Source organism: Spermophilus citellus (genome assembly GCF_964194105.1).
Source record: "Spermophilus citellus genome assembly, contig: SCAFFOLD_55, whole genome shotgun sequence".
In the NCBI taxonomy this organism is placed as follows: domain Eukaryota; kingdom Metazoa; phylum Chordata; class Mammalia; order Rodentia; family Sciuridae; genus Spermophilus; species Spermophilus citellus.
In genome coordinates, this window is record NW_027672793.1 from 2,255,546 (window position 1) to 2,543,903 (window position 288,358).

Consider the following 288,358-nt stretch of genomic DNA (forward strand, 5'->3'; position numbering starts at 1 on the left):
GCCTTGATAGTCTTTGCTAGTTTTTCTCTGAGATCTATCATCTTACAACATGGAACTTGATTATACTTAAGTCCTTTTTCCTGTTCATCTTAATCAAATCTCAGCATTATTAATTTACTTTTTTATCTGTATTTTAACTGGAATTATTAAAACTACAAATATTAGAACTAGAGATAATTGCAGGGTTACTTTGTGTGATGTAATAGGAAATCACTCACCTGCAATATTTATAGCTTAACATTTACTTGCTGATATTAAGTTTATGACTTCAGATTAACTTGGGTATATTGGATATTATTCCCTTTATTATTTTCCTTAAATAATATTTCCTTAAATTATATTTTCTTAAATCATATTGTATAATTTAGATATTTTGGTCTTACAAAACATTAAAGAGAACTATTCTATGCTTTTAAAGAGTTTTTACCCCTTTATGACGGCATCTTATCCATTAATAGCAAGATAGGTATATTTTTACTACACTGGTCTTTCATTGTTTATGTTATCATGCCTACCCATATATCTTAGGTTTGTCTGCTGCAGTATCACTTTCTGGTCATGCAGAGCCAGCTGTTTCACACTGTTTTTCAATACTATATACAATAGCAAATTATTATTCACTTTTTAGATACTGATAGGATTTTTTTAAGTTGCTATTTTAAAATTCTTTTAGAATATAAAAATTATTAGAAATAATTCTTTTAGAATTATTTGATTTATAAAATATTTCTGGTATTTAAACTCTTTATAATTCCAGAAAGAATTGTTCAATATTGTATTAACATGAAGGAGAAAAAAATAACTAGGATAAGTTAAATTTATCCAGCTTTTATGCAACTTGAGAAGAAATTGTAGATAGCCTTCCATTTGTCTTTGAAGCCAACTGCAATGCAAGGCAGTTGAGAGTACTGGCAGGAGTTTTAAAGGATGTACTATGGGATTTAGTACATACTTTACCTGACTTAATTATTTTTTTATTTTTATTTTTTTAAAGAGAGAGTGGGGGGGGGGAGAGAGAGAGAATGAATTTTTAATATTTTATTTTTTAGTTCTCGGCGGACACAACATCTTTGTTGGTATGTGGTGCTGAGGATCGAATCCGGGTCGCACGGCATGCCAGGCGAGCGCACTACCGCTTGAGCCACATCCCCAGCCCCCTGACTTAATTATTGATAGCATCCTTTTTTATCCTGTAAAGGTGTCCTAGTTTGTATAATAAATTGTAATGACACCCACTAAGTAGGTAAGGAGATAAAACAAGATACAGAAAGACTTTACAGAACCAAAGTTCTTGAGGCTGTAGATATAAAGTGTTATGGGATAACTGGACAAAGGCATGAGATTATACCAGGTAGTGTGGAAATTTATGATTTCAAAGATGTAATAGTTCCTAGATGTGTACCATGTAGATATAAAAATTTTGATGATTTTTGGATCTACAAAAGTAAAAATGATGGATCAGGATGTATCTTTAATAATACCAGAATGCCTCAGGTTGAAGGCTTGTGCCACCTTGCCCAATGATACCATTATATTTTATAATCAGTGAGGCCATATGAAGAAGCACAGCTATTGAGAATTGTTCAGCAAATTCTCAAGTACATGTAAAAATAAAATTCAGTAATAAAATTCGTTTTACTTTTTGTTTATATTTACTATTATTGGCAACTGTTTACTCATCTTTCAAATTACTTTTTGAGATTGCTGGTTTGTGAAATATAAACATATTGGAATATTGAATATAAACATATTGGAATCACTGATTTATATAATCCAAACTTGAAGTCTGACATTATACCACTAGCAACTACCAGATGACCTTTTGTATTCCTTTTTCCATTATCATCTCCCATTGGTAGGTCTCTGAAAAACAGGTGGTTAAAGTTAATTCTTATTTAAAAGCATCTATTCATTGTGAGGCAAACTCCCTCTACTCTGCTTAAAATATGGTGATCCTGTCCCAGTCAAGTTAAATACATGAACATCCCATTCTAGTATGATATATACACTTATTGTAGTTTATATCCTGCTTTTTCTCTCCCCTCTTAAAATTTTTAAAATGTTTTTGTTTCAGGAACTATGTCAAGTACTTTTTATGTCTACCACCTTTGACAGTAAAATACATATTATCAGAACTAAATGAATTTGCTAAGAACACATAACAGATAATTTCCTTGTGTGGATGTATAATTTAAAGAACAGTATTTATTGATTTTCAGTTTAGCCTCTATATACTTTTCTCAACCCAGATAGAATTTTATTCTTTTAAAAATGTTTTTATTAATGCATTATAGTTATGCTAATATTGGAATTTGTTTGGATATGAGCATACATGTATGGAATATTATTATCTCCATTTCAGTCCCCAGTACTTTCTCTTTATCACCCTCCCTCTCTCCCTCTCCTCACTCCCTTTCTGTACTCTACTGGTTTTCTTCTGTTCATTTACTGGTTTCTTAATTGGTGCTTTATTTATTCACACAAAGATGAACTCACTGTGTTATATTCATGTGTGTGCATAACATAATTTGGTCATTTTCATTCTTCATTTCCTCCCCTATTCTCCTTCTTTAACCACTTCCCTTACTCCCCTGATCTCCCTTCTGTTTTCATGGGAACTCCCTCACCTCCTTTAAACTTATCTTCGTCTAACTTTTGCATATGAGAGAAAATATTCAGTCTTGATTTTCTGAGTCTAGCTTATGTCACTTATCATGATGTTCTCTGGTTCTGTCCATTTATCAAATGACATAATTTTATTTCTTTATGGTTGAGTAGAACTGTATTGTTTTATATATACAAATATACCACATTTTCTCCATCCATTCATCTTTTGACAAGCACTTGAGCTTGTTCAGTAACTTGGTTATTGTGGATTACACTGCTATAAACATTGATGAGCCTGTGTCACTATAGTATGATGATCTAGTTCTTTAGGATAAATACCAAGGAGTGGGATAGCTGGGTCATATGGTGGTTCTATTCCTAGTCTTTTGAGTAACTCCATACTGCTTTTCAGAGAGGTTGTACTAATTTACAGTCCCCACATCCCCACCAGCATTTATTTGTATTCTTGATAATTGCTATTCTAACTGGTATGATCATCAGTGTAGATTCGATTTGAATTTCTCTGATTGTTAGGGATATTGAAACTTTTGTGTATTTGTTGGCCATTTGTATTTCTTCTTTTGAGAAATGTCTTCTGCCCCTTTATAGAACCAGTTATTTCTTTTATTGATGTTAAGGTTTTGAGTTCTTTATATATTCTGGATGTTAATACCCTGTTGGAGGAGCAGCTGGCAGAGATCCTCTCCCGTTCTGTATGCTCTTTCTTCACAGTCATAATTGTTTTCTTTGCTATGCCTAAGCTTTTAAGTTTCCTGCTGTCCCACTTATTGGTTCTTGTTTTTTTGAGCCATAGGGTTCTTGTTAAGTAAGTTGGTGCCTGCACCAGTGTGTTATAGTGTTGAGCCTGTTCCCGCCAGTTTTATGTTTCTGGCTTAATTCCTGGGCTTTTGATCCACTTGAAGTTGACTTTTGTACAGGGTGAGAAACAGTAATCTAGTTTCATTCTTCTGTATATGGATATCCAGTTTTCCCATTACTATTTGTTTAAAAGACTATCTTTTCTTTTTTATCTTTCTTAAGATATCATCAGTTTAATTCTTACAAGTTAGATTTTTATATGGGAGAAATCTAAAAACTTCTGAAATTTAGAATCACCAAACAGTAGTCCTCAGAGGCTTCAACTGGCTAAATGACATTTCACAAGGAAAGTGGTAGAAATGCTCGGAGGCCACATCCCCTGTCCTACCTGCCAGTGACCTTCCCTCCTGTCTGCACAGCCTTGAGTGAGGAAGCAAGTCCCACCCACACAGCCAAAGACACCTACAGTGACAGATCATCTCCCCAGTAACACCAGTTCTGGGCATGTGGGGAAAGACTTCTGGCTTTACTACTTTCCCCTTCCTTAGACACTAGGCACAGCTTCTAAGACACCTGGTTCTAAAACGTGAAGGGCAGTCAATCAATCACAGATGTGTTATCTACTGGACACAATTGAAAGCCTGGAACCAACCACTCAAAAGACCTCCTGGTATGTACAGGGACTGAAGATAGTGCCTCAGGTGTTTCTTATAACTGGCAGGGAATGCTATTGGGTAGGTCCTCATCTGAATGTAGGCAGTCATTTTCTGACTGGTTCCATGTGGGCCTCCTTAAATGAGTCACAGTCTGTGTACTCCCTGAAGTGAAATGGCAGAAAACTCCCGACACCCTTAGCACTAGGCAAGGTATGGAAAGTAGGAGAACAAGCCTGCCCTGTGATTACCACACCCCGATAACACAGCCTGTGTAGCTAGGAAACTGTCCTTGAATGGGGACAAATCACAAAAACAACACAAGAGTGGTAGGAAGTCAGGGTGTATGTTGAATGCACAGACCAGCCCCAGGAGCAGGAAAAACAAACTATCAAGTTCCCGAACTATGTTTCCGTTTCCTACTTGATTTTTTTTAACCAAAACTCCATTTTCATTTAGATATTAGGTTTTAATAGTTAAATTGCAAAGTAGAAAAATAAATGTACACACTGACCTGGAAAGTGCTAGAAATCTTCCCTACTTGGGACATCAGTGGGTCTCCAGTCTCACCCACACCTGTGCATACTTCATGGCCCATTCACTAATATGCAACTGGAAAATCCCAAACAGAAGAACAAAATTAAGTTTTGTGTGAGCTTGCCGGTTGACAGTGACCGAAGGACTGTTCATTGGGCTCAGCACCAGGGGAAATAGAATCCATGAGAACAGGCCGTCTCTTCACCTACAGTTGGCAGCACAGGATAGTTAATAAGATGCAAGAATCAGTGGTGGCTTTCACTTAGATCACCTGCATCAGAATTATACTCATAAAGTAGGAACTTTTTAATGGGATCTGGCAGAGGCAGCGAGGGAATCAAATGAAGTCAGTGTTTTCCAAAAACTCTTCTTTCAGCCACATACAAACTCCTCCATGGGTGTTTGGGCTGCACCTTTGACCCCAACCCCAGTGATGGCCTGTTTGCCCGCCTGGAAACCCCAGCTAGAGAGTGCTCCGCTCCTATCTTTTCTTTAATGTATAATTTTGGCATCTTGTCAAGTATCCAGTGATTCTCTGTGGATTTGTCTTTGTTTCTTCTATTCCATTAGTCTTCATGTCTCCCTTGATGCCAGTATCATGTTTTGTTTGTTACTATGGCTCTATAGTATAATAGTATAGCTTGAGAAGCAAATATTATGATGCCTCCAACCTCATTCTTAGGATTGCTTTGGCTATTCTGGGTCTTTTACTCTTTCAAATGAATTTTAGTACTGTTTTCTTACATTTAAACAGTGTTATTGGCATTTTAATGTTATTGAATCTGTAGATTGCTTTTGAAAATATGGTCATTTTAATAATATTAATCATTCCTAGGAGAATTAATACATAATCGGTGATATTTATTTTACTTCTGATATAGTAATTGCAACATAGTTGTTTCCATCTTGTAAAGCCTTATTCATTTTCATTCTTTGGTGTTTTATAATTTTTATTGTTAGAGTTCTATCATCTCCTGAGTTAGATTTATTCTTGTTTATTTTTCAATTGAATGAAATGATTTTTTGATTTCTTTTTTGGCAGATTTATTATGGGAATATAGGAAAGCTACTGATTTTTGTGTGTCATCTTGTATGCTACTTCTTTTGAGTGGTTTTTTTTTTATCAGATCTACAAGTCTTCTGCTGGAGATTTTTGCGTCCTCTTTGTATAGAATCAGGTCATCAGTCAGCAGAGATAATTTGACTACTACTTTTCCTATTTTTCTTTAATTTTCTAATGTTGCCTGGTTGCTCTGGCTGGTATTTCAACAACTGTAATGAATAGGAGTGATCAGAGTAAATAACCTTTCATTGTGTCTGATTTTAGAGGAAATGCTTTCAGTTTTTCTCTATTTAGTATGAGGTTGACTTTGGGTTTGTTGCATATAGCCTTCATCATGTTGAGGTATGTTTTTTCTATCCCTGATTTCTCCTGTGTTTCTAACATGAATGAGTGCTGAATATTTTCAGATCCTTTATTTTTTTTTGTATCTATTGAGAGAATGTATTCTTAATTCTACTTATGATATGAATTATATTTTTTACTTGTGTATATTAAACCAACCTTGCATCCCTGAGATTAATCCAGCTATTCATATTGTCTACTCTTGTTAATGTGTTTTTGAATGTGGTTTGCCAACATTTTATTAAGGATTTTTGCATATATGTTGATTTAGTATATTGGTCTGTACTTTTCTTTCCTTGATGTGTTTTTGTTGTTGTTGTTTTTTGGTCTTTGTATCAGAGTAACACTGGTTTCATAAATGAGTTACAGATTGATTCCTACCTCTCTATTTCTCAGAATAATTTGAGAAGATTGGTGTTAATGGTTCTTTTTTTGGGGGGGGGGTGTGCACTTCTTTGTAGTAAATTTTGAAGGAGGTGTATGTGTTTTTGATTTTTTTTTTAAGTTGTTAGTGGCCCTTTTTATTTTTTTATTGATACATGCTAGGCAAGCTCTCTGCCACTGAGCCACAATTCCAGCCCTGGTGTTAATGCTTCTTAAAGGCCTGGTAAAACTGCCAAGAATCCATCTGGTCTTGGGGTTGTCATCCTTGGAAGGCCCCCCTTTTTTTCTTTTTATTTGGTATTATGGATTAACTCAGGGGTACTCAACCACTAAGCCACATCCCCAGCCCTTTTTGTATATTTTTTTTTAGAGACAGAATCTCACTGAGTTGCTTAGTACCTTGCCATTGCTGAGGCTGACTTTGAACTCCTGTCTCAGCCTCCCAGGTCGCTGGGATTATAGACGTGTGCCACTGCGTCTGGCTTCTTAGAAGGCTTTTAATTAATGCTTCAGTCTCATTGCTTGCCATTGATCTGTTTAGATTTTCTATTTCCTCATGGTTTAATTTTGGCAGATGATATATCTAGAAATTCATTAATATCTTCTTGGTTTTCCTGTTTATTAGAATATGAATTTTCAAAATAGTCTAATGATCATGTGGACATCAAAAGTGTCTCTGTTGATATCTCCTTTGCCATCTCTAATTTTGTTGATTTGGGTCTTCTCTCTTTTTGATAGTTTGACTAGGGGTTTCTCAATCTTGCTTATCTTTTGAAAGAATCTGCTCTTGGTTTCATTGATTTGTTGAATTTTTTTATTCTTAATTTCATTAATATTAGCTCTGATCTAAATTATTTTCTTCTACTGGCTTTAAAATTGTTAAAATGTTGGCAATGAATACTATAAGCTTCCTTCTTAATCCTGCCTTTATGGTATCCCGGAGATTTAGGTGTGTTGTATTGCTGTTCTAATTTGATTCTAGTATTTTTCCTTGTCTCATTTTTTCAATGATTCGTTCTTTATTTAAGAGAGTAGTGTTCAATCTCCATGTATTTATGTGGTATCTATATGTTTTCTGACTTCCATTTATTATGATATTATAAGTCATGAGATAAAATTGATTTTTTTTTTTTGGTGGGGGGTATGTGCTAAGACTTGCTTTGGGCCCTTAAAATAAGATCTCTTTTGGGAAAGATTCCATAAGTTGCTAAGAAGAAATTGTAGTCATCTGATGTTGGTTGAAATATTCTACAGATGATTATTAGTTCCATTTGGCTTATCATATTATTTATGTCAGAAATGTATTTATTGATTATATGTCTGGAAAAATCTGTTTTTGGAGGGGTGGGTTGGAATCAGCAAGTATTAATCATACTCTGTAAAATCATGAAGTATTTATTTCATGTAGTAAGGTGTATTTACATTTGAGGTAGAAATATTTGTAATTGTTATATTTTCTTATTGGATTTTTCCCTTTAACAGTATGTGCTTGATTTTCTTGTGATTAAGTTTTGCCTAAAAATTTTTTTGTCAGATATAGCATCTCCTTTTTTTTTTTTTGAGAGAGAGAGAGAGGGAGAGGGGGAGGGAGAGGGAGAATTTTTAATATTTATTTATTTTTTAGTTTTCGGTGGATACAACACCTTTGTTTGTATGTGGTGCTGAGGATGGAACCTGGGCCTCATGCATGCCAGGTGAGCGCACTACCGCTTGAGCCACATCCCCAGCCCCTTGTTTTGTTTTTTTAAAGCTCCATTTGTAGAGAATATTTTTTCTGTCCTTTAGCTTGCAGTTGGTGGATATCTTTGCCTATAATAAGATGAGTGCCTTAGAAATTGCATATGTTTGATGTGAGTTTTTTGTTTGTTTGTTTTCATTTTTGTTGTTTTCTCCTTGTAGTACTGGGGATGGAATCCAGGGCCTTGTGCATGCAAGGCAAGCACTCTACCACTGAGCCATGTCCCCAGCACTGAGTGTGATTTTTTTTTATTATTATTATTCAATAAGTCAGTGCTTTTTAATTATAGAGTTTAGACTGTTTACATCAGAGTTACTATGGTAAGATATTTATTATTTCCAATCTTTTTATTTTGTTTTATAGTTTTAATTCATTATTGAATTTAATTTGCTTAATTGCTCTTCTGGAGAACTATACATTTGAAAGTTCTGAGGCTTGTTTATGATTTCTCTTTGTGTAGTATTTCTTTAAATAATTTCTGTAGTGTATGTTTAATGGTCATGAATTTTTAAATTTTATCCTTATCATGAAAAGTTTTTATTTTATCTTTGATTTTAAATGATAGCTTTGTTAGATAATCTTATAACCTTTGTTGGCAGTTGTTTTCTCAGTATCTCATTCCACACTATCTTGTTTTTTGGAATCTCAGTTGAGAAATCTGAAGCAACTCTTACTGTTCTACTTGTGTCATCTGATGTTTTTCTTTTTTGTGTTTTAATAGTCTTCTGTTATTATCTGTATTAGGCATTTTGATTATGACATGGCTTCGAAAGATTAATTTTTTATCTTGGCTATTTAATGTTCTATATGCCACAATATGTGAATGTGCATCTCATTTCTAAGGTTTAGAAAGTTTTGGGGTATTATTTCATTGCAAAGGTTCTTAATGCCATTAAACCTGTTTATCTCTGCTCTTTCTATCCCAATGACTTCATTATGACTGTGAAGTTTTTTTAAAATCTTGTTCCCAAGTTGTTATATATTTTCATCACGTTACTTTCCTTACCTTAGATATGTGTCTCTTAAATGTTCCAGCTTAAACTCACTGTCAAGTCTCAAGGTTCTGTTTTCTCCATAGTCCACTTTGTTGGTGATAATTTTCAAGTGATTTTTTTAAATTTCATTTTGTCTTTCATTTTCAGAAGTTCTGATTGGTGTGTCTTCAAACTCTATATTTCTTTAAGTGGTCATTCAATTCTTGTAATTGCTCTCTTAATTTCATTTCTTAATTAGTTTCCCACATCTTCTTTTACTCATTTATCACTTTAATAATCAATTTTTAAAAGCTTTTCTTTGGAATTTTATCCCCTTCTCTGGTTGTGTATCCTTTGTTGAACGGTTGTAAGTTTTGGGGAAAGACTTTTTTCCTGTTTACTCATGTTTGCAGAGGTCTTGTATTTGCACATCTATTGAGATGAATTCTTCTTCCTCTCCAGTGGATATCCTATGGAGTGTAGTTGTAGATTTTCTTGGTATCTCTAAGCTTCAACACATAAGCTCAGTGTAATTCAGTTGTTTGTTTCATCTGCCATTATCTTCCAGTTTGGTGCTGTAGAACTGCTAAATTAATTCATTCTTGTAGAGCTGCTATAATACTATGGGCTTTTTACATCCTTCTTTTTGGAGTCTTTCTCTTATATGTTGTAGGGGTAGGGGCCTGATGCTCTCTTTATTTGTTGGTACCTGGGATTTAGTCTTTGATTTGACATATTTGTCTACCCTATTCTATGTGTTAAAATGTTGTTGAAGTTTAATTTGGATTGGTTTATGTATGGAGGAAGATGTGCTGTCATGTTCCTGGATTGTGGGTGTATTTCAGTCTCAGAGTCTCTACTCTGTGAACCTGTAGTGTACCAGACGCTTCCTAGCCCTTCTCAAAAGTAGGAGAAACAAGCAAAAGCAACAATCATAGTGATCAATATTCAACATAAAGATAAGTGTACATTGTCTGCTGTGGCATGTACACTTTTAATTATTGCAAAAAGAGGAAGGGCAGGGTTAGCATTTAATAACAGCAATAATAACCAATAACTATGAACCAGATCTTGCATCTCCCAGTATGAATAACTTGAGAACAATATGAATGATGGGGTAATAATTATATAAATTATTGTTAAAGACAGTATAATTATAATTCATTAAGAAGAAAGAAAATAGGGACAATGTAAACAAAAGTTTAAAATACTCAAAAGTCAAATAGGGGTACAATAGGAGAGAAGAGATATCAACTGATGGCTGTCAAGGAGGAGGAATAAAAGGGAACTGAAAGAAATAAATAACAAGAAAAAGAGATAATAAGCAAACTTGGCTGTTAAAGAGGGAAGAAAGGAGAGAAGGAATAATAAGGACCAGAACTAAAAGTCAAACCAAAACACACAAACAAAAAACTTTACTCCTCTACCATCATAACAAGGTGGAATAACCTATTTTGAGGGGAAAAAAAGTAGAAAAATTATAAAGGAAGAAGTGGAAAAGTGATAAAAATGAAGAGAAAAAAATAGGAAAGTGTGTATCTGTGTGTCCATGAGTCATTCAACACAACTAGAACATACACTCCCAGAGGAACATGTACTTTGACACTCATGCTCAATTCAAAAAGGAGAAAAAAAGGAAGAAAAAGAATTCTGTTTCTTCACTAATTTAGTCTTTCTTCTTGTGTTGCCCTTCCCCTCCACAGTAGGCCAATGCCATGCCTTTTTGGCTGCATTCCACATGTGTTCTTTCCTATCCTTTGTTTAGAACATCTGAATTTCTGTTTCTTTGATTCTAATATTAAGATTAGGTAAATTCCTTATGCCACCCTCCTTGCTGGGAAGCAATGTTGTGCTGCTTGAATCCCCAGTCACAATATCTGGATATTACACCCTTCCTCTACTCTGTCATCTTTCACCTCTAATTAGTGATAGTGATTTTAAATGTCAATTTGATGTTAATATTACCTCCTCAGCCTTTTGGTAAGTTACCAAGTATTTATTGATTCACATTTTTTTTAAGGTATAGTTGGACACAATGCCTTTATTTTATTTACTTATTTTTATGTGGTGCTGAGGAACGAACCCAGGGCCTTGTGCGTGTTAGGCAGGTGTGCTCTATCTCTGAGCATGTTTTTTATAAACAGAATTTTATCTTATCTAAATAATGCATGTATATGATTTTTTAAAATAAAACAATATTTTGATCAACATCAATCCACTATCCTGCCCTCTTCACCTGCAGTCCTCCTGCTTAGAGGAATTCTTTTATTTCTTTAAACCATCCCCCAGTATTACATGATTATTTACTGCATTTTGGTGGGGGGGCGGGTAGTGCTTGGAGCCCAGGACCTTATGTATGCTGGTACATACATACCCTAACTTACTCCTCCTTTTGACAACATCATGATAATATTTTTGGTGAACAAAAAGTATATCTAATTCTTTTGTAAAACATATGCAATATAGAGAGGGTAAGATTTTCCCCTACTTCAAAGTCAGTTGTTTGTGGCCATCGTTAGTAAATTACTGGATATTCAGTGATTTGGAACATGTCCTAAAAATATGTGAAATTTTGTGGAATATAAAGACAATAAATATATATCTATGGAGTATTGTGGAGGACAGATTCAAGTGTGCCTCCTTCTGAGCATCATCTACTGATATTCATCTTTTTGTGTTGTCCTCTTGAGTAGGTTAAAGCCTGTTACTTGCTTTTAAACAACCAACATAATATAGCAAAGATGATAGGGCAATTCTGATTAATAATGTTGTGAAAAATTTTTCTGCTAACCTACTTTCTCTAGGGATTCTCCTTGCTGGCTTGATAATGTGAAAATATTGGAGAAGTGTATATGACACAGAACCATGGATAATTTCTTGGCCCTTAGGGGCCCTTCTTTAGCCATGAGTGGGCAGAATATCAGTGGCTTTGATTCTATAACAACTGAGAAATTAATTCTGCCTTTGACCTTAGCGAACTTATAAATTGATTCTTTCCCAGTTGAGCATCCAAATGAGAATGCAGAGAATGCAATGCAGCAAACAACTTTTTGTGTCCCCACCCATGTCTCTGTCTCTGCATCTTTCTCTCCCCCTCCATACTGTGAGTGTTTTTTTTTTTTTTTGAATCATTCTAGATTTAAAAAAAAAACAAACCTGTACTGAGTGATTTCTCCTAATTGGAGTAAAAGGCCTGTGATGAGATTTTGAAGTTTCCCCAAGGATGTAGTGTTACTTCTAATTTATTTTCTTGGTAGGGAAAGGAATTTTCATTACATGTCCTTTAGCTATTCTTTCCATAATGACCCTTTTCCCATGGATCAGTAAAGCTGATGTGGGGATTCTGACATTTTCAAGTATGTCTTTTGCAACTATATATTCAGAACTGAGGAAATAACCACAGAATGTGTCTGTGGTTTGGGGTTCAAGTTCATTGGATTTGAATTACAATTCCATCAATCATCCAGCTACTGTAAGTCCGTAATTTAACTAGTTGATCACAATGGCATTTTGAATCTCCAGAAACTGTCAATTCAGACAGTGTCTCTTAATACATGAAAGGTCCTAATGTTTGCTTTTTAACAATGCATAATACCTCTAATTAATGGCTATAAATTCTTTGAGGGAAGGATTAGAGGAAGATATATGGCATGTAATTGCAGCTGTTGTGCTGGGGTCCTTCTTCAAGATACCTGGTCTCAGTCATAGTAGAATCTGTGAATTGACCTAGATCTGAAAACTATGAGAGGTTGTAACTCTTCACTGTTGTCTCCTAAGTCATGATTGTAGCTACTAGACCTAGAATTTCTCTTGTTATATAGTATATACAGTACTCTAGACTCCTCGCCTATTTTGTTACTAGGGGCATTGTTAATTATCTATTGTTGAAGATCTTTGTATAATGACATAATAATTATCTGTGTGTGTGTGTGTGTGTGTGTGTGTATGTGTGTTGCCCTTTAGAGATTATATGTCCACTTTGTTTTTGATGGTTAAGTATGGCCACTTGGAATGTTTTCCATTGGAATTCCATTATCTCCATTGAAATCTAGAAACTCTTCTTAATGACCACATCTCATGTAGTCATACCTGGCTTTAAAAAAAAAAGAATAACCACAGAGCTTTACAAAGATGTATATGTATTTCCTTCCTTCACTAATAACAGTTTTCATTGTTTTTGGTCCCTCTCATAGAGCATAGAGGGGAGTAGGAGCGTACATATGCAGTTTGTACATGATACATCAAATCCAGCATTCCTAATTCTCTAAATCATTGATCTGTGTCAGTGCAGGGAATCTCTGGCACCTCAACTGTTACATCCACTTCCAGTGCACCGACTAGATAATATAGCCTTTACCAGCTACACGAACTACTGCATTAAATCTGGAATTTTTAGTAAGCACATTAATATTAATGAATTTAGCATGATGTATTGTTATATTCTACCCTTTGTGGTCAGATACGTTTAGAATCTACTCCCACATGTGTTCCTCAGTTATCTTCTGGGTTTGTAAAGTATTTCTTCCTGGATTATCAATATATACTTTTCCTCTTAGAACACGCTGATTTGAACTCAATTATGGATCAAGTGTCAACAAGAGCTGGATTACATCTGCTCATATAAACAGAATTTTCAAGCCAAGAAAGGCCCATCTTCTCAGACACTGGAAAGGAACTTTACTCCATTGGTGTGGGAGGCTCAAAATTACTTGGGAATGAGGGAGAGTTGTTTACAAAGGTTAGTTTCATCTGAGATGAAACAAAATTCTTTGTTCCATGTTTCAGGATCCCATTCTTTGCCATTTCAGGTCATAATTTTCTAGATGGGAGAAGTTTGGTGAGACTGAATCACTTACTCAATAAAAATTTTAGGAGTTGGGGATTTAGCTCAGTGGCAGAGCCCTGAGTTTAGTCCTCGGCCCTAGGGGAAAAAATTTTTTTTTCCAGCTTGATTTTTCAGCAGTTTTAAACCCCATAACTATAAAGGAGGAAAAGATTCTTCTAAGACAATCATCGAAGTTCTTTGATTCTCAGATTGTGATTTAGGCTGAGATTTAAGGGACTTGAGCTTGTCATTTGCTCTCTGTAAATGTACTTAGTGGGATCTATGTTATACTATTGCCCTAACACTCGTTATTACTGCCATAATATTCAGCTACACTAGCCACTAAGCTCCCAAGGTATGTGCTTGAGTGGGCACTTCATTACAACCAACCACAGATGACAACTTGGTTAACACTTTTTTGTGGTATGAGGGATTGAATTCAGGAGCACTGAACTACTGAGCCACATTCTCAGCCCTATTTTGTATTTTAGAGACAAGGTCTTACTGAATTGTTTAGCACCTCACTTCTGCTGAGGAGATCCTCCTGTCTCATCCTCTGGAGCTACTGGGATTACAGGCGTGCGCCATGGCACCTGGCTTTGGTTAACTTTTGAAGTTACTATTTCTATACTAGCATTCTGTTTTCCCTAGCAAGAAGCATAGTCTTGTCTTTAACCCCAAGGGTATGACTCAGCTCCTCAAATCTTATTTCTACTGTTTTATATCCTGGAAATAATTATCAGTTTGAATTTAGTAAGGAGCCAGTCATTTGAGTTAGTAAAACTTATTATAACTAATCACTAAGTTATAGAGGAATAACTTTATATATAAAAATAAAGATAATTCTAAAAGGCTTGAAGCACCTTTCTCAAGGAAAGTCAAACTTGAAAGGAGGAGCCTCTGCTCCTTCATGGTGAATTTCCAACTCTGTTGGGAAAAGATGAATTGCAGTTCCTTGGATGGTAGATTGCACTAGGTTGCCTTGGCAAAACTGGGTTGCATTTGCTGGGCCATAGGAAACAACACTTGCGGTAGTACACTTGTTAAAAATAGTAGATAGTTGTAGAGAGATGGGATACTTGCTGCCATCATGAGACCTGGAACATACCAGTGACCATGTTCATGGGATATCAAACAGATAATCATCAGGGCTGAAGTTATAGCTCAGTGGTAAAGCACTTGCATGCATGAGAGTGGTAAAGCACTTGCATGCATGAGGCCCTGAGTTCAATCCTCAACACTATAAAAAAAAAATAAATAAAAATAAAGATATAGTGTCCATCTACTAATCTGTCTATCTATCTGTCTGCACACACACACATTTTTTTAAAGGATAATCATCAGTCTCAGGCTAGGCAGAAGGTCAGTGAAGGACTGTATACTTATGGCACAAGAATGAGGTAGACCACTGTAGTATTTCCTTATGTATACTCCTCCTGGATAGACCATGCAGCAAGAGCAAAAAAAAAGAAAAAGAAAAACTCAGCATATCAGAACCAGGAAGAGAAGTTTCTTTCCTTTTCTACTATCCTCCCGAAATTATACTGATAAAATTTATATACTTCTTAATGTAAAGGGAAAATGTCCATTATAACAGAACTGATACTGAAGGATAATTTTGGAACTGAAAAGCAGTAGATTGATAATAAATTCAGAGGCTTTCCTTATATGTCTAGCATTTTTTGGCTATTTGTTTAAAGGTATTGATTGCTGATTGGGTGATCCCTAAGAATAGTTTATAAACATTTTATCTGATTTATTTGGTCCTCAATGTTGTAAGGTTTTTACTTTTTCCTTGGAATTAATGAATTTTACCTGGGTATGTTTAGAGTGTATGATTTTCCAATTAATTCTGGCTGTAACTAGATGAATCTTGTATATGTTCAGATTTAAATCTTTCATTGATCAGGGTATTCCTTTTAAAATGATCAATTTATTTTTATTCCTTTGTTCTTTTTTTTTCTAATTCTCAAATAGTTAGATCTGCTAAATGCATCTGCCAAGTCTTTCACTCCTTTATTCATGAATTCTTTGTATTTTTGTTTTATGTGTTGGCAATCCTCCACCCACTCACACAAGTTTCATGCCATTACATTTGTTCTTGGTGATTATTCTTTCATTTCAGGGCATATTTAAATTGGAAATTCTTTTTTTCTTACACTTCTTTTTTTTAAACTTCCAGTCATTGTTTCTATGCTTTAATTTCCTCATCAGTTTCATATACAATTGATTTGCTTTTTCACTTCTTGATTACTGAGTCTTTTAGGCACATTATTTTGTTTTGATTCCTTAAGGAGTCATATTGTCAAATTACCAGGGCCTTTTAACTGACCCAAAAACATATGTAGTGAATGTTGCTGTAGTCTCTATTCCTGTATCATTCTAATCAATTCTGTTAATTGGTGCTTTCCCACCTAGTCTTAGGAGTGGGAAGCAAATAATTCATCCTGTGACCCTGTGGTTTCTTTGGGGCTAAGAATTTGCAGTAGGCTTTAGTACCACACATCTCAGGAATTCTGCTATTCTAAAGAAGATTCAGCAATCTCTGAATATGCCACTTTTTAAAGAAATGTCAACAAGAAATTCTTGTCTTTCCCTGAGCATTCTTGGCTGAGAAGAAATCTTCATTTTGTGCTATTTCTCTTCTCTAGAGATCCTTGTAGAACCCATATCTTTGCTTGCATCCTCCTTGTTCATTGCAGTTACTTTGTTCTGAATGGGAATGTGATGAGAAGAGCATAAAAAATGGAAATTCAGGTTGTCATTTTGCCAAAATGCTTCTGATGAGACCTGTGAGATAAATATTGTAAATGTAAAGACGGCTTACAAACTGAAGAGAAACTATAAAACCTGACATCAATATTAAAATACCTTTCTCTGCCATTTTTATGTAAATGGCTATTAGACCACTTAGCTTTAATGTTACCATGTTAAATGAAAAAATAATTTGTTGATAATAGCTTGGTATTTCATAAAAATAATAGAAATGGGAAAAACTAAAATTAGTATCAAATAAAAGTGTGAAATATAGTGGTCATGGGGCTTTATTTATTTTTCTGGAAATTGGTATGAAATGATATTATAAACTGATTCTAAGGTAAGATGAAAATACATCCTATCGTATGAAGGACCACACTATTCATCTAAGCTTAAAAACTAAGTAGTAATATAAAAGGACAACAGTAAGATCACTTTGGTCAGAAACTTGAGTAGTACAAATGAAAAGAAATAGCATTGTGTATAAGAGCAAATATCAGAATAGCTACATTAAAATATAAAAAATATATTTAAAATAAGTGTAAAATAGTAAAAACAGACAAACTCAGACTTGCTTGTGTTCCCCTGTCCCACCCTTTGTGGTGCTGGGGAACAAATCCAGGGACTCTAGCATGCTAGGCAAGATTGCTACCACTGAGTTGCATCCTAAACCCAAAACTCAGGCTTTGAAGAGCTATAAAAATAAAGAATGTTTTAGGGATATAGCTCAGTTGGTAGAGTGCTTGCCTCACATGCACAGAGCCATGGGTTCAATCCTCAGCACCACAAAAAAATAAATAAGTAAAATGAGAGTTATATGTATGTTAAAAAAAAAGTTTTAACTTACACATCAAGATAAGCCTCAGGTAGTAATAAGATAAGTCTCATGAAGTAATAAAAAAATTCTCACTATGTAGAACTTACTCATTTACACACAAAAAAAATTGCATGTGATTTGCAGGGGGGGAAATTTCATACATTTATTATACAATGATTCTCAGTTTAGAAGAGAATGGGAATGTTTTCTCTGATACAAGGCTGATTCATAGTGGGATAAGGAGGGGGAGCATGGGAGGGATGAACTCTAGATAGGGCAGAGGGGTGGGAAGGGAAGGGACGGGGCATAGGGTTAAAAATGATGGTGGAATGAGATTGACATCATTATCCAAAGTATACATATGAAGATACGAATGGTTTGAATATACTTTGTATACAATTAGAGATGTGAAAAATTGTGCTATATGTGTGTAATGTGCATTTTAATGCATTCCACTCTCATATATAACAAATTAGAATGTTTTAAAAAAAGGATTACTGTGGTTAGGTCTGCCTCCCCCCTTCCCGCGCACCTGCCTCGAAACATGGTCTATTTGTACCCCAGAGTGACTTCTGTCTCCTAGGCTCAGGCAGTCCTCGAGCCTCAGCCTCCAAGTAGTTTGGACCATAGGTGTATGCCATCATTCCTGGCCCAGATTAGAGTTTACATGTGACTGTATTTTCTTTGCCATCTGCTTGTCTTTCTACAAAGCAAGTGAATCTATAATATAGGATACTAGTTCTCTGTGCCTTTGTGTGTTTAACCAACATTCTGTCAAATGCTACTGAAAAATATATTTACCTAACAGTTTAAGAATATCAACTTAGTACACTGCATAGATAACCAAATTGAATTGATCTCAGCCTTATGGAGAGATTAAAGGCAAGATTTAAAATTCATTTTTAACATTGAGTATTCTGTACCATATATGTAATTTTTCTTCCTTGCTTTAATTTTTGTTGTTGTTGTCTTCTCTTTATTTTCTTTCTTAATTTAAAAATGTTATTTTTTGAACTGCTTCATATTCCTTATGGAGAAAAACAGAATATTAATTTCTGCACTGTTCTCTAGTATATAAGAATCATGATTATAACAAATGTCATGATATTTGTCATTTATAATCTGTAATTTTGAGTCTTCTAATGGTCTTCTTGTTGAATATCTGTGGCTGAGCTCTCAGAGATTTTCTTTGTAGTAAAGTCTTATAATAAAACTCTGTGTTGAATTGAGGATATGAAAACTATCAGTATCACAGCTTGAATTTTTCATACGTTTTTCTATTCTGGAGGTATGTATGTGAATTTGCTTTAAAATTAGTATCACACATTTCTCTTTTCACTTAATGTCACAAATAACCTTCATTATCATTAATGCTAACTGTAGATTCAGCTCATTTGTATTACTATTTACATTTTATCCTAATGTATGAATATATTAGTTTTATGAAACATTCTTTTATAAATATTTAAATTGATTAGCTTTTTTTACTAAACAAAAATATCCATGCAGGAAGGAATTGTCTCTATGTGGTAGGAAGGCTGCCACAATTATTGGAAGTTGGACTGATTTTGGCAGAGATAACAAAAATATACCAAAATTTAATTTTTCTTCTTGGTAGTAGAGAATTTCTTCACTTCTCTAATATCCAAATATCTAATATGGCTACTGATGTTTTGTCAATGAAGTACATTTCAAATCTGAGTCACAAAAACTTACTATGAGATGCTTTTTTGAAAATGATTTTTATGTTCTGTCAACTGGATATTGATACTGAAGGCTACTTACTTAGGATTATAGAACCTTTGTCATATTAAGGTCCCAGAGTAATTGTGTGTTTGTGATTTATGATTTAGGTATTCTAAAGTTATAGATCTTTGAAGATCTAGGACTATCGTATCCAAAATGTTTTTTGAAATTATCCTGTGTACCTTTCCTACTCCACAAATAAGGGCAACCCATATTGGAATATTATTTTTCTTAAGGTGAAACCCTAGACCATTGATTTAGATCTTTTTAAATAAATGTGGAATCTGTAAAATATAAGTGTGTATATGTAAGTATGTATGTAGTACTGGAATTGATTGAGCCTTGTATATGATAGACAAGCACTGTACCACTGAGACACATTTGCAGTCAAATTATAAGTAACTATTTAAAGGTCTTACGTTTCGTCTCCATAAGCACCACTTTAGCTGTATTTTGCAAACTTAGATGTTTTCATTATCTTTAGTTTAAAATATTTTCTAATTACCAAACATTTGGGGATATTTTGTTATCTACTTCTGACTTGAATCTGTTATGGCCAGAGAACATGTTCTTTGTTATTTCAGGCCCTTAAGTACTTAAAAGATTTGATCCATAACCTGTTTTGGTGAATTCTATGTGTGTTAGAATGTATATTCTGTAATCATTGACATTATTTTTTATTCATGTCAATTTGGTCACATTTGTCTTATTCAAAACTATATACTTACTTTTTTTGGTCTGTTTGCTTCTTTCTTCAGCTACTAAGAGATGTGTATTAAAAATCTCAGTATGATTATGAATTTGTCTATTCTTCTAGTTCAGTTTTTGTTGTATATGTTTTGAGACTTGTTATTTAGTGTATCCAAATTTAGCATTGTTATATCTTCCTAAAGAATTTATTATTATGGAATATTCCTCTTCATGTTTGATAATATTCCTTGTCTTTATTTCTGTTTAGTGTAGCCATATTCTTACAATTACTGTTTGCATGGTATATATTATTACCCTAATATTGCAAGCTACTTGTGCTCTTGTATTTAAGGAGTATCTCTTGTAAATATCACGTGGTTAGATCTTTTTTCTCTTTTAAATAGCAGTGTTCTTTATAATGACAGTATTAATAAACTACTTAAATGAATATGTTATATTGGGCTCAAATTCAGGGCCTGGGAAGAGATATAATTGGACTCTAATAGTTCTCGGACTCTTAAAAAAGAGGAAATTTTTTAAGGGAGTGGTGCTGCTGTAAACACAGCCTAAAGAAGCAGAAAGTTGGTAAAAATCTTAATATAGGTGACTTCCAAGGAGTAATTACTGGATGTATGAGGCTAATATCATTTTTCTTTCTCTACAATTTACTTGTCTGCGTAATGGTTGGGTCTTGTTGACCAGTCTAAGTCTTTTCTCAAGAAGAGTGTTTAGTCCATTTTCTTGGTTTTATTTATATTTTTCGTTTAGTGTTTTGTTTTAAAAGTTATTTTGCCTTTATTTGGAAGATTTATTTTGGGTAGAGTCTGTATTAAAAAAATTCTATATGGACATATTTTTTTCTTTCTTTTAGTATTTTAACTAGATCATTCCATTATCCATGAGCTTGCATTATTTTTTGGTGTGAAATATACCATCCTTCTTGTCAGTCGTTCCCACATATATATCCTCTGGCTCCTTTAAGATTTCTTTTCTTTTTCCTGAAGATTTCCAGCAGTTTGATTATGAGGCATGTTTATGGTTTTCTATTCTTTTTCTCTCTTTAAACTTTTATCCTACACAAGGTCCTCTGTAACAGGCTGCATTATCTACCCACCTATGCCCATAGTAATACTTCTTATACATATATGTCTGTAGTTTCTGTCTACCAACGCTTCTTTATTTCTTTATATTCTCATGTTCTTTGGTCCCCACACTTTTCTGGTAGCTTTTATATTTAATTTAATTAATTAATTAATTTGCAGTGCTGGGAATTGAACTCAGGGGCACCCCCCATCCTTATTATTTTATTCTGAGACAGGGTCTTTCTGAGTTGCCCAGCGTGGCCTTAGACTTGCGATCCTTCTGCCTCAGCCTTCTGAATAGGTTGATTACAAAAGTGCGCCACTGTGCCTGGCTTCTGAGAGCTTTTAAAAAGTATGATTTTTTAAAACTCCTAGATGAATAATCAATTATGTTAATATAATTTATTAATAAATTGATGTTTTCCTTCTAAAATTGAAATACTTTCTGTGTAATGTGTTCTGTATATCTGAAACTACTTCTGTACTTTGTTCTTTTATGTTACTTGTCTGTTATTTTCTGATTTATATTCAGTACCTTTGTAGTAAATTTTAGTACTTCTAATGCAATTTCCAGCACACAGGTTTTCTCAGAATGTTTTGAGCTCTTCATGTATAACTGGTGGGAATATAAATCAATACCGGGGAATGAAAAATTCTGTCACCATGTTCAGAATGCTTTCACAATGGTGGACCCACATAGAAATGCAGAAACAGATTCTTCCTCAGCCTTGTGCCACATTTTTTTAACAAGGTCTCACAAAGTTTTTTGCTTGGGTGCTAAATCTTAAAAGTTTCTGCATTTACTCCCTAGTTCTCACCATTATCCTGAACTAGTGATGAGACCTAACTCTCAGCAGAGCTGAACTTTCAACAGATAACCGTACAATTCGTTTTGATTTTTGCCCTCTCCTACCACCATAATATTTTTCTTAGTTTCTGTTCATTTTTAAAATAAAACCTCCCAAACACTGTGTGATAAGATAGGAAGGTAGGATGATGTACAAAAAAAGTCTTCTCTTTTTACTTAGAAGAAATGAAAGTGATTCTTTTCAATAAAAGGTAATAAAAGAAGGTTAACCCAGCCAGAATGGACTAAATTAAAAAGACTAAAAATACCTAGTATTGATTGGGACATGGAGCATCTGGAAATCTCCTATATTGTTCCTATTCTGTTGGTGGAAGTATAATTTACTATACTTGTTTCTGGGAAATTGCTTGTCATAGTCTGCTAACCCTTGACATGTATATTCTGTATACTAACAAGTCTACTGCTGATTATATAGAAAGTAGAAAAGAATGTGTATGTTCATCAAAAGATGTGTACATTTAAAACAGTTTGCTTGTAATTATCCTAATCTGGAAACAGCTTTATGTCCATTAACAGTAAAATGGATAATAAATTATTATCAATTTATAAAGTAAAACACTACTCAGCAGTACAAAAAAGGAATTACTAACATGAAAAATAACATAATTGGATCTTACTAATATAACTTTGCTGGAAGGAAACACAAAAGATGAAACATATCAAACTAATTTTTGGTAATAACTGTCATAATAATAATTACCCTTTGGATTAGAAATGATTACTTACAGGAAAGTATCAGGAAGGAACATGTTTCAATTCTGGAAATATTTTCTTTTTCTTGTTTATTACATAGCTCTATTGGTCAGTTTATTAAGGTGTAACTTAAGATTTATGCATTTTGCTGTATACAAACATACTCCAGTGCACAAATAAAATTTTTAAAAATGTATTATGTTTTATATATTTATTCTGATTCCCATCCTCAACTCCCACCAAAGAATATCCCAAACAGTCCTGCTAACTAGAATGCCAACTAAAATCTCATTAATTTGCCTCAGAAGCTGAGAAGACAATACAGTTTTGAGATAAAACTGAACTTTTTGGTGTTATTGTTTTTAAATTCAGAACATATTTATGTCATTTTTTATATCCTGTAAATTTTTTAAACATTTTCCTTATTAGTGCTTGTACTTCTCTTGAATTTATTTTTGGCATTTTTAGTTGTGAACAAACCTCTCTTCCTTTTATGTTGTCTAGTTATTGTAATGCTCAAGCCTTTTTTTTTTATCAATGGTCTTATCAAATTTTTCTATTTTATTAGTCTGTTGAATCACTGTAGCAGAGCCTTAAGTTTCTTATTTGTAGCAAAAGAGACTTGTTTTTATTAGTGTTTTACTAATATTTGCGTTAACAAAAGGTTCAAACCTGTGTTGAATGGCTACAAGGGGTATCCTTGCTTTGTTGCTTGTTTAGTTGAAATGTCTTAAATATTTCAGTAACAAATGTATTTTAGTCTTTGTCTTTATTTTCTCTGAGTAGATTCCATCTTACTCTGGTTTTGTATTTTTTTTATTGAGATTGACTTAATTTTATCAGACAGTTTTGAAATCTAAGAAGTACAACCATTTAATTTTTTCATAAATTTGATTTCCAAATATTGAACCCTCCTTTTATTTCTGAAAAAATTCATTTTGTTACATATGTTCTGCACTCTTTAGTAGGTTTTCTGATACTCAGAAAACATTTATATGTAAGGAGTGAAGTTGGCTTAATTTTGAGGTTGTTTTTATAATATAGTTTCTGAATAATTATATTTGCTTGACTTCAAGGGATTGGTAAAGTCAAGTTTGTTTGGTGTATTGTGAATGAGAACTAGTAATGTACATTTTATTGACCTTTTTAAAAAAGAGTGATCTTTGCTTTTATTTGGCTACAGAGAAGTAGTGTCAGGTAAGTAGTTTTCTTATTCAAATAGACCCACAAACACAAACTTTTTGAAAATTTATTTGCTATGATATCAAAATTTTTTGAAGTTTTCATTTTTATATTTTTTTTCCACAGTCTGTGGTGGACGACTGGATTGAATCATATAAACAAGACAGGGACATCGCACTTCTGGATTTAATCAACTTTTTTATCCAGTGTTCAGGATGTCGAGGTACAGAATATTAAAATAAACGATGTACATTGAGCCTGTCAGCCCAGCAGTGTGACTTTTTACTTCACCTGCACTACTCAAATATAATTAATTCTAGAATTATGTACTAATTTTTTTCTGATAGAGAAAATAATTGGTAAATTATTTAAGGATATTCATTTTTGTTCTAGTTCCATTTTGCTCCTATAAAATAATGCGTTTCTGAATTTTTTTGAAACTTTAGGGAGGAAATATGAATTTTATGCAATAGCTTTTTGAACTGAATTTTTAGATCATAACATTTTGCTGTTTTTACTCATTTTTGTACATAAGCTTCATGTTAGAAAGTGTGGTAGTTGCTAACATTCATAATTTTGTGCATTTGCAAATATTTTGATCCTCATATATAAATAGTTGAAACTCTTAAGTTTTGCTGAAAACATAACTATTATAATTTGTGTATTAAATTTACAGTTTGTTGGAAATCCATAAAACAGTTTAATTAAAGTGATATTTTTATCATTTTAACAGGTAGTTACTAGATATTTTTCTCATGTAGAATAGTTATAGCTTAGATTAAAAGAGTCTAATATTTAAAGGTGTCTTTATTGTAAGGAATAATAAAGGAAATATATGACTAGTTCAGTGAAGTGTTACGATGATAAAAACCAGATATTATTTAATGACTGTTTAGATATGTCAAACCTTGTGCTTTTCTAAACTACATTAGTTGATTTAATCTGTGTTAACAGTCTTATCAGGTAGTTGTGATCCTTATTTTATAGATCAGAATCTGAGATTAAAGGTGTTAGGTAAGTTTATCTGGATTCATACAGTTAGGGCCAAAATCAAGACTCAAGAGTCAGGCAGTTTCATTTATTGTCTATATCCCTAACCCAAAAGATCATGAGAATAATAGGGAGGAGCTTCTGATCCAGCTGGGCTGTACCTGTATATATTAATGTGGGGAGATGGTAAAACAACAAAACAACACATCCTAGAGGAAGCAGACCCTGAAATGAATATAAGGACGTTTGACGAGAACAGCAAAAAGTAGCAGTGTACAAAAAGACAAGAAGCCACAATTGACTCCAGGACAGAATTCAATGGCTGAACCTTAGAGTTTAGAGACTGGCAGGGAATAGGTAGAGATTAGGCTATTTAAAACTAAGAAAGTTTGTTCATTTTACTCTGGTAAAATTGGTGGAGCAACCACTGATAATATGTTTTTCATATATTATCTCTTGCATTCCAAGAGTTCTGGGTTTTAACTTTAAAAGTAGTAAGTAGTCTTTAAAATTTTACTCCTGCAATGTATTCCCATGGCTTTAAAAATAATTTTTAAGTTATATAATAAAAAGTCTTTACATTTTTTGTCTTCTCATTTATCTCTGTGTAGTAGATGGCTCCTGTCTAAATTATTATATGTCCTCCAATCTATTTTTCTTTCTAGCCTTCTAATTTCCACACTTATAGGTTGAAATGCATACAATTTCTTCTCCATACCTATAACACAAAACATATTAGTGTATAGAGCTTTCATGCCCCCCCTTTTTTAGGGAAAAATATATATTTTTTGTTATTTTATATTTATTTTTTGTTATTTTAAACAGTACTATATTTTTCAAAATTTTCAGCTTAATGATTTAAAAATGGTATCAGTGTGATTTTTTAAAATATGATGTGAAATTTATATGACAGCCATTTTTAAAAATTGATTTTTTAAAAAAATAAATGACAGTGGAATGCATTACAATTCTTATTACACATATACAGCACAATTTTTCATATCTCTGGTTGTATATAAAGTATGTTGACACCAATTTGTATCTTCATACATGTACTTTGGATAATGAGTCCATCACATTCCACCAACCTTGCTAACCTTACCCTGACCTCTCCTTTTCCCTCCCACCCCTTTGCCCTATCTAGAGTTTGTCTATTTCTCTCATGCTCCCCCTCCCTACCCCACTATGAATCAGCCTCCTTATATAAGAGAAAACATTCGGCATTTGTTCTTTTGGGATTGGCTATATAATAGCCATTTTAAAGTATACAGTTTATATCGTGCAGCTGTCTTAGTGTGGGTGGCTGTAACATCATGAAAGATTGGTTATCTTATAAAAAGCAAAAATTTATTTTTGGAAGTTCAGGATAAGAGTGCCAGTATGGTCTGGTCCTTTTTTGGTTTCCCTTCCAGGCTGTAAATTACTGATTTCATGTTGTATCCATGATAAAAAGAGGTTGAAAGAACTATGCAGGGTACCTTATAATGTCATTAACTCTCATAACCTAATTATTTCCTTCGTCCCTGTCTCCTAATACCAGTGCACTGGGACTTAAGATTTCAGCCTAAGAATTTTGGGAGGACACATAAAGATGTTTTGTACTTACCGTATATTTTTGAGGATTAGATAAGTTGTAGCATGTATCAGTAGTTCATTTTTCTTTCATGATTGATTAATACTCCATGTTATATATGAATTTCACAAATTGTTTACCAATTCATCTGTCTTTAGATATTCAGGTTCTTTCTACTATCTTTGTTATTGTGATTACTGAAAGAGAAAGCATTTATGTACAGGTCTTTGTGGTATAACTACACACTGGGCTTTTGTGGCACTTTAAACAAATAAAATGGGGAATATCTGTGCTAACATGCATTAATATATTTTTAAGGGCAAAGTGCAAAAGAAAATCTGAAGTATACAGCCTTTTTTTTCCTAAGAAGGGAGAAATTTAGATATACACATGTATATGCTTATATGACTGAAAAGACATATAAAAAGAATAAACCAGAGATCAATGAGATTGGTTACTAATAGGGAGGGATTGTGGGGGAGGGGGAAGAAAGGGAGGGAGAGTGAGAATGAGAATTAGCTGGAAAAATATAGAGGGAATTGGGTTGGGGATGGATACTTAATTTGAAAATACTTTTTTTTTTTTTTTTGGTACTAAAGACTGAACCCAGAAGTAATTTGCCACTGAGCCACATCCCAAGCCCTTTTTATTATTTTATTTTGAGACAGGGTCTTGCTAAGTTGCTTAGGGTCTCAGCCTCCTAAACCACAGGAATTATGGGCATGCACCACCGTGCCTGGTTGAAAATGCTTTTTGAATAGTCCTTAACTTTGAATGCTATCTCAAAATTTCACACACTCAACAGAAATAAAATGGAAATCAAGAAAGATGAAGGTGTAAGTTTTAAAATTGAATGCAAACGAAACAAATTAATCATATCGTTCCATACAGTAATTAAACTGTACTAAAAAGAGAACTGAAAACTTTTATATAATAGGCACAGTATAGTGAAGGTCAACAAAGGACAAATGAACTATATTTCTAATATGTTGAGGTAAGATTGTATCATACATACAGACCTTTTTGTTACAAATTAAATTTCTAAAATACAGGTTCATATTTTATTGTATCAGTTATTCCCCCTAAAGCTGCATAAGATCAAATGACTAATGGATGTTTACAAAAATTGTCTTGATGGAATAGGGACTATTTAACAAGGGGACTATTTATCAATAGGGACTATTTAGGAAAGGGAAGAGTTTGGGAGAAAGGGTAGAAGGGAGGATTGGATATGATCAACACATGATATAAATACATGTATGGAAATATCACAGTGAAACCTGTTAGTTTGTACAATTAATATGTTAATAAATAAAATTGGCTTGAAATAGGAAGAGAGTAAGGGCATCGAGAGGCTTTTTTTTACCATTAGTTACAGACTAGAAGGATACCACAACCAATGATAAGGCAAATGGAACATCTTACCATGACTGAATAACATGGGCAGTATTGTTTTCTCATCTTGGATCTTGAACCCTAGGATACAGTATTGGTTTCCAACTTTAGCTATCTTAGATTGCATCAGCACCACTGATTGCCTCCCTAACTGCCCATTTATCTTTAGTCTTTTCACAAAAGTCTCTTCATTTGAACCATTTAGAGAGAATTCTATTTACTGTGGGAGCCCTCCATCAAAATGGGCCAACTAACTCAATAAAAGATATATTCAGTATTAATGAATAGGGAATGATGACAAAGGAAAAGTTTAAAACTGTTAACCTTGTGTTGTAGTCTTAAGTTGTATAACTTTATAAATGTTTATAGAAATAAATTTATGAGGAAGCTAAAAGGGCTTATCATAGAACTATAGGGATAGATTAATAGAATTATGCTTGCCTAAATGAATGAGTTAGCCGTGTTCAAAAGTATTATACTTTATTAAATACATAATATTGATGAATACATGCATACATTCTGGTTTACACCAATACATAACATTTCAAAAGTGTTTATGTGGGGTAATGATAAATATTTTTCATTGACAAATGTCTTTTTATATAAAGTATATGCTTGAGAATTGATGATTAGAAATAACCTTTCTTATTTGGTTATAACAACTAACATTTCTGTTTTGTAGTACTTATATTGACTTCCAAATGCTCCTTAGGAGTGCAGGATTGCCAGAGAATTAAACCTAGGAGCAGTTAATCAGTTTCCTGAACTTTCCTAATTTGTGAGCCCATTAGTGTCACAGTAATTTTTTTGTGGCACCTCTAGGCCAAAAGAAACACAATGGTTCCTTTTATAAAATAGTTATATCCAAACTAGTTATTTATGTCCTCACAACTTAATAGCTGCTGTTAAGAAAAGTGATATGTATATAATTGAGATAAAATAAAAATTATGTTACCCTTATATAACCATAATTAATAATGTATGTATGTACCTATTGGACACCCAATCTTTGGATTCGCCCTCAATTTTGGTTCCATATTGGTTTTCTGGCAGTACTTATGAAAACTAAGATTCCTAAACATAGGATATTTTCAGAAGGAGCTTAATTAGGTTCTAGTTAATGAGAGTAGTAATGGGCTACATAACACACTTCTAATTCTGATTTTTTCCCCTTATTTTATGTCCCTACTGCAATACTATGATTTATTGTCTCCTTCCAAGTAAATAAATGGCACTGGTATCCTTATCTGTGTGTGTGTGTATATATGTGCCTGTGGCTTAAAAACTAACAAGTGTATATTTAATGGGTTCATTATGTATTAATCAGTATTCTATTTTGAATTTAATGAATCCTTATCTCTAAACATGTAAAGTACATTATCATTTTTCTTAAGTTTCTTTAAGTTGTGACATTTTATACATACAGAAGATATATAGAATATGTAAGTATAGGTTATATAATTTAATATATTATGAATTCCAGTGTTACCAGTACTCCAGTCAAAGAAAAGAATATTGCCAGGACTTCACAAGAACCTTCCCTTCTGTGTTGTATGACCCTCCCCATCACAACTGTTTCCATTTCCCACAGAGATAAGTGTTACCTTGATTTTATGAGAACTATTTCTTGGCTTTTCTTTATAGCTTTATAATTAGTGGTTATGTCCTTAAATAAAATAGTTTTGCCTGCTCTCCTTATTTGGATAGTTAACTATACCTACTCTTTGTGTTACTTTTATGTTTCCTGTACTGTAGTTATTTATGTACAATGATATGATAATGACAATTCTTTGTTGTTTTGGTTTCTCCTGTGTATCATAGAACATTTAGCAATATCTTTTACCTGTAACTCTTAGTTACCAATAACACATTTCTCTCTTTCTTCTCTCCCTGAGTTTTGACAATCAAAAATGTCTGTAGAGGTTGCTAAATGCCCCTGGAGAGGCAAATTGCCCTATTTTGAGAGCTTCTATAAAATATCAGTTTTATAAGCATACCAGTTTATTTATACTTCTACCCTTGAAAGAAATTAAATTGTTTCTAGCTTGTAGGTAATATAAACAATATTACTATAAACTATCTTTTATACATGTTAGTTAGTATCCCTGTACAAAATGGTGTGATTTATATACCATGGAGTCAAAGTGCTTGCTGGGCTTGAAAATATAATGGCCATACTTTGTTGAAATGGTTGTAGTTAATTTTAATGCTCTAACTAGTCAATGTCACTGAAATCAGATGGCTTCATATCTTTGCTCAAACATAGTATTGACAATATTTTTAGATTTGTCTTGTGAGGTAACTTCCAAAGTCTCATGTTATGTTTTTCATTTTTATTTCCTCTCCTGCTTTTGAGATTGTGTACTGTTTCATATATCAGTTGATTATTTTACTCTTGTAATGTTGGTCATTTTTTTTAATTGATTTGTAAGATTTTTCTGATAATACTAGTCTCTTGTTGAAAAAAATATATATTATCTACACACATATACTCACATGCATATGCTGTCCTTTCCCACCTTGCAGTAGGTTCTTTTTTTTCTCCTCTTTCTCATAATTTGATATATTATTATTTGAGGGAAGTGGTTTCTATCTGTTTTGTTCTCTGTTATATCTCTAGCACCTATAAATATTTGTTGAAAGAATGAATGAGCCTAAGTTCTTAATTTTAAAATGTAATGAAATTTGTTAGTCCTCTCTTTTATGTGCATTTTGTGTTTTATGTGGGAAATTCTTGTTGGTTTTTTTTTCCCCCTTTTCCCTTCATCTTTTTGTAGTACTAGAGATTGAGTCCAAGGGCATTCTACCACTTTTATGTCCCTAGTTCTTTTTTCAGTGTTTTTTATATGATAATGTCACTAAGTTGTCGAGGCTATATTGAACTTATGATGTTCCTGCCTCAGCTTCTCAGGTTGCTAAGTGTATAGGTATGGGACTCCACATTTAACTTATTTAAGAAATTCTTTACATGGTAGTCAAGAAAATATTCTCCTGGTTTTTAAATAAAAACTTCTAGTTTATATAAAGTTTTTTTATATTCAGTTTAACCTTGGAAATTTAGGTTTTTACTCCATCTGGAGTTGTAGATTTTTTAAGTGTGAAAAGTCCTCTAGTTTTTTACTAGTTGTACAATGGCACCATTAGCATATGCAAGTATTTGCTTACAGGAAAGTCTTCTGGATTCTGTATTCTAATAATTAATTTGTTACTTTAAAAAAATCCCTTGACTAGAAAATTCTTGGTGTGCATATGAGATTGTGTGTTTTGTAATTAGTTCTACCAATAAACTTGGTAGAACTAATTATAAAACTTGTTAGAATTTGTGTATCAGAGTTTCTCAACTTGGATAGACACTATTGACATTTGGGGCTGGATTATTCTTTTTTGTGGAGCATTTCTCCATCATAGGCTCTACCCACTGAATGACAGTGGAAAGTCTCCTGTACCATCATTGTTCGTGTCAAAGTAGTTCACAGGTGGAAGTGCAAAGATTAATGATACTTTTATACGTCCGTGGTTGATATATTTACATTTTTATGAAATCAGATCTTATAATTCACAGTCATTTTATTTCTCCATTTAGGTTTTTTTTTCAGTATGTTAGAGGGTTTTTTGGGGGGGTTGTACATCTGTCATTAAATTTATTTTTGGATTTTGACCATTTAAAAGCATTCGTTATTAATAGAACCTTTTTTTTTGTCAAAAGACTTTAATTTTTAGAGCAGTTTTAGGCTTATATAAAAAATAAGCAGAAAATATAGATAGTTCTCATTTATCCTCCTTCTACCTCCATTTCCTGTTTTATGATCTATCAATTACTGTGGTAATTGATGAAATCATATCAATACATTATAATCAGCTGAAGTCCATGGTTTACATTAGAGTTTACTCTGTGATGTAATATTCTGAGGTTTCACAAATTCATGATAATCTATACACTGTTACAGTATCATAGAGGATAGTCTCACTGACCATAAAATCCCCTATCGTTTTACAGCTCTCTTCTCATTCCCCCATCAAATTTTTAAATTTATCACTAAGTTTGATTTGTTAATATATTTGGGGGGATTTAGTATGTGTATCCTTTTTGTTTGTTCATTTGTTCATGGTACTGGGGATTGAAATCAGGGCCTCATGCTTGTTTGGCAAGTACTCTACCAGTGAGCTACATTCCAGGCTCTTTTTAAAAACTTTTTAAAATTCTGGATCTAGATAGGTTCTCCTGAGTTGTCCAGGCTGGCCTCAAACTTCTGATTCTTTTGCCTTGCCTTCCCAAGTACCTGAGATTGTGGTTATATACCACAAATCCTGGATATATCTATATTTTATCAATGAGATTACCTGTACTTTTCCCTTTTTATTCTTTCCATTTTTAGTATCAAGGCTTTCTTATCTTAACAAAATGAATTGTAAAAATATCATTTTTTTCTGTCTTTAGGAAGTGTATATGGGATTCAACTTATTTCTTTTCAAAATGTTTTGTAGAATTCATGGCACTTGGGCCTGAAATTTCTGTTGTTGTGAGATTTTAAACTACTGTTTTATTTTCTTTAACTGATTTGGCACCGTTCAAGTGTTTTATTTATTTGACAAGGCACATTTTTTTCTGGGAAATTCTCCATTTTACCTCTATGTTTTATGGCATTGTTTATAATATTCCCTTATATTTTAGATATATTTATAGCTCCTTATCATGTCCCTGTTCACCTGTTTAATTTAAAATATTTTCTAATTTCCAGTTACATTTTGTATTTGACTATTTAAAAGCATTTTTTAAAATTTCCAAACATAAAAGTTTTCTGGTTAACCTCTGTTGTGGATTGATTTTCCTCCTCCCTCCCTTCTTTCTTCTTTCCTTCCTTTTTTTAATTTGACCCTAGAGAAAATGGTCTATGTAGTTTTTTTTCTTTATGGGTATTGAACCCAGGGGCACTTTACCACTAAGCCACATCTCCTGCCCTTTTAATTTTTTTTATTTTGAGCCAATTCTCACTATGTTGCCAATGCTGTCATTAAAATTGGGGTTCTCCTGTCTTAGCCTCCAGAGTTGAGTTGCTGGAATTACAGAGTTATTTTAAGAGATATCATCAACTTTTGCAAATGTTTATGTGCCCATGAAAGCTCTGTGTATTATGCATTTTTTAAGTTGTAGGTTGTTCATTGTTAAGTTTATTACTTTTCTTTAAATATTTTTATCCAAATTTATTGTTTACTGCTTCTGACAGGCACTGCACATGTATTAAAACTTGACATCATGATTTTAGATTTATGCATTTCTCCTTGATTATATTTGAATTTTAATGAGGCCTAATACTTTTCTTGTTTTTCTGGCCCAGCCTTTTTTTTAATTGCTTTTATTTTTTAAAAACATGACAGTGGAATGCATCACAATTCTTATTATACATATATACCACAATTTTTCATATCTCTGTTTGTATATAAAGTATGTTCACACCAACTCATGTCTTCATACATGTACTTTGGATAATGATGTCCATCACATTCCACCATCATTGCTAACCCCTGCCTCCTCCCTTTCTGGCCCAACCTTTCTGTTCTTGTTCTTTTGTTATTCATGTACCCTTCCCTTCTAGATGCTTCTTATGTACATAAAACTGAATTGTGTTCTTTAAATTCTGATTAAAAAGTCTTAACATGAGATCTATCATCTTACCAGATTTTTTATATAATCTAGTATTGTTAATTGTAGTGATATGTTTTATAGTAGATACATATTATAGATGTATCTGAGATCACTTCTGTCCAAAGAACAGCATTTAGAAATTCTTTTGAGGTTCTACTAGTGACTGGCTCTATAGAACTTCTTCTGAAATTTTATTATGTGTTTTTCTTAAAATGTACATGTGTATATATGTACACTTATAATATTGGCAGTAGTTTTCATTCAGCATATTGAGGACATTGTGCCTTGTATTGTTTAAGAGAATTCAAAATAAACATTTTTTCGCTTTTTCAATATTTACTTTTCCTAAACTTGAGGGTTTTCTCTTTGTTTCTACTCTTTTGACTTTCTCTATGCTGATTTCTAACTCTTGGATATAGTTCTTTGGATCGATGTGTTTCAGCAGTTCCAAAATGTCTTGGTTATTTTCAATTTAAATATTACCTTTTCACATTTTAAGTTCTCTTCAGGAATTTTGTTTAAACTTTGCATGTAATCTTCTATGTACCTTTGCATATTTTCAAATTTCTGTGCTACTTTGTTAATATCCATACCCTGCATCCTCCAGTTTACTTATTTTCTTTTCACCTTTGCCAATCTCTTAAGCTTTCTTATTTCAATTGATATATTGTCTGTTTCTATAAATTATAGTTGTTTGCTTCCTTGGAATTCCATGGAATTTCTCTTTGCAGATGTTCAATTTTTTTTTAATTAAAGAGGAGATATTTCCTTGTCCTTTTTTTTTTAAGAGAGAGGGAGAGAATTTTTAATATTTAGTTTTTAGTTTTCGGTGGACACAACATTTTTGTTTGTATGTGGTGCTTAGGATCGAACCCGGGCCGCATGCATGCCAGGCTAGCGTGCTATCGCTTGAGCCACATCCCCAGCCCATCCTTGTCCTTTCTTTTTTAAAAAATATGTATTTAATTGTTGATGGACCTTTTTCTTAATTCATTTATTTACATGTGGTGCTAAGAATTGAACCCAGTGCCTCACACATGCTAGGCAAGTGCTCTACACAGTCTCAGCCCCCAGATACTCAATCTTGTATTTTCCTTTTAAACATTCTTTTACAGTTTGTATCTGATAATTATAATATTTTAAGCCTTCGAGAGCCTATTCCTACAATCTTGCTTTTGCCTGTTGTTTTGTGTGTTAACAGTTTATTTTCTTGGTATATTTTCATTACTTTTTATTTCAACATTTGTTTTGTTTTTCCCTCTCATTTATTTGAAACCTAAGATATAGGTATATTTCCATAAGAAGGGTATTGCTCCACAATACTACCAACTAGGGGCATTTGTAGTTAAATGGAGTTTGGGGTTTTCTGAATCAGAATATATGAATTTAGGATATTTGTTGAACCATCAGTTTTTTACTATAAATTCTCAGATAAAATGTTTTTCTCCTTTTATGTGTTATCAAAAGACACTGTTCTCCAAAATGAGATGTTACATTTACTAGTTATTTAGCCTGTACCTGAGGATGTAATCCTTTAATGTCCCACTGTATGAGTTGTTTCACTTTGATTCTTTCCATCAGAACTCCTATCAAGAATGCAGACAGAACAAGAGTCATCAGAGAAAAAGTGATTTTCATATTTCTTTCATATTTTGAATTTGTGCTGTAATTATTTTTATCCTAATAGTTTCCTAATGCTTCATAAATTTCCACGTGCCTTTCAAAATGTGTCTTTTTGGGGGGAGCATATATGTCTTTCTCTTAGCTTTTTTGGCATAAGATTTATATGAATAATATTGTTATCATAATCAGAACTTATATATTATCCATTTAAAGTAGTTTCTTCCTTTGGGTGATTGGGAGAGTGTCTGTGTAAACAGTAAGTCATAGCATTGAACTTTTTAAAATTTTTTGTTTTTTAAGGAAATGAATGATTTTGAAACTTCCATAGTTTTGGTGTCATTTGCATGTTTATCTTTTTTGTAATTTCATTCATGGATTTAGATTTTCTTGGGACTACTTGAAAGCATCAGTTGCAATTAATGTAGATATCTATATAAACTTTGAGGAAATGCAACATAACTCCCCACCCCTTGAGTATGGCTGTCCATAGTGTCTTTTTAAGGAATACAATAAGGAAGAAAGGGAGAAGCGTCACTAAATAGTAAAGAAAATTGACAAACATCACCTCACCTGCATGATTAAGATTAATTAAGATTAATAATCAGAACTGTTTAGTCATGGTGATCTTTGAATTGATATGATAAACACCACACTTTTTCCTTTTGGTCATCCACTCTACCAAACTGCAACAGCAACAAAACAAATAGAACATAAACCCTATCTAACAATGAGTAAAACATCAAAGAAAACAAATTAGAGGATATTGAGTAAAATGCATAAACTCTTATTTTTAAAACTTTTGTGTCATCAAAAAACAAATCTGAAGTAAAATCATAAATGAAAGAATAGACATTAAAACGGATACCCCAGAAACAGAAACAATCATAAGAGACTACTATAAATAATCATACACCCAATTCTCCAAAGAATTGGATATCATAGAATAATGAATAAATTTCTCAAACTGTGCCATCTAACAAAACTGAGTTATGAAGAAAGAGAAAATCTGAACAGACCTAAATTAATTCAGTAATAAAGAAAGAAAAGTCCAGCACCAAATGGCTGCAATGATGAAGTCCACCAAGTATTTAAGGAATAATTAATACCAATTCTTTTTCTCAATCTCCTCCAAAGGTTTGAAAAAGCTGAAACACTTCCAAACTGATTTTTATGAGGGCAATATTAACCTGATGTCAAAGCCAGCAAAGATATCGGGGGTGGGGGGGTGGGGGGGAACTACAGGCCAGTATCTCTGATGACTGTGCAAAGTAATTCTCAACAAAAGACTAACAGACCAACTTTAGCAGCATATTAATGCAGTCATACCATCACAGTCACGTAGAATTTATCCATGAGATACAAAGATAATTTAGCGTATAAAAATTATGTGGTACACACTCCAGTAATCGAAAAAAAGATTGAAATTACATCATCTCAGTATTTGAAGGGAAAATGATAAAATTCAACAGCATTCACATTAAAGAAAACAAAAAAAAAACAGGAATAGAAATAAATTACTTCAAAGTAATTAGCCATATAGGAAAAGCTCACAGCTCACATTATACTCAATAATGAAAAACTAAGTGTGTGTTCTTTAAAATCAAGAATAAGTTGGGAATGCCCACCATTCCATACTTCTATTCTACATAGTACTGGAAAACCTTTCCAGAGCAGTTAGGCAAGAAAAAAGAAATAAAAGGCATCTATGTCAGAAAAGAGGAAGTAAAATTGTTCCTGATTGGAAATGACATATGAGTTTATGTATAGAAAACTATAATGGGGTGGGAATATAGCTCAGCCTTGGTTCAATCCCCAGCACCACCAAAAAATATCATAAATATATAAAAAAATTAAAATGACTGTGCAGAAAACTGTTAGAGAGTTGATAAATGAGATTGCCAAAGTAGCCAGATACAAAATCAACATGTAGGAATTAGTTGTCTTTCTATATGCTAACAGGAAGTTAGGAAAGCAGTTCCATTTGCAGTAGAATGAAAAAGAATAAAGTATATAGCAGTAAACCCAGAAAGTAAAAGACTTATTCACTGAAATTGTAAAACATCAATGAGAGAAATTCAAGACAACACAAACAAAATGTAAAGGTATCCTGTATTTATGTATTGGATAAAACATAAATATATACTATATTTATGGACTAGAAGACTTAATATTGTTGAAATCTCTATGCTTCCCAAAGTGATCTACAGATTTGATGCAAATCCTATCAAAATCCCAATGTAATTTTTTTATTTTACAGAAATGGAAAAAACAAGTAATGGAATCATAAAAGATGTTGATTAGTCAAATTAATCTTGAGAAAGAAGAACAAATCTGTAGGCACCACCCTTCCCAATTTCATAATATTATTACAAGAGCTAAAGGTTTAACTTAATGGTAGAGTACATCCTGCCATGAAACTTTGGATTCAGTTTTCACACCTCCTATCCAAACAACAATAAAATACAAAATCACACTAAGTAAGTCAGAATGGTATTGGCATAAAGGACAGAATAGCTCAGAAATAAATCCACCCATATGTGGTGATGTAATCTTTAACAAGTGTCAAGGGTGCACAGTGGGGAAACGAAATGGTGTTGCGAAAAATATCTATAAGCAAACAAATGAAATTGGAACCTTAATCTTACATCATATATAAAAATTCACTAAAAAAAAGATTAAATGCTTACATATAGGACACAAGACTAAAACTATAGGAAAACAGGGAAATCTTCATGACATCATTCTTAGCAGTGAAGTATAAACTCAAAAGCTTATATAGAAAAAGCAACAATCAACCGAGTGAAAAGGGAGCCTATCCGATGGAAGCTAATATTTGGAAACCATATATCATATTCTGGGCTGATATTCCAAAGTATGTAAGGGACTCCTTTATCATAGTAACAGAAAAACCAATAACCCAATTACAAAATGGGTAATGGACTCAAATAATAATTTCTTTAAAGACCACACAAATGCTTTTCATGGGAATATGAAAAGATGCTTGTCATCACTAGTGATTAGGGAATGTAAATCAAAACCACAATAAAATATCATTCTCACATCTGTTGCTGAATCTTACTAGTAAACAAATAAAACTAAAGACAGCCAACCACACACTTGTGATCCCAGCTACTTGGAAAACTGAGACTGGAATATTGCAAACTTAAGATCAGTTTTGGCAACTTAGTGAGATCCTGTCTCAAAAAATAAAATAGTCTGGGGTATAATTTAGTGATAGCGGGCTTCTGGGTTCCATCCCCAGTTCCACAAAAAATCAAAAAAAAAAATAAATAAAAGACATGTATTGGCAAGGATATGGAGATATTAGAACTCTACATATTGATGGGAGTAAAAATGGAAAATAGAATAGAAATTACTTTAAAAGTTAAAAATGAAATCAGTACCTTGATATCTATATTCCCAGGTTCATTGCAATATTATTCACTATAACTAGGGTATATATAGTAGCAAGTGTCTGTTGAAGGATGAATGGATAAATGTAAACAATGGAATAATACTAAGCCTTAAAAAAGAAGGAAATTCTGCAATATGTAACAGCATGAATGGCAGTGGATGACATTATGCCAAGTGAAATAATATAGAAGGACAAATATTGCACAATTCCAGTTATATGAGTTATGTAACTCATAGAAGCAGAGAGCAGAATGATGATTATCAAGGACAGAGATAAAGAGAAAATGGGTAGTTGGTTGCTTAACAATGCATATAAACGTTCAAGAATGCAAAATGAGTAAATTTTAAGGATCTGGTGTACAACTTTGTGCCTATGGTTAACCCTATTGTTTTGCACACTTAAAAATTGTTTGATTTTTTAATAAAAGTAAATGTTTTCAAGTCTGAGAAAATATCGCAGTGTATAGGAGCTTATACAGTATAGGTAGACTTGAAAAGTATCACCTTTTGTTATATTTTGGATGGGATCCTAGAACAGAAAAATTGAAATTAGGTAAAAACCAAGGAAATACAAATAAAGTATAAATTTTAGTTGTTATTAGCTTTATCAATATTGGCTCATTATTTGTGACAAATATACCATAATGATGTTAGATAATAGCAGAAAGGGCACCTGGATGTGATTGATGTATATGAGAACTCTGTACTCTGTCACTTTTCTTTCAACTTAAAACTATTATAAAATAGGAAGTATATTTTTAAAAAATATATTATGAAAATTTGGTGGTTGAAAGAAAATTCCCTGAGACTAAAATATTAACAAATGCATCCAGTTAATGTCTTTCTCATTAATCACATACATAAATGTTGGACAAAGTACAATAAGGTATTCTAGGTAAAAGATGAGTTAAGAAAATTTTAGCGCCACATGAAAAAAATTGTGTGAGAAACTTTTAAGAAGTATACTTGATGTAATTTGGGACCTCTGTTCATAGAACTTTTTAAATTTTTTTTAATATATAGATGAACACAATACATTTATGTATATATGTATGTATGTTTGTTTGTTTGTTTATTTGTTTATGTGTTGCTGAGGTTCGAACCCAGTGCCTCACTTCTGCTAGGCAAGCACTCTCCCACTGAGCTACAACTCTAGCCCTGTTGACAAGAGCTTTGAAGCACAGGTTGAAGGAATAGTACTCGGTTATCTGTTTGCAATTGGGGATGAGGGGGGCACTATCAAAATATCTTAATCTCAAATATTTACATCTTAAATTGTGTAACAAGTCAAATATACAGTATTATTTAATAAACAGGATACTTCATAAATAGACATTTGTTTTTTAATTAATTTATTCTCTGTAGCATTATAGGCAAGTTTTTTGTCTGTGTCTTTTTTATTCCAGCTTAGAAATGAAACTTGGCTCTCCATTTATCTCATATCATTTTACTCATGATTTCATTTATTTGAAGGAAAAGTTCAGCCTTTTCTTTGTTTTCCTGACTTTATGTTTCCATACCATGTTATGAATGATATCAGCCTTCTCTAGACGCTGTGGCCATTTTATTTCTGCTGTCAGTTTTGTACAACTAAAATTCTTGGGTTAATACTTTCCTTTTATGCCTATTTATTATCTTTCTGAATTGTCAAATTCTTTTAAGAATTTTAAGAAAGGTCCCCAAATTTGGAGCTTTCTCTAAAATAGGTACTTAGGAATCAATGTGCCCTGCTGTCTTTAATCATAATAGTATTAGTAATAGAGCTGAGGTAGCAGACATTTTAAAAATATTTTCTTTTCCTCACTATCATTTCTTCTGATTCTTGTCCTATATGAATAGCATTAGTTTTGAAGATGAGGATATTTAATAATACAGGTTGAAGGTTTGGGGAATCTTTGAGTATTTTTGAAAGGAATAGATCTAGGACAATGTTTAGTTTTGGCCATGAACTATGTTAGTGTGGGTAAACCACATTCCAAAATTTGATATCCTTATATTTACTAAAGTTATCTGTTCTTGGTGTGGACGGAATGACCCTATCAGTCTTGAAAGACTAGTAAACACATACTATGTGCTAATAAGTGATTTATCTTTTTTGAATGTTTAGTTTTATGTTTTGCTTATCTTTTACAAAGGGAGAATATATTTATTTGTTTTCCAGGGATTGATACAAAGTGCAGGCTGCCATCTAGAGACAGGCTTATCACTGTAGATATAATCACAACGCTCTCTGTTTTTAAGGCATTCTAATGAATTTGCAAGTTTTCAAAAATATTCTTTATATAATAATTTGTGAGATAATCCCCCAATTTTTTCATGTACTACCCAGACAGATTACATGTATCTCAAGATATTTATAATTGAAATGCTCATTGGAAGGTAGTCAAAGTGTATTCCTTTTCTCTAATATTCCCCTAGTACTCATTCTCAGATCTTAAGAAAGATTTATATAGACACTGAATTACTAGGTCACTAAAGTCCTGCATTTTTTGTAAGCATTTGTTTCTTTTAGTGAATCCTAAATTTTTTTAAAAATTTTTAATATTTATTTTTTAGTTCTCGGCGGACACAACATCTTTGTTGGTATGTGGTGCTGAGGATCGAACCCAGGCCGCACGCATGCCAGGCGAGCGCGCTACCGCTTGAGCCACATCCCCAGCCCGTGAATCCTAAATTTTAGTAGTCTTGGCACTTATCATTTTCTAACCAAGATTTACTCTGGCAATTCATCCATATTTATTTACAATATTTCTGCATCTTATTTTGATTTAAAACCTGTTCTTTACAAGATGAAGTAAAGTAAAAATGAAACAAAAAAGGAGGCTGAAAAAAGAGGAGATGTCTTCTCATATTCTTAGGTTATCTTTGGTAACATACCACATTAGATTTCACTTATGAAAATTCTGTATTTAAAGCTTTAAAATAAAAAGTTGATTCATACACAGAATGGTTATTTGAAATGTATCTACTATTCAGAAGACTTTTTGTGCTAGGCAGTGTTAGCATATTTCAACCATACCCAGGTTTTGGTAAATTTGTTATATCATAAAAGCCATAAACCTAAGAGGTTGTTATGTTTTGATATTTTGAACAAGTAGTTTTGCTGCTGAGTTATGTTCTGCCAGCTTCTACTTCTACCTGTACCTATTTCTACTTCAGACTAACATTGCAGAATAGGGGAAAGGGAGAATAAAATTGAGTAAGGAGGATAGGGTAAGACAGTTTTCTGCGCCATGTAGTTCATTTTTGTTGGGGCATGGGGGTGCATTTTGCTGGTTCCTTCTTGGCTTTTGTGAAAATTACTTCTTCATTCACTTAACTTATCCCTGTGATAGATAATAAGTGTTTGGACAAGGGTAGTTATTGTTGGACCTGGTCTCTATTCTGGAAGCTATAGGTCTGGATGGTAGAAAAACTGTTGGAAATAACTTTGCCTGTTCCAGGATTTATAAATAAATAAGTATGAAGAAATAGGAAAATAGAGAAAGAACTACGTCTCATTCTCCAAACAGTATTAACCTGGGAAAGTTCATATATAGAAATTTGGCTTCCAGTAGAGCTCTAGTTAGAAACTAGAGCTTTTAGCTTGATTCCAAAATTGACAGAATAATTTATCAAAAAATAAATAGCCTCTTGTTTCTGGACCTTTTGGCTAAGATCAAAGGTAAAAATGAGTGACCAAAGGAGGGGAACCTAATACTAACTGAAAACCTTATGTGTTGTAGGCATAATGTAAGTTACTTTATATTTATTATCTCATTTAATTGTCTTATCCTTGTTTCTTTAACAAATATTTTTTTTAATTCCTCCTGTATGTTAAGTACTATTCTAGGCATTAGGAATTACAGTAGCACCTCTGCTGTGCAGTGGTACCATAACCACTTAAAATGTCAAGTTGAGGATGTAACTTAGTGGTAGATTCCCAGCCTTTCATTCAAGAGGCCCTGGGATGGATCTCCCACCACCAGCACCACACACAGAACACATGACTGAGTGCAGAGATTCTTGTTTAGAATAAATAGCAACAAATTAAAAATGAAATAAAAATAAAGATTAGAAATTTGTAAATTCTGGAGATCAATAAACTTTTCCATTGTAATATGTCTTAGTAACTGGTGGAATGAAGAATTAAACCCTACTTTGAGTCATTCCAAAGATTCTATACCACTCTTGAGGATTCTGCTCTATGTTGTGTTTACTATACCCATAATTGCAGTCTCTTTTAATTGTCCATAATCGATAATTATGCAAGCCAATGTTTTCCAGCCCTATTTTCATATTGCTTTCAATTTTATCTTTTGTGTCCTGTGATACCATGTAAGTAAACACACAATTCTGCATTTCTGGCAAACTTGTTTTAAACATTCTTACCCCTGCCCACTAATGAGGGCATGTTGATAGTGACTACACAAATGCCCCATAGGCAAGGTTTTTGTTTTTCCCCTTTGAAAGTGGGGATTGAATCCAAGGATGCTTTGTCACTAAGCAATATCCCTAGCCTTTTTATTTTTTGAGACAAGATCTCTCTCAGTTGCTTAGGTGCTCGCTAAGTTGCTGAGACTGACTTCAAATTTTTGATCCTCCTGCTTCAGCCTTCTGAGCTGCACCTAGCACCCTTAGGCAAGGTTTAAGAAGTGTCTGATAGTCAAATTTGTTTTTAACATTTCTTTGAAATGGCTTTATGCATTAATTTGTTTGAGTAATATGTTCGCATAGTTCATTTTTTTTTAATGCAAAGGATATGCAGTGGGATGTCGTCCTTCATCCCTGAGTCTCAACTACACTTTGTTGTTTCCAGCAACCAGTTTTGGCAGATACTTGTGTATCTTTTCAGAAATTTTTTAATGGTGCACAGACATGTATCAATATCTCTCCTTTAATGTGTGTGACTTGTATCCTACAGATCTTTCTAGAATAGTCAAGCTTGATTGTATTTTGACTGCTCCTTGGATTCCATTGTGTTTCACAGTCAATAAAGAATAGTGGTTAGTTATAGCCAGTCTGCCTGCACAGAGACAACAGATGAGCTACTGACAAACAACTCTTGCAAGTTACTAAACTTTTACATGCCTGAGTTTTATGATCTGTAAAACTGGAAAAATAATAGCAATTCTTCATAGGATTGTTGTAAAGGTTAAATGTGTTAACATGAAGTGCTTCTTAGGAGTGAGTAAGCCCCAAGTTGCTGCTACCACCACCATCATTATTTTTTCTATTATTACTTCTTTTATTTAATTCAATATTTATGGACATTTGAGTTTTTTATTCCTTTTTTTCTATTACAAATAATACTCAAGGAGTAACCTTTTACATTCTTTATTTTGCACATTTATGGATGCTTTGCCATAAATATAATCTCAGGATCAAAGAGTATGTAAATTTTGAAATTTTGATAGACATTTCTAAAATTGCATACCACAGAGGTTTTACCAAGTTATGCTTTTACACAGCAGTTTAACAAAATCTAAATTCTTAAGTATTTGATAGTAGCTTTCTATTATTACTTCTAATTCTGGGATTATTTGTTAGAAATGGCAATTTCACAATTCTCTATCTTATTGGAAATATTATCTTGTCAAGACTGCCTATTCAAACAGCCTTTTATGTTTTTATATAAATTATATATGTTGGTAATTTATTTTTTCAGCATTCTCATAGATACCTTGTTAGTGTTTAAGAGAATGGAAGATGATGCTCTTTCCCACTCCTTATTTTCAAATATTTATTTCTTTGAATGTATATAATTTCACATCTTTGTCTTTATCCATAATCTTATGATAAACTTCTATTAGAAAATGTGTACCTTTGAGACCAAAAATGTTTAGTCAAGTGAGATTAGCTCTTTGAGTACTAGTCCTGAATCACAGCACTTTTTTTTTTTTGAACCTTCTCAAAGAGAGCTTAATAGTAAGAGGGAAGAGTAAAAGATGTTAGCTGTTTTTCAAATAACTGAAGGAATGAAAAGATTAATAAGTGGTGGTCTCTGCCATCCATTTCTTTTACAGATGTTCACAGAATACAGTGGAGGAGTATGATGCTATAAAAATCAATATAATGAACAAATGCTTTAAATAGAAAAGAGTACTACTATGAAAGCAGGACTATTTGGTATATCAACTAAGAGATGACTGGTGTTAGGAGACAGATCCAGCTAGAAAAGAATGAATAGTTTGAAAGTAAGTAAATAGACTTATCTTTGGAATAGTCATTGTAGCAGCACAAGGATTTTCCTATTAAACAAAAAATTCAGTATTCAGTTTTTGTTTGTTTTCAAAGTTATGTTTTTATTTTATTAGTAATGTTTATTTGTATATGAGTAATCAATCACCTTCAAAGGTGTTAAGCTTGAGGTTGTCTTTTCATAGTGCTTTCAGTACTAGTTGCCATTTTGTTCCTTCTTGTTTTATTACACTAAATTAATGGAGGAAAATAGTCCTCCCTTTATGAACAGATATAACTAGTTTATTCAAAATATAGTTAAAACTATATGTGATGACTGCCATAGTAGTCATGAAAATAAGAGTTAAGCATTATTTACAATTGAATTATCTTAACAGTGACATTTATACTTATTACTGAAATCATAAAATTAGCACTGTCCTTTTTCTTAGAATTAAAAAAAAAACCAGTTTACCAAGACATTAAAATTTACACATTTTAAGTGTGTAGATTAATGACTTTTGGGCATTAATTTCTTTTTATTGCTTAGTAGTAGTACCCCATAACTTAATTCTTCTATTGGATCTCTATACATATATTTTCTGTGATGGAAGAGACTTAATTTGTATAAATTTGCAGTGCCTTTTCATTTACAAGTCTTTTCTTTTCATCAGTGTGTTTGCATTTCTGAAGACTAAATTCCTAGGAGTATAATTCCTGAGCCATTCATGAAAATATCCTTGATATTATGGTGTTACTATAACCCCTTACCTTTTAGTATTTAAAAGAAAATTTATAATTCTTTTAAAATATGGATTTCTCTGGAAATTAATATTGAAACTTCTGAGAAGTCTCTAATAGTTGTTCTGTTTAACAGACAACACCACAATACTTTTAAAATAGCATTAATGAGCCAGATGTGGTGGCACACACATGTAATCCCAAGGACTCAAGAGGCTGGGACAAAAGGATTGATTGGTGAGACTCTGTGTCAAAATTTAAAATAAAAAGGGGTGGGGATGTAACTCATTGACAAAGTACCCTGGTTATTCCTCAGTACCAAAAAAATAAAGTAAAATAAAATGTGGAATAATTTAAAACATAAAACTAATCCTTTATTATCTCTGTTTCTGTGATTTCAGAATTTGTGAGCAGCTTAGGTAGGGGGAATCTGCCCTACCATTTCTCTTAAAAAGTTGTAGGCCAGGGCTGCTGTTACTTAATTCTTGTATAGTATAGGAGGACCCTCTACACTTAATTACGTGTCATTTGCCTCTGCATACTGCCCTGAGTATATTTATATTGTGACTTCCCCCAGAACTGTAAAAAAACAAAAGGAGTGATACCAGGCTACTTCTATGATCTGGTTTCCAAGTTACACACAGTCACTGCCTCCTCCTTATTCTATTTGTTAGATAAGGTTTACTAAATTCAGCCCATTGTTAATAGGAGTACATTAGGCCCTAAATAACAAAAGGTGGGGGTTATTGGCTAGGAAATCATCTTGGAGGTGGACTACCAAAGGTATTAAATTAAAAATGGTCAGAATGTTTAAAATATATTAATGTATATTTGAATAATTCTGAAAGGTAAAAACTCTTGAGAAAATGATATATTTTTATATAGGTTTTGGGACTCTGAAATAAATTAGTGCCTTGTTTTTCAAAGTCCAGGGAGAAATGAATGGAAAAACAACAAAATGTTCACTATGTATCTCTTTGGGGACTGGGGTACTAAAGAATGAACCTGGAAACACTTTTCCACTAAGCAACATTCCCAACCCTTTCATTTTCTATTTTGAGGCAGGGTCTGGCTAATTTACTGTGGCTGGCCTCAAATTGAGATCTTCTTGCCTCAACCTCTGAGTTTCTTGGATTTTAGGCATGTGCCACTACACTGTATCTTAATAAAAATTAGCAGCAAATACATTTTATAAACTGTGTTTTTTTTCATTTCTAGGGGTACACTACATAAGCCGTGCACCTAAATTATACTCAATCTCAGGATAAAAATCTACTGACATTATTACATGTATTTTTAGATTAATGCAGAAATACTAATTAATTGTTATACTGAATTAAAGAATTCCATTTGTTTTTCCGATTTAGACTGGCTATAGAATAAGATTTCTGCTTACTCACAAAAGTGACTGATGAAAACTTTTTGCACTATTTTTGAAAAGCAGTCATGGAAAGGCAAATTCAAATAGTTGAAAACTAAAAAGAGTTCATTAGTTTGGGTTCAAGATCCTTCAACTTCATTTCCATATGGTTCCAGATTGTTTTTGCCATGACTTTGATTTTAAAAATTTTTGTAAGATATATTTGAAGTTACTTACTTTATGTATTCTTTTTTTGAAAAATAATAATGTATATTAATTGTGCCAATTAATGGGTTTCAATATGACGTTTTCATACATGTGTATACCATGCTTAGATCATATCATCCACCAGCCCTACTACCTTGTCTTGCTCTCCTGTTTCTTTCCCTCCTCCTTGTCTCATTCTCCTTCTCTATAGCTCCTTTCTACTTCAGGGTCTACTTTTTTAAAAATTAGTTTTCTCATATAAAAGAGTACTTGTACTTTTATTTGGGTCTGCCTTATTTTGCTTAACATGATTGTTCTCCACTTTCATACATTTTCCTGCAAATAATATAATTTCATTCTTTTTTGACTGAATGAATCTCCATTGTGTATATAGATCATATTTTTTTAAAAAAATCATTCATCTGTTGATTAGCACCTAGGCTGACTCAACATCTTGGCTATTATGAATATTGCCACAATAACCATGGGTATATATGCTATCATCTGTAGGCTGATTTTATTTTCTTCAGGTATGTACAAAGGAGTATTATAGCTGGATTATATGCTAATTCTACTTTTCATTTTTTGAGGAATATCAATACTGTTTTCCATAATGACTGTACATACATGCCTACCAACAGTGTCTAAGGATTCTCTTTACATTCTCACCAACATTTGTTACTTTATTTATCATGTCCATTCTGACCCAAGGACTGGGAGATCGGGGAGATGTAATTGCAGTGCAGTTTTATCTTATATATGCTTGTTGACTAACAGTACTGAGCATTTTTTCATATATTTACTGTTCACTTGTATTTGGCAAGTGTCTATAGATCACTTATTGATTAGATTACTTTTGTTAATTTATTTTTGAATTCTTTATTCTGAATACTAATCCTCTGTTAGATGAGTAACTGTCAAAGATTTTCTCCCATTGTATGGTTGTCTTTACTCTGTTGATTGTTTTCCTTCGTCACGCAGGAGCTTTTTAATTTGATGTGATTCCACTTGTCAATTCTTGCTTTTATTTCCCGAACTATTGGAGGTCATTTCCTGGGCCAGTATCTTAAAAGTGTTTCCCCTTTCAGACTTCCATGTCTTACATTAAAAGTTTTGATCCATTTTGACTTGATTTTGGTGCTAGTCATTTGTTTGTTGACCATTTGTATTTCTTATTTTGAGAAGTGTCTGTTCAGTTCTCTTGCCCATTTATTGATTTGGGTTATTTGTGGTTTTGGTGTTAAAAGTTTGTTACTGGGAGAGATGAGTATCCAATTTTAGTCTTCTGCATGTAGATACCCAGTTTTCCAGACACCATTAATTGAAGAGGCTTTTTCTACCCCTCCAACATGTGTTTTGGCACTATGTCAAGAATTAGATGGATGGAGAGATGTGGGTTTATTTCCAGGTCTTTTATTTTGTTCCACTTGTTTATAGCAGTTGTTTTATTTTATTTTATTTTTTTTAAAGAGAGAGTGAGAGAGGAGAGAGAGAATTTTTTAATCTTTATTTTTTAGTTCTCGGCAGACACAACATCTTCGTTGGTATGTGGTGCTGAGGATCGAACCCGGGCCGCACGCATGCCAGGCGAGCGCGCTACCGCTTGAGCCACATCCCCAGCCCAGTTGTTTTATTTTTTTAATCCTCAGGAAGAGTATAATCTTTTTAAATTATTTTTTACTTTGTTCTAATTAGTTGTACATGATAGTAGAATGGATTTTAACACATTGTACACAAATGGAGCACAATGTCTCCTTCCTCTGGCTGTACGTGGTGCAGAGTTACGCTGGTAATGTGCTAATACATGTATGTAGGTTAATCTAGTTCCACCATCCTTCATCTCCACAACCCCTCCCCCAACTCCCTTCTACACAATCTGAAGTTTCTTCATACTTCCCCACACACTTCCCCCTATATTGATCAGCATCTACTTATCAGAGAAAACATTTAACCTTTGGTTTTTTGGGTTTGTATGCCATTTTTTTTCCTCCAAGATTACGCTGTGTTTGTTACTGTGGCTATATAGTATATTTTGAAATCTAATATTATGATGCATCCAGCATTGCTCACTTTGCTATGTATTGCTTTGGCTATTCAGCATTTTTTGTATTTCCAAATGAAGTTTAGGCTTGCTTTTTTCTAGTTCTATGAAGAATGTTCTTGACATTTTGGTGAAAATTGCATTGAATCTTTAGATTGCATTTAGTAATGACTATTTTAACAGTATTTAATTCTCCCAGTCCCTATGCACAGGTATTTTCATCATCTAGGGTTAGCCTCATTTTTTTTTTTCCTTTGTGAGGGTATTGTAAATGGGATTGCTTTCCTGATTTTTTTCCTCAGTGAGTTCATTATTGTTTATAGAACAGGTACTGACTTTTGTAAGTTGATTTCCTTTTTTAAAAAAAAAAAATTTAGTTGTTGATGGACCTTTATTTTATTCATTTATTTATATATGGTGCTGAGAATAGAACCCAGTACCCCACACATGTGAGGCAAGCACTCTACCATTGAGCCATGATCCCAGCCCCTGTAAGTTGATTTTCTATCTTAATACTTTGCTGAATATTTTTATAAATTGAAAGTCTTTGGGTTTAGTTTTTGGGATATTCTTAGAATTATATTATGCAAACATAATTTGGCTTCCTCTTTTCCTATTTGTATTTCTTTTATTTTTGTCTTTTATCTGATTTATTTTACTAAAATCTTAATTACTATATTGAATTAAAGTATGAGAGTGGACACCCTTTTTTTTTTGGTCCTGATTTTATAGGAAATGCTTTCAGTTTTTCCCCATTTCATATGATGTCAGTTATGGGTTTGTCAATATAGCCTTTTATGTTAAAGTATGATCTTTCTGTACCTAATTTTTTCAGGGCCTTTTGTCATGAAGGGATGTTGAATTTTATCAATGGTCTTTGTTGCATCTATTGAGACAATTATGCAGATTTTATCCTTGATTCTGTTTATTTTATTCTCTTTGTGTTCTGTATTATGTTTATTGATTTATATATATTGTATATATAATATATGTGTTATATATACATGTATATAAAATATATATGTTATATATTGAATACTTGAATTCCTGAAATAAAGCCAAATTGATCATGGTGTATGACCTTTTTAATGTGTTACTGAATTCTATTTGCAAGTGATTTTAGCTAACATATTTTCATCTGTGTTCATCAAGGATGTTAGTTTATAATTTTCTTTTTTAGTTGTATGCTTATGAGGTTTCAGTAGCAGGTTAACACTACCTTGTAGAATAAGTTTGGCATTGTGGAATGAGTTTGGAAGGGTTTCTTCCCTTTTTTATATAATATTTGAGCAGTGTTGGTATTAGTTCTTCTTTAAAAGTCTAATAAAATACAGCAGTAAATCTGTATGGTCCTTGGCTTTTCTTTGTTGAGAGACTTCAATCTCATTGCTTGTTACTGATCTTTTTAATTTTTAAAATATTCTCCTGGTTCAATTTTGAGTGTTATGTGTGTTTAGAAATTTGTCTTTCTAGATTTTGCAGTTTAATAACATAATTTAAATAATAATTCATAATAATCAGTATTGACTTCAGTGATGTTGTAATTTGTGTTTTTTTGTTGTTTTTTTTTGAGAGAGAGAATTTTTTAATATTTATCTTTTAGTTTTCGGCGGACACAACATTTTTGTTGGTATGTGGTATGTGCATGCCAGGCTAGCACGCTACCGCTTGAGCCACATCCGAAGCCCTGTAATTTGTTTTACAACTTCTTTGTTGTAATTTCTCCTTTTTCACTAATAATTTTATTTATTTGGGTCCTTTCTCTCTTTCCTTTCATTATTTTGCTAAGGATTTTTCAGTTTTTTTTATCTTTTATAGAATCAACTCTTTTTTTATTCATTGATCTTTTGTATTGTTCTCTTGGTCTCTATTTAATTTATTTCTGCTCTGATCTTCATCACTTCTTTCCTTCTATGGATTTTGGAGCGTTTTTCCCTCCCACCTTGTTTCTCTGAGACCTTGAGATGCATCATTAGGATATTAGAGGTTTCTCTGTGCATTGTAGACTTTCCTCTATTAACTGCTTTTCCTGAATCATAGATTCCGATAACATTGTGTTTTCATTTTCATTTTATTCTAGGAATTTAAAATTTTCCACCAGATGAGAAACTGATGCCCCTCCTATTTTCTTCTGTGACCACTCTTCATTCAAAGTTTATTCTCTTTCTCTGTGTTGTATAATTTCTATAGTTTTTCTTGCTGTTTGTTAACAATTTCATTCCATTATGATTTGATAAGGTGCAAGAAAATATTTCAATTTTTTTTAAAAAAAATTTTTCCCTCTGATTCTGAGGATCAAACCCAGGAACACTCTACCCCTTAGCTGTGTCCCCAGATCTTTTGTTGTATTTTGTTGTATTTCTGTATGTGTTGCCCAGGCAGTCCTCAAACTCCCAATCCTGCCACAGCCTCCCAAGTAGCTGGTAGTACACATCTATGTACTGCTCCCAGCTTCGAATTTGTTAAGACTTGTTCTGTAGCCTAAAATATGTTCTACTTTGGGGAAACCTTTCATGTTTTGATGAAAACAATGTGTATTCTGTTGGAATTGTGTTGATTATTCTATAGATGTCTGTAAGTCCAGTTTAACTCTGATGTTTCTTTGTTGATTTTTTTTGTCTTTATTGATTAGCTGTCTTTTGGTGAGAGTAGGGTATTAAAATCACCCACCAGTATTCTTGGGACTTATATCTCCCATTATGTGCAGTAATGGCTTTTTAATGTAAAATAGGATGCTCTTATGTTCATTGCACATAGATTTGCAACCATTATATCTTCCTAATTCATGGATTATTATCTTTATTAATATGAAATGACCTTCTTTGTCTCTTTACCAAGTTTGGTATGTCTGTTTCATCAGATATGAATATAAGTACTCCTCTTGCTTTTTCATTCCATCTTCTTCGAACATCATTTTCCATCTTTTCACTTTCAGTGAAGTTAGTCTTTCCTAGTAAGGTTACCTTTTTTTTTTTTTTACAAGCATCATATTACTGGGTCTATTTTAAAAATCAGGCATCCAGTCTGCATCTTTTCATTGGAGAGTTAAGATCATTGATATTCAAGGTTATTTTTGAAAGTTCCTGTAATTTTGTTGTTGTTCCTTGGATTACTTTGAAGATTCTACATTTATTTGTTTTTCCCTTATTCATCTTAGTCATTAATGTTTGATTCTATCGTAGTTCTTATTTGTTTATCTTCTAGTGAGGTTAATTCTTCACTGTGTTCTCATGATTGCTTTTATCTTTCTTTTCTGGATTTAGGATTCCTTTAAGTATCTTCTGTAATGCTGCTGTAGTGATCATTAATTTCTTTAGTTTATACTTGGAAAGTTTTTATTTTTCCTTTGATTCTGAAGGAAAACTTTGCTGGATATAGTTGTCCGGTCTGCATTTATTTTCTTTTCAGGATTAAAATACATAATTCCATGCCCTCCTGGCCTGTAGAATTTCTGCTATGAAATCTGTTGCTCTTTTATATCTGCCATAATTTATATATGACTTAGCATTTTTCTCTTGCAGCTTTTAATACTCTTTCTTTGTTCTGTACTTTTGGCAGATTAACTATTTGTAATACAGAGGTTTTATTTTTTCTTTTTCTTTTTCTTTTTTTTTTAAAGAGAGAGTGATCGAGGGAGAGAGAGAGACAGAATTTTTCAATATTTATTTTTTAGTTATCGGCTGACACAACATCGTTGTTTGTATGTGGTGCTGAGGATCGAACCCGGGCCGCACGCATGCCAGACGAGCGCGCTACCGCTTGAGCCACATCCCCAGCCCCTTATTTTTTTCTTAAGATGTCTCTTTGGGATTCTAAATCTTCTATAGCTGGATATCTATTTCTTTCTCAATATTTAGGGAATTGTCTTCTATTATTTTACTGAATAAGTTTTTTGTACCTTTGCATTGTAACTCATCTCCATTGTCTCTTCTGATATGTTTGATGTTTTAATGATGTCCCAAACGTCTTGTATATTTATTTTTTTTCTTTTTATTGCTGTTGGAATGTGATACTTCATCAACCTTGTCTTCAAGCTTTGGTGATTTTTTTTCCACTTGAACTAAGCTGTTGGTGAGGCTATCTACTGAGATTTTTATTTGACTTACTGAGCTTTTCGTTTCCAAGATTTGTTTGGTTCTTTTTCAGAATCTCTCTCTTATTGAAGGGCTTTTTCATTTCCTGCATTGTTTTTCTTTATTCATTCAACTATTTATTTTATCATCTTTGAATTAGTTGATTCTTTTTAAAAGTTGATTCTTTGGCTTTTCATCCCCTTTGTTATCTTTGGAATCACTTTGTAGATAGTCAGGAGCTTTTAGAGGAACCATGTTTTATTGTTTTCTTATTTCTTGTATTTCTCTGTTAAAATTTTTGCATTTGTTGGGAAGCATATCTCTTCCATCATGATGTGAGGGTCTTTTAGTAAACAGACTTTTTTTTGATGATGTGCTGACGAGTGTTAGTTTGTATTGGAATGTTGCACTTAGCTCCACATGGACTTGGTGGTATAATTTCTTTGTGATTTCTCTGTGTTTAGTGGATTTTAACACAGTTGTACCTTGATAGAGACTCGGGCTTGATTTTTTTATAGGTTTCAGGAGAGTATGATCCCTTTAGTAGTTCATGCAGGTGTGATGTTGACAGTGGAGTATTAGAGATGTACACTCTGATTACTCCCCTAGTCTTGTCCACAGTGTGCAGTCTAAAAGGTTCTATGAGAGTGACTTAAGGGAAGCGAGATCCTTTGAAGGTCCTCTTTCTCTATACTTATCATCTAGTTCATTAGATATTCAGGTTTTTTAAAAATGTCTGAAGAAGTTTGAAGTCCCTATATAAGAGGTGTGGTATCCAAAAGAGTTGTTATTTATGGGTGCTGTTATTATACTGAATGTCCAGGAGAGGGACTTTAGATTCTTGTAACCCTGCCAGATTATTCTGGCTTAGGATATTTTTCTCATACATTCTTTTGCCATGGTTTGAATGAGACTAAGTTTTCCCTAGAGTAGGTTGTGGTTTCTCTCAACAGGCGTGGTGGTGTAGCTTAGTGGCAAATACCTGCCAGGTACTTGAGTTGCCAAACATGAATTCTCAGAATAACTTAGAAGAAAACAAATAACAGTAACAACAACATAAAACACAGTAAAAACCAAGTAAAAGAAACAATAGGGAAGTGTAAAAAATAATATAGAATTGATTAAAATGTTAAAAGTTGATAGAGGTAAAATTAATAAAACAATAATAGTGAAGAAGGAGAGACAGGGAGGAAAGAACAAAGAAAAATTTCAAACAAAGGAGAAAAATACATAAATCCAATTAAGGCGTAGAAGAAAACAGCTGTAAACAAAAATGAGAAATAAAATTAATAATAGAAGTTAAAATACATGGGGGAGAGGAAGCCAAAAGTTCCTTCTAGCCTGGTACTTGGGTTGAAGATTCATTCCACAGCTTATGTGTGTCCCATCTAAAACCTGTTGTTTCCTGTCAGCTCACATTAAACAAATTGAGTGGTATTCAAGCTGTGCTTTGTGTTTCTTACCAGGCATGGTCAGGGAATGTTGTCTGTGCCAGCATTGTATTCTCTCCACAATTTTTTTGTATGCGCAACCAGGTGTGTGGTGTATGTTGGAGCCTCCACAAACCCTTCTTGCTTTCAGCAGTTTTGTTATAGATTTATATGACAAAACATATAAATTTATGAACATGAATGATGTTCTGCATAACTTATTGGCTTTTGTAACACTGTAGTCAATACAATTTATGTGTATATAAATATGAATGGTTAATCATTTAAAAATCTAATTTTAATTCTTTTAATTGTTTAATTTTTTGAATGTCAGTTTATCCAGGGTGCTATGAAACAATAACTAACAAAATAGGGGTTGATAAAATAAATACAACAAATGTATTACACATTTATCTGTGAGAACTATTTCAAATTGATAAGATCATTCGTAACCCAAAGAAGTTTAACTTTGATGGACTGATGTTAAATTAGGGGGTTTTTTTGTTTGTTTTTTTGTTTGTTTCTTTGTTTTAATTTGGGAGTTTTAATTTGTTTGTTTTAATTTTTAATTAATCTGCCAGAGACAGATTTTATTTGTGATAATTAGAAATTTAATTCAGATTTCTTCTTTAATTTTTAAAAATCTTTGCAAAATTAAGCTTATATTTTAGTGAGTAAACTGTCTTCAAGATTATTTTTATCATTAAAAAGATAAAGTCATAATACAAAGTAAATACAGTCACAATACAAAACTTTCCCATCTTTTTTTTAATATTTATTTTTTAGTGATAGGTGGACATAATGTCTTTTATTTTAATGTGGTGCTGAGGATCAAACCCATTGCTTCACACATGCTAGGCGAGTGCTTTACCACTGAGCTCCATCCCCAGCCCTCCCATCTTTTTTAAGAATTGTGTGTTTGGAACAAAATCTTTTAAAATATTTTTTTCTTCTTCCTCTTGGATATAGGGAATTTATTATTTATACTTGATAAATTGATATTGATAAATTCAGCATCCTGTAAATGAAGTACCAAGTATGTACCAAGTAACTAAGTAACTAAAATGTGCTTGAATATGATTCTATTTAAAAAGATAAGGCAGATTTCAGTTTTACAGTATCAATTTTCCAATTAGTAAATTAAATTTAATGTGCCAATATAGTTATTTCATTTGTGTGTTTTTTTGTTTTGTTTTGTTTTGTTTTGTTTTGAGGTACTGGGAATTCAACCCTTGGTTAATCTACACCTGAACTACATCTCTAGACCTTTGAAAAATGTATCAATCTCATTTTATTTATTTATTTACTTACTTGCTTATTTATTTACGGATGGTACTAAGGGTTGAACCCAGGGGCAGTATACCATGTAGCTATATCCCTGACCCTTTTTATTTTTAGACTTTTAGTTTAAGACAGGCTCTCTCTAAGTTGCCCAGTCTTACCTTGAACTTGCTGTCCTCCTGTCTCAAACTTCCCATTAACTAGGATTGCAGGCATGTGCTACTAAGCTTACCAAACTGGCCTTAAACTTGTGATTCTCTTTCCTTAACTTGAGTAGCTGGAACTTTTACTGGCCCATTACTCTAAATGAAGGGCACACTTTTTTGACTTCTAGAAACTATTCTATTGTTATGTGCTCTTTCTTTAAAAAAAAAGTATATAGTACATTTTTGGGGCTGGGGTTGTGGCTAAGCAGTAGAGCTCTTGCCTAGCGTGTGTGAGGCTCTGGGTTCGATCCTCAGCACCACATAAAAATAAATAAATTCAACAAAGGTATTGTGTCCAACTACAACTAAAATAAATTAATAAATATTTAAAAATATATAGTATATTTTAAAGACTCTTCCCTCTTTTTATTTTTTCATTTTTTAAAAGCATAAGACAATAGGGATTTATTCAAGTGGAGAGAAAAGAGATCACTTGTAAGGTGAGAGGGACCCTATAGGAGTTGCTCCACTCTTTTCTTAAATGTGATTTGAATTGGAGTTGATAATTACTGACAAGAAGTTTGTCAGATTATACTTATTTTTGGATTTATTCTTAGAGTCTTAATTTTGCAATTTTTTAAAACTTGAATAGAAAAAAAGTCATGTTTAATTATTCTCTGTATTCCAGATTGATTTTTGAATTACATTTCAGTTTCTTTAAATTATGTTGATTTTTAATGCAAGTTTTCAGCTAAACTACATTTGTTTTTCCTTATCAGTACCAGTGGTAAAATTTACATGACCATATTTCAGGTAAAATCAACTAACGAAGAGAGAAGTATTATGAAGGAATAAGATGAAAAAGTAAATTTTTATTTCTTGATAATTATGTAGAACTTAGGAGTTTCTTATGTTCAGAGAAAACAGGTATGGATTATATCAAGGGACATTTTAATTTACTGAAGAACATTCTGATGATAAAGAATATCAGAAATAGCCACAAGAGAAATATGATCTCTATAGTTGGGAGATTTTTAAGACAAAGGCAGCTAGCTGTATGTCTAGATATCACTAGTGTATGTTTAATTAGTCTCTTCTAGTACAAACTTAATGTTTTTTGTCTTTGTCTTCTCCTTCCCCAACACTCTTTCTCTGTACTTATCATCTAGTTCATTAGATATTCAGATTTTTTAAAAATGTCTGAAAAAGTTTGAAGTTCCTATGTAAGAGGTTCCTTTAGAATATATGGTATAAGAATTTGAGGAGGAAAGAGAAAAACTATAAATTTTTTTAATTTTTCAAACAATGATCAGATTAAATTTTATGTTTAGCATGAGATAGATAAAGAATAACTGTAAAATCTGTTGTTTCACAGGTACTGTGAGAATAGAGATGTTTCGAAATATGCAGAATGCAGAAATCATCAGAAAAATGACTGAAGAATTTGATGAGGTATAGCATTCCAATATTTATGCAGATTGCCTACTTATACTTTTAAATTGTTAACATGTTGATTATTTCAAGTTTTGTTTTGATTTGGTGTTTACTGTAAGAGAAGATATATATTACTTATTTATATTAAATATCAATCCATGCTACTAATTACAAAATTAATAGCTTTGGGGATTTGATTACATAGTGTGGAGGTAGCATTAAATAATGTCTGATGATTGATAAGGATAAGAAAATTAATATTATGAAGTAGAAGTTCATTCTTGACTTTTATTCTTGAAAACTTTCTCAAATTCCCAAATTTATAAATGCATCTCCAACACTTTTCTTCTGTGGAATGCTAGTCCCATTAAATGCTTTAGAGGAAAAAAGGTTCAGAGGTCAACGAAATCTGAACAGGGTTCCATATTATACCTTTCTTAGTATCAAAGCACATTTTAGTTTTTAAGATTCCTAGTGAAGAAAAATCAGCTTAACTTTATTTAACTCAGAATTTTCCAGTTATTTGAAACAGAACGTTCACTGCCATCCTATGTCTACTTGTGTGTATATGTGAAACTTAAAACTTCTGTTTTGGACATTCTACTTCAGGGTATTCTAATTTTCATTTAGAATACATGTTTTGTTTTTTTCTTCATAATCCCCTTTCCTATTTTCAGTGAAATATTGTCTCAAACAGTTTTTACATGGATTGTAAATGCTGAAACATTTTCAGTTTTACTTTTATATTTATGCTTTGGGGCACTGCTAATTGCAGTTTTAATATTCTTCCTTTTGATTTAAATATGATTTCTATTTTCTGGCAGATGTCCCTTTTTCTTGACTTTCAACAGAAAAAATTGCTTTTTTCCCCCCTCTTGGGTGTAAGCTTAGCCTTTTTTTTTGTTATTGTTACTAATTTTCAGTTGAATAAAGTAGTACAAACGCACCATAAAACAAATACACTCAAACATACATAACATCTTGGATGTCTTTCTCATCAGTTGTTCACCTTCTCTAAAGCAAGCTCAGACCAAAAATATTTTTTTTTTAAAGAGAGAGTGAGGGGGATAGAGAGAGAGAGAGAGAACTTTAATATTTATTTTTTAGTTATCGGTGGACACACATCTTTGTATGTGGTGCTGAGGATCGAACCTGGGCCGCACGCATGCCAGGCAAGCGCGCTACCGCTTGAGCCACATCCCCAGACCAAAAATATTTTACATGTGATTCTTTACAGAAACATTCTGCTAGTGTCTTTTCAACTATATTAGTACCATTATACTCCATTCATATGTATATCCATAATTCCTTGTTCTCGATTTTGTAATCCCAAAAGCCTTTGACATTGTAAAGTTTTTTGGGTTTTTTTTTCCCACTTAGGTAAGGTTATTTACAGTTTTGATTTCTGTCAGCCAGTGTGAGTATATCTTTTACTTAATTCTTGACTTGGTACTAGTCAGATTTCTTTCTTACAAATTCCTGAGATAAACCTACGAAAAGGAAAGTTTTGGAAGTTTCAGTCCATGATCTGCTGACCCTGTTATGTTTTGGGCTGTGGTATGGCAGCAGTGCATGGCAAAAGCGTTTATCTCATGTTGGGAGCAAAATAAAGAGGAAGAGGCTCACTTTCCCTTTAGGGGCATGCCTCCACGGACCTAAGAGCTCTGTCTAGGCCCCACCTCTTAAAAGATTCTACATCCTCCCAACAATACCAGTCTGGGAAACAAGCCTTTAAAACACGAACATTTAGGAGACATTGCAAATACAAACTGTAGCAAATATTCCTGGAAATATTTAATTAGAAGGGCATGCCACAGATTCTGTTTGGATTGTGTTGGACTGTAAGACATTTGAACTTACATGAAGTTAACTTTCTAAAACTAACAAACCTGGATTTTAATATATTACTGTTGGGCTTCTTTTCATCAAAAAAATAAACTGGTTATTTCAAGAGCTTGTATGTGCCAAACAGAAGGTAACAAAATCAAGTTAAGGTGTAATTGGGAAGTTGCTTCATCAGCTACCAGAATGATTGTACTACACTAGACTTGTATCAAAGGTGATTCAGATCTCAAATTAAAATGTATTGTGTATCTTGGACCTTAAGAATATTAACACTTGATGAAAAGATTATTACAAGTTTTTGAGATAATAGTTCCCAACCTTTGTTGCATATTGGTGTTATCTAGGTATCTTTAAAAAGTACTGGTACCTGTCTCTGCCACATCCCCCAGATATTCTGATTAATTTGTAAAGTGCGTGATCTGGGCATGAGAATTTTTAAAAGTTCATCAGGATTCTAACAAGACATCAAAGTTTGAAATTACTGGTTTAAGGTAAATAAAAAAAAGAAAGCCAAGAATTAAATTATTAAAACTCTTCACGTGTGAGAACAGTTAGGGGGGAAACAAATGAATATATTGTAAAAATGAATGTGATAACAAGAAATTGTTACTTTTGTTTATTTATTTTTGGTAGTTGGTATTGAACATGGGGGCACTCTAGCACTGAGCTATATCCCCAGCCCATTTTATTTCTTAATTTTGAGACAGGGAGTGTCTCACTACATTGCCAAGGCTGTCCTCAAACTTCTGATTCTCCTACTTCAGCCTCCCATAAATTTCTGGAATTACAGACCTGCACCACATCCAGTTCAAGAAAAAATCATTACTTTTGTACTAAGTTTAAACAACTAGAAGAAGATGAGAAATTCATGGAAATAAAGGTCATGATATGCCAATACGGTCATATATTCAGAATATATTAAAAGGTAGTTAACTGTTACCAAAAGTGATAATCAATACGTAGCAAATAAAATTATTTTAAAAGGATTTATTTCATTTCTCTAAATATTTTTTCCAATATTTGAGATAGTGATCTAATCAAAGATTGCTTTTTTTATTATTTTTTTTATTTATTTATTTTTTAGAGAGTGAGAGAGGAGAGAGAGAGAGAGAGAGAGAGAGAGAGAGAGAGAGAGAGAGAGAATTTTTTTAATATTTATTTTTTAGTTCTCGGCGGACACAACATCTTTGTTGGCATGTGGTGCTGAGGATCGAACCCGGGCCGCACGCACGCCAGGCGAGCGCGCTACCACTTGAGCCACATCCCCAGCCCAAAGATTGCTTTTTTAAAAAAAAATCATTTAAATCTTTTTCCTTTTTGGTTGTACAACTGTTTGGTTACACTAGGAATGTGTTCATTTAGAGCAGAATTATTTATTAGATTATCTTCTAAGGCCATCTATTTTATCTTCAGTAATTTTAGGAAAATATTATTCTTTTTTTTACTCTGTATATTCCCAAGAACTTGGGTTTAAATACTTGTATATTACTAGATATACCATATTTGATTTTTTTTCCCTTCAAAATACTTTTTTGGTCATTTATTCCCCAGGGGATATGGGAGGTTATTTTTGGTACATCATATTTTATAGTAATGTTTTAAAAGATCTGAACTGTTAAATTCGAACTGTTAAATTCAAACAGTGGTTCTCAAAAGAGTAGTCATTATTAAAATATTATTGAAATAAATATATTATAGCAAAGTCAGGTGAAGGTGATCACCTAATCAAATACAGATAGATTTTATAGGAAGTGGTCTAAAAATCTATGTTATTGCCTGAGAAGTACACTAATATTCCTATTCTTTATTACAAATAGTTTGTTAATAAACTTTTTTAAGCCCTACAAACTTGCACATAGCCCAAGTGCTAAGTAATTATATCAACCTAATTTAGAAATAAATTAATTCCCAGAGCATTCTATGGCTCTTCAGTTTATAGCTAAGTATATTTGGTTCTTCTTGGAATCAGCCCTTGGAAGCTAAGGCAAAATATAATATTTGTTTTCCAGATTATAATAGCATTATATTCATATATATAAACTTTCAGGTATGTTTTTCCAAGATCAGCTAATATAGTTTTCATATATTTAAGTATGCCTTGTACATAAGGAAACATTTGTAACACATTTAATATATTCATTTAGTCCCTTTAATTCTTTTTATAAATTGTAAGATTATGTGGTGATTTTCTATAATGATTACAAGTTACCCTGCAGCTTTTTTCTCTTCTCATTTGTTATCATATGTACTTCCCTAATTTTTTTTTATTTAAAGTGAGTATGGAACTTCCATATTTTTATTTATATGAACAGTTATTTAATCAAAGGGTTAAAACGTTAATAAGTATAAAAGTGGTTAAATAGCACACAACCTCAAAAATGTAAAAGAAATGCTGCAGAGTGTAGAAGAAAGGTCAAATTATTTGCATTCTCAAATATAGTCTCTTAAATTTTTTCATTTATACATTCTATCAAGAAAGCATTTTTCAGCCTTCGAACCATCTAATAGTGAAAATTTGGGATAAAGTTAATTTGACATATAAAGTTTCTCCCCCCTCTTTGCCCTGTTGCCTACATTCTTCTCAAAGAGTAGCTAGATTTCTTATGGGAAGTATGCTTAAGTAACTGGTAATTATTTCACATTTTTCCCTTTTAGTTGTGATCTATGTCTAATTTTAAAGTATCTGGTAATTTGAAATAAATAGATGAAAGGATTTATTTTCTTTCCACTCTTGGTAATGTGTAGTCCTCATGTGTTGTAATAAGGTATAGTTTGCAGCATATATTGTTATTCATAGAATTAAGTGTATCTATTATTGTATTAATATTATTCACATAAAAGTAATCTTTGAAGGTCAATGAAGACAAAAGGGATATTTTACATACTTTTTAAATTAAATATTTTATTTAAATGCCATAATTACATGTGTTTCAAAATATTGCAGTCGTATCAGTGCAACCACATGCCATATTATTCACTTGTTGATTACAAATATTTAAGGTTTAGTTTCTGGTTTTTTCTCTGTGTTTAGTACTTTTGTATTTTGTGGGGGGAGATACAGAGTATAGACTATAAAATCATTGAACTTACATACGTAATTTACAGTAAGTGAATATATTAGTAAGGAGTGCCATTTCTTCTGTCTACCATCTTCAGTATTAAACTCATTACTCTTTCCCTTTGGATACTTGAAATATAATTTGTGTCTACCACAATGATCTGAAACTTAGACCCAATGAGGGAATACTCAGCAATAATACCTTAACATGTTTAATAGTTATGAAACATGCAAAATCCAGTGAGACACGAAAGGATGATTTAATTATGTAGGGTGTGAGGTCTTTACAAACTAGATTTTGCTTTCTTTCTTTCTTTCTTTCTATTATTATTATTATTATTATTATTATTATTATTTTGTAGAATCAGGAATTGGATCCAGGGCATCACACATGCCTGACAAGCACTCTACCACTGAGCTATATCCCCAACCCTGAATATAGATATTTAAAGATGAATAAAAATTCACCTGAAAAACTTGGAAGGAGTTTAATGAGGAGAGTTTAGAGTGCTTGAGGGGAAACAAAAATGAAGCTGAATCAAATCATTAATAGTCTTGTGTACCACACTCAGGAGATTGGCCTTGATGTTAATAAATTAGCCATACTGTAAACATTGTTGTTCTCCTAAGTATACTAGACAGTGTTGTAGGTAAGTGCTGAAGAGTTAAAGATGGGAAAGCTATGTGATTTGAACATTATAAAAATCTTGTGGCATTGACTTTTCAATATTCTTAATTGGTATAACTGTGTTTGTATAGGACAAATTAAATCAAACTTCCTCTTATTTTAGAAGTATATAGTTTTACCACAATCAATCAAATTAATCTTTATGGATACTTTTTATTGGTAAATATACAATAAAACTTCAAAACAAAAGTTCAGACAGTGTATTTTGTTAGGCCCTTCAAATTTTGTTGTGTAAAAATATTTTTTCACTAGAGCTTCCCAAGGGTGAATAGAATATTATTTTGTTTCCTTAACACATGGTTCTTTTGCATTCTAACTTTTTGAGGCAGAATTAAAATGAAAACTGGTTTATGTAAATTCAACAGATGTGGTTTTACATCATAAACTATGACTATTTTATTGTAATAATTTAGGAAACAGCACTCTAGAATTTGGAATTTCTTCTTGCGATTTCAGGAACATGGTATCCTCAAAGATGTTAATGTGTATAATTCCAAAACGTTTTTAATATGCCCATTTTTCATGAGTCACTTGATATATGCAAAGCAATATATATAACATTTGTGTAGGATATGTGAGTATGCCCTTGACAAATTAAAGAACTCATTTATTGCCAATACTACCAAAATGATCAGTGGACTCCTCTAGTTTATCCCAAAGGTATCAGTATCCCAATTTTTATTGTTGTTGGCTCCCCCCCCCCAATAAATCTAATGATAGATTGTTTCCCACTCTAAATGAAACGTCTGTCAAGATTCATGGATGAGAGTAAAAGAAAAACGTTTGGTAGTATCTCATTTAACTAATTGATAACATTTTTGGGCAAGACATTTAAAAGGAATGATATTGGCATTCATTGTTGCTTTGATTTTATATATTTATTTCTTTTTTAATTTTTTATTTTAATTTGTTATGTATTACAGTTCATATTACACATATAGAGCACGATTTTTCATATCTCTGGTTCTATACAAAGTATATTCACACCATTCGTGTCTTCATGCATGTACTTAGGGTAATGATGTCCATCTCATTCCACCATCTTTTTTACCCCCTTGTACCCTTCTTTCTCTTTCCTCTATCTAGGGTTCGTCTAATCTTACCATGCTGCCCCTTCCAACCTCACAATGAATCAGCCTCCTTATATCAGAGAAAACATTTAGCTTTTTTTTTGGGGGGGGGCATTGGCTAACTTCACTTAGCATTATATTCTCCAACTCCATCCATTTACCTGCAAATACCATGATTTTATTCTTTTTTATTGTTGAGTAATATTCCATTGTGTATATATACCACATTTTTATTATCCATTCATCTACTGAAGGGGGGCGTCTAGGTTGGTTCCAGAGTTTAGTTATTGTGAATTGTGCTGCAATAATATTGATGTGGTTGTGTCCCAGTAGTATGCTGTTTTGAAGTCCTTTTGGTATAGACCGAGCAATAGGATAGCTGGCTCTAAAGGTGGTATCATTCCCAGTTTTCCAAGGAATCTCCATACTGCTTTCCATATTGGCTGCACCATTTTGCAGCCCCACCAGCAATGTATGAATGTGCCTTTTTCCCCACGTCCTTGCCAACACTTACTATTGTTTGTATTCTTAATAGTTGCTATTCTGACTGGAGTAAGATGAAATCTAAAGTTTAGTTTTGATTTCATTTCTCTAATTGCTAGCGATGTTGAACTTTTTTTATATATTTGTTGATTGATTGTATATCACCTTCTGAGAAGTGTCTGTTCAGTTCCTCAGCCCATTTATTGATTGGAGGATTATTATTATTGTTGTTGTTGTTATTATTATTATTATTAGTTGTTGTTGTTGTTTAGCTTTTTGAGTTCTTTATATACTCTAGAGGTTAGTGCTCTATCTGATATGCAAGTGGTAAAAATTTGCTCCCAAGCTGTAGGCTCTCTGTTCACCTCACTGATTGCTTCTTTTGCATTTTTGTTTGAATCCATCCCATTTATTAATTCTTGATTTTAATTCTTTCACTATAGGAGTCTTATTTAAGGAAGTAGGGGCCTAATCCAATATGATGGAGATTGGGGCCTACTTTTTCTTCATTTAGATGCAGGGTATCTGATTAAATTACTAGTTCCTTGATCCACTTTGAATTGAGTTTTTTGCATGGTGAGAGAGAGGGGTTTAATTTTATTTTGTTGTGTATGGATTTCCAGTTTTCCTAGCAGCATACCATTTGTTGAAGAGGCAATCTTTTCTCCAGTATATGTTTTTGGCACCTTTGTCTAATATAAGATAACTGTAATTATGTGGGTTAGTCTCTGTGTCCTCTATTCTGTACTATTGGTCTACCAGTCTATTTTGGTGCCAATACCATGCTGTTTTTGTTACTGTTGCTCTGTAATACAGAAGTTCTGGTATAGTGATGCCACTTGCTTCACTCTTTTTTCTAAGGATTGCTTTAGCTATTCTGGGTCTCTTATTTTTCCAGATGAATTTCATGACTGCTTTTCCTATTTCTATGAGGAATATCATTGGGATTTTAAATATAATGCTTTTGTTAGTATGGTCATTTTAACAATATTAATTCTGCCTATCCAAGAACAAGGGAGATCTTTCCATCTTTTAAGGTCTTCTTTAATTTCTTTCTTTAGTATACTGTGAGAGGATTTGTCACTGATATACAGAAATGCCTTTGATTTATGAGTGTTGATTTTGTATCCTGTTAATTTGCTGAATTCATTTACTAGTTCCTTAGTCTGCGGCTAAGGAAACAAATCACCAAAGTTGATGATTAAAGAACAAACATGAATAAAATATTTTAGATATCCCTATCATCATTTTTAGAATCATATTGAAAATAGTATTCTCGGGGTGACTTATTCATTTGATCAATAAATATTTGGATGTCTTTTACATTCCAAGCGTTGAGGATATAACACTTGAATGCACTAGACACAAACCCCTGCCCTCGCAAAATTTTCATTTTAGTTAAGAGGAGAAAGCCAAAGAATAAACACCTAGGCAAAATACTGTAGTATGATAGATGGCAATAAATACTGTGCAGAAAAATAAAATCAGTAAGAGATTGGCCCAAAAGGGATGATTTAACATAGTACATTCAAGAACACCTCTCAAGAGTGTGACACTGAGCAAAGACTTGAAGAAGATGATGGCTCTCATTAAACTCATATCTGAAGGAAGAGAAAACAAGGGCAAAGACCCTGAAATGGAAACATACCTAGTGTATTTAAAAGACCATAAAGAAGCTAGTGTGACTAAAACATACTAATTGACATTACTGTATTTAATTGTTATGTCTTCAGGACATTTTGAAACTATAAAACAATTTCTCAACTTTTTTTTTTCTTTAAGTGGTATTAACTTTTTTTGGTATATATTTTTTCATTGTCGATGGATCTTTATTTATGTGGTACTGAGAATTGAACCCAGTGCCTCACACATGTGAAGCAAGCACTCTTCCACTGAGCTACAATCCTAGCCTGACATTAACTTTTTTACAGCATTAAACTAGTTGTCTTGTAAAGCATCCCACATTTTTTGTTTCCCAGATTTTTTTTCTTTCTGTATTATTTAACATGTTCCTATGTCCTTTTTGTTCTTTCATTGAACGTCAGGTCTAAGGACCTCCTTAGATTAGATTTTTTTCAAGGAAATTCATTGGTGAAATTTTGTGTGCAGTATATACCAGAGTATTGATTAACAGAGCTAAAATTGAGCCTTGTTTAAGGTGCATTGCATCTCTTTGTAAAATTACATTTTTTTTTGCAATTGCCAAATAATGGTTTGACAACCATTGAAAATTGGCCAAATAATGCTTTCAGTGTTCATTAATAATCTGTTCCTAAAACTTTGGGTTTATTTTAAATCTTGAAATCAGTGTGGCCTGAAGTCTGGAAATTGGATATTCTACATAAAATGTTTTGAATTAAAGTGTGACCATCTATTCTTATGGGACAGAGTAATTGGGCATTCCTAAACAAAACTTAGTCCTCCTATTGAAAGAATTCCTCCACGCAAGACACTTCGCTGGGGAGAATTCCACTTTATTACAAAAGGCTGTGGGCTTATATAGATCTAAGGAGAGATAGCAGGGCTTAGGTAAATGACGGCTCACTCGTTTATTGGTAAGTTCCTCCGGAGCCCACGAAATTAGTTCTTATTGGGGCTAAGGTTTCCTGCCAGAGAGATTTGAAATTGATGCCAGCGTGAGAGTTCACACCGGCGGGAACTTTTCGCACCAGTGAAAAAAGGGGAAAATACGAAGAGAAGGTCCTTAGGCGTTTTTTTCCTGGGGTGCGGCTGCCGTTATACTTTTTCCCAACACCTATCAGATGTCAGGAACAATGAATTTTTTATTTTCTGTTGTGGAAAATCCACCAGTCAACCAAACCAAAAACATAAAACTTATTTTTGTCTGTCATTTAAACTGGTAATTTTATTTTTGCACTATTTCAGTGTTTATCACATTCCTTCCATTATCTTCCTCACCATTGCTACTATCTTAAATTTCCTGCTCCATCTCTCATTTTGTTTATGAATGTGTTAGAATGGTAAGTCTCCGTAGCTCTTTTTCTGTTCCTTTGCCTAATGACTGACTATTCTCTACATTACAATCAGTTATTTCTTTATAAAACTGGTTACTCACTTGGTCAAAATCATTCATCAGCCACCCACTGCCTCGAGAATGAAGTTTAACTTCCTTAGTTTCCTTTATGAGTCACTATGCTCCTGCCCTTATTTTGTTATTTTAATACTAGAAATTCTATTTTAGTTTATGAAACAATGTAGCTCTATGGTCCCATTAGTATGACTTTGCTAATTGTATTGCTTACAATGCTTGTTCCTCTTGCCCATGCCCATTTCATCTGTAGAGAATTGACAATACTTTCTACGTTCTATATACTTTTAACAACTCCTGTCATGTGTGTGCGCACGTGTGCACATGCACGCGCATGTATACATATTCTTCATTAAAGTAGAAATTCTTTGAAAGAAAAGATATTTGTTGTACTCATATTTTTTATGACCAGGACCTGATATAGGAGCATGTTTGTTGTTCAATAAATTATTAGATAGTTGGTAGATGATGGGGGGGGTAAATTGTGCTCTATAAACAAGTGTTCATAAATCACTGTTTTAAGTAATAGTAGTACAGTAGTCCTTTCTTATTTGGGGGAAAATGTTCTAAGAACTATAGTAGATGCCTGAAATCAATAATGGTACCAAACTTCTATGTATATATGTGCCTCACTTTACAATGGGATGTATCCTAGTGGCTTAAATCTTGAGACAATGTCTCATTAAGGTGCCAAATTTGGCTGTCCTCAAACTTGCAAGCCTCCTGCATCAGCCTCCCTTATTGAGACTGTAGGCGTAGGACATCACGCCCACCTCAGTTTTTTACCCTTATAATTGAGTGTCCACTGTACAGCTTTGTGAGAGAATATTATACTGTATGTCATAAGTATCGGAAAATATCAGAATTCAAATTCCAAAATTCAAAATGATTGCAAATGAATGCATGTCATTTTCTCATTATCATAAAATCTAAAAGTCATAAAGGGACCATTGGAACTTAAAAGTTTTTCCAGTACATACATGATAAATTAGGTCTAATTTATAAATTAGGTATAGTAAGAGACTGATAATAATAACAAATAATAAAGTAATTATACAAAAATACCATAATAAAAGTTATGTGAATGTGGTCTCTCTTTCCTCTTCACTGCCATGAGGCAGATCTTGAATACAACATGGATATTCTAGATAATGGATGACTTATGTGCTGGGTAGTGGGATGGTGTAATATTTCATCACACTACTCACAGCAACAATTTAAAACTTAAGAATTGTTTGTTTCTGTAATTTCCCATTAATATTTTCAGATGGAGGTTTACCAAGGTTGACTAAAACCGTGGAAAGCAAACCCACAGATTTGGGTAGGGGATACTGTGTATCTTTGGGTAAATGTGTTGAAATTAGATAGCTAAAAGCATGTCACTAAAAATAGGACAGCATTATCCATTAGCTGGTTTTAAAAGCAATTCTCTCAGATTTGTTCCTAGAGAATGTTTTATCTTGTTAGATATCTATAGTTTGTGACCAAATTTAGTTCCCAAATATCTGTAAGGAGACTATTCTTTGCTATTTTAAATTCTGATAGATCATTATTGGTTGTTATTTAAAAATCACATGCTTAAAGATTGAGCAGTCAGTTCTTTCTACCTCTACTAATTACATAAGTTCAACCATGCAGTGGACCTCTTAGGAGATTATCCTTTTCTGAAGCTCTAAATCTAATTTTGTTGCTGACTCTTTAAACTTGGCACTGTTTTCTTGTTTATTTGTTTGTTCTTTCTTACCCTATCAGGGCTCCTTTGAAACATCTGTTTCATAAGTAGGTTGTCTCTCTAGTTGACAACAGAACTTCATTTGCCCCTCTGTTGAAAGAAAAATCACCAGACAAACCTCTGTCCTCCAGATTTCCTTTAGTAAACCAAGTGAAGCGCAGTGTATGGACTTTACAATACCAGAACCAGAAAACTAAACTCTAGGATCTAGAACAAATTCTTTATTTTTCTACAGGTCTTTTTTCTCCTATTATGCCTATTAGTAATCACCAGTGCATGGATATAAACTTCTTAATGTGCAAAGTATATACCATATATTTTAATGTACAATATATTATATTTTGTGACACAGATTTTCTACCTGTATTTTCTGAACATACTTCAATGAATTGCTTTTTTTCTAGACTTTTTTTGTTAACTCTGTTATTAGTCTTTACATTTATTTATTGAATAATTATTTGTTCAAATATTATAAGGCTTTGCCCAAAGATCTTAAATATTAGTTTTTGGATAAAGCTTTTAGGTTACTTGATTATTATCTCTATTTTAATTTCCTTATTAGTTACCTTAGCTTCCCTGAAAAAAAGATGCTACTTATTTTTCAATGTCCCTTGCCCTTCATTAACTAGACAGTTTTTAAAATGTGGCAAGCCTAAGAGCTACTATTAAAGAAATTCTCTACCTGAATGCAGGAGATTTTCTTTTCCCAAAATGTTTTTCCTCTTGATAATAATATTTGTACTAGTTTCAAAAGCAAAAAGGAACAAAATGCTATACATTTTCACTCTAGACAGTAGTCTAACTGGATTTGTTTTGTTATAACAGGTTTCAGATTTCTCTAATGGTGTAGTGCTCTTGCCTTGTTATATCTTGCCTAAGGATATCAGAAGGTTTTTTTTCTTTGTGTTCCTGCTCCATCCTTGTAGACCTCTGCCATCTCTATACCCAGTGCCACAGAGGAAATCTCTCATCACACTCTTACCCCTTTACCAGTGGTAGACTGGTATTCCTAGTCCTACCTAAGATTTAACCATACCCTTTGTGCCTGCAGCCACTGAGGGACCTGTCCAGCTTTCTTCTTTCTTTTTGTAGCAGCCAATCTCCTCCTTATATCTGTAGATCGGTTGATTGGGAGTTTCCTATTCCTTTCCTAGTGTTAGCAGACCTTTGATATTGGCATAGATTTCAGAACCCAAGACTGTTTTGCTCCTGACTTACAAGAAGTGAGTTTAAATTTACTCTTATCCCAACCACAATGGATATTTGCTAGTGCTATGCAGATAATTCAGTTTGCTGTTCTTCCCTTCACTAGATTAAGGCTTTCTGATAAAAAGGAAAGTTCTGAAAAGGGAGCTGGTATTCTTACCTTTTTCTTAGACATTGAAGATTATTCCCTCCTGGCTTTTCTCCCTAGAGAGAGGTTCTCTGTTTTCTTTCTCTGTGCCCAGGTTTGGTTGTGAATACAAGGTTATAGAAAAAGAATTTTGAGTGAGTGCAAACTTCCCTTGTTATTCTACATTGACAAGCTAGCACACACTTGATATTGAACAGTTAATGAAATTTTTAGTTGATTTCTCTTACCTGCTTAAGTAATGGTCATCTTTCTGCCTTGTGAATTTTTCTTTCTGTATGTAAGTGTTTTAGATTATAGAGAGAAACCCCTTAAAAGTTGGGTTCAGCTTTCAATTTTTGTACTTTAAGCAGGTGATACAATCTAATGATATCAAGAGCTCATAATAGTTTTTTTCTTAGAAAAGTTAATAAATTCATTCTACATAATAGAATTAAGTTTATAGTAACATTGGAATAAATGATGTAGGTATTTCTGATGTGAAAGATTAGTTTTGGGTTCTTCAATGAAATGCTCATCCTTTTGTAATTCTTAAATATTCTACTTAAAATATTGGAAGATGTTTTGTGATATAAGTATCATTATTACTTTGATCTAAATTCAATGGCAAATAACATTTGTAAGTCTAAACATTAATGTTTTGGGTTTTCTTGAACAAAGATTCAAGTACCACATACTAAAATCTATTATTTTGAATGAAACATTTAGAATAATAAAGTAGATGATGGTTTTAAAGTACTAATTTTGAGCACTTAAATATTTTGTCATGGCAGTATAAAATAACAACAACAACAACAAAGCAATCAGTATATTTAGGAAAATAACCTCTTATTTTTGCCCCCAAGTGCTCTGAAAAGGAGGATGCCTACTTATGTTGTAGGGGGGGAGAAAAACTTTTAGCTGTGTGTAGTGGTGCATGCACACAGGAACCGATAATCCTAGCAGCTCAGGAGGGTGAGGCAGGAAGATCATGAGTTCAAAGCCAGCCTTAGCAACTTAGTGAGGCCCTAAGCAACTTAGCTCTGTCTCTTAATAAAATATAAAATAATAAAATATAAAATCCAGTGGGGCTTAACCCAGTGGCTTAACCACTGGATTCAATTCCTGGTACCAAAAAAAGGAGGGGTGGGGACCTTTGATCAATATACTATCATGTCATACTTACTATTCTTTTTATACTTTTTAGGACAGTGGTGATTATCCCCTTACCATGCCTGGACCACAGTGGAAAAAGTTTCGATCAAATTTTTGTGAATTTATTGGAGTCCTGATTCGACAGTGTCAATATAGCATTATTTATGATGAGTATATGATGGATACAGTAATATCCCTTTTGACTGGTTTGTCAGACTCCCAAGTCAGAGCTTTTAGGCATACAAGTACCCTTGCTGGTAAGTAACCAACATGTTCTTTCTTTTCCATTTGGTTTGTTAAGTATATTTTATTTCAGTTAAGCCTTCTTTAGAGCAAATATTAATTTAATGCCAGTGTTCTGGAAAATAACACTTTCTGCCAAATTCATCTCAGTGATTTGTGTTATCTGTTAGGGTAAAGTTTAAGCCTATTTACTTAACTGGCATCTGATAACCTTAAAAATAAAAATGTGTCGGTAAATGTCTTTCTGAATGTGTTTTCCTACATCTTTATTTTACAACCAAAACATTTTAAGAGGTAACTATGCCATATTCTTTGGTAAACCCAATTAATGATAGTGGAAATTCCAAATTGGCACTATTTTTTCCTCCACTTAATTACATTGCTTTATGGCTTATTGTTTTATTGCAAATATTTTAAATAATTCTATCTAGTATAAAACAGATATTCTTTCTGTAACTAATGCTTTGCTAACTTAAACATATCTAGACCTAATGTCTCTAATATCAGTTCATTCAGGTACACTATAGATAATCTGAAGAACTGATAAGTTTTTACCTTTGCTTTCTTCATTTAGAATTATTTTTAACTTGTCAGCCAAGTATATTCATTTTTTTGTTTTCCCACAAGATAATTTTATTAATTGAGTAATTGTCTGTTTTGCCTCTACTACTTTAACTGTGCTTACCTAAAATGACTGTTCCTTTTCATTCATGTATGGAATGTGCATGTGAGAGCACATGTGTATATATAAACATATTTCAATATTTCCAACTTACATCTTTTTGTAGCAGTAACTTTGTGTATCTTCCATCTTAATTTTTACCATGACAAACCAGATTTAGGTTAACTAAATGCATTTCATCTTGCATTTAAATTTTAGTATTTAATTTATTTAAAACATTGTTTCTCAAACCTCAGCATGCATAAGAATCATCTAAAGACATGTAGAAACAGATTATTGGGCCTCACCCTCAGGATTTAACAAGTTTCTAAATGATGTTGATCCTGGTGGTTTGGGAATTATATGCTACAAATGCCTGATTAAATATTGTGTTGTTTTCTGGCTTGACCTATTACCCAATTCCAGTATGATAATATTATCTGGAGTTATTTGAGATATTCCATTAATTTTTTCCAATTTTCTTTTCATTTATTTTGTTTGCTCTATACAGCTATGATTAGTGTTCTACAGTTTTATGCCACACATATATGAAACGGTTTATTTTCTTTTACCATTGTCTTTTTTCTCATTGTTAAGAGGAGAGGGAGATGTTTTACCTAGTTTTATCTTTATATAAAAGGTAAAATAGAAATATCATTTATTGTTAAATATTTCTGTACAGAACATAAAGCAAACACAGTTTATTCTGTTTTGAGAATATCCTCTTCTTCATTATTAGGAAGAGAAATGTTTTTTACGTAGTTATATATTTTTTAAAATATAATTAAAATGTTTATTCAGTAAGTTGTGTGATACTACACATTGCTTTCTAATTTCATGGCCTTTAATATCTTCTGTATATGTCTGCTTTTTCTTTTATTTTGTTTTCTATTTTCTTTTTATCTTACTTCTCTCTGTGTACAGTAATGCCCATTTACCTGGTTGTCAGATTTGAAATATACACAACTTAAACATAAGGTAGAAATTGCTTCTAAAAAGCCAAAGTTGCTGTCATAAAAAATTAATGCACTTGCAAAAAGAAGTTATTATCTATTTTCTTAAAGTCAGGAGAGAAGGAGAAGCAACAAATTGAAGATTAACCTTAGATACTATTCTGCTGGTAGTGTTTTGAAATGACAATTCACAAAAAAGACAGAAAGGTTAGTTTATAAATCTTATGTTTCAGAGCAATCTGGGGCTCTTCTTTAGCAGTAGACTACCTCTCTTGAATCCAGAAAACTTTGTGCCACATAACTCTATTTAAGAACAGAAGTTGGGCACCTTGGTGCATGCCTCTAATCCCAGTGACTTGGCCGGCCTGAAGCAAGAGGATGGAAATTTCAAGGCCAGCCCAGACACTTAAATAAGACCCTGTCTCAAAATAAAAAGGATGAGTATGTAGCTCAGTGATAAAGAACCCTTGGGTTCTAGTCCCTAGTACTGAGGGGTAAAAAAGGGAAAAGAGAAAGAGTACTGTATTATAGAAATATGCAGGATATTTTCACTTTTAAAATATTGACTTAGGACTAGGGATATATATTTCAGTGGTAGAGGGCATGGTTAGGCACAATTCCCTGTCTTCAGTTCCAGAACCAAAAATAGCATGTTGTCTTAATTCTTTGAACAACACACTTTAATTCATTTGCATTTGTCCTCCGATGCCATGTAAATGATGTATTTCTGTATTTTAACTGCATTTATTACGATGATTCATTTTAGTTCTTCTTTCTGTTGACTCATTTTCACTATCCCTTTGGTTGCTTATATCTGCTAATTTTGTATATTTTCATTATGGCTTTTCTTCTGTTTAAGTTGAGTAGCTTCCTTCTAGTTCTTTGTTGTCTCTTTTCCCATTATTTACTTGTGTTCATGATAGCTCTTAAAATTGCTTTATGAATGCCTTTTTGTTTTCACCCAAACTCTTTTTAATTTCATCATGTAGATTATTTGCATTTGAAATTGTTTTTCAAAATCAAATATTGAAAAGTGGAAGTTATCAACATTGTTTATACTGATTTTTTAAAACTTAGAACCTATTTTTCAGTCATTCTCTAAATTTGTTTCAAAATAGTACTATAATTCCCATATGTCTATATTAATAATCATATCTTCTAAAGCTCAGTTGAATAAAATGTGTGAGACATATCAATCACCTTTCTTTCAACAAAGCACAGAGGGCTTGCTGAGAACTTAATTCTAGGTTGGACAATAATTATCCATATTGTCAAGGATTTTTTGTTCTCATCTTTGCCCTCTTTTTTTGTGGTATGTATTGAGGCATAGATTAAAAGATAATCATTTTTATTCACTTTGCAGGACAAGTCTTGGGGACTAGATAAAATGGGCAGGAACATTTAATCCTCTGCTTCAAAGACTATGTGCATGGACAGTTACAAGGCAGTTATGGCCAGATATGATTATCGGCTTTGGAATAAAATGCTCCTTGACATTGCTTATATCTTAGCTGAGAAGAGAGACAATCAGGTTAGTTATTTTGTAGGGTACAGATGTGATGAGTTCCATAGCTTCATAAGTTACTAGAGTGGTCTTATCAGTAGTACTTTTTATCTGTTTTCCAAATATCCCACTTTCTTATTATGAATTAACTAATGTGTCCCTATTATCAGTGTTTATGCATTGCGTTAAACTCTATACTACATTTTTGTTAAAAGTTTTCAACATTCTGTAGTTCTTCAGGTCTGTTTATCCCAGTTTATAAGTATTCTAACTTTTCATTGGAGGTAAACTCTTTTTGGAGTAGTTTTATTATTAAATTGAAACAGGCTGATAACAGTTACATTTTATTTCCTACTTTCCTTATTTTTCTTTTCTATTAATTGAAAATTTAAAGTATAGTGTTTTATTTACTTGACCCATTTAATAAAAAAGGCTCACATTGCAGTACAGTTTTTATTAACTCTTAATCCTCAGAACTAAGTACCCTTATAATAGCTCTCAGTTGGACATATTAGAACAGTTTGTGGATTTAACTTATCTAAGAAACATTTTGTTACACTAATTCTGGTGGATTTATAGTCTGAGACTGGGAACATTTTCCCCCAATTTGATGAAGTTTTTATACTTTAGGAGAAAGTTGTTGTTTTTTTTTTTTTAAACATGGTCATGAATAAATAGGATTCTCTTTGATTTAGCACTTTGTTTGGAATTATGAAAATAATGATTTCTTCCAAGAATCTTTTTCAGAATTATAGTTATCTCATTTTTAAGCAATTGCTTTTAAACTGTATGCCAATACTTCAGAACTTGTTCACTTCAAATTTTTGTTAGATGGCAGTTTTCAGAATGAGCAACGTTGGTTTAACTTTATTTTTCATTATTTTCTCACCTATGTAATTTTCTAATGATGTTGCAGATAGTATTAATCTAATACTGGCTGGCTACCTCTCACTTTTAAGGTGAAGATGCTTATTTGAACAAAGGAGAATAAAGAATTAAGTATCTGTATTAATAATGAGGTGATTGATTCTGTTTTAATTTTTTCCAAATTGAGTTTGGGAAAAATTTTAAAATGTGGTCAAGATCATTATATAAGGGCAGTCTTGATAAATGGTTTCAAGATAAATTTCAAGATAAAACTCTTGAATATTTCTTTATACTTTATTGTTTAACACTATTATGTTAACTTGTGGTTGATTTTATATTTGCATATGGTTTATTATTTATTAACATTTCTTAGTTAGCATCTCTAAACTTTTTCTGTGAAGAAAGACATAATGTATGTGAAATTGCTTTATTTATTAATAGTAGGGTGAAAATCATTTTGCTTTAGAATATTGACATTTCTTTTCTTTGGCTTTTAGTTGCTGAAACCATATATTAGTGATTGATAGAATGGGTTTTGGAGCCAGACTTTCTGGATTCCCATTCCTCTGTGCCTTTTACTAGTTGGATAATCTTAACCTACCTGGTCTCATTTTCTCAAATGCAAAGTGGGAAAGATAGTGACAGTTACTTCTTTCTAAAAGAGATTAAGAGAGTTTGGAATGGTGTCTGGAATTTAGTAAGCTGCTGCTCTTACTCTATAATGACAAGAGGGCTAATAGTATTTGTCTGTGTTCATACAGAATGTTTGAGTACTTACTTATAGTAATAATAGACATGGCTAATGGGGAAATCAAGGAAAAACAACAAGTTAGTGAATTTTGAAAAATTGCTGTTAAGGAATACTAATATGATGCATTTTCATTTTACTTACCTATTGATTCTCAGAACCCATATTCTGTTTATTAAATTCACTAAGTATTTTATAATTCTTAAACAGACAGATTATTTCTGTTTTTTATGGTTAGGACTTGAAAAGTTTAGTACAATCTGTCATCATCAAAAAAAGAGACCATAGAGTATAAATAATTTCTCTTTTAATTTTTGTCTTTATATTTAATTTTTCCTACTCATTTTTAAGTGTTTCTTAAAAAGTACAAGTTTTCATTGCCTTGTACTTTTATTTCTTCTGTTATTTTACTTTATCATTCATCTTTCTCACCCATGCTACAGGTATAAAACTTTAATTCAAGTTTCTAATATTTGTTAATCATTACCTTGTAGTATTTTGGGGTTAATATACAGTTGGCCAAAACCGCAAAAACCAGTTGCTTAAAATAAACCTTGTTTTTAAAAATCACTTTACAAACATTTTGTATTTTGTATTTATTAACTTAGTGACTTTGGACAAGCAGCTTAACATCTGTGCTTCATCTGTATGGTATCAATACCAATGATCCTATCTCAGTACTGGCATGTAGTTAAAACAACGTGGAGAATAAGAACTCTTACAAACTTAAAATTATGGTCAAAATTAAGATAAATAAAATCAAGGAAATAAAATAAGTGTTAAATTTATTTAACAAGAATTTTAATGTGCTTTTAATTTTTTTAAATCATAACCTTATTTGCTACAATTGTAATGTCCCTCTATTTATATAAATTTTCTGTTTTTCCTGTTGTTTGGATCCTTTATCTTTTAGATCCCCTATTATATTTTTTCCCCTTAATTTAGTCTCCTTTTCTGGTATAGGATATTATCTGATACATTTATGAATAAAAGGATATCAGGGAAGTAAATATTTGAGATTTTGCATGTCTACAAAATATGGATTTGGCCTCTTATTTAATAGTTGACTGCAATCTAGATTTAAATATTACAAATTATTTTCTTCAGAATTTGTCTCTACCTTCCAGTGTTGCTCCTGAGAAGTTCTTCGCTATTAAGATTTCAAGGGCTGGGATTGTGGCTAAGTGAGAGAATGCTTGCCTAGCATGTGTGAGGCACTAGGTTCGGTTCTCAGCACCACATATAAATAAATAAGATAAAGGTTCATCAACAACTTTACAAATAAATAATTAATTAAAATATTTCAAGCCTCTCTCCTTCCCTCCCTCCCTCCATTCCTTCCTTCCTTCCTCCCTTCCTTCCCTCCCTCCCTCCCTATTGAACTGGGGGGGGGGGCACTTAACCACTAAGCCACATCCTTAACCCTTTTAATTTTTTTATTTTGAGACAGCATCTCACTAAGTTGCTGAGGCTGGCCTCAAACTTGGAATCCTCCTGTCTCAGTCTCCCAGCCACTGGGATAACAGTCTTGAGCTGCTTTGTCAAGCAATGATCCTGTTTCTTGTCTTTAGAAACTTTTACATTTTGCTACTTGTTCCTAGTATTCTGAAATTTTACGGTGCTATACTCTGGTGTATGTTTTTTCCAGATTGGTGGGTATCATTGTGGGGTTGTCTAGTGGTAAACTAATGTTTTCATTATAGGTCCTCAGATGTTGGCTTTGGTAATATTTTTTTTCTCCTGTAGAAGATCAGCTTCTTTGCAGAAGCATGTATAATGGCTGTCTTGACATTTTGGAGTTGGGTAGGGTGAGGAAGTGCTTGACATTCTGCACATCACATATAATTGTGAATGTGAATCATATATGTGTGTGTGTATGTATGTATGCGTATGTATTATGTATATATACGATGATTCCAAATCTCTGGTTTATTTTCCTCAAGAAATAAATGTCTGGACTTCCAAAATAAGTATGTGGTAGAAAAATTGCCAGGCTGCCTAGGTTTGGTGAGGACATGGGAATTTTTTTTTTTTTTAAAGAGAGAGTGAGAGAGGAGAGAGAATTTTTAATATTTATTTTTTTTAAAGAGAGTGAGAGAGGAGAGAGAGAGAGAGAGAGAGAGAATTTTTAATATTTATTTTTTTAGTTCTCGGCGGACACAACATCTTTGTTGGTATGTGGTGCTGAGGATCAAACCCGGGCCGCACGCATGCCAGGCGAGCGTGCTACCGCTTGAGCCACATCCCCAGCCCAGGACATGGGAATTTAATTGCATATTTTACAGACTATATCACTTTCCATCTTCTGTGGAACAGATGCAGTCTGTTTCTGCATTTTACAGAGCAAAATGGCTTTTTGTTTCACAGATAATAGCTGTCATGATTTTTCTACCCCTTTCTTTGATTTGAATGTTCCCTCCTTGTCTCCTTGCTATTCATATATTTGTGATTTGACACTGCAGGTATTTTCTGGATTTTTTGAAGATGAAAAATATTCTCTCCTTCCTATTTTGCTTCAAATTTAAAGGGATAAAGGGATTAGTTAAATCTTTTTTTAAATAGTTTTTTAGTTGTAGATGGATATGATACTTTTTATTTGCTTGCTTATTTGTTTGTTTATTTGTTTTTATGTGGGTGCTGGGGATTGAACCCAGTGCCTCATGGATGCTAGGCAAGTGCTCTACCCTGAGCCACAACCCCAGTCCCAATTAGTTAAATCTTTATCATTTGAAAATGATGAAGCTTATCATAGCCCCCTTTTAACCTAAGCTTTTTATAGTAAGGCTTATGCAAAATTAAGTATTATCAACCCTCTCTTAATAATCTAATGTGTCCCATTATCAAACATTTTTAGACACTAGATATAGTAATATGTGCCTATAGTCCCCTCCCCACTTGGGAAGATCACTTGAACCTATGAGTTTTAGACCAGCCAGGGCAGTGTAGTGTTTTTTTCTGTTTTCCTACTCATCTACTGTTTTTCTTCTATTTGGTCCTGAAATACTTTTACACAGTATTTTTTTTAATTTTTTATTTGTTTTAATTAGTTATACATGATAGTAGAATGCATTTATACACTTTGATATCTATAGATGGGATATAATTTCTCATTTTTCTGAGTGTTCATGTTATAGAATCATATTGGTCATGCAGTCACATACATACATAAAGTAATAATGACTGTTTCATTCCATTATCTTTCCTATCCCTAAATCCCCTTTCCTCCCCTTTTTTTCACTTCCCTCTACCTAGTCTAAGGTAACATTCTTCTTCTCTTATTGTGAATTAGTATCTTTATATTAGAGAAAACATTTGGCCTGTGGTTTTTTTTTCGGATTGGCTTATTTCGCTTAGCATGATATTCTCCAACTCCATCTATTTACTAGCAAATATCATAATTTCATTCTTCTTTAAAGCTGAGTAATATCCCATTGAGTATATATACCCCCTTTTTTAATCCATTCATCTATTGAAGGACACCTAGGTTGGTTCCATAGTTTAGCTATTGAGAATTGAGCTTCTTTAAACATAGAGTGGCTGCATTACTATAATATGCTGATTTTAAGTCCTTTGGGTATAAACCGAGGAGTGGGATAGCTGGGTCAAATGGTGGCTCCTTTCCAAGTTTTCTGAGGAATCTCCATACTACTTTCCATAGTGGTTGCACCAATTTGCAGTTCCATCCCAGTATTTTTAATATTCTTCACACAATATCTATCTCTTTTTTCCTTTCATCATTTATTATAATCACATCCTTCTTTATACCCTCAATTTCTTGCCTCTGTCTCCCTTCGTCATACTCCCTAGAAAACCCTGTATCACCACATGCACCACACTTGCATCAGAGTACCTGAAAGTGACTGGGGAGGAAACCTAACTATAATGGCTGGATTTTCTGTTAATCTGTCAATGGAACCTTTTTAATGCTGCCTAGTAAACCCTATGATATTTCATTCTAGAGTTATTTGCACTTCCTTACAAGGTTATGCCTTACCTCAAAACTATAAAACCTCCTGTCTTATCTTCACACTTAGTTGATTATCTTGTTCTTTAATGGAAACAATCAGAAGAGGATTATTCAAGGATTAAACCTACCTGTCTGGCTACAATAGTTGTAATATCTATACTTTCTGTCTTTTCTCTTACTACAATGCCCTCTAAGGCCAGTCCTTATATTTGTACAATGAATCTAATCCCCGTTCACTTTAGAACATTGTTTTTCACATTGTTCTCTCTCTCTTTTCTGACTTCAATTTGTCCCCTGGGATTAGATAAGTCTTATCATTATGCTAACATGCTGTAATGGCTCCCATCTTTTAGAAATCCTTTGCATTAATCTGGATTCCTTCCAAATAACAAAACCATTTAGAAATATAGTTACCTATTTACATGCACACACACACACACACACACACACACACACACACACACCAATACATACATACTTAAGTAAATTGACTCTATGCAATTATGAGCTGGCAAATTGAAATCTGTAGAAAAGCCAGCCAACAAGTTGGAAACTCAGTCAGGAATTATACTGCATTGAATCAGATCTGTAAGGCAGGCCAGAAGCTCAGTATTTTATGCTGCAGATGTCAGAAATTTCTTTTGAGAAGTTTGTTTTTTGTTTTAAACCCGCAACTAATTGTGTGAGGCCCACTCACATTAAATCTCCTTTGTTTAAAATCAGCTGAATTTAGATATTAATCATATCTACAAAATACCTTCAAGGTAATAAGTCGATTAGTGTTTGATTAAATATCTGACCAAGGTAATCTAGCAAAAATTGACATATAAGACTGATTATCACAAATCCCTTGTTTCCTCATGCCCCTCAGCTACATTCTCATCGCTCCTTTTCTATGCCACAAATCACAAAGAATTATTTATATGTACTATTTTACTCAGTATCCTCATAACTCTCTTTGTACCTACTCCTGTCAGGTTTCTGTTTCTACCACTGCACTGCCTATGTTGTCGCCTGGTTAGCAGTTACCTTCTCTAATTGGTAGATCCCCCCCCTTTTATTAAGGTGCATTATAATATACATAACAATAGGATTTTTTGTTACATGTTCATGCACGATTGCCAGTATCTCTTTCCCTTTCCTTTTTCTTCCCCTGGTCCCTTTCCTGTGTTTACTGGTCTCCTTTCTAATTTCATACAACCTCCACCACATTTTTTTCTTCTTCTTTTTTTTTCACAAGCATCTACATAAGGGAGAAAACATCAGACTTCCTGAGTTTGACTTATTTCACTCAACATGATGTCCTCCAGTTCCATTCATTTACCACCAGATTACATTATTTCATTTTAGTCCCTGAATAAAACTCCATTGTGTATATATACACATTTTCTTTCTCCATTCATCTGCTTTTATTCTGGTTGTATAATTTGACCATGTGAATTGTGCTGCTATAAACAAGGGTATGCATATGTTGCTGTAGTATGATGACTTTAATTCTTTGGCATAAAAATCAAGAAGTGGTATTGCTGGAACATAGGGTGGTTTCATTCCTAGTCTTTTTTTTAATTATTCATTTTAGTTACATATAATATTAGGATATATTTTGGCATTAATCACAAAAAAATGGAATATAACTTGCTTTAATTTAGCCCCTAGCACTTTTCCCCTTGACCTTTTCCCCCTCTTTCTGTTCCCCTCCCTATCTCCTACTGATCCATCTGTAATTTATAGTTTTTTTTTAAATTAGTGTCTTATAGATATACTTGATGTTGGGATTCACTGTGGTATATTCATGTATGTGTACATACGAAAGTTCAGTCAGATTCATTCCACTGTTCTTCCCTTTTCCTATCCTTCTTTCCTCCTCCTCCTCAACCACCTTTGTCTGCTGTATTGAATGATCTTTCCTTTTTTTGTGATGAAATTTCTCCCCTTTTTTTCCCTTTTCTTTATTTGTTAAACACACACACACACACACACACACACACACACACACACACACACACCATGCCTGCCTAGTTTGGATTAGCTTCTACTTATTGGAGAAAATATTTGACCTTTGATTTTTGGAGACTGGCTTATTTCATTTAGCACGATAGTCTCCATTTTCATCATTTGTTGGCAAATGCCATAATTTCATTCTCTATGGCTAGTACTCCATTGCATGTGTATATGTATATGTATGTGTGTGTATATATATATATATATATATATATATATATATATATATATATATATACACACACACACACACACACCTCATTTTTCTTGAGCCCTGTTGAAGGGCTCCTAGGTTGGTTCCATAGCTTGACTCTTGAAATTGTGCTGCTATAAACATTGATGTGGCTGTATTCCTGATGTATGCTGGTTTTAAATCTTTTAGATATACATCAAAAAGTGAATAGCTGGGTCATACGGTGGTTCTATTCCATAGTCTTTTGAGGAAACTTCATACTGATTTCCATAGTGGTTATACTAATTTACAGTGTTACCAAGAGTGTAAAAGTATTCATTTCCCCACACATCTTTTCCATTTGTTTTTTGTTTTTTAATTCTTGATGGCTGCCATTCTAATTTGAACAAGATGAAATCTCAGTGTATTTTTGATTTGCATTTCCTCATTGCTATATTTGTTGGCCATTTGTACTACTTCTTTTAAGAAGTGTCTGTTAAGTTTATTTTTTCATTTATTGTTTGGGTTTTTTTTTAGTCCTTTATATATTCTAGATATTAAACCTTCTGTCAGAAGAGTAGCTAACAAAGCTTTTCTCTTTACACTCTTGTTTTCTTTGTTGTGCAGAAGCTTTTTAAATTTGATGCTGTTCCATTTATTATTTCTTGGTGTTATTTTCTGAACTTTAGGAATCTGTAGAAAAAGTCCTTGCCTGTACCTCTATGAGAATGTTGACCCTACATTTTCTTCCAGAAGTTACAAAGTTTCTGGTCTAATTTCTAGTTTTTTGGTCCCTTTTGAATGGATATTGGTTCAGGGTAAGAGATAGGAATAGAGTTTCATTCTTAGACATATGGATATCCAGTTTTCCTAGCACCATTAGTTAAAAAGGCTATCTTGTCTCCTGTATATGTTTTTGCTATCCATGACTATATCTTTTTGGGTTTGTCTGTGTCTTCTATTTTCTTCCATTGGCCTATGGGTCTGTTTTTATGTCAGTACTATGCAGTTTATATTACTATAACTCAGGTATAACTTGAATTCATTTATTGTGATTCCTCTCCAGCATTGTTTTTTTGGCTTAGAATTGCTTTGACTATTCTGTGTCTTTTATTCTTCTAACTGAATTTTAAGACTTTTTGTTTTTCCTAATTCAATAAATGATGTCATTTGTATTTTAGTTGGGATTTCACTAAATCTCTACTTTGCTTTTGATAGTATGACCATTTTAACATATTAATTCTTCCTTTCACTGGAGCTCTTTCTACCTTGTGTCTTCAGTTCTTCAGCGTTCTGTAATTTTCATTGTAGAAGTCTTTCACTTCCTTGGTTCGATTTATTCCTAGTGCTGGTTTTTTTTTTTGGGGGGGGGTGGGGGGAGTATGGGGAGTATTATAAATCAAATTATTTTCCTGAGTCTCTGCATATTCATTATTGATATATAGGAAGGGTTATGTTGATTTTGTATCTTTAGCAGTTATCTTCTCATTGCCTAGGTCATTGAGCAACTCACGGATGTCACCTTTCTTTCTTCTTGGAACACTGTCTTTGCATGTTTTCTGGAAACAAGTATTATCCTATAGGTTTTAACTAAACTGCACATATTGAATTATCTTTAAGACTCAGTCTTCAGGTTTTTTTTTATTAAGTAATGAATAAAGTGAAAAATAGTTTGTGTTAATTTTTCTTTTTTTTTTTTTAGTTGTAGTTAGACGCAATATTTTTATTTATTTTATGTAGTGCCTCACCAATGAGGTACAGCCCCATCCCTTGTGTTAACTTTTTGTTCACTGCGACAAAGTACCTGAGAAAGTCAAATACAAACCATTTTGACTTACAATTTTACAGATGTGAGTTTATGGTCAGACAGTTCAGTTGTTTTGGAGCTTATTGAGGCAGTACATCATGGTGAAAGGGCATGATAGAGCAAAGCTGCTCATCTGCTGGCAGCTAGGAAGCACAGACAGAGCGAGGTGCTTGGAGAAGAGTGTTGGGGAAAAAAATATACCCTCCAAAGTTAATCCCCCAGTGACCTACCTCCTTCAACTAGGCACCATCTCCTAAAGTTTCTATCACTCCCAAAGCTACAGACCAAGCTTTCAACACATTACCCTTTGGAGGAACATTTCAGATACCAACCATAACACAGTTCCATGGTTTAATTATTTTTCTGAAAATATAATCATTCTGAGAGGCATAATATTCAAGAGTTCATATTCAAAGTAAAAAATGTTACATGGTGACATACTACTTATCTATCCCAATCTCAAATTCTTTTCCCTGAAGAAAACTAAAATTTCTAGTTTCAAAAATATTTTATGTGTATAATAGCAAATACAGGTTCAGTGAGAGGCAGTGTGGTATAATGATTGGGAGCTTGGAATATGGAACAAATCTGCTTGTAATCAAATTTTCTACCAGTCACTGGCTGTGTAACCACTGTCTCTTAGCTGATCTGAATACATACGTGCAAAGAGCTTAGAAGACTGGTATATGAAAATAAGTGACATATTTATTCTTTCTGCTAAATGATTTTGTAATATAAATAACATCAGGCATTTTGGCTCTCCCCCCTTAAAACACACACACACACACACACACACACACACACACGGCAAGCTTTTTTTTTAAAAAAAAATTCTTTTCTTTCTTTTTTTTTTTTTTGATGTTGATTGACCTTTATTTTATTCATTCTATGTGCTGCTCTGAGAATCTGACCCAGTGCCTCACTCATGTTAAGCAACTGCTCTAACACTGAGCCACAACCTCAGCCCCAGGGCAGGATTTTCTTTACAACAAACAAATCATACCTGATATTTTTTCCTTTGGCCAGTAATTTTTCATTAAATATTTGTGCCATCCAGTTTTATAGCTCTCAATACCAATGTCTTTGATAGCAACTTCTAAACGTTTTACCTACTGGACATTGCCACTTAAATACATAATTAGCCGGGGTGGGGGCACTTTTTAGGTACCTTTGTTGCTTCTATTTCTCTGATTTCCTTTATTATAATTTTTAAATTTCCTTCATTATAATTTTTAAAATTTGTTCACCTACACTGTTAAAATATACATTATATGTAACCATTTTTTTCTACCTCTTGCTGCCACCTTAATCTAAGCCATCATCACTTTACTTTTAAATTATTATTTAACATTTTAAGCAAAAGATTTTCAGCTCTCCTTCACTCTTCTCCTATTTGGTTTTTTTTCCTCCACTTTTACTCTCAAGTAGTCAGGTGCTTTGTTTGTTCATTTTTGTATCTCTAACACATCAACCAATGCTTACTATATATTGGGTTGATATGTGAGTGAGGAAGCACTAAATAAGTGCTTTGTGAACTATGTGGAGTAAAAAAAGAGTTTTGTTTACCAATCTGTCACAAACTAGTACTTTTGTAAAATGCAATCAAATAGAATTTAGGAAAAATGAAATATTTATTACTGTCATTTTATTAGCTACAACATACTGTCAGATTGCTATCAAAATTTCTAAGCACTTTCAAATTTGTACTTACAGTGACCTTATAATAAACCTTTTTTGTAAGCAGCTGTTTGCTGACCATACTCTCAGCACAGTACTAGATCATGTTCATCATTCTATAACCCACAGTTAAAAATGTAAAAACTAAATGAAATATTACTCTCCTTGGTAGAGAAGAAGAAGGCACTTCAAACCCTCTGTCATAATATGAAGGCTAAATCCCGTTGGATTACTACTTTATGAAAAATTTTTTTGGTAATACTAGTAAAATTTAATAAATACTCTATGCATTAATCAGTTGTTTTCAGGGGACTAAAGAAAACATAATTGTCAAGTTGTATTTATCTCATAAAAGTAGAAGGCTATTCTCGATCTATTTGTTTATGTGTTAATAAGAAAAGTAAAACTTTTGGTGAAGTCTTAAATTTACAGATTTAGAAATATTTTAACTCAAAGAGTAAATTATATTATATATGGCACTTTCCTGAAAATGTTTGCTCATTTTGCATTTTTTGTTCATTGTCGTAAGTTGATTATTTTCTTGTTTATATATCTGAGCTGAGAGGAGAGTCATTTAATAACAGAGTTTAGTATCAGGATTCATAAAAAGATACATAGCTGAAAGCAAAAATGACTAAACTCAAGAAAATCTGTGCCTCATTTTCCACTGGTAATTCCAGGCAGAGTTTATGTGTTAGTTTTAATACTTTCCAAATCCTAGATCTTCAGTTCATTTTGCTTTAGAGATCCAGAAGTTTATACTGAACCCCTGTTGGTTATCACTTTGTGTGCTCAGAATGCCTCACTCAGATAGTTTGTCCCAGATCCTTCTGTCTTTGAGCTGTTTTCCTTTCTAATACAGATTAATTAAAAAAGACTTTTTTTACCTTTATTTGTATAGTCACATATTCTACTGTTGACAATGTATAAATAAACCTGCAAAACACTAGCTTGTATTTTGAAACACAAGAATGTTTCTCAGTGTATTATTTGCAATATCATATCTCAGGAAAAGAAGTATTAGATGCATATCTAAATTGTCATTAACTTAAATGTGTTTGTTTTCAGGATTTTTGTTTTATATTTTGGTTTTAGGGCAGCAACAAACAGTGTTGACATGAAACTGGCCAAAATATACAGTTTAAGAAGAACATTGGGAGTATGCAGATAGATCAATAATAGATTAATAGATAAGTAAATAGACATCAATCCAGCATTATGTATGTTATATATGTAATTAAAAGGAAATAGAATTTTAAAAGAAATGTATGCTCATTTTTAGTTAAATTGATATGTTAGCAGATATGTGAATCAGTTCTAAAGCACTGGACAGCTCATTTTTTTATTAGTGAACATTTATATTTGTGGATGAATTACCTAAAAGGAACAAAAAGGGAAATTATTTACCAACACAGACTGTCTTATTTCTTTACCAGTATTTCCCATACTCTGTCTCAACAGTGAAGACAAATATGAATGAATAGACAAATAAAAATTTGAGATTCATGTTCATATTTGTTGAACAGATGATTTACAAACAGAAGTTTGAAAATATTTAATAGGATTTACAAATACCAAGTGAACATTTAAGAGTACATTAACACTGTGACTGAAGAGAGTATTCTGTGGAAATTCACAGAATGCATTTTTTAAAGAGTTCAATGTGATCAGTGTTTTTTTTTGGGGGGGGGAATTGAAAATTGTGCAGCTCACTGAAGTGAGAAAAAGAGGGAGAAGACCATCTTTGGTGATACAAGGATCATAAATTGTAAACATTTAAGGGACCTTGATGTATGTACATAAAGGCATTAAGGAAACATTTGTACACACAGATCTGGTGGTCAGAAGAGAGATATAAGCTTGATTAGTATGCCAACGCTAAGGTGTTTGTATTTGGAAGTAGAGGGAAGAGATTGTTTAAGATGCTGCTTAAATCTTTCTGGCTGATAATTAGGATGAAGCTCTTTTTAACTAGGAAATGTTAACAAGCCCAACAGATTTTTTCTTGAGGAAGAGAAAATTATGTTCAAGACTAAAAAAGATGAGTTTATTTCTATAAAATTACCATTTTGAAAAGTTTAAATTTCCCTGAGTTATAAAACAAATCGTACTTTTATCTTTTATTCATTTGCTTTATAAATTTGTAATCTTTTGGATGAAAGTATGTTTTGTAGGTGAATATTATAATATTTCTTATATTTCATAGCCATGAAGCTCATGACTGCTCTGGTGAATGTTGCCTTAAACCTCAGTATTCATCAGGATAATACACAGAGACAGTATGAAGCTGAGAGAAATAAAATGATTGGGAAAAGAGCCAATGAAAGGTTGGAATTACTACTTCAGAAACGTAAAGAGGTAAGTAAATTTCATTGTAACTGATGGAATATGTAGTAAATATAAGTAATTTTTCTTTGTTCTCTGCAGAAAGGTTTATATTTTTTATTATTATTAGTTGTTCAAAACATTACAAAGCTCTTGACATATCATATTTCATACGTTTGATTCAAGCAGATTATGAACTCCCATTTTTACCCTGTATACGTATTGCAGATTCACATCAGTTACACATCCACTTTTTTACATACTGCCATACTAGTGTATGTTGTATTCTGCTGCCCTTCCTATCCTCTACTATTTTTAAAATTTATTTTTAATTTGTTTGATCTCAGAGTTCTCAGATAAAACAGGAATGTTCATTGCTGATTGGCTAAGTGCCTTCTGAGGTAGACAAAGATCATAGACAAATCAATTTTCAAAAGAAGGCTGTCTGAACCTTAAGCAGCTCAGAAAGGTTGTCAGGGTATGGACTCAGAAAGCACAGTAAATACTTAAGTCATAACTGTAGGCCAGAAAAGTTGTGTTTCTAGGAGAAAGCCAAAGCCTGCTGATATATAAGGTATTACTATAAATTAGGTTGGTCCAGATTTTGTTTGTTGTTGTTCATTTGTTGTTTTCTTTTGTTTTTTGCTGTGCTCATGATTGAACCCAGGAACTCATGCAAGCTAGGCAGGCTTTCTACCAATGAACTATACCTCCTTCCATTGGGCCCAGTTTTAGACTGTTTTTTTTTTTTCTTTTGGGTACTGGGGATTAAAACCAGAGATGCTTTACCACTGAGCTACATTCCCAGCCCTTTGTATTTTTTATGTTGAGACAGGGTATTGCTAAGTTGCTGAGGCTGGCCTGGAACTTGTGAGCCTCAGCCTTCCAAACAACTGGGATTACAGGTGTGAACTACTGCACCTGGCTTAGAATAACATTACATATATATGTTGAAACATTTTAAAACTGGATTTTTAATAGGAACATTTTTATCATCTAATTGGAAGTAAAATTTTTAGATTTGTAATAATCTACCTTTTAACTTGAGAAAAGAGTATCACATTGCTGAAAAGGAATTTGTGTGTGTGTGTGTGTGTGTGTGTGTGTGTATTATATGAATAATGTGTTATTCATGGGTAAGAAAAAGCAATGTATCTCTAATATATTTTTTAAGAGAGAGAGAGAATATCTTTTTAATATTTTTTTAGTTTTCAGCAGACACAACATCTTTATTTGTATGTGGTGCTGAGGATCGAACCCAGGCCACACGCATGCCAGGCGAGCACGCTACCATTTGAGCCACATCCCTAGCCCTCTCAAATATCTTTATTATCCATTTTGTATAAGTTTTATAGGACTGCTGGAATGGAGTACCACTATCTGAGTAATTTAAACAAGTGAAATTTATTTTCTTGTACTTTTGGATGATAGCTGTCGAAGATCAGGGTGTTGACAAGACCATGTTCTCTCAAGGCGTTAGGGAAAGATATGTTCTAGGCTTCTCTCCTAAGAGCATGACTCCAGTCTTCATGATGTTCTTCCTGTGTATGTTTGTCTGTCTTTACATCTGTTCTATTTATAACCATTACAAGTCATGTTGAATTAGAGGCCTGCCCTACTCTAGTGTGACCCCATTTTTAAGAATTGTTTTGTCACAACCTTGTTTCTAAATGAGGCCATATTTTGAGTTACTGTGCATTACAACTTAAATGTACAAATTTTTGAAGAACATGTTTTAACCCCTAACACATTATGCTTGAAATGTTGTGGAGGTAAATATTGGAACAGGGCTTTATTAAGTATTGCCAACTAAAATGTAGGACTCTTCTCTTTTTTTTTAATGCGTTTATTAATTGTTGATGGATCTTTATTTATTTATATGCGGTACTGAGAATCAAACCCAGTGCCTCACATGTGCTAACCAAGTGCTCTACCAGTGAGCTACAACTTCAGCCCATAAAATGTAGGACTCTTATGAATCAGTTTTCTATAGTAATTAATAAAGCAAAAGGAATTTTTATAATTTACAATAAGTTACCATAATTTGAATGACTTACTCAAAAAATCCAAATGGTGCCCTATATGATGATATTACTTAAAATTATTCTTACCTTACAGTAGAGCAAAAGCCATATATATTTAGCATAAAACTATGCTTCAAATTTTATTTTTCATTTTTTTCAGGCTAGTAGTACATATAATACCATACTCATTCTCTCCTGATGCTGGACAGTAGTGGTTCACATTCAGCTACACAATCATAATACTCTTTGAGGTATACTGTATTGCCAGTAGTTTTTTGGATATTGTTTTGTCAGTTTTTTTATCCCATCATGGCTACAAAATGCCCATCTATGTGTATACATTAGATGTTCAACACTCTATTATAAAATAGGCTTTGTGTTAAATGATTGCCCATCAGTAGGCTACTAGTTTAAGTGTTGTGAGCACATTTAAGGTAGGTTAGGTGATGCTGTGATATTTGATAGGTTAAATGCATTGCTGACTTAATATTTTAAACTTAAAATGGATTGATCAGGATATAATACCATCTTAAGTTAAGGAACATCTTTCTCTGTTCTCAAACTTAGTAAAATCTGAAATAGCATACAGCAAAGAATAAATCTGAATGAATTTTATTATCATGTTTTTAGCAATAGCAAATATGTCACTGGACATTATTACACAGCAAATGATAAGATAAATTGGAATAATAAATACCATATCAAGTGTCATGTTATAGCACTGCTTTTGAGTAGTAAATAAACTTTATCTCTGATCACTGATGTTGCCTGAAACTTATCTTTCCTGTAGTAGTTTATTTTGTTCCATTACACCACTGTTTTCTCTTATGCCTCCTAATTGAGGAACTTGGCCTACTTTCAGTTGTGAATTACTCAGATGGAAAGTAATATTTGGATACTTTAGATGGAGTAGGAAGTTCTTGTAGAATGACAGATATATTGATCACTGATGATCCCTTATCTAAGGAAAACAACACCAAGCCAAAGACCTGATTTGGTGAGATGTATAGAAATTTAGGCCTATTCACAAAGCAGATGATACTTTGGAGATAGGAGCCTGATCACTTGTTAGTCATTGTGTAGTATATATCTATTTTTTCTTCTTGTTTCTTTTCTTTTTAATAAATGGGGATTGAACCTAGAGGCACTACTGAGTTCTTTTTCAATCCCCAGTTGTTCTTATTTTTTTATTTTTAGACAGGGTCTCACCAGGTTGCGGAGGATCTTGCTAAGTTGCTGCAACTGGCCTCAAACTTGAATTCCTCCTGCCTCAGGCTCCTGAGTCCTTTAAATTACAGATATTCACTACCATTCCTAGCTAATCCGTGTCTAGATAGAGACAGCAAGAGATTTAAGGTGATAAAGCTGTAGAAATAACGCAAGTATACTGGTTATTTCAAACATCTATTGCATAATGAGAGAAAGGATAGATAATAACCAGGATTTTAAAACAGTTGGAAATGTTCATTCCAAATAAAATGGCCAGTTTTTCAATTTACATTTTTTACTGTCTTTTCTCCCCCCACCAGCTACAAGAAAACCAGGACGAAATCGAAAATATGATGAACTCTATTTTTAAGGGCATATTTGTTCATAGATACCGGTAAGGGATTTTTAAAGTCATTTAGAAAGTCTTTACCTTAGATAATTATTGCTTATTTGTAACAGACTAACTGTAAAACCATAATACTCTACTAATTATTACTTTTGTTTTCTGGAAAACAACTGTGGCTATAAATGCTATGTAAATGACATGTACAGAATATGCACTTATTACTGCCACATTCTTCCAAACTCAGACTGTCTACTGTTGGAGGCAGCCTATGGACTTGGCATTAGTACTAATAGAATATTTATGTGATTATTAAATTAATGTAGCCTTAATAAGATATGTTTTTCACATTTGAAAAAAATTAAATGCTTTACTTCTTGATCTGTGTTACTTACTGTCTTGTTTAATAATCAAATTAATGACTAATCTTTTTTAAGCATGTCTGTTAAGAAGAAAGAGGACAAGAATAAGAAAGGAATTGTTAGCGAAATATTTTTTGTCATACTACATTACGAATGAGTTTAGTTTGTCTTTCTGTGAAGTCATAAAACTTTAAAAATACTACATTATAAAAGCATATTAGGAAAGGTAGCAGAATACTACAGTCACTAATATGGCATTATGTAAAAATGTGAATATGTAACAGATGTGATTCTGCAATCTGTATTTGGGGTGAAAATGGGAGTTCAAAACACAATTTGAGTCTAATGTATGAAAGATGATATATCATGAGCTATGTAATGCTTTAAATAATCAATAAAAAAAGAAAAAATAAATAAAAATAAAAGCATATTTGACATAAAATTAATAGATTGTATGTGTACCTATATTTCTGTTACTTAGATGCAGTATATGTATAGGTAGATACACTCCAATAGAAGCACTGTTTTCAGATAGATTTGAAACTGTAGTTGATAAATTAATATAAAGCAGTAGTTTAACATAAGAAATTTTGTGTGTAGGTGTGTGTTTATATATAACTTTAAGATTTTAGCAGAATTTAAACATTTTAACTCAAAAGTATATAAATATCTTTTGAAACAGAACCAAGGCCTTAGTTTTAGTATGGATTCTCTGGTTAGATCTTTATATCCTCTTTTTTGCGTAAACCTTGTATATAATCCAATACTGACCCATTTATTTGAAACGAAAAAAAGAGCTTACATGTATGTGGCATGCAGTCATGTAGTCTTTTGTTCTTTGTGAATGTATAATTGAAGTAAAACTGCACATTTAATTGTATAATTGAATGGGTTTTGACATATTATGTACCTGAAAAGCCATAAGATAAATAATAAGTCCATCAACCTTAGAAGATTTTTCTTGGCACTTTGTAGTTCCTCCCTACCTACTTTCTCAGCACTTTACCCTCCCATCATCCTTAAACGATTGTTGTTCTGCTATTTGATTCATGGTTCTCTTTTAGACTTTTGCAGCAATAGAATTATACAATATATACTTCTCATTAGTCTGGCTTTTTTGTCTAAAAAAATTAGTCTTTCACCATTAAATGTATTGTTTACTGTAAGGTTTTCATAGATGCCATCTATTAGACTGAGGAAGTTTGTTTGTTTCTGTTCTTCAGAAAGTTTTAATTCAGAATGTACATTGGATTTTATGAATTGCTTTTCTGCATCTAGAGATCATTGTGTAATTTTCTTTTTGAACATTGTTAACGTGATGAACTGAGTTGTTTGACTTTCATGTTTACATTTATTCATGGGTCAAAACCCACAGTCATGTTGTAGTTTTTTCTTTTATTTTTTAATGCTATATTTTTAAATATTTATTATTGGATGTGATTTGCTAGAATTTGCCCAAGAAGTTTTGCATCTTCAAAATATATTAATCTCTTTTTATTTTAATGGATGTATCTGACTACTTTAGGTATAAAGATAACAACACTGAACTTGTAGATTGATTTGCATTCTGAGCTATTTGTCCTTACCCCCATGCTACCTTCTTTGAGTAGCATTTAAGTAAGATTTTTTTTAAATGAAGTAACTTTTTTTTCTATAGCTTTATTTTATTCATTTATTTTTTATGTGGTGCTAAGGATCGAACCCAGGGCCTCACATGTGCTAGGCAAATACTCTACCACTGAGCCACAGCCACAGCCCTTGAGTAAGATTTTTAAATTAGGTAATATAGTATTTCTACTTTGTTCTTCCTTTTCAAAGTTGTTTTGAGTATTATAGGTCCTTTGCAGAATACAAATTTGGGGATGAACTTGTCCTGTTTTACACAAAAGCTTCTGAAGTTTTCATATGAATTGTAATGAATCAATTCTTTTCTAATTGTTTTCATATTTTATCTTGTAACTGCGATTTTATTATTTTGTGTTAGATTGTTCCCTGCTATTACACAAAAATACAGTTTTTAAAATTTGTACAAAGTAATTTTATTCTAGCAGTTTTGGTCAGGGTGTGGTGAGTTTTGTTTTATTCTGTTTTTTTTAGGTTGTTTAGAACTTTTCTACATGTGAGATACGGTCATCTTTGAATAAAGAGAGTTTTACTTTTTGCTTCTGTTATCTCTTCATTCTTTTCTTTAAAAGTATCTTTACTTCTAATTGATGCATCGTACTTATACAAACTTATGGAGTATAATCTGACATTTAATACATGTGCACAAATGTAGATAATGTCAGGGTAATTAGCTTATCTGTCACTTAAGGCATTTATTATTTCTTTGTGGTAGGAATATTTGAAATTTTCTCTACTACCTATTTTGAAATATTTTCAGTTAATTGTTGTGAACTATAGTTAGGCTGTTGTGCTGTAAAACATTAGGAGTTATTTTTCCTATCCAGCTGTACCCTTCTACCTGTTAATAATTCACTCTCTGTCTTCTTTTCCCCATGTCCTACTCAGGCTCTGGTAACCACCATTCTCTTCTCCACTTCTTTGAGATCCAACTTTTATTCTATATATGTCGAAGAACATATTCTTTCTGAGCCTGACTTGCTTCACTTAACATAATGTCTTCTACTTCATCTCTCGTCTCACAATGGACAAGCTTTCATCCTTTTGATGACTGAATAATATTTCATTGTATCTACATATCACATTTTCATTATCTATTCTTTTGTCAGTAGGTGCCTGGGTTGATCCTTTATTGGCCATTTTTTTACTGTCTTTGTGAAAAAGTCTGTGTCTTTCAGTCTTTTGAAAACTGGATTGTTTTTGTCTTGAGTTTTTGATTAACTGGTATATTCTAAATATTAGTCCCTTGTCAGATAAATGGCTTGCAGATATTTTCTCCTATTCTGTCAGTTATGTCTTCATTATTTTGATGGGTTTCAGTATCATGAAGAAGTTTTAGTTTATGATAATCCAATTTATCACATATTTTGTTTCCTGTGTTTGTGAATTGATAGCAAAAAATATCTTTTCCCAGACCAATGTACTGAAACATTTCTCTATATTTTCATCTAGTAGTTTTATAGATACGGGTCTTACATTTAATTTTTTTTATAATTTTTTTGTAGTTTTTTTTTATATGGTGAAAGATGGGGATCTAGTTTTCATCTTGTGAATATATATATCCAGTTTTCCTGGAACAGTTCAAGGAAGAAACTTTCCATTCCTCAATGTACACTATGGGTACCTTATCCAAAACTGTCCACTGTTATTTGTGGATTTATCTCTAGGAACTCAATTCTTTTGTACTCTATGTTAACACCATGTTGTTTTGGTTACTATATCTTTGTAGTATCTTTTGAAGTCAGGTATTATAGCACCTTCAGCTTTTTTTGCTCAGGACTGCTTTGGCTATTTGGCACCTTTTGTGATTGCATAAAACTTTTAGTTATGTTCTGAGAAAACATATTTGCTTTGTTAGGAATAATATTGAATTTGTAGATTGATTTGAGTACTGTGGATATTTTAATAATAAAGATTTTTTTACTCCATGAACAGGAAGTGTCTTTCTATTTACTTTTGTCCTCTTCAATTTATTTCATCAGCATTTTGTTATGTTTGTTGTAGAGATTAGTCACTTGTTTAAACTTATTCCTAGGTATTTTATTTTTACTTCTTTTCACTTAAGTTTGTAGGTATTGTGAATGGGACTATTTTATTGATTAGTTTTTTAGCAATTTTGTTTTTGGCATATTTAAATTAAAAAGCTACTGATTTTTGCTAATTTTTATATCCTACAACCTTAATGAAATTTATCCTTTTTAACAGTTCAGAAGAATCTTCAGTTTTTTCTATATATCAAATCATGTCCTCTATAAACAAAAACAATTTTAGTTTCTTCTTTCCTATTTGGGTGCCCTTTATTTCTTTCTCTTGCTTTATTCCTCTGCCTAAGATTTCCAATATTGTGTTGAATGAGAACAGTGAAAATAGACATCATTATCTTTTCCTTCATCTTAGAGGTAATGATGTCAGCTTTTACCTATTCAGAGTATTGGTTACAATTTTGTCACGTGTGGGCTTCATTATCTCAAAGTACATTTCTTCTTTATCTAATTTTTTGAGAGTTTTTATCACAAAGGGACATTGAATTTTATTGAATACAGTTTTTCTATCTACTGACATAATTAGATGATTTTGTCCTTTCTTCTATTGATGTATTACTGTGCTAAGTTTATTATTTTGAACCTCCCTGTATCCCTGGGATAAATTTAATTTGATCATGGCACAGGATCTTTTTAATGTACTTTTGTGTTTGCTAACATAGTTTTTGTGATTTGCTAACATAGTTTTGAGAATTATTGCATATTTGTTCATCAGGGATATTGATCTGTAATGATCTGGGTTTGTGGGGGAGAGGGGGGGGAGGGATCAGAGAGAGAACTCGCAGCAGTTGATCACAGAGCCACATCCCCAGCCCTATTTCGTATTTTATTTAGACACAGGGTCTCACTGAGTTGCTTAATGCCTCACTTAATGCCTCAGCCTCCTGGGCCACTCGGATTACAGATATACACCACCACGCCTGGCTATAGTCTGTTTTTGCTGTTGTTTGTTTTTGCCTGGTTTATTTATCAGGGTAATGCTATCTTAACAGAGTAAGTTTTCAGGGGTTTCCTCCTTTTCATTTCTTTAAAGTATTTAGAGGAGAACCGGCATTATTCCTTCTTTAAATGTTTGGCAGAATTCAGGCATGAAGCCATCTCATCCTAGGCATTTCTTCTTTGGTAAATTTTTGTATTACTGGTTATTGATCACTTCTGATTTTTGTCATTGTGATTCAACTTTGTTAGGTCATATGTATCCAGAAATTTATACTTTTCTTCTAGGTTTTTCAATTTATTCCTATATAGTTATACATCATAATCGTTAATGATTCTTTGTATTTGTATTCCCTGATGTTATTTACTTGGGTCTTCTGTTTCTTTTTTGTTGTTGCTATTGTTGTTTTGTTAGTCTACATAGTAAAGATTAGTCAGTTTTGTTTATCTTTTTAAAAAATCCCTTTTTATTAATCTTTTGTATTTTTTAAGGCTCTATTTTATTTATTTTTGCTCAATCTTTGTTATTTTTTTTCTTCTACTAACTTGGGGTTTGGTTAATTCTTTTCTAGTTCTTTAATTTACATCCTTAATTTGTTTTTGTGAAATCTTATTTTTCTAATGTAAGTACTTGCTACTATAAAAGTTACCTATTTGTTCTGCTTTTACCATATTGCCATAAGTTTTAGAACATTATTTGTATATGTTTGCAAGAAATTTTTAAATTTTCCTATTGGTTAATGAAGAGAATGTTTTCTAATATGCATGTATTTCTATAGTCAGTGTCTAAAATTCTTACTGTTTTTCTAGTTATATTCCATTGTTTTCAGAGGAAGATACATGCTTTGGCTTCATTTTTTTCAAATTTGCTGAGACTTATTTTGTGACCTAACATGCCTGTCCTGTGCTCATCATTCAGAATTGCATTATTCAATCTCCATGTATTTATATAGTTTCTGTAGTTTTCTTGGCCAATGAATTTATTTTGTTATGATCTGATATGATGCAAAGAATTATTTCAGTTTTTGAAAAATGTTTTCAAAGACTTGTTTTGTGTCCTAAAATAGGGTTTACCTTGGAGAACATTTCATGAGCATCTGAAAAGAAAGCATATTCAGCTGTTGTTGGATGAAATATTCTGTAGATGTCCCTAAGTCCATTTGATCTATAGTAGGTTTTATTTGTGTAGTGTCTGTGTTGATTTTATAGTTGGATGATGTATCTATTGGAGAATTATATTGAAGTTACCTTGATTGTTGTATTGGAATTTATCTGAGTCTTACTGTCAAATATTGTTTATTTTGTCTCATTCAGTGCATAGGTATTTGGGGGATAATATTTTCAATCTTTATTTTTTCTTGTTGGACCTTTTTCTCTACCAGTGATCTTTTTAGCCACTTTTTTTTTTATTAAAATTTGCTTCTTTCTGATGTGAGAGTTACCACCCCTGCTTCTTTCAGGCTCCATCTGCATTAAATATAATTTTCCATCTTTTCATTTTCAGTCTGTGGATGACTAATATACTCTTCTAATGAGATTTATTCCTTTCCGAGATCTCCTTATTAAAACTTCTATCATCTTCTGTGTGTAGAATTTTCTATTTTTCTATAGTATTTGCTTAGTGGTCATGATTTCCTTTTGTTTATGCTTATCACATAAATTTTTTTATTTCTTCTTAGGGTCTGTCACATAATTACTGGAAATAGCAATCTAGGTTTATAATTATATTCTTTCAGGGCTTGAAACAATTTGTTCCAAGCCTTCCTGGCCTTTAAAGTTTTTGCTGAAAGATTTGCTGTCATTGTGACTGGTTTTCCTTTATAGATGACCTTGGCATTTCTGTCTTGTAGCTTTTAAAAATTCTTTACTTGGTCTGTATTTTTGGTATATCAGTGTCATGTATCTCTCTTGTTCTATGAGCCTTGTTAGGTCTTTTAATGTCCCATATTTCTTAGATACTCTGCTCATGTAAAGTATTCTCATTAATATTTTCTCTTCAAGGCCTAAAACTTTGTTTTCTACATCACCTAATCTATTAGTAAGACTTTCAAATGACTTTTTTATTTGATTGAGATTTTTATTTCCAAGATTTCTGTTTGGTGCTTTTTATGAATCTGTATCTTTTAATTGAAATGCTCTTTTATAGCCTACCTTTCTTCCTTTAGTTTATTTGATAGATGTTCTTTTACTTCAGTGATCATTTTAACCAATTTTTGAATTTTTAAAAAATATTTTTAGTTGTTGATGGACAATACCTTTATTTTATTTGCTTATTTTTATGCAGTGCTCAGAATCAAATCCAGTGCCTGACACTTGCTAGAGGAGCGCTCTACCACTGAGCTACAACCCCTGTCCAAAAACTTGTTGAATTCTTCATCTGACATTTTCTTGACTTCAATGTCTATGAAATTAGTTATTGGAGAGGTGTGAATTTTGAAAACTATCTTATTACCTTGTTTCCTCACATTTTTTGTATTTCTGGGTTGATATTTTCACATCTGCTAGGATGATTATCTCTTCCAGTATTATGTAAGGAACTTTTTAGTGAGCTGTTTCTCTTAATTGTGTGCCCTGAGTTGGGAATATATCTATGTCAAAACTCACACCCAACATTATTTTTATATTCAGTCCCTCACACTGTTTTGAGAGGAGATACAATCAGCTGTGATCAATTCAGAACAAAGCCATATACTAATAAACCTTCAAAAAATATTCTGAGCATGTTCTTCTCAATCTCTTTTATCTAAAAGTGGAAATGTGGAGTAATTCTCTAGCATAAGTTAAGAAATTGGGTATTAAAGAAAGTACATTGCTATTAAACTGTGGGGTCATGATGAGGAAAGAGGGAAAGGAAATGGCAGTGGAGAGACAGGAGTAGAAAACACAAAAAGAAAAAGAGGGAGAGAATATAAAGTGAACAAGGAGAAAGAGGAATGAGTAAATCCATTTAATTCATTAAATATATATTTATATATATAACTGTGTTAATGAATACAATATTAAATAATAGGGAGAAACCTAGCAAATCAATATAAAAATAATATCTGTGAAATTAAAAACTATTTTTAAATTATTTCTTACTAAACTAATTGAGATGGAGAGATTTCTTATTGGGCCTTCTGGATTTGAATTTCATTGGGTTTTGGCAGGCTTAGTAAATGCCCTCACCTCCTAGTTTGCCTGTAAGTTTCTCTGGATGTAGAGGTAATAACCTCTCTAGCCCACCTCTGATGCAAGTCTATTCTGCTCCCTCTGTTGTTTGGTATGCTGGGCGTGCCTATGGCTTTCTGGAGGGTGAGAGAAAGAACCCCTAATTGTCTGTAGTTTAGCATCTAGTCTCTTCCTGGTTGGGATTGCAGTCTTATGTGCCGGCCTATAAAAGTGTTTCCTGCACCCAGAGCTGTCAACTGGACTGAGCTTACCTGTGTAGATTTCAAGATGCACAGAGTGTGGCAACCCTGGGCTGTAGTGCAGGGTCCCATCCATAGTGGCACTGAGTAACCTGCAGAAGGTGCAGAGTAGACGCCTGTGGCTGGGACACAAGCATGATTGAGCTTGAGTCTACTATTGACAGCTTTGGGGTTGCATAAACAGGCTGCTCTTAGGGCATGCACTGTGCTGTGGCAGTACAGGATGCTTCTGTCAGCTACTGAAGAGGGGACAACTTTGGTAGGGACTGAAATTTATGTATTCCTAGAATAGTGCTTGTGTGTGCTCAGCTGTAGCCAGTTTCTAGGTTGTGTTCAGCACTGTTGGGCCTCAGGTGGCTTCTTCTGTTTTATGGTACATGTATTCTATGCCTATATGATTTCTCCTGGAATCACCCAGTCCACCCAGGATTCCCACATATGTGATCTGATGTTTGCTTGGCTGGACCAGTAGCAGAGGCATAGCACCTGTCACTTCTTGAAGGCTCATGGGGTTGGGATTGAACCAGTGGGTCCAGGTAAATGCAGTGGGGGCCAGGCCACCCCAGATGGCTGAAGTACATCCATTCAGCACTGAGGAATTTACTGGTAACTTCATAGGACCCCTTAAGCCTAAGCTGGTCTGCCCACCTGCCTCCCAGGGTTGTGTGTGTCACCAAGGGAACCTGCTTTCCAGTTCATCAACAGGTTGAGCTTCTAAAAATGAGTCGCCTGGCTGCAGGCCCTCCTGACTGTTTTAAAGGGACCTCAGTTGACCATGTCCTCAAGGTAGGCTGCCTAGGTGCTTCCCAGGGCCATATGAAACTGGGCAGCTAGTTCAGAAGGCTGAGTTGGCTAGGAGAAACTGCCTGGCTGCTATACGGATTCCTAGGTGGACAGAGTCTTAAAGTGGTACTCTGTAGCAGGAACCTGTGGTAGAGTGGGCATAGTGTGGGCTGGGCTCTTTTTCTGGGGATAGTGCAGTAGTATGGTAACCCAGTAGCTCCCCAAACGGTGCTCATGATCTTAGAAGACTGAAGACTTATCTAACAGCAAATGATTCAGGCGTCTGAAGTGAATAGGGACTGCTAGGAGCCTCTTACTTCCATGCTGAGTGTCTTGGTTAGAGGCCAATCTCAAAAGACAGGGTGAGAAAGTATATGCTGATTGCTTAGTTTCCTTCTTTAAAAGGCCATCGTGCGTGTATCCTCATAATCCCTTTTGTCTCTTCCATGGCCCCACAGAAACATTCCAGTGAAATAGCTATTCTTTTTTCTTCATTTGGCTCTTCCTGTGGATAGAAGTCTGGCATCTCTTGTTTGTCAATCATCTTGGTGACGTCACCTTTATTTTTTCCTTTTGTACTGGCTGTACTCTCCAGTACAGTAATTCACAGGGAAAAAGTACTTATTTCTGATCTTAATATCGATAGCCATCGAGGAAATACAAAGCAAAACACAGTGAGGTATCATCTCACCCTAGTTTGAATGGCTATTATCAAAAAGATAACAAACTTGTGAGAACTTGGAAAAAAGGGAATTCATATGTTATTGTTATGAATGTAAATTAGTACAGTCACTAAGGAAAAAATTAGGCAGATTCCTCCAAAGTTAAAAAAAAAAGAAGTACCATATAATTTAGTAATCCAGTATACTAATGGTTATATATCCAACAGAAATGAAATCACTGGGTCAAGAAGACAGCTATGCCCCCATTTATTGCAGCAATATTTACAATATCCAAAATATGGAGCCATCCCCAAGTGTCCATTAACAGAATAATGGATAGAGAAAATGTGGTGTGTGTATATACTAACAGAATACTACTTAGTCTTTAAAAAAAAAAGGATGAAATTGTATCATTTGTGAAAACATGGATAAGCCTCAAGGGCATTTTAAGTGGAATAAACCAGGCACAAAAACATGGTCAGTGTTAAACTTATTCAGAGGTATAAGTTCCCATTCTTTAAGACCTTCACTCTTTATTGCTTCTTTTGCTGTAGAGACATTTAGTAGTTTAATATGATACCTTTTTTTTTTGCTTTTGTTTCCTATACTATTTCTGTTGTTTTTTGTTTTGTTTTGTTTTGCTTTGTGTGTGTGTGTGTGTGTGTGTGTGTGTGTGTGTGTGTTCTTCTTAAAAATATCCTTGGCTTGGGGCGGGGGATGTGGCTCAAGCGGTAGCGCGCTCGCCTGGCATGCGTGCGTCCCAGGTTCGATCCTCAGCGCCACATACCAACAAAGATGTTGTGTCCGCCGAGAACTAAAAAATAAATATTAAAAAATTCTCTCTCTCTCTCTCTCTCTCTCTCTCTCTCTCTCTCTCTCTCTCTCTCTCTCCTCTCTCACTCTCTCTTTAAAAAATATATATATATATATCCTTGGCCATAGCAGTATCCTGAAGGATTTTTCCTGTTTTCTTTTAGTGGTTTCACAATTTCAGATCTTACATAAATCTTTAGTCCATGTACAGTTGATTTTTGAAATGAGGTCTCTATTTATTCTTCTGCATGTGGATACCCAATTTTCCCAGCATCATTTATTTAAAACACGATTCATTCTCCCATGTGTGTTTTTCATATCTTTCTCAAAAGTCAGTTGGCTATATATGCTTGTGTTTACTTCTAATCTGTTTTGTTCCATTGGTCTATATGTCTCTTTTTTGCCAATCCCAGGATGTTTTCATTACTTTGTAGTATTTGGGGGAAGAGGGGTACTGGGGATTGATCCCAAGTGCCATAGGTAACCACTGAGCCACATCCCCATCCCCTTTTATTTATTGTTTGTTTGTTTATTTAAAGTTTGAGATAGGATCTTGCTATATTGCTGAGGCTGGCCTTGAACTTGCAGTCCTCCTGCCTTCACCTCCTAAGTCACTGGGATTATAGGCCTCTGTCACCATGCCCAGCAGTTTTGTAGTATAATGCCTCCTGTATTTTTGTTTTTTTCCCAAGGTTGCTTTGGCTATTGGAGGTATTTTGTGAACCCATATAAATTTTAGTATTGGGTTTTTTTTTTAGTTCTGTGAAAAATGTCATTTGTACTTTGGTGTATGGATTGCTGTCTTGATTCTTATTTCAGGTAATTTTGATGCTTTGATGTATAACAGTGCTGCTGAAGGGTGTGTGTGTGTGTGTGTGTGTGTGTGTGTGTGTGTGTGTGTGTTTAAGGTTGATTTTGTGTCCTTCAACTTGATGAGTTAATTTACTACTTGTAATTGTTTTCTGGCAGAGAGTCTGGGTGTTTTTTGTTTTTGTTTTTTAAATATATAAGATCAGGTCATTTGCAAACAGTGACAATTTGATGATGACTTTCCACTTTGTATGCCCTTTATTTCTTTTTCTTACCTAATTGCTCTGGCTAGGATTTCTAGTACTATGTTGCAAATGTGATGAAAGAATGGGTATCCTTCTCCTTTGCAGTTGTATATTTTTGATGCATTTCTTTTTTCATGCTTTATTGTTAATTTATTTTCATAATGTTTCATTTACTTCTTCAGATATGCTTTCCTTTAATTCTTTGCTTATATTTGTTAGAGCCACTTTAAATTGTCTTTAGTAAGGCTGGGCATATTAGCTTAGTGGTAGAGTGCTTACCTAGCATTCTGCTTTTGGTACTGGGGATTGAACACAGGGTTCACTTTACTACTTAGTTCTATCCCCAGCCCTTTTTACTTTTTTTTTTTTTAATTGTGAGACAGGGTCTCACTGTGTTACTTAGGGTCTCGGTCTCCTGAGCTTTTAGGATTACAGGCATGTTTGCCTAGCTTTCTTGAGACCTGTCTCATCAATCCTTATTATGATCAAAAGAGAAGATTCTTGGTATTTGACATGTGGGCCCACAGAGTCCTACAGTGTTTCAGATCCCGATTATGGGCCATACTTTGCTGTTTTGTTTTTTGTTTTTCTACTGGTGGGGGGGAGCACAGAGCTTTAGCTTTCCCCCCCACTTATTTTCTTATAGAATGTATTCTTTTAAGTTGCCTTCTTCTGTGCTTATGAGTATTTAGTACTTGGATTCCAACAAATCAGCTCCCTGAACATCAAAGCTGATGGTGTTCATAGGCATGCTCAACCTTGACAATCTACTCTATCTTAGGATTTTTGAAGAAATCAGTTTAATGCCAGAATGCCATAGGCATCCATTCTTCTTATCCTAAGTTCACTAACTTTTTATAAGTAAATGTTTTTGCCTTTTTTTTTTTCTTAACTGATTTCCAGAGGACCAAAGTTGGGAGTGGGGATGGTATTGGGTTTTTTTTTGTTTGTTTGTTTGTTTTTAATATATATATATATATATATATTTTTACTTGTAATTGGACACAGTATTTTTATTTATTTTTATGTGGTGCTAAGGATCGAACACAGTGCCTCACACATGCAAGGCAAGCGCTCTTCCACTTTGCCACAACCCCATCATCCCTGACCCCAAGCTCTTTTTGATATTTATTTTGAAAAAGGGTCTTGCTTAGTTGCTAAAGCTGGCTTTGAACTTTTGATCCTCTGGCCTCAGTCTTCAGAATCACTTGGATTACAGGAGTGTGCCACCACACCTGGCAACAACCTCCACCTTGTATACGCCCCCTGCAAAGAGTGAAGAAGAATTTTCATTCTTCTGTTATCCTACCTTCATGCCTGAATATTTTGCCTCTTGGTATAGAAATCTAGGTTAAATTTTGAAGTTCTTTTTTTGTGTTTTTATTCTTTAAAGTAATAGATTCACTGTTTCTGTATTGCCTTAATGCCACCTTTAAAAGGAAGTCTCCTGTCATTCTTTTCTTGCATCCTTTGTAGTTAATTTCTTTTTACTTTGGTTACTTTTAGGTGTTTCTCCTACTGGTTGTTTTTACACTGTTCTGTTATGGTATTCTTTGTTATGTTTGTGATCTTCCTTTTCTTTCTTATTGTCTTTCCTTAACATATTATGGTTTTCTGTAGCTTCTTGAACATGTAGGTACTTTTTTTCATTTTTCTCTTTCCTTTCAGGACTTGTATTTTTTATTGAATGCCTGACATGTTGGGTTTTTCTTTCTGTTTCGGATAGTTTTATATTATTACAAATATTACGTGTACTTTTTTTCTTGGACACAGTTATGTTTAATCTTTTCATACCTACTTTTAAGGTTTGTTAAGTGGACTGGAAGAGCATTTAGTCTAAAGCTAATTTTCTCTCCAGTATTTAGATAATAAATTTTGTACTCTATTCTGTCTCCTGTGAATTATAAGATGTTCCCACCCTGGCCTATCAGAACACAAACTTTCTACCCATGTGTTTTTGCCCCCATGCTCATTTTTTCTGGTCCTTCTATTCTTTCTCCATCCTAGGGTGGTTTCTTCACATATATACTCTCACATATATACTCTCTACTACTCAGCTAAAGAGACCATAGGGTTCTTTTGCAGATTTTTAGAACCTTCTCTTTCTGTTTAGCTGTCCCTTTTGATCCTGCACCTTATATCGTATAATCACCTTGGCCTTGCTGAAGTCCCAGCTCCTTCTCCACTCTATTATGTCCTAGCTCTGCTTAGGTTTCCCTGCTTACTATGCTGCCTGGCGTGTATAGAAGTGGTCCAATTTTAAGGCTTACCTTGTGTTATCCCTGGTCAGGGATCACTGTCTTTTTATGATTTCCCTGAATCTGTAACACCAAATAAAACAGCATTTACTATTTAATGATTGATTTTTATTGAGTCTTGCCAAAGCTTTCAGCCTATTATTCTCATATAAACAAGAATTCTTTAATTTCATGGTGTTAACTTTAACTGATTTGTATTTTATCAGACCTTATATCAATTTGTATTAGATCTGTTTTAGCTTACTATTGATATATAAAAAATTCAGCCATTCAAAACAAGTGCCAGTATAGTTGACAATATAATCTACCTCCCAGATATGAACAGTATGCTATGGATATCAGCCATTAATTTTCCAGAAGTATCATTCAGTTTTCTTTATTGATAAAAGCATGATGTTACTGCATTTATATACTTGAAATAGTGGGTGCTATGAGAGGTGGCACTTTAACACCTTGTGTCCCACCCACCAACCCTAATGTCAAAAGATGAATTTCAATTGTATTATGCTAGTCTATTATTAATTTATAAGACATATGAAAAATAATCTGACTGAAATTCCATGGTATCATTTAATCTACAGTGTGAGAATTGTACAGACTAGATGACCCACTTGCTTCATCAAGTAAGTGGCTCAGAGTAAGAACAAGTGGTTGTGAAAAACCTCCATTTAAAATACTATGAAAAAATTATTTACAGATTTATATTTAATGAATAGGATGGCCTTTAGAATGTTGAAGAGATAATTAATTGGAATATAATACTTTGGAATTTAACCAAAATCACATTATAAAAGGATACAAGATATAGAAAGATGCTTTTGATTTCATAAGTCCTTTTTTATTTTTATTTTTTTTATTTTTTGGTCCTGGGATGCTTTACCACCAAAACACACTTCCAGTTCTTTTTATTTTTTATTATGAGACAGGGTCTTGCTAAGTTGTTGAGGCTGACCTTGAACTTGTGATATGGGTGTGTGTGCCATTGTGCCCTTCATCAGTCCCTAAGAAGGGAATTTGAAAAGAAGATTGTAGAGAAATAGTACTAGTGATATAACCAGTATTTTTAAAAATTACTTTAAAAAATTAGAATCTTCTGATTGGATGATTAATTTGTTTTAATCGTCTTACAAATGTTTTTATCACCTACTTTAATATTTGCTTTGGAAGCAAATAGTTTATTCTGAGCAAAGTGTCACTCTATTACTTCAATCTCATTTATAGTTCATGTTTGACCTAACCTATAGGTCTGTTTGATAGTTAAAATATAGAAGATATCTTTCTTTTAAAGGCGGCAATATGTCTTGGGGCCGGGGGGCGGGGGGGCGATAACCAGGAATTGAATTCAGGGCCATTCAACCACTGAGCCACATCCTCAACCATATCTTGTATTTTATTTAGTGACAAGGTCTTACTGAGTTGCTTAGCGCCTTGCTTTTGCTGAGGCTGGCTTTGAACTTGGGATCCTCCTTTCTCAGCCTCCCAAGCTGCTGGGATTACAAGCATGCACCACCACACCTGGTGGTAATGTGTCTTTGACAATGTATTTTTAGTCTTATTTATACCCAAAGTTCTCTTTATTGCAAAATTCTGAGGACTAATGCATGGTAGTAAATAACCACCAAGTTTTCTGTAGGAGAAATGGTACAATGACTTTCTCTTTTTTGTCATTATTTTTACTAATCAATAATGCAACAAAAATGAGAGGAAAACTAGCCTTAATTTATTTGACCTATTACTTTTATTTTTCTTTTGCTGTGCCTGGGGTTTGAACCCAGGGCATTGTATATGCTAGGCAAGTGCTCTACTACTGAGATACAAACATAGTTGTAAACCTATTACATTTTTAGTATGTTTAAAATAACTCTGGTCAGGGACTATAGCTCAGCAGCAGAGCACTTACCTAGTTCGTAGGAGGTAAGTGTGGTGCTGAGGATCCAACCCAGCACCTCACACGCACTAGGTGTGTGCTCTACCGCTGAGCCACAACCCCAGTCCCTGTTTTGTTTTCTTTGGGGAGTTTTTTTTTCCTTTGTTATCATTTGTTTTTATTTGAATAGCCCTGTAGAAAATAAAGTATATAACCCTATACCTCACAGAGACAAAATTCTAAATTAAAGAGGAAAATACAATCAAGTGTATGAAGCACTGATTTACAGAGAAATTTTTAAATATCTAATAAAGTTGAAGATGTACATTCTCATTCACCTGTTAATTTAACTAATAATTATAAACTCATTGTCTTACAGATGTTGTTGACCATGTCCTTCAGTGGGTATATAGTTGTTTCAAGAGAGAATATTTACTGTCTTATAGTAATATTATCTTAGTCAGATTCCCATCACTGTGACAAATATCTGAGATAAACAATTTAAAAGGAGGAAAGGTTTATTTTGGCTTACAGTTTCAGAGGTTTCTGTCTATGATCACTTGACCCTGTTGCCTTTGGACCTGTGGTGAGGTAGTACTTAATTATCGGGAGCCACATGGTAGAAGAAACTGCTCACCTCATGGCAGCCAAGTATCGAAAAAAGTGAGGAAGGGCCCAGGGTCCCAATATTCCCTTCAAGAGCATGTTCCCTATGACCTTCCACTAGACCCCACATCTTAAAAATTCCCCACTTCACAATAGTGTCTCAGACTGGCAGTCAAGCCTTGAGCATTTTAATTTAGGTTGTTTCCAAGTTTTTGCTTTTATTAACAATGACTCCATGACTGCATTGTCTTCTGGAGTCTAGATGGATAAGACTTAGATATTTGAGAGATTATAATGGCTTACATTTATAGAAAGTTTATTAGGAGTATTTTACTTATGATTTCATTCTTTAATAACACTCTGTTAGGTTTTATTATTATCACTATTTCATAATATTTTTTAAGAATACCTAAGAAAGAGGTTTTATAGGTAAGGAAACCTAAGAAAGTAACTTGTCTAAGGTCACACAACTAGTAAATAGCAGAATCAGGATTTGAACTCAGAATGTTTTGCTCCAGAACCTGTGCTGTTTATCCACTATGCTACAGAACCTCTCCATGAGAAATAGATATTATCAAAAGTGTAGAGAAACTGGGGCTGGGGCTATAACCCAGTGGCAGAGCTCTTGCCTGGCATGTATGTGACACTGGATTGGATCCTTAGTACCACATAAAAATAAATAAAATAGGGCTGGGATTGTGGCTCAGCGGTAGAACGCTCACCTAGCACGAGTGGGACCCCGGTTCGATCCTCAGCACCACATAATAGAGGCTTTGTGTTATATCCATCTACACCTAAAAAAATAAATATTTAAAAAATCCATTTAAAAAAATAAATAAATTAATTAATTAAATAAAGGCATACTGTCCATCTACAAATACAAAAAAGTGTAGGGACACTAAAATTTGAGAATAGTAGTATGGTTTGGGAAGAGAAATTTTCCCGCATTTTTATTCTGAGGCAAGAGAATGCTCTAGAAGGAACTGGGATTTATATGAGCGAGGAATGAAATATTAGAATTCTACCATTCATTTAATTACAAAAGAGAAAAAAGTGTGCTTAATTTTCCATTAAAATGACAGATTATTACCTTGTATAAATTAGATAATTAAATTATTTTATGATTATTTGTATGTGGTAAATTAGAAACCTTGAAGATTGATTTACAGAAGAAAATTAGGATTCACCATATTATCCTCAATATTTTTTTTTTAAAAGCTAGAGCTATCACCTGGCGAACAGTGAAGTAAAAGTGTTAGCATTGTATTTGTTCATGATTCATAGATCTTGAAGTAGGAACGTCATCCCAGAAGTATTATATTAAGTGCTTACAGTGAGGTGAAGAGCCATCTGGGCAGTGAGCCAAAATCCTGACATTTGGAGTTGTTCTTCTACGACTTCATAATATATTCACCAAGATTGGTCTCATTTTAACAAAAGTAGATTATTATTCCCAATTCCTCAGCCTAAAAAACAAATTAACTAAAGATGAAAGACCAGAGCTGAGGATATAGCTCATTTAGTAGAGTGCTTAACTCACATTTAAGGCCCTGGGTTCAATCCCCAGCACCATCAAAAATAAATAAATAAATAAAAGATGAAAGACCCATGATTTGAAGGAAGAGATAAACTTCATTCTACACATGTGTAGGATAATTATACAATGTATATTTTAATTTACAATAAATTACTTCATGATTTAGATTTTGTAGACTGTTGCACATTTTTAAATAATTTTGGCTTTTACATCATTTTCCCATTGATATATAACTAATTTATTTCTTGGTCATAAAAATTTTCTTTTAGTTCGTTAGACATATGGTAGGTTATAAAGATTAACAATTCTTTAGAGAAACACTTTTTGACCTATACATTATTCTGTACTTGGATGTTGACACTTTGGTTTTCTTAGGAGATTTAACATGTTTGTTGGCTCTATATTTATAATTGTGAGGTTCTCAGAAAGTTCTAAACGTCATTACCCATCCCAATGAAAACAGAGCACTTAGACCAAAATAAGGTGTCTTCATATTTCACAGAAACTATATTTAAAAAAAAAAGATATTTTAGTTGGAGGGCTTTGAGAGCTCAGATACAAATACAGTGTTAGAAATTATATTTGCTGCTTGTTGAAAGTGACTAAGAATACATTTCAGCTTTGGATATTAATTAGAGATTTCTTTTTTTTTTCTGCTCTAGAGATGCTATTGCTGAGATTAGAGCTATTTGTATTGAAGAGATTGGAGTATGGATGAAAATGTATAGTGATGCCTTTCTAAATGACAGTTACCTGAAATACGTTGGCTGGACTCTTCATGACAGAGTAAGTAATATCTTCTAAGCTTTAGAATAGATGCTCGTATCAGTACTAGCATGCTAGGAATCAAAATTGCAATAGTTGATTTTTTAAAAGTTGTAGTAATGGGGCTGGGGTTGTGGCTTAGCGGTAGAGCTTTTGCCTAGCACGGGTGAGGCCCTGGGTTCGATCCTCAACACCACATAAAAATAAATAAATAAAATAAAGGTATTGTGTCCAACTACAACTAAAAAATAAAAAAAAATTTTTAAATAGTTGTAGTAATATTAAATTTAAAATGATTCAACATAGTAACTGTTTATTTGAAGACCATGATTTAACTTCGAGTCATTGGCCCTTATATAAAAGAGTTTGTCATATTTAGGTGCAATGCTATCTTAAATCAAAATGACCTGTTATATCTGAATTTACAAGAGAATGCATATCATATCCCAAGAAGATAATTAGCTCTTTTTCTTACTGGAATAAAAAAATTTCTTTTCTCTTTTAATATGTAAAAACTAAATACCTTTATTATTTTTTTCCTTGTACCAGGAATGGAACCCAGGGTGCTTAACTTCTGAGCCACATCTCTATTCCCTTTTTTATTTTTTTTATTTTGAGACAGGGTATCACTAAGTTGCAGAGGCTTGATTTAAATTTGCGATCCTCTGGGGCTTGGGTTGTGGCTCAGCGGTAGACTGCTCGCCTAGCATGTGCGAGGCGCTGGGTTCGATCCTCAGCACCACATAAAAATAAATAAATAAGGGCTGGTGGTATAGCTCAGTTGGTAGAGTGCTTGTCTAGCATGCATAAGGCCCTGGGTTCAATCCCCAGCACCACACCAAAAATAAATGAATGAAGGAAGGAATTTTTTAAAAAAAAATTGTGATCCTCCTGCCTCAGCCTCACAGGTTGCTGGGAATAAAAGTGTGTATCACTGCCCCTGGCTAAAAACTAAGTAACATTCATGTTTTGAATTCTCCAGGGTTTTATCACAGTAGAGTGTTTTAAAAGAGTTAAATAGATTTGTTGAAATCTAGAATACTCGATCTAAAAATGTGTTTCTACTTCTAATCTCTTAGAAAGGGTCTGACTTTGACATGAATCCTATATCATCAAGTCCTGAATAAGTAATCCTCAAAATAACCAAGGGTAAGAAGAAAAAACTATGGAAATTTTTATTAAAAAAACAAACAACAACAACAACAACAACAAAAAAAAAACCCTGACATTCTATAGCTCAAACTGCCAGGTATTCATAAACATGAAGATCCACCCCTATCCCTCCACCCCACCCCCCAATACTGGATATTGTTTACCTAGGGCAATACCCATGGTAGGCAGTTGCTCTACTACTAACTTATCCTCTTTTTTTTTTTTTTTTTTTTTTTACTTTGAGATAGGCTCTCTTTAAGACATCCAGTCTGACCTTGAATTTGAGATCCTCCTGCCTTAGCCTCTCAAGTAGCTGGGATTGTGAGCATGCACCACTGTGCCAAGCAGCAGCATAGAAATTTTATAACAATTTAAATCATTGTGTTAGCGTAATAGCTATCAGAAGCCTTTTTTATATATACCTTTATTTATTTTTATGTGGTGCTGAGGATCAAACCCATTACCTCACACATGCTAGGCAAGTGCTCTACCAATGAGCTACAACCCCAGCCCAGAAGCCATTTTATTTTTTAAAATGCAATTATAAGGGGCTGGGGATGTGGCGCAAGCAGTAGCACGCTCGCCTGGTGTGCGTGCAGCCCGGGTTCAATCCTCAGCACCACATACAAACAAAGATGTTGTGTCCACCGAAAACTAAAAAAATAAATATTGAATTTCTCTCTCTCTCTCTCTCTCTCTCTCTCTTTCTCTCTCCCTCTCTCCCTCTCTCTTTAAAAAAAAAAATGCAATTATAGGGGCTGGGGTTGTTGCTCAGTGGTAAAAAGCTCATCTAGCACATGCGGGGCCCTGGGTTTCATCCTCAGCACCACATAAAAATAAACGAGTGGAATAAAGGTATTGTATTTACAACTAAAAAAATAAATATTTAAAATAAAATTCAATTATATTCTTAGATATTTATTTATTTATACTGGGATTGAACCTAGGGGCACTTCACCATTAAACTATATCCCTAGCCCTTTCTAATTATTTATTTATTTGTTTTAATTATATACACACACACACACATATTAGTTGTAGATGGACACATTACCTTTATTTTATATGTTTATTTTTATGTGGTGCTAGGGAATGAACCCAGTGCTTTATGCATGCTAGGCAAGCTCTCTACCACTGAGCCACAACTCTGGTCCCATCTATTTTTTTATCTTGAGACAATATCTCAGGAAGTTGCCTAGGCTGTCCTGGAACTAGTGATCCTCATGCTTTAGCCTCCGCGGTAGCTGGGATTACAATCATGCACCTCCCATGCCTATCTTTTTTAAATTGATGATAAAAAGAGATTCTTACCTCTCCCTGTCCCCAGCTCATCATTTGAAGGGAAATCTAATTAGTATGTAGTGAGTTTTTTCCCGACTATATATCTTCTGTAACTATTTTAACACCCTTTTCTTTGCAGTAATAAATCCCAAGCTAGATTCTGTTTGTTTTGTTTTGTGTTTACTCCCTATGTGGAATTGGAACCTTTGCATCTAAGTCCACCTCAAGTTAATCCAACTAGATTTTACTTCACTACGAGAATGTAGTATTATATAGTGCACACTCATCATACATACACACACTCCTATATTCAACAAGACAGTCTCTTTTGTAGGATTGGATTAAAGTTTTGCGCTTTTATTCCCCACCACTACCATCCCAGTTCTTTCCCCTGTTCCCGCAGTAGAGTATTCTTCTGAATTTATGTGACGGTTATCAGTTTTAAAAGAACTTAATGTATGACCACAAAGTCTTGGGAAACCAAATTTTTGGTGTTTCTTACCATCAGTTTTTTGTTTTGTTTTGTTTTTATTTTTGTACCAGGAAGTGAACTCAGGGTCACTCAGCCACTGAGCCACATCCTCAGCCCTTTTTTGTATTTAGAGACAAAATACAATAGCAGTAGTGAGTTTCACCTCACTGTTGCTGAGGCTAGCTTTGAACTCACAATCCTGCTGCATCAGCCTCCCTAGCTGCTGGGATTACAGGTGTGCACCGTCGCAGCTGGCCTCTTACCATCAGTTAAAAAATTATTAAACTGCTTTTATAGAAATCCATTGTCTAGGTGAAGGAGGGGAGGTTGATTTCCCTTGTACATTGTTGATAAAAACATATGAATATTCAGTGAAATGATTTCCTAAATCTGTATCAGCCTCAATTATTTTATTTTTTAAAGATTGCAAGTATTAAGTGATCCCCTCTACATTTTTCTTTTATCATTCCCACTCTAATCTCTTTGCGTCTTTTTTTCTGAGAATGACAGTCATTGTCTTCCTGTTTCGTTCATCTGATTGAAACTGCACCCTCTTTTACCTGTAGCTTCTGTCTTCAGATTCATCTTATGCTTCTTCCAAATGAGCTGATGAAATCTTTGTCTTGATTTTAGAACTTTGGAGGTTATAACCTCATCTGTTCTCCTGAATAAAACAAACTTTTTAAAATTGTAAGTTTTATGCTGTAAGTTGGTCAACAGAAAGAAAATCTCTAACAATTAAAGTAGTTGTTTCTGTAGGTTCTCTACCTAGCCATTTTATTTCTGCCCTTCATGGTGACGCAGAATGTGCCTAATTTGCCTAATTTTGAAATTGCATTAATAATTTATGTATTTTAGACTTAAATATCTTAAAATCTTTGAGGATTTAGGCTCATAATTCTAATTGCCTTGCTCTTATAGTTTATCTGTATTGTTCTGTACTACTTTTGCTTTTACTATGCCTGTTACTCCATTTTCAGTTACTACATATGAGTCAGGATAATTTAAAAAGAAAGGGGTATTTTGACTCACAGTTTAAGAAGCCTAAGAGCATGACCTTGGCATCTGCATGGCTTCTGGTAAGGGCTTCACAGCAGTTGGTTTGTAAAGAAGAGGGAAAGCAAGTAGAATTCCCACAATAGCTAACCCATTTCTGCCAGAGAAACATTCATCCACTTATAAAGGCAGACCTTCTCACCACCTTTCAAACTCTCACATTAGAGACCAAGCTTCCACCTGAGTTTTCAGCAGGAAAAAACTATGCCCAAACCATAGCACCTATGTGTACATTTATTTTTATACCTTTTAGTATATGCTAATCCCCATATCAGAATCTTTGTAGTGTTTAACAATCTATATTTCTTTAACCCACCTCATTTTTTCTCTTTGTTTTGACTCATCCTGAATCCTGTTTCTCATAAAGTTGCCAAAACTGTCCCTCTCAAGGGAATCTTCTCTCTACCCCTGTACTCCTGCCACATACTAACACATACCTTTTTGGACAGTCCACTTGAATTTAGTTCTTCTTAACTCTTTCACAGTATTTCCATTTAAATATTCTCCTGGGAGCATAAATTATTGTCCCTTAAAGATATAACTCATTACGAACCCACGTTTACCGTTATTTATGCAATATTGTTATACCACTTGATGTTTCTTACAGAAGTATTTTGCACAAATGTTAAAAAAGAATCTCTTTGAATAAAGAATCTCTGTTAATACCCAATTCTCTCCTCTAACAAATAATTTTATCCTTGATGCTTTTATTTTCTTATTTATGTAGTTATTAAAAAATATTTATTGAGCAGTTAATAAGCATTAGATGCTGTGTTAAACAGCATTTATATTTGAATAAAATTTTCTTGTAATGGGAAAACAATGAAGCATCAAGTGTACTATAATAGAAATAACTGCAGAGCATAGTAGAGCACTTAGAAAAAAAGCAATTGGGAATTTTCATTCCAGCAACAGGTTGTTTTCCAGTTTTCTGAAGTGCTTTCATGAATACCACCTTACCTTATTTAATTTTTAAGGTCCTGTGGTATAGGAAGGACACATTATAGGTGAAGAAACGAGACTTGGGAGGAGAGATGGTTGCTTGGGAATTTTGCTGCACAGGTGAAAATGAAACTCAATTCATGTCCTTACTATATCTATATCCATAGGTAATGGTATCAAAAGAATTGTTGAGCAGCTAATATGCACTAGGTGCTGTGTTAAACAGCATTCATATTTGAAGATTTTATTTTATTTTTTAATCTGTGGGGTTTTTGGAGAGGATATTGGAGAATGAACACAGGAGTGCTTTATCACTGAACTATAATCCCTTACCCTTTTTATTTTTGGAGACAAGGTCTCGTTAAGTTTTTTAGGGCCTTGCTAAATTGCTGAGGCTGGCCTTGAACCTGTGGTCCTCCTGCTCAGCCTCCCAGGTCACTGGGATTACTGACATGCACCACATGCCCAGCTTATAATTTTTACTGTGTGAACTTGGATGTATTAATTTCATTTTTCTTGGCATTGATGTCAAGTCTATGGTTAGGGAAAAGTCAGTCATGCTATCTTACATCTGAGGTTGTGACTGTACATTGAGACAACTATCTTCAGCCTTTTACTCATCCATTGTTGATCTTTTTTCATTATTTATGTTATATAATACTTTCATCATTGACTTTCCACTTATCTTCCCTCCCGGAAGACCATATCCTTTGAGCCAGTTCTGTAAATCCCCAATTGTTATGCTTGAACCTTGCTACTCTTTACAATACTTTGCTCTGTCCCAGTTCATTTTTTGTTGTTATAACCATACTCGATTCTGGGTAGTTTATTTTTAAAAGTGGGTTTATTTAGCACATATATGGGGGGCTCAAAGTCCAAGATCAAGCAGCACCATCTAGTCAGCCCCTGGTGAGGACCTTCTTGTTACACCATGGCAAATGATCGCATAGTAGAAGTGGGTGTGAGAGAGTTTGCAAGGTAAAAGAAAAAGGACAGGGAGGAGCCAGGCTCTCTATTACAACCCAGCCTCTTAGGAACTAATCCACTCCTACCAGACCAGCATTAGTGCCTTCACAAGGGTGGACCCTATTCACTTAACCTCCCACTAGTCTCCACTTCTTACCTGTTTTACCACCTTTTAATACCATTACGTGGGAAACTGGGGACCAAACTCCTAGCAAATGAAGTTTTGGGAAAGAAACTATATCCAAACCATAGTATGTTCCTCTTGCATTGAATGATTAGGTGATACTGCCTTATCTGCTATTTTGTGATCTTATATATGAAGAGATTTAACCTTAACCTAAGTGGAAATTTCTGTAGATCATGATGAGGGCTGCTAGCATTGTCCTTAAGATACCTGCCAAAATTTAAACTTCCACAGTCTTTCAATAAAGGGATGAATAGGGAGGAATCATGCCTCCTCTACCAAGGGGTATGAGTCATTTTTAGGGTCACAAATTCAGAAGAAACTAGGAATTAAAGGTCCTCACCTACATCCACCCAGATATTTTTTAGACCCCACTTCTTTCCTATCGTAGTTCTGATTTTGTCATAGGAAAATTGATTAAATTTCAAAAAAAAATGGCAGCACTATCCTTGAACTGGCAATTCAATGGCCTGATCTTATTATTTTTTCTCTTTAGGATCATAGTACAATATAGCAGCAAATACTTAGTTCCACAGTCCTTATAGTTAACTGTTATTCACCCTGCTTCCTCAAATGTCAGAATGGTGTACAAGTTAATAGTGCACATTCTTTTTCACCCACAGGTAAAAACCCTGGCAAAATACAATACTGTTCTGTGTCAGGAATTGTCAGTACTTATCACCGTTGGATTCTTCCTCATAACAATCCAGTCTTCAAGTAATCCAACCTCAGAATCTCATCAAAAAAGTTAGGTCACATTCCCTAGAAGCCAAACCTGAGGAATTATTGTGCTAACAGTATAGTTGTGTGTCTTAACAATGGGGATATGTTCTGAAAGATGTGTCACCTGGCCATTTTTTCAGTGAATAAACACAATAACTGCATGTGACTAATCACAAGATTTTGTAAAGCTGCTGTGAGCTAAACATAGTATATTATTTTATAATAAACTTTTTGCCTATAAGCAGATATATATACTAAAATAATGATAAAACATATAGCAGATGCATAAGCTAGTAAGTCATTTACTATTATTGTCAAATATTATATACTGTGCATAATTGTATATGCATAGTAGGTTTGTTTACACCAGCATCAACACAAACACATGAGTAATAAGTTGTGCCATGATGTTATGATGACTACAGTGTCCCTAGATACTAGGAATTTTTCAATTCCATTGTATCTTCTGGGATCACCTTTGTATATGTAGTCCCTGATTGAGCAAAACATTGTTTTGTAGCACATGATTAGGTTTGTACTCAGGAGTATCCTATTTGAAAATATGATAAAGCAGGAAACAGCCCAACAGGTGGTTTCAGAATAAGTCTGGACTCTGCACAATCTCACAACGAACTCTAGAGAATAAATTACATCTCAAAGTTTGTCCTGCCAGAGTTAAGACAGTTAGGCTGTTTTACCATTATGTCTTTCTACTCTGGTTATGGGCATTAGTCTGGGAAAGGTGAGAGTGGAGTGGAGTGAATAGGAGAGGAAAGGTGAAACATAATCTCTTAGGAATTTCTGTGCCAGGTGGGTCTTTTCAACCATGGTCGTTTCTTCAGAGAAAGGTGTGTATAGGAACCATTAGCAGTTGACATAGGCTGAAGAATTAACAAGTAAAGGGAGTTTGGGTGGAGTGTTAATTGCACCTGGTATAAACACTTCAGATTTCTCCTACATGCTATAACTAACCTTAACAGATAATATCACTTCATTCACTGCTGTGCTATAAGTAGTTGAATTAGCTTGCAAGAGGGTGATTATACACACTTCTCCATGAATGAGTTCAATGATAGTTCATTGGTAGTTCAGTATCATCTATGGAAGGTGTATTTATGTTATGGATCTTTGCATGTGTAACAAAGTGGGCCCTGTTCCCCAGAATGAGTTACTAAATCTTTTACCAGCATATCCCTGTACTTAGATGTGTGTTTGCGCGCGCGCGCGTGCGTGTGCTTTTGGGATTTTGTTTTGTTTTGTTTTGTTTTGTTTTGTTTTGTTTTGTTTTTCAACTGGCATTGAACTGAGAAGCACTCAACCACTGAACCACTTCCCCAGCCCTAATTTGTATTTTATTTAGCAACAAGGTCTCATTGAGTTGCTTATTGCCTTGCTTTTGTATATGTAGTCCCTGATTGAGAGATGTGGGATGTGGCTCAGTGGTTGAGCGTTCAATCCCCCGTACCAAAAAAAAAAAATTAATCTCTTGAATCCTTTGAGAGTGTTGACTAAATTTCTAGATGATGCCATACACATTCTGTTTACACTGTGATTGCCAACAACCTTTACTCTTAATTAGTGACTTTATATTAAAGATATTCTTCTAGTAACTCGCACCCCCAGGACTCTACACTGTGTCATTTTCCCAGTGTTTTAAACATTCTGCTGTTTATCTGTTTCTTTACTAGTCGCCTTGGAATGTAAAAGGCATCCAGTAAATACTTGTTGCATGAATAAATGATAACTTTAATATGAAACTAAGTTTTGCCACAGGATTATTCTATAATTACATATAGAACAAATGAGCATTCCCTTCTCTAATTATGATCATAAGTTAAAAATTCTAAGTATCACCGAATAATATGAGAGATACTCATTATATGGTCAGAGTTGATAAATGTTTGACACAGTTATATTCACAAGAAACTAAGGGATTTTCAATGTATTTTTAAATGATTAAACTGAAATTATTTTATTCTTCATAAAGACTTCAGTATTTTTATTATAATCTTTGTGGCATGGAATTAATTGCTTCTTTTGTGTTTTTATTTGTATCTCTGAAGCAAGGGGAAGTCAGACTGAAGTGTTTGAAAGCTCTACGGAGTCTATATACCAATAGAGAATTATTTCCCAAACTGGAGCTATTCACTAACCGATTCAAGGTAAGCATTAAGAACAGTGAGCTTATTATTTTCATAGTACCTACATTATTTCTCATTATAACCTTGTACTTATAGCTAGTTTATCAAATGACATTACTGTAATAAGTGTTTAATTCCTGTTCTTTACTACATATTCTTTAAATAAACCCGCCTGAAATAAATGAGTATCTACTTTACTACAAATACACACAAGAGTTCTTGTTTCCTTAAAAATGTCTTTCTTGTTTAAAATTATTTCTTTATATATCTTCTTTAATGAATGTATTAATTTTGTAACTAAAGGTTTCCCTGTCACAGTGTTCTGGGAATGCCAGTTGATGAGAAAGATTTTAAATTACAAACATTCTAGCATCTCCTTTGTGAGAGTAGAACTATGAGAATATGATTTCAAGAATAAAGTTTTGCATTTAACCTATCATTAGTGTGGCACATATGCCTCAGAATACATAATCTTAAGTCTTTCTCAGCTTTTTTATATTTATGGTTTATTTTTTATAACTATTTTTTTAGGATCGCATTGTATCAATGACACTTGACAAAGAATATGATGTTGCTGTGGAAGCTATTCGATTGGTTACTCTAATACTTCAGTGAGTTTATTTTTTAATATTTTGATATTTTAATGCCCTTTTCTCTGCATTATTGATATCCTTTTGTATATAAAGCCCTTAAATATATTTATCACTTCAGGTTCTACTTTTAATACCTTAAGGTTTTGTTCCAAACAAAGTATTCTTTTTTTTTTTTGATTGTGTGTGGATTTGTTTTGTTTTTGTTTTTCATTTTGACTGTTGTCTCTTTCCTCCATATTAAAGTTCTTTCATACAATCTAGAGAAAATACCAATGAAATATCTTCCTCTTTAAACAAAAACAGAGAAAGAAGTCTTCAAAAGGAAGGTCTCTCAAAAGGGATAGGTTTTTCAAATAGGCTTTTTGGAATGTATATAAAACCAAAAGATAGGAAATAAAGCAGGTAATTGTTTTATTTACAAAATGATCAAAAATAGATTTTAAAATAGCAATTTTAAGAAAGCTATTTAAGAAAAATAGCTTTTTCGTTACAAGTTTGACTATAAAAGTAGAATCTGTAAGAGAATGTGATTTCTAGCAAAATTGTTACACATTCTTCTCTATATACTTTATAATGACACACCTGTCATGAACTAAATAGCTATACAGGGGTCTACTGATGCTTGAGTTCTTTATAACTTTTTGCCTTTATACCATGCTTTTTATTATTTTGGCTTTATAATATATTTTAAAATCCAGCCTCTTCTCTTATTGGTAGATTTTCTGGTCTATTTAAAATCCTTTTTTCTATGATAAGAATTTTTAAAATATACTTGTCAGTTGCTTCAAAATTTTGGTTAGTATTTTAAATATTAGAACTTCATGGAATTTAGGAGAAAATGGAAGTTTTTATTATATCATATCATTTATTCATGAAAAGATGCATTTCTTTGTTGAGATATCATTAGGTCTTATACATAGAGCTCAATTTTCCATGGTGATCTTCTGTGTTATTTAGTATATGTTAATTCTTAAAAACTTTGTAGTTTCATTGCTATATAATTGGTATTTAGTATTTTCCACTTCTTGTTTTGGAGGGTTTCTTATGTTTTGAGACAGGGTCTCACTAAGTTGCTTAGGGCCTCACTAATTGGTTGAGTCTGGCCTCAAACTTGCTATCCTCCTACCTCTGCCTCCTGAGTTGCTTGGATTATAGGCCACCATGCCTAGCTTCTACTTGGTTGTTGCTGAGGTATAGAAACCTTCAATTTTTATGTTAGTTTTATAGGTATACTGGATTAGAACTCTCATTTCTTCTGATGTTTTGTTCATTCTGTTTACTTGTACTATGTAAGTTACATTATTTGCAAACAATTTCAGTTCCTAACCTTACAAGTTTTCATCTCTTGTCAAATTGCATAGCCAGTTCCTTTATTACTATTAACAGTGTCACTGATAGAAGACAGTTTTGTTCTTGTTCTGGGGAGGCAATTAAAGTTTTTAGTTTCTGTGATTTCTGTGGTATCTTTTGGTCCATGATAAAATTGTCCCTTTGTATATGAGTTTCCTGAGATTTTCCTTTTATCCACTAATGAACCTGAGTTAAATTAATAAATTTGTCTAGTGGTAAGCACCCCTTGCATTTCTAGAATAAATTCTATTTGAACATGATACAGTTCTGTTTTGTTTAAATACAGTATTATATACACATCTGTTATCATTAATAAATTTGACATTTTAGAATTAAATTTATTTTTTAAGCACATACATAAAAACAAAAATTGTATGGGACTAAAGATATGACTCAATTATAACTCAATTATCTACTCAATGGTAGAATGTTTGCCTAACATGTGAAAGGCCTTGGGTTTGATCCCCATCACCACAAAAAAGAGTATAAATAAATGTAAATAAAATTGTACATAGTAATGGGGTAGCATGATATTTTGGTACATGTGTAATGTTGAAATTAGGTTAAATATGTGGATCTCCTCAAACATTTATCATTTCTTTACTTTGAAAATCCTTTCCTCTTTTTGAAGTAAATATATACATTATCCTTATCTATAGTCATCCTGCTGTCCCATGTTAAACTTGAACATCTGTGTAACTAACTCAGTAGCCATTTATTGGGGTCTCTTCACCCTTCCCTTTCTCTTAATCTCCCCAGCCTCTCCTAAATACCATTCTGCCCTCAACTTCTACATCAGGGTTTTTTGGTTTTTTTATTACATTCCACATATATGCCTGGCTTATTTCATCTAACTCTAGTTCTATCATCCTTTTTCATGGCTGAATTGTTTCCTTTTTGTATATATATCACCTTTTCTTTCTCCATTTATTAGTGGATAGACACTTTGATTGCTTCCATTTCTTGGCTATTGTGAGTAGTGCTGCAGTGAACCTGAGTATAGACGTCCTCTGCCATGTAGGGATTTTATTTCCTTAGAATATATACTCAGTAGGGGGTAGATATATGATCTGTATTTGTAGATCATATGGTAGTTCTGTTTTTAATTTTTTTAAGTTGTACTGGACCAAATATCTTTATTTTATTTATTTATTTATTTATTTTTATTTGGTGCTGAGGATTGAACCTAGTGCCCTACCAGTGCCAAGCAAGCTCTCTACCACTGAGCTACAACCCCAGCTCTGTTTTTAATTTTTTGAAGGAGTATACATACTGTTTTCTACAAGGACTGAACTAATTTACATTCCCACTAACAGTATGAGTTTCCTTAACTCTTACCAACACTTGATATGTTTAGTCTTTTTGATAGTAGTCATCTTACTAGTATGAGTTGACAACCTTTTGTTGTGGTGGTGGTGGTGGTGGTGTAGTTGTTGTTGTTGTTTTGCACTACTGGTGATTGAACCCAGGGATGTTTTACTGCTGAGCCACATCCCTGGGTTTTTTTTATTTTTTATTTTTTTATTTTTTTAAAGAATTTAACAGAATTTAACTGGGAAGGTGGACTTCTAAATATTTCCATTGGACAGAACAATTTGAATAATGACTATGACAGTACCTACCAATGACAATGGTCAGGACCTTCCATGACTAGGCATTGACTCTTTGAGCCATTGATGGCTATTTCATTAATCACTCTTTGATGACATAGACAAAAATAATACAAATAAAACAAGTGAATGGTCACAGTCATTGAGTAAATCCCAGCACTAGAAATTACATCAGAACTTCAAATGATGTCTTAAAATTTCTCAATACTCTTTGAAGTTTCTTTGTCTTCTCAAAAGCTTTGAAGGTGCAAACTTTCAAGTCATAACTTTTGAAAATTGTTCTTAATTTTTTCATAAACAACTAGACGTATAATTCACACAGTATACAATCTACTCACTTGAGTATACAATCAAATGACTTTTAGTACACTCACAGATTTGTGCATCCATCACCACGATCAATACTTCTATCACCCTAAAAGGAAACCTCATGCTCTGTAGCTTGTTGCTTCCCACGCTCTCACATATCACCTTCCCCTTCCTCCTTCAGAACCATTAATCTACTTTTTGCCTATTCTGGACATTTATTTTTCATTTTGAGACAGGGTCTTTCTAAATTGCTGAGACTGGCTTCAAGCTTCTGATCTTCCTGTCTCACCCTCCCAAGTTTCTAGGATTATAGCCCAATTTTAATGAGACTGAATTTTTACTGTTGGAGTTTTTGAAGTTCATTGTAAGTTCTGGATATTAACCTCTTGTCAGGTATATAGTTTGGAAATACTTCCTCCCATTCTATATGTTGTACTTCTCTTTACTGTACCTTTGCTGTACAAACACTTAGTAGTTTAATGTAATACCATTTTGGCTTTTATTTCCTGTACTTTTCTGCTCTTGTTTCCTCTGCTCTTGGGGTCCTCTCCAGAATATTCTTGGCCTTTCCAATATCCCTCAAGCACTTCCCCTGTTTTGTTTTATCAATTTCATGTCTTACATAAGTCTTTTAGTCCATGTACAGTTGAATTTTTTTAAAATTTTATTTATTTTATTCATTTTAGTTATTGATGGACCTTTATTTTTTTATTTATATGTGGTGCTGAGAATCAAATCCAGTGCCTTACATATTTGAGGCAAGCGCTCTGCCACTGAGCCACAACCCCAGCTCCTACAGTTGATTTTTGAAATGGGTGGGAAATGGGGGTCTCATTTTATTCTGTGTGTGGATATCCAATTTTCCTAGTACCATTTACTGAAAATACCATCTCTTCTCCCATGTGTATTCTTTGGATCTTTGTTGAAAGTTAGTTGACTATCGATGCTTGTGTTTACTTCTAGTCTGTTTTGTTCCATTGGTCTAAGTCTCTTTTTTTACCAGTCCTGTGTTGTTTTGATTACTACAGCTTTATAATTTATTTTGAAGTCAGGTAATATAATGTCTCCTGCTTTGTTCTTTTTATTGAAGATTGCTTTGGATATTGGTAGTATTTTGTGAACCCATACAAATTTTAGTGCTATTTTTCTAGTTCTGTTGAGAATGTCATTGGTACTTTGATAGGAATTGCACTGAATCTGTTGATCACTTTGGGCGGTATAGACATTTTAAAAACACTAATCCTTTCAACCCATGAACCAGGGGATCTCTTTTCATTTACATATGCCCTTTTCAGTTTCTTTCACTGGCATTTTATAGATTGCATTGTAGAAATCTTTCACCTTTTTGTTAAACTTATCCTTTTGTATTTTACCATTTTTCGTAAGTATTATAAATGGGATTACTGTGTTCATTCCTATTTCAGATAATTTGCTGTTGGTGTATAGCAGTGCTGCTGAAGGTTGTTTTTTTTTTTTTAATGATGATTTTGTATTCTGCAACTTTGCTGTGTTAATTTGTTAGTTGTAATTGTTTTCTTCCAGCAGAGTGTTTAGGTTTTGTTGTTGATTTTATGTATAAGAGGAGGTTAGTCAGTGGTAAAGCATTTGCCTAAGATCATGTCATCTGCAAACAGTGACAATTTGATAATGACTTTTTCGGTTTGGATGCCCTTTATTTCTTTCTCTTCCCTAATTGCTCTGGCTAGAGTTTTGTTTTGTTTTTTAATTTTATTTTTTAAATTTCTTCTAATTAGTTATGCATGACAGTAGAATAGATTTTGATACATTGTACACAATGTGGCACAACTTCTTCTTCCTTTGGCTGAACATGGTATAGAATCACACTGGTAGTGTAATCATACATGTATAGGGTAGTAATGTCCGTTTCATTCCACCATCCTTCACATTACCACACCCTCTCCTCTCACTCCCCTCTGCACAGTCAAAATTTCCTTCATTCTTCCATAACCCCCACCTCCATTATGGATTAGCATCCACTTATCAAAGAAAACATTCAGTCTTTGCTGTTTCAGGTTTGGCTTATTTCACATAGCATGATATTCTCCAGCCCATCCGTTCACCTGCAAATGCCATAATCTCATTTTTCTTTAGGGAGTAGTATTCCATTGTGTATATATATATATATATATATACACCACATTTTCTTTATCCATTCATCTGATGAAGGGCATCTAGGTTGGTTCCGTAGTTGAGCTATTGTGAATTGAGCTACTATAAACTACTTTACCACATCCCCAGCTTTTTTCACTTTTTATTTTGAGACAGGATCTTGCTAAGTTGCTTAAGTCCTTGCTAAATTGCTGAGGCTTATCTCTAACTTGTGATTCTCCTCCCTCAGCATCCTGACTTGATGGGATTACATGCATGCACCACCACACCCTGTTTTAAGCTATTGTGCTAATTATTTTATCACCATAATGAAATTGTGCAGAGAATGACCTGTACAAAACACAATAAATTGTTCAAAGATTAGTCTGTTCCCTTTGCAAGGACTGAAGAATTCAGTATTTGGTAGTCAAAATTTAGTCTTCAGTCTTCATTTTTGGATGAATCATTGGGTATGTGTCACAATCTATGCTTTTAACCAGATTTTAATAGAAAAATAGCGGTTTGACCCAGTTGGAAGTTGAAAAAATGTTTGGTTTCATGTATCACATAATACAAAATTGCTCCCCACGAAGTAATACCAGGTGGAGTTATACATCTTGTCAAACTCCTTAATATGGGTTGAAGTATTCTTTTCCATATTTCTCCAACACCTCAATAGTGTACTCCATCAGATCCGGTTGTATCTTTCCTGTATGTCCATTATTTTTGGTTACTGCCTTGCCATACATAGTTACTTTGGAGCAGGATCTGGCTGACTGAAATAGGAGAGGTAATGGCATGGTTTGGGATCAGAGGGAACTGCCATTATTACTGAAACCATGGCACATCTCTGTTTTCCAGTTTTATTATAGAGAACTCAATAGTATATTTTTGTTTTCCACAAAAAAAAGTTTAAAGCTTTCCTTTCTATTTTATTCTGTTATCTCAGAATATGTTCTGAATGTTCTGGTCAATTTTTTGTATTTTATTAATATGTTTAGAAACATTAGAGCTGAGGAGGTTAGTCAGTGGTAAAGCATTTGCCTCATATGCACAATGCCCTGAGTTTGATCCCTGGCACTACAAAATAAGTAAATAAAAACAATTTATATACACATATTGCATATAATTGTATACATATTTATTTTTTTGAATTTATACATTGTTTCATTCATATTATTTCCTGTCTACTTTTTAAGGATAATGTATAAAAGTCTTATAATTGTTGCCTTACCTTTCCTCCTGAATGTTGATCATAAAATATTTTTCATAATCAATTATGAAGATTTTTTTTAAAGAGAGAGTGAGAGAGGAGAGAGAGAGAGAATTTTTAATATTTATTTTTTAGTTCTCGGCGGACACAACATCTTTGTTGGTATGTGGTGCTGAGGATCAAACCCGGGCCGCACGCATGCCAGGCGAGCGTACTACCGCTTGAGCCACATCCCCAGCCCTATGAAGAGTTTTATTTCCCCTCTAAAATCTATTTTAAAGTATTTGGCCCTTAGGTTTTCTGGTGAATTTAACCAGCTATTGATACCTTTGCGCTGAATAATACAGTATCCTGACATTCTAACCACTCATATATTTCAGTGGTATTGTCTGGAATTTGAGATGAGATCTGTATCATTAGACTGTATGTATATATATCTGGCTGTCTGCCTTTTTTATTTAGTTTCAGTACTTGGTCATTTAGACAGCTCATTTATTTTTTACTTTGATATTTCTTCTTCCTTTTTTTCCAGCAGGGTAATTATTTCAGTCTCCAAAGATTATCTAAATAAGTTAGATTTCTTCCTTCAAGGGTGTTTTCAAACCTTCTGAGACTTGTTTGCCTGGAAAAATTCTACTTTTCCCACAAATGTACAAGATTGAGTGGTTTTATAAATGCGTAGATTCTATTCCCAGTAGGGTTGGTGGGGAATGAATGAATAAACTACTGGGTTAGAAATGAGTGAGAATAGAGTTGTAAAGAAAATATAGAATTCGAGCTGGGGTTGTGGCTCAGTGGCAGAGTGCTTGCCTTGCACATGTGAGACACTGGGTTCAATCCTCGGCACCACGTAAAAAAATAAATAAACTAAAGACATTGTGTCCATATATAACTGCATGTTTATTAAGGGTGGAAAGAGCAGATAATGTCTTAATTTAAGTATGAAATTGTTAACACTATAGTTCTATCAGATATTCTAAATGCATTGGAGACATTGGTGCTTTTGTGAATTCCTCATAGATCTCTACAACTCCTGGCATTTATGTTTTCTGTGTGGAAGTTGTATGCCCTAAAGGTAGTTCTATTGGGTAGAGTCTTTTAAATCTATTCAAAAATGTTCCTTTTCAATATTACATACATGGCCTAAAGGAAATCAAGACCATTCGTGAATGGTTGAAGTACTATGCACTCCCTGGTATCCATACTCTCTTGTTTCTCCTACCGTGGACTGCTCCACAAACATTTTATCTTTAGAACTCTTTAATCCCTGCACCAGATACTAGTTTCTAAAATTTCTTATAGTTTTAAAGGATATTCATAACGTTTTCATTGAAATTTTCTGAAGCTTGGTATTCTAGATTAGCTTAGGGAAAGGCTTCAGAGTACCACAACACTCTGATATCTCTGTCTTTAAAGAAACCATATTAGTAACATATGGTGGAACCCCACCTACTGCTTGTAATCCCACCTATTTGTAATTGCACCTACTCTGGAAGCCTGAGGCAGTAATACCACAAATTCAAGGCCAGCTTAGGCAATTTAGCCAGACAGTGTCCCAAAATAAAATAGAAAGGCCTGAGGAAGTAGTGCAGTGGTAGTGCCCCAAGTTCAATTCCAGTAAATAAAGTTAGAAAATGAAGAAATTTTTTCTACCAATTATGTTGCTCAGTCTCCTAATTTCTAGTTACTTATTATTTTGTTGGGTAATAACCTAAGCATCCCAACCCAGCTTTCCTGTATCTGATAGCACGTGCATGAAAAAATTAATTTGACCTTGTTTTACTTGATTTGTGAGATCTCTGCCATACTAAAACTCCCAAAACTTCAGGAAAAGTTAAATATAACATCCTGTTACATTCCGTCCATCTATTCGATACACATTGTTTTCCTTTCATTTTTGAGCTTGGGTTCCTAAGATGTCATGTTAAATTGTTTTGTTTTGATGTTAAACTTAATTTTTGAGGGTATTAGCCAGTGGACTAATGATATCTAACTTGGGAAACAACCCTAGCCTTATACCCCTCCTTATAATTTTTGGTATAAATTGGACATAGATAGAGACATTTGTGCTTTAGAGCAAAAAGCCTCTTGTTATAATCTAATGCTCTTCTTTGGTAGTCTTAAAATTGTGTCTTTCAATTATAATTTCATAACCCCAAGAATATGGAATGGATAGATAAAGTAAGTTCATGGACTAGCCAGTCTACTTACACTTACTGTTATTTCCCAGCACCTATTGACAGTTGTCTTGTTTGCTAACACTACTCTGTTTTTCTGGCTTATAATATTGGAACAGAGATTATTGAGGGAAAAATGTTTCTAGGCTGACTACCATCCTTGATTTTTATTTTTCCTGACCAGATCATTCTAATTTTATATGATAGATTCCTCAACATCCTAGTTCCTGAGGCATCTCCAGATGTGAATTTGGGGCATGAGCTCTAAACCCCTACATGTTGTCAAAAATGTGTACATTTTTTTGTTTCCCATATAGTTGTTGTTAATCTTTAATTATATCAGACATTTTAAAACAGTCATAATATGGATATTCTTGGTGGGGGGAGTACTTAAAGACACATTATGACCAACTAAAAAATGATGCAGACTTTTTAAGAATGCCTGAATAGAAAGTTGAGAAAGGAATGGTTTTTCCTACAGAATCCATTTATTAAGAAGACCAAATAGTACTGTAAATATGGCGCTAAAATGTAATTTTAAAAATACAGTTCTGGAAAGAAGACTTATATAGCATAGTAATTTCTCTGAAACAAGGACAAAAATATTGCCAGAACATATCAACAAAAATCTTATGCACATTTAAAGAACTTAATAGTCATTGTATAAGAATATGTGTGTGTGGAAGTATTATATATTTTATTTTCTCCCTGTTTTATCTATATATTCTGAACATTTTATAATGATTGTGTCTTTTATATAGTGAAATAGTACTTTCAAAGTAAGATAAGGCGGAAACTAAAATCAGTGTGCCTTCAACTTTTATGTTGAACTTTCAAATTTTGAAATAACAGTAGAACTGAAAATATGTGCTTATTTTGGTTCAGCTGTTAACTTTCTGAAATTTTCAGTGGAAGTGAAGAAGCCCTTTCCAATGAAGACTGTGAAAATGTTTACCACTTGGTTTATTCAGCACATCGCCCTGTTGCTGTGGCAGCGGGAGAGTTCCTTCACAAAAAGTGAGTTATTTTTCAAAACTCATGTATTTTGTTTTTTTTTGTTGTTTTATAGAGTTAGTAGAAGAGAGTAGTAGTAATTGAACAGAGTATTAAAAAATGTGCATATCACCTTACTCAGCTATCATAGCTTCATAAACTTTACACATTATAAATTATATTCCTGAGAATGGTATGTCTTTTGATATATCTATTTTTCCCTGATATGTGAAAAGATGATTCACAGCTAGGTGGTGAAATTGGGAAAGTATATGAAGTTTATGAAAGCTCCCCAGGTAGGGCTGGGGATGTGGCTCAAGCGGTAGCGCGCTCACCTGGCATGCGTGCAGCCTGGGTTCGATTCTCAGCACCAAAAACAAAGATGTTGTGTCCTCCAATAACTAAAAACTAAATATTAAAATTCTCTCTCTATCTAGATAATCAATCTCAATCTCTCTCTCTCTCTCTCTCTCTCTCTCTCTCTCTCTCTCTCTCTCTCTCCCTCCCTCCCTCCCACCCCCCTTAAAATAAAAAGCTCCCCAGGTAATAATATTTCATTTTACTAATTTTTTTCTTTTAAAATTTTGAGTTCCAATCTTACCTTTTCAACATTTGTAATTTAAATGTTCTGTAGTATCACCTTCAAAATGCCTCCCCACTTTTCATGGTTTTTTTTCCCCTGTTCTCTCCATAAAAAACAGTAATCTATAGTGATTATGAAAGTTATATTTACAGTTAAAGTTTAAATTTTTTGAATTTTTTTAAAACTTGTTAAATTTATTTTGGCAAAGCATCAAATTAATGAGAATTTATAAGCATAAATACTTATGAAATACATTTATATTATGGTTTACTACTGTATGTTTTATAACAGTAGGATCATTTATTTTCATAATACAAACATATTGGTTATATGTGTACCTTTTGCTTTGTTTTTTTTTTTAATTGTTTTTTTTAGTTGCATTTGGACACAATACCTTTATTTCATTTATTTTTATGTGGTGCTGTAGATCAAACCCAGCGTCTTGCACGTTTTAGGCGAGCGCTGTACCACCGAGCCACAACCCCAGCCCCTATTTTTTTGCTTTTTTGATTGTGGATTTAACTTAGTGGCTTTGATTATTGGCAGGTGAACCTAAAAGTTTATTATGTACTAATCTGTGATTGTGCTACAGCACGAATGTAAATCATACACTGGGCAGTTGTTGCACCTGGATGATCAACTTTGATAATGAGCAGATCTGTCTCTTCTTCAAGTATCTACATCACAGTGCCTCAAGAACAGTTTTTTCTCTAAGTAGTTGTACTACTCAAAGTGGGAAAAGTTGTTTTATCTGTATCATTTGAATAAGTTTGAGATATTTGCTAACATTTGTTATATTGGGACACTTTACCTAAAAGTTTATTATTTGTTTGTGAAAATGAAGCCTATTCTTGTGGAAGTAAAAGAAGACTTCCTTAATTAACTGATTTTTAAGCCCCTGCCCTGGAGCAATTCACATTTTAACAATTTTTAATTTTTTAATGATTTCTTTAAACATTCATTTACCATTTAATATAATTACCTTTTAAATATTTTTTATTTACTTTAACATTTTTTAAAATTAAAATCTTAACAATATATAGCAGCCCCAGAAATTCTAGGATTATGTCAAAAATACTTGAATCTGTGCTTGTGCACACAGTATCTTAAAGTCTACAAGCCATGCACACGGTCTTAACCAGTCATCCAAATGATAGTAAACTGAAATGGATATTTTAAAGTCATCCAAAAATCCACATTTTTTTTTTTAGTTTAGAAGCCTAAGCTAACTTCTCAGTAATATATATATAATAAATGCATTATCCAAACTCGTATATTTTAGTTACCAAGGACCCTCAGAATTTTTATTTGCCACCCCTCTGAAAGCTACCCACAAAACAAAACCATCTCTTTTAACTATTGTGATAGCTGTATTCATATAGCTTCAAGATAAGGCTTATATGTCCCCCAGCCAAACAAAACACAAATTTTCTGTTGCAGTTTTCTATTTGGGATCTCTTTGTTTTCGTATCACGTGAAATTTTTCTTATTTTCTTCAGTTATTTACCTTTCATATGAGAGGCAAACTTTGACTTCCATATGTAAACTAGCCCATGCTATTTGTCTGTCTCCATGTTCTTATTTTTTATAAAAGCTGAGATTCTTTTTATAAAAGAATCAGGGTTTTGTCTTTGGTCACTGCTATATCCTTTTTTTCTAGAGCAATGACTGGAAATAGGGGACTTAAGGACCTTTAGCAGTCAAGTTTTATTAGAATAAGTCTACTTAACAAATGAAATTTTTCAGATAATTTCATAGTCATATTTTAGAAAGTTAGTCACTAAATGATACTTTTCTAACTGTAACATGAATGTCATTTTACTGAAAACATTTGGGTGAGCATTGTTAATTGGTAATAGGTTATAAGTAAGAGGTAATGATTAAAAATATGAATTTTCATATTTTCTGGAACATTTGGTTAAATTCTATAATTATGTGATTGTGAAATCAATATCTAAGAAAATAAAACTGAATTAGAGGACTAGGGACATAGTTCAGTGACAGAGTGCTTGCCTAACACACAGACGGCCCTGGGTTCAATCCCTAGCACCACTAAAGACAAAATCAACCTATAAAATTATGTACTCTAGTATTAATCATATAGGATATTATCAGTGCTTATATTTTACATTAATATTTGAGCATCGATTATTCAGTAAAATTTTCCTTGTACTTTTCTTTTTTTAACCACAAGTATCATTTTTTTATGTGTGTGGGTGGTGCTGGGGATTAAACCCAGGGTTTGTGCTTTCAAGGCAAGCACTCTACCAACTGAGCTACATCCCAGCCTCCTTGTATGTTTTATATATAGCTATACTTTAAGGAAATTTTCCAATCCAACCATTTTTTAACCTTTATATAAAGGTATCAGTAACATATTTTTGTTGAAATAGATTGGTAATCTGATCTCAGATTTTTTTTAAATGCTGAAATAATTTGTGTAATGAAAGAAAAGACTAACTGATATCCATGAGAATTTGTAATGCTCTTATTGTCATCCCCCCTCTCCCCCCCCCACCAGGCTGTTTAGCAGACATGACCCACAAGCCGAGGAGGCATTAGCCAAGAGGAGAGGAAGGAACAGTCCAAATGGAAACCTCATTAGAATGCTTGTCCTTTTTTTTCTTGAAAGTGAGGTAAAAGCAAAAAAATTAACATTTTATTTTTATATACTACATATTAAATAAAATTGTCATTGAATTTAAAATCAAATGAAAATAAGACCATTTCTACAAAGTTGTCTTTATAACTTGCTTAATTTTAGAATTAATACTCTACCTTTTGTGGAAGGAACTTCTGAATATATATGTAGAGCTGTATCAATATTGAGTATATAACAGTAATTGTTAAAACTTTTACACTATTACAGGGTTGCAATACTGCATACTATTTTGTTTTTCTCTTAAATATGTATCTTGTTTTAAATTACGTTATTAAACACTTTGGGAGTTGTCAAATTATTGAAACCATTAGTTTGATCATTTTTGAAAATTGCATTATTTAATAAGGAGTAGGGAAAGTATGAATTTAGATGTTTTAAACTGTTCTGCAATTCTCATAGCAGTGTTTTAATTGCTGTATCAGTTATCCTGTAAAGAGTTTTATAATTAACACTCAATGTACAATTAGTATCTGTTTTTGCAGGGAGACTATAGTTTTTCTCACTAAAATACTGTTTGATATTTTATTCTGTATTTTCTATTGGGGGAATGGTAATCCATACCTAAAGAACCCCTGAATAGCCAGGCACGGTGGTACAAGCCTGTAATCGCAGTGGCTCAGGAGGCTGAGACAGAAAGATTTTGAGTTCAAAGCCAGCCTCAGCAATTTCTCAATGCCCTAAAAGCAACCTAGCAAGACTCCGTCTCTAAATAAAATATAAAAAGAGCTGGGGATGTGGCTCAGTGGTTAAGCGCCCCTGGATTCTATTCCCAGTAGGGGTGGGAGTGGGGAATGAATAAACTACTGGGTTAGAAATGAGTGAGAATAGAGTTGTAAAGAAAACAGAATTCAGACTGGGGTGGTGGCTCAGAGGCAGAGTGCTTGCCTCATACATGTGAGACACTGGGTTCGATCCTTAGCACCACATTAAAAAATAAATAAAGACATTGTGTCCATGTATAAATAAAAAAAAGAAGAAAATATAGAAATATAAGACTCAACTTTATTTGGGCTATGAATGTTTTTGGTTTATGTTGGATTGTCAGGGATGAGAAATTTAAGATTCTGTGAATACTCAAACTTGAGAGTGCTGGTGGAACAGTATAGGGATGAGTTAGAGAAAGACAAATAGGTAGCTTATATGAAAATTAAAATCAGAGAACTGAATCATTGAAATGAAGGGGTGGGGGCTGTCATGGCAAAGCAGGGTAGAAAGGACAGTTGCCATAGATTTTTTAGTTGTAACTCTATAATAGACAAAGTAAAATCAGAAACAAACCATCTGGAGAGTTTTCATTTGAGTCAAGAATGTATTTAAGAATATATATAGTTTAAATGATATTTAAACTGTATTTAAGAATATAGTTTAAAATGTACATACAGATAACCTGGGGATCTTGTTAAAATGCTAGTTCTGATACAATGGCTCTGGATTCTTGAGATTCTGCATTTCTAACAAGCTCCTATGTGATATGCTTATGCTCTTGGTCCAGGGACCATACTTTGCATAGTAAGGGCACAATACATTATTTTCTTTACAAAACAAGTTTGGATATGTTATAAGATAAAATGAATGTGAATTTTTAAGAAAAAACACTTAATACCCAATAAATACTACACTTAGGATAACCCATTTCAAACTTTACCTTGAGTCCCCTTAGGGTTTAGAGGAATAGGATAAAAAGTATTATGAAACAGTCAAATCCTATCAACAGTAATTTTAAATATTGATAAGGATGGGTATGCAGATATAATTAAAGGAAATGTTTTGGATTTCTGGAAGCTCAAGAACTTTGACTTAATTTATTAAAAGGCGTAAGTACTTAGTTTTAGGCAGTTTTGCCTTTTATTTAAAGCAGTAATTTATGGTGTTTTTTATTGCTCTATTTTCAGATTGCATTACTGTATTACTTTGTTTATTGCCATTTACTAATGTGTTTCAGCAGTATTAAAATGTAATTCTTTTACATGGCATTCTTGTTGGCTGCAAAAGCAACTGCAAATCAGATTTAAGGGTTTCTGGTTGATTCTTGGTTTTTGGCTTTTATGGTCTTCTGTATTTCAGAATGATCATTCTTTGTGAAAATCTTTCTTCTTATCCTGTTGTACTAGTGTGTACTCAGAGCTGCATGTTTATTGAATTCATATTCTTATAGTATGATAGGATTCCAATTGTGTCCTACTCTGAATTTTTTATTGTAACGCATGTTCATTAGTAAAATTTTAGTAACAGACACCTGAAATGTTGAATTAACTAGACACTTTAGAAATCATAAGTAGGATGAGTCTTTTATAGATAAATTACAGATCACTTAACTGAACCAATTATCATTCTTTTCCTGGAATGTGAGATAAAATTATAAAATATTGAAAGGGATTTATAGTGTAGGTGAAATTATCTAGATAAAGAGATCTGCCTAAACTAGTTGTCAGTTTTCTTGCAGTACTCAAAGGTGACATTTTTAAGCTACCACAACCTTTATGATAGTCATTAATGTCTAGTGACAAAGTACCTTGTATTATAAATGCAAGCCAGACAGTAGGATAAATGGTATTTCAATTTGATAAGTTCAGATAACCCTATATGTAGTGTTCATATTATGATACTTTTCATAGAAAAGAAAGCTATTAACATTATTTTAGAACATTTTTTAAATAGTTTTTTAGTTGTAGATAGATACAGTATCTTTGTTTTTATGTGGTGCTGAGGACCGAACCCATGCCTCATGAGTGTGAGGCAAGCACTCTACCACTGAGCTACAGTCCCAGCCCCAGAACATTTTTGTAAAGTCTAGTGGTATGGTTACTCTCCTTATAGGCTTAAGGAATAATGAGACCAGTTGTGACAGTAATTTAACACAGAAAATTGAACAGTGTATTGATATATCCAAGAATTCTCATCTAGAGTGTTCATTCTTTGTGCATAAATAAGCTCTTTTGCTTGGGTTTTGTTTGTGTTCTTTATGATTTACCAGTGACTGCCTCTATTTTAACAGAGGTAAATACCCAATATAAGAGTATTTATAATAATTTTGAGATGATTACTTGAATTCTAAATGATATGCCATAAAAGAAATCACAGTAATGTACCATTATATAGTGAAATCCTTAAATATATTTATCTGACAGATTAGCAGATAGAAGAAACTTGATAAAATATTAAAAATAGTATAATGTTTGAAAGATGAATCAGAATATACCTAGAAAATTATAATTTTCATCACCAGGAAGATGAGATTAGTTTCTCTTAGAGGAAAACCAATAAAATAAATTATACTTTCATTTAACATAGTAAAAATCTACCTATATAAATAGAAATGTGATTTTAGATAATTTAAATTCCAAGTTTTGTTTGGGTTTAGTTTGGTTTTTAATAGCCACTGAAAATGCCTCAAGGCCTGCCTTCTCATAGCTTCATCTCTTACTCCTTAGTATAAAATGTCTGAAAGGTGATTGTAGTGACCTTTTATCCTTTCCAGCCATGTTAGAATTCTTTTTTTCTTTTTTCCTCAAACATGAATTTACCTGGTATTCTAATAGAAGTTTGAGAATACCAAGTTCTGTGACTGTCACAGATGCCTAAAGACACGTCAAGCCAGCTCCTGACTGACCATATTGTGTTGATTATTGTAACTAGAGTTGGTAAATTTACAACTCTTATCAGAAAATGATCCAATTTATTATCTTGCTTTTCTGATGTAAACGTTGAATTTTAACCTATTGGTTATTGATTTTAACAAAATACATTCTAGTGCATCCACTACCTTAGAGTCAGGTGAGTAAACTGTCAAAGAAGTTAGCATCTAGATTTACACTAATTTAAGCATTGAATTTTGCCTTTAGCTCCTCCACTGAAAACCTCAGGCTAAATTAGTCAAAATGAAAGAGGTATTATCAGTTCATCAGAAGAGTGAAGAGTGTGTGGAATATATAAAGTAAATGAGAAGAGACTGACTGAAAAAATCTATTAGCACTAGGTAACCCATTGCCCAGTGAGACAAAAATAGAAAATCCCTGTTTTAACTGAGGTGTTGCTGGAACAACTCAGAAATACAGTGAAGATGGTAGCAGCAGAGGCTAGTGAAGGGGTAATGCATAAATAGTAATTAAGTAGCTAGCTGTCCTTTAGCTGAGCGTATTTATCACTTTAGAACTGTTGGTCCATACATTTGGGGTATATAAAATGGAGCTGAAAAGGAAAGCAGTGAAAGCTTCCAAAATTTTATGACCACCAACAGGGACAGGAAAATTTTGCATATAAAAGAGAAATTGTATATCTGTACAATAGAGGGGATTCCTGCCTGATCACAGATTCCCCTTTCCTGCTCCACCAAGGAAGCCAGAACCTTGCTATCAGTGTCAAGGAAGGATTCTAGTTAAAACTGTTCATGAGTATAGACTCATCAACATTTAAATTAGCAACCAAGAGTCTTTAAAATTGACAAATGAACATAAAATTCAACAGATTGACGAAAAGATTTAATTCATACTGCCAAATAGGTGAAGAGGCTTATAAAAGAGGAAGAGAATTCACATGAGTTAAAATGGTTTCTAAAATTTAAGGAGGAAAATCAATAAATTGCTTCAGTAGACACAACCAAGGATTGGCTACAGATAGAACCAAGGGATTTTTTTCTAGAAAGCAATACAAAAGATGAAAGAAAGGAAAAAGATGAGAGAGAGGTAGAAAGAATGGAGGAAAGGAACTAATCAAATGACAAAAAGTTAACCACTCATGAACTCTATATGTAAAATATTACTTGAGTATGTTTTCTAGCAAAATAGAGAATGAATACAATAAAAAGAAATCAGGAATATAAGAAACTGGGTGAACAAATAAGTGAAAAAGTTTAAATAAAGCTGAGCCTATGTAGAAATATAATGTTCAGATTAAATGAAAAGTAAAGAAATATGCTAATTGGGCTGGGGATGTGGCTCAAGCACCACATACCAACAAAGATGTTGTGTCCACCGAGAACTAAAAATTCTCTCTCTCTCTCTCACTCTCTCTCCTCTCTCACTCTCTCTTTAAAAAAAAAGAAATATGCTAATGATCTTTAATGGAAAAGTATAAGTCAAAATAAAGCTAAAAATGAAAGATAAAATACTAAAGAAAATGGCACAGATAAAATATTAAAGAAAATGGCATAAGTTAAAGCACAGAAAATAAAATACCAGAAATATTTCTAACATCAGTAATCCAGTAAATGTAAACAGGCTAACATTCTGTATTAAAACACAGATTGTCATTAGGAGTTGAAATAAAGAAATAAAACATAGCTATATGATGTTTACAAACACACTTTAGTTAAAATAATACCAGGATTTACAAATAAAAGTCCAGATATAACAAGAGCCCTCAGAAAGAAAACAGGACAATATCAAAAAATAAACCAGAATTAAAAGACCAGAAGCATTAAGAGGGATAAAACGTGGATCTATTTATAAAAGGTATAATCCACTAGATATATATATTGTAATTCTAAATATATATCTTATTTATGGAAATGTGCATCTACACAGTCAAATAAAAGCACATCTATATAGCATGTTCATTTTTATAATAGTAAAATGGACATAACAATTTTTTTTAAGCGTACAGTTCAGTAGCATTAAGTGCATTTACATTGCTCTACGGTCGTCACTGCCATCCATCTCCATAACTTTTTCAAATCTTCCCAAACTAAAACTATGTCCATTAAACTATAACTCTTCATTTCAGCATAGTCTTTAACAGAAGTGTTGAAACTATTATTCTTTTTTTTTTATTGGTTGTTCAAAACATTACAAAGCTCTTGACATATCATATTTCATACATTAGAATCAAGTGGGTTATGAACTCCCATTTTTACCCCAAATACAGATTGTAGAATCACATCGGTTACACATCACGTTTTTACATACTGCCATATTAGTGACTGTTGTATTCTGCTACCTTTCCTATCCTCTACTATCCCCCCTCCCCTCCCCTCCCATCTTCTCTCTCTACCCCATCTACTATAATTCATTTCCCTCCATGTTTGTTATCCCATTCCCCTCATAACCTCTTATATGTAATTTTGTATAACAATGAGGGTCTCCCTGAAACTATTATTCTTTTTTGTGCTTTCATATTCATTTTTAACACCTAGTTTTGTATTACTTGTGCCTGTCATTGTTGGAATGATGTTACTGATGGTTCAAGAATAGTTTCTCATGCTATATGAGTTCGGAAAGTTTAAAATACCTTAATGCAAACCTTTGCCCGTGTTCTTTTGAAGCAGAGATGATCATTATTATCTGCTCTGGCTTTAATAAAATTCATTGGGAGACTATGTGTGTGTTTGTGTGTGTGTGGTTTTCCTAATGCACTTCTGGAGCCAGTGTGCAAGATTTAAAATGCAGTAGAAATGACGTACGGAACCAGAGTCAATGAAATCAGAGCATTAAACAAGTTATTAAAATTTACATTGAAGTTTAGAATATGGTAGAATTAGTAAGGGAGGTGAGAAAGAAAACTAAAGTACTTTTTGGGCTGTCCCTACTGATGAGAAATATGTTTTGTCAAAGACAAGTACAATCATATATAACAAATAACAGTTAAAGGCTGGGATATAGCTAAGTAGTAGAGCACTTGCTCAGCATGCATGAAGCCCTGGGTTCAATCCTCAGCACTGGGAGGTATGGGGGTCAGTAACGTGAAATAATATTTATCCTTTATATGTGCTATTCACTGTTTTTATCTCTGTTTCAACGCACTTAACTAGTTTAACAACCCAAGAATGAGTTGCAGTCTATAGTTTGAAAAACACTGATTCCTAGAATTGTTTATCTGGGTATCATGAGCCTCAAAGGCAGGCTGTCTTTTATATAAGGGTGGAAATTATGAGTAACAGAAACTGGGACAGTGCCAACACCTTCTTCACTCCCATTGCCTGAAGGGCTTCTTTGTCAAAGTATAGTATACTTCTTTGTCAAAGTATAGTACACTTCTTTGTCAAAGTATAGTTTAATGACTAACAAGTGGTAGAGTTTGTCGTGAAGTATTTGATAAGGAACTTTAGTGTGTTTCTTTACTGTGGGATCATGGGTCACTTGTGTAAAGAGAGTAATGACCAGAAAATGAAGGTGAGGTGATAGATGCGTTGAGTTAAATGGAAATGAAAGTAGATAAAGAAGAGAGGGAAATAACTTATGTTTTTTACTTTTTCACCAAGTTGAGGCTAGTACTGAAGTTTCAAATGGAAATCTGGGAGAAAGTAATAAATTTCCTAAAAGAAAATAGTTAAAAAGAGATGACCAATAGTAGTGAAAAGTGACCTAAATCCAGCTTATAATTTCAGGGATTCTGCTAAGTAGCAATCTACTATCAATTTCCTCATCTGTAAATTATGTCATTAGTCTTTAAGAGATCCTTAATTTTACTACTGTTCATGTTTGAAAAAAAAAGATTCTACATACTATATCCACATTATTGACGGTGGAATATGAATATATATGTTATTCTCCACATGGTTCTTAGAATCATTGACACCAAGCCATTTTAATTATAAAGAAAATGGTTTATTAACTTGCAGTACTAATAGTGATTTCTTTATTAAATGTTCTTTAGTCACACTTGATTTGTTAATTTTAGTTACACGAACATGCAGCCTACTTGGTGGACAGTTTGTGGGAGAGCTCTCAAGAACTGTTGAAAGACTGGGAATGTATGACAGAGTTGCTATTAGAAGAACCTGTTCAAGGAGAGGAAGGTATAGTATTTGACAAGTTGGTTCACAGATTGTTATGTTTTCATTTATAATCATACTATCCTATATAGATCACGTCTTAAAAATGAATGCCATATATCTTTTTCTCAATAGAACAGTTTTCTGTAACAAGGAAGTCTCTATGGTTTAACATCTTTCCATATTAGCACTGCTACCATGCTGCACAAGGGCTTTAAAAATTCTTGTGTTACGTAGTATTCAAAAAAGTTTTCTTTATGCTGATTTGACACAAAATATTGATATTACTCAATGTGAAAAAAAAGTGCATCCAGGATATTTTTGCTGTTTGATATGTAAACTTGGAAAAACTTTGATACTTTTTTTTTCTTCTCTGTCTTTTCAGGGAGAGGGTACTAGGGATTGACCCCAGGGTCTTGTGCTTGCTTATCACACAGTATACCACTGAGCTACATCCCCAGCATTGAGAATGTGTGATTTAATTAAAGCACAATCTTCCCCTCTTTCATTATATTTTCTTATCCTTTGTCTCCTTTTCTCTAAAAGTAGAGATAATTTTCCTTAAGTAATTAATCCATACTTTGGAGGATTAAGAAAGATAATATACTATTGATTATTTGTTCTGCTTCCACTACCCTCCTAATGGTTCGACCCTTTGAAATATTATTGTAAGATCAGAATGAGCCCTCCCCTGCATTTGACTGTGCAAACAGGTCACTAACAGAGTGACCATCTCCTATACCTATTCCAGCTTTGATTCAGTGGGAGAAACATAGATAGACATCATCTACCCACATACACTCCCATAAACAAGCTCAGTTTGCCTTTGTTAAGTATAACTTGAATATCTACTTCACATTCTCTTCCTTTATCTTCCCAAACTTTCTTTTAGCAATTTTATCTAAATAAACACCATTGTGCTTTATGCAGTCTTCTGAATGATAGTATAACAAATATTATTTTTATTGAGCATTAATATCTACTGCTAAATAATAAACCACCTCAAAGAACAGTATCTTAAAATAACACTGCTCACTGTTTCCCACAGTCCTGAGTGTTGGGTGGGCAGTTGTTCTGCTGGTCCCTCCTGGAGTCTGCCTTGTGGCTGTACTCAGCTGGTGGCAAAGTGAACTGGGGGATGAGGGTCACTGCAGCTGTGGGCCAGTGTGCCCCAGTTCTCCCCCAAAGGTTAACCTGGGTTTCCTCATGGTGGGGTATTCTCGAGCATTTCAAAAGACCCTTTTAAGAGAGAAGAAACCCAAGCTGCCAGTCCTATTTCTTTTTATATGTATATTTTTAGTTGTACATGGACACAATACCTTTATTTTATTTAGTTATTTTTACGTGGTGCTGAGGATCAAACCCAGTGCCTCACACATGCTAGGCGAGTGCTCTACCACTGAGCAACAACCATAGCCGGCTGCCAGTCCTCTGAAGGTCAGGCTTAGAAGTCTCAGACTGTGATTCCTCTGTGAAGTGGGACTGGGAGTGTCTTTCCTAAATGGTTCTTCAGGCGTTAAACTATCATCAGAAACCTAAATACCTAGGGTAGGGAAAGAGGGCCAATGCTTTTCAGAATTAGTATTAAGGAATCGAATACACCATTCACTAGAATTTCTAATAATGATTTGTATTGCCAGGTTTATGTTCTTTAGAGTAAAAGGCTCAGGGATTATTCCAGTTGAACTGGGCTGACTGAGCTGTGCAAAATAACCACACAAGAGACACAAATACGGTTTTCTTTGGTATTAGCTGTGAAGGCTCCTCTGACCATAAGGGTCCGCAGGAAGAGAGAGAGCGAGAGCACGTGCTGACCCCTTTTATTGAGGAGAAGCTATTCAAATGAGGCCAGGGGTCAGGTTTCAGGGGGCTGAGTCTATCTTCATGATGTCCACTGTCAGCAGGTTGACTGACACCTGGGTAGGCCTCACCCAAGCGCACCCTAAGAGAAGGGGACACACACAAGGCACTTCCATGGAAGATTCTATCCTAAACAGGGCAAGGGGTTATATTACAAAGGAACAGGTGAGCATAGCTCCACCCATGGGGCTGTAGCAAGACACACCCATGCACGAGACACTGACCCTAGCATCCAAGAAAGGTGGTGAAAGCTCTGCCTCATTTCTGTGACTGAGCACCTCAGCACCCAGCCAGGGAGTGTGACTCAGTCACGTGTGAGGTTGGTCTCCCACATTGCATCTATTGGGAAAAAGGTTTATAAAAAAGACAAATAAGAATTGGGGGTGTTTTAGAAATTTCATTCTAGTTTTCTATTGCTATGTAGTAAACTGCTTTAAACTTTCATAGCATAAAATAAAAGTTTACTATTTCTCACAGATCTATGGGCCCAATGGTGGCAAGAACTCCTAACAAATTTATTATTTTTGTATGTTTAGAAAAGATACTGTCAAGTTCTCCCTAAATTCCTGACAATTAATATTCAAAGATACCATTTCTTATGATCTCTTTTCCTGCTGTCTCACTTTAGTTATTTTGGAAGATTTCACCACCTGTTATATCTTTAAGGAGGGAAAACATCTGAGAATGAAAAGAGGTCATGAGTCCCTGTGTCCCAGTGAGTGACCACAGATGCAGACAGACCTTCAGAGAAAGGACTGACCTCCTGACTTCGACTTCTGAAACCAGCCCCCCATTCCTATGTTTCCTGGAGAAAAGTTCCTACCCTCGCTGAACTCCAACTTGTTTCTCCATAAAACTGGGGAAGGAAGCTGGCCCTAGATGTTCTCCATACTTGAAATTCAATGCATTTAAAAAAAAAATCATTTGGCCCTAAAAAGGGTCAAATATTTCCTAATTTCATTTTTGCAAATTTTTTGAAGGTTAGGAAAATATATATGGACAGTTATATACTCTAACATAGAAATCCACACAGAACCTAAATTGGTCTTGGGTTTATAAAACATCTGAAAACTTTATAACTGGTAAGACTGTTTTTTGGTAGAAAATGTTAGTATGATATTTATTACAAACTAAGATGATTTATAATGGTTCCTTTCTAATTCTAAAAGTTTGATTTCATGTTAAGGTTGAACTTACATCTGTGGACCATTTAAAGATTCTTTTAAAATACTAACTTACAGGAGCATGTTGTTTAATTTCCATGTATTTTCTAAGATTTCTCCTGTTGTTGATTTCTAGTTTCATAGTGTGGTCTGAGCCAATGCTAGACATTATTTTGATCTTCTTAAATTTGTTTTTTGGCTCAATATATGATCTATCCTGGAGAATGTTCCATGTTCACTGGGAAAATGTACAGTGTATTCCTGTTGGATGGAGATTTCTGTATATGTCTGTTGGGACTATGTGATTAAAAATGCTATTCAAAAAAATAAATAAAATAAAAATAAAATATTAAATTATACTGTTTTACAGAGCAGGAAGATAAGAATCTGAGTATCACTCTTTTGTGATGCAAGTCATTTTGTGGGAGGAGAAACAAGGAGCTGGAGACATTCTTTTAGGGACATTAAGCTCCCGTGTGTAGAAGGGGATTGGACCAAATAATGAGGTGCTTAGAAATTACAGTAACTGGATAGTTAAAGGAACTTGGATGCTGGTTTGGAGAATGTAGGGGGCCATCCTAATTACCATCCAAACTTAAATAATGACATCTGCTGAGAAAGACATTTTAAATCACTTTACCTGATAAAGCTAGGTAGACGTTACTAAGTTTTATTTACAGTCTTCAATTCAATGGAAGGCATTCCCTAGCAATTATAGCCCTTGTTCAGAACTGCTGACCCTGAAGTAGTAAAGTTTCTATTGCTAGAAATATCAAACAGAAGCCAGATGGCTCCTTGGCAGATGTAAAGGCCAGGAACAGAAAGGGCACCAAAGAGGAAGTATAAATAATTCATAAGCTAATGGAAAAATACCCAGCAGCATGGGCAAACCAGCAAGTGTAAATTCAGACATCGGTAAGATTCCTTTTTTTTTTTTTGCTTATTAAAATTGGTCATAGTAAGAAAAATAATTCTGATGAAGATTTGGTGAGCAATCAGTCTCCAGTATTGTTGGTAAGAATACAAATTTGCTCAGACTTCCTAAAAAGCGGTTTAAACAATGTATATCAAAAGCTTTAAAACTATTTAAGCCATACAATGTGGATATTTTAACATATTTATGAATTATGAAAAGTATCAGCTATATTTATCTCGTTGTAGTTAAATGAAAAACAAGGAGTATTTTTATGTTTTAGAAACATGCGAAAGTATAAATGAAATACTGATGTCTAGAATGAGGTTCAAGATTATCTATTGGGGATTGGCTGGGCCTGCATGTGGCATGGATGGAAAGTGATTGGTTATATACGGATCATGGTGGAAGCTGGGGAATGGGTAGGAACTGCTTATCCCCTCCATTTTTTACATGAATAAAGGTTTCCATTCCTCCCCAAGTGGATGTGGCCTTCATTCTATGGCTAAGACCAATGGTCTCCATGCTGCAAAATGGAGCTGACAGAAAACACAGAAAAACCCCGAGATGCCAGTATCTCATATCAGGCAGCAAGTGCATGGGGGACCTGTGATCAGGAGGGCATGCAGCGGAACTTTGAGTGACACAGTGTGATCTGGCTTTTACTCCTTCACTCACAAATGTGTGCTCCAGGAATGCTGTCTCCAGCTTCTGGCCTGAGGCAATGATGTAGGTGAAGGATGGACCTTGCTGTGCCATCCTTATTAGTTTCCAGAGCCCAAGAGTCCACTTCCTGGCTGGCACATTTTCAGAATCTCGATAGTGGAAATAAGAGGCAGTAGGGAAAGTGTGTTTCTTTTCTATATTCTACTGCAGTTTCTGGTAGTCAACATAAACATGCTGGCTCATTTTTTACAATCCTTCCCAGAATGCCCCCCCACCCCATTTTGGGTTTGTGTGATTGTGTATCAAAATTAGTTTACACATTTTGGGTAAAAAATCTAACTAGATGATTGTTGGAGACACAGGTGCCTTTTTATCCTCCCCCAGCCCCTCACCCCATGTCATACACCATAATGTGACACACACACAGGCAATGCTGTGAGCCTCCACCTGTGAGAACCTCTGCACCCTTACTTCTTTATTTTTAGCAAAAAAAAAATGGTATCTAAGCATAAATTTGAAGCCACTTCTTTGGGTTAACCATCTCCTGGGTTTCTTCCTTATATACATGAAATTTGCATGTTAGTAGAGTTCTGGTTTCCTCTTAATCTGTACTTTGTTACAGGTGCCCCAACAGAGTACCTAGAAGGGTAGAAGGCAAAAAATTTTCTGTCCTCCTACAAGTTCAAATGGCAGCTTTTTAATTCTGTTATATTGTGACCAGGCCAGAAATTCAAAAGTTTTACTTCTTAATAAACAAAGATATATACTCTCCACTGACTTGAATTTTTAAATTAACCCCTTAAACTTTGGCTAAAGACCCTAGACATGCTCACTATAAAGACCTCAAGGCACTCCAAAAGACCTCCCTGAACAGGAAGCCTGTAATTTGCTTTGAAGAATTGCGGGGAGGATTGCAGATAGGGACAGTTACCTCAGGAAAGAAACATACATCAACAAATGATCTTCTCAATATGGAAAAACTTTCTGCTCAACAGAATGATGTCATTTGCATCCACTCATTCATTTATCTACCCATTCAAACAAGAGTTTATGGAGTCAAGCACTCTTCCAAGCGCTGAGTTATAGCCATTAAACTAAACTAACAAATCATTACTCTCCTACTACAACAAAACTTTTGCTCTTTTTAAGCAAGTAAATGTTTGTGGCAGATTAAAAGATGTTTCCTTTTGAAAATGCACCATTGCTATTTCTGTACCTACAGAGATAAATAAGAACATAGGAAGTAAAAGTTCTGGAGGGATATGCCAGAAACCTGGTGATGTTCCCTGCTCCCTGTGGGCTGGTGCTGGTTTCAACAGTTCATATAAGTACTCAGTGTTTTCTGAGTGCTGCCTGTGTTTCTGTGTAACCATGACTTTGTAACAAAGTTACCTGAAAAACAAAAATACAAGCTCTCAAGAGCTCTGTCCCAAGTGTGCTGGCCTGGAGTTGAGGGGTGAGGAATAAAGGCAAGCTCCAGTATTCACAAGGGGGTGAGGGTTGGCTTGTTTGTTTTGGTTATTGTTGTTTTGATTATCTTTAGCTTTATATTTATTGAATAGCTGAAGGCATGGAGGGTTCCTAGATTAGCTATGGGTTTACTGATCTTCTGAACGAATTCCAGTATGGTGGTGAGGGTGGGGGGTGTTCCATCTGCCTGGGGGGTTCCATCTGCCACCCTGGGACCCATGGAAAGAGTCAATATGGACAAAGGGAGAGCAGATAAGGGGCTGAGCTGATCTGCCTGGAGAAATTTCAGGAATGTCTCCATCAAATGTAAAGAGAAGTGTATGCCAAGAGGAGTGTGGGTGTGGAGAGGATGTGTTTGAAGTGTTGTCTTTTCTTAGAAGGTGTCTATCTCACTCAGCAGTGTGCATGGAGGAAATGAATGGAGCACCTCCATGATGCCTGCCAACTGCGGGTTCCTGTGGACGTGCTGGGGCAGCTGCCCTGCTCCCATGGAGCTCCTGTTCCAGAAAGGAAGGCAATCCCTGGGCACAGCACAAATAGGTGATTAAGAAGGTGTTCCACTTGGAACCAAACAACACCATCCAAGGTGTTTGGACAGAAATATCACCAAGGAACCCCTTAGAGCAGTCAGGGACACACCCATCAAGACGAGATGACAGTTAATTAAAGGAGGAGATGAATTTGGCATTTGCCCAGGAACCACCAGAAACTGAAGTACTGTATAGAATTGACTTTGGTTTCTTCAAAAAGATACAGATCTTGCCTCCTGATTCTACTTTCTAGATCCTGAAAGTGAGCTAACCAGGAAGTGGCTATTGGTTTGGAAGTTGGAAAAGTTGACTTGGGGGAGAATAATTATTATTTTAACCTCTGGCCGGCACCATTATGATTCATTGAAGGAACTTAAATCAAACTACAAATCAAACTCTGGTTACTATTTTCTGTGTTTCAAGCAATTGCGATGGACCAGGAGACATCTGGCACTGGGTTCTTCTCCAGGAGTGGTGCTTCTCCATCTCCATCCACTAGCAATCACCACAAGGATCCCAGATCCGTTCTTCTCTTTCATTTTGCTTTATGTTTGCATGCCCTTCTCATTCCTAACTTCCCTTGATATTTTTGAATATTTGGAATTTCTTCATGCAATTGTTGAGGGTATTTGATCACAATAATATCCAGTTTTGATGTTGTTAGATAGGAAGTTAGCCACTCTTTCCAAGTTCCTTATCAGAAAAATTGTCACTGGGTTGATCAGGAAATAATAATCAGATTCTCCTTGTGTTATTCCATCACAATTTCACAAAAGGATTAAGTTAAATAGAACAGAACTTTAGAGGGACGGTGGAGGTAGGGACTTTAGAAAGATGAGTGAAACGGACTCACATTGAACAAAGCCATGGGATGGCCTTGCATTAGCCAAGAATGGTAGCATTTATGGGTCCTTGCCATGTGTCAGGCTAGGAAACAAATACTTGGCTTGGATCCTTTCATTTAAGTCTCACAAAAATCCTGCAAGACTGGGCATTCCCATTTTACAGAGGAAGAAACCAACTCAGAGGAACATGGCCCATGGATACATCCATGGCTATTAAGAGGGGAACAAAGGCTGCCTGACTCCAAAGTCTACAGCCACTCCTAATACTATGACACACTGATTTTCCTTTCATTTGAATTCATTAAAAGAATTTCATTGAAAAGCCCTACAGCTCATCTGATGCCTGCTTTACAAACCTAGATATTCCATGAAGAAAGCCCATTATTATTGGCATTAGTAAAATTCGTGCAACAATAATAGTGGGAAAATATTTAGTTCCAGTAAGGAATCAAGAAAAGAATACCTGGAGTAAATGTTGAAGCATGGCAATGGTTTTAATGATGATAATGAAGATGTCTCCTGATATTTAAAACATATAATCCAGAAAGAACATTCACAAATATTTGCAAATTTTACCATCCATTATTTTTCCATATCTGTACCATGATATTTAGAGGTCTGACTACACCTAGAAATTTTTTTTCTTAAAAATGTGAACAAGATGGCAGACAAGTATTAATGTCTTTGATATTAAAATTAGTTTAAAATTATTTTAAAATAATAAAAGCATGACTCTCATAATAGATGAAAAGATGTGGACATTTCAAAAGAGATATATTTAAGTAATGACAATGGCTAATCTTGAAGATAATCAAAGAAATGCAAATTAAAATCTACAATTCTACCTCCTGTTTTCCCTGTCAAATTGGCAATGATGAAAAAAATTGATAGTCCCACAGTAGAGTATGGCAAAGTAGGACCGATATATTTCTGATGAAAAAGAGATGGATCTAATTTGCCTAGAGAGTAATCTGAAAATGTTTCATTAGCCCTAAACATAGAGAACCTACATAAGAAATCATTAGGTAATAAAATATTTTAAAATAATATTTAATGACATGATAAAATGCTGTACTATTAAGTGAAAAAAATCACATTATGAAATGGTGTTTTGTAATGAAAATGCTTTCCCCTACTTCTTGGCTATAAATTCTCACTTTCCCTTTCTGTATTTAGAGTTGAGCCCAATCTCTCTTATCCACTGCAAGACCCCAGTACATGCAGTGTCTATCACAAAGACCCTGAATAAAATTGACTTCACTGTACTATGACGAGTATCATTGAACAGTTTTTTTCTCTCACATTTCATTTCCTCATTTCTCAATTCATAACCTATAGAGACAGGGCTTCTCTCCCTACCTTCCAGGACAAGGTCAAACATTATCCCCTGTTGTCCCAACCAATGAAAATTTATTTTCCTGGAACTCTCTGCTGAATTTAAATGTACTCTGTCTGGCAATTGGACTTGTTCCATTTATACAATGCTCATCCCTTCGTTCTCTTTGGATCTCTCTGACCCTAGAGACTTTCTCATTCTCTGCCTTTTTTTTTTTCAAACAGAAACACATCTCCACCTTTGTCCAGTGCTTTTCTCTCCAGGCTTTCCTTGCACAGTCTCAAACAAATTTCCACTTTCAAATCATCGTTTCCAGACTGGATCTGTAATTTGACTCAGTGTCCCTTCCCAAAGCTGTATCTATTTAGCAGTTAAAAAAGCATAGTTGGAAAGAATGAAGAATTTGGAGTAAGATGTGACTAGGTTGAAACCCAAATCTGCCCTTTACTCATTGTGTCATTAATAGAAAATGACTTCATGTGTTCACAGCTCAGCTTTCTCACTTGTAAAGTGGGTGTAATAATACGAGTTCCTTCAGATGAATGCTGTACAGATTAAAAAAGCTTAGGGTATTTAAAGCCCTGGTAAAGAGTAAATGCTCAACAGAATTAATCATCATTATTTTTATTTTCCAAAGGTACTTCAATCTGAACACATCTAAAACTGAAGTCAGTTAATTATATTCCTTCCACTCAAGTCACCTAAGCCAGAGACCTGGAAGTCATTGCCCTCACAGTAGGAAAGACACGTGGATTCCTGGGCTTCACTTCAGACTTATTAAGTGAGAATCTCTAGGAAAGGCGCCTGGGAATTCTGTAGGTTTAGCAAGACCAAGATGATTCTTGGCAGAGAAAGTTGGAAAACCTGTTATTCCCCTCCCTTTCCTTTTTCTGTGGTCACCTTCACATACGTTTTCATCTACCCATTGTTCTTTGAGTCTACACCACTCTCTCCGTCCCTCCAACTGCACTCCTAATTTAGGTGCTGGTCTAGACTGAGTCTAAGGTTAATCCTAACACTACTGGATGCGGGGGGCGGGGGGGAGGCAGTTCCTACGATTTTATCCTTTCTATTCTCTCTCCACTGTCCACTGATTTCCAAGTGACAAGTTGTCCCTCTATTTGGAGTGGCTTGCTCAGTGCTGTCTGCCTGCTTGGACGGCTGCAGAAACCACCCACGTCCTGGGGGCCTTCAAGACAGTTCTGCAGCTTTGTGACCTACACTAGTCCCCATTGGCTATTGGATCCATGTTTCCTCTTCCTCATTGGGAAAATGATTTAGATATGATACTCATAAATAAAAAAAGAAAAAAGATATGAAATAGGATCACTGTTGAGGAAAGGAAAATGTTGAGCTTATGCATATATACATATTAAATAAGGTCCCACTCCCTTCAGCGATCCATCAATATGCTATCTATGAGTGGTGGGATTTCATGACTTTTATATATTGTGACTTAAGCTGTTCTGTAGTTTAAAATAATAAATGAATAATAAATGAGGTGGAGGGACCAATTGAAATGTCATCTGGATCTTTCTCTTTCATTTGTCCTCTCCTCTGACCCTCATCCCCATTTCCAGCTCAGAGTCAAGTTTTGTCATTATAGCCTCAAGAATTTTGGACAGGGCTGGAGATGGTCAGTGGTAGAGCATTTGCCTGTTATGTTCAGGACCCTGAGATCAATTTCCAGCATGCGCACGCATGTGCATGCGCAGGCGCGCACACACACACACTTCACAAATTTGACAAAAACACCCACATTTTATAACTGACAAAACTGAAAGGGACAAGATTTTTCAGGGTATTAGTCTTCGTGGGCTGCTGTAACAGAATCACACATTAAGTGCTGTAAGCAGTAGAAATTTATTTTCTTACAGTTCTGGGGGCTGGAAGTCCAAGATCAAGGTGCCAGGGGAAGACTGGTTTCTCCTGAGGCCCCTCTTCCTGGCTCACAGGTACCATTCTCTGGGTGTACTCAATGCCTTCCCTCTGTGTGCATGTGGAAAGGGAGCCGTCTCTCTTCTTGAGGCCACTAGTCCTATTGGAGTCAGGCTCTCCCAATGACCTCTTAACCTTAATTTCCTCTAAACAACCCTACCTTCAAATAAGTCACAGTGGGAGTCAGGGCTTCAAGACACAAATTTGAGAGCATAATTGAGCTGATGGCACTCATTTCTTCTCAAACCTCACTGTGCATGGGGCTCACCTGGCGAACTTATTTAACCCACAGGACTGGATTTGGGGGCAAGGGAAGTGTAGACATATACACACTTCCTCATGCATTTGGAAAGATAGCAACAAGTCTGCTAATGGCAGTCACCATTAAGGAGTGGCCAGAAAATGACTGTTTATCATACACCCTGTTGAATTTTTAAATACGTACCATGTGAACATATCACCTTGAAAATATTAAATTATACAGTTTTCTCCTGAAATTTTAATGGAAATGCTAATTCCAACCAATTTCTCAATTAACTTATCCATATTGTATTTATTTATTTATTTATTTATTTTACTTTTCCCCAAGAGTCGAGTCAGTATGCCATTTGGGTAGACGGCAGATTGCAAAACGGCTGTGCCCATGTAAAAGGTGGGCAGCACCATATAAAGCGAGGTGCTCGCAGAGTTCAAAGTCATGAATTTGAAAGATGGGCACGCTGCAAGCTTCCTGTAAGTACTTGGGTGTTTGAGACTTGTTAGCTTGTGATTCACCCATCATGTGGATGGATCCCCTGGGACACGGTAAGGGGACAAACTATGTGAGAGTTGTACTTGCTTCCTGATGGGGAAGCACTGCTCCCGAACTCAGCAGCTCCTTGAAAGAAGAGATTCACTGCAGACTCAAGTCCTGGAGGAAGAATCTGGTTTTTGGTCTCTTGTTTTTTTTAACAGTTTATTGAAGCAGAATTGACATGATAAACTGCATGTATTTAAAAGGTATTTAAAATTGGATGCATTTTGACACATGTATCTACCTTGAAACCCCACTGCACTCGAGAAAATGGACATCTGCATGACCTCCCTGAAGCCTGTATTCCTTGGGAATCCCCCCTCTGCACCCCCACACCCTCCTCAGTCCTCACACTTGCTGACTAGCAGTCCATCATTGTATGGCAAGCACAGTTGTTTATCCAGTCACCTGCTGGGGCATGCTTGGTTGTTTCTGATGACCTACGGATGGTATTTCATGTCCTCACAACCGTCAGAGAATCATTATTTCTTCTCATTTTACAGTCTTCATAATGAAACCAAGACTCCTAGAGGCCAAGCAGCTTGTCCAAGGTACAAAGACAGCATCTGGAGCGTAGAAGCTTCCATTATTAGAATATTTGAGCTAAAAGAGACTTTGGGCCTCTCTCTCTCTCTCTCCTTCTCTCCCTCTCTGCTGCATGTTTCTTCCCATTTCTACGTTCAGTGGTGTAACGTGGGTAGCCTGAAATCAGCCTCTATGGGAGTGTTTATACCACAAAACTGCAAATGCTATAAATCAATGTTCAGTTTATCATTTTTTATTGTCTAGACTTAAGAACATGATGGAGAAAATGTCAATAATGCAGCTTCAGTTTTAAAATGTGTCACATCTGCAGCTGCTGTGTTCTACCTCTAGCATAAAACTGGAAGAAAATATTCTTTCAGCTTCTGAAAAACATTACACAATTCAGCACAGTTGCTCCCATCTTTGATGAATGAGTTGGGTTTTGATATTTATCTTTATTGTTTTACTTTCACCTTACTTGTTCACATAAACAAAAATATCAACCAATATTCATAGTGAAACTACTTCAAGGGCCAGGGTTAAACATTTACTGATACTAGGATAATGGGCCTTTGAAATTATAAAAACTTCAGACAACTGTAAGGATTATTAATGTCTACAAGACTAGTTTCTGTCTACGCTTCATGGGAGATCAAAACCACCCAGGAAAGCCAGACAGTGAAATTAGAGTTTCTGATATAAAATATCTTCTATATTTTAAATTTGATGCAATTAAAATAGACAATTCAATAAAATGGTTCAAAAGGTATACTGTGAAAATCTCCCTCCTACCAGCATGGCTCGACCCTGGGAGAACCTCTAAGATAGTCTGTACATAAACAAACATGTGGCCTATTTCCCCCCCCCCCCCGGCCACATCATTTTTAATATAAATTGAACTCTAAAATACTGTAACACTCTTTGGCACCATGTTCCCCCACTGGATATATCATATCTCCCTCTCTCTCTGTGAGAGTCATGGCTGCACAATAGAACTGTGGATGGATGTTGCATCATTTACTTACCTACTATTTAACTATAATACAGAGGCTTTGTAATGGGTTTAAATAAGATTTAATTTTACCCCATGGCTTTTAGTTATCACGTATCAGCTCTAATACTGTTGTGGTTCATTGTCTCTCCCTAATGAAGTGTAGAAAGTAAATTAACTCATGTGAAGATTACACACACTTACTGAATACCTACTAAGTGACTTGCATTGTGAGGATTGTAATATTTTAAAGCAAGGATTGGTCTTAGTACTCTTACTACCTGGCTCAAAACTAACGAAATAAGAGCTTAAGTATGTCCTTGATAGTAGCCTAGGAACTGCCACAAAACCTCATCTTAATTGGCTTTTGACTTGGGAATAATTATTTAATCTTTATTAACTTTTGTATGTTCATCTCTAAAAAATGAGGACCACTCTCCTACCTCAACCATCTCTGGGCTATTTTAAGATCAGAGCGGATGATGTTTACACACATTAAAGGACTTCACATAGGTACAGGCACATCACCTGTCCTGCCTTAGCTTGTCAACTACATTGGGTCCAGTCATGTCAAACTCACCTGTGCTGAAACCCTCCACATCTAGGTGTCTGCATGGGCTTTGTGCCTCTGCTTGGGATGCATGACCACCATAGCCCTCTCTCCCAGCCACCAATCCTCACCCTCCTTCAGCTCCCACTTCCCTGACCTCCCAAGTCTGGACCAGGTGTCCTTCCACATTATCCTCATTGGAGCAGGACCACTGCCAATTCATGGAAGAGGAGATGGTTGATGTCTCTTTCATAATTGGATTCTAAGCTCTTAACAAATATCTAGGGAATGAGTGAATGAATAGATTACCACCAAGGAAATAAGAAGGGAAAAAAAACAAATTGTATATATATAACAAGGACAGGAAGACCTTTGCCTCCACTATGAGATAGGAATTGCTACCTCCTTTTTATAAGCAGGAGTCAAGTGATGTTGGTACCCAGTGCTGGAAGATCCAAATACCTATCTCCAGAGCATCAATCCATCTTTCTTAGGAGCATGCTGCTCCCCAGTGCAATGGCAAACATTGATTGGCAGTTACTATGACCAGCCATAGGGCTCTATCATTTATTCAGACCTCTCTACTGGCTCTAGGTAGATGGTGTCACCATTGGGCTGGGGATATGGCTCATTGGTTAAACACCCTTGGGTTCAATCTCCAGTACAAAGACAAAAGGGTGGGGCAGAGAAGCTCAAGTTCAAGAATTATAAGAACATAAAATGTAGAGGTCCGTGTTATGCAGAACCTGGAAAAGGAGTGTCTCAGAAGTTAGATTTTAAAGTAAATTGGAATGTTTTGGAAGTGACATGATGAGGGTGTGCTTGATTTTTCTTTTCTTTTTTTTTAATGAATTGTATTTGATTCATCTAACTTTCTGGAGTATTTAACTTTAACTAAAATGTCTGATTTTTTCCTTATTAGCAATCCCAACCCATCTGTCCCAGATTTTCCACTTCTGAGAGTCAGAAACCATGAGAAATGGAAAGTGCTAAGACACCTCTGAACTCTGCTAATTCAGAGTGGAGCTGGACACACCATTCCACACAGTGAAAAGAGAATTTTCCGAGTTTTTGTAGTTGAGAAAACACTGGAATCGCATGTTATTTGTGGAGCAAGACCTTTGGGATCAAATGGCTTAAAAGGGAAACTGTGAATTTTCCCAACTTTCCTTAATTGTTTTCAAACTCAGCTTAAAACATGCCCCTGACGACCCACAAGTTTCCACACTTATGTTTTCCCTCCTCTCTAGCCCTGTAGGCTAGCTCTTTGAAAACACCTTTTTTTGCCAGCATTTTCAAAGCAGAACTTTCTTTGGACCTCTCCTTTCATTGGCGTTCTCCCGCCGGTCCTTCTACCACACCGGACCAGCCAGGAAGGGCACACCTGGCCAGCACCTGCTCTTTAGTTGGCAAGGCACTCGGGGCATGTGACTGACACATACCAAAGACTAAGAATCAGCGTTTCTCAGGCTCTTCTCATGGCAGAGCCATGTGCACCAAGGGCAGCCTTTTTCCAGGATTGTGTGCATTTTAAAAAATTTACTTCTTAAAACGTAGAAGACCTCAGGGCCAGCAGGGACCAAGCATTCATGCCCTGAGACATAAATTAAACAAAGGGGCTCCCAGGTGGCTTTGCCACACCATTCCAGCCCCAACCAGCAAGTGTCTGAGACACAGGCTTAACTAGGGGGGCCACATAAATTATCGCACAGATCAGGCACTTTTAAGAATAAAAGATATTGCTAAAAATAATTAGAACCACATTATATAGTTTTAAAAAAAATGTTTGTTGAATGATTAATTCATTATATTGTAATTGAACTTACAAGATAGTTTTATTCAAAACCTATTTTAAAAAGTAAAATTGTATCGGGCATGGTGGTGGGTGGTACACATAATCCCAGTGATTTAGGAGGCTGAAGCAGGAGGATTCCAAGTTTGAGGTTAATCTCAGCTACTTAGTCTCAAAAGCAAAAATTAAAAAGGCTGAGGGTGTAACTCAATGATAAAGCACCCCTTGGTTCAATCCCCAGTACCAAATAAATAAATAAGTAAATTTGTTTCTAAAAGTAAAAGTAGCCTATTCTTATACAGTAAGACAACATTTTTAAAAATTAAACAAAAATATTGATTCTTGAACATAAAAAGACAAAAAAGGATGGGGCTGGGGCTGTGATTCAGCAGTAGAGCACTCGCCTAGCATGTGGGAGGCACAGGGTTCAATCATCAGCACCCCATACAAATAAATAAATAAATAAATAAAAGGTATTGTGTTCAACTACAACTAAAAAAAAAAATTTAAAAAGACAAAGAAAGATAATATTTTGTTACATAATAATATACTTTAATAAGTTTCTTAGATAAACTCTGTCTCCAATAACACCATGGGTACTTTTTCTGAAAATTATCTTTTCAGTAGGGTCTTTTTATTTTTCATTTTTAAATAAAAGTACCTGAAACCACCTTCAAATTTGTATTGTAATGAATTTGAAATTATTAGCACTTTTTATCTTTACAATTTAAATAGAAAAATAAAAAATTTTAAGGTCTAGATGATCCCTGATAAGCTCACAGAAAATTCTAAGAAAAAAAGAGTTTTTTAAAATTAATGTTTTTAAATTTATATGTGACAGCAAAAATGCATTATAATTTTTGTTACACATATATAGCACAATTTTTCATAACTCTGGTTGTATACAAAGTATATTCACACCAATTGTAAGAGTTTTAGCTCTAATTTTATTTATTTATTTTGGGGGGTATTTAAATGTGTAAATGTTTTAATTCAAATATTTCCATAGGTAGTTTCTTTTGACTATCAATTTCATATCTTTGTTTGACACATTTTTTAAAAGGAAAGAAACATCAAAAATTCCCCATAACAGGCTGGGGCTGTAGCTCAGTTGGTAGAGTGCTTGCCTTGCATGCACAAGGTCCTGGGTGTGATCCCCAGCACCACAAAAACAAAACAACAACAACAAAAAACACTCCATAATATGATTCTTTAGAACTTTAAACAAATATAGATGCTGCAAAATATAGGTGTTTTCAATTTCCTTTTTATTGTTGTATAGGAATTATTATACAACTAAAAATGAGGAATGTATCAAATATTTCTTCATATAAATCTAAATAGCCCGCCCAAAGAGCAATCACAGACTTTAAATTTAAATCTTATAATCCATTTGAATTCTCACTTCTTATTTTTTTTTTCAGTTCTTCAGTTGCTTTTATTTGGTGTGATTTCAATATCTTCTTGGTTACAAGCTTTTATCTTCAATAATTGCAATTTGTTAAAGTTTAAGTACTAAAGTGTTGGGATACTCCATTCATTTAATAAGTTGATTAAGGATTTCCATCTGATTTTGAATAAAACACACCACAATTTCAAGAACACGTTTGCAAAAAGCTTTCAGTGCCATTGTAGTACATTTGGGCTGAGTTACAAATTTGTTCTTCAAAGACTTGAATGCTTCTGAATCTAGTTAATGATGGTCAGTGAAGAATGAATTCACATTCTGCCATATCTAAGTATTTTCTCACTTCAGAATCAGTGTCACCATGAAGACTGTGTAGTTCAGTAATCTCATCTCATATATGTACATTTCTTTTGGTGTACATTTTCTTGTTGGTGGTATTGTGTGTTTTTGTTTCTTTTCTTTTTTTTGGGGGGGTATTGAGGATTGAACCCAAAGGTGCTTATCACTGAGCCTCATCCCCACCCTTTTGACTTTTTATTTTGAGATGGGTTGTTGCTAAGTTGCTTAGGGTCCCTCTGAGTTGCTGAGGCTGACCTCAAACTTGCTGTTCTCTTGCTTCAGTCTGCCAGGGAGTGGCTAACAAGCTTGTGACCACACTCGGCTTATCTGCATGTATGTAAAAAAACTGTGGACTTGGACAACACAGCTTCTATTTCAATTGGTAGAACACAATTGTGGATTGTTTGTATGGCAGTGGGTTCCAAGTAAATTTCTGATCCAAGGGTTTACTTTAGTAAGAGGATTGTGTTTTCCACAATGCTGCACACCACAAAAAATGGTAACCATATAATAATTGCAAAAGCGTATGATTTATTCCTCAATGTTGAACCTGAAACCGAATTCCCAAGGATATTCATAATAATTTCAGATGTTTAACTTACAACAGAATAAAATCCTAAAAGTTTTACTTTGGACAAAAATCTTTAACTATTATTATAATAAATTGAATTTTTATTTCAATTGCTATATGACACTGATTTGAACTTGGCATTAGCATTAAGACAGCACAATGAGTTCATCAACAGGACTGTTTGTCTACTTTCTGTACACATTTCATGTGCACCTAACTTGTACTTTCCAGTCCTTTCCACTTACTCGGTGACTTTGTGAATCTACAGTCAGCAGCACAAACTGAAACCCCAAGGGTCTTACAGCTTCAGTGTCATGCAACATTCCTTTGACCTCCATGTGAGACTCAAAGGAGTTGTCTGTCAGTACCAGCCCATGACTGAGCAACCTCAAAAATTTTAACAATGGTGGCTCTGAGCTGGGCTACTGAAGAGGAAGCATTAGCGAAATCACTCTGAAAAAGCTGAGAAGAGAGAAATGGGCTATTGCTGATCTCTCTCGGGCTGTACTGTATGCTAAAGTGAAGACAGCACTGTCACAAGCCACCCACTAGCCCCCGAGGTCAGAAGAGAAACTGAAAGTACAAAATGACTGTCTACACACCCCTTTTCAGTTTGTTTTAATGCAACTGCTAATAAACACACTCCATTTAAAAAGGAAATATCTGGGACAAACACTGTACACTAATGGGATGCTGGGAATGGAATTGTAACCTGGGGCTCTTCAGAGCACACCAGCATGTACACCACCCTGGCCCCATCCACTTTTCCTGGATTTTCCTTGGATTTAGCTAACTGATGTTGTAAATTTTCCAAATATCTTTAAAAGGATACTCTTCTGTCTTTATTATTAAAATAAAACAATTCAAGTTTTATTTACTTTGAGTTTATTTCTGAAGTAGGATTTTTAGGAAAGCATTATTAAAAAAGTTATGCTTGGCCTCACACTAATAAAAAAAAAATTAAAAAGGAAAAGAAAAATCCAGGCTCCTTTTCAGCTTGCAGGCCTTGTTCAGGGGACTCCAACTAGATCTCCCCCTCCACATCACCACATTACGCATGCACATCTTCCTTTAGTTCCTCAGGTAATGTTTTAGCCACCTTCTGTATCACTGTAACAAAATACCCAACAAAAACAACTTGGAGGAGAGAAAGCTTATTCAGAACTCCTGATTTCAGAGGTCTCAGTCCATAGAGGGTGGACTCCATTACTCTGCACCTGAGGTGAGGCAGCACAACAAGGAAGAAGAGCCCATGGATGAGGAAAGCTGGAACGCATGGTGGGGTCAGGAGGCAGAGACGGAGGAAGGGACAGCAGGGAAGATGCACCCTTCCAGGGCTCACCCCCAGTGACCCACGTCCTCTAGCCATTCTCCACCTGCCTACAGTTACCACCAGTCAGTCCATTCGAACTAGGATGGGCTGATGAGGTGACGGCTCCCACACTGACCACTGCACCTCTGAATATCCCTGTGTTAGCACGAGTTTTGGGGGCCACACCTCGTATCCTAATCTTTACAGATCTTCCCCATCTTACGTGTCTGCGGAGCACTTGGAGGTGATTCCTCCTCCTGCAGTGTCCTTCTCCCATTCCCAGGGTTGGCCCTGTCCCTCCCAGGGCTGGCCCTCAGCTCCAGATTTACCTCTTTAAACATTTCCTCTCCACTGACTCCCTACAGGACATCTCCCTTGCTTTCTCTCAATTGCAGCCCATGTTTATTTCCTTTATAGCACTTAATGCTATTTGTTGCAATTATTTGATTTATTTGATGGCTCATTTATCTGATTGCAGATTCCTCCCAAGAGAATGTAAGACCCATGAAAGAAGTGCTTTATCTGCCCTTTCTACCTTCATATCCCCAGAACTGAGGAAAGTACCTGTCACTAAGCACCCAATAAATATCTAGTGAATGAATGACAAGCATCAATTAATATTATTTAAGGTGCAAGATACACATTGAAGAACTTATGAACAGGTGGGCCAAGTTTGATATCTATGGATTGTAATAGCATACTTTCTAAAAATAAGTATTATTCTGATAATGATTTCCATTATACTTTTAGCAAGTTAGCCCCTCTCTGCTACTACAGAGGCACTACCCAGATCCTCCAAGTCTAAACATTGGAACAGGGGCCCCTGTCCTGAGTGGCTCTGTGGATAGAGCACCTTTCAAGCCCTGGAGGGTGGAGGCACAAAGGGACTTGGGGGCATTTTAAAAGTTCCCTTCAGCTCTATGCCTTTGTAAACCGACCTCAAATGGAACTGTAGCTTTTGAACAGATGGTGGAAATGGCATTGTTAAATATAAGGGTTTGTTGTTTTCATAAGCTATCAAACCGCTGATAACTTTATCTACATTATTTGATGAACAGGCTCCATTTTCTCTCTGCATTTCTGTTCTGTAAACGTCCTGGTTTCTGGATAAATTTTCTCAAGCCTTGTAATATCTTCTGTAAAATAAAATGAACATCTCCTTGTATCTTGACATTTAAAAAGATAATCCCAAAGCTCAAGGAAAGGATTTTTAAAAGTTTCACTAGCTAGAAATGATCAATGTTTGAGGAGATAAATAAATAGGCTTATCCCGATTTAAATGTTATGCAACATATACATGTATAGCAACATCACGTGGCATTCCATTAGTATGTCCAGTTTTCATGTTTTAATGTATCAGTTAAAATTAAATTAAAATATAGCTGGGTGCAGTGGTGCATACCTATAACCCAGTGGCTCAGGAGGCTGAGGCAGGAGGATCATGAGTTCAAAGCCAGCCTCAGCAATTGAGCAGGGTCCTAAGCAACTCTGTGAGACCCTGTCTCTAAATTAAATATCAAAGAGGGTTGGGGATGTGGTTCAGTGGCTAAATGTCCCTGAGTTCAGTCCCCAGTATAAAAAAAAAGATAAAAATAAATAAAAAATTAAAATACAATCCCTTATCAGGGAGGGGAGAGATGGGAATAATACTGGGAATTAAAAATGGAAAAAAACTATGTTATATACATTTATGAGCATGTCAAAATGAACCCCACTATTGTATATAACTCGAATGTACTAAAAAGTATACAAAAAGATAATTCCTTTAACTTAGTCTTATGCAGAATCTTTTAGTTCCAATCAGTACTATAATCTTGAGCAAATAATTTGAAAAATCCTTTGACTGTATGATATTTTTTTCAGCTACCCATTGGTAACAAAGGCTTCTTTATACAGCACTCCAGGTATGATTTTGGCTAAGGGAAGATGTTCGGTTGGAGAAAGTGGGAAGAGCAAAAATAATGTCACATGGATAAGGTGCGGCTGTTAGGAAGGAGGCCCTACCTCAAGTCACTCACAGATCAGTTTCATTACCACAGTCCTCACGTTTTCAACTCTCAACACTAATCCTGTGTGCCTCAGTAGCTCATGCTGAAGGATTCATTGAATAAGTTATATACATATTCCATGCTCTGGCATACGATGCAGTATTAAATATCCTACTGCAGATGAATATTTAATGACATGAAAAATCGTGACATATTAAGGGGAAAAAACAGAAGTGAAAGTATACATACAACATAAATTCCATTTCAAATTTTAAATAAAGTATATTCATGCAAAGTAAAAAAGACAGGCAAGTTATACCTTGCATTGTGATCTGGAATATATTTGACTACTATTATTAGGCTGCCAGGTAATGCCAAGATAGCAAAATGAATGATTTCCTCTGAGCAGGGGATACAATAATCTTTCTCTTTCTCTGCCTTCCAGCTTTTCTCCCTTCTTTCTTTTCTTTCTCTTTATACCTCTGCTTTCTAAGTCAAGCCTAAACACTGATTTCCTTTCATGATTAAAGAACATTTTGTTTTATTATTGGGGTAAGATTCACTTAACATAAAATAAACCATTTTAACGAGAACAATTATGTTCTTTTTAATGAATTCCCAGTGTTGTACACCACATCTGTATCTAGGTCTAAAACATGTTTATCATCCCATATCCATTCATCACCAGTCTCTGTTTTCTCCTTCCCCAGCCCCTAGCAACTACTAATCTGCTTTCTATCTCTATGGATTTATCTAATCTGGTTATTTTCTATAAACAGAAATTGACAACATGTGGCCTTTGTGCCTAACATATTTTCCAAGTTCATACACAAGATGTGTTAGCACTCCATTCCTCCATAACACTGCCTTGCATATACCACAATCCATCCACTGATGGGCATTTGGGGTCTTTCCCATGTAATTTAAAAGTCATTTTGCAGCACTGAGTTTGTTACATAATGAACCTCAAGATCAATGAAGAAAGGAGAGTAAGGTAGAAAAAAGACCAAAATTGGCAAATTTTTAAAACTTTATATTTCTTTATATTTCAAAATATACACAAACATGGAAATAGTAGGGGAGTATAAAAAAGCCCTCCTATTCATGTTTTCCTCTTCTCCAATTTCTTCTCCAGAGGCTGTTGCCATGTTTAAATGTATACTTTGCCTGAACAAATATACATGCATATTTGTGGGGTGTGTGTGTGTGTGTGTGTATGCACATGTGTGTAACTTTTTTCTTTCTTTACAGAATTATTGAGACCTATTAAGCTGCAGTAGTCACAGGGGCAGGTGGCTGGCTAATGCTGCTGTCTTAATGTCCCCCCTCCTCAGAACCCCTCCCCCTTCCAAATAAGCTCACTTGCACTCAAATCCTTGTTTCAGGTCCCTTCTGAGAACCTACACTAAGATACAAACTTTACCTTATTTTCATAATGCTCTGAAAGGTGAGTGTTACAGATACATTAACTGATACATCAAAACATGAAAACTGGACATATTAATGGAATGCCACCTACAATTTATAGGTGAGGAAACTGAGACTCAATTAAGTAACCGAGTCCAGGCAGAGAACAGCTAAGATTTACGCAGGTAAACATGTGCTACACTTTGCTTTTTCTTCTTTCTTTCCTTCTCTCATCTCTCTTCCTTTTTTCCAGATTCCTTGCTCAGGGGAGTAACCAGGGTCTAACCTGGCAGTGCAATCTCTGGGGCAGACTGCTGGTGAGCAAACCCTCATAGGGGTGGTAGGGAACAAGCCTGGGAGGAGAGGGTGCTGTCCTTCTCAGGAGTACTGGGCTCCTGCTTGCTCACTCCTTCCTGTTTTGTCTTTTCATAATAACCTTCACAACTGTGATACCAAGGCAATTCCTTCCCTTTATTTTATTTTTTGCAGTGCTGAGGATCAAACGCAGGGCCTTGGGCATGCTAGGCAAGCACTCTACCACCCAGCCACATCCCCAGTCCTTCATAGTAATTCCTTAAAGACATCAAATTTTATGAGAAAAATGAATTTGTGTTTAAAGTGTGCAAATTTTGGAAACGCCACTCAAGGTATTATTACCAGACCCCCCTCCTTCTATATGCATGTCTTATCTGTCTCCAAATAACATGCTCGCAACCCTTCCTGCTAAATCAAGTGGTTTGTGGTTTTGCAGTTCAGAATGGAGTGAGGTATGACCACCCTGAAAAGCACACACCTGCTGATGTATGGGGACCCAAGAACACAGCACAGAGAAGCTAGTTTGGCTCCAGTGCCCTGTTCCTTCCTTTCCTCCTCCCTACACACCCAAGGAACACCTGCTCTGGAAGTCTTCCCTGGCAGTGAGTGAGCAGGTGAGTTTATGCGGCAGGCTGTGGTGGTACTTCTACCAGGGTCTCCTGCACCTTTTCTGCCCATCTCTGCCTCACACCCCTAGGAGGCTTAGTTGAGCAACTCCTTAGACATTGGGCAATAGATACCACAAATAAAATTTAATTATTTCTTTTCACAATAATAATTTTCATGACTTTTATAATCTGTTCTTTTTTTTTCTAAGAGCCCTCAGAACATTAGATGCATGCAAATATGAAGATGCTGACTCCCTCCAGAGCTCTTTCTCATGAAGAACACAGGAGGCAATATCCACAGGACAGGAGCCCAAGACACTGGGATATGAATCAACTTCCTCTTGAGTGAGTTCAAGAGTTTGGAACAATAAACTCATAATATCATTAAAATTAAATAGATTTAAATAGCCTAAGCATATATAGTATTTCCAATTGGGCCTTTGTCATCTAATATTCCTCCATATCTCAAAAGTATTACACATATATGTTAATAATTACATACAGAAACATGCAATGTGTATATACACACACAAATCCTCTTGACTTGTAATGGGATTATGTCCTAATAATTCCTCAATAAGTTTAAAATAGTATAAAATGAAAACACATTTAATACCTATAGCCTACTGAACATCTTAGTTTATCAACATACCATACAGTGGAGTATTGGTCCTTTACCCTCACAATCCAGTGGCTGACTGGGAATTGTGACTCAATACCACCACCAGCATCAGGAGAGAGTAGCCTACCATAATTGCTAGCTGGAAAAAAGATCAAAGGTATAGTTTGAAGTATAGTTTCTACTGAATGTGTATTGCTTTCCTATCATTGTAAAGGCAAAAATTGCAAGTTGAAACATTGTTAAGTCTCAAGTCAGGGACCATCTGTGTGTGTGTGTGTGTAGTTGTCTCTTAGTACACACAGGTATTGGTTCCAAGACTCCTCAGATACAAAAAATTCATAATGCTCAAGTCTCTTATATACAATGGTGCAGTATTTGCATACAATGCACACACATCCTCTAAGTATATTTTAAATCATCTCTAGATACTTATACACACAATACAATGTAAACAATATGAAAATAGTTATTATGTTGTATTGTTTAGGGAATGATGACAAGAAAAAAGTGTACACCTTTAGTATAGGAGCTGTTGTTAAAAAATGTTTTCAATTTGCAGTTGGTTGAATCCATGGATGCAGAACCTGTACCTGCAGAGGGCCAGCTGTGTGTAGGGCTGTGTGTGTGTGTTTGTGTGTGTGTGTGTGTGTACATATATACCACTAAGATCCAGCATCTCATATGTTCTTCTTGGCTCATGTGTATATTATATACATAATTGTGTGTGTGTGTGTATATATATATATATATATATATATATATATATATATATATATATATAATCTTAGAAAAAACATCTGTACCTTGATAAATCCAAGAATCACAGGCATTACTATATACTAAACAATTTGGAAATTGTCATAGATAACCTAAGAATATAATATTTGCTGATATATAGTATTCAAATGTAGGAAATTGTGCTGTGTACTGAACTATGGATAGATCTCTATGAGGTTCTTGAATTTTAACTTTTATGGAAAAGTCAAAGGAAAACTACAGAATTATTATGACATTGAAAAACTGTCAAAGGGAGAAGGAACAGCTGGTAAATCATTCCAAGTCCTCAGAAGGCTTATATTCCTCAGTGGAGACCCAGGACAAGCCCACTGATGGATACAATGTTTCTTGATGGTAGACTTACATTTTAAAAATTCTCCTTCATTATTTTCATGTTTCTCAGGGGAAGTCAGGCTCTGATGGAATTGGCTTGTGCTAACTAAATCCACAAGAGCCTATTGATCAACCAGTTTGCCAATTAACCAATTTGGAGTGGAAAAAAATAGTGCTATTAAGAAATCTGGAATATTTGTGTTCTGTCAGAATTTTTTCTCACCTGTGAAAACCTGCAAGGTCAAACAAGGTCAGAACAAAGCTTGATGGGTCAGAATCAAAGGAGATGTGGCTTTATAGAAAATCAGCTGAAGTTGAAATGATTTGGACACCATGTCTAGGTCCTTTTCAGAGGCTCAAATGTGCATTTTTGGTGGAATTTTAATGCACTGTGATGATGGGGCTCTCATCTGCATAGAGGGTCTCACCTTTAAATAATGTTCTAAAGGTGTCTGGAAGTCCCCCTTTTACTAGAGCTTGCTGTTTTGGTCTGAATTTTGATGTTTGATTCTAAAATTTCTTTTATAGCAAAGTCCTACCAATACGTTTAAGAGAAGTCTCCCTCATGATATTTGTCTATCGGCTTTCACTTCTTTCTTTAAACACTGTTATCTACTACCCGGGCCAATGACCTTTACCTTTATATCATTTGGATCATTATGTGGCAGGGCGGATGCCCTAGAAAGGCTGGAATATTGCACTCTAATGCAACCGCAACACGTGGGTTCCATTTTGCCAGCACTTAGCACAGTAACACTCCACTGTAAGTATGTTTGCAGTGGACGTACAGGATTTCTGCTTGGTGGATCCTTTCTTGGTTACAAGGATCAAGTTAAAGAAGAATATTGAGCAAACTGAAATTTCCATATCACCTATAGGCAAAATTTGTGAGTTTGAAGTCATGGTTCAATTTACGAGGACTGTTAGCTTTTATCAAGAAGTAGATACTGTGTTCTTCCTTTTCATCTTCATATCTTTAGCATCTATCACAGTGTTTGGTAGGAGGTAAGTGAAGGAGATAATTCTTCGTGGATTTCCCACATGTCTACAGGTCTTGGGAGTAGACACGGACTCACTTATTCTGGACTGGATTTTTTTTATGATATGTTTTTTTTTATTGGTTGTTCACAACATTACAAAGTCTGGACTGGTTTTTAAAGTATGTTTGTATAGCAAACTGCCTTGGAAGAGTGAGAAAGTGTCTCTCCCAAGAGCAATGTGCATGCCTGGTTTCCCTCGGGCCCCTCTCAAATGCTGACACTGCTATTACTATTGCTATGAGTTAGGAAGTCCTTTCTCTCTGACCCAGGAGTCTCATGACGTGTACCAGCTTCTGTGAAACTGTCAGGTTAACTTAGCTTCAGACTAGGAGAAAGTCTCACTGAGATCCTCCTTCTGGAGGGTAAGTGCTCAAAACCAAAACCGAACAAACAAGATTATTGAATAGATGAATAAAAAAAAATTAAGGGCTTAATATTATTCCAGATAATCAACTGCTACCCAGAAGAAGACCCCAAGAACTTCTGTTTGCCAGGAGATATTTCACAATGTATTTTTGTCAAAGTACCAGTGTGTGCTAGTCAGCCCTATGTTTATTTTAGATATCAGTGTTGACTTTAAAATGTTGGCAGCAGTATGTTTGGACTTGGCAAAACATGGGGTTGTACGATGGGAACCATTTATTTATTTAAGCATTACCTAGTCATATAGGAACTACAGGCTTTGCATAGTTTCTACTGGTTTCTGCATTAGTGCCCCTAATGGAGGATACTATAGTTTTGGTACACAGAGCTGAAATTTTATTCTCTCTTTCTAAAAATAACCAATAAATTACCTTTAGAAAGTTGTTTGCATTTGGAACCCAAAAACACTGACTTTGGTATTTATCTTTCCACTCACTCCAGAGGTAGATGGATTTTCTCTGTTTTAGAATGCCTGACAAACCTGAGCTTGGGAACACTTAACCCAGAGGAAGTGACCCAGGCTTTCTCCATGGCAGATGGCCAAGCAAATGCCATGATCGTGTTATTTTTTAGTGCTGAGTAATATTCCATTGTGTATCAATGCCACCTTTTTTAATCCATTCATCTATTGAAGGGCATCTAGGTTGGTTCCACATTCTAGCTATTATGAATTGTGCTGCTATAAACATTGATGTGGCTGTGTCCCTGTAGTATGTTCTTTTTAGGTCTTTTTGCTATAGTCCGAGAAGGGGAATAGCTGGGTCAAATGGTGGTTCCATTCCCAGCTTTCTAAGTAATCTCCATGCTGCTTTCCAAATTGGCTGCACCAATTTGCAGTCCCACCAGCAATGTATGAGTGTATCTTTTCCCCCACAACCTCACCAGTACTTATTGTTGTTTGACTTCATAATGGCTGCCATTCTTATTGGAGTGAGATGGTGTCTTAGAGTAGTTTCAATTTTAATGTCTCTGATTGCTAGAGATGGTGAGCCTTTTTTCATGTATTTGTTGATTGATTGTATATCCTATTCTGAGAAGTTTCTGTTCAAGTCCTTGGCCCATTTGTTGATTGGGTCATTTAATTTTTGTTGTTTAACTTTTTGGGTTCTTTATATACTATAGAGATTAGAGCTCTATCTGATGTTTGAGGGGTAAAAATTTGTTCCCAGGATGTAGGCTCCCTATTCACCTCAGATATTATTTCTCTTGCTGAGAACAAACTTTTTAGTTTGAATTCGTCCCATTTGTTGATTCTTGGTTTTAACTCTTGTGCTATAGGTGTTATTAAGAAATTTGGGGCCTGCCCCCATGTGATGAAGATTAGGGCCAACTTTATCTTCTTTTACATGCAGAGTCTCTGATCTGATTCCTAGCTCCTTGATCCATTTTCAGTTGACTTTTTTGCATGGTAAGAGAAAGGGATTCAATTTCATTTTGTTGCATATGGATTTCCAGTTCTCCCAGCACCATTTGTTGAAGATGCTATCCTTTCTCCATTGCATGGTTTTAGCACCTTTGTCTAATATAAGGTAGTTGTAACTTTGTGGATTTGTCTCTGTGTCCTCTATTTTGTACCATTGGTCTACCAGCTTGTTTTGGTGCCAGTACCATGCTGTTTTTGTTACTATTGCTCTATAGTATAGTTTAAAATCTGGAATCGCGATGCCACCAATTTCACTCTGCCGCTCGCCCGGGCCTAGGCCGCCGCTGGGCTCCGCCTCGCCGGGCTACGCAGGCGGCGGGGCTGCAGCACGGGACGGGCGGCGGCGGGCGGAGGGCGGCGGCGGGCCGGGCGGCGGGCGGCGGCGGGCGGAGGGCGGCGGCGGGCGGAGGGCGGCGGCGGGCGGAGGGCGGCGGCGGGCGGAGGGCGGCGGCGGGCGGAGGGCGGCGGCGGGCGGAGGGCGGCGGCGGGCGGAGGGCGGCGGCGGGCGGAGGGCGGCGGCGGGCGGCGGCTTCTTCCGAGGCGCCGGCGTGGACTGCGATGGCAGAGCCGCGAGGTCCCAGTGCTGCAGAGCCTACAGGGCAAGATCTGTAAGCGGGGCCCGGGCTGAGGGGCTTCCCCGGCGGCAGCGGCCGCACGGCTGAGGGGGCAATGGGCGCGCTGGATTGGCGTCGCCGCGCGGCGCTGGATGGTGGGCCGAGGGGGCCGGTGAGGCGGGCGCGGGCGAGGCTGGAGGGGGTGTGTTGGGGGAGGCGTCGCCTGGACGGGGCGGCGTGGGCTGCGGCCACCCCTCTGGGGAGGGAGTGGAGAGCGGGCAGCGGAGGCGGCCTGGGCGCGCGGGCGTGAGGGGCTCGGCGGCTGAGCGCGGCCGGGGGCGCGGGCCGGGGGCGTGAGGAGCTTCCGGCCGCCTTCCGAAGCAGGCCTCCGGGCGGCCGCGGACACCGGGAAGCGGCCCCGAGTCGGGTGCGGAGGAGCGGCCAGAGGAGAGGCGGCGGCGTGGAAGGGGGGCTGGCCCGAGGGGAGGGGGCTGCCTGCCTCCCGAGCTCCCGAGCCCTTGAGAGCTTGAAAAAGGCGCCCTCAGCGGGAGGAAGCGGGCCGCCCGGGGACCCGGAGGGGGCCGCGCGCCCAGGCCTAGGCCGCCGCTGGGCTCCGCCTCGCCGGGCGGCGGAACGGGCCCGGCGGCACCATGGCGGCGGCGGCGGCGCCTGCGGCGGCGGCGGCTTCTTCCGAGGCGCCCGCAGCGACTGCGACGGCAGAGCCCCAGGCGGGAGACGACGGGGCAAGATCTGTAAGCGGGCCGGCTGAGGGGCTTCCCAGGCGGCAGCGGCCGCACGGCTGAGGGGGCAATGGGCGCGCTGGGTTGGCGTCGCCGCGCGGCGCTGGATGGTGGGCCGGGAGGGCCGTTGAGGCGTGGGCGAGGCTGGAGGGGGTGTGTTGGGGGAGGCGTTGCCTGGACGGGGCGGCGTGGGCTGCGGCCACCCCTCTGGGGAGGGAGTGGAGAGCGGGCAGCGCCGGCGGAGGCGGCCTGGGCGCGCGGGCGTGAGGGGCTCCGCGGCTGGGCGCGGCTGGGGGCGCGGGCCGGGGGCGTGAGGAGCTTCCGGCCGCCTTCCGAAGCAGGCCTCCGGGCGGACACCGGGGAGCGGCCCCGAGGCGGGTGCGGAGCAGCAATTATGGGGAGGAGCGGCCGGAGGAGAGGCTGGCCCGAGGGGAGGGGGCTGCCTGCCTCCCGAGCTCCGGAGCCCGTGAGAGCTTGAAAAAGGCGCCCTCAGCGGGAGGAAGCAGGCCGCCTGGGGACCCGGAGGGGGCCGCGCAGCGTGCTGCTAGGGAGTGCGGGAGGTGCTTGGCCAGACACCTGTACTCCGCCCTGCCTCGCTCATTTTTCTACTTTTTTTTTTTTTTTTTTTTTTTTTTTTTTTTTTTTACCAGTGTCAAGGCAATTAACAGCAAAAACCACTCGTCCCTCATCCGATTCAGTGTATCCATGGTTCTGACAAATCTCCAGCAGATCTACTTTCATGTAAGCCACTATGCAGAGACAGCGGATTTGTTTGTTTGTTTTTTTAAATCACATCTTAGGATTTGAAAAAAATATATCTTCAGTAGCTACCCTATGTGACTCTAAAACCAAAAGTGCCCTGATTTGTTTGACAGATTTGTAGATTTCTATTGAGCCCCACATGTTTCCCAGTAACTTCATATGAGGACGGAGTCTGTTATGGTTTGATAGGAACTAACCAGTGATCCCAAGATTTCCTATGAAGAAAAGTTAGTCCCTAGTGTGGTGGATTTGAAATGATAGACCCTAAAGAGATGGAACCTAGTGGAATGTTGGGCACTGCCCTTGGAAGATTAATGAAGATTAGTACTTATTTCAAGGGACTGCATCTATTTGAGGCATTATAAGCAAACTTGGCTTTTCACGTCTTTCTTGCTTCATGTCTCATCATGTAATCTCTCTCTCTCTCTCTCTCTCTCTCTCTCTCTCTCTCTCTCTCTCTCACACACACACACACACACACACACACCATTATGAAGCCATTTTCCATGAAGTCCTCACCAGAAACAAGCAGATGATAGCACCCTGCTCTTGAATCTTTAGAACTGTGAGTTGCATCAACCTTTTTTCTGTATATAATACCAGGCCTCAGATATTCTAATATGATCACAAAAAAGGACTGAGAGCTTTCAACTTTTTCACAATAAAGGAATTTTGAAACATAATCTATAGGCAGTGAGTGGCATTCTTGTAGCTGGAGAAAGTCTCTTATTTTAATCAATACTGGAAATAAATATTACTTTCATTTGTAGTTGTACTGCTTTATTTGGTGTGATAAAACTATTTTGTATCTGAAAAGGCCAGTAGAATGTAATTTTGCTTTTAAGTTATCCCCCCCAAAAAAGCAAAGTGAAACCACACCCGAGAGCCGGGTGACTGACAGGGACTTGGGGCAGGATGTAGTGGTTTCCTGTGAGTAGGTCTCAAAACACAGTCATCCAATCCGCACTTAACCCACTTAATTCCTTTCCTTTTCAAGCATTTGTCACTTCTGTGAGCGAGCCATACTAGTTGACTAACTACAGTTTTGCTCCGAGGCCCTGAGCATTACTATAAACACACCGATTCGATTTCAGTCATTTGGACATTGATGTTTTTAAAATGCCCTTTAGATTGCCATTTTCCTACAGTAGTTTATTTAGACAAAATACCTCTTAAAAAAAAAAAAAAGATCTATAGAGCTTATTTTGCTTTGGTTGAAAATTAACAGTTTTCTTTATTCAGTATTCTCAGATTGTGCTAGTTATGAGGGGTCCTTTTTACCTTGAGTGAAGAAAATTGAATTGCATTAAAATTACTAACAGTGCTCTTGGGTAGGCTATAAAATTTTCTTGAGTAATGATGCTGTTAATTGATTTTGGAATCTCACTTTCTTTTCAGGCTGCTCCCTCTTTCAAGGAATTGAATTTTTGTTTGTTTGCTGATTTATTTGGTACTAGGGATGGAATCCCGGAGTGCTTTATCCCTGGGCTACATCCCCAGCCTTTTTTTTTTTTTTTAATGTTTTACTAAGTTGCTCAGGGCCTTGCTAAATTGCTGAGGCTGGCCTCAAACTTGCAATCTTCCTGCATCAGCGTCCTGGGTTGCTGGGATTATAGGCATTCTCCATCATGCTGGCCTAAGGATTTGGGATTTTATTAAATCCCAAGGCAAACTCTTAAATTCCCTCACATCGTATTTCCCTGTTATAGTCATAGAACCCTTAAGAGATTGCAGTTCTTAAAACCTAATGAAGATACTGGAGAAGTAGCTGTTTCCTGCATCTAAGTTTCCAACATTAAAGATGTTTTTAAGGAATAAAGCCTTTTCAGAATTTAGGTTAAATCTTATATTTAATATATGCATATATCTAATTTAACTGGGAAACTAAATGGGCGGAGTTCCCTCCTTGATCTGGTTTTCCAGATTTTTACCTCCTTACATTTTAGCGTTATTGATATTAGACACTGTCTGTTGGAGCCTCACTGATACTTAACTGCAGGTTGTTTAAGGAACAACGTATATGTGTGTCATAGAATTGAGTTGGGGTGTTTCCAGAAGGAATTAGTAGCCTATACTTTCACCTGCTCCGTGGCAAATACCATTGAAAACAGTTTTGTAAGAGGCATCACTGTAAGTAAAACTTGGGTCTACAAATTAAAAGGGCCTGCAAATAAAACAAACAAAAAATGTGTGTTTCTATAGTTTAGAGCAAGGCTGGCATACAGACTTGGAAATTGGCCATACACTTACTGGGAGTGATACTGCTTGAACCATAGTCAAAGTATTACATCTGTCAGTCAGCTTCTTGCTTTTTCAATTGCTCAGCATACAGCTCAAGTCATGAAGTGACCATTTCATAGGATGTATGTGTTAATATATTGATATACAGAATTCTCACCTCACATTTCTTTTCTGTTCTTTTAACTGATGTAATCCAGAATTGGTTTAGCTTCAAAACCTTGTGAAGAGGTGCTGTTTTCTGTTTCCCTGAAATTGATGTGTAGTTTTTGTAAGGCGGGGGAGCTGAAGGGTAGAAGAGTCTTAAGGTACTAAAGTTACAGAAGTGGGATGATGGTGGTTCTGACAATGAAGATGTTAAGCAGCCTTCCTCTTCACTATGCTGAGAAATCTTTAAAGAAATCCTAATTTGACCTACTGACCTGGAGATGTGCTGGTAAATCCTAAACTGCTGATTAGGAGTCTCTCATCTGAAGAGTTACAGATGCATAGGGCTGAAAGTGAGCTTGAAAAGAAGTGGTCTTATTCCTGGACTTGGGTGGGTCCCTTCAACTCCAAATCATTCCAGTAGAAAGGGATGATGGATTGATTGATACATCTTTAAAGTTCTAGATATAGATAATTATGCACAAACTTCTTTAGGGAACTTCATTCTTGTATTTATTAGTGTCCAATATATCTCACAAGGTGAAATATTAGATTGACAGATTGAAAAACCATTTTATTGCCAGTTTCAAATTGTCATTTGATGTTAACGAATCTAGTGTCTTATAGACTGGTCCCAAATTTCCTGAAGTCATTTTAGTGCCCTAGGAAACCTGACAGTTCTGAAAGCTCTGCTTCCTTAAATGTATTCATAGTCAAGCCTTATTGTTAGATATCTTAGGCCTGTCTTGTGAACCCTTGGTAAATAAAATTAGGGAGGGTGATATTCCAGATGCCTTCCTATGGTTTTGAATTCTTGTGCAGTGAGTGGCAGCAGGCATGTTAGTATATCTGAAATACATTGCATGCCCTTCTCCCCAGAAAACCCTACACTCAGGTGAAGAAAAGGATTTGGGCTTTCTCTGTTTCTCTGTTTTCTCTGTTTTACTGCTATTTTGAGACTTTTTTGGTTGCCACTTTTTGTTCAGTTTGTTCTTGTCCAATTAAATCAGGTTGTAAAAATGTTACTGAAGGGGCCCACACCGTATTGTACATGAGTTTATCTACTGAAGGGATACCCTTTTCCTGTAAGCCAAATGTTAAGACCTGTGTGAATTTTTAGATGTGTGACCATTGTATGTCCCAGAACTTATTTGATATCCCTCATGTTTTCAGGCCAAGAATGACTTGGGATTGTTTGACAGAGTAGGGAGAAACTGTGGGATATGGTTAAGTATTCTAACTTAAAGGCCTAGTGAAGTTAGTCACCTGGGTTTGAATTTCCACTTTATTTCCAACCTTTGTTAGCCTCTTTGTACCTTCATATTCTCATGTATAAAATAGGAATAGTAAAAATATCTCTCTCATAGGACTGCTAGGGAGGGATTAAATAAGCTTGTCCCACTCCCTGCATCCCCACCTACCAGGAGCTGGGTCAACTGTGGAGCATCTCTTAGAAAGGAGTAGAATAAAGAGACTAAGAACTCATCTTTATTTGATGTTCTTGTCTAACATGTACTGGTATTTCCTGGTGTACAAAATTGATTAAAACAGTCCTGTTTTCTGCTTTATACATTGTTAATATTCATGTGATTTTAGACAACTCATTTACCTTTGCGCTTAATCTTCCTCATCTTTAAAATGGGAGTCATGCTTCATCACCAACCATTTTGTATGTATTGTTTCCTTTGCATGATTGTCTTTGTCTTTCCCTAAAAAAAACAATTAATTACAGTTTAATTGTGGATGTCCATCCAAATTACAGGATAATAAAAGTAATTGAGTAATTGTATTTTTTGGAGTAAACCGAAGGGCAAAATTTGACTTTACAGTAACATTTAATTCTCCTTCAAAATAAGAATCTACGACTCCAGGTATCACCATGATGGCCCCTTTTAAATTGTTACTTCCCCAAATTAAACCTATACTTTCTCTAGGGATTGGCCCCAAAATACCAGTAGGAATTTGTTGTGGTTCTGGATGTTCAGTAGCGGGCTCATTTGAAGATGGAATGAATCCTGAAGGGAACTCACTTCTACTTTCAGAATGCGGGGGTGGGTGGAGGAAATCCAGCTCTTGGGGGAAGGTCTCCAGAAAAACACTTCCCTGCACAGACATCTGGCATTGGAAAAAATGGAGGGGGTGGTGGGCCTGGTGGAAAATAATCTTGAGTTTGCTCCATACCTGTTTCCTGGAGGAGGCAGAGGGAAAAATGGTCCTCTTCTCGTGAACTGACTCCTTGGGTCCACAGGAAACAATTCACCTCTGACTGGAGGGAAAGGTGCCAACAATGAGCCAGAGCCAGTTGCTTGGTTTTCAGCAGAGAGAGATGAATCAGGCACATTGGTATCACCAGGATCAAATTTGGTCTCCTTTCTACCGGATTGACTTTCTGAAGACATAGGCCAATCCTCTTTATCCAAAGAAGGCATATTAGAACTTCTGAGTTCTGCTGGTCGCGATGGTCTACCATAATTCGAGTAACATCCACCTTGCCAAGGAGGACCCAATGATGAGGGACCATTGGGGGAATTCTTTCTGCCCAATGCTGCCTTTGAAACACCAAGTGCACAGGGATCTTTCTCTACAAGTTCAAACTGAAGCTCCCTTTCAGTTAACTTTTGTCCATTGCGAGCCTTTTGTTTCATGAAATAATGGAGGTTTCTTTCAGCAATCCAAGCCGCCAATTCACTCTCATGTGCTTTTTTCTCAGAGTAAATAATCTTCCCCTGACAGGACTGAATGGTTCTCTCCAATTCTTCTTCAAGATATTTGGCTCGTTTTCTGTAGGTCTCCAGCTCTTTCTTCATATGGCCCATCTCTTCTTTGACCTTGGAAAGTTTCTTCTCTTGCTCCACCCGGTAGTTTTCCTCTACTCTGAGTTTCCCATAGAGTTTCATCCTATTTTCTTGATAGTGTTCCATTATGACTTTACATTTCTGCCGAAGGTTCTCCTTCTCACCTTCAAGCCGTGTATTCTCTGACAGCAAGGTTGCCTGTTCAGTCTTCAGACTTCTAATCTGTTCTCTAAGGTCTTCCTTTGTTTTCTCTACTTCAGATAAGAAAGCACAAGTTTGATATCTTTGTCCTTCTAAGTTTTCTAAGGAGGCCTTTAGCTTAGCACCATCAATCAGTTTCTTTAAAGCTCCTTTTGGCTCATCATCCAAGTGAGCACCAATTCTCGATTCACTCCTCATTCCCCATTCCAAGTTGCCAACATCTGTTTGGGCTCCCGCGCTTGGAGAAGACCTATCTTTCATCTTCAGCAAGCCTTCAGTCAGAGACTCCTCGTGATTTTCTTTATCACTTTGAACTTTTCCTGCATGGACTTGAGAGTCTAAAGTTGACTCTGTGCCTTCATGCTCTTTTTGAATAAGGCTAACTTTTTCAAGTAGTTCACACTTTTCTTCAATTCTTCTAGAAAGTTTTAGAGCCAGCTGTTTTTCTCTTCCCACATAAAGCCTGCTTTTAACACACTGAAAACGTCTTAACAAAAACAAGAGAAGACAAAAACATCCAATAGCTCTACACATCACCAAATCCCAAGGAACGCCATAAGGATTAGGGCCTGGCTTCATGTCTTCAGACAACGCTGCCACAACCCTTCCTACTTCTTCCAGGACCACCCTCTAATATGGCTGTGGACACTCAGGTCAGTTTGCTCAGGAATTCCAACCTGCACCAGGCAACGGAGCAGACCACTGAGAACCCCTGCAAGGGGGGGGTGGGGTTGTGATGTGGGGAGCCGGGGTGAAGGACTCCCAGGAGCCTTGTGGTGCTCAAGTGCCCATCAGGGGTGTCTTGGCCCCTTCCTTCCCTACCCAGTGCATCCTGAAGTGCCAGGGGTTCAGGTCCCTTCCATTCCAGCCAGAGAGGAGTCCTCTCCATGCCACTCACCCCTGAGTTTGGTTTAGGCTAGGCCAAGATGGAGCTTCTTAAGAAATTTCTATACAGTCATAATACCACTCAGTTTGATGTCATGCAAATTCTAAAGCTTTCTAAACTGTCTCAACAGATTTTAGGTCATATTCTTATGTGTGTACTGCTTGCCCTTTTGTTTTAATGACCCATTCCTTTCCCTGCTTTTGTCCTCTCCCTTTTTTCTTCCTTCCTTCCTTCCTCCCTCCCTTTCTTCATTTTTTCCTTGTTTTCTTCCTTTCATCCTTCCTCCCTTCCTCCCTCCCTCCCTTCTTTTTTCTCCCTTCCCTCCCTTTTCTTTTCTTGCAGTATTGGGCTTTAAATTCCAAGGCCTTCTGCATGCTTGGCCAGCTCACTACCACTGAGCTACCTCCCCAGACCTGCTGACTCTTTCTAGGATGGTCATTTGAATTATTTCTAACAGAAAAAAACTCTCATGATACACTACTTTCTTTCTTTCTTTCTTTTTTCTTTTTAATTTTTTAGCTGGGTTAATGACTTATGTTTCTTTTTTTTAAGTTTACCCTTAATATTGTTTTTGTTAAGTTTTATTTTTATAGAGCAAGCAACCATAAAAATTAAACAACTGGTTAAATAAGAACTGTTATTTTAGATCATTGTACTGTCATTTTTTTAACTTTATTTTTTAATTTTTTTTTTAGTTATACTTGACAGCAGAATGTATTTTGACATATAATACATACATGGAATGTACATACATCATTCATATTGTCTATTCTATTCTGTTGCCCTTCCTGTCCTCCTTACTCCTCCCCTCTTCTCCCATCCTTTCTCTCTATCCAATCTAATGTGACACACTTTTTTTTTCTTTTTCTCATTACAACATCATATATGTATTCTGTATAACAATGAGCTTCTCCTTCCATTTTCCGTGCAACTCCCCTTCTCCCTCTTTTTCCCTCCCACCTTTCTTCCCTATTAGTGGTAGTCTTCTTCTCATGCTCTTATTCCCTATCCCATTTTGAGTTACCCCCCTTATATCAGAGAAGACATTCAGCATTCGTTTTTTAGGGATTGGCTCACTTCACTTAGCATAATGTGCTCTAATGCCATCCATTTGCCTGCAAATGCCATGATCGTGTTATTTTTTAGTGCTGAGTAATATTCCATTGTGTATCAATGCCACCTTTTTTAATCCATTCATCTATTGAAGGGCATCTAGGTTGGTTCCACATTCTAGCTATTATGAATTGTGCTGCTATAAACATTGATGTGGCTGTGTCCCTGTAGTATGTTCTTTTTAGGTCTTTTTGCTATAGTCCGAGAAGGGGAATAGCTGGGTCAAATGGTGGTTCCATTCCCAGCTTTCTAAGTAATCTCCATGCTGCTTTCCAAATTGGCTGCACCAATTTGCAGTCCCACCAGCAATGTATGAGTGTATCTTTTCCCCCACAACCTCACCAGTACTTATTGTTGTTTGACTTCATAATGGCTGCCATTCTTATTGGAGTGAGATGGTGTCTTAGAGTAGTTTCAATTTTAATGTCTCTGATTGCTAGAGATGGTGAGCCTTTTTTCATGTATTTGTTGATTGATTGTATATCCTATTCTGAGAAGTTTCTGTTCAAGTCCTTGGCCCATTTGTTGATTGGGTCATTTAATTTTTGTTGTTTAACTTTTTGGGTTCTTTATATACTATAGAGATTAGAGCTCTATCTGATGTTTGAGGGGTAAAAATTTGTTCCCAGGATGTAGGCTCCCTATTCACCTCAGATATTATTTCTCTTGCTGAGAACAAACTTTTTAGTTTGAATTCGTCCCATTTGTTGATTCTTGGTTTTAACTCTTGTGCTATAGGTGTTATTAAGAAATTTGGGGCCTGCCCCCATGTGATGAAGATTAGGGCCAACTTTATCTTCTTTTACATGCAGAGTCTCTGATCTGATTCCTAGCTCCTTGATCCATTTTCAGTTGACTTTTTTGCATGGTAAGAGAAAGGGATTCAATTTCATTTTGTTGCATATGGATTTCCAGTTCTCCCAGCACCATTTGTTGAAGATGCTATCCTTTCTCCATTGCATGGTTTTAGCACCTTTGTCTAATATAAGGTAGTTGTAACTTTGTGGATTTGTCTCTGTGTCCTCTATTTTGTACCATTGGTCTACCAGCTTGTTTTGGTGCCAGTACCATGCTGTTTTTGTTACTATTGCTCTATAGTATAGTTTAAAATCTGGAATCGCGATGCCACCAATTTCACTCTGCCGCTCGCCCGGGCCTAGGCCGCCGCTGGGCTCCGCCTCGCCGGGCTACGCAGGCGGCGGGGCTGCAGCACGGGACGGGCGGCGGCGGGCGGAGGGCGGCGGCGGGCCGGGCGGCGGGCGGCGGCGGGCGGAGGGCGGCGGCGGGCGGAGGGCGGCGGCGGGCGGAGGGCGGCGGCGGGCGGAGGGCGGCGGCGGGCGGAGGGCGGCGGCGGGCGGAGGGCGGCGGCGGGCGGAGGGCGGCGGCGGGCGGAGGGCGGCGGCGGGCGGAGGGCGGCGGCGGGCGGAGGGCGGCGGCGGGCAGCGGCTTCTTCCGAGGCGCCGGCGTGGACTGCGATGGCAGAGCCGCGAGGTCCCAGTGCTGCAGAGCCTACAGGGCAAGATCTGTAAGCGGGGCCCGGGCTGAGGGGCTTCCCCGGCGGCAGCGGCCGCACGGCTGAGGGGGCAATGGGCGCGCTGGATTGGCGTCGCCGCGCGGCGCTGGATGGTGGGCCGAGGGGGCCGGTGAGGCGGGCGCGGGCGAGGCTGGAGGGGGTGTGTTGGGGGAGGCGTCGCCTGGACGGGGCGGCGTGGGCTGCGGCCACCCCTCTGGGGAGGGAGTGGAGAGCGGGCAGCGGAGGCGGCCTGGGCGCGCGGGCGTGAGGGGCTCGGCGGCTGAGCGCGGCCGGGGGCGCGGGCCGGGGGCGTGAGGAGCTTCCGGCCGCCTTCCGAAGCAGGCCTCCGGGCGGCCGCGGACACCGGGAAGCGGCCCCGAGTCGGGTGCGGAGGAGCGGCCAGAGGAGAGGCGGCGGCGTGGAAGGGGGGCTGGCCCGAGGGGAGGGGGCTGCCTGCCTCCCGAGCTCCCGAGCCCTTGAGAGCTTGAAAAAGGCGCCCTCAGCGGGAGGAAGCGGGCCGCCCGGGGACCCGGAGGGGGCCGCGCGCCCAGGCCTAGGCCGCCGCTGGGCTCCGCCTCGCCGGGCGGCGGAACGGGCCCGGCGGCACCATGGCGGCGGCGGCGGCGCCTGCGGCGGCGGCGGCTTCTTCCGAGGCGCCCGCAGCGACTGCGACGGCAGAGCCCCAGGCGGGAGACGACGGGGCAAGATCTGTAAGCGGGCCGGCTGAGGGGCTTCCCAGGCGGCAGCGGCCGCACGGCTGAGGGGGCAATGGGCGCGCTGGGTTGGCGTCGCCGCGCGGCGCTGGATGGTGGGCCGGGAGGGCCGTTGAGGCGTGGGCGAGGCTGGAGGGGGTGTGTTGGGGGAGGCGTTGCCTGGACGGGGCGGCGTGGGCTGCGGCCACCCCTCTGGGGAGGGAGTGGAGAGCGGGCAGCGCCGGCGGAGGCGGCCTGGGCGCGCGGGCGTGAGGGGCTCCGCGGCTGGGCGCGGCTGGGGGCGCGGGCCGGGGGCGTGAGGAGCTTCCGGCCGCCTTCCGAAGCAGGCCTCCGGGCGGACACCGGGGAGCGGCCCCGAGGCGGGTGCGGAGCAGCAATTATGGGGAGGAGCGGCCGGAGGAGAGGCTGGCCCGAGGGGAGGGGGCTGCCTGCCTCCCGAGCTCCGGAGCCCGTGAGAGCTTGAAAAAGGCGCCCTCAGCGGGAGGAAGCAGGCCGCCTGGGGACCCGGAGGGGGCCGCGCAGCGTGCTGCTAGGGAGTGCGGGAGGTGCTTGGCCAGACACCTGTACTCCGCCCTGCCTCGCTCATTTTTCTACTTTTTTTTTTTTTTTTTTTTTTTTTTTTTTTTTTTTTACCAGTGTCAAGGCAATTAACAGCAAAAACCACTCGTCCCTCATCCGATTCAGTGTATCCATGGTTCTGACAAATCTCCAGCAGATCTACTTTCATGTAAGCCACTATGCAGAGACAGCGGATTTGTTTGTTTGTTTTTTTAAATCACATCTTAGGATTTGAAAAAAATATATCTTCAGTAGCTACCCTATGTGACTCTAAAACCAAAAGTGCCCTGATTTGTTTGACAGATTTGTAGATTTCTATTGAGCCCCACATGTTTCCCAGTAACTTCATATGAGGACGGAGTCTGTTATGGTTTGATAGGAACTAACCAGTGATCCCAAGATTTCCTATGAAGAAAAGTTAGTCCCTAGTGTGGTGGATTTGAAATGATAGACCCTAAAGAGATGGAACCTAGTGGAATGTTGGGCACTGCCCTTGGAAGATTAATGAAGATTAGTACTTATTTCAAGGGACTGCATCTATTTGAGGCATTATAAGCAAACTTGGCTTTTCACGTCTTTCTTGCTTCATGTCTCATCATGTAATCTCTCTCTCTCTCTCTCTCTCTCTCTCTCTCTCTCTCTCTCTCTCTCTCACACACACACACACACACACACACACCATTATGAAGCCATTTTCCATGAAGTCCTCACCAGAAACAAGCAGATGATAGCACCCTGCTCTTGAATCTTTAGAACTGTGAGTTGCATCAACCTTTTTTCTGTATATAATACCAGGCCTCAGATATTCTAATATGATCACAAAAAAGGACTGAGAGCTTTCAACTTTTTCACAATAAAGGAATTTTGAAACATAATCTATAGGCAGTGAGTGGCATTCTTGTAGCTGGAGAAAGTCTCTTATTTTAATCAATACTGGAAATAAATATTACTTTCATTTGTAGTTGTACTGCTTTATTTGGTGTGATAAAACTATTTTGTATCTGAAAAGGCCAGTAGAATGTAATTTTGCTTTTAAGTTATCCCCCCCAAAAAAGCAAAGTGAAACCACACCCGAGAGCCGGGTGACTGACAGGGACTTGGGGCAGGATGTAGTGGTTTCCTGTGAGTAGGTCTCAAAACACAGTCATCCAATCCGCACTTAACCCACTTAATTCCTTTCCTTTTCAAGCATTTGTCACTTCTGTGAGCGAGCCATACTAGTTGACTAACTACAGTTTTGCTCCGAGGCCCTGAGCATTACTATAAACACACCGATTCGATTTCAGTCATTTGGACATTGATGTTTTTAAAATGCCCTTTAGATTGCCATTTTCCTACAGTAGTTTATTTAGACAAAATACCTCTTAAAAAAAAAAAAAGATCTATAGAGCTTATTTTGCTTTGGTTGAAAATTAACAGTTTTCTTTATTCAGTATTCTCAGATTGTGCTAGTTATGAGGGGTCCTTTTTACCTTGAGTGAAGAAAATTGAATTGCATTAAAATTACTAACAGTGCTCTTGGGTAGGCTATAAAATTTTCTTGAGTAATGATGCTGTTAATTGATTTTGGAATCTCACTTTCTTTTCAGGCTGCTCCCTCTTTCAAGGAATTGAATTTTTGTTTGTTTGCTGATTTATTTGGTACTAGGGATGGAATCCCGGAGTGCTTTATCCCTGGGCTACATCCCCAGCCTTTTTTTTTTTTTTTAATGTTTTACTAAGTTGCTCAGGGCCTTGCTAAATTGCTGAGGCTGGCCTCAAACTTGCAATCTTCCTGCATCAGCGTCCTGGGTTGCTGGGATTATAGGCATTCTCCATCATGCTGGCCTAAGGATTTGGGATTTTATTAAATCCCAAGGCAAACTCTTAAATTCCCTCACATCGTATTTCCCTGTTATAGTCATAGAACCCTTAAGAGATTGCAGTTCTTAAAACCTAATGAAGATACTGGAGAAGTAGCTGTTTCCTGCATCTAAGTTTCCAACATTAAAGATGTTTTTAAGGAATAAAGCCTTTTCAGAATTTAGGTTAAATCTTATATTTAATATATGCATATATCTAATTTAACTGGGAAACTAAATGGGCGGAGTTCCCTCCTTGATCTGGTTTTCCAGATTTTTACCTCCTTACATTTTAGCGTTATTGATATTAGACACTGTCTGTTGGAGCCTCACTGATACTTAACTGCAGGTTGTTTAAGGAACAACGTATATGTGTGTCATAGAATTGAGTTGGGGTGTTTCCAGAAGGAATTAGTAGCCTATACTTTCACCTGCTCCGTGGCAAATACCATTGAAAACAGTTTTGTAAGAGGCATCACTGTAAGTAAAACTTGGGTCTACAAATTAAAAGGGCCTGCAAATAAAACAAACAAAAAATGTGTGTTTCTATAGTTTAGAGCAAGGCTGGCATACAGACTTGGAAATTGGCCATACACTTACTGGGAGTGATACTGCTTGAACCATAGTCAAAGTATTACATCTGTCAGTCAGCTTCTTGCTTTTTCAATTGCTCAGCATACAGCTCAAGTCATGAAGTGACCATTTCATAGGATGTATGTGTTAATATATTGATATACAGAATTCTCACCTCACATTTCTTTTCTGTTCTTTTAACTGATGTAATCCAGAATTGGTTTAGCTTCAAAACCTTGTGAAGAGGTGCTGTTTTCTGTTTCCCTGAAATTGATGTGTAGTTTTTGTAAGGCGGGGGAGCTGAAGGGTAGAAGAGTCTTAAGGTACTAAAGTTACAGAAGTGGGATGATGGTGGTTCTGACAATGAAGATGTTAAGCAGCCTTCCTCTTCACTATGCTGAGAAATCTTTAAAGAAATCCTAATTTGACCTACTGACCTGGAGATGTGCTGGTAAATCCTAAACTGCTGATTAGGAGTCTCTCATCTGAAGAGTTACAGATGCATAGGGCTGAAAGTGAGCTTGAAAAGAAGTGGTCTTATTCCTGGACTTGGGTGGGTCCCTTCAACTCCAAATCATTCCAGTAGAAAGGGATGATGGATTGATTGATACATCTTTAAAGTTCTAGATATAGATAATTATGCACAAACTTCTTTAGGGAACTTCATTCTTGTATTTATTAGTGTCCAATATATCTCACAAGGTGAAATATTAGATTGACAGATTGAAAAACCATTTTATTGCCAGTTTCAAATTGTCATTTGATGTTAACGAATCTAGTGTCTTATAGACTGGTCCCAAATTTCCTGAAGTCATTTTAGTGCCCTAGGAAACCTGACAGTTCTGAAAGCTCTGCTTCCTTAAATGTATTCATAGTCAAGCCTTATTGTTAGATATCTTAGGCCTGTCTTGTGAACCCTTGGTAAATAAAATTAGGGAGGGTGATATTCCAGATGCCTTCCTATGGTTTTGAATTCTTGTGCAGTGAGTGGCAGCAGGCATGTTAGTATATCTGAAATACATTGCATGCCCTTCTCCCCAGAAAACCCTACACTCAGGTGAAGAAAAGGATTTGGGCTTTCTCTGTTTCTCTGTTTTCTCTGTTTTACTGCTATTTTGAGACTTTTTTGGTTGCCACTTTTTGTTCAGTTTGTTCTTGTCCAATTAAATCAGGTTGTAAAAATGTTACTGAAGGGGCCCACACCGTATTGTACATGAGTTTATCTACTGAAGGGATACCCTTTTCCTGTAAGCCAAATGTTAAGACCTGTGTGAATTTTTAGATGTGTGACCATTGTATGTCCCAGAACTTATTTGATATCCCTCATGTTTTCAGGCCAAGAATGACTTGGGATTGTTTGACAGAGTAGGGAGAAACTGTGGGATATGGTTAAGTATTCTAACTTAAAGGCCTAGTGAAGTTAGTCACCTGGGTTTGAATTTCCACTTTATTTCCAACCTTTGTTAGCCTCTTTGTACCTTCATATTCTCATGTATAAAATAGGAATAGTAAAAATATCTCTCTCATAGGACTGCTAGGGAGGGATTAAATAAGCTTGTCCCACTCCCTGCATCCCCACCTACCAGGAGCTGGGTCAACTGTGGAGCATCTCTTAGAAAGGAGTAGAATAAAGAGACTAAGAACTCATCTTTATTTGATGTTCTTGTCTAACATGTACTGGTATTTCCTGGTGTACAAAATTGATTAAAACAGTCCTGTTTTCTGCTTTATACATTGTTAATATTCATGTGATTTTAGACAACTCATTTACCTTTGCGCTTAATCTTCCTCATCTTTAAAATGGGAGTCATGCTTCATCACCAACCATTTTGTATGTATTGTTTCCTTTGCATGATTGTCTTTGTCTTTCCCTAAAAAAAACAATTAATTACAGTTTAATTGTGGATGTCCATCCAAATTACAGGATAATAAAAGTAATTGAGTAATTGTATTTTTTGGAGTAAACCGAAGGGCAAAATTTGACTTTACAGTAACATTTAATTCTCCTTCAAAATAAGAATCTACGACTCCAGGTATCACCATGATGGCCCCTTTTAAATTGTTACTTCCCCAAATTAAACCTATACTTTCTCTAGGGATTGGCCCCAAAATACCAGTAGGAATTTGTTGTGGTTCTGGATGTTCAGTAGCGGGCTCATTTGAAGATGGAATGAATCCTGAAGGGAACTCACTTCTACTTTCAGAATGCGGGGGTGGGTGGAGGAAATCCAGCTCTTGGGGGAAGGTCTCCAGAAAAACACTTCCCTGCACAGACATCTGGCATTGGAAAAAATGGAGGGGGTGGTGGGCCTGGTGGAAAATAATCTTGAGTTTGCTCCATACCTGTTTCCTGGAGGAGGCAGAGGGAAAAATGGTCCTCTTCTCGTGAACTGACTCCTTGGGTCCACAGGAAACAATTCACCTCTGACTGGAGGGAAAGGTGCCAACAATGAGCCAGAGCCAGTTGCTTGGTTTTCAGCAGAGAGAGATGAATCAGGCACATTGGTATCACCAGGATCAAATTTGGTCTCCTTTCTACCGGATTGACTTTCTGAAGACATAGGCCAATCCTCTTTATCCAAAGAAGGCATATTAGAACTTCTGAGTTCTGCTGGTCGCGATGGTCTACCATAATTCGAGTAACATCCACCTTGCCAAGGAGGACCCAATGATGAGGGACCATTGGGGGAATTCTTTCTGCCCAATGCTGCCTTTGAAACACCAAGTGCACAGGGATCTTTCTCTACAAGTTCAAACTGAAGCTCCCTTTCAGTTAACTTTTGTCCATTGCGAGCCTTTTGTTTCATGAAATAATGGAGGTTTCTTTCAGCAATCCAAGCCGCCAATTCACTCTCATGTGCTTTTTTCTCAGAGTAAATAATCTTCCCCTGACAGGACTGAATGGTTCTCTCCAATTCTTCTTCAAGATATTTGGCTCGTTTTCTGTAGGTCTCCAGCTCTTTCTTCATATGGCCCATCTCTTCTTTGACCTTGGAAAGTTTCTTCTCTTGCTCCACCCGGTAGTTTTCCTCTACTCTGAGTTTCCCATAGAGTTTCATCCTATTTTCTTGATAGTGTTCCATTATGACTTTACATTTCTGCCGAAGGTTCTCCTTCTCACCTTCAAGCCGTGTATTCTCTGACAGCAAGGTTGCCTGTTCAGTCTTCAGACTTCTAATCTGTTCTCTAAGGTCTTCCTTTGTTTTCTCTACTTCAGATAAGAAAGCACAAGTTTGATATCTTTGTCCTTCTAAGTTTTCTAAGGAGGCCTTTAGCTTAGCACCATCAATCAGTTTCTTTAAAGCTCCTTTTGGCTCATCATCCAAGTGAGCACCAATTCTCGATTCACTCCTCATTCCCCATTCCAAGTTGCCAACATCTGTTTGGGCTCCCGCGCTTGGAGAAGACCTATCTTTCATCTTCAGCAAGCCTTCAGTCAGAGACTCCTCGTGATTTTCTTTATCACTTTGAACTTTTCCTGCATGGACTTGAGAGTCTAAAGTTGACTCTGTGCCTTCATGCTCTTTTTGAATAAGGCTAACTTTTTCAAGTAGTTCACACTTTTCTTCAATTCTTCTAGAAAGTTTTAGAGCCAGCTGTTTTTCTCTTCCCACATAAAGCCTGCTTTTAACACACTGAAAACGTCTTAACAAAAACAAGAGAAGACAAAAACATCCAATAGCTCTACACATCACCAAATCCCAAGGAACGCCATAAGGATTAGGGCCTGGCTTCATGTCTTCAGACAACGCTGCCACAACCCTTCCTACTTCTTCCAGGACCACCCTCTAATATGGCTGTGGACACTCAGGTCAGTTTGCTCAGGAATTCCAACCTGCACCAGGCAACGGAGCAGACCACTGAGAACCCCTGCAAGGGGGGGTGGGGTTGTGATGTGGGGAGCCGGGGTGAAGGACTCCCAGGAGCCTTGTGGTGCTCAAGTGCCCATCAGGGGTGTCTTGGCCCCTTCCTTCCCTACCCAGTGCATCCTGAAGTGCCAGGGGTTCAGGTCCCTTCCACTCCAGCCAGAGAGGAGTCCTCTCCATGCCACTCACCCCTGAGTTTGGTTTAGGCTAGGCCAAGATGGAGCTTCTTAAGAAATTTCTATACAGTCATAATACCACTCAGTTTGATGTCATGCAAATTCTAAAGCTTTCTAAACTGTCTCAACAGATTTTAGGTCATATTCTTATGTGTGTACTGCTTGCCCTTTTGTTTTAATGACCCATTCCTTTCCCTGCTTTTGTCCTCTCCCTTTTTTCTTCCTTCCTTCCTTCCTCCCTCCCTTTCTTCATTTTTTCCTTGTTTTCTTCCTTTCATCCTTCCTCCCTTCCTCCCTCCCTCCCTTCTTTTTTCTCCCTTCCCTCCCTTTTCTTTTCTTGCAGTATTGGGCTTTAAATTCCAAGGCCTTCTGCATGCTTGGCCAGCTCACTACCACTGAGCTACCTCCCCAGACCTGCTGACTCTTTCTAGGATGGTCATTTGAATTATTTCTAACAGAAAAAAACTCTCATGATACACTACTTTCTTTCTTTCTTTCTTTTTTCTTTTTAATTTTTTAGCTGGGTTAATGACTTATGTTTCTTTTTTTTAAGTTTACCCTTAATATTGTTTTTGTTAAGTTTTATTTTTATAGAGCAAGCAACCATAAAAATTAAACAACTGGTTAAATAAGAACTGTTATTTTAGATCATTGTACTGTCATTTTTTTAACTTTATTTTTTAATTTTTTTTTTAGTTATACTTGACAGCAGAATGTATTTTGACATATAATACATACATGGAATGTACATACATCATTCATATTGTCTATTCTATTCTGTTGCCCTTCCTGTCCTCCTTACTCCTCCCCTCTTCTCCCATCCTTTCTCTCTATCCAATCTAATGTGACACACTTTTTTTTTCTTTTTCTCATTACAACATCATATGTGTATTCTGTATAACAATGAGCTTCTCCTTCCATTTTCCGTGCAACTCCCCTTCTCCCTCTTTTTCCCTCCCACCTTTCTTCCCTATTAGTGGTAGTCTTCTTCTCATGCTCTTATTCCCTATCCCATTTTGAGTTACCCCCCTTATATCAGAGAAGACATTCAGCATTCGTTTTTTAGGGATTGGCTCACTTCACTTAGCATAATGTGCTCTAATGCCATCCATTTGCCTGCAAATGCCATGATCGTGTTATTTTTTAGTGCTGAGTAATATTCCATTGTGTATCAATGCCACCTTTTTTAATCCATTCATCTATTGAAGGGCATCTAGGTTGGTTCCACATTCTAGCTATTATGAATTGTGCTGCTATAAACATTGATGTGGCTGTGTCCCTGTAGTATGTTCTTTTTAGGTCTTTTTGCTATAGTCCGAGAAGGGGAATAGCTGGGTCAAATGGTGGTTCCATTCCCAGCTTTCTAAGTAATCTCCATGCTGCTTTCCAAATTGGCTGCACCAATTTGCAGTCCCACCAGCAATGTATGAGTGTATCTTTTCCCCCACAACCTCACCAGTACTTATTGTTGTTTGACTTCATAATGGCTGCCATTCTTATTGGAGTGAGATGGTGTCTTAGAGTAGTTTCAATTTTAATGTCTCTGATTGCTAGAGATGGTGAGCCTTTTTTCATGTATTTGTTGATTGATTGTATATCCTATTCTGAGAAGTTTCTGTTCAAGTCCTTGGCCCATTTGTTGATTGGGTCATTTAATTTTTGTTGTTTAACTTTTTGGGTTCTTTATATACTATAGAGATTAGAGCTCTATCTGATGTTTGAGGGGTAAAAATTTGTTCCCAGGATGTAGGCTCCCTATTCACCTCAGATATTATTTCTCTTGCTGAGAACAAACTTTTTAGTTTGAATTCGTCCCATTTGTTGATTCTTGGTTTTAACTCTTGTGCTATAGGTGTTATTAAGAAATTTGGGGCCTGCCCCCATGTGATGAAGATTAGGGCCAACTTTATCTTCTTTTACATGCAGAGTCTCTGATCTGATTCCTAGCTCCTTGATCCATTTTCAGTTGACTTTTTTGCATGGTAAGAGAAAGGGATTCAATTTCATTTTGTTGCATATGGATTTCCAGTTCTCCCAGCACCATTTGTTGAAGATGCTATCCTTTCTCCATTGCATGGTTTTAGCACCTTTGTCTAATATAAGGTAGTTGTAACTTTGTGGATTTGTCTCTGTGTCCTCTATTTTGTACCATTGGTCTACCAGCTTGTTTTGGTGCCAGTACCATGCTGTTTTTGTTACTATTGCTCTATAGTATAGTTTAAAATCTGGAATCGCGATGCCACCAATTTCACTCTGCCGCTCGCCCGGGCCTAGGCCGCCGCTGGGCTCCGCCTCGCCGGGCTACGCAGGCGTCGGGGCTGCAGCACGGGACGGGCGGCGGCGGGCGGAGGGCGGCGGCGGGCCGGGCGGCGGGCGGCGGCGGGCGGCGGGCGGCGGCGGGCGGCGGGCGGCGGCGGGCGGCGGGCGGCGGCGGGCGGAGGGCGGCGGCGGGCGGAGGGCGGCGGCGGGCGGCGGCTTCTTCCGAGGCGCCGGCGTGGACTGCGATGGCAGAGCCGCGAGGTCCCAGTGCTGCAGAGCCTACAGGGCAAGATCTGTAAGCGGGGCCCGGGCTGAGGGGCTTCCCCGGCGGCAGCGGCCGCACGGCTGAGGGGGCAATGGGCGCGCTGGGTTGGCGTCGCCGCGCGGCGCTGGATGGTGGGCCGAGGGGGCCGGTGAGGCGGGCGCGGGCGAGGCTGGAGGGGGTGTGTTGGGGGAGGCGTCGCCTGGACGGGGCGGCGTGGGCTGCGGCCACCCCTCTGGGGAGGGAGTGGAGAGCGGGCAGCGGAGGCGGCCTGGGCGCGCGGGCGTGAGGGGCTCGGCGGCTGAGCGCGGCCGGGGGCGCGGGCCGGGGGCGTGAGGAGCTTCCGGCCGCCTTCCGAAGCAGGCCTCCGGGCGGCCGCGGACACCGGGAAGCGGCCCCGAGTCGGGTGCGGAGGAGCGGCCAGAGGAGAGGCGGCGGCGTGGAAGGGGGGCTGGCCCGAGGGGAGGGGGCTGCCTGCCTCCCGAGCTCCCGAGCCCTTGAGAGCTTGAAAAAGGCGCCCTCAGCGGGAGGAAGCGGGCCGCCCGGGGACCCGGAGGGGGCCGCGCGCCCAGGCCTAGGCCGCCGCTGGGCTCCGCCTCGCCGGGCGGCGGAACGGGCCCGGCGGCACCATGGCGGCGGCGGCGGCGCCTGCGGCGGCGGCGGCTTCTTCCGAGGCGCCCGCAGCGACTGCGACGGCAGAGCCCCAGGCGGGAGACGACGGGGCAAGATCTGTAAGCGGGCCGGCTGAGGGGCTTCCCAGGCGGCAGCGGCCGCACGGCTGAGGGGGCAATGGGCGCGCTGGGTTGGCGTCGCCGCGCGGCGCTGGATGGTGGGCCGGGAGGGCCGTTGAGGCGTGGGCGAGGCTGGAGGGGGTGTGTTGGGGGAGGCGTTGCCTGGACGGGGCGGCGTGGGCTGCGGCCACCCCTCTGGGGAGGGAGTGGAGAGCGGGCAGCGCCGGCGGAGGCGGCCTGGGCGCGCGGGCGTGAGGGGCTCCGCGGCTGGGCGCGGCTGGGGGCGCGGGCCGGGGGCGTGAGGAGCTTCCGGCCGCCTTCCGAAGCAGGCCTCCGGGCGGACACCGGGGAGCGGCCCCGAGGCGGGTGCGGAGCAGCAATTATGGGGAGGAGCGGCCGGAGGAGAGGCTGGCCCGAGGGGAGGGGGCTGCCTGCCTCCCGAGCTCCGGAGCCCGTGAGAGCTTGAAAAAGGCGCCCTCAGCGGGAGGAAGCAGGCCGCCTGGGGACCCGGAGGGGGCCGCGCAGCGTGCTGCTAGGGAGTGCGGGAGGTGCTTGGCCGGACACCTGTACTCCGCCCTGCCTCGCTCATTTTTCTACTTTTTTTTTTTTTTTTTTTTTTTTTTTTTTTTTTTTTTTTTACCAGTGTCAAGGCAATTAACAGCAAAAACCACTCGTCCCTCATCCGATTCAGTGTATCCATGGTTCTGACAAATCTCCAGCAGATCTACTTTCATGTAAGCCACTATGCAGAGACAGCGGATTTGTTTGTTTGTTTTTTTAAATCACATCTTAGGATTTGAAAAAAATATATCTTCAGTAGCTACCCTATGTGACTCTAAAACCAAAAGTGCCCTGATTTGTTTGACAGATTTGTAGATTTCTATTGAGCCCCACATGTTTCCCAGTAACTTCATATGAGGACGGAGTCTGTTATGGTTTGATAGGAACTAACCAGTGATCCCAAGATTTCCTATGAAGAAAAGTTAGTCCCTAGTGTGGTGGATTTGAAATGATAGACCCTAAAGAGATGGAACCTAGTGGAATGTTGGGCACTGCCCTTGGAAGATTAATGAAGATTAGTACTTATTTCAAGGGACTGCATCTATTTGAGGCATTATAAGCAAACTTGGCTTTTCACGTCTTTCTTGCTTCATGTCTCATCATGTAATCTCTCTCTCTCTCTCTCTCTCTCTCTCTCTCTCTCTCTCTCACACACACACACACACACACACACCATTATGAAGCCATTTTCCATGAAGTCCTCACCAGAAACAAGCAGATGATAGCACCCTGCTCTTGAATCTTTAGAACTGTGAGTTGCATCAACCTTTTTTCTGTATATAATACCAGGCCTCAGATATTCTAATATGATCACAAAAAAGGACTGAGAGCTTTCAACTTTTTCACAATAAAGGAATTTTGAAACATAATCTATAGGCAGTGAGTGGCATTCTTGTAGCTGGAGAAAGTCTCTTATTTTAATCAATACTGGAAATAAATATTACTTTCATTTGTAGTTGTACTGCTTTATTTGGTGTGATAAAACTATTTTGTATCTGAAAAGGCCAGTAGAATGTAATTTTGCTTTTAAGTTATCCCCCCCAAAAAAGCAAAGTGAAACCACACCCGAGAGCCGGGTGACTGACAGGGACTTGGGGCAGGATGTAGTGGTTTCCTGTGAGTAGGTCTCAAAACACAGTCATCCAATCCGCACTTAACCCACTTAATTCCTTTCCTTTTCAAGCATTTGTCACTTCTGTGAGCGAGCCATACTAGTTGACTAACTACAGTTTTGCTCCGAGGCCCTGAGCATTACTATAAACACACCGATTCGATTTCAGTCATTTGGACATTGATGTTTTTAAAATGCCCTTTAGATTGCCATTTTCCTACAGTAGTTTATTTAGACAAAATACCTCTTAAAAAAAAAAAAAGATCTATAGAGCTTATTTTGCTTTGGTTGAAAATTAACAGTTTTCTTTATTCAGTATTCTCAGATTGTGCTAGTTATGAGGGGTCCTTTTTACCTTGAGTGAAGAAAATTGAATTGCATTAAAATTACTAACAGTGCTCTTGGGTAGGCTATAAAATTTTCTTGAGTAATGATGCTGTTAATTGATTTTGGAATCTCACTTTCTTTTCAGGCTGCTCCCTCTTTCAAGGAATTGAATTTTTGTTTGTTTGCTGATTTATTTGGTACTAGGGATGGAATCCCGGAGTGCTTTATCCCTGGGCTACATCCCCAGCCTTTTTTTTTTTTTTTAATGTTTTACTAAGTTGCTCAGGGCCTTGCTAAATTGCTGAGGCTGGCCTCAAACTTGCAATCTTCCTGCATCAGCGTCCTGGGTTGCTGGGATTATAGGCATTCTCCATCATGCTGGCCTAAGGATTTGGGATTTTATTAAATCCCAAGGCAAACTCTTAAATTCCCTCACATCGTATTTCCCTGTTATAGTCATAGAACCCTTAAGAGATTGCAGTTCTTAAAACCTAATGAAGATACTGGAGAAGTAGCTGTTTCCTGCATCTAAGTTTCCAACATTAAAGATGTTTTTAAGGAATAAAGCCTTTTCAGAATTTAGGTTAAATCTTATATTTAATATATGCATATATCTAATTTAACTGGGAAACTAAATGGGCGGAGTTCCCTCCTTGATCTGGTTTTCCAGATTTTTACCTCCTTACATTTTAGCGTTATTGATATCAGACACTGTCTGTTGGAGCCTCACTGATACTTAACTGCAGGTTGTTTAAGGAACAACATATATGTGTGTCGTAGAATTGAGTTGGGGTGTTTCCAGAAGGAATTAGTAGCCTATACTTTCACCTGCTCCGTGGCAAATACCATTGAAAACAGTTTTGTAAGAGGCATCACTGTAAGTAAAACTTGGGTCTACAAATTAAAAGGGCCTGCAAATAAAACAAACAAAAAATGTGTGTTTCTATAGTTTAGAGCAAGGCTGGCATACAGACTTGGAAATTGGCCATACACTTACTGGGAGTGATACTGCTTGAACCATAGTCAAAGTATTACATCTGTCAGTCAGCTTCTTGCTTTTTCAATTGCTCAGCATACAGCTCAAGTCATGAAGTGACCATTTCATAGGATGTATGTGTTAATATATTGATATACAGAATTCTCACCTCACATTTCTTTTCTGTTCTTTTAACTGATGTAATCCAGAATTGGTTTAGCTTCAAAACCTTGTGAAGAGGTGCTGTTTTCTGTTTCCCTGAAATTGATGTGTAGTTTTTGTAAGGCGGGGGAGCTGAAGGGTAGAAGAGTCTTAAGGTACTAAAGTTACAGAAGTGGGATGATGGTGGTTCTGACAATGAAGATGTTAAGCAGCCTTCCTCTTCACTATGCTGAGAAATCTTTAAAGAAATCCTAATTTGACCTACTGACCTGGAGATGTGCTGGTAAATCCTAAACTGCTGATTAGGAGTCTCTCATCTGAAGAGTTACAGATGCATAGGGCTGAAAGTGAGCTTGAAAAGAAGTGGTCTTATTCCTGGACTTGGGTGGGTCCCTTCAACTCCAAATCATTCCAGTAGAAAGGGATGATGGATTGATTGATACATCTTTAAAGTTCTAGATATAGATAATTATGCACAAACTTCTTTAGGGAACTTCATTCTTGTATTTATTAGTTTCCAATATATCTCACAAGGTGAAATATTAGATTGACAGATTGAAAAACCATTTTATTGCCAGTTTCAAATTGTCATTTGATGTTAACGAATCTAGTGTCTTATAGACGGGTCCCAAATTTCCTGAAGTCATTTCAGTGCCCTAGGAAACCTGACAGTTCTGAAAGCTCTGCTTCCTTAAATGTATTCATAGTCAAGCCTTATTGTTAGATATCTTAGGCCTGTCTTGTGAACCCTTGGTAAATAAAATTAGGGAGGGTGATATTCCAGATGCCTTCCTATGGTTTTGAATTCTTGTGCAGTGAGTGGCAGCAGGCATGTTAGTATATCTGAAATACATTGCATGCCCTTCTCCCCAGAAAACCCTACACTCAGGTGAAAAAAAGGATTTGGGCTTTCTCTGTTTCTCTGTTTTCTCTGTTTTACTGCTATTTTGAGACTTTTTTGGTTGCCACTTTTTGTTCAGTTTGTTCTTGTCCAATTAAATCAGGTTGTAAAAATGTTACTGAAGGGGCCCACACCGTATTGTACATGAGTTTATCTACTGAAGGGATACCCTTTTCCTGTAAGCCAAATGTTAAGACCTGTGTGAATTTTTAGATGTGTGACCATTGTATGTCCCAGAACTTATTTGATATCCCTCATGTTTTCAGGCCAAGAATGACTTGGGATTGTTTGACAGAGTAGGGAGAAACTGTGGGATATGGTTAAGTATTCTAACTTAAAGGCCTAGTGAAGTTAGTCACCTGGGTTTGAATTTCCACTTTATTTCCAACCTTTGTTAGCCTCTTTGTACCTTCATATTCTCATGTATAAAATAGGAATAGTAAAAATATCTCTCTCATAGGACTGCTAGGGAGGGATTAAATAAGCTTGTCCCACTCCCTGCATCCCCACCTACCAGGAGCTGGGTCAACTGTGGAGCATCTCTTAGAAAGGAGTAGAATAAAGAGACTAAGAACTCATCTTTATTTGATGTTCTTGTCTAACATGTACTGGTATTTCCTGGTGTACAAAATTGATTAAAACAGTCCTGTTTTCTGCTTTATACATTGTTAATATTCATGTGATTTTAGACAACTCATTTACCTTTGCGCTTAATCTTCCTCATCTTTAAAATGGGAATCATGCTTCATCACCAACCATTTTGTATGTATTGTTTCCTTTGCATGACTGTCTTTGTCTTTCCCTAAAAAACAATTAATTACAGTTTAATTGTGGATGTCCATCCAAATTACAGGATAATAAAAGTAATTGAGTAATTGTATTTTTTGGAGTAAACCGAAGGGCAAACTTTGACTTTACAGTAACATTTAATTCTCCTTCAAAATAAGAATCTACTACTCCAGGTATCACCATGATGGCCCCTTTTAAATTGTTACTTCCCCAAATTAAACCTATACTTTCTCTAGGGATTGGCCCCAAAATACCAGTAGGAATTTGTTGTGGTTCTGGATGTTCAGTAGCGGGCTCATTTGAAGATGGAATGAATCCTGAAGGGAACTCACTTCTACTTTCAGAATGCGGGGGTGGGTGGAGGAAATCCAGCTCTTGGGGGAAGGTCTCGAGAAAAACACTTCCCTGCACAGACATCTGGCATTGGAAAAAATGGAGGGGGTGGTGGGCCTGGTGGAAAATAATCTTGAGGGTGCTCCATACCTGTTTCCTGGAGGAGGCAGAGGGAAAAATGGTCCTCTTCTCGTGAACTGACTCCTTGGGTCCACAGGAAACAATTCACCTCTGACTGGAGGGAAAGGTGCCAACAATGAGCCAGAGCCAGTTGCTTGGTTTTCAGCAGAGAGAGATGAATCAGGCACATTGGTATCACCAGGATCAAATTTGGTCTCCTTTCTACCGGATTGACTTTCTGAAGACATAGGCCAATCCTCTTTATCCAAAGAAGGCATATTAGAACTTCTGAGTTCTGCTGGTCGCGATGGTCTACCATAATTCGAGTAACATCCACCTTGCCAAGGAGGACCCAATGATGAGGGACCGTTGGGGGAATTCTTTCTGCCCAATGCTGCCTTTGAAACACCAAGTGCACAGGGATCTTTCTCTACAAGTTCAAACTGAAGCTCCCTTTCAGTTAACTTTTGTCCATTGCGAGCCTTTTGTTTCATGAAATAATGGAGGTTTCTTTCAGCAATCCAAGCCGCCAATTCACTCTCATGTGCTTTTTTCTCAGAGTAAATAATCTTCCCCTGACAGGACTGAATGGTTCTCTCCAATTCTTCTTCAAGATATTTGGCTCGTTTTCTGTAGGTCTCCAGCTCTTTCTTCATATGGCCCATCTCTTCTTTGACCTTGGAAAGTTTCTTCTCTTGCTCCACCCGGTAGTTTTCCTCTACTCTGCGTTTCCCATAGAGTTTCATCCTATTTTCTTGATAGTGTTCCATTATGACTTTACATTTCTGCTGAAGGTTCTCCTTCTCACCTTCAAGCCGTGTAGTCTCTGACAGCAAGGTTGCCTGTTCAGTCTTCAGACTTCTAATCTGTTCTCTAAGGTCTTCCTTTGTTTTCTCTACTTCAGATAAGAAAGCACAAGTTTGATATCTTTGTCCTTCTAAGTTTTCTAAGGAGGCCTTTAGCTTAGCACCATCAATCAGTTTCTTTAAAGCTCCTTTTGGCCCATCATCCAAGTGAGCACCAATTCTTGATTCACTCCTCATTCCCCATTCCAAGTTGCCAACATCTGTTTGGGCTCCCGCGCTTGGAGAAGACCTATCTTTCATCTTCAGCAAGCCTTCAGTCAGAGACTCCTCGTGATTTTCTTTATCACTTTGAACTTTTCCTGCATGGACTTGAGAGTCTTCCAATGTGGTGCTCTCTTTACATTGGACACATCCTTGTTCCCTCCATGCTTCAGCTTCTCCTTTTATGATTGGTTTCTGACATTGCTGAAGCTGGGAACTTACATCCAAAGCTTCTTTCATTGCCAGCTGAAGTCCTTCCTCACTCATTTGAAGCAGTCTCAGGTTTGTTTTACTTTCAGTTATTTGTGATCTGAGGGATCCTAATTCACCTTCGAGGGACTTTATCCTTCTCGATATATCTGCCATGATTTCATCCTGTTTACAATGTCTGGCCTTTTGCTCTTCTAGCTCTTTTTCTAGAAAGAGTCTTTCATCCCCATGGCTAGGTTTGGACCTATGCAGCTTTTCATAGGTTGCCTTTAAATTTGGGGCTTCTCTTGGACCCTTCTCAAAACTGCCACCCTTTAAAGTTGACTCTGTGCCTTCATGCTCTTTTTGAATAAGGCTAACTTTTTCAAGTAGTTCACACTTTTCTTCAATTCTTCTAGAAAGTTTTAGAGCCAGCTGTTTTTCTCTTCCCACATAAAGCCTGCTTTTAACACACTGAAAACGTCTTAACAAAAACAAGAGGAGACAAAAACATCCAATAGCTCTACACATCACCAAATCCCAAGGAACGCCATAAGGATTAGGGCCTGGCTTCATGTCTTCAGACAACGCTGCCACAACCCTTCCTACTTCTTCCAGGACCACCCTCTAATATGGCTGTGGACACTCAGGTCAGTTTGCTCAGGAATTCCAACCTGCACCAGGCAACGGAGCAGACCACTGAGAACCCCTGCAAGGGGGGGGTGGGGTTGTGATGTGGGGAGCCGGGGTGAAGGACTCCCAGGAGCCTTGTGGTGCTCAAGTGCCCATCAGGGGTGTCTTGGCCCCTTCCTTCCCTACCCAGTGCATCCTGAAGTGCCAGGGGTTCAGGTCCCTTCCACTCCAGCCAGAGAGGAGTCCTCTCCATGCCACTCACCCCTGAGTTTGGTTTAGGCTAGGCCAAGATGGAGCTTCTTAAGAAATTTCTATACAGTCATAATACCACTCAGTTTGATGTCATGCAAATTCTAAAGCTTTCTAAACTGTCTCAACAGATTTTAGGTCATATTCTTATGTGTGTACTGCTTGCCCTTTTGTTTTAATGACCCATTCCTTTCCCTGCTTTTGTCCTCTCCCTTTTTTCTTCCTTCCTTCCTTCCTTCCTCCCTCCCTTTCTTCATTTTTTCCTTGTTTTCTTCCTTTCCTCCTTCCTCCCTTCCTCCCTCCCTCCCTCCCTTCTTTTTTCTCCCTTCCCTCCCTTTTCTTTTCTTGCAGTATTGGGCTTTAAATTCCAAGGCCTTCTGCATGCTTGGCCAGCTCACTACCACTGAGCTACCTCCCCAGACCTGCTGACTCTTTCTAGGATGGTCATTTGAATTATTTCTAACAGAAAAAACTCTCATGATACACTACTTTCTTTCTTTCTTTCTTTTTTCTTTTTAATTTTTTAGCTGGGTTAATGACTTATGTTTCTTTTTTTTAAGTTTACCCTTAATATTGTTTTTGTTAAGTTTTATTTTTATAGAGCAAGCAACCATAAAAATTAAACAACTGGTTAAATAAGAACTGTTATTTTAGATCATTGTACTGTCATTTTTTTTAACTTTATTTTTTAATTTTTTTTTAGTTATACTTGACAGCAGAATGTATTTTGACATATAATACATACATGGAATGTACACACATCATTCATATTGTCTATTCTATTCTGTTGCCCTTCCTGTCCTCCTTACTCCTCCCCTCTTCTCCCATCCTTTCTCTCTATCCAATCTAATGTGACACACTTTTTTTTTTCTTTTTCTCATTACAACATCATATATGTATTCTGTATAACAATGAGCTTCTCCTTCCATTTTCCGTGCAACTCCCCTTCTCCCTCTTTTTCCCTCCCACCTTTCTTCCCTATTAGTGGTAGTCTTCTTCTCATGCTCTTATTCCCTATCCCATTTTGAGTTACCCCCCTTATATCAGAGAAGACATTCAGCATTCGTTTTTTTAGGGATTGGCTCACTTCACTTAGCATAATCTGCTCTAATGCCATCCATTTGCCTGCAAATGCCATGATCGTGTTATTTTTTAGTGCTGAGTAATATTCCATTGTGTATAAATGCCATTCATCTATTGAAGGGCATCTAGGTTGGTTCCACATTCTAGCTATTATGAATTGTGCTGCTATAAACATTGATGTGGCTGTGTCCCTGTAGTATGTTCTTTTTAGGTCTTTTTGCTATAGTCCGAGAAGGGGAATAGCTGGGTCAAATGGTGGTTCCATTCCCAGCTTTCTAAGTAATCTCCATGCTGCTTTCCAAATTGGCTGCACCAATTTGCAGTCCCACCAGCAATGTATGAGTGTATCTTTTCCCCCACAACCTCACCAGTACTTATTGTTGTTTTACTTCATAATGGCTGCCATTCTTATTGGAGTGAGATGGTATCTTAGAGTAGTTTCAATTTTAATGTCTCTGATTGCTAGAGATGGTGAGCCTTTTTTCATGTATTTGTTGATTGATTGTATATCCTATTCTGAGAAGTTTCTGTTCAAGTCCTTGGCCCATTTGTTGATTGGGTCATTTAATTTTTGTTGTTTAACTTTTTGGGTTCTTTATATACTATAGAGATTAGAGCTCTATCTGATGTTTGAGGGGTAAAAATTTGTTCCCAGGATGTAGGCTCCCTATTCACCTCAGATATTATTTCTCTTGCTGAGAACAAACTTTTTAGTTTGAATTCGTCCCATTTGTTGATTCTTGGTTTTAACTCTTGTGCTATAGGTGTTATTAAGAAATTTGGGGCCTGCCCCCATGTGATGAAGATTAGGGCCAACTTTATCTTCTTTTACATGCAGAGTCTCTGATCTGATTCCTAGCTCCTTGATCCATTTTCAGTTGACTTTTTTGCATGGTAAGAGAAAGGGATTCAATTTCATTTTGTTGCATATGGATTTCCAGTTCTCCCAGCACCATTTGTTGAAGATGCTATCCTTTCTCCATTGCATGGTTTTAGCACCTTTGTCTAATATAAGGTAGTTGTAACTTTGTGGATTTGTCTCTGTGTCCTCTATTTTGTACCATTGGTCTACCAGCTTGTTTTGGTGCCAGTACCATGCTGTTTTTGTTACTATTGCTCTATAGTATAGTTTAAAATCTGGAATCGCGATGCCACCAATTTCACTCTGCCGCTCGCCCGGGCCTAGGCCGCCGCTGGGCTCCGCCTCGCCGGGCTACGCAGGCGTCGGGGCTGCAGCACGGGACGGGCGGCGGCGGGCGGAGGGCGGCGGCGGGCGGAGGGCGGCGGCGGGCGGCGGCGGGCGGCGGGCGGCGGCGGGCGGAGGGCGGCGGCGGGCGGAGGGCGGCGGCGGGCGGAGGGCGGCGGCGGGCGGAGGGCGGCGGCGGGCGGAGGGCGGCGGCGGGCGGAGGGCGGCGGCGGGCGGAGGGCGGCGGCGGGCGGCGGCTTCTTCCGAGGCGCCGGCGTGGACTGCGACGGCAGAGCCGCGAGGTCCCAGTGCTGCAGAGCCTACAGGGCAAGATCTGTAAGCGGGGCCCGGGCTGAGGGGCTTCCCCGGCGGCAGCGGCCGCACGGCTGAGGGGGCAATGGGCGCGCTGGGTTGGCGTCGCCTCGCGGCGCTGGATGGTGGGCTGAGGAGGCCGGTGAGGCGGGCGCGGGCGAGGCTGGAGGGGGTGTGTTGGGGGAGGCGTCGCCTGGACGGGGCGGCGTGGGCTGCGGCCACCCCTCTGGTACTATCATCATCCCCAGAGAAAAATTGTGACAGAGTGAGTTTACACAAAGTTACCCAAAGTCAGTAAGTTTGCAAGTGGCTGAACTTCCCAGCAAAGTCATTTCAGCTTCAGGTTCCAATTTCCACACAGAGGTAACCTGAGAGGCAGTGTATTATAATAGGAATGAGGGAGAGGTGACTCTTCTGCTTTATAATTTCCTATAGTTTCAGAATTCTTTTTTTTTTCAGCAAATATCAATGCAGAATTCTTAATATCTTTTCCTCCATTGTTCTAAATTAAATGAAACAGCAAAGACCATGAGAATATACAACCTTTAAATATCTCTGAAAACAATTTTTCAAAATAATTTGATTCAATCTTCTGATCTCATGTCACAATTTCTCCTTTTCCTCAGAACCCAGAGATACACAAGGTTGCTCTGACTTTCCCACAACTCTCACCCTCCCGGAGAGGAATTAGGTTCATTTTTCTCAGTGTTTTCAACTGAATCATTTAGCCCAGCTCATCAATACCAAGGAATTGACAGGCCTGCCATTCTATTGTTATAGGGCCAGCGGTTTATGAAAAATTGAGAAGTATTCACCAAATATGAATATGGCTTCTCTTTACCTGAAACAGTGTCTAAGTCTATAGCAGAAGACTTGAAAGGTATGGAATAGGCCACTTTGTGTTTTCTAATCTATATTATTCTTGTTACTGTGATAGCTATAATTAGTCATTACAGCTTGAAAATCCTTAATCCAAAAATCCAAAATCTAAAATGTTCCAAACTCCAGAGGTTTTTGAGTACCATCATGATGTTGCAAATGGAAAATTCCATATCTCACCTCCTCGAAATGTTTGAGTCAAAATGCAAGAATAGCCAGGTGGTGGCGCACACCTATAATCTCAGCAACTCGGGAGGCTGAGGCAGGGGGATCAGGGGTTCAAAGCCAGCCTCAGCAACAGCGAGGTGCTGAAAAACTCAGCGAGACTCTGTCTCTAAATAAAGTACAAAATAGGACTGGGGATGGGGCTCAGTGGTTGAGTGCCCCTGAGTTTAATACCTAGTACCCCCGCCAAATATGCAGGAATATAGAACACAATATATTTGGTATCCCTAATGGAAAAAACAAAAATAAAAAAAAAAAACAAACAAACCCTCTCAACCCCCTTTAGCTTCATTTTTTTCTAGGCATATCTAGATTCCTTCATGCAAGCGTACCCCCAAATGATAATAAATGCCACGCATTCAATTAAGATGCTCCAACCACCAGTTCCCCATATTTTCCTAAATGGGGTCAAGACTTTCATGCATTCTTTACCTATAGTTTTTCCTCTGCTTGTTTATTCTCTGGTCGGTAGTATAAAGATATTGGTGAAAATGTCAAAAAGGCCTGCAGATAACGCTATGGGACATAGCTATCAGAAAACAAGGAAACATTTATTTATCTGTAGCATAGAAAGCCAAGCTACTGGAGAATCAAGACGATGGTATAAGTGTGAAACACCTTAGAGAAGAGTATGGTATTGGAAAGGCCACCACATATGTTCCGAAGAGACAGAAAGATAAACTAGTGAAGTTCTGTGCTGAAAATGATTAACAGAAGTTCACAAAAAAAGTAAAAATACATTACATAAATGAAGATATCAGTCATGTATTGAAAGACTGGATCTGTCAGCACTGCAGGAACACATGCCAGTTAATGGTATGCTGAGCATGAAATAAGCAAAGATCTATCATGATGAGCTGAAAATTGAAGGAAACTGTGAATATTCAACAGGCTTGCTGCAGAAATATAAGAAAAGATACAGCATTAAAGTTTTAAATATTGGTGGTGATAAAGCCTATGCTGATCATGAAGCAGCAGAGAAATCCATTCAAGGAGTAAAAATTTTAACATCAATAACAAGGCTCCGTTGTTCACTCATTGACTGAAGGTGAAAGAACTGAGGTGGTTCTGAATCAATGCGATAGTAAGAACAGTGATGATGAAGAGGACATTGCCAACACTGCAGGAAAAGTGTGTACAGACACCCCTAGGAATGTGTGATGGGCTTATTGAAGGACTTGAGCATCTTGCATTTTTATCCAAACAAAAAATCATATCAGTTTATGAAATCAAATGGAGACTGCCATGATGACATCCACTCCTGAAGCAGATGCATGGAGCAGTAACATTTGAAAAATGCATCCAGCAGGATAAAGCCTCCTCATCCCTATAGGACCTGCTTCCTGGTCTCTCAACTCTTTCTGATATTTCTTCTTACTTGAAAAAGAAGAAGGCAGTGCACAAAACAAGGCATCACAGGTGGAGAACAAATGCTTGGTATTGTTCTGTTATTCTTGTTCAGCCACAAACACAATGATCTGGTGATGCTACTTGATTACTTTGAACACATTCTTTTTGTTCACAATATTAGCTGTATATGTGTTAGTCAGTCTTCTGTTACTATAATAAATACTAATGATAATCAATTTATGAAGAGAAAAGGTATGTTTTGGCTCACAGTTTTAGAGGTTTTATTTCATGATTAATTGACTCCCTTTGCTTTGGGCTTGTGATGAGCACATCGTGCTGGAGGTGTGAATCAGAACAAAAAAACACACACTTGGCTCAAAGCTATAAAGTAAAAGAGAGAAAGAGAAAGGAGCTAATCTTCCAGGATCAGTTTTTTTTAAACTTTTATTTTATTTTTTTATTTTTATGTGGTGCTTAGGATCAAACCCAGTGCTCCACATGTGCTAGGAAAGTGCTCTACCACTGAACTACAACCCCAGCCTCCAGGGTCAATTTTAAGGTCGTTCTCCCAGTGATCCAAAGACAAGCCGATAGGCTCCCTCTCTTAAAGATTCTGTCACCTCCCAGGAGCATTAGACTAGAGACCAGCTTTTAGCACATGAGCCTTTAGGGGACATTACCTATTAAACTATAGTCATTATTTTTTAGTGTCAAGTATTCATGTGAGAATAAGAATAAGAAAATGATCACTTAGCAATAGCATATAAATTTAGTCAGGAAAAATAATGATTACTACCACAAATTGTTTATAGGGATAACTGAGAGAGGGCTTTCTGATGATTCAGGGCAAAAAAACCACATTATTTTATGCACTAAAATTATTCAAATTTTTGTATAAAATTACCATTGGAATAAGTGTATTAGGGATATATGAAACATAAATGCATTTCATTTCTAGATTTGGGTTCCATTCCCAAAATATCTCATTATATATATGCAAATATTCTAATTTTTTTAAAAAAATCTGAAATCCAAAACACTTCTAGTACTCAGTATTTTAGATAAGGGATATTCAACCTGTACATGTTTTTTTTTTCCCCTAGAAATATTACCAATTCACTTTTATTACTCTGACTTTAATTTTCTGGAGATAGAGTACTGTGCAATTTAAATTAAAATCTCAGTCATTGATATGTTGACTTTATTTATAGTCATGACTCTAAGTCAAGTGTAATTATTTGCAAGTAGTGTGTCAGTCCAATCTGAGTAATTTGACCCAGGTGTTCCCTACACGAATGCTAGGATTTGCCACCCTTCTGAATTCCTGCTTCACTCAGTTTAATAATTTGTTTAGAGAAGCGAAGTAAGTCATCACCTCTGTTTCCTGGTCTGTGAAATGGAGATAAGCGAGCTTGCTTAGCTCACCTTACTGATTTTTGTATTAGCAAAATGTATGTGCAGGCATATTGTGAATAGTTAGGCACAAAAATTTATGGTCCTACTGATATTAATAATACAATAATAATTATTTTTCAATATTTGTTGATTTCCTTGTGTGGCAAAAATGAATAAACAGATCAATCTCCTGACATAGGAACACAGACTAACTACATGTAATAGTCCTATTAAAAGTGCTGAGTTTCAAAAATGAAAATCTCTTGGTAACTGCTCTGTCAATGTTCTTAGGGAGACACTGTGATAGAAATAATTCCAAGTTATACATGTTCATTTCAGTGGTTGACTTTGCACTCTAATCATATTGCCAATTTCAGGTTTACTTAGGACAATGAATTAAAATTCAACAGGATGGATAACTCAGCCATTGTTCACTATACCAACCAATTTTCTCAGAATTTGATTATGCTTGAAATAAATGTATTGAAATAGTAGTCAAGAATCTGGTTGAGGCTGTATATAAAAAGCATTTATATTATAATGAAGGTTCATTTTCTTCTAGAGACCACAGCATACTAAAATATTGGGTGACATTAAAATATTGTTATTAACCATAACTCAGACTTAGATTCACTCTTATAATATGTATGGACAATCAGAGGAGAATTGGAGGACAAATGTCAGAGCTAAGCTTAATGAGCACCGAGTGGGGTATTTGAAATTGTCATGGGAGTAACATTGGGGTGGACAGGCATTAATCTTTTCAAGTTATCAAACTTTTGACTTTTCTTTCTTCCCATTGATGTTAGCAAAGTTCAGTAGAGTATTTAAAAGAGCTTAGCCAATTGAAGTCTGCATGAACTGTTCTTCTTTTATGAGACAGAGAACCATTAAAACTTTTTAAAAAATAGTATTTCTTTGATTCTAATCCTCAATTCTATGCCTGCTTTTTATTTTCCCACTTGAAGATGTGAACAGGTAAGATTATCCCTTTTACAGAGAGAGTATTCAAGTGATAAGTGAAGACATAACAAATAATAGCTGGAAATTCTCAAACTCCTAGTACATGTGAGGCACATAGTACAAGTTGTTTTTTTTAAATGTTATTGCATTGAACTTCACTCAAAATTTTCATTACATCTCTGTAAAATAAACTTAGTTATGCTTAACTTAGAAGCATATGTGGATTTCCTAAGGTCACAGAGTCAGTAGAAATGAAAGATAAACAAGCTTTTTCATAGATTTCCTCTAATAAAAATTATAATTCTTGATATTAATATTAATTTAAGGGATATCCCATTTAGATTACTATTGGAATTCTATTGACTTAAAAATTAATTTTCCTAATGTAGTTACAACAAGCAGAGAGTCCTGGGTTTCCTTTTAATAAACATTCATAATGGGCTTCCTGAATTGAGGCTGGAGAGCCCATATTCATGGTAGATTACTCTTCTTGCAAAATAAAGGGAAAAAGAAGAATAGGTCTACAGTGTGTAAGTCTGTGTTTAGCAGAACCTTTTAGGTATCAGATCGGGTAAATAAAAAAGCATTGCTAGGCCTGGAAGGATCACAGAAATACAACAATGATGTCCACTAAATGGAAAGACATGCTGGATTTTAAGCCATAAAAGAGAGTTTGAATATCAAGAATATGACCAAGACAGCAAACATAAGGCATCCATGATGACATATGAATCCCAGGTATATATTCCTACCAGGGTTGGGAAGCCTTTCATGTTTGCTGGATATTGGGCCAACCTGAGTCTGAAGAATAGCTACATTATGTTTTTCAGAAGACAAAACAGATTATTCAAAATTTTACCTAATTTGTATTAGGTTACAAAATTATCTAATGCAGATTTCAGGAAGTTTATAGTCACCATAGATGGAAGGTAAATTGAAGACATGGGGGTAATCATCAAATTTATATGTTAATCTGATTGCACTATGGGATGCACAGATTAAAATTTATTTCTGGATGTGTCTGTGAAGGTGTTTCTGGGTAAGGTTAACATTCGAATCTGCAGACTCTGCAGATTGCCCTCCCCAGTGTGAGTGGGCCCTTTCTAATCCATGGGAGGTTGGAATAGAATGAAAAGGCAGAGGAAAGAGAAACCCTCCACTCACTTTCTCTTTCCTGCTGTCTGTGTGTAGGTAGGACTCAGCTTTTTCTTGCTCTTGGGCTGGGATTTATACTGCTCTGGGTCTAAGGCCTTTGTACACAGAAGGACTTTCCTGGGTTCCAAGTTTACAGATGACACATATTGAGACTTCCCAGCTCATGCTGGAATCTCTACCTTCTCCTATGGATCCTCCTGCTGACCAGGAAGTCCCAATAATTTTTTTAGGGAGGGGGGCGGGTACTAGGGTGGAACTCAGGAGCACTTGGCCACTAATCCACATCCCCAGCACTGTTTTGTATTTTATTTAGAGACAGGGTCTCACTGAGTTGCTTAGTGCCTCACTTTTACTGAGGCTAACATTGAACTGGAAATCCTCCTGTCTCAGCCTTCCAAGCCACTGGGATTACAGGCCTATGCCACCATACCTGGCCATTTTTTTTAAAGGCAACTTTTGTGTTTCTGATTTTTGTCCATCATTGCTTCCTTTATTTTCTAAACTATCCATTTCCTCACATCTACCCTCAGCTACTACTCATGTTTAGGACACAGATCAAGGATTATGTCTTTTGGGGACACATTTCTCTATTGTCACATCTACTCCATGCTTAATGTTGGCTACATTGTCTATCCTATTTCAGTAGGATCTTATGGATCTCTCCACTGTAGTGTGATCCTCCTTTACATTTGCTTTCCATCTCCCATTTCATGGTGGCTTTATTGAAGAAACATTCTATATTTTATGAATTACCAAGGCCCATGCCCTTGGGAATACCTCCTAGTAGATATATAATGTTTGTTGGCTCCTTTTTTGTCCAAATTCCATTGTTTCATAAATGAAGACATAAAAGTCTACGAGGGCTAAAATGGCTAAAACTTTTCTGAAAGACAGAAGTTTTATAAGGTCTCTATTAAGACAGATTATGTGTGTAGGTACAAAACATGGAAGAAATGACACATGGCTTCTATATGAAATTCAAGTATAAACAAAATTTGTAAAGGAAGAAACAAAATCACTGGGCATAAGTATAAAAACAAACATAAAAACATGTGGTCTGTGGTCACTGTTTTGAGATTGGTTTCTTAAAATAAAATATATCTTTTCCAATGAGCTCACTAGGTAATCACAAAACAAATCCAGGTTGAAATTGCTGCAAAATATGCTACTTCATCAAAATACAATGAGGAGCTCTTTTCTTTTTGGCTCAATACAATCCATGTCCCCCAATACAATCAACTTCATAAAATAAATCACAAAAATGGGTTGGTTGGTGCTAGGAAGGCAATATTCTCTTTATGATTAAAAAAAACCCCTTGGATTTAGGTCTGAGTTGATTCATCTCTACTCATCTTTGATTTTTATGATGGATATATATTTTCACAGTTTGTGGCTTTGTCTCTAATCCACTGGGTTCCTTCTTTGGAGAACACAAAGAAATTGCTATGCCTACTAAACAATTTTTTTGTATCTGGGGGCTGATATTGTTGGGTACTAGGTTCGTAGATAATACATAAGAAACAGAAAATGGAAATTAGGCTGCTTCCTTCACTCTGTTGTTACCTAAGTACCTAAGGAGGGGAACTCATCTGTCTTATAGCCATAGGATAACAATGTATAGAAAGTACATACTAGCCATTTTTGCTATGGACATGTTTGAATATAGCTCTGATTTAGAAATAGATTAATAGGCTTTATTGAAAAGAGGAAGAGAGGAGCTATTAAACTGTCTAATTGGACTCAGGAAAGCTTCTCAGGCAGGGTCCATTTGGAAATGCCCAAGGAACGGATTCCAATAGAACTTAAGGATACAGTTTGCTCCATTGGGCCCCAATTTACTCATATTTTTATTTCCATCTGCACATAGAACAGTTCTGCTTCCCTAATTTTCATTCATTATTAATCGACACTATTATCATCAAGTCAAATTGTGATCACCATTTGAATGACAAAGGGAAACTTCGAGAAGAATCTATGCCTATCCAAAGAGATTTCCTTTCTTAAATCTAGTTTGTACAACATGTAAAGTACTTTTGGATGAAAACACAATGGTTTAACTCCAGGATTAGATACCTACAAATTGTGTGGTCAGGGACAAGCCAGGGCACTTTACTGAGCCTCACTTTCTCTTTCAAAACATGTGGAAATCATATAACCAAATTGCTCTAAGAATTCTGTAAACTAAGGTCTGACAAAAGCTATATATGAAACAGACAAGTCTCAATGTATTTAAGTCTCCTATTCATTCTAACTCTATACCAGTGAGAGATGTTTGCTTGTGTTTCCTTCAATGAACTGGAGAACAAAGTACCACACTCACAAGGATTGTGGAAACTGAAGAATTATTTACCAGGAAGACACTTTGAAATTTTAAGCCTAGATTTCCCAGAAGTAAATAAGTATATGCCAAAAAAAAAGTTCAAAATAAATGTGCTAGTGCGCTTGGTATCCATATTCTCTGAAGAAAAAACTGTGAAATGTTAGCAGTCAACATCTCCTCAAACAGCTACCAAGCATAGACATACCTAGGTCTATCTAGTACAACTAGATCTCTAAAGGGAATTTGCTTTGTAAATACTCAACAGAAATGTGCAGATTTAAAAAAAAAACCTTATAGTACACACATCTTTATACTGGCTAATTCAAAATGTCATAAGAGTAAATTTAAAGAAGCAGGTAAATTAATTCATTTCCAGCCCAAAGCCAACTTTCAATCTTGTTTTCTCTGGATATTTCTATCTGAAAATCCTCTGAGAGTTCCAGCAGACGAAAGTCTATTAATTTTCTATGTACTTGTTGATGCAAAAGCTATCAGGATTATGGGTTGAATATTTCTAGTGTAGGGAAAGTAAGGGATGCAATTAATCTCTGTGAACTAAAATATACCTCTTTTCATTAATCTTTTATTGTTTTTTTTTTAAAGAAAGAGTGAGAGAGAGTGAGAAAGAGGGAGAGAGAGAGAGAACCTTAATATTTATTTTTCAGTATTTGGCGGACACAACATCTTTGTCTGTATGTGGTGCTGAGGATCGAACCCGGGCCGCACGCATGCCAGGCGAGCGCGCTACCACTTGAGCCACATCCCCAGCCCTAATCTTTTATTGTAAATGAGCAAAGTAATTGAAGCAGTACCACACTGTCAGAATGAATGCAATGCCAGTGGGATATGCTTGAGAGAGCACATACTGATTGAGTATTAAATATCTAACGGCAATAATTTATGGTTCATTACCTCTTTTGGAGTTCTTTAGTTGCACAGGGCTTGCATTCTAAGTAGTCAGACTTTTAGTTGAAAACGGCTTTCAAATGCTGAAAACAGCAAGTGCGCACAACCCACAGACAATCTCTTTAATTTGGGCTGTTTTCTACTTAGTTGAACCAAACTCTAAGAATATTTGCAAACAGGGCTGATTGTTTTGAGGACAGAAAGATGTTATCTTCTCATTCCAAAAAAAAAAAACCTTTTTGCATCCCCTGCCGTGGTAAGTTTCTGAAAATGTGTGGACACAGAATTGTGAACAGGGCTATCAGCTAAGCCTTGGTCCTGCGACTTCCTGCATACTATGTTTATCCCTGTCCAGCTATTGTGCCATTCAGACATTCATCTTTGGGTTACCACTGACACCAGCTTCCTTAATTGTATTCTGCCATCCCCTGTGGCACAATTTTGTTGCACATGGAAATGGAAGCTTTTTTCCTGCTGGTAACAAAATACGATCAACCTGAAGCAATGTTTAAAGAAATATGTGTTTTGGATTTGAAGATTGGGTCTATTCAGACCTCATGCCGTTTAAAAACAAACACTGTTAAAAGAAAGCAATATGAGCTCTGTATCTATGATGGAGAGTTACTGTAGTTATTTATTGAGTTGCTGGGTTTTAAACAAAATTCCGTTATTCCACTTTTATCTCAGTGTCCTAAGAAGCAGTTAATATTTGAGCTGAATTCCATTTTTTTTTGTTTCCAGAGCTGATATGTGTCTTTTTTGATTTGTGGTATCTGTTCAACATACAGCATGTTTCTGAAATGCAATTTCAAATAAAGAATACAGCTTTGAGTATGATTTTTAACTTCTGTGTACAATCATGTATGAAAATGTCTGAAAACTTTTGGGCATCCAAGAAAAAAACAGTCAGCCTTCCATATCCATGTATTCCACACCTGCAAATCAAGCAACTATGGACTGAAAATACTCATGAAAAAAAAATGTGTCTGTACTGAAGATGTAGGGTATTTTTTGTCTTGTCATTATTCCTAAACAGTATAGTTAAACAACTATTTACCTAGCATTTATAATGTATTAGGTATTGTAAGTCATTGAGAGATGATTTGAAGCATATAGGAGGATGTTCAAAGGTTATATGCAAATATTACTCCATTTTATATAAGGGATAGGAACATTCAGATTTTATCAGCAGAGGTTTCTAGAATGAATCCTCTTGGGATACTGGGTGACACCTGTGTGTGTGTTTGCATGTGCATATTTGTGTGTGTATGTGTGTGAGTGTGTGTGTTTGTGAAACACTGCATTGAGCAAAACAACTGGTTCCCAAAGTACCAACATCCTATTCTTTCTTGAAACTTGTGAATATTTTACAGAGTAAAGAGAACTTTTCAGATGTGATAAAGGTTAAGGAGTTTGAGATGGGAATATTATCTTGTATTATCTCAATGTTTCCAATAAAATTATATAAATACTAAAAAGGGGGGCATCTCCTAGATATATATAGTCACAGATTCAGAGACATAGCAGCTGGAGAAAAACTCATTCCTCATTGATGGCTTTGAAGATGGAAGGAGGACACAAACCCAGGGTCATGTGCATTCTCTAAAAGATGAAAACAGCAAGGAAATGGACTCTGTCTCTGACATTCCAGAAAGGAACACAGCCATGCTCTTTCCTTTATTTTAGCCCAATGAGACCCATGTCAGATTTTTTTAATACTTATTTTTTAGTTATAGGTGGATACAATACCTTTATTTTAGTTTTATGTGATGCTGAGGATCAAACTCAATGCCTCACATTTGGTAGGCGAGCGCTCTATTTCTGAGCCACAAACCCAGCCTTCATGTCAGATTTTGACTTAAAGAACTCTTATAAACTTAACATGTGCTATTTACTTTGGGGGGTTATTTGTTATAGAAACATTAGAAAATGAATAAATTGTATAAATATACATACACATGTATTTGCTTTTGTTTTCACCGACTACCTCTTTACCTATAAAAAATATACGGGAAACATTTATTTCTATGAAACGTGTATTGAATAGCAAGAAGCATATGTGGTAAGTGATTTTGCAGTATATATTTTTGAACCTTTCAGATTTAAAATATCTGAACTGATCTATTTCAAAGATAAGCATCAATAATTTGAAATAAATGAAATAACATTGTCTTTCCTTTCTCTATTATGGAGAATATGACTCACATCAAATGTATATGACAAGTCATCCTATTTTTACTTTGTAACATTTTTGTGGGACACATAACAGATTTCTGGCCAATCAGAGGCTGGGAGTTTTGCTCAGTTATGGGTTATGGGTCAACAAGGGTTACTTTGGTATTTCTATTTATATTTCATTATGAATTATTTCTTTTTCCACAGCAAATTTAGGTGATTTTTTTATTTATCTTAAGTAAATGTCAAGGTGAGTTAATTCAATAGCATTTATCTAACAATTCATCATTTATCAAAGTTCATCAGTGTAAGGAACTGGGAATTCAGAGATGAATCTGATATCAAATTTCATATCCAGGAAGTCCTCAAGATGCACATTCCTAAGGAAATAACTGCAGCAAAGTATGAAAAATACCATAGAGGACTAATATGAAATTGTAGAGGAAGCATCCAGAATCACCAGGGTGGCAGAAAAGCATGATAGCTTTGAGTATTTCTGCTAGTAATCAAGACTTTTCCTATGCAATTAGTTACAAATAAACAGAGATTCTTCTTCAAGATTCTTTACATTCATGGTCTAATAAATATACAATTCTCTAATAACTACAAGGGAGCAGTGACCCCTGGATTAATGAAGAGCACACAAGGCACTGAGGGTTGCGAGAGGCAGTAACATCTGTCCTCTAGGATCTGTCTTAATTTAATAATCAACAGGCCTCATCTCTCATTATCAGAATCTTCCTAAACACATTAAGAACAAAATAGACAAAAGTATTAATAGATAAGTCAGGCTATTTCATTTGCAAAAATGTAGACTTTTTTCTACACAAGTAGAATAATAAGTGATGCTATTGAACTAAAACATGGTATTAAATGACTTAAATTATAAATGTAGTACAAAATATTTTCTTATACGAAGTCCCTCCTATATTGAACATGTGCTGACAACAAATGGGAATAGAAAACTTTGGTTACCTGCAACACTTGTATCAAGTGAAGACTGGGACTAACAGTGAATTAACTGTCTCATAAGAGGCTCTGCTTACATTTACCCAAACCTAAGCAGCCTCATATTCGAATAGTTATGGGATTTTTTTTTAACCCCAGTGGGGAATTGAGATGGAGGAAGATATGAGTGGATTTCCCAGATCAAGATAGACTCATACATATAGATTTGGTATTTAACACTATGATTTTAAAATTGAACATACCAACTTTAATTTTTTGAACCTCCTTTTGGATTCTATTTTCTGTGGATTTGAACATGTATTTATAGTGCAAGTAAAATTAGAACTTTTCTCCTTTTCTCCTTCCTCTCTCTTCAATTTTTGGATCTTTCTGGAGATAAAGAATTCACACCTTAATTAAAGAGATAAGAATCAATCAATTAGTCTCTTGGTGTCTCTCTCTGTCTGTCTCTATGTGTGTGTGTCTCTCTCCCTTCATTTGTTTCCAGCCATGTCCCCAGGGGACTATGAAAATTTTACCTTACATTCTTCCTTTCAGCCTCCTGACTACATGCATTTGTTGGGCAGTAAGATTTGTTTTCTAATTATGATACACATTGTGAACACATCTTCTCTTCAGCTATTTCCCTTCTTAGACATCATCAGGCATTTATTTAAATCAATACTCTGAATAAATTACTAATCTATGTCAAAGTGTTACACAGACAATCATTGATAAAAAAAAAATTCATAGAATCTCCACTGTGTACCAGCTACACTGCTGAACCTTGGATTGCAGGATGCTGACCAGCTTAAAAAGACACTGAAGTAAGTAAGTATGACTTAAGTGATGCTCTGTTCTAAGACTCCATTTTCTCTTTGAAAATGTGAAAAAATGAGAGTTCCACTTCCTACCCATGCTTTCGCGTACATCCATATCATTTTGTATACTGTCTAGCAAAAAGTAAAAATGTGATTGCACTAAGTAATTACAATATGGGTGTTTAGGGGCTTGGAGTTATGATGGGATTATCTTTTGTCTTTAAAATCAAGAGCCTTTGCCTTCTCAAGACCCACTTAGTCCTCCAACTGTGGGAGTAGGTGGGTAAGAGATGCCTTAATAAATTTCAGAAGAGAACTCAAAATTTATCTATTTACTCCTTCAATCAGAATGGTTAAAGAAGTGCCTTTTGGATGATTTTGAAATGTCAGTGCATGATATTTCATGCCGGTATGTAGCATGTGGGAATGGGTTTCTTATTCTATTTAACACTGAGTGACCTTGTCTATTGATTTAATGAGGAAATTATACATGCTGTACTTTCCTATTTAGCAAAGGTTTTGCACTGAAAGTGTATCAAAGGAGCACATTGCCATGAGGAGTTGGGTGCAGCACAGCCATATGGCAGAGAAAATGCCACAGCCGTCAAGAAGACGACCCACGGTGCCTCAGATAAGCCACACAGAAAGGCACTTGGGCAAGTCACAAAAAGGGTGAGTCACTGGGCAGCAAACATGTGTCCTGCTGACAGTGTCCCTGGTTCCTCATGTCCATTTACAGCGTCTAATATGTGATATTTGTTCAAAGTCCAGGGAAAATGCTTTACATTAGGGCTTAGATGAAAATGAAAGCAAAAAGAGTAACTATTAACATAATTACAAAGAGACCTGTTTGATCTATGCTTCATATGCACATACGGCTGGGTGTTCAATGGACTCCAGTAGTCGCTGCTCTCCTAATAAGCCCTGTTAATTAGGTAATAGGAACAGTCTCTCATTGTGACAACAGAGTTTCCTAACTCACTCAAATTAAAACAAGCTAATTTTGCTAAGCATTAAGACTCCAGATGGCCCCTAAGTTATACTCTGGCATGCAGGCAGAGGAATTGAGTACCTTTCTGATCTGTGATCTACTTTGGGGGGCTAGAAAACAATTTGTGGAAAACGGAAAGCAAGGAACCCATATTCATTTTCTCTCTCCTCTTTAAAACAGTTAGATATTTAGACACTTGTACACACATGTGGATCCACATGGTTTATAGGCCTGAATGTACATTTATATGTGTGATAAAGGCTCAGCATTCAAACTCAGTACACTGTCAAACAGTGTGGTGCAATAATGCTATTTACCTTCTCTTTCTCCACCTTTATAGAAGTCTTTTTTTTTAACTGGTAAATGTTAGAGTTGGAATGGACTTCAAATTCCCCTGGCTGAAGTCAAGTATGGTGATGCATGCCTGTAATCCCAGCAATTTGTGAGCCTGACATGGAAGGATTGCAAGTTGGAAGCCAGCATCAGCAATTTAGCCAGGCCCTAAGCAACTTAGTGAGACCGTGTCTCCAAATAAAACATAAAAAGGGCTGGGGATGTGGCTCAGTGGGTAATAAAGCACCCTAACCCCTAGGTTCTGTCTTCAGTACAAACAAGAAAAAAAAGAAAAAGGAAATAAAAAGAACTCAGCTAAACAACACATTTCAATTTGTATACAGGAAGACTAAGAACAAGAGGAAAATGGTCTATTGAGGAACAAAAGTGAGCTCATGTCAGGATAGAAATTTAGCTTCTTTCTCCCCCTGGAGAACTAATCATCTAATGTGTGTTTTCTAACAACAACAACAACAACAACCCCCCCAAAAAAAACACATTGTTGAGATATAATTGACATACCCTAACTTCAGCCTTTTAAAGTGGATAGTTCAGTGGTGAAGAGTAGTGTCCAGTTAAGTAATTTTCACTGTACCTTTCTACCAACATCAAAGACTGTGCGCCCACTCACCAGCACTCCTCTCTTCCACTGGTCATATTGAAAAGCTAAGAATAAACTCTGATGCTAATAAGATGATGGTGTCCTTTATTTTATCTAAATGTATCAGTTATTTAATTAGGTTCTTGGTAGGAAATTTAGATAATAAATTTTTGAGGATGAATTCAATTTTGTTAAAGCAAAAATGGATCACACATCACTGTGCTGCTGAGAAATAGCTTTGATTTTTGGTCAAGCCTGGAGCTTTCTGATCAATCCTGGGCTGCTTCACAGTCTGGTGTGCATTCTCTTTCTCCACATTGTCTGAGATCTCACCTTCCTAGTGTCTGCGCATCCAAGACTGTGCACCCACTCACCAGCAGTAAGTATCAGCAGGATATTTGGGGGATTTGCACATTGATATTAGTTCTTGTGGAAGTGCTGATGGTAAAGTTCTGGTGTGTTCTACACCGAGGAACCCCATTGAAGAAAGGTGGTCCAGTGATGAGCAGCAAGCTACTACTCAGTGGCTTTAAGGAAACTCTCTTTCCTCTGTGGTGCCCAGTGAGGAAGACCTGGATGGTCTGGGAGTGGCGCCAGTGCTAGTTTCCTCACTTGCTGACTGAGGGTTTTTGCTAGGGCTCAACAGCTTTCAGGGCACACTATCAGTTAGATCATATCTTTTTGAGAAGCTTATCTGCCCAGGTACCTCCATTCTTATTGCCACCAGTTGGTTTTGTGACAATCTTGTATTAGCAGCTAAGTGCTTTCTCCTCTATTGGACTTTCTGCACTACTTAACAGATCAGGAGTGTCTCCTAGCTCCTCTGAAGAGGACAGGGTTAGGCCAGTGGCTTTCAGTTCTTGGGATTTGTAGCCTCACAGCTTTACCTGCTTTTCACCTTGACACTGACATCAACCCTCTTGGCTTCAGGATTCTTATACTGAGTGCCTGGCTCTTCAGCTTTCTCACATTCCATCTCACCAGATGGGAAAGAGCGGTGATATTGTTTTAATGTGAGCTATTGCTGTGCGCCAATAACAATGCTAAGTTAGTTCCTGTTCATGCATTCAGAAAATACTTTTGAGCTCTGCTATATGCCAGGCACTATTCAAGGCACCTTTTGTAAACTAGTGAGCCTAGTTTAGATCCTTGTCTTTGCAAATCTGTATTCCACAAAAGGAATGGAGGAAAATACGCAATATGTCAATTATACAACATTTTAGAAAATGCTCAATGCTTTAGGAAAAAAAAAATCAGAGTAAAGGAGAGGGGACATGTGGATATGCATGGAAGAAGATCAGAAGAGAAGTTTAAAGTTGAGAATGTGGCATTGGTTACTTAAATATTTAGATAATACTTTAAAGATTTTTTTTGTACTGGGGATTGACCCCAGGGTTACTGTACTGTGGAGTTTCAGCCCTAATTTAAATTTATGTTTTGATACAGGGTCTCATTAAATTGCTTAGGGCCTCACTAAATGGCTGAGAATGGTCTTGAACTTGGGATCATTTTGCCTCAGCTTCCAGAGTGGCTGGGATGACAGGCATTAGCTATCATGCCTTCCCTTCCCTTTAAGGATATTTTAAATAATTCTATTAGACATAAAATATATGTAGTTTAATGCATTTTCAAACTGTATAGACCTGCTAAAATTCCTTGTGTTTTTAGATGATGGTTAAAGTGGTACAAAGTCACAGTGAATGAATAATGAGCATAGGATCTCACCACTCACAAAGGCCAGTGCCCAAAAGTTCATGTAGCTTGGGAATCTTAGCACATTCCTATTGGTACAAGTTCTCTCAAGGAGGAAAACTCCAGAAATAGACGTCAGAATCCGGACAACTGGGTAAGAAGAAAGGTGCGGAGACCTGAGTATTAACTGGCTGGACTCCCACCCAGAGCAGACATATTTCAATTTTCTGAATATGTCAGCAACTGTCTGGGGCATCTCTAGAAATACGGAAAAAGCTGCTATGTCTCAGAGTTACCACGGAGTGGCAGTGTTTTAGAACATAACTAAAGTTAGCAGTTGCATTCCAAAGTGCCCAATTTAGCCCTTAAATTTTTAAGAACTTGATAGGCCATTACGAAAAAAAAATCACAGATATAGGCTCTTGCATAGAAAGCACATTTTCATAAAATTTACTTTTGTATGAAAAATCCTAAACACAAACAGGTAGGTAATGCAAGTCTTTGTTGCATTTGAATTGATCTCATTTATTTTAAGGACTGAAATGCATTAATTGCATGGTATTTGCGACAAAAACTTTACCATAGACATTTTTTTTTGCTATGGAAAAACATCTAGTAGTGGATCAATATTTTTATCAGAGAAAAATAGTCCAGATTTAAACCAAAAGCAAAAGACATTGGATTGGGGAGGGAAAGATCTAGGAGCAAAGGAAGATTGACAAAGATCATATTTGCATTTAAGCTATCACTCTTACCCAGGTGTTACCTGGACATATTTGCTTATTCATTATCTGCAGGGGGCAAGAGGATAAGAAACCAAGCCAATAGTAGCTGAAATTATAGTGGCGCTTGTGGTGATCTCGGGGTACTGGAAAGGCAATCATTGAAGTTTAGTATCTGTCAGTGAAGGAGTCTAGATAAATACCCTAAGAGTTGGAACAGCTGGGTGGTTAACAAACATGTCTTCTTTTTAAGTCTGAAATTGTGCCTCAAGTCAGCTCAGTCCCTCATTAGACAGTATTGATTTGCCCCTACTTGCCAGAGGATAGTCAGAGGCTAATCGAATTCTCTTGGAGAAAGACAACATCATTCAAAGCCTCTGCAATATTTTAAACTTAATGTCTGGTACTCAATCAAAATTTATGAGGCTTAACAAAAACAGGACCACCATAAAGGGGTGGGAGGGGGTACCAGAAGGATCCTTATGCGATCCAGGTTATCAATTTGTCACATGAATCATGCAATCAGATTAATTAATATTAGTTAATAAAGAGAAGAAAAGTTGAAAAATTTTACAGAAGAATTGGAGTCTTTAAATAATGAAGACTCAACTTAAAATTCTAGACCAAAAACAAACAATCACTGAAATTAAGAATTGCCATCACTACCACAAACAAAACATAAATTCAACAGCTCAATGAATGTACTCAAATGAAATGAGGGAACGTGAACTAGAAGAAAACCTGTAGAATTTATATAGACAAAGGTCACAAAGAAAATTTAAAAATGGAAAACAGCTGGGACAACAATCATCTAGGAATCCATTAAGGCAGGGCACATGGTAAGAAGATTAATATGTTTGTCATTTGAGGTTCTTCTGGGGAGGATGAAAAAAAAAGGACATAACTTTTTTCAGAGAAATAAGGTGCAAGATACTATCAACAACTGATTAATAGCATCACCTTACAGAGGTAAGAAATTTGAGGAATCTAAGTGGAATAACCAGGAGGAGAACCACTCCTTGTCACATTGTAGGTAAATTGCTGAGCACCAAAGACAGAAAGGAAGTCTTCAAGGCAATCAAGGTAGGGGACAAGAGAGATCTATACAGCTACAGTAAAACTAGCATCTGACCTTAACTACCAAAAATGAAAGCCACAGTACAAAGGCATGCCACATTTTAAGTGAAGAAGGAAAATTACTGACAAACGAGAATTGTATACTGAGAGGAAATGTCTTTCAGACATAAAGGAAAAATAAAAACATTTCCCAACATTCACAACATATATTTTTTTCTTTTTTCAGAAAGTGAACACCCAATGAATTACAAAGAACAGTTTTTCAGTTAGAAGGGGGAAATGCAGGAAAGAGAGAATAAAAACAGAAAAGGTAAAAATATAGAAAACTATATATATGAATATTAACTATAAAGTGATAATTTGGGAAGTTTAGAAATTAATTGCATGATAACAATAACAAAGCTAAGAAGTGACTTATACAGAAAAAAATTAGGAAGAACCTATCATTACATTGGAAATGATAAAAGCATTTATACTAACTCCCAATAAGTCCAGGTACATAAGGTAAAACCAGTACATTTTTTTAAAAAACTATATAACTACAAAACTAAAAAGAGAGACATGGTGTTTTGGTTTGGATATTTAGGATTCTCTCAAAAGCTCATGTGTGAGGTTAAGAGATCAAATAATTGGGTCATAAAACTTTTAACCTACTCAGTGGTAGGTAGAGGAGGTAAGTCCCAGGGACATGCTTTTGAGGGGTCTATATTTGATCCCTGCTGAGCAGAGGTGTATCTCCTCCCTCCCCCCTTCCCTCCCTCCCTCCCCCCCCCCTCTCTCTCTCTCTCTTTCCTGGTGTGATACCCTGAGCCACTGTCCTCCACCATATCCTTCCACCTTGTTCTTCTGTCTCACCTTGAGCCAGAGCAGTGGAGTTAGCCATCTATGGACTGAGACCTCTGAAGCCATGAACCCTCAAATAAACTTTCCTTCCTCTAATTGTTCTTGTCAGGTCTTCTGATCATGATAGTGCAAAAGCTGAATACAGTGTATAATTTAAAAAAAATTGATTTATTGAACAGAGAGCAAGAAAGGAGAGAATAAAGAACAAAGAGCACATGAGACACTAATGGGTCCAGGGAGAATTCAAAGTAGAAATTGGAAAATACGCTGAAATATAACAATAATGTAAGGGGGCACATCAAAAGTGATGTGATACAAATGAAAATAACTTTTAAGATAAGTAGCCTAAGTTTATATACGTAAAAAGTAGAAGGGCTAACTTTCCCTGATATAAGCCTCCATTTAAACTAAGAAAAACATAGAATTTAACTTACAAGAAGAAGAAGAAGGATTACAGAAGTCTGTGGAATGAGAAATATTTGTATAATAAAGAACACCAAAAAAGGCAATTGCAGGCAAAAAAAAAAGGAAAGAAAAAGAAAACACTAAAAACTGTACAGATATTGACAAAAAAGTATATTACACTCTTAACATTCAAGAAATTTTACAATATCATACTAATTTAGATACAATTGATACATTTTCTGAAAAACATAATTGAGCAAAACTATGAAGAGAAGAAATAGATATCTATTAAATTTATAAATTATATATTATATAGTAGCAATTTAAACGTATAATCCTATGGTAGTTAAATAAATATCTTCCAACAATTAAAACTTCAGTCCAATGACTTTGCTGGTTTACTCAATATTTGGAAAAAATTAACAGCAAACATACACAAAATTTTCTAAAGGAAATAATTCAAGTAAGACTTTTGATATACATATGAAGTCAATGTATATTTGTTATCAAAGGAAAAACATTATAACAAATAGAAATCACAAGCATATGGGAACAGAAGTAATTTTAACAAAATATTAACAAGCTGAACCCAAAGATGAGGATAGCAAACACACACACACACACACACACACACACACACACACACCACTTGCATTTATAGTACAGACCTACATTTCAATAAAAGGGGGATAGTAGAGGATAGGAAAGGTAGCAGAATACAACAGTTACTAAAGGGCATTATGTAAAACTGTAGATGTGTAACCGATGTGATTCTGCAATCTGTATATGGGGTAAAATTGGGAGTTCATAACCAACTTGAATCTAATGTATGAAACATGATATGTCAAGAGCTTTGTAATGTTTTGAACAACCAATAAAAAAAGAAGATAAAATTATATTAAAAAGTTAATATGACATCAGTAGACAGTTTCCTAAAAAGACTATCTGAATAAAAAAAAAAATATTGAAAAGGACTCACTAATATCAATGACATAGCAGTACCTGTCAACAAGAAGGGATAAGTTATTTAAAAAATAAATAAACAGGAAGCTACCAAATGTTGGTGAAGATGTGCAAAAGCAGAATTCCTGCATGACGCAGGTAGAAATGCAAGTTGGTGCAACCTCTATAGAAAACTCTTCTATAATATTGACTGAAGTTGATATGACAGTACTTGATACTCCCATTTTTGAAACCTCTAAGAAAGCCCATCAGCAATAGGATGGATATATAAATTGAGGGATATTTACATAGAAGAATACTATACAAAAAAAGGCAATAAGCAAGATTCTTGTTTGGAAAAATATGGATGAATCTCAGCAAAAAGAAGGAAAAGTGATTATAAACTATAAACTATACACATTCTTAGATTAAAAAGTTCAAAGTCAAGCCAAAATAATCCATGGTGTAAGGAGTCAGAAAGATAATTATCCTGCTGGGCTTGGTGGCACAAGTTTGTAAACCCAGAGAGTCTGGAGGCTGAGGCAGTAGGATTGCAAGTTTGAGGCCAGCCTCAGCAACTTAGTGAGGTCCTGTTTCAAGATTAAATAAATAAATAGGGCTGGGGATAAGACTCTGTGGTAAAACCCCTCTGGGTTCAATCTCCACTACTGAAAAAGAAGATGAACAACAAGAAGAAAGATAGTTATCTTTGAAGAGTGGTGAAATGACGTTGAGGTGGAATTGAAGAGCAAGAAGAGCGCTGGTAATGTGCTGATTAGGGGCTGGGAAGAAACCTACACAGGTGAATATTCCCCATGGTGTGCACCTGTGACGTTTTTTCACTTTTCTTATTTATACTTTACTTAAGTAACTGGATTAGCTTTTAAGTTATAACCAGAATAGTGACCCACTTCATTTTCTTAACTTAATAGTCATTGTGAATCTGCATAAGATTAAACTTATAGATGAACCCTTATGAGAGCTGGGCTTGGAAAGTGGGTTGCCAGGGTTTGAACACTAATGCCTTCTATTATTATATTTGTGACCGCAGGTGAAGTGCTTAACCCTCCTCAGCCTCAGTTACTGTAAAATTTGAGCATTAATAAAGCCTTCTTCTTAGGGCAGTTTTGAACTAAATGAATTAACCTTTCCAAGGGCTTCATGCCATATAAATACTCCATAAACATTGATTGTTATTAATTACTAGAAAACACAGAGTCCGGCCCCAGTTTTGCCAGTGAATGAACTGAATGCCCTTCATCTTATAACCTTTTAAATTCAATAGTAATTTATTAAGTTTACAGAATTTTTGAGGAGTAAAGTTGTTACTGTATAAGAAAACACTTTTTAATCTGTGAAACTCTATTAAAAAGTGAAGATATTACACTGAGATATATTTAGTGCAAAGATTAATAAATATCTAACACAAGCATATAAAAAAAGAAGAAATAGTGAATTCATCACCTGATATTTCAATAAACATTGTATCTCATTGTCAATGTTTTCTGAAGAGGTCAGTGATATCTGAAAGATAAAAAAAAAATTGGCATAAAATATGGAGGAAACTTGCATGGATATGGAAATTATGCAAAAAGATCATCATAAAATAACAAGATAGTAGAATTCATTGCATATATTTAGCGATCACTTGATGTGAGACCCATGAAAAACAAGAAATTTGGTTTCAGTGTTATAACTGATAAAAATTTCTCTTTCATTTTCTATTTTGATTATCTCAGTTCAGGTATCAAAACACAACTGAATGTAAGAATAAGATGGATGTGTGCATGCACATGCTAACTGAGGAAGCAGAATTGGTCCTTTCCATGATTTTCAATTGTCAGTGACAGTGCAAGATGCCACAATTGAGGGGGAATTGAGTTTTCTCCTGATGTACACAAAGCCAGTCATTCTATGGGCTCATTTATTTTAACTGATGGCTATTTGGCAAATGCTAATATCCAGGGTATATCCAATGCCTGGCTTATGAAATAAAACTTAATTAATTCAGATCACCTGCTTTTTTCTTCTTCTTTTTTGAAGCACTACAAAGGTATGGAGATATGCACAACTGCCATATAAATCATCTCCACCAAAACATGACACATTACTTTTTTTAAAAATTCAAAACCCAATTCTTGCTCTCAAAATGAGTTTATTATAAACTCCTACCTGCAACTGAGAGATAGCTTGATAGAATGTACACAATATGCATGCTATTTTTCACTTGTTCCACATCAATTCAATGCAGAAATATTGAAATAATATTATATCCAAATACTGATGCTTGATAGATAACTAAGACAGAATCATTGGGATGTTCTAGAAAGGTAGAAAACTATAAAAACCAATAATAAAGCAACTCGATATAAGATTCCTTATTATACAAAGGAGAGATCTCAGTGTAGCTTGGCTTCCTAATGACAAATGAGATGAAGATGTCCATAAAAACCTCGGTAGCATTCAAATTTAAATTGTTTATATATAAATTAGTATAAAAGCCAAAAGAGTTCCAAAAAAATTTACATGTTTTAAAAATCAGGGTCATAAAAAGCCACGTTTCTTTTTCCTCTATAAATTGAATAGAAGGGATTTTGTTAGCAATGTTATGATTGATATTGTTACAAAGTAAAATCCTATCAAATCACATATTTTAAGTTATTTTATTTTTAATGGCACCACGAAAGAGTAGCCAGGGCTAATGTTGAAAAAACAAACAAACAACAACAAAACTCACAATTTATATCTGGATTTATGTGTGATCTAGGTGCAAAATATATATTATTCTCACAAGTGGTAGTCACGTTAATACACTGTTTTATACTCCATATGTAGATTATATGATAGAGATTTAAGTTGAATTATAAGAAAGGAGACATCAATAGCACTGTTTTTATCTACATAGCATTTTATTTGATTGATGTGTATGATTATTGAATCTCCTATTGATGACCATATACATTTCAGTAATTTATACTCCATGTTTATTTGCCTGCAGAGATTTCTATAGTCATTTTAATGGCTGGTATGAAAATTAATAATAAATCAGTGGCAAAGATTAATGGGTTTTACTTTATACGTTAGGAAACATGGAGAAAATATTTCTCTTATTTGAGCTTTAGGATTCTGATTTATTTAATAGTTATATTAGGTTGGAATTGGAAAATATAATTTAAGGGTCCTCTAATTGAGACAATCTACATATTTAAGGTTCACAACATTCTTCTAATAAAGATATGTTTCATATTTTCCTTCATATTCACTTATTAATTATCCACCTTTTTATACAAGTGATTTGAGGACATATAAAATATATATACAAAGTTAAATATACAGGGTAGATTAAAAAGCTCTAAATATAGAATATATGACTTAGTATGCAAAACAAAGCCTAAGGAAAATCAGATATTTAAAATTTTTAAACTTTATTTATTTTTTTAATATAGTGCTGAGGACTGAACCCAGTGCCTTACAAATGCTAGACAAGCACTCTACTACTGAACTACAACCCCAACCTCGGAAAATCAGATTTTACGAATGCATGTCACAGTATATAGAGCCCTGAGACATGAATTTGATGTTTAGTTTATTGGAAATCTGTGCATCAAAAAATCACTATCAGCACAAGAATACTTCCATAAAATTATACCATTTTAAGAAATTTCCAAACAAACAGAAGGAAAATGCAAACAATCACAGCTGAACACAGACAAGCACCCACAAACAGTGCAAGCATCTAAAAAAAAATATTTACACAATAAAAGATTCAGTATGCTATCTCACCTATTTTTTTAAAGAGAGTGAGAGAGGAGAGAGAGGGGAGAGAGAGAGAGAGGAGAGAGAGAGAGAGAGAGAGAGATATTTTTAATATTTTATTTTATTTTTTTAGTTCTCGGGGGACACAACATCTTTGTTGGTATGTGGTGCTGAGGATCGAACCTGGGCCGCACGCATGCCAGGCGAGTGCGCTACCGCCTGAGCCACATTCCCAGCCCTATCTCACCTAGTTATGAGTTCTAATGCATGTGGTTTATTGTTCTGACTGTAAAAAGTTCAGTTGCATTAAGATTAAATGACTCCCAAAAAAGACTAACTCAGAAGTGACTCTCTTCAAAGGAGAGTCATGCACAGGTTAAAGAATGAAAGGATTCCTGCAAACAGCCATGGGAAAATGAGGACTAGAGTGGGGGTAATATTTAAAATTAATGCTTTGTATTTAAATTTCCTTTGGTCTTTGTGGATATTTGGACTCTCTGATAACCATAATAATTCGAAACATTGCACCATGTGTTCTGGGTGGCTTGTGGAAACATGCCATTCATTCATTTGGACAGTGGCTGCCTGAAGAAACTGAGCCAGGAAATGCTGAGGTGTGTGTTGCCAGTTAAATCAGGCAGCCATTGGTGGTGAGAAATCCTGCAACATGATTTCTCAGAGTGATATGATGGGCATTGAGGCTGAGTGGTGACTTCTTGTTTTAGGTGAGACAATTTGAAAATAATGTAACTGCTTTTAAAAATTCAAATTTTATAAAAATAATTGAATAGCAAAGATGACTTTCCATATTGGTTATAGTTGGCTTATGATGGAATTCACAGAAAGTGGTTAAAAAAAACAGTCAAGGCTAAGGGAAACAAAGATATTGCTTTGATGGAATATCATGAGCATGATTTTATCGTATTTGCAAGCTAGACAGGTACTTATGAATTTGATTCAGCCATTCACAGATATAATATAATAATAATATTAATGATGATTAACAGATAAACAACAAACAAAAACACAAAACAAATAAGGCATGCTGGATTTTGTGCACAAAGCCTGGGTTGGTTATATAAGTATTTTTTCATCACATCCCAACAGAATGGGGGAGAGGGGTTTAAATGATTAAAATTAGGTCAAATGCCTTTATTTCTATAATCTTTCTAAATCACTAAGGAAAAAACAAGGGCCTGGGTAGAAGGAGGAAACTAGCATAAAATGAACGTGGAACTCAATAACTGAAGAAAGAATATAATCATCATAGGTGGTAAAGTGTTTGCCTAGCATGTATGAGTCCCCAGGTTCAAGCCTCAGCACTGCAAAACAAAACAAAGAGAACAAACAAACAAAAAAATGGCTAAAAGAAATACAATTCAGCCACATCCGTTTTGTTTGCTCCACAAAACATAAAGAAAACATGGTTTCAATGAATTCAGAGACAATGTACAGTATATTAGAGATGAAAGAAGAGTTAGATGAGAGGTTTGCAGAAACAAAGACATTGAGAAAGTGCATATTATATTTGCTAAGTCTGTGTTTACAGATAGCAGAGTTTTGTGCATAATTGCCTTAGCAATTTAGATCAGACTTTTAAGAAAATAGCACAGAATGAGGGTAATCAGAAACAAAAATTTTAATACTATCATTAATTTATTTCACTTATTCAGGAAAATTAAATGGAAAGGAATTGGAAAAGAAGTTACTGGCCACTTAGCATCTACATAGGGTATGGTTCTTTGGCTACAGGAAAGCTTATCTATACAGATTGAAAGACCACACAGGACATCTGGCAACATTATTGAAACAAGACAGCCCAGTGTATATCTCTTAATGAAAATTTCAATTTAAGGTAGATGAAAAGAATCCCCTTTCAAAATTTTCATCTGTAGGTTTATAAGCCAGAAAATGAAGAAGTGATATTTTTTGATTATTTTTGTGTAAAAATTATGGGTCCCGGGCTGGGGATGTGGCTCAAGCGGTAGCCCGCTCGCCTGGCATGCGTGCAGCCCGGGTTCGATCCTCAGCACCACATACCAACAAAGATGTTGTGTCCGCCGAGAACTAAAAATAAATATTAAAAAATTCTCTCTCTCTCTCTCTCTCTCCTCTCTCACTCTTTCTTTAAAAAAAAAAAAATTATGGGTCCCAGGTTCTCTTCAAAATCAATGTTTTATTTATATATAAAGGCAATGAGAATATATGTCTAAGCTCTTTAATCTATTGGAAAACCTGATCAATATACTCTTTACAGAAAACAAAAACTGACAATTCAACAGCAATTAGAAAAATTACCAGTCATGGTGACATTTTAATAAAGCATTTGTACTTAGGCACAGTTGCTCACACCTGTAATTCCAGTAGCTGAGGGCACTGAGGCAGGAAGATCAAAAGTTCAAAACTTGCTTTAGAAACTAAGTGAGACCATGTCTCAAAATAAAAAAATAAATAAATAAATAAATAAATAAATAAATAAATAAATAAATAGTGCTAGAATATAGCTCAGTGGTAAAGCACCCCTGGGTGGAAACCTCAGTTCCAAAATAATGATGATGATGATGATGATGATGATGATGATGATGATGATGATTTAAAAATATGTAATTCAATTAGTTGATTCATGAATCAAGTTCAAGACTCCAAGAACAGGTGGTAGGGAACTTATATATAAAACGTGACCTTCCAGAATGAGGTTGTAACAATGGGCATTTAGTTGTCCCCTTAAATATTATTATAAAAATGGTAAAAATGTCAGGTTTTGAAATACATGGTTCAAAATAATAATAAGATACATAATAGTTGTTACATATTTTTAATTCATCTTTTTTTCTCAGAATAAAAAATTGACACATCTTAATTCATATTTTTCAGAATTAAAAAAAATTGACACAGTGAGAATGGAGGGGTATGTAGAAAGCAAAAAATGAACTATAAAAGCAAGAGATGAACTATAAAAGTTCACCTTTCCAGGGTCGCATCTTCTTAACTATGCAACATGAAAAGGGAGGCTGTAAACACCACTTCAGGCAAATTTTCATCTTAGAAATCAAGATGTTTACATGGAGTCTAAAATGTTAGGAATTTTGTATCTGATACTATGTCCTTATCAGAGTATGTTCATAGCTAAAAGCAGACAAGACATAAAAGATTACTTTAAGTAAATGGAAGACATGAACTTAAGCCAGATGTCAGGAATTTTAAGCATTTCTAATAGAATATAGTGCCTAATATTTCAGTTTGTACAGAAGAGAGAAATTTATTTATTTTTTCAATTTTTGTTACCCAGTTATCGCCATTCTATTCATTGATACACTTCATGATAGGAACACAATGTAATAACCAACTTCTAACAGCAAGCTAAATAGTTTTACGTGAATTTATTACATGCCTAAGACACTACCTATGTCTCCTAGAAATTACAGCTGGGTCTGAACAATGGATTTTGGATACCTTATGTTACCTTGCTTGTATGTCTAGAAGGGCTGTAAAAGGAAATAGAACACACTGGGTAAAATTACACTGAGAAAGTGATCTTCATCCAAAACTTGAATTTGCCAAGTAAAAAATAAAAAGGGGAAGGAAGAAAAGCAGGCAAATTTATACATAGTTGTGGCCAGAGTTTAAGGCTTATGCTTGTGGAAATGAGAGGCAAATTTGGAAAGATAGACAGGGCTGGAATTTTAAGGGCTTTAGATGTAAGCCCTTGGGTTATCAATTTTAGGCTAATGTTTCTAGCAACATCTTGTTCTCCAACCCTGCTATACAATGTTCTATGTTCAACTTCTTTCTATGGACATTCATTTCATATTTTTAAATGACACAAATATTAAAATATATTATTTACTTTGTTGTTTTTTATCCTGAACTCTCTTCCCCCTCTTCAACTCATTGTGACCTATTAGATAGTGTGTTAATCAGCTTTTCATTACTGTGACCAATAGAGCCAAAAATAACTACTTGGAGGAGTAAAGGTTTATTTTGTTCCATAGTTTCAGAGGTTTGTGTCCAAGGTGAACCAGAATCAGGGGTCTGGGCCTGCATGAGTTAGAACATCATTGTGAAAGGGCGTAGCAGAGAAAGCTGCCCAGCTCCTGTCATCCAGGAAAGAAAGAACAATGAAAGGACCAGGGACAAGGTACAGTCCTCAAGAGCATGACCCCCACTGACCTACTAGGTCCCGAAGTAGTTTCACCACCTCCCAGTAGTCTATTCAAATTTTTGAATTGGTTATATTCACCAATGAAATTAGAACCTTCATAATCTGTGGCGCTGGGGATTGAACTCATGACCTTATACAAGTGAAGCAAGCACTCCACCGACTGAGCTGTATCCCCAGCCCAGAACCTTCATAATCTAACACTTCCCAAAGCCCACCTTTGCACATTGAAGCATTGGGGACAAAGTCTTCAACACTTGAAACTGTGGGGGACATTCCAGAAATAAAACCTAGCAGAGGACATGGGTCACTGGGGGCATGTCCTAAGAGGATTTATCTTCTCTCCTGCTCACCTCCCCCACCATCCAGCTCTCTCTCTCTCTTTGCTTCCTGGCTGCCATTAGCTGAGGGGCTTTCCTTTACCATACCCTTCTACCATGATATTCTGTCTCACCTGAGGCCTACAGCCACAGAACAGGCTGACCATGGACCAAAACTCTGAGACAAAATAAATATTATTTCTCTCAGCTGTTTTTGTCAAGTAATTGGGTCACAGTGATAAATACAATGAACTAACATAGGTAATAATAAATATAATTGCTGGTGTGATCAATGTAAAATCATTGAAAATCATCTTCTTAAAAATAATCCTTTTCAGGAAAAAAATTGCTACCTGTGTTTTTGAAATAAATAATTAAGTGACTTTATGACTTCAAATGCTTGTTTTCTCACATTGAAAAATAGAAACTATGGAAAGCAAGACCATGCTATGGATTTTTAGGAAAGAAATTAGGAGCATCTACTAAGATCTCCTAGGGTAGTTCTGTTTTATGTCTGTTTTCCTGGTGTTATTAACAAGCATGGCTCTATTTACTCTAAAAATGTTTCAGATTATAGATATAGATATTATAGTTGTCAATTTAGCAAAACCTATTTTAATATATTTTCAGAATATTTTGATATAGACTGTAATATCATGCAAATATTTCATGTATGTGAATATATAAATAAGCGTTAAAGTCCCAAATAAGAGTATTAAATATATGAAAGTATACATAGAAATCTAATTCAGAAAGAATTTTTGTTTTGAAGTCATTCTCAAGTTACTACTTGTCTTTGGGATAATTATTTGACATATGATTCAACTTGCATATCCTTCTCATAATTATTATAAGGCACCATTCCCTGCATCATTCAGCCATGTCACAGTGCAGCATATTCTAGCTAGGAGTTTAAACAAGTAGCAAAGATAAGCAGGGAGTGTACCAAAACAACTGGATTCAATCCTGGAACTGAATCAGGTTTCTATGTGGCTTTCATATTCAGGACCCAGGGGGCTAGAATCCAAGGAAAATTCATCCTGGAAAAGTACAGGTATAATTCTTCCACTTCTTTCTTACTGGACTATTAGAAATATCTGGGCTGGACTAGGAAGATTCTCATGATGTCATAGTAGGAAACTGAATTTTACATTGCTTGCTAGAGGTATTACTTAACTTGTAATGAAACAGCATAGTTGTAAATCTTTCTAGACCCAAATTTTCCATTTTGGAACATTGTTCACATCAGTAACAATTACAATCTGTGATTAGTAACTATGCAGGATTTCATATAAAGAAAAGTAATAAATAAATTATTGCACTAAGAGTTTTCTGGGATACTAATGTAAACCACAGTAAATGTTTTCTTAAAGGAGCAAGTGAAAGATGGAAATGGAAAGGAAAAGAAAGAAGAGAGACAGAGACAGACACAGAGAGAACAGAGTCTTTAAGATGAAGAGGGAAAAAAACTTTAAATGTCTCAAAATATAAATACTAAATACAATTATAGTATTCCATTAAATTTCATGTTTATGAATAATGGATTTTTATAGAAAAATAATGATAAGCAAAACATCTTTGCTTCTCCAAATTTGCCATGAAAAAATATTACATTTTTCTACATACTGACAATCACCTTTGGTTGTAAAATTGTGCGTATTATTTTTTTTTCACATACATCTTATGAACTTTGAAAATTTCTATAATGAACATAAGCTTCATAGTCAGAAATTTAAAATATTATTTATAACAGGGGTATTTTTTTTATTAAAACAAGCTTTATAAAGAAGTGACATTTTATTGTCATAGATATTTATTGTAAACCAATCTACCATTTACAACTTAAATGTAGGGAAAATATTCCATCCTGTTGGGTTTGGTGTGATTGAGTTCACCTGTGTGATATAAAATGCATTTCTATTAGTTTGTGTGGCCATAAAGTCAATAAAGGGAACAGCAGTCTTCCCCATAGAATGCTCACCTACTGTAGTTTTCAGCTTATTATATAGCAAAGAGGAACAAAATACTCATAGTAACAATGTATTTTTAATAGGTTCTCAAGCTGTCCCTTTCAAAAAGAGTTGTGGCTGAATACAGATGTGGCTGCTGTGAGGTTTTATATGGGCAGACGAACTGAACAAAAACCAGGTAGGGAGACATTTATCTAACACAAATGCGTGGGCTCCTCAGGCATAATGCCTACTGATTTTCCACTGGGTTACTAGTTCTGTTTTCCCTGAATATGGCTCAAATTTCATGAGCAAAATGCTTTCTAGAAAGCAAAGCAAAGATTATAAAATGTAAGTGTTAGAAATAAAGGCAAATACTTGGGAGATTTGACTAATTCACACACATCCACAAATCATTACAGAGACAAATGATAAATATCACCATAGAATCAGATGAGGTAAGCACTCATGGATTCAAATTTAACATTAAAAATGTGAAGTTATGTTTAAAATTAGGATAAGACATAATGACATTTGGAAAGCACATTTCCTCCTCCTAGTGGTTAGATATGATAGTAAAAAAAAAATTTCTTTTGTCCTATTTAAATCCTCCAATTTTAGAGCTGATACCTATATTCTTTTAGTTGGAACTGATTCCTCAATTCAACTAGAGAGTAGGATCTAGGTGAAACGATGGTTGCCAATCAATGTAAATGCCTAGGATGTTCAGGCAAGATACAAAGCCAAAGCAAGAGGACTTAATGCTGTCCTCAATTCCTAGTTTATCTTCCAATGTCCCACTTCTGATTAGTGCTAAAAAATGATATTGTTTATGGAGTATTTAATGGTCAGTAACTGTCTGTTTTAATATATGAAGACAATAAAAAGTGGTGAGGGTATGGCAACTTAGAGAAGATTTCTAGGTAAGGGAAGGTAGAGGGAGGGATTCCTTCTCAGTTAAAGTAAACTGTTGCTATTAAAAATCCATAAGCTCAACACTGCCAGAACTCCAGATATTTCAAGAAATCCTCTGTCAACATTGAGAAGAAAGAAGTTTAGCACTGAAAGGTAACATAAGAGTGGATTTTTATAGCATAAAACATAACATAGCATGGGATGTGGAACATCTATTTACCTTCTCTGATCTGACACTTGAATATGGAATTTAAATATGAATTATTCAGAGACAATATATGTCATGGTGTAAAGTGCAAAATCTGTAGTCCAAGTGGCTGGATGGAATTTGAACTTTTCCAGGTGCAAGTGGTTTAACCTTGGGGACAACCTTAACACATGGATAGCCCTTAATAAAGCCCATATAAAGTGTCACAAAGTTAGGTGATTAGAATGGAATGGATGGAAAGGAGCTACCAACATTTTTGCTCCTGAGATACAAGGAGAAATGATACTCATCTCTTTATCTCTGGATTGTAGCATAGAACAGATGCTCAGAAAACTTGTGTAATGGTAGAATTGTGGGGAAAGCCACAACTCAAAACTGGAAAGACTCGAATTCATGCTGTCATTACAGTACTTAATATGTGTTTGACCTTGGACACCAGATTTTCTAAAATCAGAAATAGTAATCCCTAATGTAGTAGAGTGCTAATGAAAATCAAAGTTAAAATGTGTATAAAAATCAGTAGAACATGTGGCTCTTATGGCCTTGGTCCTCTGGTATTATTCCTTTGATTATGTTACCTTTCATGGCAAATAGATTTTGCATGTGTAATTAGGTTGATTTTAAATTAGAAACATTAAGAGGCTTGGGGTTGACTAATTGATTCATATAAGCTCTTTAAAGGTATGAGTTTTTCTGGAGGCAGAGGTTAGAGAGACTTAAAGCATGAGAAAGACTTGAAGCCCTACAGTTGACCTTCAAGATGAAGGAGGTTCTATGGGAAGAAATTCAGAATTTCCCTGTGAGCAGAGAAAAGCTTTCAAGTCCCACTACCCATGGATTAACTCCGTGGAGGGGAGATGTTACTATTATAATGACATCTAAAGATCCAAGACTGTTCTGGCTTACCATGGCTCATGCTGACCACAAACTTATAGTTATTTAGTTTTTACTTCTTATAGTTTTTGAGTGGGGGAATTTGATTCTAATTATCTTACCTCCCTGAGTCCTGGAATTTGATCTATGTAAAGATCACAAAATTACCCTCTTTACAGCCTTTTGGGTCTGAATTTCTCCTGAAAATAACAGGCTGTTTGCTGAGGTATGTTCTGTTATTTTAAGTCAATCAGGGCCAGAGTTGCCCCAGGCAAATTGCCTTTCAAAAGAAAACATGTTGGGTCTGGCACAGCATGTCCAATACACAGAACCATGACCCAAATCTCACATTCCATTCACTCATGTCTATCTGCCACCTTGACTTGTGAGAATTTAGAGCTGAGAATCCAGCTAGGCTCGTCTGGACTTGTAACCTGTAGAACTCTGAACTGATTGATTCATGGGTGTCTTTTAAGCCGCTAAATATATGGTAATATTTTACACAGAAATAGAAAGCTAATATAGCATGTAAATTGGATGACACTTAGTAGCTACATATTAAATGTTAACTATTATTATAATTAAATATTTGTTCAGTGAATTAAGATTGAACATTTAGTGTTAAAATTCTTCCAACAAGCAAAATCAGTCTAGATATAGTCTCATCTTACTTTTCATCACTTAATCTTCTAAATGCTGAGATAAAAATATATGCTTTATAGACAAAACAATTTAAAGATACTGGAATGGGTGCAAAGTAAATGAACTATTCCTGCAATAACTGAATTACTTAAGATATCTTTCCTAGGAATACTTTGTGGCAGAACTAATCAATACTTTTCTGTAGTTATTTTGACACTTCGAGTCCTTCCTTAATTGTTTAGAAAAATGTCAAATTTCAAAACAGTGTGTTCTATTGTTCTATGGCCCTTTTAATTGCAGGTCATTCAGGACCTACCTTATAGAAGTTTCTAACACATGATGTGTGGATTTGATACTTTCTACATTCTCAAGTCCAATATGTAATGGGTACTCAGGAAATATTATGAAAAGAATGTGTCCTGTGGCTGACTTCAAAATCCTGGCTTTGGCAAACTTTTAAAGATCACTTATTTTAGTGTGTGGCAAAAAAAAGGTGCTTGAACAAATTAATGAAAAAAATAATATTTTTCTATCACCTCTTAAAATAACAACACCCTCTTTTTATCTAAATCTACTCTCCCCTCCCCTCTACTAATTTTCCAAATTATGTGTCTCCCCAAAATAGCTGAAAGCATTGCTCAGAAATGCTCCCTATAGTCATATTTTCAGAACTTACTTTTCTGGTCTTTTAAAAATTTATGTTTTTTTTTTTCATGATACAGGAAGTAATTGAACATGCCTGGTGTCTTGAGTGTTATCCGAACTTCTAAGAAAGTAATAGTAAAGCAGAACGTATGAACATCTGATATAACAAATGTCTTTCTATTAATCTTTAGTGAAGTATTAATAATTTTGCAAAATAGGTCACTACATGTACTAAAATATGTTCCAGCTACACATTGTCTAGAATCTTAAGATTCGAAGGAAATAAAGAAATAAATTTTTTTAAAAAAAAGAAAAATAAAATAAAAAAGAAGAAAAAGAAAAAAGAAGGATAGAGGGCTAAAGTCCTGTATATGGCTAACAGCAAATTATTCACTAAATGATTAACTAAAATCAGACATTTGTCTGCACAGAGCACTGCTAATATATTAACAGGGTCTGTTTCATAATTTGAATATAAAATTTGCTGCTTCTTCACCACTGGCAATTAACTTTAAAACTGTCATTTGTTGTTGTTGTTGTTGTTGTTTTCTTTCTTCCTCTTCTCCTTCTTCCCCTCCCTAATCACAGGGAAGCAAGAAGAACATTCTTCACTAAACCAAGTTTTCCATCTTTCAGCTTACTTTTGACAAGAGTAAAGAAACTCTAGACTTGGAAACTAGAATATAAGTTAAACATAATTAGCTCTTTTGATAGTGATATTTGCACAACAGCCCTGGTACTCCCCTTTTGAAAACCCTGGCAGTTAGATTGGCAGTCATCGTGACTGGCTTATTTCACTTAGCATGATAGTCTCCAGTTCTATCCATTTACCTGCAAATGCCATAATTTCATTTCTCTTTATGCCCTGTTCTGAGTTACTCCATGATGAATAGAACAGTAGTTTTCAGGCTGTTCCTAACCCTGTGTTATTCCATTTTATGAAGTGGTAGTTGCCATTATGTTTTACACAGCTCTTTTTTCCCTGCTGTGATCCAAAGATTTTAAAAGAACAATTGTAGATTAGGAAAAGTTTACTTGGGGTTTAGGGTTTCAGAGCTCTCAGTCCACATTTTGCTGACTTCATTGCTCTGGGCATGAGGTGAGGCAGAACATAATGGTGGAAAGTAGCTCAGGACATAGCAAATGAGAAGCAGAGAGAGCACTGTGCTCAGCTTAGACAAAGTATATGCCCCAAAGGCATGCCCCTGCCCCAGTGACTTACATCCTCTAGTAACTTCTAACTTACCTACAGTTACCGCCCAGACAATCCATTCAAATGGATTAAGACTCTTATAACCTAATAATTTCACCTCTAAATTTTCTTGCACAAGAAATTTTGGAGGACACCTCCTATCTAAACCATAACACATGAGTTACTCCATTTAGAGCATAAGTCCTGAAGTAAAATGATTATTTTTTAAATATGTACAAGTAAACAACCACCATCTACCCAGCAAAACCATAAGGCACAAACTGATAAATAAAATAATGGTGCTAATAAAAGTGACCACATATGTGAACATATCAAATTAAATCAGAAGCACACAGATGTATGCTGTATTAAATTAATATCAAAAAACCCAGGCCCATGGACTTAACAAACACATAAGACCATCAAATGCAGCAAACCTCTTGTTCAAAACCTGTAAAAGAAGGAATACCCAAGAGTGATCACCCTGGCACACTGTTAACTGGTCACTCTTTACAAGCCTTGCCCAGGAAAAATGCCACAGCAATAAACCTCCAAATCTCTATTCTCAGGCTTCAATGTAGTGTGGTTTATCCTGTCCTTGAGGACCACACGTGCCCCACTCAAAGCTAACATTCCAAGCTGATGCTCTGAAACTGAAACTGCCTTGGATCCAGACCGTGACCTAGAACACATGCTTTCTTATCTGCTCTCTGCCTTTGCTCTCAGTTAGCCTTCTGAACCCCTGTGCCTACCTTAACCCTTAGTCTTTCATATTCTATACATATAATTGTGTAAAGGGTGATGTGTGACTTAACAGCTACAGATGTTAGTTGTTAAGATTGGAATAAAAGAATCTGTGATTGCCTGTCTTATGACTATCAGGTGACCCACAACTATTCAAGGAACTGAAAGTGAGGTGGCCTGTGAATTTATTGTGATTCGATAAATTCTGACATTGTGAGAAAACCCAATAATTCATCTACAAAAACTTATATAAGGATAATGCACAAGGGCTAGAAAAACTTGTGCAATTTATGTAACTCCACCCTGACTCCTCCACTAGTCTAGCCCCTACCTACTGTTTCTTTATAAATACTAATAACCCATATCCAGGGTCTACTGTCTCTCCCTCTGGAGATGATGGGGATTCTCCTTTGCATGTGTGTATTTCTTACTTTACCCCAAAAGACACCTATTTCTTGAGATAACCTACTGTCTCCTCCTCCCTTCTTTTTCTGCAGTGCGAGATCAAATTTAGGGCCTCATGAATATTAAACTAGGGTTCTGCCTCTGAGCTACACCTCCAGCCCCAACATTCTCCCTTGAATGTGTATCTGCTTTCCTAAATAAATAAGTCTGGGTTTCTGAATGGAATGAACTGAAACTCTTTTTCCATAATGCATATAAAGGACCTCACCTGTCCTGATTCAAGGTCGCCCTCTCTAGGAACTCTCACTGACAACTAAATAAAGAAAACCCGATTAAGCTTCTTATACTTATCATATAACAACTTCTTTTGGAGACTTTTTTTTAAATTAGAGCTTTGTAATTATGCAGAGTAGTTGGGTTCTTCCCAAAAAATTCATATACTCCTAAATATTTCAAATAAAAAGGTATGAATTATAACAAGAGGTGGCCATTGTTTTAAATTCAAAATATATTTAATGAGTGAATGGTCTCTTCTTTATTTTCCACTTGGCCAATGTCACCTATTCTTAAGCAAAATCTATACTCTCGCTTTGAGGTATTTATCTCAAGACACTATTTCACTGATGAACTCTATTTATAAGCTACTGGATTCAGTGTTTATATCCATGACATACAACACTAGTATAGTTTGGAATTATCTGAGGAAAGTTAAATGAAGCAGGGTTAGGGTCTTACACCATGCAGAATATGTTAGATTCCCTCTGTGTGAGATTTGGGCATTGGCAACTTCTGATACCAATGATCTAATAATGTCAAATCAAGCCTGGGAATCACTGTGTTATTAGCAATTAATATATCCCTTGAATTTCTCAAGTACTTGGGATGTTAGAATTCTGTGGATGTTTTCCTATTTGAAGACAATTAAAACATTTCAGAACTAATAATGAGGAAGAAGAAAAGTATAAAAATGTGGTGCTGACTTTGATTTTGATATCATTCAAAAGTGCTCTGGAATTACCTTCAAAAGAATAAACCAGTAGACTTTTTGCACTCTTAAACTGCATCATGAAGATGGCGGCGGGAAGTGAGTGAGCCGCTACGTGCTCCGCGCCGCCGCAACCGCAGCGTGTGTTGCCGCATCTTAAAAGAAAAAGTAAAGATCATTAAAGGAGATCTGTCGACAAAGACTAAGCACCATGTCAAGAAAGGGGTCTACGTGGAGTGAATCCGTCACGACTCCAGCCAAGGTGGAGTGAGTCCGTCACGATTCCAGCACGAGCAGTAAGGCTGCAGCCCCCGAGCTGCCCGGCTCTCTCGGCCCCTTTTCCTTCTCCACTCCGCCTTCCCTCTTTGCTTCTCCCCCGCCATCTCTCCTCCCACGCTCACTCCCTAAATCTAGATCTCAATTTCTTTCCCCCGCCCCGCCCACTCTCTCGCATGCTCAGACACCCTGCGTGGGCCCCACGGGGCTGCCTCCCCTCCCCCAGCCCGCAGCCCCTCCCCAGGCGTTCTGACGGCCGCACTTAGGCCACGGCCGCCGCACCACTTACTGAGGAGCACCTTAGAGCAGACTCTTCACCGCGCGAGTAAACCGCCGACTGGCTGAGTAAAATGGAACAGCTGATGAGTGACAATTTGAAATCTAAGTGATCCAAAATGGTGGCGGATGCGGAGAGATCAAGTCTCTAACCCCTTCAGCTGTGCGGGCATAGGGAGAAGTAAACTATCAAAATGCTGTTTGCTCAGGACCACTAGGCAATGTTGAGCTGAAGTAGATCTGGGGCGAATAGTCTGGCCTTCTCAGAACACACAGAGCCCGGATTGGCTACATTCTAGCTCCAGTTCTCCTGCTTCTCGGGACTCAGCACTAATGATCCCGCTGAAATAACTAGTCGGCCCACCTGAACTCACAGAGGTATAGGCCAACTGAGCACGATAGCCAGACCAAGGGAATCTGGAGTGACACGGGACTAGCAGCGCAGAACTCCCGGCTACCGCTCCCACCAGTGCTGACAACAGAGGTCCCTTGCACCAGCTACCGGGGAAGTTGCTACCTGAGGGCAAACAAATTCGCTGGGGGTCCTCAGCCCCAAGCTCTACAAACTTAGGGTCTGAGGGAGGCAAACAGAAAGGGTGTGCCCAGGCATCCATGAAAACAAGGCTCCCAGGAGCAGCAGACCTGGTGTGTAGCCAGTATTGTGGCGAGCTTCACAGGTGAGCGGGGCCTGGCTTGAGGAACCACAAGAGAAGGCCCTAGGCACTCAGGATTGGAGACCCGCACAGTCTGGGAGGAAGAGCTGATGCACAGTGATTGGATCCCACCCATCAAGAAGAGAAGCTTGGCCCAGTGGGCATAGCTCCACCTACTGGAAGAGAAGTTAATCGAGCTCTATGACTGCATTTATTATTATTAATTTTTTTTATGATTATTATTAGTATTTTTTATTTTATTTTCATTTTTTGTTGTTAATGTTGTTGTTGTTCTTTAACTTTTTTATTAATGGTTTCAATTTTTTAATTCTTTTTATTTTATTATTATTACTACTATTTTTTAAACATTAATTTCCATTTTTTTATTATCATTATAATTTTTTTGGTTTTAAATTTTTGTTTTTTTGTTTTTTCTTTCTTTCTTTTCACTTTTTTTCTTTTGTCTTTTAATTTCTTTTCAATTTTCTTATTCCCCTTCCTAGAATTCTACCTGCCTACACTCATTCTCTTTAGTGACTTCTTCCCTTCCCTTCTAATATCTCTCCTCCCAAGCATCAAATCAATTTACAAGAGTAAATAGTAACTCAGCAAACAGAACAAGAAGTAACATGAGCATTAAAAAGCAAGGAAGAAAAGGAGTACAAACGATGAAGGACAGCCTAAATATTCAGGAGGACCTAGAGTCATCAGAAAAATGGCCATATAAAGAATTCAAGGAATACATTAGACAGTTGGAAAGGACCTTAAAGATCACATTGAAAATGAATTACATAAACAGATAAAACAAGAAGTTAAGCATCTTTATCAGGAGACAGAGATTATTAAAAAAAATCAAACAATAATTCTAGAAAAGAAGGAAACAATAAACCAAATTAAAAACTAAATCGAGAGTAACATTAACAGAGTGGAACAAGTAGAAGCCAGATAATGAAGACAAATATATCATCTTGAAAACAAGTAGAACAAGTAGAAGTCAGATAATGAAGACAAAATATATCATCTTGAAAAGAGTCTAGCCAACTCAGATAGACTGGTAAAACATCACGAGAAAAACATCCAAGAGATTTGGGATAACATAAAAAAACCAAACTTACGAGTCATCGGGATAGAGGAAGGTACAGAGATTCATACCAAGGGAATGAGTAACCTGCTGAATGAAATAATTACAGAAAAATTTCCAGAAATAAAAAAGGAAACAGATATACAAATTGAAGATGCATACAGGACACCGAGCACACAAAATCACAGTAGACCAATGCCAAGACACATTGTTATGAAGATATCCAATATACAGAACAAAGAGAAAATATTAAAAGCTACAAGAGAAAGGAGGCAGATCACATTTAGGGGTAAACCAATAAGGTTAACAACGAATTTTTCATCACAGACGCTGAAAGCGAGAAGATCCTGGAACAACGTATTTCAAACACTGAAAGACAATGGATGCCAACCAAGAATTCTGTATCCAGCAAAATTAAGCTTCAGGTATGACAACGAAATAAAAATCTTTCATGATAAACAAAAACTAAAAGAATTTGTAGCCAGAAAACCAGCATTGCTAAGCATCTTGAGCAAAACACTACACGAGACAGAAATGAAAAACAATAACCAAAACCATCAGTGGGAAGTGCCTCAGTAAAGACAGAGGATGGGGGGAAAGCTAATCATGGAGAAACAAACTAAATTAGAAAAAAAAGAGATAAATAATCAAACATGGCAGGAAGTACAAATCATATATCAATAGTAACTCTAAAAGTTAATGGCTTAAACTCTCCAATAACGCGACATAGGCTGGTAACATGGATTAAAAAAACAAATCCAACAATATGCTGCCTCCAGGAGACACATCTGATTGGAAAAGACATACACAGTCTCAAGGTGAAAGGTTGGGAAAAAAATATACCACGCACACGTTCCTCGTAAGCAAGCAGGGGTGGCCATTCTCATATCAAATAAAATCGACTTCAAGACTAAGTTAATCAAAAGGGATAAGGAAGGACATTATATACTGTTAAAAGAAACCATTCACCAACAAGACATAACAATTATCAATATTTATGCACCAAATAATGGTGCTGTGACATTCATAAAACAAACTCTCCTCAAGTTCAAGAATCAAATAGACCACAACACAATAATTATGGGTGACTTCAACACACCTCTCTCACCATTGGACAGATCCTCCAAACAAAAGCTGAATAAAGAAACTATTGACCTCAATATCACAATCAATAACCTAGACTTAACTGACATATATAGAATATATCAACCATCATCAAGTGGATATACTTTTTTCTCAGCAGCACATGGACCCTTCTCAAAAATAGACCATATATTATGCCATAGGGCAACCCTCAGTAAATATAAAAGGGTGGAGACAATACCATGCATTTTATCAGATCATAATGGAATGAAACTGGAAATCAATGATAAAAGAAGGAAGGAAAAATCCTACATCACATGGAAAATGAACAATATGTTACTGAATGATCAATGGGTTACAGAAGACATAAAGGAAGTAATTAAAAAATTCTTAGAGATAAATGAAAATACAGACACAACATATTGGAATCTATGGGACACAATGAAAGCAGTTTTAAGAGGGAAACTCATTGCCTGGAGGTCATTCCTCAAAAAAAGGAAAAACCAACAAATGAATGAGCTCACACTTCATCTCAAAGCCCTAGAAAAGGAAGAGAAAAACAACAGCAAACATAGCAGAAGGAAAGAAATAATTAAAATCAGAGCAGAAATCAACGAAATTGAAACAAAAGAAACTATTGAAAAAATTAACAAAACAAAAAGTTGGTTCTTTGAAAAAATAAATAAGATCGACAGACCCTTAGTCATGCTAACAAAGAGAAGAAGAGAGAGAACCCAAATTACTAACATACGAGATGAAAAAGGCAATATCACAACAGATGCTACAGAAATACAGAAGACAATTAGAAATTATTTTGAAAACCTATATTCCAATAAAATAGAAGATAGTGAAGACATTGATAAATTTCTTAGGTCATATGATTTGCCCAGACTGAGTCAGGTGGATACACACAATTTAAACAGACCAACATCAATGGTCTTCTTTTGATTGAAATAGAAGAAGCACTCAAAAGACTACCAACCAAGAAAAGCCCAGGACCGGATGGGTACACAACGGAGTTTTACAAAACCTTTAAAGAAGAATTAATACCAATAGTTTTCAAGTTATTTCAGGAAATAGAAAAAGAGGGAGCTCTACCAAATTCATTCTATGAGGCCAACATCACCCTGATTCCGAAACCAGACAAAGACACCTCAAAGAAAGAAAACTACAGACCAATATCTCTGATGAACCTAGATGCAAAAATCCGCAATAAAATTCTGGTGAATCAGATACAAAGGCACATCAAAAAAATTGTGCACCATGATCAAGTAGGATTCATCCCCGGGATGCAAGGATGGTTCAATATACGGAAATCAATAAATGTTATTCACCACATCAATAGACATAAAGATAAGAACCAGATGATCATCTCGATAGACACAGAAAAAGCATTTGACAAAGTACAGCATCCCTTTATGTTCAAAACACTAGAAAAACTAGGGATAACAGGAACTTACCTTGACATTGTAAAAGCTATCTATGCTAAGCCTCAGGCTAGCATCATTCAGAATGGAGAAAAATTGAAGGCATTCCCTCTAAAATCTGGAACAAGACAGGGATGCCCCCTATCACCACTTCTATTCAATATAGTTCCTGAAACACTGGCCAGAGCAATTAGACAGATGAAAGAAATTAAAGGCATAAAAATAGGAAAAGAATAACTTAAATTATCACTATTTGCCGATGACATGATTCTATACCTAGAAGACCCAAAAGGGTCTACAAAAAAAACTACTAGAACTAATAAATGAATTCAGCAAAGTGGCAGGATATAAAATCAACACACATAAATCAAAGGCATTTCTGTATATCAGCGACAAAACTTCTGAAACGGAAATGAGGACAACCACTCCATTCACAATATCCTCAAAAATAATAAAATACTTGGGAATCAACCTAACAAAAGAGGTGAAAGACTTATACAATGAAAACTACAGAACCCTAAAGAGAGAAATAGGAGAGGATCTTAGAAGATGGAAAAATATACCCTGTTCATGGATAGGCAGAACTAACATTATCAAAATGGCGATATTACCAAAAGTTCTCTATAGGTTTAATGCAATGCCAAACAAAATCCCAATGGCATTTCTTGTAGAAATAGATGAAGCAATCATGAAATTCATATGGAAAAATAAAAGACCCAGAATAGCAAATCAATTCTCAGCAGGAAGTGTGAATCAGGTGGTATAGCGATACCAGATTTCAAATTATATTACAGAGCAATAGTAACAAAAACAGCATGGTACTGGTACCAAAACAGGCGGGTGGACCAATGGTACAGAATAGAGGACACAGAGACTAATCCACAAAGCTACAACTATCTTATATTTGATAAAGGAGTTAAAAGCATGCAATGGAGGAAGGATAGCATCTTCAACAAATGGTGTTGGGAAAACTGGAAATCCATATGCAACAAAATGAAACTGAATAACCTCCTCTCGCCATGCACAAAAGTCAACTCAAAGTGGATCAAGGAGCTTGATATCAAATCAGAGACTCTGCTTCTGATAGAAGAAAAAGTTGGCTCCGATCTACATATTGTGGGGTCGGGCTCCAAATTCCTTAATAGGACACCAATAGCACAAGAGTTAATAACAAGAATCAACAAATGGGACTTTCTTAAACTGAAAAGTTTTTTCTCAGCAAGAGAAACAATAAGAGAGGTAAATAGGGAGCCTGGGAACAAATTTTTACTCCTCACACTTCAGATAGAGCCCTAATATCCAGAGTATACAAAGAACTCAAAAAATTAGACAATAAGAAAACAAATAACCCAATCAACAAATGGGCCAAGGACATGAACAAACACTTCACAGAGGAGGACATACAATCAATCAACAAGTACATGAAAAAATGCTCACCATCTCTAGCAGTCAAGGAAATGCAAATCAAAACCACCCTAAGATACCATCTCACCCCGGTAAGATTGGCAGCCATTATGAAGTCAAATAACAACGAGTGCTGGCGAGGTTGTGGGGAAAAGGGTACTCTTGTACTTTGCTGGTGGGACTGCAAACGGGTTCGGCCAATTTGGAAAGCATTATGGAGATTCCTGGGAAAGCTGGGAATGGAACCATCATTTGACCCAGCTATTGCCCTTCTCGGACTATTCCCTGAAGACCTTAAAAGAGTGCACTACAGGGATTCTGCCACATCGATGTTCATAGCAGCACAATTCACAATTGCTAGACTGTGGAATCAACCCAGATGCCCTTCAATAGATGAATGGATAAAAAAATGTGGCATTTATACACTATGGAGTATTATGCAGCACTAAAAAATGAAAAAAAAACATGGAATTTGCAGGGAAATGGATGGCACTAGAGCAGATTATGCTTAGTGAAGCTAGCCAATCCCTAAAAAACAAATACCAAATGTCTTCTTTGATATAATGAGAGCAACTAAGGACAGAGCAGGGAGCAAGAGCAGAAAGAAAAGATTAACATTAAACAGAGACATGAGGTGGGAAGGAAAGGGAGAAAAAAGGGAAATTGCATGGAAATGGAGGGAGACCCTCATTGTTATACAAAATTACATATAAGAGGTTGTGAGGGCTACGGGATAATAAACATGGAGGGAAATTAATTACAGTAGATGGGATAGAGAGAGAAGATGGGAGGGGAGGGGAGGGGGGATAGTAGAGGATAGGAAAGGTCGCAGAATACAACAGTCACTAATATGGCAGTATGTAACAATGTGGATGTGTAACCGACGTGATTCTGCAATCTGTATTTGGGGTAAAAATGGGAGTTCATAACCCATTTGATTCTAATGTATGAAATATGATATGTCAAGAGCTTTGTAATGTTTTGAACAACCAATAAAAAAAAGAAAAAAACTGCATCATGAAAATCATCCAACAAACAGAAATAATGAAAAACAATAAATAAATAATTATAACACACAGACAACGAATTAAACAATTATAATTTTGTTATATAATATTATGTTCCATTCATAATATTATATATTATGATATATAGAAATAAATTAATTAACATAGCCCCTATAGAATCCTCATTTAGAGAGAACTGAGCAAAGGAATTCTGATTTAGGTATTGGCTTTAATTCTGACAAGAGTCAAACCAGATGGTATTATTTTTTAGAGGATACTGAGAAATCACACAATTTGTAGTCATTTCAACATCAACTGTAGAGAATGTGCTAAGTCTGAGCTCTCCTCAGAAAGAGAGTACTAGGAATTGACTCAAATGATTATGGAGACTGAGAAATCCCACATTCTGCCTTCTGAAAGCTGCAGTTTCAAGAAAGGCCAGTGGTGGAATTCAGTTTGAGTCCAAAGGCCAAAGGACTAGGAGACCCAATGCATATGCATACTCCTCTAAAAGGTAGAACAAATTCAGTCAGGAAAAGGGGTGCATTGCTCTTTCCTTTATCTATCTATCTATCTATCTATCTATCTATCTATCAATTTATCTATTTTCTCTTCGGCAATTCAATGCATTGTATAATGAACACCTGCATTGGGGAGAGTAATTGATTTCAGAATTCACTGGTCTTAATTATAATTGCACCTAGACATTCCCTAACAGATACAATCAGAAATAATGTTCAGCCAAAAATCCAGGTATCCCTGATCTGGTCAAGTCAATGCATAACATTGATTATCACAGGAGGTTAAAGTGAAAATCACAGATCTCTACTTCCAGAACTTTCTGAATCAATAGATTTTGGGAAGAATGTCAGACTTGGTTTTTTTTTTTTTTTTCCCACTGAATTCTGAGTTAATGCTGACACTACTGGGTCAGCAGACACACTTTGAGAAACACATCACCTGAACTTCAATACTTTGATCAGAAGGTATTCCACTTCTCCAAGGCCTTCTGTGTCTATGGATGGATATTTCTGCATCTTTTTTCCCACCTCTTTGCTGTTTGATTGATTTGAAATGTCCTTCTTACGTTTTTGCATTACCTTTTAAGAAACAGAATGTTATAATACAATATATTTAGCAATGATCATCTCAATCTTCCCCACTCTCCAACATTGCAAAATATAATTCTAACTCTCCACAGGGATGGAAACATGCATGAATCTTAATGATCTGGTGTGACAAATGAGCCTATCCACAGAACTTTCATCCATAAAGTTCAGGGGTTAAACAAATAATTTCTTTAAAAAATGTCTTAAATTTTCATATATATATATATATATATATATATATATATATATATACACACACACACACACACTTATAGGGGAATTAAAATTATATCTAGAGAGTTTTTACCATGACTCAGTATAGTAACTGTCATACAAAGAACATTCAGTGGATATTTTATAGTAAAGAGACAAAAGAGAGGCTGTAAGGGCTAATCTTCAATTACTTCCTGTTCTTTGAAATCTGGTATCACACCTCCAATGCATATCTCAGGAAGGGTGGAAGAAAGAAAATGTTTAAAGTAGACGAAAAAATGAACTATGTGGAAAATATTAACAGCATGAACCATAGAAGATGCTGATTTTCACTGAGGATCAGTCTGTGTTAGAAAGGATAAAGCTGGGAAGAAACTACAAACAGTGATTTAACAACTATTGCCATTGTCACCTTCAGTAGAAAATTGGGACAATAATACTCTATTAAAGTTCTCCAGAGGAACAAAACTAACAACATATTATATTTATGATTATAAATGGGTATTAATTAGATTGTCTTCCGAGATCATCAGAAATTTGAATGTCCCACAGTGGGCAACTGTGTGCTAGAGAGCCAGAGGAATTGGTAGTTGCTTATTCTAAGAAGCTGGAGTCCCTCTCATAATAACATCAAAAAATTGGGAATTAATCTAACCAAGGAGGTGAACAGTCTTTGTAGTGAAAATTATAAAGCATTGAAGAAAGAACTTGAAAAAGAACTTAGAAACTGGACAGACTTACTGTGTTCTTGGATGGGCAGCATTAATATTGCAAAATGGTCATATAACCAAAAGCAATATATAGATTTAATATAATCCCCATCAACATACCAATGAAATTCTTTACAGAACCAGAAAAAAAAGTTCTAAAATTCACTTGGAAGAATAAAAGACCCAGAATAGCCAAAGCAATTCTGAACAAAAATAGTAATCCAGGAGGCATCACAATATACAATCTCAAATTATTCTGCATGGCAGTAGTAACGAAAACAGCAAGACATTGGCATAAAAATTGACATGAAGACAAATGGAATAAAAGAGAGACAGCCCATATACCTACAGCCATCTGATACTTGACAAAGGTACCAAAAATATATGTTGGCAAAAAGGTAGTATTTTATCAAATGGTGCTGGAAAACTAGGTATCCATATATAGAAAATGAAGCTAGGTCTCTACCTCTTGCTCAGTACAAAAGTCAAATCAAAGCGGTTCAGACTTAGGAATTAGAGAAGATATTTTGCAACTGTCAGAAAGCAACAACTTCTTCAACAGGATCCCTAAAACTCAGGAAATAAACCAAGAATCTATAAGTGGGATGCCATCAAATTAAAACACTCTACACATAAAAGAAAATGATTAATCATGTAAAGAGGGAGCCTACAAAATGGGAAAAATACCTTTTCTAGCTGCTCCTCTAATAGAGAATTAATATCCAAAATATATAAACAATTCAAAAAAACTCAACACCAAAAATGAAGCAAATAAAACCAATAACCATATCCAAAAATGACCAAAAGAACTAATCAGACATTTCTCAAAAGAAGAACAAATGCCTAGAAAATATTTTTTTAAAAAAGTTTAAACATTTTTAGCAATTAAGGCATTGCAATGCAAATCTAAAGTACACTAAGATGTCCTCTCACTTCATTCAGAATGGAAATGACCCAATAACACAAATAATAATAAATGTGATGAGGATATAGCGGAAAAGGTACATGCATACATTATTGGTGGAACTGCAAATTAGTACATCCATTCTGGAAAGCAGTATGGAGATTCCTCAAAACATTAGGAATGGAACCACCACATGACCCGGGTATAGCATTCCTTTTTATTTACCCAAAAGAACTAAAATCTGCACGCTCAAATGGTAAAACCATTTCATTGACTATAGCAGTACCATTAACAAAAACCAAATTATGGAATCATCCCAAATGCCCATCCATAGATGAATGAATCAAAAAACTGGTATACACACATAACAAAATTTTACTCAGCTATAAATAAGAATGACATTTGCTGGTAGATGGATGGAACTGGAGAACATCATGCTAAGCAAATAAGACAGACTCTAAAAATCAAGGGTCAAATATTTTCTCTCATGTGGAAGAAAGAGCAAAATAAGAAAAAAGAAGGCAATGTGTGAAAGGGTCAGCTATCAAAAATACATAGGAAAGATTAGTGGAGTAGAAGGGGATGAAGGATGAGAAAGAAGGAGAGAGAGGAAAGAGGAAATATGGAATGAGTTTAACAAAATCACATAATATGCATATAGGAATATACCAGAGGAAATTTCACCTTTATGTATATATAGAAAGTCTCATACAAAAATAAATGAATAAATGAGAGAAAGAAGATCGATAGAGTAAAGGAAAGACAACTATTATCAAAATATAATTCTCTAGGAAAAAAATTGGACATTTGCTTGTTTAGAAAAGACACAGACAGACACTTTTCTTATTGTCATAATAAGTTTTGAATACTCAAATAAAATATGTCTTTAATATGTTGGGGCTTAGTGTAATGTAATGGTAATAGACACACCATCATTTTGAGAATAGTCTTCATAATTATCATTGTCCTCATCATTTGATGAACTATACGATCAACAAAATCTAAAATCAAACCTTGTTGGGAGGGATATGGCCAGTGCTGCCCAAGTTCAGCACAGGTCTCCCTCACCAGTTTGCTGTCCCATATGCTAACTATCTCTGGAAATGCTTTTCTGGACAAATCCAGTAGTTCCATAGGCGTTTTTCAATCCAATCAAATTGACAATCCTGATTAACCATTACAAACACAAAAAGCCTCAGATCATTGCCATTTAGTAAAAAGAGATAACACATTCAAAGTACTTAGAAAACTCATGGAGATTCTAGGACGAGGACTATAAAACACACACAAAGTAAATAATCTTTATCATACAGTGTGGAAATCTCTTGAAAATGTCTGCCAAGTTCAAAGAGTAAGATGCAATTGCCTCCTGAATTTACTTGGTATTTTTTTCCCACTCCCCACTTTAATTTTGTGAGTCAATTGGTTTAGCAAATGGGCCCATTTATCATCCTTGCAAATCGGCACCATCAAGGGCATAACTGTTCCTCCAGTCGAGTGTGAGGGTTGCAAGAGTCAGTTTGGGTAGACAATTTTAAAAAGCTTCTTATGACAGTTTAAAATTGCTGTTACATTCTAACATTTACAAAAGATGAAAGATTAAAGATGCCGAGTCTGAGTGCCAATGGAGGGCAGATAAAACATGAAACCAGACAGAAAAACTTCAAAACAGCAGGAATCATAGCTTAATATCTTTTCTTCACCTCTGGGTTCCAAGCTATTATTTATTTGGGCTAATATGCCAGCCTTCTCTATGAAGAAAAAGCAGATGGAAATTGATGTGCATACAACAAAGCAACCTCCTGAATTTTCCCCATAAATGGGGTGGGCAGGTTACCAGTACATCCAATTTAATCAGAGTAACATTATAATATTTGACATGTGACTAAAAAATCATTGCTACATCACTTTTTTTTTTTAAATGAGGTTTTTGTGCATGGAGTAAACACTGTTATATTTTCATGGACCCTTTGCTTCTAATTAAGGTCAATAACCTCAACCAATCACTTACCCTCTTAGAACCTCAATTTCCTTTATCTGCACAATGAATATTATGGTCCTGTCCTTTCTCCTAGAGTAATTTCAAGGATCGAGGAACTTTTTGATGAAAGATGTATTACATATATGGATTGTAATATTCTAGGCTTCAGAAATATGAAAGTGTCAAAGTGTAATATCTATTTTCCAATTCTCTCAATCTTGGAGGATCTGGGTGACCATCATTTGAATACTTGACTTTGAGACTTGGATTTCTTTTGAAAGAGCTATAAGCATACCCTCTCCCACATTAATCAAGTGAAGGTTGAGTTCATATTAGAAGTGCTTACAATTCATAGCATATGGTCCTGCTGTCATAAACAACATTTTAAAGTTAAGGGCAAGGTTGAGCATAGAAGAGCAGAGACTTACTCAAGGTATAGTGAAGAACAGCCATACTAGGCTACAAAATTGCCAGATCAATAGCTGCTCTTGAAGAAGATGGCAAGATCCCAAATTTCATTGAACCAGAGATTCCTGATGTAATCTATTAACCAAGAGTCATGATAATGAGGATGACATGTGAAAACCAGAGATGCTGTGTTTGAGAAGAAGAAACAGAGTTAAATTCTATCATTGGTGGAGTAGGGGTGGGGTACTCCATCAATTAATTTTTTTTCTCTCTAACCCAGTCAACAAAATAAGATTGGCAAGTGCAGTGCACCTGCACATGACCTTTGGGGATTTCTTTAAGTATTTTGGTTCCAATTTCAGATTTTTGTTCACTCCGTGCATTGTTTCTAGCCATTTTCTGATAACCATACACAAAACCAGAGAAGGGATGCTTCCCTCAACATTCTCCACACCTTCATCCCAGCAATGGGGGATCATATGCCCTCCTGATGAAGCTATCCAAAGAGAGAAAACACTTAGTGCCCGACTCCCATTCAAAACTATCTATAACGTCATCAATATCTGCAATACAATGATAGTGGTGATGAGAAATGAATCAGCAAATCTCTGTCCTGCCTCTGATAGAAATTATCTACACCTATAAAATGGAAACAATCTAAGGTTGATTGGAAGATTAAATGGGATAAAAACAAATACAATTCTTTGTAGAGAAAATAATACCAATATTAATAATAAGTTTACTTTATAAAATATTTTATAATGCTTTAAAAAGAGTATTTGGTTGTTGGCACATTAGAATGTCATCCTCCTTAGGGATACTTTCAAATTCCCTTTTAATGAAAACAAATGCAGAAATTTCTAGGGAAAAGCAAAGAAATTATTCTGAGCTCCTTTGTAGTAAAAAAATTAGTAAATAAATAAATATCACCTATTGTCTAATACAGAAACTTTGAGTCATAACTCTTACTATTTCCATTTTACAGATGAGGAAATGGACATGAGGAAGGTACTCAAGGTCATAAGACAAGAGACAGAACTAAGATAGCAATAACAAGGTCTGTGAGCATAATGGTAATCATAGTAGTAACAACAATAATTAACATTTGGGGCAAGCTTAATAAGGCTCAGATATCTTGCTGAAGCTCTTATCCATACTGTCTGATTGTTTGGTCATGAGCCTATAAGAAGAGAATTAATATTTAAGGTAGTGTTTCTCAATCCTGACTATACATTAGAATTACCACCAGCACGTTTCAAAAACACAGATACTCTGCACCCCTCCCAGCACTTTGGTCTAATTAGCTATTGCAGGGCTCAGATATTCCTATTATAAAACTACCAGGCAATTCTAACTTACAACCAAGTAGAAGACTACCCCCTAGAGTGTAAGTCACATGTTGAAATTACTCATATTCACAGAGCTGTGATCCTTCTCCAAACTTGCCACTTGAAAATTCTTACTCTTAGACTCTATAAAATTGTAACTCCATATTCCTTTCACTGTGCCAGTTCCTGTCCCTTCTTTCCCAAGCACATATTTTCTTGGCTTTACTACAGACTTTGTCTTCACACTGAATTCTTTTAACACCTGTTTCCACTCCCTCCCCTCCCCTTTGGGCACAGGGAGAAGGGAATAATTCTGTTTCAGCAGAGTTATTAGCACCTCCTTGTTAGACCATATCTCACACTTCCTTGACTATAATATATCTCTGCTCCTCAACCACAGGGTGCTAGTCTAATGCGGAAGCTGGCTGAGAAGAACAAGAAGAGTCCCAAAACATAAGCGTGGTGAGTGTTTAAGGCGCTAGCTATTATTAAGCTGGCTTCTTGAACCTCCTAGCTCCCCAACCCACAGTATCAACTAAAGCAGAGTTATAGCTGGAGATTTTCTAGCGAGAACATGTATATAAGATGATCTCATCACCACCGCATCAGAATTAGCTGTGGGTAAGAATTGTTGAAAATTTACATTTCTGGGGTGAGCTCATCTCTTGAAAATGAGAATTCCTGATAGAATTAGTGTCAATAAAATTTTGAGATAATTGTGATACCTGTAAGTATTGGTAGGATTTTCTTTAAACCGGACCTACTTTTAACTCAGTACGATGGATTAAAACTGTGGCATGATACAGATTAGAGTTTCTCAAGAGCAACACTACTGATATTTTGGGCTGTACAACTTTTGCCACAAGGGGTAATGACTCTGATGTGCATTGTTGAATAATTTGCAGTATTCCTGGCCTCTGAACATTAGAGGTTAATAGCATCTCTCTAGTCATGACAATCAGAATATCTCTGGCCATTGCCAAATGTCCCCTGTGGGGGAGGACAAAATCACTACTAACATAGATTAAAAAAAAAAAGATGGAGGGGATCCATGCAGCCCCAAGCATTGAAGGTCAGATTTATAGCATAACGATTCTTCCTCAAACCAATTTTATACTTCCTTGTACATCATGCATGCAGATTATTACCCTCATTGTTAATTATATTATGCAATTGACAGGATGTCTACTCCATGCCAGGAGTTACTAGGTGTTATTTTCTATTATCTCATTTCAGTACCTGCCCTGCAGGGTACTGAATATCAGACCTGATAGCATAGGCTGCAGCCTCAGGGTGCATAGATTCCAATCTTATTTCCCCTTCTTTACAGCAACATAATCTTGAGCATGCTAGTGAGTCCCAGATTTAACAACAATAACGATGAGGAAAGGGACAATAATAGAATCTACCTCACAGATGGATGTATAAATTGCATATGAGGTAGTCATTATCATGGATAATATATAAAAACAACTAACATTTAATGAACTCCTTATATTAGTTTAATCCCACTTTACAGATGAAGGAATAGCAGTGCATATGTGTTAAGTAACTTTCCCCAAGATAAAATACATTAGTTTGGATTGGAATACAGGACTAATTGATTCAAAGCACTCATCACTTTGCTCAACAAAACGCTATCTAAACTGCTAAACTGCATGCTAGTAACCTTACCCACATTATGTGTAAGTATTATTTTTTTCTAATCTCAATGTCTCATTCTTTCAATAAAGTCCCTTTAGACTGGTCAAGACTGGCCAACACTTATTGTTTGTTCAAACCCTTTGAAAAATGCAGTGGTTAATGAATATGGGAAAATATATTAAGTGTAGTAAAATCTTTCATTTATTGAATGAAGTAGTTTGACCACTTTAAGGCCCCAAGGTACAGTGGAAATTTCGGAAAAAGTACTAACATTATGGGTTCTGGTCTTGGATTGGACATTAGTAAGCAGAGTCACAGACATTCGGAGACAACCTGCTGAAGTTCTCTGTCTTTTCTGACATCTTACTTCCTGTTTGTTTCAGTGAAGCTTGATGCTCTTAAATGTACCCTGTATACAGTTGTGTGCTCAACTAATCTCTCTAGAAAGGATGAAGTATAGATTTGATTGTAATAAACCTGTGATATTTTCCACAATACACCTTCAAAATATCACAACATTTATTTTTCCATTCTGTTATATATATGATCAAATACTTTGCCTTCCAAACATAAATTATTGAAAAAGGATCCCTATAATATCCTTGTGCCATAATGTTCAATTTCTACTTAGGATAGACTTGTCTCTTGTTTAAAACAATGTATTTCAAAAGCATTTTATTTTTGCATAGTTCATTTGGCTTCAGTGTTGGACAGAAAAAATAAAGGTGGGGGATCTTATTGCAGAGATAAATAAATTTGGTGACTTTAAGTTTTGTAATTTATTGTTTTGCCTCCTGGGGAAACACAACAAACAAGGACACACATTATTCTGTCTGAATAATTTGTTTGCCCAAAGAAATCCCCAGTCAACAATTAATATTGCAGGTTCTTTGAAAGTTTAATGTATTTATAGATAATTTGTAAGTACTGAATTTTTAAGTGGTTCTAAATATCCAAGTAAGCAATGTAAGCTTGGAATAATCTGCATGTTCATTTGCTAAACAATTTATGATAGAAAACATTGCTACATTCTGATGCCATGTTTTTACTTTATCATTTAGGTTTCTAAATTGCTGTTCAACATAAAAGAGGAATTTCAACCTGCTAATTTCAGTAAGTCTCTGAGGAATTATGATAATAGGTATCAATTATGAGGAGGAATAATTTCCTGATTAACCAGCGTTTGATGAAAAGGACCATTAACTTTTTTAGTATTAGCGGGACTCCCCATCACTACTACTATACTGCCTATGCATGTTTATTGGTTAATTGACTAGAAGAGATGTTACATGCATCAACCTGTATTCTTGGAGAGAAAAAAGATTATAGAATTAGAACCATAATTGCTATCTTAAAGAGACTCTGACTTGAAGAACAGATGGGAATACAAGAATAGATTTGATTAATATTTTTAAATATTAAAAAAGTTTGGATTCTAAAAACAATTTAACAAACCTAAAGCATTAATTTATTCAATTCCCTGTTCAAAAGAAGCAGCCCTCCAGATGCCCCTTAAGTGGGATTCATACAATGGAAATAGAGATATGGTGTCTTTATGGATACAAGTTCTATCTGAAGATGTATAAGATAAAGTTTTTCTTTTGTACATTATAATACAAATAGAAGAAACTTTTATTGATGATATACATTTGACAGTAATTCTTGATAAGGCAATAAAATTTGACAACACTACATTTCCAAGGGAATGAATGATGACTACAGAGACAGATCTTTCTGAGTTTGCTTGCTGACCTTGCCATTTCCTACTGGTGTGTCCTTGGGAAAGGTTTGTATTTTTATTCATTGATTTTAAAATTTTGATACAGTAAAATTGAAAAAAAATAGTGTTCAGTTCTATGGGTTTTAATAAGTGCATACATGATGTGGTTTGACCACCAAAATCCAATCAAGATTCCTAACAGCTCCATCACCCCAGTCTCTTCAGGTTGTCCCTTCATAGTCAGTGCCTCTGCCATGCCCTGGCAACCACTGATCTGTTTTTCTTCGCTAGTTTTACTTTTCCAAATGTCATTAAAGTTAAATCATACGGAGTCTTTTGACTTTGGCTTCTTTTATTTCTGTAAAATGTATACTGAAGAAAAATGAGAATTCATGTTCATACAAAAACCCATATTTGAATTTTTTAGAATACTATTATTCATAATTGGCCCAAACTGGAAACAACTCAATGTCAACTGGCAAATATATAACATAATTCTCTTCTTCTTTATTTATTTATTTATTTTTTTGTTTGTTACCAGCTATTGAACCCAGGGGTACTTAAACCCCTAAGCCATATCCCCAGCCTTTTTAAAACATATTTTATTTTATTTTGAAACATGGTCTCACTAACTTGCTAAAGCTGGCTTTAAACTTGCAATCTTCCTATCTCAGCATCCTAAAATGCTGGGATTACAGGTGTGCGCCATCATGACTTGCTATAACATAATTGTTATATTTCCAATGGAATATATGCTATGGAGAAGCCATCAGAACCTGCAATCATGTAGATAAATCTCAAACAATTTGACAAGTTTTAAAGTCTACTATATTCAATATTTTCATCTGAGCAATAAATACCAATATTGAAGCCTATGATGGTAGCTGACCTTTTTAATATAAAACACTTTGCATTGTTTTGGGTTTGTAGAACCTACACAAAAAAATGTTTAGCATGACTATGATAATTTGACTAGAGAGTTCTTTTTCTAATGCAGTACACCAGACCACAGTGGTAGAAACAGTTATATAACTACAATAAAATCATTTCTATAGTATAATTGCCAAAATCATGGTTCTGGAGAGAAAAGATCCTGTAAGATTTCAGGTTGTGAATGCTATTTCTCTGACTTCATTCCTGTGGAGAGAAGAGTGTCTCCATGTCCTAAGTCAGTCTCCTCTTACCAGCTATGGCTGCTGTACTTCAAAAATTATAACAATAATAATGGAAAAAAATCAACATGAATAATACAAACTATACAGCACACTCACATAGCACTTACTTGGTGCTGAGCACAGCTGTTTTTTTTTTAAGTCCCTCATTTGAACATCTCCATATTTTGATGGTAACTGTTATCATTATAGCTGCTGTTGGTAGTTATGTGCTAGGAATTATGCTAAACTTCTCCCATATATTATCCTATTTAGTACCTAAGGCAATCTATTAAAATTTATAGATAAGGAACCCAAGATCAGAGAGGTTAAAGGATTAATGGAAATGAACCCAGGTAATTGACATCAGAACCCTGGTATAAATATATTTCCATCTGACTTAAATGGCCACATTGAGTAAATACAAACATTTTTAGCCCTTTAATGTATAGGGGTTTGGAAATTATGTGGAAACAGTGTCTCGTTTTTTACCTATTTTCTGACCTCTGTCTAAACCCCTTCTTTAATTCAAACAATCCTTACTACATAGACCCCAGAATTTTCACTTATCAAAGCTAAATTTTAAGTTATCTGAGGGAACAGAATGAATTTCACTAATTCCCATCTTCCTCAAAAAATATATAGCGAACATATAGTGTCTTATGTCTTTCTAGGATAAAGCTAAGTCAAGTTGCACAGTTTTATGTAATTTGTAATTGCTGTTATTATGTAATTGTATTCATTTTTGCTTTTCAAAATACAGTGGGAGGCAATAGAATAAAAAAGGATGTGAATCAACTTGTTATATTTTCAGTTTGATGGTTTAAAATTTACTTGGCCATGCTCTTACCTGACGGAAGGGATATAGCCTTTCTTGGAACGTGATGAAAAGTGACTTCTAGCCAGCTGCCCCTCAATGTAGGTTTTCAAGCATATTTTTTTTCAAGTTCAATTGCAGGGAGACTCAAGTAGCTGATATTTACAGAGTTTTTCCTAGTCTGTAGGGACACAACCCAGCACGCAATTTTGTGGTTTTCCCAGCAAGCTGTACTTCCTCTGCATCTTAGTTCCTGCCTACCAGCAAAGAAAAACAGTGCAAAGGATTCTGGGAAATAAATGGATATTATTTTAAAACAAAACAAGTATACATTCAACATACAGTGGGGTTTCCCTCTCTGTTCCTGGTGTGATGTCTCGAGCCATTCTCCTCTACCACACACTTCTACCATGATGGTCTGCCTCCATCCCTGAGGAATGGAGCTGGGTATCTGTGGACTGAGACCTCTGAAATCACGAGTACCCAAGTAAACTTGTCCTATCTAATTGTTCTTATCAGGGTTTTTAGTCACAATAGTGAAAAAACTGACTAAAGCACATACACATACCATTATTTGGAAAGAGTGTATATATATATATTTTGTATACATGAAATCAAAGTGATATTAGCAAAACATTCCGTGGGAAAAGGAGACCAAAAACTGTTGATAGTCTAGAATTATGAATGTGGCCAGGCAGGTAATTAATTGCACACAGTTAAGAAGCAGGATGTTAGAAAAAGGCATTACATTCAAGACAGGAAAGATGGCAAGAAGACATGTCCAGTTTTTATACAACAAAAACCAATTTCAAAGGAAGTCTTTTACCATATTGACTAAAACTCAACGTATGCTCATAGAAATTTTACTCCCTGGTATATGTTCAATGAAAATGTGTAAATTTGTTTATTAAAAATATATATTGGAATGTTCATATCAATACTTCATAGAATGTAAAAGTTGAATATTACCAAAAGGCCCATCACCCATAGACTGAATATACTTATGTGCATGTTAAACATATGTACTTCTCCATTTGAATGTGACATAGTAATAAGTATGTATACTGTGGTTACACCATATAGATAATTCTTGGAAACCTAATGCTCAGAAAAAGAAGTCAAGTACAATATGATTTCGACTATATGAAGTACAAAGGCTGGAAAAATTAACTTATGCTGTTAGAAATCAGATAATGCCTGTGCTAACAATATGGAAAATAATGGAAAAGAACATGAAGAAGTCTTGTGGAGAGCTATTAATGTTTTGTCCCTTGATCTGGTTGTCAACTACACAAGTGTGCTAAGTTTTTGAAGATTCGCCCATCTGTAGATACATGACTGACACAATTTTTTATATACATATTAAAATTCGGCATAGTGTTAAATAACAGTCAAGTCTAAGGTTAGAAGGGAAAAAAAGAAGAGCAATATGCTCTTCCAATTGCTTTATTCAGCATGTCTTAGAACAAGGGAGCAGGGCAGTCTGACTCGTCAGAGATGGAGTCCAAGCCCTGCTCTACCCTCTCTGGTTAACTATTTAAATGGCATTGCATAATTAAAGGAACTTACTGAAATCATGGGTTGAAGTAGATGAAAATTAAGTAATGCACACACCTGGGGAAAATAAAGCAGACTCTATTCCTCTTCTGTGTATACATATATAAACAGGAAAAGAGACAAAAGATGAGTCTACCACTATTGACCATGATATCAATATTTTAAAGACATCACAACATTCTAATACTTAGGGTGAACTCCTTTCATTGTCTTGGAATCTAACAAAGCACATGATGTCAATAAACACACTGAAACATTCAAGCAACAACAACAACAAAAATTCTTATAATTGTGTAGGCAGAAGTTTAGATTAGAGAAGACTTGGAATTTTTCAGCACCACATGAGAATACAGAGGAGCTGTCTCTTCACAAGAGGTTTAAGTTTTATGAGGTGCTCTTGGGAGATATTTTTATATGTTCCCCTAGAATAGTATGTCAAAACTCATTAATTTTCATCAGGTAATTAATAGTGACTAATGAGGAGAGATCATTTTTTAACTCACTTCAGGTGTTGAATGAAAAAAAATATTAAAGATAAAGATAAGTCATTCAGAATCCTTCACATCCTTTTGCTAGGAAAAAAAAAACCCAAGTGTTCTTTAATCTTTGCAAAGATAAATTTGTGGTAAGTCCTAGGAGGGCAAATCTTTTGTTTCCATTAATCTTCAATAATCAGCACAGCATGTGGCAGGTGCTTAAATATTTTCGAGCAACAGAAACAATGCTTGGCTTTGGATGTATGTGAGTTAAATACTCTAAAAAAAAAGCTTTGAAGGTATAAAATAATGCCAAGGAAAACACAACCTTTGTGATATTCTTTTCAGAAACAACAGGTTTGTTTTTACTCCATAAACCTATTTATCCCAAAATGTGTTGATAGATAATAACTGATAAATAATGATTAATCACCTTTATGCTTATGTTTCAGGGTGGAAAATATAATTTGTCTTCTACTTTCCTCTTATGTTTTATAGATTTTAAAGTACTGTTTATTAAAGTACCGTAAGGGTTGTTCCTGTGTTCTTTCTTTTCTGTTTAGAATATGTGTGTGTGTGTGTGTGTGTGTGTGTGTGTGTGTGTGTGTTTCTTATGTTCCATAGACATTTGTATGAAGGAGTTAAGTAGATTTTTTTTCATTTATGCCATTCATGTCATATGAAAAGCTCAGAGCCTCTGAAAGTCTTGTATATTTCATTTTAAATTCAGCTATTAACTATGTTAAATAAGCATCCTCACAATATGACACCATTAGTCTGATAAACAGTTTCCCATGTGCCTGTGCATAACACACACTGCATTCATCCAATTCCCCTCTTAACACTGAAGAATCATTTCCCCTTTGACAGTCAAACAATTCGCTATTGTTCCTCACAATACTGATTTATACTTCCATGGTGACTCAATAAATCCGTGTTCCTAAATAAAATTCTCTGATTTATTATTATTATTTTAAAAGTCAGATTAGCAAGGCAAAATATAACTGTCCAAAACATGAAAGCGGGTACTGGTATTTATCCTTAAGCAGTTATATCTGAGAGCTTAGTGTGCTGGAATAGAATCTATGAAGCCTACGTCTTTCAGGATACATTTAGTCCTATTATGAAAAGGTAGAAAATAATAAAATTGCAATTCTTTGAAGTCACACCTATTTGGACTCCTTACTGAAAAATTAATGATCAGGCTCTTTTCTCTGGAGATATAACTATATGTAGGTGGGAACATTTCTTGAAATTTTTGTGTAGTATTATTCAAGGTCATGACCATAATTCACTGAAATCTTTAAAGTAAATCTGTACCTCATTTTGTTTTTAGTGGTATGTGACAAACTTCTTTTACTGGGGAAGCATACCTTCTTTTTTTTTTAAAAAAAAAAAGTAATATTAGGGATTTCTCACACATGCTACCACTAAGCTATATCTTTAGCCCTTTTATATTTTCATTTTATGTATTTATTTATTTTGGTACTGGGGGTTGAACCCAGAGGCACTTAACTACTGAGCCACATCCCCAGCTGTTTTTTTATATTTTATTTAAAAATGGGGTCTAGCTGCATTCCTTGGGGCCTTGCTAGGATGCTGAAGCTGGCTTTGAGCTTGTGATCATCCTGCCTCAGCCTCCCAAACTGAGGCCCTGCTGAATTACATGTGTTTACCACTGAGTCTGACATTAACTTTTCCTTTAAAAAAAAAAAAAAAAATATATATATATATATATATATATATATATATATATATATATATATATTGTAGTTGTAGTTGGACACAATACCACTGAGGGTTGAGATGGAGTCTTTACTTTTCATTTTGAGATGGAGTCTCACTAAGTTGCCCTCATTGGTCTTGTACCTGGGATCCTCCTGCCTTAGCCTCTCAAGCAGTGGGATCACAGTTGTGTGCCACTGCACCTGGCTAAGCATGCCTTCTTTATTCTTATTCCTGTAGGTTCAGTGAGAGCTATCTGACTTTATTTAGGTTCCTTTGTGTCTTCTCAGTGCCTCTTTTTAATTCAGGTGCCATTTTAACTATCACGTGATACTAAAGCTCCATTGACTATAATTCCTTTCCCAAAGAAAGAAATGTGCTTGAGAAGGAGTCACTATGGAGCAAAGGAGCATCAAGAAATTGTGACACAAAGAGCCATGATCACTTTTCCAAATTACTCACGCTTTGAGCAAGCTACAATCTGAAATGTCTCTTTGAGTATGAGCCATGGATTTTATTCATGACTAAATTCATTTGAGAAGATCATCACTTTTTATTACAAAAGATAGTAAAGCAATACAGTGTGTGGATATATATATTTCTGTATAAGTATTATAAAACCATGGAAATATCATATTCTTGTCTATCTTCTAGGGCTTCACAAAACCCTTGTTATACAGCAGAGTTGATAGATGTTTTTATTAATTGAACTAAACCATTAAATTTAAGAGCATGTAAAAACAAAAGACAAAAAAACTATGTGAAGAACTTGCCTACTGTATTTAAAGTACAGTATAATAATTTTCCACAACAAATGGTAACATCCCAAGAATAGGGTGAATTTCCCAAACCATCAGTTCCAGATGAATAGAGGCAAAAGAATAACATTCTCTTTGAACACTTTGGTCAGTAGTCTGTTTATGTTTGTCAAGGATGGTGGGTATATATTTTAATCTATCCCAATTGTATAAGAAATGTATCAGATTGACAGGAATTTGAGCCCTAATCATTTTTGTCTCTCCTTCTAGGGTCATCTGAAGAGCTAGTAGACCTTATAAACAAGACTCAGGGACTATCTCAAGTATTCAGTCCCTGCCACTGATACATGCTCATAATTTAAAATAACATATTTTTTTCTGATTCCTTAGAATAGGGAATTCTCTTTAGATTTTTCTATTTTTAAAGAATAGAAATCACAAATTCTGAGAGACCAATGACCCAAAAGTTAACCTCTAATTATGACCCCAAAGGGATTCCTCTCTAAAGTTATTACCTTTCCAGAGGTGATAGGTGAGTCCTCAGATAGGTTAGTCCTACCACTAACCCTAATATGAACTTGGAGAAATCCAAAAGGGGGCACCTAGAGGAATGCAGGAGAAGAAAAACAGAGACAATAATCTTAAAACAAGTCATAAACTGGTGAACTAAATTTGCACAAATTAATAATCAAATGCAAATGGTCTAACCTTGCAATCTAAAGTCAAAGAATGACTGAATAGAGACAGACATTATAGAATCCTAAAAGAGCCATTTCTCCAAGAAGACAAAATAAAAGTGGATTAAAAAGAATCTTGAGTTAACCTTTCAGCCAAGAGCATCTATGCATGAAAAATGAGCACAAAAGATTTCCAACATCATTATCTACTAAAGAAGTATAAATTAAAAACACGATGGGTACCACCTCACCTCTGTCTCAATGACGAAAAATAAACAAACAAGAAAACCAACCAAAATTGGAATAGGCCAAGTACTGATCAGGATGGAGAGAACTGGAATTCTCACACGTGGTTCTAATACCTGTCTTGGAGATCAGGGATGTGTCCTTGTTCTTCAGTGTTGAAGAGTAAACACCCAAGATCTGCCAACGAAGTGTAGAAACCAAGTTTTATTTAAGAAAGTGATAGCAACAGACTTCTCTAAAGAGACGTGGAGCCTTAGAGCTGAGAGCCCATGGGAAGGAGTCTGTCTTGCTCTTTTATAGACCCCAGGACCCCTTTTTTAATTATTCCCTTCTCTTTCTTCTCTGTGTATGTACCTGGGATTGGGGACACAGGGGATTGATTGTTAGCAACTCAGAGCATCCAGGAGCAGATTGCAGAGGTGAATAATCCCTTGTCTTCTGTTTTATAACCAGTCTTCACCCTCTCTGGAATCCCATCATTCATCACCTATACTGACTTGCCTAACCTTCACCCCTGCCTAATCCTGATGGGGCTGCAGGCAGATTGCTTTCTGTCAAATAAAGCATGTGTGTTGTGGGGGTGATTAGCACAGTGAGCCCATTGTATAGAATTATTCTCTTAACCTCATGTTCCCACCACTCTTGTCTATTTGTACCCTTAACAGCTCTTATGAAGGCAAATAATAGCTCCTGTTGGAAATAGATTTTCCCTTTCCCATAAATTTCTATTCACCTTTACCATAAGATTTAGCAGTCATGCTTCTAAGCATTTACCATAGAGAAATGAAAACCAGTTGATACAGAAAATTGTACAATAGCAGCTCTATTCATCATTGCCCCAATATAGAAATAATCAAATGGTTTACAATTGGTAGTAAACAAACTCTTCATCCATAAAATAGAATGTTACTTAGCAATAATAAGGAACAATCTATGAATACACACAAAACTTGTATGAATCTCAAAGTCATTAGATGAGTGTAAGAAACTAGACTCAAGAGGTAGTGTTTGTTATGAATCCATTTATGTGACATTCTTGGGAAAGCAGAACTATTGTGATATATAAATCAGTGGTTGCCAAAGGGGTTAGACTAGAAACCACCATGGAATTTTGCTGTGGGGGAACCCTTACTTGAGCATCTTTAAGGATGTTGTTTGTGGACAAAGCATTATGAGGTAGCAAGACCAAATCTTGCAGAATTTCTACTCTCTGCTAAGATCACAGGGCACAGAATAGTGGCTTATAAAATGAAGCACATAGGAACCGAAAAGGTAACCAAAGTTATAGCCATTTAGAAACATTTCAGTTCAGGTTCATTTCTTTGGTTGATAGTTTTTTCCATCACCATTATAATACAATTACTTCCCCAGTTGGAGGTTAACATCCCATTCACTAGTTACTTTAAAAAAAAAACAATAATCTGCATTTTGTCTTTCTCTCTGTCCATGGAATTCTGCCAATAGCTACCCTCTCCTACATCAATTAATTCTATCCTCTCCAAATGAGCCAGAGAGTCTTTGTGAATATTATGTTCAATGGCAAGAATTTAATCAATGTTGTTTCTTTTTCCAAAATACAGATATATCATCCTAGTTTTTCCTTTCTGTGGTCACTCCTGGTATCATTGATCACCTGTCAAGAAAAGGCCTGATGAGACACAACTATATTTGTGAGAAAGGTCTGTTAATAGTTTTAAAACAAAGATAGGGTATGGAGGAAGTGTCACAGTATTAGAGACTTGGCACTAGTATCAATGAATATTACTAAAAAAAAATTCAGTCCTGTTCAAATTCAATTCCTCATGTCCACTAAGAAAATAAAAGATCCAACAATTTAAACTTGTCTCATATTTACTTTACATTTCTCTTTTTTCCTGCTAAGAATCCTGGGTTAAAACTTTATTGGGGTTTTGTTTGTTTTAATTCCCTTCCTCTCCACTGCTCTGGCTTTAAGCTTAATCGTCCTTTGGTCCAACTTTCATGGAAATATCATTTTTTCCAATGCAATATTATGCAATAAACTCTGCTCTAAACTTTCTGCCATGATTATCCCAGCAGAATAAAATCAGATTTCTGAAATTATTCAAAATATGTTCTCCTCCCTCTATTTCTGATATTGTTTTTTTAATGATTGATTTGCTTTTTGTCCTCTAACAGTACTGAATCTCTTGCCAATGTGTTTTTGCTTTTTATTCTTGTTCAACAATGTGCATTTGAATACATGCTACTACCTCTACCCAGAAGGCTCTTCCTCTCATCTTACCTGGAGATGGATTTATTGCCTTCTCATCCCAGCTTCCAAGTACTTGTTGCCTTTCTAGGCCTTCCAGGAAAGAGTTTATCATGCTTTTCTTTATAGCCTCAAAAAAATGGACTTAAAAATGAGTGGCAGTTTTCATACTCTCATTCACTCATTGGATACAATTATGCTCACAAATCACAAACATTGTATGCCATGTTTCTATAACATTTCAACATTTCTCCACTGAATAAACTTCAGGGAGAGAGAGAAAGTATGTCAATCTTATGATAATCCTGTGTGTCACCATTTGGCTTACAGATTCAGTCTGCAGAGAGGGGAGAAACATGGCATGAAGTAGCGCATATTAAAAGGAGGTCACAATCCAGCTTTAGGAGTGGCAGCCTTGAGCCCAGCAGATTCCAAGTCACATCCTGACTTGCTGTAAGTCATTGCAATGTAGGAGTGAAGTATGAACCCCAGCTTTAGTCAAAGTTAGAAGATACTTTCTGATGGACAAAGAGAGCTGAGAAAGATACCTTGGGTCAAGGTAGCAAATGGTACAGTCAAATACATAGAAAACAAACAAACAAACATAAATACCTCTCAGATATTCTAAGGGAGAGAATTGCCCTTTATAAAGCAGTGCCCCAGGTGGTAGGACCCTGGCCTGCCCAGGATATTCACATAACAGACTTTTCAATATTACAGGCTTTGAAATTCATATCTTCTTTGTACCCCATTATTTGTCTGTGAATTACTTCAACATAGGTGCTGGGACAGAAATTTATGAAGATGGAACTTAGTAGGTACATCACACATTTTGTTTTAATTAACATATTAATTAACATTCTGAAAGGTAAAAACAGGGACTTTATTAAGAACATTCTATAATGATGGAAATTACAATGTAGATGAGTGCTACTATTTTATTTATTTATGGATATTGTATTTGTCAGCGTTCTTCAGAGAAACAAATCCGTGTGTGTGTGTGTGTGTGTGTGTGTGTATTAAATTGGCTCACAGAATAAGAGCAAATCGGAACAATCTGCTCTCTATAAACTGAAACACCAGGAAAGCAGGCAGCACAGCTTGAGGCTGAGTCTAAAGTCCTGAGAACCAAGAGACCTGATGGTGTAAATCCCAGTGTAAGGACAGGGGAACCCATTCAGAGGGCATAGTAAGTAAAAGAGGTGTGTTCCTCCTTCCACTGCCTTTATTTCCTCTCAGGCCATGAAAATGGGTTGGATGGTACCCATCCTCATCAGGGATAGCAATGCACTTTCTAAGCACACTGATTCAAAGGCTAATCTTATTCAGCAACACTCTCATAGACATACCTAGAAATGCTGCTTAACTTTAGAACCCCTGATTCGGTCGTTCTGACACATAAATTTAGAAAGCACAGATATATACTAGTCTATCAGCAGAATATTCCCACATAAAGAAGAAATCATTTTGGACAGGTGGCCCAAATTATATTGTTATATTGTGTGCATTTATGAATATGTGCCTTTATGTACAACTATAATGCACCAATTAAAATATGGAAAAATTTTTAAATGAGTACTGCTTCTATTTCACTAAAAGGTTAACACTAGAGCAAAGACATAAGATGAAAATAAGAGACATGACAACATAATTTTGTTGAAAATAATTCATTTTTCAGAAAATTCTTGTTCTTATTGATCAGGGGTTTTCAATCTTAGCAATATTAAGATACACAGGATAAATTTTTTGAGTGAGTCCTCTATGTAGAGGCATCTCTGGCTTCTACTCACTAGATATCAGTAGCACACTTAATGTGACATTGTTCAAATGTCCTTGGCAGGACAAAGTTTTTCCTCAGTTGAGAACTGCTATACTAGTTTAAGGAATGTTTTGATGATAAAATCAGATAAGGTACTTGGAAATACTTTGCTCACTTTGGTTTCAGAACTTTGAGAATTAGTTGTGATTTCATTTTCAAATAGAAATAAGGTATAAATCTGGTTTACAAAATAAGTGTTTTCCTTCTCTTTAAGGACAGTTTGGCTGCTTTCAAATATTTCAGTGAAAATAGGTATATTCTACTACAGTGACCTAGAAGTGACATCTGGAGATTTGAGATGTCAGATAACTTGCTCAAGCTTATGGACTGTTAAAGGAGGATCTAGAAGAATAATCAGGTAAAGGGATCTCAAAGACCATGCCTAATACAACTACACTATATTCTTGGGTTTTATGTGTAGTCCATAAATTTATATACATATATATTTTACATGAGCCTTCTTAAATCTTATGGTTCAACAAGTTTCTACATTTTGTCTACACCATGTCTAATAAATTGCTGGGGCATTGAGGAAATCATTTAGGATCTCCAAGAGTTAGGCATCATTACATGTGTGTGTGTGTGTGTGTGTGTGTGTGTGTGTGTGTGTGTGTGTGTGTTTTCCTACATATCCCTTGTCTCTCGACCTTTAAATATGGGTAAATCATGGGTTTAAGTCCCTCTGCACTCTTGTATGTCATCTTCATTCATTTAAGACAGACCACGATTCATTAAGCAATCACTTTCACATTAAAAATGGTTGCAATTTATTGGAAAGGTTTCATGTAAATATTGTTGATATAACTTCCAAACCAGCCCATTGTACTCTTCATTTTAGTTTTGAAAAATCTGAGATGCTGAGAGTTGAGTATGGCTTGCACCTTCAAGCCAGGATTCAAACATAGATCTCTTTTATAATAAAACGTTATCTTTTTAAATACCATCCTATATTAAGTTTTATATAAAGTTAGCCAGCAAAGATACCAATAAAGTTCTCAGGAGAAATTTCAAATCCATTAGTCATGCAAAATCAGACTTCAAAATGCAAATATACAAAGATAATAATTATATCTTTACATGGGGGTTAAAATAAATATGACATTTTCATCAACATCTTAATTTTGCTCCATCATCTGATGTTATTCCTTATTTGTATTAGAGGGCTCTTCCTTGAGTCAAAGTCCTATTGAGTATTCCCTGATGTAAGCAACTCTGGTATACATCCCTGCTGGGTAAAAAGGGGAAATAACAACAACAATAACAAAATGGCAAGAAAGAGACTCTGGAGAAAATTGCCAACAAACATAATTACAATTATGATCCACAAGAGTAGTGAGTTAGAGAACTTTGGAGAGGAAATCAAATAGAAATAATTCCCACATTTTTCCTTTCAGTTTAAAAGGCATTTAGATAACATATCACCAAGCAAATGGTACACTATTTAAGCAATATATAGAACATAAAAAAATCACCCATTAAAAAGTGAATACAGTAGCAGCATCGGTTTAACTTTACAAACAGTATTTTTTAAATTTGTTCTAATTAGTTATACATGAGAGAAGAATGCATTTCAATTCATTGCACACAAATGGAGCACAACTTTTCATTTCTCTGGTTATACACAATGTAGAGTCACCCATTCATGCAATCATACATGTTACCTATGGAAACAATGTCCATTTCATTCCACCATCTTTTGTATCTCCATGCACCCATCTCTCCACTCTCCCCCTTTGCTCAATCCAAAGTTTCTCCATTCTTCCCATGCTCCTCTCCTTTCTCCTCTGATAAGTGGATCAGCGTACACTTATCAGAGAAAAAATTTGGTCTCATTTTTTTTGGGGATTGGCTTACTTTGCTTAGCATGATATTCTCCAACTCCATCCATTTTCCTGCAAATGTCATAATTTTATTCTTTTAATGCTAAGTAATATTACATTGTGTGTATATATAACAATTTCTTTATCCATTCATCTATTGAAGGGCATCTAGTTTGGTTTCAGCTACTGTGAATTGAGCTATAAACATTGCTGTGGCTGCATCACCATAGTATGCTATTTTAAGTCCTTTGGGGATAGACTGAGGAGTGGAATAGCTGGATCAAATGCTGGTTCTACTCCAAGTTTTTTTTTTATTTATCTTCTAATTTATTCGACCAAGAACAATTTGGCTGGGCACAACTATATGTCAAATCTTTTCTATGTCACAGGAATGAAAATTAGTTTCAAGTGATAGGAATGCAAAGAAATACATTTTATTCTTCATTTTAACCTGTGCTTTAGATTTCAGACATAACACATCACAAGATTTTATAGTGATGTGGGGGTAAATTTTACACTCAGCTAATGAGTATATGGAATAGTAAATGCCTATTTAGCATAACTTTTGCTAATAACATAAGGACCTTGAGTTAATGGACCATCTTAGGAAAAATATTTGAACCAGAGCTAGTGAAGGTAGTCATTTAGAATTAACAGGGTTAATTCCTACATAAAAATAAAATTAATAATACATGAAAGCAAGATCATTTATTTTCTTTTCATTAGTTTTTCTTTGTTGTTGTTGTTGTTGTTGTTGTTGTTGTTGTTGCTATTGTTCATATGGAGGAAATAACCATCAGGAACCCTCTCTTATTTTGTCTACATTTTATATCATTGCATGTTTTTTCACTGTTCATGTTTCCTCTTTCTTAAGATATATTATTAATAAATTGTATATTAGATGAAGAACTTCTAGAAAGACTAGTTTTCATTTCTCAAAACACCTTTTTTTTTTGCATTCAATTCTGTTACCATGGTTGAAAAAATTTGTCAACTTTGTATCACAAATTAGACATCTGAGAAGCAGGCAGTGAGTTTGTTAATTATTGGGATTAATTTAATGAACTTATTCTCATTAGGCTTTATGAGCCATGCTGTACATAGGAACGTGTGAGAGTCCACATCTCAACAGAGCCATGTCAGTACATAATTAAGGACACTGATGGAAATTTTTGCAGAAAAACAAGATGCAGCAAATGCTTTGTGTAAAACTGCATTATGAGATGGAATTAAGAGTTGATAATCACAGAGAATTAAGTAGAGATCTTTTAAGTAGCAACAAATTAAGAAATAAGACAGTTTGGCTCCAAAAACAAATGTTGAATACACATAAATCATCATGTTTCACAGTCAACACTTCATCCTGGGTGTGATGAGCTATGTAATGGTGTTTTACTTCCACTTTATCTGGAAGTAGGCACAGTTTGTCATCTGAAGGATTTCTAAAGTGTTGATCTTTCAAAAAAAAAAAAAATCTCACACTTCAAATGGCCTCATGATGGAAAACACATGAAACAGATTTTTTTTAGTCTATTGGTACTTTGTTGTTATCATTCCTTATGAAAAGAGAACCAGAGATGGACAGTGAATAGAATGTAAAACAACATGTTTCAACATATATTCCATCTCTCCTCCACTTCTTCAAAAATGAAAGCAGCTGGTCACATTGGTGCATGCCTATAATCCCATCCGCTCAGGAAGCTGAGGCAGGAAGATTGTGAGTTCAAAGCCAGCCTCAGCAAAAGTAAGGCAGTAGATTGCCAGTTCAAAGCCAGCCTCAACAAAAGAAAGGCAGTAATCCACTGGGTGAGACCATACAAAATAGGGCTGGGGATGTGGCTCAGTGGTTGAGTGCCCCTGAGTTCAAACACCAGTATTAAAAAGAGAGAGAGAGAGAGAGAGAGAGAGAGAGAGAGAGAGAGAGAAAGAGAAAGCAGCAGAGAATCACAGTGGGTCAGAAATTTAGCAGTAAATAAATATAGAAACTGTTTAAAAGTACCAAACATGGACTGATGATGTCATAAAACAATCACCAACTATCATATCAGCACTGTCCTCTCATCTCAGGTCTACTTTATTAAAGCTATTTAAATAAAACTCTGCATACTGCCAGTGCAGAATTATGACATTAAAAGGACTGTGAAACAGAAGTTAAAGACAATTTTTTTTAAAAAATAGAAGTGTTCTTAACATTATGTTATGCATTAAATCTGTCTGTAATCTCAAACTTACCCATATTTTCCTGCATTTCACTTTTAAAAATGCATTGAAATATATAAAATTTCTATTATTACCTAGTGACATATCAGACAGTCAAGTTCTTTCAATTCTAATATGTGATATAAATCAATGGAGTCCATGGTGAAAATGGTGATGATGATGATGAAGACTTGGGATGATTATTGCTGTTCTCAAAAAGTTCAAATTAGACAGGTTTTTAAGAAAACAGCCTGTATTTTTACTTTCTTCAATGGTGACACTTTACAAGTATTAATTTAAACTTTATTTCATACATATATGAAAGAGGAGCTTGTCTTTTTCAATCTCAGCATTAATTTTCTCTTTTCAACACTTGAAGGAGGGCAGTTGGCTTAACACCAGCACTGATTACTATATAAGGAAATAAATCTCAGGGGGCATCAGAATGATGCTTTTGTTGCTGTGGAGATACCAATATGGCCAGCAGAAGAAAACTGTGTGAACAGGCATGCATCACATTATACAGTGAAGTTTTTCTTCCATATGGTTCTGCTTTATAATTTGAAATAAATTAAAAGATTAAAATTTCAGTCTTTTAATTAGATGGTTTCTGTCATGTGCCTTTCCTAGTTCCTGTGAGTTTGCTAACTGGTGGGTGGGCTGGATCATTTGAGAGGGTCCATGTTTGTGTGTGTATGTATCTTGTCTTTGGTGTTTGATTGAGAGTGATAATACTCAGAATGGGTTTCTTAATTAAACTTAAAGATAGTCATGCTCTGAGGCCATAGAGATTCATTCAGTTAATAAATTAGATATAAATAAATAATAATAAAGTAACATGACATTTAAATAGCAGGCTTATGAATTTCATATGCTATAGCTGCACTGCACAGCTGAGAGTTTCAGTAGGATTAAAGCAGTTTAATTAGTAGTAGTTTGAAACAGAATTTTCAGACCCATGTGACTTTCCTTAATGAAATACTCCCTTCAAATATCTAGTTTATTCACAGGTGAAATGATGAGAAGACAGGAGAGTTCTTCAAGACATTCTTAAAGACTGCAAATCTCTGGAAATCAGTTCCAATCAACACAAGTTTATTGCAGAGTGTTTTTGAATGTTGAATGATTAATAGAACATCTTTGACATGACAAGTATAAAGTTAAGTGATGAGGAAGAAAACAAGCATTTTGGAAAATGTGTACAGACAATTAGTTCATTGAAAGTGGACACTCTAAATGCTCATGGTTGTGATTAAGTTAGTGAAGAGTATAATCCTATTGGAGATTCAGGTAATTGTTTTATTTTATATATTTATGTTTACAGATTCTTTGCATCCAGTCAACTATGAAGCCTAGGTTGGATAAATCTTGTTGACCAACAAGCACACAGGAAGTGAAAATGTAACTTAAGTAGTACAGACAGAAATGGAACATGGGAAAAAGAGAATTAAAGTTTTTCTTGGAAACATAGGGACTATTTACTGGAGATGTTCTCAGTTGACATGAGTTTTGATTTTAAAAAATGATTAATTAGTATTATTTTTAGTAGAAAAATATGGGTCAGACCATTATTGAGATAAATTTGACCAGATGTTGAGCTCCAGAGTTGGCTTGACAAATCATTTATATTCTCTTCTCCTATTTGCCTTGTTTATAAAATTAGGAATATTTAGCAGAATTGTGGAAATGATATAAGAATATGTATAAAAATATTGGCTAATATTGGTAAATGTGATAAATCTCTATGGTAATAATGTTTTTCTCAAATATGGATTTTAATGGTATATGTTTATTTTAATATTATCGGTATGTGATGTATGAAAGACCATCTTATGCTAGTAGGTGGACAAAGAGTGGGCAGAGAGCAATTTTATATGGAATCCTGTTTTTTCTCCTAAAATTTAGAAAAAATCTATGGAAATATTTAAAAGTAGACTTAACTGTGTTTTATCTTCAAATCTGTGAACAAACCATTTAAATAAAAGGGGTCATCAGAAGGCGAATTCTTGATAAATAGGGATATTCTCCATGAAGTAGAGAATATAAGGAAGGCATGATGGTTTGTGTTAAAAATGTGGACATCTGAAACAAAGTATATTTGAGGTTTTTGTGGTACATCTGTTTATGTTATGTATTTATTCTTATGTTCTCTAGCCACTGAACCCCATTTTGGGTGTCATATATAATGTTGATTACAAAGAGTGGGATCAGCACCAAAACAGATAAGTTTCCTGCCTTAGAATTGTACTTTGAGAAGACGGAAGTTATGGGATGCATCTGGAGGTATTTTTTGGAGTATTAAAAATCTGCAAAAAATTATATAGAAGTGGAATAAAATATGGGAAGAAAATTACTATCTAACGCTTAACCCATGCACCAGTATGGCTTCTTTTTTTCTATGTTCAAGGGTTGGAATAAAGAAATGATTCTGTTAGTATCTCTCATACGTCTAGGAGAGAAAAAAACAAAAATAAAATTCTACCCATAGGGTATTTCCACTTTACCCCTGGCATTAATCCTGTATTCATCTTGCATTGTTCAAACTTCAGCTGAACTTTTTGTAAAAATTTATATATGACAATGGAATGCATTACAATTCTTATTCCACATATAGAGCACTATTTTCATATATCTGGTTGTATACAAAGTATATTCACACCAATTCATGTCTTTATACTTGTAATTTGGATAATAATGGCCATCACATTCTACCATCCTTTCTAACCCCATAACCCCTCCCTTACCCACCCACCCCTCTGCCCTATCTAGAGTTTGTCTATTCCTCCCACACTACCCCTCCCTACCCCACTATGTATCAACTTCCTTATATCAGAGAAAACATTCAGCATTTGTTTTGGGGGGATTGGCTAACTTCACTTAGCATTATTTTCTCTAACTCCATCCACTTACCTGCAAATGCCATGATTTCATTCTCTTTTATTGGTGAGTAATATTCCATTGTGTATAAATGCCACATTTTTTATCCATTCATGGATTAAGGACATCAAGTTTGCTTCCACAGATTAGCTATTGTGAATTGTGCTGCTATAAACATTGATGTGGTTGTGTCCATGTAGTATGCTGTTTTAAGGTCCTTTGGATATAGACCAAGGAGAGGGACAGCTGGGTCAAATGGTGATTCCATTCCCAATTTTACAAGGAGTCTCTATACTGCTTTCCATATTGGCTGCACCAATTTGCAGCCCCACCAGCAGAGTATGAGTGTACCTTTTTCCCCACATCCTCGCCAACACTTATTGTTGTTTGTATGCATAATAGCTGCCATTCTGACTGGAGTGAGATGGAATCTTAGAGTAGTTTTGATTTGCGTTTCTCTAACTGCCAGTGATGATGAACATTTTTTCATACATATGTTGATTGATTGTATGTCCTCTTCTGTTCAGGTCCTTGGCCCATTGATTGATTGGGTTATTTGTTTTATTGGTGCTTACCCACACTCCTAATACCTACTTCCTCCAGTCATACCCTACCGGGCTTCAGTTACCAGTCAGTTAATACCTATCAGGGGATTAATTCACTGATTGGGATAAGACTTTCACAACCCACTCATTTCTCCTGTGAACCTTCTTGCATTGTCTCACAAGTGAGCTTTTGGGGGATATCTCACATCCAAACCATAACAGGGCATAAGTTAATCAGTTCAGAAGGGAGCACGGTTCTAGTATTGCAGCATCTCCTTCATTGAACAATAAATGAAAATTTTATAAAACAATGTCACTTAAACATATATTCCCCTCATGATGCCTCCCAAACTCTCTCTTCACAGAGAAACTTTGTTCTAAATTTGTCTCATTTTTTTCTCTTTGCTTATAGAACCATAGTCCCCTGAACTCAGAATGATTTAAGTTATACCACCATCTGCCCTCTCCAAGATCCCAAAGGCATCCTGACTATATATTTCAGTCATCTCAATCATCCAGTACTCACTTGTTATTTTTTAATATATCATTTGTATTGTTAACATTGTGTTGTATTTAGTTGAAAAATCTCTCTCTCTCTCTCTCTCTCTCTCTCTCTCTCTCTCTCTCTCTCTCTTGATATCTCTCTCTCTCTCTTCTATAATACTTCCTGGTTGAGCTTCTTCTACATGTACAATGTTATTTTAATTCTTTCTTTCTGATTTCTGATTTTTATTCTGAGATTTAATTGTAGAAACCGTACATTCTTTCCCTTAAAAACCTCTAGTTATGCAACATAACATTTAGCTTTGTGCAGATAACTTCCTTATATATGTATGTATTTCTCCCTCTAAACACTGTCTCAGATCCCAAACATGCCTTCTCATCTATACCTCAAATATTTCTCCATGGATGTCTTGAAGTCATCTTATCTGAATCTGTCTAAAATGGTATCAAGAGTGTTCATCTTACTGATTTGTCATTGGTTATGATATCACCACTCTTTATGCATTTTTTTCTCAAAGTTATCTATTGAAAAGAATCAACGGGAATGCTTACTTAATAAATTACTTGAAATTTCTCAGACATTCAGATCCCTAAGATCTATGTTTAGAAGCCCAGGAAACCGAGATTTGGGTAGTTAACCTAGGAGATTCTTAGCATTAATGAATTTTGTAAAACACAGTTCTATGCCGTCAAGTCTAGAAATTTCAGAGTCATATTTAACTTTTTTCTTCCCTCTCTCTTTTTTCTTCCCTCTCTTCCCTCTCTCATTTATCATACATTTTGCCTTTCCTCTGTCTCTATTTATCTGTTTAAGTTTCCCATCATCTTTTATCTGGATTCACTTATTTGCTTTCTTTCTCATATTCCCCTAGTTTTACAATACCTGAAAGTTTCTTTCCCCCCATTATTGTCTCTGGAATCTTTTGAAAAAAGATCTGATCAGATCATCCCTCTTGCTTCTATGAGAAGTAAGTCTAAGAAGTTAGCATTTAACTTTGTTTATGTTTATTTTGGTTTTAGCCCTTTATGTCCTGTACAATACAACCACTCACAAACAAGCTTATTAATATTTCTTTTCAATATACTGTTGTATAATTCCTAGGTGTATAGAGATGCCCCATTATGATTACGGATTTTTCCATTTCTCCTCTGTCAGAGTTCTGTTCCTTTGTTGTATTTGCTTAATGTCTTTGTAGGCTCTGTGTTGGGTGCATGCATATTTTTTAGGTGCTATATCTTCTTGATCAGACTCTAAATTTATGTGGTGCTGCTTCATTTGCTTTTTCCTTTTTTGTCTTTAATTTTATTTTTCAGACATCAAAAGTTTCAAAACGATGGCTCTTTGCTCATGTTGCGTTCTCACCCTGACATCAAATATGGTCCAGTGAAAGTCTTTTCCATCTTTAAAGCACTCTCCAGATACCACTGCAATTAGAAAAACCCCTCCTTTCATTCAGTGAATTCCTCTTACATGCCTTGCACTGCTCAGTGTTCAATTTGCTGGGGACAAATTGAATGATAAGAACGATAAAAATGATAAAAATGTGAATACCAGGAAAACATTCTAATGTTTCTTTAATTCTCCAGAATGTCTATAATACAGAAGATTTTACATAAGTATTTATTGAATTTAAGGAACTGCACTGAATTTTCAAATTTTAGTTCCATTAAAAATTCTCTGATTGGGTTGAGGTTGTGGCTCAGGGGCAGAATGCTTGCCTTACACATGTGAGGCACTGGGTTTGATCCTCAGCACCACATAAAAATGAATAAACAAAATAAAAATATTGTGAAAAAAGTATAAAAAAGCTTCAAAACCTTCCCTAATCAATCTATGTCTTAATCTTTTGATCTTTGTAATGGGGATTGATTTTTATTTTATTCTTGTATAATGGTTATATGTGTTAGAGATAAGTAAGGATCCTATAACTGGTCTTAGCATATAGAAAACAAAATATATCATTAAATCATCATCATCTATGTGAAAGAACAAGCATATAATTTTGATACCTAAGTCAGAGAAAATGGGAAAAACTATATTGAAATTATGACTGCATTCAAGGAGTAGTTTGATGAAAATCACAAGCTCTTTGGAAGAAGCAACAATCATTAATAACAGAGTGATAACATTAATAACATTTTTTTCTCTTGTTCTTATGAAGGACATGGTGAGACTGGTGTCGAATGTTCTAAAAACTTTGCATCTTGGGAAAGAAAAAGGGAGAAATATCCCAACTGTACAATTCCTGACATGTTCCATTCATTAGTAGGTACACTGCTGGAGTAGGTGTTATGGTTATGTTGTGCTCTTGTTAATACAGAAACATTCTGACTGAAAAGAAGTGCTTGTGAGAGCTGTAACCTAATCAATCCATCCTAGTTTGACTGGACTAAATCAGTGGTAACTGTAGTCAGGTGGGGCAAAGCCAGAGAAGGTGAGTCACTGGGGGGTATGCCCTGGAAGTGGGTCCTTCCCCTCTGTCTGTAGACTTCCTGATCCCCTGTGAGCTGAGTATCTTTCCTCTGCCATGATGATCTGTTTCATCTTGATCCCAGAAAAATGGAGCTGGTCATCTATGGACTAATAGCTCTGAAATCATGAGTTCCAGATAAATTTTTCCTCCTCTCTTTTATTCTAACTGGGTACTTTGGTTACAGAGGTGGAAAAGTTAACAGTAGAAATTTGGTGAATTGATGTCTTCCTAGTTCCAGGTTTTACTTAGGACAGGTGATTCCAACATTTCTTTCTTTCTTTCTTTCTTTCTTTCTTTCTTTCTTTCTTTCTTTCTTTTTTAAAGAGAGAGAGAGAAGAGAGAGAGAGAGAGAGAGAGAGAGAGAGAGAGAGAGAGAGAATAGAAACCAAAATTTCAACTTTACTTTTTTTAATATTTATTTTTTAGTTGTAGTTAGGCACAGTATCTTTATCCTATTTATTTTTATGTGGTGCTGAGGATTGAACCCAGGGACTCACACATGCTAGGCAAGCGCTCTACTGCTGAGCCACAGAACCAGCCCCTCAACTTTAGTTTTTAGAACACTTTCAGAAAGTTAAGGGGTTGCTGATACTAGAATTAGAAAGGTTTTCCTACAGGACTTCTGTGGTACAGAGAGGGGAAGCCAATCAGTGTTACTTTAGTACTGAGATAATTTCATCTTTTACCACATGAAATATCAGACAACAAGTATGTGAGCTGGTTTTCACTATCATTTTACAAATGATCAAGCAGGATAAACAACTTGATTAAGTTGGATCACTAGTATTCCATTCAGGAATTTCTTGTTTCCTGGCCCATAATCATATTCAAGGGATGTAAGGTTTTCATATAGGAGTCTTTTCTTACTGACCAGGCTGCTGTGTATGCCCTTGGAGATGTACCACTGGAAGAGTGCTGCAGAATGGAGGTCTGGAATCCAGGGTGTCTAAGAAACCTGAAATTGGAATTTTGCTGAAGTCTGGACACTCCTGTTTGGAAGATAGCATTTGGTCAGGTCTATTGTTCTCTGCCACCATGATTGTTATTGTTGCCATTACTGCTGCTACCAATACTTTTGCTGGTGTTGCTTGTTTGTTTATATTTCCATAAATTCAGCTAGCAATAGACAGCCATGCCCACTCTGCCTATGTCAACATGATTCTTCACATGCACGTTCTAAAGCTGTTGACTTCTTTATGTGTCTCTTACTTCAAGTTTCAGGGAAAAGCAATTTGGTCAGATGGGTTTATCTCAGGTTCAAGTGTTTAACAACTGAGTATACCTTAGGAACCATAAAGGTGCTTCCCCACCTCCCGCAAAGTCAGCTTAGTTGAGTCCTCGGGTGAGGGTCCTGAGACACCAAAGAAAATGTGGGTGATTATTGACCAGAAACCCCACCAGATGTTTTTGTTGAATAGTAGCTGATACTTGTATGTTGATGGAAGGTATAGGGGATTAAAATTATTTCTAATAAGGTACCTTTAATATTATTTATTGAATGATAGAAGCAGGACATCAAGTTTTATGTACATTGTGTTTAAAACGGTGAATATGGAAGTTCATATAAATCATAAGGTTAAAATCACTATCTCTACATGGATCTCTAGAGGTCAACTGATTTTTTATTTTGGTTAAAAATAGTTTTAAAAGGTTTAATGATAATAATCATATTGGATAATTATAATTATGTATGTTTTCTATAGTATTATTCATTTTACTTTATTTTTTTAATGTCACAAAATTTATTTCCCACAATCCCTTTTGTTCTTCATTCTATGATACTAAATGCTATTCATAAACAAGTTACTATATATGCAATATGTAATAGAAAATATGATCAAGCATGTATTTAATGTCAAATATTAGAGGTGATTTGCAATTTTAAAACTAGTAAAAATTAAGTAAGCCATAACTTTCCAATATTTACATTTAGTAAAAATATACATGTTTAGTCAATATAATTAAATCAGTCAGTGAGTTTGTTGTTTGCTCTTGGAAAGAAAGAAATGGGAGTACCAAGGTGTCAGGAATAGCTGACAGACCTGTCCCACCTTTTCCTCAGATATTCTCTGACCTTCTTCCCTGTAAGTAGAAGTTCACCATCCAAGGATCCCTGGAAGGTAAGATGCAGGTTGCCTGATTCTTCTCACCACCTTCATCCTTATCATTGCCAAATTAGAGAATGTGCATAATCCAGACCCTGGAAAATTCTGTTTTACATGTTCAACTCAATTCACAAAGTCTCCATAGAGTCCTATCAAGTATTTATTATATTATTTTATAGAATATAAAATCCTTTTGTATAATTTTATTTTTTAAAAAATGCCAGAAATATCATCAGTTTTGTATCTTGTTGTAGTTGATGGTTTACAATGGGTGACTTGAAGGGCTTCTTTACACATCTTAGAGCAATTTACAATTCAGTTCTTATAGAGGCACCAGGGAAGTTGGTAGGAACATAAAATTTTATAGCTGGTAGGTCTCATATTACAGTGATTAAAAATTCAATTGGAATTTTATTTTTTTTTTATTTTTTTAATAAATGTTACTTTTATTATTACAAGCAGAAAACATTGTTGATATACTGTTTTTATTTTATTTTATTTTATTTATTGGTTGTTCACAACATTACAAAGCTCTTGACATATCATATTTCATACATTAGATTGAAGTGGGTTATGAACCCCCAATTTTACCCCAAATGAAGATTGCAGAATCACGTTGGTTACACATCCACAATTTTACATAATGCCCTATTAGTAATTGTTGTATTCTGCTACTTTTCCTATCCCCTACTATCCCCCCTCCCCTCCCCTCCCTTCTTCTCTCTCTACCCCATCTACTGTAATTCATTTCTCTCCTTGTTTATTTTCCCATTCCCCTCACAACCTCTTATATGTAAGTTTGTATAGCAATGAGGGTCTCCCTTCATTTCCATGCAATTTTCCTCATCTCTCTCTTTCCCTCCCATCTCATGTCACTGATTAATGTTACTCTTTTCTTCCCACTCTTCCTCCCTGTTCTGTTCATAATTGCTCTCATTATATCAAAGAAGACATTTGGTATTTGTTTTTTAGGGATTGGCTAGCTTCACTAAGCATAATCTGCTCTAGTGCCGTCCATTTCCCTGCAAATTCTATGATTTTGTCATTTTTTATTGCTGCATAGTACTCCATTGTGTATAGATGCCACATTTTTTTTATCCATTCATCTATTGAGGGGCATCTGGGTTGGTTCCACAGTCTAGCAATTGTGAATTGTGCTGCTATGAACATCGATGTGGCAGTATCCCTGTAGCATGCTCTTTTAAGGTCTTCAGGGAATAGTCTGAGAAGGGCAATAGCAGGGTCAAATGGTGGTTCCATTCCCAGCTTTCCCAGGAATCTCCAAACTGCTTTCCAAATTGGCCGCACCAATTTGCAGTCCCACCAGCAATGTACAAGTGTACCCTTTTCTCCACATTCTCGCCAGCACTTGTTGTTGTTTGACTTCATAGTGGCTGCCAATCTTACTGGAGTGAGATGGTATCTTAGAGTGGTTTTGATTTGCATTTCTCTGACTGCTAGAGATGGTGAGCATTTTTTCATGCACTTTTTGATTGATTGTATATCAAAAGCAATTCTAAACAGGAAGTGTGAATCAGGTGGTATAGTGATACCAGATTTCAAACAATATTACAGAGCAATAGTGACAAAAACAGCATGGTACTGGTACCAAAACAGGCGGGTGGACCAATGGTTTAGAATTGAGGACATAGAGACTAATCCACAAAGTTACAACTACCTTATATTTGATAAAGGGGCTAAAAGCATGCAATGGAGGAAGAATAGCATCTTCAACAAATGGTGTTGGGAAAACTGGAAATCCATATGCAACAAAATGAAACTGAATCCCTTTCTCTCGCCATGCACAAAAGTTAACTCAAAATGGATCAAGGAGCTTGATATCAAATCAGAGACTCTGTGTCTGATAGAAGAAAAAGTTGGCTCCGATCTACAGATTGTGGGGTCGGGCTCCAAATTCCTTAATAGGACACCCATAGCACAAGAGTTAACAAGAATCAACAAATGGGACTTAATTAAACTGAAAAGTTTTTTCTCAGCAAGAGAAACAATAAGAGAGGTAAATAGGGAGCCTACATCCTGGGAACAAATTTTTACTCCTCACACTTCAGATAGAGCCCTAATATCCAGAGTATACAAAGAACTCAAAAAATTAGACAATAAGATAACAAATAACCCAATCAACAAATGGGTCAAGGACCTGAACAGACACTTCTCAGAGGAGGATATACAATCAATCAACAAGTTCAATTGGACTTTTAAAGGCAGAAATTCTAACTCTCAGTATCTAAGACTACTTCTCTCTGAGTTATTCAGTCCAGAGAAGGACATTCTAATGGGGACTAGAAGAGAGTTGTGAATCTTACAATTATCAGATAGTCTTTTATTTGATCTCTTTACTTTACCATTTAGTAGACTCCTATCCTTAGCTATGCTCTGATGCCCTGGTATCTTTCAAGTTTCTGCTGTGACTTGGGAGATGTGATGGCCTGGCTGTATGAGCAAGCAGCGGGACCCTCAAGATCTAATGGTTCCATCATTGACTTGAAAGACTTCTACCTGTTTCAGCTCCACCTTTCACTTTCATCTTCAGAGGTAATGCATGTTTTTAATTCCAGAGACTGTGGAGGGTTCTTTGGTTACAAGCTTCTTTGTATTCTGGATTTGCCAAGAAGCAGTCACCAAGATGAAATTACATATGCAAAGATTTTACTGGAGGAAATACCTGTAGCAGACAAGATGAGGAGAGAGTAGGGAAAGGCTCAGAGACCTATCAGAATTCTGACCCTGAGTGGAGGAGAAAGCTAGGGAAGTTTCTATGGAAGTATACTAGATAACTGTGCATGCTCAAGTAAAGATTTGTCAAGGCTACCTGGGTGGCCTTAAGGCAAAATGAGCATTAAATGAGTTCTGTTTTTCACAGAAATGGACTTGATTTCTTTTAGATTTTGTCTTTCTTTTCTTTTTAAAAAGAAGGCCTTTACTTAAAAAAAATCCAAATGGGCCCCAGTGGCAGGGAAGAATTAGTACATACTTCCAATACCTAGTTCCAAAGTCTTACTGATGAAAACTATAAGCAATCTTACTGCAGGCAGCTGTAAGCAAAAAGACCATCATGTGACTTCATTTCCATATTGCTGCAAAGGCAGGCTAGCTCCCCAGTATGTTTTTTTTTCTTCGCCCCTAGCATGGGCAGAAAAAAAATATCAAACAATCTGTTAATGAGCATTTGGAGAAGTGTAATGAATAAAGTCTAATTCACTAATTGAGGCTCATTCCACAACTCTCCACTAATAAGCATCTTAATGTGCTTAAATGCAAGTGTCCAAAATAGTTACTGAGATGTGTGGAAATTTCCCATTCTGTATGTGAAAATTTTGATAATGTTGCAGTTTGATTAATTGACAAAAAATGTTGCACTAACAATGAAGAAAATGTAAAAGCAGGAAAATCATACAATTATATCTTCTAAAATGAACTAACTGGCAAATAAATAGTATTTTTTGAAATAAATTTTACTGTAATGGGACACTGATTTCAGAATCCATGTCAGGCCAAGCAAGAGAAACATTGAAAAAATTTGTGATTAACTTGTTTAAGGATGTAACAAATACACTAGTCAGTATTTTGTTCATTATAAATTCAGAAAAGACAATGTTATACTTTTCAATTTCAAGCATTTTTTGTTCATTTTAAAAATTATTAAATTTGAAATGCGATCAGATCATTCACCATGTCAAAACTCTCATCTGTCTCTTTATGTATCTGTCTCTTTCTGTCCCATTTGTTACCCTTCATTCCTCTAGATAAAGTCCTCAAAATGATGCCCCTTCACCACTACCTTGAGAACCACCTTTAAATCCTACCAGGAGTAAGGCATTTCCCAATATCTATTTCTTAAATTTTTCATTTCTTTCTTGCTTTCTATACTGACAATTGAACCTAGAGTTATTTGACCACTGAGCCTCCTACCCTGTCTTTTTTTTTTCTTATTTCTTTTGATACACTGTCTCACTAAGTTGCCTAGGGTATTGCTAAGTTGCAGAGGCTGGCCTTTAATTTATGATCCTCTTGCTTTAGCCTCCGGAACTACTGGAATTCATGCCTGTCTTCTTGAATTTCTTATATGGCATTTTACAAAGGCACTTGGAAGGATAGATATCCTTCACAGGGAAAGAAGACCTCACACACTGGACAAAAAGAGACCTCAAAAGCAAGCATCAGGGTTTACATAAAGTCATTTAAAAAGTCTAAAAAAATAATAATAATTTTGAAGATGCTAGGAATGTTTTAAACCCTTCATCCATCCTTGCATTTATGGTGTTTTAGTACTTACTCTTCCCTAGGGATGAAGTGTATATTGCACCAGAGCTAATTTGTGTGGCCACAAAGATATGCGAGTTTAAATGCTCATCTCCACTATAGCCAGGTTAATGGGGTGGGGTGGGAGAATGCTTCAGAAATTTAATTATCCAGAAAGACAACATCATTTTTCTTGACCCATAACTAATCTAGTATATCCATTCATGTCCTACTGAATGACTAAAGCCAGCAACTAGCCCTTGCATAAGGGACATGTCTGTCCATCCACTAACTCATGGTATGAGGGAGACTCAATTTTCTCAGTTTCCATTTCCCCATTGCTGAAATTAGACTAGCAAATAAAGCATATATGAGTGTTACAGTTTGGATGTGAGGTGTCCCCCAAAAGCTCATTGTGTGAGACAATGCAAAGAGTCTACAGTGAAATGATTGGTTTATTACAGCCTTACCCCAATTAGTAAATGAATCTTTTGATGGGAATTAACTGAGTGGTAACTGAAGGCAGGTAGGGTGTGGATAGACTAGGGAATATTGGGGGTATGACTTTAGGGACATTTTGTATATGGTGAATGGAGCCTCTTTCTGCTTTCTGGTCGTGTCCTGAGCTACTTTCCCCATCACACACTTCTGACATGATATTCAGCCTCACCTTGAGCCCAAGGAAAGGAGCCAGCCATCTATGGATTGAGACCTCTGAAACCATGAGCCCCCAAATAGGCCTTTCCTCTGTTAAAATTGTTCTTGGCAGGTCTTTTGATCACAGCAGCAAAAAAGCTGACTAAAACTATGAGTCTTAGTGTTTGGTGATTTCATTGGTAGGTGTTTCCTGCAAGTATATTTTGTGGCCATGGTCACTAGGATAGAGCTTATATATTTTTGGGGTGATCTTACTGCATTCCTGAGAGGGAAAGACATGAGACAGTGAGGGTTCCCAGAGGACGTAAAAGCCATAGTTATTATTTATTAAATTCTTAATATGGCCTTGCCATTGTGCTGCCATCATTATCCTTATTTTTTTTCTATTTAGTAAATGAAGAAATGATGTCTCAAAGTGTTTCATAATCTTGCCTGAAGCCCTCAGTGGAAGGGAGGGTTTTCAGCCACAGTGCTATGGCTGTAGAGCTTGTACTCTAAACCAAAAGTGGTTTTAAAGAAGTGCTTCTTAGAGCACAGACCCAGCACCAGCAACATTATCATTATCTGGGAATTTCCTAGAAATGCAAATTCTTAAGCCACCTGTCAATTGAGAGGTAAGGACCAGCAATCTGGTTTAAGAAGCCTTCCTGTAACATTCTAAGGCATGTTCAAGTCTAAAAAACAAAGTTATACAGCACCATCTATCGCTTGGCTCTTGCCCGTGATTTTAGTGCATTAGGATTAGGTCCTGAAGCTGTCCAATGTCCAGACATGAGACTAATAACTATCTCTAAGGAGACTTCTTTTCATCTTAGTCAGAGCCTGCTTGATGTAGCTTGCTGGGAAAATCCCATTTTAACAATAAAAAATAATGATCTCTAACTTATGTAATGACTTCTATCAATCATATTAACAATCTCGGCAAAAGGTTATCTTGGTAATTTATCTGTATCAGCTGCTTCTCACTGTGACCCAGACATTTAGAGATGCAGTTGCAAATGTGTGATTACAACAATTTGGAGGAGAGTGATTAACAAAGGAACATAGTTGTCCTCTGAGCTGAGGATGAGGAAGACATTTGCTGCAGATTGTGGCCTAGAACTTTCTATAGTTGAAGTAGAACAAAGATACCTAAACTATCCTCTAATACAATACACTATCTTCAAGTCCGAGAACAGTAGATAGAGGCAATTCATTTATACAACAAATAGCAACATTTCTGTACACAAACATCTCAGGAACTCAAGTACCTTGAGGTGCGTTTGTGATTGTGTAAGTGCACATGTAAGATAAGACCATGTTGCCAGAACTAGAGTACAATCCCAAATCACAATCATGACTTCCTCAACACATTCAGAAATTTAATTACACAGGAAAAAAGATCAGTGAATATGCCAGTAGTTATTTATTTATTTGTGGTACCTGGGATTGAGCTCAGGGATGCTTAACCACTGAGCAACACACTCCCAGCCCGTTTTTTTTTTTTTTTATTTTTTGAGACAGAGTCTCAATAAGTTAGTTGGGGCCTCAGTAATTTGCTGAGGCTGGCCTTGAATTTGCAATCCTCCTGTCTCAGTCTCCCAACTTGCTGGGATTATAGGCATGTTCCTGGCTAAAATTTGAACTTAAATTTTTTCAGTTACTCTCATACAATCAAGAGTGAATTACTAAAATGTTTACAATCACTATTTATTCATCTAGAAAATTAGACTCATGATACCTATTCATTGAGGTATTGTGATTATGAAAATCATTTGCAAAACCTAGGTTTCAAGTGTGCCATCTTTTTCTCCCCTGAATTTCTTCCCTGGCTACTACAATCAGAAGCTAAGTACTTTCATAGATTGATCATTAAGATTTACAGTTTTAAGTCTGGGTTAAACAAAAGGATCTCAAGATTTCACATGTGTGTATTATTGCTAGACACTCAGACACATTTTGTTAAGGATAAAAAAGAAACTCTTAAATTGTAATTAGTCTGTTGCTAATATAGGTGAAAAATTCCTCAGTTAGAATAAAAGTTGTCAGAATCTAAGTGAGCTTCATAAGTCAGTTGTGTTTTGAACCAGAACCCTGAAAACTAATTTTGAAGTAGTCTAGAGAAAATAAAGTGCAAAAAGATAGGCTGTGGAATATTGAGTGATTGTGCTTAGTATCTTTGGGGTGGGGAACTATTAGTACAGTACAATTGATAACCACCTATGATATAGCAAATATATGAGGAATGGAACTCTACTCAGTGATGACAATATGTAGATAAAACCACAACCACTGTGCTGTTGGAGCTCAGAGTCTAAGAAAGGAAACAAGGCAAATCCACGAGGGGTAATTATGAGTTGAGCAATATATTCTTGCAAGCTCTAGCCTGTATAGAAGTTTGTGCTACTTAGGCTAATTGGGAAAAATGTTCTCCAAGATTTTCAAGTTTGTGAGTTATGACCCCTGAGAGATCACTTGAGGATCCCTAACCGACAGCTCACCTACTAGAGGTCTTGACAAAGTCTTTAGATTGGTCTAACCTACCCAGGCTACTTTCGGAAGTAGACAGGCTTAAGTTTATTCCCCACATCTCATCTGAGACTTTTGATTTCTTTTTATTTCTTGAAATTTCTAAGCTGGGTTTTTCTCATTGATAAAGAATGTTTTAATAGCAGAGCTAAAAATTTGCCAAGAGCTTTAACTGCCTATGACACAGAGATATTGCATGTTCCCATTATTGGTTTTAAAAAAAGCACATTAAGGTGATGTGTAACAGATCTTTCCATCCTGTGATTTTATTTTATTGTTTTTTTTCCATGTAATTGTTATACTGTGTTTTCTTTTTAAATTCTAATTATTCTGAGAAGTTTGCAACTAAGGATTTAATGTAAGGGTATAAATGGAGTGCATGTGGATATTCCATTTTTTTTTTTTTGCCTTTTTGAAGGTACAAGTTTTACAATTCCAAGTCCTATTACTTCAGTTTTTCAGAATTCCTCAAGTTTGATATTTTTGCCAGATACTAAAAGTCGGCAATTCCAGATCATTTTTTTTTCATGTACATAGCATACTTTTAAAGATGAATGTTTAGATGTTTACGTAGCCCTCAAATATTCTTGGGTTATAGTTTTAAGAATCAGTTATCCATAGTTTTTCTCTTCAATGATGAATAATAATCTTTGGTTATCTTCTATGCCCTATAGTGGCTCCCTGTTGTTTGACAATTTCCTTCCTCCCTTCCATTCCCTTTATGATTTTTTCAGTTGATTTCATCCAATGATGCGTATGTTTACAAAGTTTATTTCAAATTTTTAGATTTTTTTTCATTGTCTTTGATTTCTTTCTTATGTTTGTCTAAATTTTACTGTGAATCTTTCTCCTTTTTGGCCATTTCTTATCTGCGTTGACAGTTCTCTGTCTCCAGGCTTTTCTTTTCTATTTTAAAGAATTATTCTATGGGCTTCTCTCTCTCTTTTTGCTGTGTGACTACATGTCCAGGAATGGGACCTGAGGTCGCCCTCCAGCTGTTCCTCCTTGGGGCCAGGTTGTTGGTTAGAGGATTCTGTCTCCCCTATTCTATGTGTTAAAGTATTATTGGATTCTAGTGGGGCGAGTTTGTGAGTGAAGTGAAGTTCACAGTCACTTGCCAAGTTGTGAGTGGAGTTCAGCAGGACCTCTACCCTTAGAGCATGTAGTATCCCAATGACTTCTCAAT

General features: G+C 35.9%; 2 protein-coding genes across 2 annotated transcripts; one reads left to right on the forward strand and one right to left on the reverse strand.

Moving 5' to 3' along the window:
- Nucleotides 1-8,033: 8,033 nt before the first annotated feature.
- Nucleotides 8,034-143,725, forward strand: LOC308640603 (cohesin subunit SA-1-like; the record flags this gene model as incomplete). Its single annotated transcript, XM_081312446.1, has 13 exons — nucleotides 8,034-8,099; nucleotides 23,904-24,000; nucleotides 57,230-57,306; nucleotides 71,751-71,955; nucleotides 88,505-88,656; nucleotides 92,177-92,250; nucleotides 110,816-110,939; nucleotides 119,758-119,856; nucleotides 120,367-120,446; nucleotides 130,106-130,213; nucleotides 133,294-133,408; nucleotides 141,049-141,166; nucleotides 143,631-143,725. The coding sequence occupies exons 1-13, from the start codon at nucleotides 8,073-8,075 to the stop codon at nucleotides 143,723-143,725; spliced, it is 1,371 nt and encodes a 456-aa protein (XP_081168572.1). The 5' UTR covers nucleotides 8,034-8,072.
- A 52,134-nt stretch (nucleotides 143,726-195,859) lies between these two features.
- Nucleotides 195,860-198,120, reverse strand: LOC308640604 (melanoma inhibitory activity protein 2-like; the record flags this gene model as incomplete). Its single annotated transcript, XM_081312447.1, is given in 3 exon segments — nucleotides 195,860-196,192; nucleotides 196,194-196,307; nucleotides 196,309-198,120. Coding segments are annotated over 3 exon segments (2,259 nt in total).
- Nucleotides 198,121-288,358: the final 90,238 nt, after the last annotated feature.